The sequence below is a fragment of the Pleurodeles waltl genome, chromosome 2_1, assembly GCF_031143425.1.
Source record: "Pleurodeles waltl isolate 20211129_DDA chromosome 2_1, aPleWal1.hap1.20221129, whole genome shotgun sequence".
Classification (NCBI taxonomy): domain Eukaryota; kingdom Metazoa; phylum Chordata; class Amphibia; order Caudata; family Salamandridae; genus Pleurodeles; species Pleurodeles waltl.
Genome location: NC_090438.1, coordinates 580,862,469 through 581,150,826, shown reverse-complemented (window position 1 = coordinate 581,150,826; position 288,358 = coordinate 580,862,469). Strand labels below are relative to the sequence as shown.

The 288,358-nt window shown below is 45.1% G+C and overlaps 1 protein-coding gene across 2 annotated transcripts; it reads left to right on the top strand.

Annotated features, from left to right (window-relative positions):
- Nucleotides 1-167,239: 167,239 nt before the first annotated feature.
- On the top strand, nucleotides 167,240-287,886 carry RP9 (RP9 pre-mRNA splicing factor). 2 transcript variants are annotated; one of them, XM_069215448.1, is made up of 6 exons: nucleotides 167,240-167,526; nucleotides 201,324-201,354; nucleotides 214,046-214,175; nucleotides 238,139-238,230; nucleotides 249,226-249,287; nucleotides 287,461-287,886. In XM_069215448.1, the coding sequence occupies exons 1-6, from the start codon at nucleotides 167,459-167,461 to the stop codon at nucleotides 287,648-287,650; spliced, it is 573 nt and encodes a 190-aa protein (XP_069071549.1). In that variant the 5' UTR covers nucleotides 167,240-167,458; the 3' UTR covers nucleotides 287,651-287,886. The 2 variants fall into 2 exon arrangements, with proteins under 2 accessions (XP_069071549.1, XP_069071546.1); XM_069215445.1 differs by having other exon boundaries at nucleotides 167,248-167,564.
- Nucleotides 287,887-288,358: the final 472 nt, after the last annotated feature.

Sequence of the window (288,358 nt, the reverse complement as noted above, 5' to 3'; positions counted from 1 at the left end):
AAAAGCTGGCAGGGCAACACCAACCATAGAGGGGAAGCCAGGGAAGTACAAATGTCACACACCTGAAGCATAATACATCATTCACATCCCCACAGGTACCCCAGCCAATGTCAGTGGAGAGGAGGTGCCACCACTATCCAGTCCCCCAACAGAAGAGGCCCCCAGTGATGACAGTAACTCTGGACTTCTGGATCTGGAGGACCTACCTGGCCCATCAGGACCACTGGACATCCGGTCACCCAAGCCCACTCGCAGACCACCACAGAGCACCCCCATCAGGGTCGAATACCAGAGCACCCACCCAGTGTACCCCAACCTCTGTCCCTAGGACACGTCAATCAGCAGTGTGCCCTCCTGTACAGGGACCCTAGGCCACATATTGCCCCCAAGACAATCAAGGACCTGGGGTCAGTGGCAGTGGACACACCATTCAGGGGACAGGGGCACAGGCCAACAGGGAAATTGGGAGGATTGCTGTGTGCCGGGGTGGGGGGGCAGGACCAGGGAACCGACTCTCCAAAAGGCACTCTCCGAGATCCTGGGATCCTACCAAAATTCCCAGGATACGATGGGCCAGATTCTAGATAACATGCAGGAGAACAGGTGGCTACAGGAGGGACAGTATCAGGTGATATGGGAGGACTTGCAGGCCATTAACAACACACTGATCTACATAGCAGGGGTACTGGCAGGCATGGTATTAAGAGGGAGGCAACAGCACACCAGCGGGTGCCTACCACTAGCCAGTCAACTGAACAGCCCTCCACATCCGCTGCCACTAGTGGCCAGGAGGCTCTGCTACAGGACCCACCGGCCACAAGCTTCCTTCCCCCTGCAGAAGGTCAACCACCCTAGCAAACGTTCCCTGCGAACCAGACAAAAGCCAGAGACATTTGCCAAGACCACCGCCAGCAAATGAGATTCTTTTGATTGTCCCCCTTGTGTCCCATGCAGTCATCTTGTCCACCTTGTACTGCTATTGCTCCCCTTCCTATGGCCCCTTGGGTACTGCACCTGAGCTACAAACAGACTGGGAAAATACCCTGGACCTTCCTCCATCATCACCCCATTCCATTGCACTTTCCCCTCTATTTCTTAGCACTACAATAAACACCCTTGGAAAAAACTCGACTTCTAGTATTTCATGTCTTGCAAATTTGTATTGGTTGAAGCAGCTACATCCATTGCAAATTAACTGTACATAGTGAAAGCATGACCTGATGCTGGCTGTAGTGATCACATCAGGACATTGTTGTCATATCACTAACATCGTAAAATGATAACCTATAGGTATCAGAAAGTAGAGGTAAGAAGTGGTAATGACATCATGCTACTGCCACACAGAATACAACAATAGTCATAGAAATGTGAAGTTGCACTGTCTCACCTGTGTGTCATTGAAAGTACTGACGGATCACTGATGTTCTGTTGTCCACATCCTCATCCTCTGCCTCCTCATTCTCACTGTCCTCAGGGTCCACGGCTGCCACAGGGGCATCTCCAGTCTCTTCCTCCTGCAGAAATGGTACATGGCGTCTGAGGGCCAGGTTGTGCAACATGCAGTTTGCCACTGCTCTCTGGCAGACCTTCTCGGATGAGTAGCACAGGGATCCACCTGTTAGATGCAGGCACCTGAACCTGGTCTTCAGGAGGCCAAAGGTCCTCCCAATGATCCTTCTGGTTCACCCATGTCCCTCTTTATAACATTCTTCAGCCCTTGTCCTGGCATTCATCACAGGGGTCAGCAGCCACAATAGGTTTGGGTAGCCAGAGTCACCTGCAAGTATTGAGGGACAACATTTAGCCACACACTATCCTATTTGGTTAACAGCAGAGGCATACACTAATATACACTGGGTGGGGACCAAGGCTCACCTATAAACAACACCCTTGGCCTCTGTAGTTGGCCCATCACATTTGGGATGCTGCTATTCCTCAGAACAAATGCATCGTGCACCGACCCAGGATATTTAGCGTTGATGTGGGAAATGTACTGGTCCGCCAGGCACACCATCTGCACATTCATGGAGTGGAAACTCTTACGATTCCTGTACACCTGTTCATTCTGCCGGGGGTGACAAACGCAATCTGTGTTCCGTCATTTGCACCAATAATATTGGGGATATGTCCCATTGCATAGAATCCGGCCTTCACTGTGGCCAAATCTTCCACCTGAGGAAAAGCAATGTAGCTGCACATGTGTTTTACCAGGGCAGGCAACACTTTTGCCAGCACGATTGAGAGCATTGGCCTTGACATTACTGCTGCCAAGCCTACTGTCACTTGGTAAGAACCTCTTGCCAGGAAACGGAGCACTGATAGAACCTGCACAAGAGGGGGGATCCCAGTCGGATGACGGATAGCTGAGATCAGGTCAGGCTCCAACTGGGCACATAGCTCTGTGATTGTGGCCCTGTCCAGTCTATAGGTGAGTATAATGTGCCTGTCCTCCAGTGTAGCAAACTCCACCCGGGGTCTGTACATGTGGTATGTCTCTATCGTCTATCCATCTGCAGCGGTAGGTATCTAAGGGACACAAGAGTGAGCAGGCGGTCACAATTTGAACAACTATACCACAACAGCAGTCCACATCGTGCAATTATGTACTGGGACAGTGTAATTTTCAAAGTAGATGCCTAGTTATCCTGTGATGCAGCAATTATCAATAGGCCTGTTCACCCCCCACTGAAATGGCGACTGCCTGTCCTGCGTGGTGGGACAGGTGGAAGTGAGGTAATTCCGCCGCCGTTGGGCATCGTCGTAGGAGGCAGTCGTGAACCTCTGTGCAATTCCTCATTGGATAATATTGGGCCCTATGGAGTACAGTGGCCAATGGGGAAGTACACCGACGATGACAGTGTACACAGCCGCGGACGTGACTGCCATTTTCTAAATCATTCCTCACTTGTTTCCTGACCTTCCACAGGAGAAGACCTACACTGCATGTGCTGCTGTGACCTGTGTCTGGAACCTACCATGGCCAGTGTGACCAAGGAAAGGGACCCAGCCTTCAGTTCGGAGGAGTTGGAGCGACCAGTGAATGGGGTCCTACCCCAGAACAGACTGCTGTATGGGCCTCCAGACCAACAGGTGAGTACACTGTGGGCAGGATGCATGTGACATGGATGCATGGGGATGTGTGTGAAGGCATTGTGTAAGGGGGTGGATTATCTGTTGGTGGTGTACATGTCGTGCACTGGGCAATGTGTGTGCCAATGGTGATGGAAACGGGCATGGTGGGCCATGTGTGTGAGATCCTGGACTGTTAGTTTAATGGTGTCTTCCTGTCTTTATTGCTTCTGCAGGTCAGCGCACATCAAAAGAAGGGAATATGGCGTGCCATTGCTAAGGAGGTGCGGACCCTGGGGGTCTACGGCAGGCGGAGCACCCACTGTCAGAAACAGTGGGGGGACCTGAGACACTGCGCACGGAAGGCCCAGCTGGGGATTGCCTCCCAACAATGAAGGGGTGCCCATCGGACCCTGACCCCCCTGATGGCCCGCATACTGGTGGTGGCCTACCCTGAGTTGGATGGGTGCTTGAGGGAATCACAGCAGTCACAAGGGGGTGAGTACAGTGGGTATCATTACAAATTTTGGCTGGTGGTGTGGTGCCCGGGTGGTGGTTGTGTGTTGGTTGGTGCCCCTAAGGCCAGGCCAGACATACTAGCATGGGTCCTCTGAAGGGTAATGGTTGCATGGCAAATACAGGTAACTTAGCTTGTTAGTAGCCACTTCTAGGCAGGGCTGCATGGGTCCCAGGTGTGCTGCAGTTGGCGGTGTGTGCTCTTCATCATGCCTTGGTGACTAGCCATTTCACTGGTAGGGCAATGCATAGTGCGTAGGCCTGTTCCCTGTGTGTGAGGGTGCTGTGTACGCTAACGTTGGTGTTGGTGCAGTCATTGACCCAGTGTATCCTTTGTCTCTCTCCCCCCTTTCTTGTTTTGTCATCCTGTCCTTGTGTGCATTAGCATCATCTGGTGGAGGAGCAGGGGCTCCGGCGACAGAGGGAGCTGCTTCCCATATGACCCCGGAGGCAGAGTCCACTGATGCCGAGGGAACCAGTGGGATGGAGGGCGAGGGGGCACCACGCTGGAGGCTGGAGGGGACAACACAGACTCTGATACCTCTTCCGATGGGAGCTCCCTGGTGGTGGCGGACACCTCTGTGACCACCCCAGCTACAGGTACAACCACCAACCCCGTACCAGCACCACCCTCCCAGTAGTCCCTCAGCGAGTTGCCCTTGCCCGATCATCCAGGAGGGCGGGCATCTCCTTCGCCCCAGGCACATCAGGCCCTGCCCCATTGAGCCCTGCTGCCCTGAGTGAGGAGGCTATTGACCGCCTGAGATCCATCTCTGTAGGGCAGTCAACCATTGTGAATGCCATCCAGGGGCTGGCATTCCAGATGCAGCAATGCAATGCATTCCTGGAGGGCATTCACAGTGGATTGGCGGCCCAACATATATTGATTCAGGCTCTGGCCTCCTCTCTGATGGCAGCCATTGTCCCTATTTCTACCGCCCCCCCTCCTACTACCACTTTGCAGACCCTGCTTGCAGGTAGGTCGCTCCCCGCTCTGCCTTCCACACCACCTCCTTGCCCGTTCCCCCTTTGCTTTTGTTCCCGCCGCTGCGTCCCTTGCGGCCCTCCCGCCTCCCCCATCCTTCTCTCATGGTTTTTTCATTTCCCTTTCCCGCCGCTGTGTCCCTTGCGGCCCCTCCCGCCTCCTCCCTCCTTCTCTCACCATTTTGTAATTTCCCTTTCCCGCCGCTGCGTCCCTTGCGGCCCCTCCCACCTCCCCCCTCCTTCTCTCACTGTTTTCTGTTTCCCTTTCCCACCACTGCGTCCCTTGCGGCCCCTCCTGCCTCCCCCCTCCTTCTCTCACCGTTTTTTTGTTTCCCTTTCCCGCCGCTGCGTCTCTTGCGGCCCCTCCCGCCTCCCCCCTCCTTCTCTCACCGTTCTTTTGTTTCCCTTTCCCACCGCTGCGTCCCATGCGGCCCCAGCCCCCTCATAAGACAAGCCCTCCTGCCTCCCAGCTGCCACTCCAACCCTCCCCTCCTCTTATGGCCAAAGGCAAACCTGTCTGGGCCCGTCCGCGCCTGGACCGCGCCCAGCGCCACCCCACCTGGTCCGCGAGACCCCTGCACCACCAGACACCGCTACACGGCCGACCAACTCAATGCCCTCAATCCCAACCGCATCACAGCATGCTCCCAGTCCTCACCAAGGAACACCCACGGACCCTTCGCATGCCACACCTGCAGATTCACCTGCGACAGAACAACAAAGCCAACAAAGCCCGAAACTAACCACCTCCACTGCATACTCCTCAACACCCGCTCCGCACGCAAGCACGCCATCGAGCTCTGGGACCTGCTCGACTCCACCGCCCCAGACGTAGCCTTCCTGACCGAAACCTGGTGGAACGACTCCTCGGCGCCCGACATCGCAATAGCCATTCCGGACGGCTACAAGATCATCCGTAGGGACCGCAACAACGGAATCGGAGGAGGCATAGCCATCGCCCACAAATCCTCCCTCAAGGTTGACACCCACACTGACGACTCCCTCAAGACCGCAGAACACCTACACTTCCGCATCCACACCGACCCCAACACCATTCTCAGAGGAACGCTCATCTACAGACCCCCCGGACCACGAGCACCATTCAGCGAATCCCTCGCCGACCTCACCAGCACCCACGCACTCACCTCAACGGATTACATCCTCCTCGGGGACCTAAATTTCCACCTGGAGAACAACAACGACACCAACTCCACTACTCTGATCGACAACCTCACCAACCACGGCCTCAGACAACTCATCAACACACCAACCCACATCGCCGGCCACACTCTTGATCCCATCTTCTCCTCAAGCGCCCACATCACCTTCAACCATACCACTGTACTCCACTGGACTGACCACCACTGCATCCACTTCACATACAAGAAACATACTGAGCACGATCACACCCAACAACCACCCCGCCGATGCTAAAGCAAAGTTACGGAAGACCAGCTTACCAACGCCCTCGCCCAGAACCCAACCCCCCGACTCCACCGACCCAGACACTGCCACCCACAACCTCACCCTGTGGATCAATGACTGCGCCAACACCCTTGCGCCGCTCCAAAAACTCACCGACAACCAAGCCAGAAGAAAAGCCACCTGGTTCACCGACGAGCTCCTAAACTCCAAACGCGACTGCCGGAAGCTAAAAAAGGAATGGCTCCTCAAACACACACCTGACAGCCTCACAGCCCACAAAGACGCCACCTGCAAGCACCACCAACTCATCAGACAAGCCAAACGATCCCACTTCAAAGACCTTCTGGACAACAACGCACACAACAGCAAAGAGCTCTTCAGCATCGTGAAAGAACTCTCCAACCCCAGCGCCAACGTCAACGACATCTCTCCATCCCAAGAACTCTGCAACGCACTGTCCACCTTCTTCCACCGGAAGATCACCGACATCCACGACAGCTTCGACGCCACTCCCACGCCAGACCCCAAACCCGAACACTCCACCTGTGCAAACCACCTGACCTCCTGGACCAACTTGAACGACACAGTGACACGCAAGATCATGAACTCCATCCACTCAGGATCTCCGTCAGACCCCTGCCCCCACCACGTATACAACAAAGCTGACTCCATCTTCGCCGTTTAACTACAGAAGGTCATCAACATCTCCTTCGAAACAGCGACTTTCCCTGAAAAATGGAAACACGCCGAAATCTGCGCCCTACTCAAGAAGCCCAAAGCAGACCACAATGACCTCAAGAACTTCCGACCCATCTCCCTGCTCCCATTCCCAGCAAAGGTGATTGAAAAAATCGTCAACACACAACTAACCAGCCACCTCGAAGACAACAGCATCCTAGACCCCTTCCAGTCCAGCTTCAGACGAAACCACAGCACCGAAACCGCCCTTCTCGCCGCCACAGACGACATCAGACGCCAAATGAACAACGGCGAAACATCAGCCCTCATCCTCCTGGACCTATCTGCCGCCTTCGACACAGTCTGCCACCGCACCCTGAAATCACGCCTCCACGAAACCAGAATTCAAGGAAAAGCCATCGACTGGATCGTCTCATTCCTCTCCGGCAGAACCCAGAGAGTCCGCCTCCCCCCCTTCCGCTCCGAAGCCACCGACATCATCTGCGGCGTCCCCCAAGGCTCATCTCTCAGCCCAACGCTGTTCAACATCTACATGGCCCCCCCTCGCACAATTGGGCCGACAACACAACCTCAACATTCTCACCTACGCCGACGACACCCAGCTCATCCTCTCACTCACCAAAGACCCGCGCACCGCCAAAACCAACCTCCACGAGGGAATGAAATCCATCGCCGAATGGATGAGAAACAGCCGTCTGAAACTGAACTCGGACAAGACGGAGGTCCTCATCCTCGGACCCACCCCCTCTGCCTGGGACGACTCCTGGTGGCCCACCGCACTAGGAACCCCACCGACACCGTCCGACCACGCTCGCAACCTGGGCTTCATCCTCGACTCGTCCCTCACCTTGTCTAACCAGGTCAGCACAGTTTCCTCCTCCTGCTACAACACACTCCGCATGCTCCGCAGAATCTACAAGTGGATCCTGACAGAAACAAGAAGAACAGTGACACAGGCCCTCGTCAGCAGCAGGCTGGACTACTGCAACGCACTCTACACAGGCATCCCAGCAAAAGACCTACTACGCCTCCAACGCAGCCAAAACGTCTCCGCCCATGTGATCCTCAACGTACCCCGCCACAGCCACATCTCCCACCACCTGAGAAACCTTCACTGGCTCCCCGTGGACAAAAGGATCACTTTCAAGCTTCTTACCCACGCTCACAAAGCGGCTCCACGACACCGGACCAGCCTACCTAAACAACAGACTCAGCTTCTGCACCCCCACCCGTCAGCTCTGCTCCACTAACCTTGCCCTCGCCGTCGTCCCACGCATCTGAAGAAAGACCTCCGGTGGCAGATCCTTCTCATACCTCGCCGCCAAAACCTGGAACTCCCTCCCCACCAACCTACGACAGACTCAAGACCTACTCACCTTCAGAAGACTCCTCAAGACCAGGCTCTTCGACCAGTAACAACAACTCCCCCCCCCCCCCAGCGCCTTGAAACCCTCACGGGTACGAAGTGCGCTTTATAAATCCAATGATTGATTGATGATTGATTGATTCTCCTCAACCCCAACCCATCCCAGGCACACATAAGGATGAGCATGCACACAAGGCAACACACAAGAGTGGCACAGGCAAACACAAGCACCACACTTCATCCCACAGGCACTCAGACAAACACCATACCGTTACAGACACGCCAACATTCACTGCCTTTACTGTCTCCCCCTCCTACTCGTGGTGGTAAGGATACCAGACCTACGACACAGAAGGAGAAGGAGCCAGCACCACCAGAGAAGATAGGGAAGAGTCCTGCACCAGCTGTTAAGAAGGGGAAGGGGCCTGCACCAGCTGCAAAGAAGGGGAAGGAGCCTGCACCAGCTGTGAAGAAGTGGAAGGAGCCTGCACCAGCTGGGAAGAAGGGGAAGGAGCCTGCACCACCAGGCAGAGAGGGGAAGAGCCCATCCATCTCTGCCAGTAAGGGTAAGGGATCCATGACCCATGGGCAGGAGGAGACTAGGCACTCTACGCCAGTGGAAGCTGTCAGGCTAACACCACCATCAGCTGTCACGGGCCCCCACCGCCAGCTGTGGAAGTTAAGCCATCAGGGAGTGTAGGGGGTGGCCAGGAGGCTCCTCCAACCACCACCACAATGCAGCCATCAGTGAGTGCAATGGCTGCCCAGGACACTCCTCCAACCACAACCACAAAGCAGCCATCAGTGAGAGCAGGGTTGCCCAGGAGACTCCTCCAACCACCACCACAGTGCAGCCAACCGTGAGTGCAGGGGCTGCCCAGGAGACTCCTCCAACCACAACCACAGTGCAGCTGTCACCGCCGGCAGACGCCATGTAGGCAACCCTCCAGGGGCTACTGTGCAGGCTGCCCCCTCCAGAACCAGTGGGCAAGTCACCCACTCCAGAGACTGTGGCCTTGCACTCCCCAGGACAAAGCAATGGGCATGTTGCCCCATCCAGAACCAGTGGGGATGTTTCCTTATTCGGCTGAGGTATCCCCACCTCCCCCTGAGGTGCCTTCCCACTTGCAAACTGATGCCCCTGGAGTGTTCTCTCTGGCTGTGTCAGGAAACATGTTGGGCCTTGGACTGTGCCCTGTGGCCTTGTGTACCCTCATGACTTAGGACTGGGCATCGGCCCTTTATGGACATTTGTATATATTTAGTTTGTGGGGTGGATTTTGCTATGCTTATACATTGTCGTTACTCCAGCATTATGTTCCATGTTTTATTATGCAGTGTGTCTTGTGCGATTGGTTTACGTGTGCAGCTGGTTGTGTGTATGGTGTGTGTTGTGCATGTGTGTGTGTGTGTCACTCTCTTTTTACTCCCACCCTCCCTTGTGTGCTAGGCGGCTGTACTCATCGTCGTCGTCTTCGTCGGCGTTGGTGTTCCAGGTTGGGCATGACGTAGAAGATCATCGGGAAAATTTGCAGTTCAAGTACCATGGCAGCGTGGTTCTTCCCTGTGTCTCCAATGGTGAGTCCTTTCACTTCTGAGCTCTGTTGCCACCAGGCTTTTGTTGGCGTTGGTACTTCCCCAGAAAAGGTGGCGGTTTGCAGTCTCATGATATGGTGGATGGTACTTTGTCTCCCACCTGGCTGTTGACGGCTACCGCCTTGGTGACTCTTGTTTCCGCCGTGGTGGTTGGTGTAGTACATTGGCTGTCTATGGGAGTTATCACCGCCATGGTCATAATTTGGAGGTACTTACCGCCAGCCTGTTGGCGGTATTACCCTGGCTTTATCACTCACCGCCAGGGTCGTAATGAGGGCCTATATTATTAAGGGAATAAATCCTGTTGGATAGAGTGTTCATGCTGTTGTCGACAATAGCTAAAGCCTTTTCCAAAGTTTCTTTTTCTATCTGCCTTAAACGCGCAGCAGCTTCTATTTGAGAAAGCTTCCAGATCTCATTGTGTATGGCATTGATGAATCTTTTAGAGGGTGGCTTTCTTGGGTCTATCAAGAAGTCCTGCAAGTCTATATCTTCAGAAAGAGTATTTAGATGTTCCTTAACTGCTGCTAAGGTGTTAACCTGTAACCATTGTTGGCACAATTTACCCACACTGTATGTTGTAACTTTAACCCTATGTTGACCCGTGACAAAGCGAGGGTCCAGCTGGCTAATCTTGAAACCCTACTGAGGAATTCACAAAGCGTACCTGACACCCATTTGTGTCCACTGGCCACAATGACCACCCAGCAGGACTGGAAAGTAAAGTGTTATAGGTACCATTCTGAACCTTTGCATCAAGTTCTTCCTCTGTGATATTCAATCAACCAATCAATCAGTATTTGTAAAGTGCAGCTACTCACCTGTTAGGGTCTCAAGGAGCTGGGGGGAGTGTAACGTGTACCGGTGAGGTTGATTGCCAATTAATAAACTTTGCCGGTATGGAGGTGCTGGGCGCATTTATTTCCTTCATTTTTGCTAACCCCACACAGGATGTCTGTTTAATAGTGTAATTTAAAAATATAATTTGTATAGGAATAGGGCACACTCTAAATAAAGCTTCCCTACCCTGTATTTGCAATCTTGTGTTCCCCTTACACTTTCTACATCACTAGTGTCCTTCCAGTATTCATAACCTTCAACTGCAAGACGTGAAACAAAGGAATCTGAGTAAATTGACTGACTGTTAGTTAGCAAATGTTTCCTAATTCCTGACGGGGGTAATTTGAACTATGACTCTGCATTTTTAATGTCATACCCAGAAAAATAAATGAATTTATAAGAATAATGTTTTGGGCTCCCTACAGGTAAAAAAAAAATGTAAATGTAAACTTTACACTTGTATAGCGCACTACTCACCTGTTAGGGTCTCAAGGCGCTGTATGCATACTGCTGTGGAACCCCTCCTGGCTTTTCCCTGTGAGGTGCCCACTCCTGGACAGCCATCTAAGCACTGTCAGGGCTGTTGTGGAGAGCAAGCAAGCTGTTGCCTAGAGTGGGACGCATTAATTATATTAGGCACCGAGGTGAGAATTATCAAGTCCAAGGGAATTGAGCCCAAGACCTGCCGAGGCGGGAATTGAGCGCTGGTCACGAGCCAGCACTCTGCAACAGGGTCTGCTGCTCTAACCATTGTGCCACACTTCTCCACAAGTGGAGTTGAACAGTGTTCTCACTATGTTTATTTGAATACCAATCTGTGTCTAGTTGCACGGTGCAGTTAGTAATGTCCTCAGTTGTTATAGCAGAACATTTCCCCATAATTATTTGTGCTGGTATACACATCACTTTCAAATACAGCATAGTCCTTTATTTCAGTTAACATGGAACCAACTGTCTGGACATCCCAATCATCAGATACAACACCAGGTGTAATTACATCAGCCATATACATTTTGAAGACATATGGGATTTGAATCACATCAGTAGGCCCAAATATATCAAATGGAACTTTATTCCACACTGTCCCATCAGGAATAGATACTGCTGAAATGTTCACAAGGGACAAGTCTCTTCAGACCTTATGCAAGGAAAGAAATGGAGATAAGACTTCATCCACAGGCTCAACACAGGAGCGTTCAGCAAAGTAATGACCATTTATAAGCAGGAAGAAAACAGTCACAAAACCAATCCATAGAAGAAATGTAAGCAATGTCAGTAATAACCACAGATAGTTCTGTGGATGCATGAAATAGTTATTTTTAAGCTTATATATCTTTGAAACTGTTTCAATAGCAGGAGGGGATGAAGCTGAATTAAAATCATCAATATTGATGAAGTAACCAGAAGCAGTCTTTGCAAACACGGGGCTGGTGCATTACTGGTGGATGGATCTACTTCATGTGGAGGCTCATACTAGACGATGTTGTCAGTTTGTGTTGTGTTGGAATAGAAGACAGCTACATCTTGGACAGATGATGTCATTGAAGTGGTAACAGGAATCAGCAAGAACTCATTTTCTGCCCTCCCCATACTCGAGGAGGCATTTGTAGCATTGTTGGACTTGCTTGTGTGGCCAGAAGTGTTGTTGTTTCTACTTTGAAGAGGTTTGTCCTGTTGGGTAGTGAGAGGGGACCGGGAACTACCCAAGGGACTTCTTGGTCTACTCTGCAGAATTGGCCACATGGCGAATTTTGATGCTGTCAATCTGGATGAATCTCTTTGCTTTGGATCCAGGCAACGGTCATAAGATGACAGTTCTGGTACCTTGTATCCCCAGGACTTGGACCTGTACTCTGTAGGATGGACCGAATTCCTTCTTCACAGCAATCTTCTCACAAATCAGATCCCCAACTTTAGGAATCTAGCCTATAGAAGTTGTTGGCAAATCCCTTATTCCTAAGGTGGCAGCATTGGCAGATGATTTATCATCACAAAATTGCTGAAGCTCCTCTAAGACAGTGAGACGTTCATTTATGTCAAAAGGTGTATCTGCTGCCACCAAACCAGTGCCATCTAGATCTGGGACTTACATAGGTATCCCAAAGAGAACCTCATAAGGAGTGCGTCGCCCCAGTGACCTTCTTGGTAGATTATTCAGTGCTCTCTTGACCCTATATAGGTGATGACGCCAGCTGTGGCCAGAACCTAATACTCTAGCTGTTAAGGACTGCTTTAGATCTCGATTCCTCCTCTCCACAACCTCGGGATGGTAGGGTGAGGAGCAATGGAGTTCGACATACATCGTCCCCATGGTATCCCTGAATGCCTTGAGGCAAACGCAGGGCCCTGGTCGAATGGAATGCTGCAACCGCATATGTACCGATAAAGATCAGCAAGTCTTTTATAACAGTTTGAGCGTCAGCCGACCGCTGACGCCATACCCACAGGGATCTAGAACAAGAATCTATAGCGACTAAGATGTATTTGTATGCATCATCAGGTTGAAGGGGACCGCAATGGTCCAGGTACACACATTGTAGTGGCCTGTTGGACACTGAGAGGGATATCTGCGGAGGTCGTGTGATGTTTGAGTCCTTAATTTGCTGGCAGATGTCACAGCAAAGGACATATTGCTTGGTCTGTTTGTATAGACCTGGCCACCAGAAGCGTTTCTGTAAGAGTGTTATTGTGGCCGAATGTGCTGAGGGGAAACCCTCATGCGCTGCTTTAATGAGATCCAATCTCTGGTCTTGGTTGGGGATCACTCAATCTCCAGCCCCAGGAAGTGTTGCATAGGCAACATTCTGTTCACTGATGTGATAAGAGTATTTTGTAGGGTATGCTTTTGGGAGAGGCTTGCCTTCAGCCGAAGCTTTCACGGCAGCCAAAATTTAATTATCCAATCTCATCTGAGAACGAGTCACTGCAGCCACAGAAGCCTTAGCTACTGCAAATTTGGCTGCTTCATCAGCCAAACTATTGCCAGTAACGTGTATTCCTACACGTTGGTGGTCCAATGTATGCACTACATGGACACAAGGTAGCTTCTCCTTAAGATCAGCCACCCTCCCCCACAGAGTTCTGTGTTTTATGGTGTTCCCTTTGGAATCACTGAATCCGTTCAATCGCCAATGATTAAGATAATCATTGCAGGACTGAACGCAGTAGTATGAGTCACAGACAAACAAAGTCAGTAGTCCTGGCTCTGTGTGTTCTAGCGTTCGAATAAGGGCTTTGAGTTTAGCCAACTAAGCTGTGCAGTTTGCTAGGGTCTGCATGTAGGTATTGTGAGGGAGGAATACACAATCCTTCATAAATCCGCAAACGGCTGTGCAAGCGGCTGAGTATTGATGTTTAGTACCTACAGCTGGTGTGCGGAACCATCAGTATAGATGACAGTATGATATCTGTCAAGTGGCAAGATGTCTAGAGGTGTGGGCTACTCCTGTTCGTATTGGAGAAATTCTTGTGTCTGAAGTTTTGGATCAAAGATGTCATGAAAATTGGTGACAGTCAGGGAGGTTTCCCACTGAATCCAGTGTGGATGTAATCCTTTAGCATTAGGAACGCTTGCTTTGGTAACAGCCTCTAAGGCCGGCACCGGGGAAATGACAATAATGTGTTTTCCTGGGGCAAGTTGTCTCTCCTTGATGACAGCCATCTAGACTGTAGTCAGATTCTTTTCTGTAGGTGCAAAACATTGTTATGCATTGGAGTATAGGTGCGATTTGTACGCTATGGGCACCGTGACGTCTTCATTAAAGGTGACATAAGTGAACCCAATGAGCCAGCAATTATTCTGATGACGAAATTTATTTTGTTGTCACGGGTGTGTAAGTGTTTTGCTTCTAGCATGTCCTATTGCAGTCCTCTAAGGATGTGTGTATGTTCTACTGTCCAGTGTCTGCTAGAAAAATCAAGGTATATTAAGTAATAAAGTGGCTTGATGCATTGTGCATAGTCAGTAATGTGAGGGCTGCCAAAGTTAAAGAAACCAAGTAGAGACTGTAGTTTCTTGATTGTATTTGGTGGTTGGAGTTGAGCACATTTTTCTAGAAAGTGGGGGGCAAGGCTCTTGCCCTCATTTGATAGCTCGTATCCCAGGAACAATATGCGGAGAAAGGCTATTTTAGTTTTCCAAAAATTTAATTTATAGCCAAGGGCTGCGAATCCTAGAATGATCCGATTGACCCTGGCAAGATGAATGTTGAGATCGTCATCTTAGATAGATATCATCACATAGGACAATGCCTTGGGATCAGTATCATGCAATATTGATGTGACACGGGCTGAGAATAGCCCTGGACTGCTCTTATAACCTTGGGGCAAACGTTTTTGTAAGCCAAATGAGAATGCATTCAGGTCTCGACTTTCGTGTGCTAAAATTTGACAGAAAAAAACATTGGATGTATCCAAGGCTGTTTTACATTTTTTGCGCACAATGTTATTAATGAGCGCTGAACTGTGTGAATTTTATATTGCATATGTGCGAGTATGACTGTTTAAGTGTCTATAATATAAGACTGTCTTGTATGAATGGTCGGTTTTTGCAACAGGGAATAACGGGTTATTCACTGCAGAGACACAGGGCTCAATTACTCCCTGGTACTCAAGCTGAGTGAGGATCTCTCTCACTGGAGCATTTGCTTTGTGTTTAACAGTATATTGTGGCTGGGGTGTAGACCTCATAGGTATTACATGGCAAGGTGAATACTTGTCCCAACCTACATGATTGCGTTATAACGCAATGGTGCCTGCGCTAAAGCCCAGTTGACAGTGTAGGCTTGTTTTACCGCAAAATGACATATTCCCCATGTGGGAGATTTCAGCCGTGCTCAGGTGGCCAGTCCCTTTCGCACAGCAGGATATCACAATTAGGTTCATCCAAGAATATCACACCAATGGTGCCCTCTGTGTCACCCTCAATATGGATATTTAGATCATAAACCATGTTGGGTGGGAGAACATGCATGTCCGCAGTCCCAACTACAAAAAAATTGCTAGTTGCTGTTGCATCCAAATGATCTTTCAGACTCTGGTGACATATTGTGACCCCTGCCGTGCTGTCTAGCAGTGCCACTGCCCACGTCTTGTTCTTCAGCAATGTTCTCAAGTGTACTGGCATTTTTAATTGGCAGTGCTGCCACCTTTTTCTTTTTAAACTGTGGCTTTTGTTGTGGGGACTTATCTTCTTTTCTGTCTGAAGACTGGTGAGTCTTTCTTCTGTTTCACATAGTCAGGATGTCACTCTGACCGGCCCACTCTGCCTACGTTTACCCTGCGCATCCTGAAAGGAATAAGAGAGACGTGAATCAGTGCATCTGTCAGGAGCTTTTATATTTTCTCTATTTCTGAGACTATGGGGGTCATTATGTCCCCGGCGGTCGGCGTTATTGTGGCGGTATTGCTGCCAACAGGCTTAAGCCAACCTGCCAATGTACCACTTCGACCGCCATGGCGGTAGCAGCCGCCGGGCTGGAGATAACCATCTCCGCCATTGTGCTGCCTGCAGGATTATGACCCCACCTACCGCCATTGTTTTCTTGGTGTTCGTAACGCCACGAAAACCATACCGGTAGGCCCTATCTGTGACAGGGAATTCCTTCCCTGTGATAGGGGTCGCCCATCCCCCCTACCTCTCCAAAGAACCCCTACCACCTCTCCAAACCTCCCCACCCCCACACATCAACGCCCCCTTCACACACATACGCATACACACACTCATTCACACATACATACACGCATGCATACATCCAATCACACACACACATACTTCCAAACATACATGCAGACATGCATTACGATTTCTAACATACATGCAGTCACACTTCCATACATGCACACACGCAATCAACACTCAACACCCCCCGCATTCACGCACACACATACATACACACCCCTCCAAACACACACAGCACTCCCCACCCCCTCCCCTGTCAGAGACCCGACTTACCTGGATCCATGGGGCCTTCCAGCAGGAGACAAGACGGGGCGCTGCCACCGCCAGCAGCGTCCACCAGCAGAACACCGCCAGGCCGTATTATTTCTCATTTCCTCCCTTCTTGTGGTGGAAATCCGGCTGTAGTCATAATAGCAGACGGCTGATAGCTGTGGCGACGGCCTTTTGGAGGCCGTTTCCAAGGCGGTAGGCGTTTTTTACCGCCGATTTTATAATGAGGGCCTATATCTCCTGTCGGAGTTCTCCGGGTGTGGAGAATCTGCTCTCTGATTTTGTCTGTCTTTAATCTGTTTTTGTCTATCCCTCCAGTGCTTGTTTAGTACCTTCCTTAGGGCTGGTATTTTGTATTTCAGGCTTTTTCGGCTTGACTTCCAAACTATCCCATCCTATACTAGTATAGGTGTCGGAAATAATTTTCCGTAGCTGTTTCTCCTGGTCCAAATGTGGAATATCTTGGAGCCGCTGGCATATTGCAATGCTACAGCTTCACCTTTAATGGTACTGAGTATTATTGAGGAGGCTGTGTCGAAGTTACGCATTCATTTCATCCTCAAATCTAGGGCTGGTGCTGCCCCGTGCTCATTTTTAATTTCTTTTAACACTTCTGGTAAATTGGCAAGTGTCAGGGTTTCATGTGTGGTAGTATAAATTGCAGCGAAGACTGTACCCCCGAAGGGAAAGCATACTGTGAGAATTCTATGTTTTTCCAGTGGTCCCATATGGGGAAACACAGCTTCCAGCTGATTCGTTTTCTGGACTATCCAGACATGGATCTTCTTTCATTCCTTGGGCACTTTACCCATGATAGAATGTACTGTTTGTGGATTAATCCCAGTAGTAGTGAACTGGTAACCAGCAGGTGCTGGTGGTGCTGGACACGCTGGTGTAGTGTTATGAGTTTGCATTATGAACTGAACAAACCGTCTATATAGCATTAACAGCTCAAGGTATAGATTGCGCAGATCTGCTGCCTGCATGTTTTGTACACCAGGGTGAGCTGTATGTGTGGCAAACATAGTCCACGTTGGTCCTTGTAAAGAAATGGCTCCCTGTTGCAGTTACCCCCCACTTTTTGCCTGATACTGATGCTGACTTGACTGAGAAGTGTGCTGGGACTCTGCTAACCAGGCCCCAGCACCAGTGTTCTTTCACCTAAAATGTACCATTGTCTCCACAATTGGCACAACCCTGGCACCCAGGTAAGTCCCTTGTAACTGGTACCCCTAGTACCAAGGGCCCTGATGCCAGGGAAGGTCTCTAAGGGCTGCAGCATGTCTTATGCCACCCTAGGGACCCCTCACTCAGCACAGACACACTGCTTGCCAGCTTGTGTGTGCTGGTGAGGACAAAACGAGTAAGTCGACATGGCACTCCCCTCAGGGTGCCATGCCAACCTCACACTGCCTGTGGCATAGGTAAGTCACCCCTCTAGCAGGCCTTACAGCCCTAAGGCAGGGTGCACTATACCACAGGTGAGGGCATATGTGCATGAGCACTATGCCCCTACAGTGTCTAAGCAAAACCTTAGACATTGTAAGTGCAGGGTAGCCATAAGAGTATATGGGCTGGGAGTCTGTCAAAAACGAACTCCACAGCTCCATAATGGCTACACTGAAAACTGGGAAGTTTTGTATCAAACTTCTCAGAATAATAAACCCACACTGATGCCAGTGTTGGATTTATTAAAAAATGCACACAGAGGGCATCTTAGAGATGCCCCCTGTATTTTACCCAATTGTTCAGTGCAGGACTGACTGGTCTGTGCCAGCCTGCTGCTGAGAGACGAGTTTCTGACCCCATGCGGTGAGAGCCTTTGTGCTCTCTGGAGACAGAAACAAAAGCCTGCTCTGGGTGGAGGTGCTTCACACCTCCCCCCTGCAGGTACTGTAACACCTAGCAGTGAGCTTCAAAGGCTCAAGCTTCGTGTTACAATGCCCCAGGACACTCCAGCTAGTGGAGATGCCCGCCCCCTGGACACAGCCCCCACTTTTGGCGGCAAGTCCAGGAGAGATAATGAGAAAAACAAGGAGGAGTCACTGGCCAGTCAGGACAGCCCCTAAGGTGTCCTGAGCTGAAGTGACTCTGACTTTTACAAATCCTCCATCTTGTAGAAGGAGCATTCCCCCAATAGGGATAGGAATGTGACCCCCTCCCCTTGGGAGGAGGCACAAAGAGGGTGTACCCACCCTCAGGGCTAGTAGCCATTGGCAACTAACCCCGCAGACCTAAACACACCCTTAAATTTAGTATTTAAGGGCTCCCCTGAACCTAAGAATTTAGATTCCTGAAACTACAAGAAGAAGAGGACTGCTGAGCTGAAAGACCCCTGCAGAAGAAGAACAGAAGACACCAACTGCTTTGGCCCCAGACTTACCGGCCTGTCTCCTGCCTTCCAAAGAAACCTGCTCCAGCGACGCTTTCCAAGGGACCAGCGACCTCTGAATCCTCTGAGGACTGCCCTGCTTCAAGAAAGACAAGAAACTCCCGAGGACAGTGGCACTGCTCCAAAAGAACTGCAACTTTGTTACAGAGGAGCAGATTTAAAGACCCCCGCAAATCCCCGCAAGAAGCGTGAGACTTGCAACACTGCACCCGGCGACCCCGACTCGACTGGTGGAGAACCAACACCTCAGGGAGGACCCTCCGGCGACTCCGAGACCGTGAGTAACCAAAGTTGTCCCCCCTGAGCCCACACAGCGACGCCTGCAGAGGGAATCCCGAGGCTCCCCCTGACCGCGACTGCCTGAACCTAAAGTCCCGACGGCTGGAAAAGACCCTGCACCCGCAGCCCCCAGCACCTGAAGGAACGGAACTTCTGTGCAGGAGTGACCCCCAGGAGGCCCTCTCCCTTGCCCAGGTGGTGGCTACCCCGAGGAGCCCCCCCCTTGCCTGCCTGCACCGCTGAAGAGACCCCTTGGTCTCTCTTTGAAAACCATTGAAAACCCAACACGTGTTTGCACACTGCACCCGGCCGCCCCCGCGCTGCTGAGGGTGTACTTTTTGTGCTGACTTGTGTCCCCCCTGGTGCCCTACAAAACCCCCCTGGTCTGCCCTCCGAAGACGCAGGTACTTACCTGCTGGCAGACTGGAACCGGGGCACCCCCTTCTCTCCATTGAAGCCTATGTGTTTTGGGAACCTCTTTGACCTCTGCACCTGACCGGCCCTGAGCTGCTGGTGTGGTGACTTTGGGGTTGCTCTGAACCCCCAACGGTGGGCTACCTTGGACCAAGAACTGAAACCTGTAAGTGACTTACTTACCTGTGAAACCTAACAATACTTTACCTCCCCCAGGAACTGTGAAAATTGTACTGTGTCCACTTTTAAAACAGCTTATTGTGTTTTATGTAAAAAGTATACATGCTAATGTAATGATTCAAAGTTCCTAAAGTACTTACCTGCAGTACCTTTCAAATGAGATATTACATGTAGAATTTGAACCTGTGGTTCTTAAAATAAACTAAGAAAATATATTTTTCTATAACAAAACCTATTGGCTGGATTTGTCTCTGAGTGTGTGTTCCTCATTTATTGCCTGTGTGTATGTACAACAAATGCTTAACACTACTCCTTTGATAAGCCTACTGCTCGACCACACTACCACAAAATAGAGCATTAGTATTATCTCTTTTTGCCACTATCTTACCTCTAAGGGGAACCCTTGGACTCTGTGCATGCTATTCCTTACTTTGAAATAGCACAAACAGAGCCAACTTCCTACAGTCCTTCATTACCTAAGGGACCTGGGGCCAGATGTAGCAAAGTTTTGCGAGTCGCAAATGGCCCGAATCGCTATTTGCGACTGTGCAAAATCGGAAATGGGATGCAAAAACCCCATTTCGGACTTGCAAAAAGCGATCTGAGCCGTTTGCGACTTGCAAAATTTGCGACCCCATTTTGCGACCCGCAAATAGCAAGTCGCGAATCGCAAACCATATGCAATAGCAACTCACAAATTGCGACTAGTCGCAAAAAGCCCAGTTTGCATGTCCCATTTACCACTAACTCAGAGCAGGTGGTAATCATTACCAAAGTATAAAAGGAGACCCAGAAGGCATCTGGGTTGCTCAAGATGGCGGAGATATACCTGATAGCAGTGAGGAGGAGAGTCCACGCAGCCCAGCAGAGGAGGAGGAGGGGCCACAGACAGGAGAAGATTTATAGAACAAGGCAGACCCTTTTTCAGGAAACTGAGTATGAAATCTATGACAAATACCGCCTTAGCTGCGCTGCCATACTAGAATTAATTGATTTACTTAAACCACAGCTAGAACACCAGACTCTGCGTGGCTGCGCCATCCCTACGCATGTGCAAGTGCTATGCTCACTGCACCTCTTGGCCTCAGGGAGCTATCAGGGGGTCATTGCTGTGGCAGGTGGGGTATCTCAAAGTGCCTTCCTAGATGCCTTACTCACTCACATGTCTCACTTCATATACCTACCCAGGAATTAGGCAGAAATAAACAGCACCAAGCTGGACTTTTACCGCATTGGCAACTTTCCCCATGTCATAGGTTATGTAGATGGGACACATATTCAAATATGCCCCCCTGGAAACCTGGAACATCTTTTCCGCAACAGAAAGTGTACCCACTCACTGAATATACAGGTTGTTTGTGACGCCCATTATGTCATCACTGACATTGTAGCAAAGTTTCCAGGCAGTACCCATGACTCCTACCTTTTTAGGCATAGTGGGATACATAAACGCCTGGAACGTGGGGAGTTTGGAGACGGATACCTCCTAGGTAGAGCTACATACACCTTGCAGACATACACACAGGTCACTGTCCACACCAACCAGGATTTCCTAACAGTGTACTTTTTGTGCCCAACAGGTGACAGTGCATATGCTCTAAGGCCATGGATTATGACTCCGTTTTTAACACCCAGCAATGAATGTGAGAGGCGATACAACAATGCACATAAGAGGACCAGGAACATCATAGAGCGCACCTTTGGACTCCTGAAAGCAAGATTCCGATGCCTCCACCGCAGTGGAGGTGCCCTCTAGTATACCCCCATTACAGCATTCAAAATTGTGGTCGCATGCGCCATCCTTCACAACATAGCCACCCGACGTGGGCTACCTCTCACCCCTGCAGACCCAGATCCAGATGATGAAGAGCAAGAGCAACCACATCGCCATCATGGGGATCGGAGTATAGCTAATCAAGGCAGACTGAGACGGGAACACATCGCAAGCCAATACTTTGGAAGGTACGTGTCAACTCCAACCATACTCACCTATTGACCAAAAACACCATTTGTTAAGTGGAACACAAAAACTATTTAATTAGTGCAGAAATAGAACTATATACAGGTAAGGACTGTTCATAGGCATGTAAATGCAAACCATGCATGTGGCACATTGATTTCATGTGCCACATCAACAGGGCCAGGGTAATGTCTATGGCCTTCTGCGGCTCCTGCCAGCCTGGCTGGTCCCTGGTGCTTCTGCTGTGCTCTGCCTGGTACTCCGGAGCACCCTAGTGTCTGTGGCAGAGACACTGCTCACTGTAGAGCCCTCCTCACTGTCCTGGGGTGTTTCCCCTGTGCCCCTGGACAGATGCCGTGCCTCCATTAGGTCTATGACGTGTGTGAGACGTCCCAGGCCCCTAGCCACATCCCCTGCAAAATGGCCCATTTCGACCTGCAGGCCAACTGTCCTCCTCGACAGGCCTGTGGTGTTCATAGCCAGCCTGCCGATGGATGTGGCCATCCTATCCTGTCTGTGCAGGAGCTGACAGTCTCGGCCTGGGCCAGTAGTCCTGCCGCAAGATCCCTCATGGCCAGGGCAAGGTCCCCAGTGTTTGTGGCTATTGTGTCCATTCTTGAGTTAAGTTGCTGCATGCTGGCCTCATTGTTGCGGACAAAGCGGTGCAGCACAACACTAATCCTGCCTAAAATGTTGTTTTGTAGGCGCTGACCACGCAGCAGCTGTGCCTCACTGTGGCTGGGAGGTTGATGTCCGGACGCAGCCTGCAGCCCTGATCTTCTGGACCTGCGTCGCCTGCGCAGCGGTGGCTGCCCTGTGTTTTCCACTGTCTCACTCCTGTCTGTTGCTGGCGCAGCCTCCTGGGACACAGGTGCAGCAGGTGTGGATATTGCAGGGATGATGTTGGCCGTGCAGGTGGGAGTGCTGGCGGGTCCTGAGCTGTCCTCATGGGGCTGGCTGCTGTGAGTTGTGGTGGTGTCTTGTGGGAGACCTGTGGGACATGGGGAACAGACTGTCAGTGTCTCCTATCTGTTGCACACTTCCAAATAAACTTTTGCCTATGAACTGCCTACTTGACTACATTTCCCATAATGCATCATTCTGGTGTTTGCTACCCTGAAATTGAGCTATCTTGGTTGAGCATGCCCCTGTGTACATGGTGGGTGGGGGTATGGCATTGATAGGGGTACAGGCATGTCACATGGTACTCACCGGTTGATGTGCTGGGCTCTGAGGTGTCCAGGTCCCCAAAGCCGGATACTGCCTCCTGCTCCAGGGTTTCCTCCACCCTTTCTTCTAGGGGTGTGGGTGGTGGTACTGACGAAGGTCCCCCTCCTGTGCCTCTCATCTCTCGGAGCCTTTCAGCCACACTCTCCTGGGTCCGGGAGCGGAGGTCATACCACCTTTTTTTAATTTCATCTATACTTCTGTGGCTCACCCCCAGGGAGTTAATTTTATCCTGGATGTCCTGCCACAGCTGTCGTTTGGTGGCTTCAGGCACATTGAGGGCTGCCCTCCCAAATAATTCATCATAGTGCTGACAGCATTCCTCTGTCAGCACCTCCAGCTCCCTCTCTGAAAACTTCAGTTTTCTCTTCCTTGGAGTTCCTTCCATTGCTGCTGCTGTTTCTCCTGTGTGCAGTTCAGCAGTTAAAAAGGGCGTGGTCCTCCCTCCTCCCAGGTGTATTAGTTAACTTCCTGGCTGTGATGTCATCATCATGTGCCAGGAAGCGTTTCCAGAGTGTTCTGGAGTGGTTCCTGGAGTGTTCTGCAGCACCTGTAAGCAATTAACAAGCTAATCGCAATTTGCGACGTCCACTCGCAAATTGCGAGTTCGTTTTTTGAACGGTCGCAAAAAGCGACCTCGCAATCGGTGGACTCGCTCACTGCATAGCGACTCCGGGTGCGAGTCGCTATTTCGGCCCGGTTATTTTACCTGCATTTCGATTAGCGACTCGCATTTTGCGAGTTGCAAATTTTTTGTTTCCTACATCTGGCCCCTAATCTCACGGGTTGTATTACATATAGTAGGGCACCATTAAACCAGTTCTGATGTTCTTGATAAGTAATCGGGATTTCAAGATACTGGTATGCTTGATAGCGCTGAGGTACGTTTGCAGTTCTGTATGTGTGGAATGTGAATGATCTTTGGTCTTCCTCAGGAAAAGTGACCCAAGAGTAAAATGTTTCTGTTTGGTAAGCTTCGCTAGCTTCTACTATGAATGTGACATCCTCGCCCTCATCTGTTAAGCCGTGCGCGACTAGGTGTAATGTTAATGCTTGTCTAGCATACTCAGGATTGTCTATAGCGCTAGCCATATTGTGTAATGGGTAAAGAGATGGAACACCAAGTGGGAAGAAAGTTGTTTTAATAGTTCAAGCTCGAACAACCTACAGCCTTGTTAGGTGCTCCTCGTTCAGCTGAGGAGGATCTTTTCCAAGACCACGGATGTCTCCGTAGAACGGTACTTAGGGTACCTGTTGTATGTGAGACAGTGATAGCCAGGGTATCCGTAAATTAGTGCCTAAACACCATCGCTGGTGGCGCAATGTCATAGTTTGACTCATGCTCTAGGCAAGTCTGCTGGTTTAAGGATGACAGTACTTTTATTTGTAGGCGACTTGCCAATCATACAACAAGTCGCAACTGTCGTCTTAACCCTATCAGCTCACAAGCAGTACCTCACCAAAAACCCAAACAATAAAAGGTGATTTGTGGCAGCCTGTACTCATGGACTCAAGAGTGCGACATCTCAGGGAGGTCGTGGTTAAACGGAGATTACCCTTTTCTCACATGAACAACATGTCTCAGTCAAACACAGGCAATGAAGGAGATGCAGTAGAGTCTCAATAGGTTTTATTAACAAGACTGCAATCTACGATAACTTCTATGGGCTTCAATGATTAGGATAATGAATAATGCAAGGAAAAGAATGGTAAAAACAAGAGTCATAAATACAAAGACCCCCACCATCTTGCAATAACATTTGGAATAGATGTGAAATAGGCCCTTTTACCCTAGCATGACAAACCTCATCTTTAGCCTAAAGAGAGCTAGGTGTGTTAAACCTAATCTGCCAGTACCATGTCCATGAGAAGAGCCCCCAACCCTCGTTACCTTGGAATGAGGTCTCTACATCAGACTCTGTGGGGATTCCAAGACTGGGCCAGCATCAACTCGACGTGTAGCATTGATATGATCGATGGCATCGTCTAGGAATCCCTCTGATTATCTTGTCTGTGTCAGATGTATTTATACAGATCTGGTAGGACCCCTAACACAGGTATGTTCCCAAACAATAAATAAGAAGGCATGCTTGTGGCAGCAATTATATAAACAATTCCCTGAAAAGGTACATTATGTTAATGGCTCACGAATGTGGAAAACTACATAACATGACAACCTACGTATCTCATTTATCTTTGACGCTAATAGTGACGCCTTTAGAGAATGGCATTGATAACGTGAAACTAAAACATCTTCCTAATCATAAACATGGCAGCCATCTTAGAAGAATTAATTCATTAAGTGGGATAAAACAGAGCAAGCTAAGTAGGTTAAAAGTCACTTGATGACAGAGCACAAGCCTGCAAGCCAAAGGATAAGCTAAACTCCAGAGTCCCATTAAAACGAAATAGGATCCACTACACTCAGGCTTGTTTCACTTGAAGAGGGGTACCATGCAGGGGCGACCTCTCTAGCCACTTTTATTTGCGCTGGCGATGGAGCCCTTGGCGGTCTATTTAATGGCAGATTATGAACCAGTGGGGGATTACTGTGGGGATAACCACTCATGTAATATCCCTTTATGCTGATGACACTCAGATGTGTCTCTGTAGCCCTACCATTTAGGTCCCGTTTTTATACAGGTAATGCAGGAGTTCAGAGAAATGTTTGGCCTGTGGATGAATCCAGCTAAATCGAGACTATAGCCAATGGGCTCCATGACGGGCATCGGTCAGGAGGATCTCCCACCGATGGACATCCCGTGGCAGCTCAGAGATGTCTGTTATTTAGGTATCTATCTTGTCCCCACCAACATGGAATTTTTGGATCTGAACATTGGGAGAGTGGTCACAAGTCTACAAGTGTTGGTTCGATTTTTGAGAGACCTGCCTCTCTCCTTACTGGGGCAAACAGCGATTGCCAAAATGATAGTTCTTCCTCACTGTCTGTATGCCCTACAGGACACCTTTTAAAAGATCCCCTGCCAGTACTTCCGGATGCTTGATGCTCTAGTAGTCTATTTATCATGGATGAATAAACTGAAACACGTCAGTCTGGCCACGCTCAAGAGACCGTAGCTTTTTTGTGGCACAGAGGTTCCTATCCTACAATTTTACTGTATAGCTGCAGACCTACAGCATGCAGTTCACTGGTTGGAAGGGGAGTCCTGTGAAGGAAGGTTATTGGATGGTTCTTATTAGGATGCAACTCTCCCTACCTTACTTATGGCAGCTCCAGGGTTCCTCCTGACACACCTTATGTGATCCATCATGTAGCCCATCTATGGGTGGACACAGTTAAGAGGGTGATACAAATGGTCCCATTCCATACAGATCTTCCTATCTGGATATTAAAACCCTTCCTTAAAATCTATGTCACTTCGGAGATGGAGGGAGGAGAGATGTTTTACGCTAGGTGATCTTTACCCAGAAGGCCGCTTCATAACATATGCTGAGGAGAGTCTATCATTCACCTTAGGTCCAGGTCAATTCTTACAGTGTCAGAAGCTCTCTGCCACAGCCCGTGGAATTTGTCCGACATTTCCTGACGCCCCACCATGATCTGTTACCCTTGCCACTCTCTTGGACCTGTCGGGGGTCGCTGTTTAATATCACATCCATATGGAGCATTACGTGCTGACCTCCACAACAGCCCATTCCGATCCAGACCAGATGGGAGGAGCTATTTCTAGACCCATTAACTGCCCACAACTGGGAACATATCCATGAAGGTGCACGCATGGCCAGCTCCGATGCACGATTCAGATTGATACACTAAATTTTATCCACCAAACTTATCTCTCCCCTGTCACCGTAAGTAGGATTTATCCCATGTGTTCGGACAGACGTCCTCGATGCCAGAACCCGTCAGCTGACTTTGTGCATGTCTCCTGGACCTGTGTGAGGATATCCCGGTACTAGCAGAAAGTTCTCAGCAACCTAAATAGAGCCTCTGGATGGGAACTCTAGCTAGGACCCAAACAAATCTTATTGGGCGGTATTCCTTATCTTCCCAAATGGAATCTTAGTAGGAAATTTGTCCTGTTAGGCATAATATTAGGAAAAACACAAATAGCCATAAGTTGGTTGAGTCCCAATCCCCCTGACTATTCTGAATGGCTTAGAGACAACATGGAGTGGACAACAGCAGAGGAGGTCCATATGAAATCTGTCTGAACCGATGAGAAATGTGAGGACGATCTATGGGCCTGGGTGGCCATGATCTCTGATCTTAAAACAACTCTCTCACAGGGGAATGCGGTATAAGTTTCTGGTGTTGCCTACACTCATGTTCACATGTAATTATGTATTTCTTGATGGTTTATACTGCTTGACTTTCGCAGTTCTGTAATATCCTATGTTTAAAATGCTTAAACAAGAACAATTGAGGCGGGGTAGGGGAGATTTTTCCTGAGCGGGATATAATATGTTTGATGATTATATGTGTTTGCAATCACTTTTTGCTACTTGCTCTGCTTTAAATGAGAACCCCAATGAAGATCGTTTAAAAAAACAATTCTGCAGGAAGTGCAGCTGGCCATTAAATCTGCGGATAATGCTAAAGCCTGCAGAATGACGGATTTGCTGGCAGAGACCTACAAGGTTTTTGCACAGCAATTAGCTACATTCTTGGTATGACTTTTTCATCAAGTCTTCCTGAGTGGCCCCGTTCCGGGCTCATTCACTGACTCAGTGGTTGCCAGCTTTCTTAAAAAAGACAAACTGGTGGGCGATCCAAATTCGTATCACCCCATAAGCCTTTTAAATAGCGACTACCAACTTTTTGCAAAGATTTTGGCAATTAAGATCTCCTCTGAAGCAGTCATACATGAGGATCAGATCGAGTTTATACACGGGACGTTAATGGCATCAAATACAAGTTTTTTAGTTCAAGCGATGTACTTTTTTTCCAGCCAGAAGGTGAGAGCCTCTGCTATAAAGCTTTACGCAGAAAGACATTTGATGTGGTCAAATGGGAAGTCCTATTTCTTATACTGTGCAAATTTGCATTTCGAAATAAGTTTGTTAGCTTGTTAAGCAAACTGTATTACGATGCCAAAGCTTTCATATTCATAAACAATTTTTTGGCTGGGGAACTAGTAGTCAAGCGTGGGACTCGGCAAGGATGCCCAATGTCCCCAATTTTATTTGCGCTATTCATAGAGCCCTTGGCTTGTGCTATACTTTAGGATCAATCTATTCCTCTCCCTTTAATATGTGCCTCTAAGCTTGTGCACTATGCAGATGATATCGTACTCTATTTGGAGGTGGATACGGTAAATATTCAGTATGCCTTGGATAAAATCACAGAATTTGCGGTTTTAGGGGGTTACTAAGTCAATCAGGCTAAGTCCGAAGTTTTGTTGCTCAGTTGTTTGGCTGAGATTCTCTCCACAGTAACATCCCGATCTTTTCAAGCCAGGTGCCCCATTAGGTATTTGGGGAGTAGAGCTACATCGGACTATGTCGATCTTTATAATCTTAATTATAAATCCTTAATAGATAAATCATAGGTGTTGCTTCAGCGATGGGACAGTCTTCCGTTGACAATTGTTGGATGTGTCTCCTTGATAAAGATGAATCTTCTGCTGTTTTTTCTATTCGCCTTTGCCAATATCATGTTTAAGCTTCCAAACTCATTTTTTTAAACATTCAAAACTGATATTCGTACATTTAATTGTCAAAAGAAGCATCCTAGAGTTAAGCTTTCAATTCTGCAGTTGACTCAGGAAGAAGGTGAATTATCTTGGCCATGTTTCAAAAACTACTATGATGCAGCTCACCTAATCTGCTTAACTTCCTCTGAGAAATGTATCCGGCAATAGTACTTTTTATTTAAACGAAATGTTGAAAACTATCAGGGTGGATCCGGTTTCATTTAGACGTCCCCCCAGACTTCCAAAGAGGCATCGATATAAGTCACCTCAAATGATAGTAAAATGTTTTAACAGTATTTGGCAACGGTTTAAGGTGCCATATTTCCACCCAGAGGTAAAACTCAAGCATTGTCCAAGCTTTGGTCTAAACCTGAGCCTCACTACGATCAACAGATGGGGAACGCTTTGTTATTTACAGTTCGGGGACTTCTGCCTTAAATATTGCCTGGCTTCTTGGCAAGAGCTTATCAAAGAAAATAATACAGTACCCGAAAGTCTGTATTTTAGTTTTATTCAGATACAGCAGTTGTGCGAAGGTCATCCAGAGGAAGTCTCCGAAGCAGCTCAAAAAATATCTTGAGCTTTGTTTATTTGTCGTTTATCACTTTCAGGAAATTGGTACATAGTCTTAGCTATAGACCTAGGGGAGAACAATGTTCTGGATCATCTGAATAAAATAATGAGTATTACTAGCAGGGTGGTAACAAGAGCATAATGGAAGTTCTAGAACCAGGTTACAGAGAAAGCCATTCGTGCTGCAAACTTTAAGCGCATGTTTTTTTTACCGTAAATGAGTGTTATATTATACGCCAGCAAAAATTAGGTACATGTTTGAAGATGCTAACAGGAGTTGTTTTAGGTGCGGGTCGAATCTGGCGATTGGTCCCATGTGATCTTCTTATGCCCAGAACTGCACATCTTTTGGGTCAACGTCTTCAATGAGACAGGGGCTTGGTCAGGCCGGGTAATTGTCTCTGATCCGTTGGGTGCTCTTTTTGGCATTCTATTCACAGCCGATAAGCTTCTGTCTGCACGTGTTCAGCGCTGCTTCATAGCCACCTTGATAGCAAAGTCTTTCAGTCTGGCTAATTGGAAATCAAGGGTGATACCCACTATGGCTCAATGGCATTTGAAGATGGTGAGGGTTATGTGACATGAAAATCTGTACGCAAAGAGGGTCGGAGCCGGCAAGCGATTTAATAAGATTTGGTCAAATGGGAGGACAGTGTGATCTAATGTTCACGGATATGTGTCTATGCCATTCACTAGTAATTTTAAAATGTGTGAGTTTTGTCTCTGATTTCTTAGGGGATGGACACACACTGAAATGTTAGGAATTATGATCTAAAGATTCAAGAATCTGTCTGTGATCTCATAAGATTTTGGGCTAATTGGAAGGACGGGGAGATTTAATGTTCAAGGATATGTGACTATGCCATTCACTAGTAATTTTAAAATGTTTGTGTTTTGTTTAGGATCTCTTAGGTGATGGTATATATATACTGAGATTTGATTCACCTATATTATGAATTATGATGTAAAGAGAAAATAATCTGTCTGCTGCCTTATTTTAAATAAAGCCTTAAATAAAATGAAGTGCCAACATACTAAATAAAATAATGCTATTTTAATACATAGCTTAAATTGAGATTGACAGGTGCATAACACTTTAACATATGTGCATATATGGACTAAAAGAGAGAATGACCAACATCACATTTTAAGATTATTTTCCAGATACAAAAACAAGGCATCATGGTAGTTTTAGTAATTTCAAGTTAGCGTTAACAGAACTTGCTAAATTGTAAGTTGAACATTCCTTGAACATTATGTGCAGTTAAAATGTACACACATTCCCTAAATAATTACATATGTGAAATATGTTAATATGTAAGAAAACACTTGCAGGCACCATACCTTCATGGTATGATCAATGGAGTATTGAACCTGTTATCTTAACTACAACAAAATACATTCAAATAAACAGACAAACAAGCAGAAGCAAGAAATGATAAAAGAACAACACACATATTGACCACACCTATTGGCCAGTAGTAATAAGGGATAGTACCATAATGCTACTAACTGTATGATAACAATAGATGTAAAAATTGTAAAATTGGGTTTATATGTTTAACAAAGGTGCAAAACAAATTATCAACAGCTAACTTAAGAGCAAAACCGACATTTAGTGAGACATTCAAAAGTGTAACTAACCAGTCTCTACTCCACCAGGGATTCCTGTTAACTCTTCAGGGTGTAGGATCTGCAAAACCTTTTCCTCCCAGGGAAAAAGTTGTAAGGGGGTGCTGGGAGAACCACCACCAGTCCTCTGTTGATGCTTGGATGCCATGGAATGCACTCTCCCCCTCAGGTCGTTCCACATCTTCCTAATTTCCTCCTGTGTGTGCAGGTTGTTTGCTACAGCATTCACTCTATCAACTATTCTGGACCATGTTTGCCTTTTTTGAGATATGGTTGTATTTGGTACTTGGGGTCCAAACAATTGTGGCTCTACTCGAATGATTTCATTCACCATTACTGAAGTTCTTACCTCTATAAAACGGGGATTTCTCCTCCCTGCCATTATGAGTAAATTAAATTGAATGTGATAGAGGGCATACAAGTTAGGGAAAAATAAACAACTGAAAAATTAACAGAGGGAGGAATAAGAAAATAACCTGACTTCTGTGTGGCAAATTCAGTTGCAAAATGGTGTTGCACAGTGGAATGGCAAAGCATCATGGTCTGAAAAATATGTCTTTTATTGGGTGGTATGCAGGTGTAATCAATTAGCCAAAATACATCAGGTAGATGCTGCTAGCATCCATCCCACAGCCATAGACATAGTACAATGTTGAGCGGGTCCCTCCCTGGACTTCCACCGTCAGAAATCCACCACTGGAACAACGCCAGCACAAGGGTGAAATCTAAATATGCCCAATCCCACCACCCTGACGGCAATGGAGTACTGCTAGCCAGCATAAGAGTCTGCTGCGTCAGCAGCAAGAAACCACTTACGCGACAGACTACACTCTGTCACACGGACAGAGGTTCAGCTGCAATATATTTAAATATGCAATCAGAATTGGTCAGCTTGATGGGCCACTGCGGCCACGGAGGGACGATGGAACTCTCATCAAGATCTAAATCAGTCCCTTTGTCAGGACACTGCACCTGGTGCACTATTGCTAACTACAATCTTACACCAGGAAGGAAACAGTGGTGCCCACAATGTGTGTGCTTAGCCTTTACAACAACAAACAGCAGGGAGTAAAGAAGGTCTCTATTTTCAGTTACAGGTGGGCCTACCACACATGCCTCATTTTAAGGGTGTCCAACACTCCTTTTGTTCAATTTTCATTGTGGCTGAGAATGGCCTGAGTGTGCCTCAGAGGAAACAAGAACACTCAGCTTGTTGTTATTTCACATGTGCCTGACTTTGGTTTGAAGGCAGATTTTGACTATTTCTATCCCCTAGAGATTGCTGTGTAAACAAAGATCTCTGTAGCATCTGACTTAAACCAGAAACATATTTTAATATGTAGTCTGTCTGTTTTCAATGAAGTAAGCCAGAACAGATTATCTCAATTGCATTGTTGCAAATTACATTGAGAGCAGATGGATATCTTTTTTTCCCTACTGTAGGAGGTTTGTACCTGTGTGGCCAACATCATCAGCATTATAGTTGCAATAACTGGAATCGTAATATATGCAGTGGAGTTTGCATTATTTGGATTAACCCACAACCCTTTTCTTCATCGTACTGGCGGTGTAAGTATTCGACTAAGAGCCCTGATGTGGTCAACTTTGTTTTGTTACTGTAAAAGATCATCTAGTATTTCTCTTAGTGTTACATGCATTTCAACATCAGGACTGAATCTGTACAGCATCAGAATCCTGCTACCCTCTAAGACAGTAGCTCTTAGCCTTTGGTATGAAGACCCCTGGGGGTCGGCTGGGGATACTCAGGGGGTCAGTAACTGTTTTACAAAATTAAATAATTAAATTAATACATTAAAATTAATAAAGTATGTACAAATAAAGAAGAAAATTCGAAAACGTTTTCTATATTTGAATTTGGATTAAACAAAATATGTGAACATTTGTTTGGTGTATACTTGTTTCAGTATTTTTGTATATTGTTTTCAGGTTCAATTGATAGAAATTGCTGAGGATGGGGGGGTCCTGGGCTTCCAACAATGACTCAGTTGGGGTTCTCGGATTCCAGTAATGATCTAGCGGGGTCCTTTGATTCCAGGAATGATTCGGTGTGGTTCCACAGAAGACAAAATATTAAGAGCTACTGGTCTAGAACAATCACGTGAACATTTACTAGGCACGAAAAAAGAGTTCCTAGTTTATTTTCTTAGTTGTCTTAATATCAATCAGACTTTATAAAGCGCACTACATACCGTGAGGGTTTCAAGGCGTTTGGGGGGGGGGGGGAGGTGCTGCTACTGCTCAAAGAGTCAGGTCTTGAGGTGTCTTATGAAGGTGAGCAGGTCCTGGATCTGTCTTAGGTCAGACGGGAGGGTGTTCCAGGTCTTGGCGGTGAGGTAGGAGAAAGATCTGCCGGCGGAGGATCTGCGCCGGATGCGGGGAATGGAGGCGAGGGGCAAGGTTGGTGGAGCGGTGTTGCCGGGTTGGGGTGTAGAAGCTGAGTCTGCTGTTCAGGTAGGTTGGTCCGGTGTTGTGAAGTGCTTTGTGTGCGTGGGTGAGGAGCTTGAAGGTGATCCTCTTGTCGACGGGGAGCCAGTGTAGGTCTCTTAGGTGGGGGGTGATGTGGCTGCGGTGAGGGATGCTGAGGATGAGTCGGGCGGAGGCGTTTTGGATGCGTTGGAGGCGTTGCAGGTGTTTGGATGGGATGTCTGCGTAGAGTACACTGCCGTAGTCGAGCCTGCTGCTGATGAGGGCCTGAGTTACTGTTTTTCTTGTTTCGGTTGGGATCCATTTGTAGATTCTGCGAAGCATGCAGAGGGTGTTGTAACAGGAGAAGGAGATGGCGTTGACTTGTTTTGACATGGAGAGGGATGAGTCGAGGATGAAGCCGAGGTTTCGTGCATGGTCGGTTGGTGTCGGTGGTGTGCCCAACGAAGCTGGCCACCACGAGTCGTCCCAGGCGGAGGGGGTGGGCCCAAGGATGAGAACCTCTGTTTTGTCCGAGTTCAGTTTCAGCTGGCTAGTTCTCATCCTGTCGGCGACGGCCTTCAAGCCCTCATAGAGGTTGGTTTTGGCAGTGTGTGGGTCCTTGATGAGGGAGACGATGAGTTGGGTGTTGTCGGCATAGGAGATAATGTTGAGGTTGTGTTGACGGGCCACTTGTGCGAGGGGGGCCATGTAGATGTTGAACAGCGTCGGGCTGAGGGATGAGCCCTGGGGTACTCCGCAGATGATGTTGGTGGCTTTGGATTGGAATGGGGGGAGGCGGACTCTCTGGGTTCTTCCAGAGAGGAAGGACGTGGTCCAGTCGAGGGCCTGCTCTTGGATCCCTGCTTCGTGGAGGTGGATTTTCAGAGTGTGGTGGCAGACTGTGTTGAAGGAGGCCGACAGGTCTAGGAGGATGAGGGCTGATGTTTCTCCATTGTCGAGATGGCTTTTGATGTCGTCTGTGGCGGCGAGGAGGGCGGTCTCTGTGCTGTGGTTTCGTCTGAAGCCGGTCTGGGAGGGGTCGAGGATGTTGTTGTCTTCGAGGTACCGGGTGAGTTGTGTGTTAACGATTTTCTCAATGACCTTTGCCGGGAATGGAAGCAGGGAGATGGGCCGGAAGTTCTTCAGGTCTTTGGGGTCCGACTTTGGATTTTTGAGTAGAGCATTGATTTCGGCGTCTTTCCAGCTTTCTGGGAATCTTGCTGTTTCGAAGGAGATGTTGATGACCTTCCGTAGGTGTGGTGCGATGGCTGCGTCTGCTTTGTTGAATATGTGGTGTGGGCAGGGGTCTGATGGTGATCCGGAGTGGATGGAATTCATGGTCTTGTGAGTTTCGTTGTCGTTGATGCTGGTCCAGGAGGTCAGGCGGTTGGTGCGGGTGGAGTTCGCAGAGGGCTGGACAGGTGTGTCAGAGGTGGGAGGGGTGTTGAAGCTGACGTAGATGTCTGCGATCTTTCGGTGGCCAGGGCGTCGCAGAGTTCTTGGGAGGGGGTGATGTCGTTGACGGTGGCGCTGGGGCTGGAGAGCTCCTTCACGATGTTGAAAAGTTCTTTGCAGTTGTGAGCGTTGTTTTCTAGGCGAGTTTTGAAGGAGGATCTTTTTGCTAGCCTGAGGAGTTGGTGATGGCTGCGTGTGGCGTCCTTGAGTGCTGTGTGGTTGTTAGGTGTGCGTTCGTGGAGCCATTTTTGCTTAAGTTTACGGCAGTTGCGTTTGGAGGCTTGGAGGGCGTTGGTGAACCAGGTGGCTTTTTTGTTGATTTGGTTGTTGGAGGGTTTCTTGAGTGGTGCGAGGCGGTTGGCGCAGTCGTTGATCCATAGCTTGAGGTTGTGGGCGGCGATGTCAGGGTTTTACTTGTCAGACCTCGGGCCCTTTTTCTCAAACCAGTGAAACTTTCCACGGCTATCCAGCACCTGGATTCCCGTTTTCTCCATTCAATGTGAGTGCATTCATTATTTCCTACAGATGTTGGAGGCGAGTCCTCCTGGGTGTCCAGGCCACATTGAATATTCATCTTTATGAGCTTTGTCCCATCTCTGAAAGCCTGTCTCTCTTGAAATAGATATTTACACTGGTCCTCCCTCCTGTGACACCAGCATTACCCTGTCCCTATAGAATAATAAAGTGCATGGAAAGAGCCTGCTGCCTAATCACTACACCATGTGCGACAGAGGTTGCCCAGAACCAGAATACTGTATCCCATCATCCTCAGGATCTGTGAGTGGTTTACATGGTCGCAGTACCTCCACAAAGAGAACAGCTACATTTCTGATTTGGCGAATGTCCAAATTACTTAAAAACTAACCTCAAAGGGCTGAGCAGTGAGAAGACTGTCAGGAAGCAAATGTCAACACAGTCATTCAGGTCATCTGGCTGCCATTTTTCCAGCCCTACTCACAATGAGCGCCAACAATGTTCTGAAATATCACTAGGAATGCCACTGGGTTCATATTAACTGTTTACAGGTTGCTATTGACAGGCACAACAGGCGTCACATATTCAAACTGAAATACATTACGTAATTGCCCAAGAGTAGTGTATATATCTCTATATATATATATATATATATATATATATATATATATATATATTTACTCCAGAATTGGAACTTTCATAGATTCACATGCTTGAATACTTCCCCGTCGTCGGGATGGGAGACCCCGGTGGAATATACAACCAGGCCTGAAGATGTATGCACACAATACATGAAGTAGGCCTCAATACAATAACCCATCCTAATCGTTTTGTAAAATAGACTCAAACTCAAACTTGAACCAGGTGGCTTTTTTGTTGATTTGGTTGTTGGAGGGTTTCTTGAGTGGTGGGAGGCGGTTGGCGCAGTTGTTGATCCATAGCTTGAGGTTGTGGGCGGCGATGTCAGGGTTTTACTTGTCAGACCTCGGGCCCTTTTTCTCAAACCAGTGAAACTTTCCACGGCTATCCAGCACCTGGATTCCCGTTTTCTCCATTCAATGTGAGTGCATTCATTATTGCCTACAGATGTTGGAGGCGAGTCCTCCTGGGTGTCCAGGCCACATTGAATATTCATCTTTATGAGCTTTGTCCCATCTCTGAAAGCCTGTCTCTATTGAAATAGATATTTACACTGGTCCTCCCTCCTGTGACACCAGCATTACCCTGTCCCTATTGAATAATAAAGTGCATGGAAAGAGCCTGCTGCCTAATCACTACACCATGTGCCACAGAGGTTGCCCAGAACCAGAATACTGTATCCCATCATCCTCAGGATCTGTGAGTGGTTTACATGGTCGCAGTACCTCCACAAAGAGAACAGCTACATTCCTGATTTGGCGAATGTCCAAATTACTTAAAAACTAACCTCAAAGGGCTGAGCAGTGAGAAGACTGTCAGGAAGCAAATGTCAACACAATCATTCAGGTCATCTGGCTGCCATTTTTCCAGCCCTACTCACAATGAGCGCCAACAATGTTCTGAAATATCACTAGGAATGCCACTGGGTTCATATTAACTGTTTACAGGTTGCTATTGACAGGCACAACAGGCGTGACATATTCAAACTGAAATACATTACGTAATTGCCCAAGAGTAGTATATATATATATATATATATATATATATATATATTTACTCCAGTATTGGAACTTTCATAGATTCACATGCTTGAATACTTCCCCGTCGTCGGGATGGGAGACCCCGGTGGAATATACAACCAGGCCTGAAGATGTATGCACACAATACATGAAGTAGGCCTCAATACAATACCCCATCCTAATCGTTTTGTAAAATAGACTCAAACTCAAACTTGAGCCAATCAGATTGCCTCAGCCCTTTAGAACCTCCTGTGAGGAGCCTCCTTCCCTCAGATTTTCCACCGCACGTTGTGCTGAGGAGTCTCCTTTGAGCTTTGCTCAAAATCTTCTGTCAGAAGACCTGTTTCTACAGCTTTTGGATATTTCTGTCTACTCTGGTGATTCAAACTGGCTGCCATGTCAGAGGCACCAAAGAAAGGCCTTTTCAGATCCTGTGCCACATTCTTATAAAAGAGATTATGGGGGTTATTCTAACTTTGGAGGAGTGTTAATCCGTCCCAAAAGTGACGGTAAAGTGACGGATATACCACCAGCCGTATTACGAGTTCCATAGGATATAATGGACTCGTAATACGGCTGGTGGTAAATCCGTCACTTTTCCGCCACTTTTGGGACGGATTAACACCTCCTCCAAAGTTAGAATAACCCCCTATATGTGGAGGATCCACATGAGGAGTGTATTTACTGCCTGTATCCCAGCCACAAGACTAAGGACAGCAAAATCTGCTGGAAGTTTTCTAACAAGACCCTGAAGGACAGGGAGGGCCATCTTCTTTTGTGGCTGCAAACCGGGGCAAGAATGGACACTCTGCCTCTGATGAGGACTGTGCCTCTTCTTCTATTTCTGCCCCCAAAACACTTCTCAAAAGAAAACAAGAACATTCTGAGGGGCATGAGACACCTAGGAAAAAGAAGACATCAAAGCATGGCTCTCCATAGAAGAAAAGACTGGGTACAGAATCCCTCAAAAAAGTAAAGAAAATTGTCTCAGAGCTTGCCACTCCTCCTAAAGTGCTTCATAAATTCAAGAAGCCTAGCTCTGCTCATTGACGATACCCTCGTCGACAACCGTTTCATCTGTGACGCCAGTAGTGGTAACCATCTCTATGTTGACTACAGCTGCTTCTGGATCTTCGTCGACGACAGTATCATCTTCGTGAACAGGGCGCCCCATCTTGTCGATGCTTCTCTCGCCGATGACTCACCCGTCGACGATGCCCCCATTGATGATGCCTTCGTCGACGATGCTCTCATCGGCGACACCTCTGTCGACGATAATTCAGACGGCACCTCCGTCGACTACGCTCTCGTCGACGGGTCAACCTTCAGCGGCGACAATGTTTCCAGTGACGACGGTATTGTTGACGCCCCCATCAACAACAAGTGGTTTTTTGCCCTCAACACCAGGATTGCTTCCGACGAAAAGGCACAGACCATCTACACTACTTCTGGGTCAACATACTCTGCTTAAAAAGCTCTCTAAAGCTCGCTTAACACCTTCTGTTACATCCCCGAGCAAAGTTTCAAGACTCTTACCATCTAGGTTTTTAGATGAGGATGATGAGGATGAGGGCTCGGATCAAGATGCAATGTTTGGAGTAGCTAGGAGTCCTTCGCAGCTACACGTGAAATGCCAGGAGTATTCGGACGACGATTCGTATTATGGCCAACAGTAGTATGACCCAGTTCCACAACAGCAGGAAACAGTATCTCTGCCCTTCTGTCTGGTGTTCGACCTCCAGGCCATGCTGGGGGACTACAGAGAATGCTTCTAACCTCAACCGAGGAAAGATCCCACGCCAGCAGTTTCTGCTCCAGCTACTCCAGCACTTCTGCCAGCTTTTCCTACGACTTCACAAGTTCCTCTTCAGGCTCCGCAGAGTCCTCAGGTCCATGCCTCTTCTGATGAAGGGTCAGAGGAAGGAGAGGTTTTATCTGACCAGGACGAATGGGATGAGTATGTTCTCCCGGCACCCCCTTCTCCGGAGCCACTGGCAGTCAAATCTCCTCCTGAGGATATTGGTTCTTTCCATAACCTCTTAGTGAAAGCTGCAATGAGGTTTGAGCTGCATTTACCATCTACACAGCAGGACTGTTTTCTGTATGATTTTAAAGACCCGCACAGAAAATAAGTTAGGGCTATCCCAATCATTGCCCATGTCTGGAGTCAAGGGCTAAAAATTATGAAAAACCCGGCGACAGTACCAGCGGTGTTACCTAAGCTGGACAAGAAGTATAAGGCAACAGAAGACGCTTCTGCATGCCTAGTGGGTCACCCTAAACCAGACTCTGTGGTTTCCCAGGCTAGCCAGAGACGCTCAAAGAACCCTTCAGTGCCTTTATCAGCCCCTCCTGATAAGGATGGAAAGCGCCTGGTCAATATCGAGCAGAGGTTCTCTTCTCGGATACCAACAAGTTGGAAGCAAAAAAGATCATTACAGAGGGTCAGCGAACATCTGCAGAAGTGATTGACTGCGCCCTGGACATTGCGGCCATGGGATTTAGGCTTCTGGCTGGCTCAGCCGTCTTAAGGTGCCAGGGATGGCTCTAAGCCACTAATTTCAGGCCAGATGTCCAAACAAAGATCCTGGATCTCCCGTACGATGGCCAAGACCTGTTCGGCAAGCGTGTTGACGATGACCTTCAGGCGATCAAGTCTGATACTGCCAGGTAGCTGGGATCCCTACAGTACAAGCGTACTCCCTTTCGAGGAGCCGGGGTAGAGGTCACTCCTCTTTTAGAGGTGGCTACCAGTCCTTTTGCTATCCACCCTACTCTTCCCAGTATCAGTCATCCAGACCCCAGTACCATCAAAGGCATCCTCTGGCGGCAGCATACAGCACACCATCTCCTAGAGGAAGATCGGGGAGACAGTCCATGGATGCCTCGTGCAGGCAATGACAGCCTCCAGGGGCCGGCTATCCCTCCCTCCTTGTCCTGTCAACTATGCCGCTGGAATCAGATCACAAGCGACAAGTGGGTTCTGGACATCATAACTCATGGCCATCTACTAGAATTCACTTCCAGGCCTCCCGAAACTCCACCTTCCCGGGAGCGCAAACAACATCTGCATCTTCTCCTCCTAGAGACAGCAAGCATGTTGTCCAAAGGGACGATAGAGATGGTACCCTCTTCGCTGCGAGGAAGAGGTTTCTACTCTCGATTCTTCCTCATAAGAAAGAAGTCCCATCTGTGGAGACCCATCCTGGATCTGAGGCAGCTCAACAAATATCTCAAAAAACAATCCTTTCGAATGGTAACTTTGACGACGTACTACAGCTTCTCAACAGAGGCGACTTCATGGCTTCCCCAGATCTTCAGGATGCGTATTTCCACGTTCCCATTCACCCCAAGCACAGGAAATTTCTGAGATTTATGGTAGCCGGCCACCACTTTCAATTCAGAGTGCTACCCTTCGGGCTCAAATCCGCTCCCTGGATTTTCACAAAGTGCTTAGCCCCAGTGGCTGCATATCTGAGATGTCTCAAGCACCAGGTATTCCCATATCTGGACCATTGGTTACTAAAGGCTCCGAATATCTCTGCTCTACGTCACTCCTTCAAGACCACGTTACGTCTTTTCCAACAACTAGGTCTCACTCTCAACAGAGACAAGTCACAGCTCCAGCCTACCAGAAGGATAGTGTTTCTGGGTGCTACATTGGACACAACTCTTACAAAAGCCTTTCCTGCAGAAGAACGACAACTCAAGCTTTTGACCTTGGCAAAATTAGTTCGAACAAAAAAGTCTCTCTCAGTTTGGAGGTTCAAATCATTACTGGGGATGATGTCCTCCTGTATCAACCTAGTTCCACACAGTCGTCTTCGAATGCGCCCTCTACAGGAAGAGCTTGACAAACAGTGGAAGCAGGCGCAAAGGTCCTTCGGGGACATCATTCACGTAACGCCAAGAATGGTCCACCCGCTCCAGTGGTGGTCAACGCCTGCAAACAGTTGGTCTGGAGTTCCTTAATCAAATCCCTCCGTTCACCATCACAACGGATGCTTCGATGGGGGGATGGGGAGCATGTCTCCAAGATCTGCAAGCCAGTGGCAGATGGCCCAATTCTCATGCAATGTTGCACATCAACCTCCTTGAACTCAGAGCTGTGTACCTTGCACTACAAGCTTTTCTACAGAGAATCCGAGGTTCATCAGTGCTGATCCTGACGGACAATACTACCACCATGCACTACATAAACAAGCAAGTCGGAACTCGGTCTTGCTTACTCTCCACAGGAGCTCAGCTCATCTGGACCTGGTGCATTCAGAATTCAGTGCACATATGGGCGGAACATCTCCCGCGAGTCAGCAACACCACAGCAGACTCTCTAAGCAGGTTAAGCACATCTTCACACAAGTGGGAACTGGACCAAACAACGCTGGATGCAGTCTTCCCCAGGTGGGGGACACCGAACCTGGACCTCTTTGCGATACCTCAGAACGTGAAATGCCGGTTTTATGGAAGCTGGCATCTCCAGCCAGGGTCATGGGGAAATGCCCTTTCAATAGCATGGTCAAGGATTTATGTTTACGCCTTTCCTATGATACCCCTTCTTCCTCGGGTCATCAGCAAGATCAAATCAGAGCCCTGCCAGATAATTCTAATTGCTCCAGCTTGGCCTCGTCAACCATGATACACGGAGCTTCTGTTGTTATCCTCGTGTCCTCCCATCAAGCTAGCACCCATTCCGAACCTGCTCACCATCAGCCAGGGCCAAGTGAGGCATCCGGATCCCAAGCATCTCAGTTTATGTGCATGGCTCCTGAGTTCAATGAATTCGGCCATCTAAACATTCCCATGGACTGTCAAACAGTTTTGGCTAAAGCTCGGGCAGACAGCACCAATAAGACATCTATATTAAAATGGAAGCGGTTTTGTTTGTGGTGTTCTGTGAATGGTGTTCACTCGCTTACATCTGCTCCAGAACACGTTTTACCGTATCTTCTCCAACTGGCGAAGTCTGGTCTCGTCCATGCTTCCATTAAGGTCCACTTAGCTGCTATCTCAAGATGTAGGCGACCATCCAAAGGACCATCTCTCTGGTCTCATCGGCTGATAAAACAGTTTATGATGGGCTTATTCCGATCCTTTCCTTCCGCCAAACAACCTCCTCCATCTTGGCAACTGAATACAGTCCTAACTCAGTTGATGAAGGAGCCATTCGAACCTATTCCTAAATCAGACATTAAGGCGGTCATTCCTACCTTGGCGGGCGGCGGTCTCCGCCCGCCTGGCGGGAACCGCCAGAAGACCGTACCGCGGTCAAAAGACCGCAGCGGTCATTCTGTCTTTCCCGCTGGGCTGGCGGGCGACCGCCAAAAGGCCGCCCGCCCGCCCAGCGGGAAAGCACCAGCAACGAGGAAGCCGGCTCCGAATGGAGCCGGCGGAGTTGCTGGTGTGCGACGGGTGCAGTTGCACCCGTCACGATTTTCAGTGTCTGCCAAGCAGACACTGAAAATCAATGTGGGGCCCTGTTAGGGGGCCCCTGCAGTGCCCATGCCAGTGGCATGGGCACTGGAGGGGCCCCCAGGGGCCCCACGACACCCGTTCCCGCCAGCCTGGTTCTGGCGGTGAAAACCGCCAGAACCAGGCTGGCGGGAAGGGGGTCGGAATCCCCATGGCGGAGCTGCTTGCAGCACCGCCGTGGAGGATTCACAAGGGCAGCGGGAAGCCAGCGGGAAACCGCCGGCTTCCCTTTTCTGACCGCGGCGAATAGCCCCAGAAGCACCGCCAGCCTGTTGGCGGTGCTTCCTCCGTCCGAGACCGCCAGGGTAGGAATGACCCCCTAAGTACCTTACCTGGAAGGTAGCGCTCCTCTTAGCGCTGATATCAGCTCGCAGAGTAAGCGAGATTCAAGCCTTTACCATCCAAGAGCCTTTCTTGAGGTTTACAGACGACACAGTCATCCTACGGACAAACCCAAAGTGCACCCCAAAGGTGCCAACTGATTTCCACATGAACGAGCCAGTGGTTCTAAGGACTTTCTTTCCTCGACCCCAGACTGGGGCAGAAAGATCGCTGCATTCTTTGGATGTCAAATGATGCCTTAAATTTTATTTGCAGCGCACATGCTCAATCAGAAGATCCAGTCAGCTGTTCGTGGCATTTAGTGCGCCCAGGAGAGGGCTTCCTGTTTCTAAACAAACCATCTCCAGATGGATTTCTAGTGCCATAGCCTTTTGCCACCAAAAATCTGGTCGGCCGCTGGACAGTAAAGTTCGTGCACATTCTACACGTGCAGTGTCCACTTCTTGTGCACTCTTCTCCGGAGTGTCCCTTCCAGACGTCTGTCGTGCAGCCACGTGGAGGACAACGCACACCTTCACGAAGCACTACTGCCTGGATGCTGAGTCGCTCCATGATGCTGCAGTGGGTCAAGCAGTTCTTAGACATTTGTTCAGATAAGGTGAGCTGTTTGTTTCCCTCCATCCGCTTCAGATTTAACCACATTTTCTGGTTGTTATTTACTTACCTGTAAGGAAATGCCTCCTTGACTTTTTGCCTTTGCTGATGCCAAGTTATGATTTGAAAGTGTGCTGAGGCCTGCTAACCAGGCCCCAGCACCAGTGTTCTTTCCCTAAACCTGTACCTTTGTTTCCACAATTGCCACACCCTGGCATCCAGGTAAGTCCCTTGTAACTGGTACCAAGGGCCCTGATGCCAGGGAAGGTCTCTAAGGGCTGCAGCATGTCTTATGCCACCCTGGGGACCCCTCACTCAGCACAGACACACTGCTTGCCAGCTTGTGTGTGCTGATGGGGAGAAAGTGACTAAGTCGACTTGGCACTCCCCTCAGGGTGCCATGCCAACCTCACACTGCCTATGGCATAGGTAAGTCACCCCTCTAGCAGGCCTTACAGCCCTAAGGCAGGGTGCACTATACCATAGGTGAGGGCATAGGTGCATGAGCACTATGCCCCTACAGTGTCTAAGCAAAACCTTAGACAATGTAAGTGCAGGGTAGCCATAAGAGTATATGGTCTGGGAGTCTGTCATACACGAACTCCACAGCACCATAATGGCTACACTGAAAACTGGTAAGTTTGGTATCAAACTTCTCAGCACAATAAATGCACACTGATGCCAGTGTACATTTTATTGTGAAATACACCCCAGAGGGCATCTTAGAGATGCCCCCTGAAAACATACCCAACTTCCAGAGCGGGCTGACTAGTTTTGCCAGCCTGCCACACACCAGACATGCTGCTGGCCACATGGGGAGAGTGCCTTTGTCACTCCGTGGCTAGTAACAAAGCCTGTACTGGTTGGAGGTGCTTCTCACTCCCCCCTGCAGGAGCTGTAACACCTGGCGGTGAGCCTCAAAGGCTCACCCCCTTCGTTACAGCGCCATAGGGCATTCCAGCTAGTGGAGATGCCCGCCCCCTCCGGCCATGGCCCCACTTTTGGCAGCAAGGCCGGAGGAGATAATGAGAAAAATAAGGAGGAGTCACTGGCCAGTCAGGACAACCCCTAAGGTGTCCTGAGCTGAGGTGACTCTGACTTTTAGAAATCCTCCATCTTGCAGATGGAGGATTCCCCCAATATGATTAGGGATGTGCCCCCCTCACCTCAGGGAGGAGGCACAAAGAGGGTGTAGCCACCCTCAGGGCTAGTAGCCATTGGCTACTAACCCCCCAGACCTAAACACACCCCTAAATTGAGTATTTAGGGGCCCCCAAAACCAAGCAAGATAGATTCCTGCAACCTGAAGATGAAGAAGGACTGCTGACCTGAAAGCCCTGCAGAGAAGATGGAGACACCAACTGCTTTGGCCCCAGCCCTACCGGCCTGTCTCCCCACTTCAAGAAAAACTGCAACAGCGACGTGCTCCCCAGGGTCCAGCGACCTCTGGAGCCTCACAGGACAACCCTGCATCTAAAAGGACCAAGAACTCCCGAGGACAGCGGCTCTGCTCCAAAGAAGAAGCAACTTTGCAACAAAGAAACAACTTTGAAAGGACTGTACGTTTCCCGCCGGAAGCGTGAGACTTTCCACTCTGCACCCGACGCCCCCGGCTCGACCTGCGGAGAACCAACACTACAGGGAGGACTCCCCGGTGACTGCGACCCTGTGAGTAGCTAGAGTTGACTCCCCTGACCCCCCCCAGCGACGCCTGCAGAGGGAATCCAGAGGCTTCCCCTGACCGCGACTGCCTGCGTCTAAGAACCCGACGCCTCGTAAAGACACTGCACCCGCAGCCCCCAGGACCAGAAGGATCCGACCTCCAGTACAGAAGCGACCCCCAGGTTGCCCTCTCCCTTGCCCAGGTGGTGACTACCCTGAGGAGCCCCCCCTTGCCTGCCTGCTTCACTGAAGAGACCCCTGGGTCTCCCATTGAACTCCATTGCAAACCCGACGCCTGTTTGCACTCTGCACCCGGCTGCCCCGTGCCGCTGAGGGTGTACTTTTTGTGCTGACTTGTGTCCCCCCGGTGCCCTACAAAACCCCCCTGGTCTGTCCTCCGAAGTCGCGGGTACTTACCTGCTGGCAGACTGGAACCGGGGCACCCCCTTCTCCATTGAAGCCTATGCGTTTTGGGCACTACTTTGACCTCTGCAGCTGACCGGCCCTGAGCTGCTGGTGTGGTAACTTTGGGGTTGCTCTGAACCCCCAACAGTGGGCTACCTTGGACCCAACTTTGAACCCTGTAGGTGGTTTATTTACCTGCAAAACTAACAAACACTTACCTCCCCCAGGAACTGTTGAAATTTGCACTGTCTAGTTTTAAAATAGCTTCCTGCCATTTTTGCCAAAACTGTACATGCTATTTTGCTGATTCAAAGTTTCTATGATACCTAAGTGAAGTACCTTTCATTTGAAGTATTGATTGTAAATCTTGAACCTGTGGTTCTTAAAATAAACTAAGAAAATATATTTTTCTATACAAAAACCTATTGGCCTGGAATTGTCTTTGAGTGTGTGTTCCTCGTTTATTGCCTGTGTGTTAAACAAATGCTTAGCACTACCCTCTGATAAGCCTACTGCTCGACCACACTACCACAAAATAGAGCATTAGAATTATCTCTTTTTGCCACTATCTTACCTCTAAGGGGAACCCTTGGACTCTGTGCACACTATTTCTTACTTTGAAATAGTACATACAGAGCCAACTTCCTACATTGGTGGATTAGAGGTGGGGTACAAGACTTTGCATTTGCTGGACTACTCAGCCAATACCTGATCACACGACTAAATTCCAAAAATTATCATTAGAAACTGATTTTTGAAATTTGAACTATTTTTCTAAATTTTTAAAAGTCCTGCTAGGGCCTTGTGTTAGTCTCTGTTAGCACTTCTTTTAGAGTTTAGAAGTTTTGTAAAAGTTTGAATTCGTTCTAGAGATAGTTTTAGATTCTTAAAAAGTATTCCAACTTTTAGAAACGTAATGGCGGTCATTCTGACCGCGGCGGGCGGCGGTAGCCGCCCACCATGCGGTCACCGCCATTTGGCCGCTCCGCGGTCAAAAGACCGCGGAGGCCATTCTGGCTTTCCCTCTGGGCCGGCGGGCGCCCGCCAAAGGAGCGCCCGCCGGCCCAGCGGGAAAGGCCCTGCAACATAGAAGCCGGCTCCGAATGGAGCCGGCGGTGTTGCAGGGGTGCGACGGGTGCAGTTGCAGATTTCCCACCTCCAGTCCTAGATAGGGAGCCCAGGGTTTCTCAAACCCTGTCTCCACAAGTGATAGTCAGAGATGTTGCTTCTCTCACAGGAGAGTCCAACAGCTCTGAAGCATTGAGGGCAGCCTCAATGAAGATGACCTCCTGTTAGCCAGGATGGCCAAAAGATTGGCTTTGGAAAGACAGATCCTAGCCATAGAAAGGGAAAGACAAGAGATGGGCCTAGGTCCCATCAATGGTGGCAGCAACATAAATAGGGTCAGAGATTCTCCTGACATGTTGAAAATCCCTAAAGGGATTGTAACTAAATATGAAGATGGTGATGACATCACCAAATGGTTCACAGCTTTTGAGAGGGCTTCTGCAACCAGAAAAGTAAACAGATCTCACTGGGGTGCTCACCTTTGGGAAATGTTCACTGGAAAGTGTAGGGATAGACTCCTCACACTCTCTGGAAAAGATGCAGAATCCTATGACCTCATGAAGGCTACCCTGATTGACGGCTTTGGATTCTCAACTGAGGAGTACAGGATTAGGTTCAGGGGGGCTCAAAAATCCTTGAGCCAGACCTGGGTTGATTTTGTTGACTTCTCAGTCAAAACACTGGATGGTTGGATTCATGGCAGTGGTGTAAATGATTATGATGGGCTGTACAATTTATTTGTGAAAGAACACCTGTTAAGTAATTGTTTCAATGATAAACTGCATCAGCATCTGGTAGACCTAGGACCAATTTCTCCCCAAGAATTGGGAAAGAAGGCGGACCATTGGGTCAAGACTAGGGTGACCAAGACTTCCACAGGGGGTGACCAAAAGAAAGGGGTCACAAAGACTCCCCAGGGGAAGAGTGTTGAGACATCCAAGGGAAAAAGTAAAGAGTCTTCTACAGGGCCCCAAAAACCTGCTCAGGAGGGAGGGTCCAAAGCCTCTTCACAATCTAATTTTGGGGACAAGGGTAAAAACTTTGATCCCAAAAAGGCCTGGTGTCATAGCTGTAATCAGCAGGGACATCAAACTGGAGACAAGGCCTGTCCCAAGAAAGGGTCCACTTCAAACTCTACTCCAGCTAACACTGGAATAGCCAGTCTCCAGGTGGGATCAACAGTGTGTCCAGAGCAAATCAGGGTTCACACTAAAGCTACATTAGTCTCTGAGGGTGGGTTGGACTTAGCCACACTGGCTGCCTGGCCCCTAATATGCAAAAATACAGGCAGCAACTCTTAATTAATGGAGCTAGTGTAGAAGGCCTGAGGGATACAGGTGCCAGTGTCACCATGGTGACAGAGAAACTGGTTTCCCCTGGTCAATACCTGGCTGGACAAACTTAACCAGTCACCAACGCTGACAATCAGACTAAAGTACATCCCATGGCTATGGTAACTTTAGAGTGGGGAGGGGTCAATGGCCTGAAACAGGTGGTGGTCTCCTCAAATATCCCTGTAGACTGTTTGCTTGGAAATGACCTGGAGTCCTCAGCATGGGCTGAGGTAGAACTCAAAACCCATGCAGCCATGCTGGGTATCCCTGAACTGGTGTGTGTCAAGACAAGGGCACAGTGCAAGGCTCAGGGTGAAAAAGTGGTGCTGGAGCCTGGAAAAAGGGCCCAACCCTCCAAGAGAAAAGGAAAGAAGACTGGGGAACCAGCTTCAACACAACAAGAGAAAGAGAACCTCTCTTCCCAGAAAGAAGTTCTGCCCTCTGAGGGAACTGAGCCCATGGAGTTGGAACCTTATCAGGGTAAACTCTTAGGCCCAGGGGGACCCACAAGGGAACAGATGTGTAAGGGGCCAGAAACATGTCCCTCTCTTGAAGGCCTTAGGCAGCAAGCTGCTGATGAGTTCATTCTAACCTTAGCTCATGATATTCCACTTGCTGGGCATTTGGGACAAACCAAGACTTGGGAAAGGTTAGTTAACCATTTCTATTGGCCCAACATGTCCCAGAAAGTAAAGGAGTTTTGTGTCTCCTGTGCCACCTGTCAAGCCAGTGGTAAGACAGGTGGACACCCAAAGGCCCCCCTCATTCCACTTCCAGTAGTGGGGGTCCCCTTTGAAAGAGTGGGTGTGGACATAGTGGGTCCACTTGAACCTCCCACAGCCTCAGGGAACCAGTATATCCTAGTGGTAGTGGATCATGCCACTAGGTACCCTGAAGCAATTCCCCTTAGGTCCACTACTGCCCCTGCAGTAGCTAAAGCACTCATTGGTATCTTTACCAGAGTGGGATTTCCTAAGGAGGTGGTGTCTGACAGGGGTACCAACTTCATGTCAGCATACCTGAAACATAAAGCTTACAAATTCACCACACCACACCATACCATCCGCAAACCAATGGCCTTGTAGAAAGATTTAACAAGACATTGAAAGGCATGATCATGGGACTCCCTGAAAAGCTCAAAAGGAGATGGGATGTCCTCTTGCCATGTCTGCTTTTCGCCTACAGAGAGGTGCCTCAGAAGGGAGTAGGGTTTTCCCCCTTTGAACTTCTGTTTGGCCATCCTGTCAGGGGACCACTAGCTCTTGTAAAAGAAGGCTGGGAGAGACCTCTTCATGAGCCTAAACAAGATATAGTGGACTATGTACTAGGCCTACGTTCAAGGATGGCAGAGTACATGGAAAAGGCAAGCAAAAACCTTGAGGCCAGCCAACAACTCCAGAAGATGTGGTATGACCAAAAGGCTGATATGGTTGAATTTCAGCCAGGGCAGAAAGTCTGGGTTCTGGAGCCTGTGGCTCCCAGGGCACTTCAGGACAGATGGAGTGGCCCTTACCCAGTGCTAGAGAGAAAGAGTCAGGTCACCTACCTGGTAGACCTAGGCACTAGCAGGACCCCCAAAAGGGTGATCCATGTGAACCGCCTTAAACTCTTTCATGACAGGGCAGATGTGAATCTGTTGATGGTAACAGATGAGGATTAGGAAGCTGAGAGTGAACCTCTCCCTGATCTCCTCTCCACAGACCCAAAAGATGTCTCAGTTGATGGAGTGATCTATTCAGACACTCTCTCTGGCCAACAGCAATCTGACTGTAGGAAAGTCTTACAACAGTTTGCTGAGCTCTTTTCTCTCACCCCTGGTCAGACACACCTGTGTACCCATGATGTGGACACAGGAGACATGCATGCCTGTCAAAAACAAAAGTTTCAGACAGTCTGACCAAGTTAAGGAAAGCATCAAAGTGGAAGTCCACAAGATGCTGGAATTGGGAGTCATTGAGCACTCTGACAGCTCCTAGGCTAGCCCAGTGGTCTTAGTCCCCAAACCTCACACCAAAGATGGAAAAAGAGAGATGAGGTTTTGTGTGGACTACAGAGGACTTAATTCTGTCACCAAGACAGATGCCCATCCCATTCCAAGGGCATATGAATTAATTGACAAACTAGGTGCTGCCAGATACTTAAGTACCTTTGACTTGACAGCAGGGTACTGGCAAATAAAAATGGCACCAGGAGCAAAAGAAAAGACAGCATTCTCCACACCTGATGGGCACTATCAGTTTACTGTTGTGCCCTTTGGTTTAAAGAATGCCCCTGCCACCTTCCAAAGGTTGGTGAATCAAGTCCTTGCTGGCTTGGAGTCCTTTAGTGCAGCTTATCTTGACAATATTGCTGTCTTTAGCTCCAGCTGGCAGGATCACCTGGTCCACCTGACAAAGGTTTTGAAGGCCCTGCAAGCAGCAGGCCTCTCTATCAAGGCATCCAAATGCCAGATAGGGCAGGGAACTGTGGTTTCCTTGGGACACCTTGTAGGTGGAGGCCAAGTTCAGCCACTCCAGCCCAAGATCCAGACTATTCTGGACTGGGCAGCTCCAAAAACCCAGACTCAAGTCAGGGCATTCCTTGGCTTGACTGGGTACTACAGGAGGTTTGTGAAGGGATGTGGATCAATTGTGACACCCCTCACAGTACTTACCTCCAAGAAAATGCCCAAGAAGGTAAACTGGACTGTAGAATGCCAACAGGCCTTTGACACCCTGAAACAAGCTATGTGCACAACACCAGTTCTAAAAGCTCCAGATTACTCCAAGCAGTTCATTGTGCAGACTGATGCCTCTGAACATGGGATAGGGGCAGTTTTCTCCCAAACAAATGATGATGGCCTTGACCAGCCTGTTGCTTTCATTAGCAGGAGGTTACTCCCCAGGGAGCAGCATTGGAGTGCCATTGAGAGGGCGGCCTTTGCTGTGGTTTGGTCCCTGAAGAAGCTGCGACCATACCTCTTTGGTACTCACTTTGTAGTTCAAACTGACCACAGACCTCTCAGATGGCTAATGCAAATGAAAGGTGAAAATCCAAAACTGTTGAGGTGGTCCATCTCCCTACAGGGAATGGACTTTATAGTGGAACACAGAGCTGGGACTGCCCATGCCAATGCAGATGGCCTTTCCAGGTTCTTCCACTTAGAAAATGAAGACTCTCTTGGGGAAGGTTAGTCTCATCCTCTTTCGTTTGGGGGGGGTGGGTTGTGTAAGGAAATGCCTCCTTGGCATGGTTACGCCCTGACTTTTTGCCTTTGCTGATGCCAAGTTATGATTTGAAAGTGTGCTGAGGCCTGCTAACCAGGCCCCAGCACCAGTGTTCTTACCCTAAACCTGTACCTTTGTTTCCACAATTGGCACACCCTGGCATCCAGGTAAGTCCCTTGTAACTGGTACCCCTGGTACCAAGGGCCCTGATGCCAGGGAAGGTCTCTAAGGGCTGCAGCATGTCTTATGCCACCCTGGGGACCCCTCACTCAGCACAGACACACTGCTTGCCAGCTTGTGTGTGCTGATGGGGAGAAAATGACTACGTCGACATGGCACTCCCCTCAGTTTGCCATGCCAACCTCACACTGCCTATGGCATAGGTAAGTCACCCCTCTAGCAGGCCTTACAGCCCTAAGGCAGGGTGCACTATACCACAGGTGAGGGCATAGGTGCATGAGCACTATGCCCCTACAGTGTCTAAGCATAACCTTAGACATTGTAAGTGCAGGGTAGCCATAAGAGTATATGGTCTGGGAGTCTGTCATACACGATCTCCACAGCACCATAATGGCTACACTGAAAACTGGGAAGTTTGGTATCAAACTTCTCAGCACAATAAATGCACACTGATGCCAGTGTACATTTTATTGTGAAATACACCCCAGAGGGCATCTTAGAGATGCCCCCTGAAAACATACCCGACTTCCAGTGTGGGCTGACTAGTTTTGCCAGCCTGCCACACACCAGACATGTTGCTGGCCACATGGGGAGAGTGCCTTTGTCACTCTGTGGCTAGTAACAAAGCCTGTACTGGGTGGAGGTGCTTCTCACCTCCCCCTGCAGGAGCTGTAACACCTGGCGTGAGCCTCAAAGGCTCACCCCCTTTGTTACAGCGCCACAGGGCATTCCAGCTAGTGGAGATGCCCGCCCCCTCCGGCCACGGCCCCACTTTTGGCAGCAAGGCCGGAGAAGATAATGAGAAAAACAAGGAGGAGTCACTGGCCAGTCAGAACAACCCCTAAGGTGTCCTGAGCTGAGGTGACTCTGACTTTTAGAAATCCTCCATCTTGCAGATGGAGGATTCCCCCAATAGGATTAGGGATGTGCCCCCCTCCCCTCAGGGAGGAGGCACAAAGAGGGTGTAGCCACCCTCAGGGCTAGTAGCCATTGGCTACTAACCTCCCAGACCTAAACACACCCCTAAATTGAGTATTTAGGGGCCCCCAAAACCAAGCAAGATAGATTCCTGCAACCTGAAGATGAAGAAGAACTGCTGACCTGAAAGCCCTGCAGAGAAGACGGAGACACCAACTGCTTTGGCCCCAGCCCTACCGTCCTGTCTCCCCACTTCAGGAAAAACTGCAACAGCGACGCGCTCCCCAGGGTCCAGCGACCTCTGAAGCCTCAGAGGACTACCCTGCATCTAAAAGGACCAAGAACTCCAGAGGACAGCGGCTCTGCTCCAAAGAAGAAACAACTTAGCAACAAAGAAACAACTTTTAAAGGACTGCACGTTTTCTGGTGGAAGCGTGAGACTTTTCACTCTGCACCCGACACCCCCGGCTCGACCTGCGGAGAACCAACACTACAGGGAGGACTCCCCGGCGACTGCAACCCTGTGAGTAGCCAGAGTTAACCCCCATGAGCTCCCCCCCGACGCCTGCAGAGGGAATCCAGAGGCTTCCCCTGACCGCGACTGCCTGCTTCTAAGAACCCGACGCCTCATAAAGACACTGCACCCTCAGTCCCCAGGACCTGAAGAATCCGACCTCCACTACAGAAGTGACCCCCAGGTAGCCCTCTCCCTTGCCCAGGTGGTGACTACCCCGAGGAGCCCCCCCCCCCTTGCCTGCCTGCTTCGCTGAAGGGACCCCTGGGTCTCCCATTGGACTCCATTGCAAACCCGACTCCTGTTTGCACTCTGCACCCAGCCGCCTCGTGCCACTGAGGGTGTACTTTTTGTGCTGACTTGTGTGTCCCCCGGTGCCCTACAAAACCCCCCTGGTCTGTCCTCCGAAGTCGCGGGTACTTACTTGCTGGCAGACTGGAACCGGGGCACCCCCTTCTCCATTGAAGCCTATGCGTTTTGGGCACTACTTTGACCTCTGCACCTGACCGGCCCTGAGCTGCTGGTGTGGTAACTTTGGGGTTGCTCTGAACCCCCAACGGTGGGCTACCTTGGACCCAACTTTGAACCCTGTAGGTGGTTTACTTACCTGCAAAACTAACAAACACTTACCTCCCCCAGGAACTGTTGAAATTTGCACTGTGTCTAGTTTTAAAATAGCTTCTTGCCATTTTTGCCAAAACTGTACATGCTATTTTGCTGATTCAAAGTTCCTATGATACCTAAGTGAAGTACCTTTCATTTGAAGTATTGATTGTAAATCTTGAACCTGTGGTTCTTAAAATAAACTAAGAAAATATATTTTTCTATACAAAAACCTATTGGCTTGGAATTGTCTTTGAGTGTGTGTTCCTCATTTATTGCCTGTGTGTGTACAACAAATGCTTAACACTACCCTCTGATAAGCCTACTGCTCGACCACACTACCACAAAATAGAGCATTAGAATTATCTATTTTTGCCAATATCTTACCTCTAAGGGGAACCCTTGGACTCTGTGCACACTATTTCTTACTTTGAAATAGTACATACAGAGCCAACTTCCTACATTACCTTTCTTTCATACTTATATATTTGTGATTACAGCATTTATTTTATTGCTATGCATGTAACTGTCTGACATTATTTATAATGATTGACATAGACAGTATTCCTTGGTACAGAAAATGTGTTACTTACTGCTTGCTATTCTATTCAAGCATGTGAATCTATGAAAGTTCCAATACTGGAGTAAGAAATAAGTTACTTACCTGTAACTGTAGTCCTCCAGTATTGGACACTTTCATAGATTCACATGTGGCCCGCCCGCCTCCCCAGGGAGCTCACCTTCTCTCTTTTCAGTGTGCTGGGTTCTTTCAGCACTTGTGCTCAGAAAATCTGAGGGAGGTTGCTCCTCACAGGAGGTTCTAAAGGGGTGAGGCAATCTAATTGGCTCAAGTTTGATTTTGGGTCTATTTTACAAAACAACTAGGATGGGTTATTATATTGAGGCCTACTTCATGTATTGTGTGCATACATCTTCAGGCCTGGTTGTATATTCCACCGGGGACTCCCATCTCGACGATGGGGAAGTATTCAAGCTTGTGAATCTATGAAAGTGTCCAATACTGGAGAACTACAGTTACAGGTAAGTAACTTATTTCATATGTATTGTAGGAAAGTCACTCTTTTGGGCAAGGTAACCCCCTCTTGTTGCCTATTAACAGTGTTCTTAGACTGTTTTCACTAGGATCCTGCTAACCAGGACCTAAGTGATTGTGCTCTCTCCTCCAAATGTGGTTGCTTTGGTCCCCTTTACACCTCACAATTGGCATACTGGTGTAAGTCCCTAGTATATGGTACTTAGGTACCCAGGGCATTAGTACACTAGGGGTCTCCTATGGGCTGCAACATTAATTATGCCACCCATGGGAGCCCATGCAAAATGTGTCTGCAGTCCTGCCATTTGCAGCCTGTGTGAAAAGGTACATGCACCTGTTCACTGTTGGTCACTACACCAGGTCACTGTAAGTCATCCCTATGGTAGGCCATTTCAGCCCAAAAAGCAGGGTGCATGAGCAGAGGTGCCCCTACGAACTCCAGTTCCAATGCACAGGACTTCGTAAGTGTGGGGAAGCCATTTTACCCTTGTACTGGCTATAGGTCACACCTGTGGTCCAGCTACTTAATGGTGACTCCGAACCTAGGCATGTTTGACATCAAACATGTCAGAATCATACCCCAATTGGTATTGGTATTGGTGGCATGATTCCATGCACTCTGGGGCCTCCATAATTGCTTCTACCGATCTTCCAGGATTTTGTGAGCAGCCCATGCTGCTGCAGCCCCTCAAACAGGCTTCTGCCCTCCTGCTACTTGACCAGCTCAAGTAGGGAAGGCAGAACAAAGAATTTCCCATGGGAGAGGGGATGCAATGCCCTCTCCCCTAGAAATAGTCATTACTGAGTTGGGGAGCATCTGCTTGGTCAGGACAGGTAACTGACGTCAGTGACCCCCTCTGATAGGCGATCACCCTACAGAGTGACCAAGCCCCCTGTCAGGGCTATTTATGGACTCCCTTGCAGTTGGGTCCTAAGATTCGGTGTGCAAGACTCCATCAGGACTCCCCTGCATCGGCCTCTTCTGCTCCTGGCTGCCGGAACCATTGCTGGACTTCACAGGAACCAAACAAGCCTATAACTCCCGAGATGACCTCGCCTTACAACATTGTTTCTCCAGCTCCTTCCAGGAATTACAACATTTCCACATCTCTACATCCTCTGGGGTTGGCAAGACTTCTACTGCCCCAAAGAAAGAAGACTGAAGGAATCTCCCTTGGAGGGAAGGAGTCCCTTCCCTGCAATCTCAGGCACTTAAGGTAATGACAACTGGCTGCTGGGATCTTCTTTCAGCTGGAACTGCATCAATCCTCCAACAAAGATGGTGGTGAGTGGTCCTCTTGGTCCTCTCTACCTTCTATCCAACTTGGGAGATGGTGAGCCCTTGCCTCTCCTTGCAGGACAGAATCCCTATGCACCGCAGCTCCTGCAACAACCAAGGCTTGTTGACTCCTGCTCCGAGGGTTCTTCAGGCTCCAAGTAGCCCTGGCCTCCAGCACTTTATCCTTGCAAGGAGAGTCTCTTTTCTCTTGCTCCAGCGACACTGGACTCCTCTCCAGGTGTGCTGACTGGGCCTTCACTGCAATTTACTGTGCCTGCTGACAGTGGGTTGCCTTTTGGGGTTACAACTGCTTCTTCTGGCTCTCCTGCCTGCTGAGGGTCAGCCCGGACTCCCCTCCAAGGGTCGAGTCCCCTGGACTGCGACCCGGCGACCAGCGTGGGACAGCTTCTGCATGACTTCAGGGACTCCTCTGCAGCTCCTGGGTTCCACAGCTGGCCTTCATCTTCCGCCTTCGACCCAGATCTTCAACCTCAAAAGGGTGGGTAGTGGCTCATGCCCCACCTTGGCACTTCCGCATGGACGGGAATCTGTCTCCTTCTTTTGCAGGTCCTCGTCATCCAGAACCCACTGTTGGGTTCCACTGGACTGGTCCTGTTCTTGCAAAATTCCTTTTCCAAATCCCCTAAATATATAGTTGTATTAAAAAGAATTACAAGAAAAAATAAGGTCAATTTTGAAGCAAATCACGTAAATGGGAAAGAGTGAAATGTGGAATGTTGAACTGCCCTGAGACTGAGCACTTTCTGGAAGAAAAGTGGGGCCAATGGAAAGAAAATGATAAGGAGGAATATCCTTTGAACTCCATAAATATTCTTTTGTAGCGACCAATACTTTTTTTGGACATTTGTTTTGGACTAAAAAAACAGGCAGTCAAAGTTTCCCATAGATTACAGCAGAAGTATTTAACTCCTTCCCTCCTGTCTACTAGCTGCAGCAGATGTTGAGTGGCTAGTGGACGTGGCCTGGTGTGCTCTGTCCTCCCACATGGATGTTGGCCATGTCACCCAACACCCCTACAACGGAAGCCATGTTGGCATTTAGGCCCTGCAACTGCTGCATGATCTCCTGGTGGTGTACCCCCTGCAGTCGCTGGTTCTCCTGCACAATGTTGATCACCTGACCCATCCTGTCCTGGGATTGTTGGTATGCCCCCAGGACATTTGTGAGTGCCTCCTGAGCAGTCGGTTCCCTGGGCCTGTCCTCCCCCTGGCGCACAGCTATCCTCCGGGTGTCTCTGCGCCCAGTGCCTGTGTCCCCTGAACCGTGTGCCCACTCCCACTGACACCAGGACCTTCATTGTCTTGCCTGCGTGGTATGGACTCAGGTCCCTGTACAGGTGGGCACACTACTGATTGACTTGTTCTGGGGACAGAAGTGTGAGGTCATTGTCTGGCTGCTGTGGTGTTAGATTCTGAGGGGGGGCTTTGTGGTAGACTGGCTGTGTGATGGGGTAGCCGACTGATCAGTGGTCCCCGGGAGTTCATCCAGATCCAGAGCTCCTGATTTGCTGTCATCACTGGAGGCATCTTCTGGTGGGGGACTGGGTAGCGGTGGCACCTCCTCGCCGATGACATTGGCTGGGGCTCCTGTGGGTATGTAAGTGATATATTATGCTACATGTCTGTGACATATTCCGTATTACTAGTTTTCCAAATGTTATTGCTTTTGCCCTCCCACCTTTGGTTGTGTATGGTGATGGATTGTGGGATTGTTAGTTCTCCATGCTGTGCATGCATTGGTGGTGGGTGTGCATGCAGAGGTGGAAGGGATGTGCATGCAGTGGATATGGCATGCAGGGCTTGGCATTTATGTTTGGTAATTGGGGTAGTGCACTGTGTGGGATGGAGTGGGGTGATGGGAGTCAGGGTGAGGGATCGTGGTGGCATGTGGGTATGGGTGGTGATAGGTAGTAAATGTTGACACACCAGTGTCCAGTCCTCCGGCTACTCCAGTGAGTCCCTCAGGATGCAGAATTGCCAAGACTTGCTCCTCCCATGCTGTCAGCTGTGGGGGAGGAGGTGGGGATCCACCGCCAGTCCTCCTGATGGCGAGCTGGTGCCTTGCTGCAATAGAACACACCTTCCCCAGTAGGTCGTTCCACCTCTTCCGAATGTCGTCCCTTGAGCATGGATGTTGTCCCATGGCATTCACCCTGTCCACGATTCTCCGCCATAGCTCCATCTTCCTGGCAGTGGATATCTGCTGTACCTGAGTTCCAAACAGCTCTGGCTCTACCCTGACTATTTCCTCCACCATGACCTGCAACTCCTTATCAGTGAACCGGGGGTGCCTTTGTGGGGACAAGGGTGTTGTGTGAAGTGTGTTGTGCAGAGGCTGATGTGTCAAGTATTGGGGTGTGTGGTGTGTGACGGATGAATGGGTAGTTGTGATATGTGTGTGCTCTCTGGGATTGGCGTGGCAAAGTGTAGCGGTCTTCTTGTATTTGTAAAGGATTGTGGGTGATGTGGAGGTGTGTTTTATAGTGCTGCTTGTGGGTGTTTTATTTATTTTTGTCAGGTGTGGGTTTTTGGTTATGGCCAATGTTGAATTGTTTTGTTTTTGAGTGCCCATATCCGCCTTGGCCAATGGTTTACCGCTGTTGAATGTCCACTGTGGTGATTCGTGGGTCAATATTTGGAGGGCGTTGTTTTGGTGGAGTAATGGTATGGGTGGTAGTACCAACAGTTTATCACGTGCTGTGGGTCTTGTGGATTTGTGTTTGTGGCTGTTTTCTGTTGTTTTTGTGTCTATGTGTCATTATCCGTGGTGGTATGTTGGCGGCAGTCAGCGCGGCAGTGTTCGGTATTTACTGCCAATGTCATAATGAGGGCCTCTGTGTTCTGTCAGTCCTAGTCTGGGATAGTCGCAGGCTCTAAGTCATAAAGGAAAGGCAGAAAATACCACTGGATACTACATACCCAAAATAACAAGGTTTGCTAGAGTCTTGTATACACAGAAATCACCCACAACACCTCCCCCCCACAACTGTCATATTCACAAAGAATCCAGGAACATCCTAATCCAGGGCCTCATTAAATATGCAGAAGTGGCTGGTATTGCCCACTTACTAAATGTCATTTTTTGTTTAGGTCTGGACTGACACTAAATGTCATTTTTTGTTTAGGTCTGGACTGACAGCACTGCTATCACATTACCTTATGTGATCAACAACAGGTCTTTGAGAAGCACTACTGAATGAGGGGGTTTGTACTCGCAAAAATATTATTTTCTTTCAGTACAGATTTTGATTGGGCAGAGGTTGTGTGATTCCACCAAAAAAGAGTGCTTGTGTTGCTCTTATGTTGCAATGTGAGAAAGATTGTTCTCAACACAGCATTACTGTGCTTGTTATGGTGACAAGCCATTCATAAAGACAATAGGCCTGCTCTGTTTCTTATGAAAAGTTAGGACACAGGCCAAAGGCATAACGTATTTATTGGTAAAAATACATGTTTAAGCCAGGCATTTTTAAAGGTGGATTGTTGATATGCTCTGTTAAAGCTTGAAAGCAGGTATTTTGTTGCAGGTCACAGGTTATCGTAGTAGGCAGGGGTTTTGATTTTGGTTACAACCTGTGACAAGCCCTTGTAATAGATTTCACTTTGAAAATCCTTGTTATACCACCTCAGCAAGGTTGCATATTGTTTTGCCAACTGTAATTTTGTATATATTTGTAATATTATGACTCCTGAGAGAGGGACTTTGGCTTCATCCAAATGTTGATTACTTTGATTATAGGTTTTGTTTGGCAAGTAATTACTGCTTCTGCTGAAAAAGAGTGTTTGTATTGCACTTTTTGCCTTGCAGTAAAACGTATCATTTATATAGTAGGCCTGATTTGTTATAGTGATGATCCAATAATGAAGTGCATAGGATTGATATCAGGTGCCAGAGGTCTGATTTATTACAGCAAAGGCTGTAGGCTAGACTTATTTATTGTGAAAAACATATGTAAAAACCAATGGGGGGATTGCCATTACACTGTGTTAATGCCTATGAACACTTCTTTCGTTAAATTGGATTGCACAGATTACCACAGTAGGCAGGTATTTCGGTTTAAGGAATTTTCATTAACAAACTGAGAGGTAGAAGATTTGTACTGTGCTAATCTTTGCTATGCACTCTTAGGCTAGTCAAACGGGTGCTGCTGTCTGGCAGATCTTTCTAATAAAAGAATCATAAAAACTCTTCACACAAAGGGTCTTTGATACAGCCCTCTTCCATCAATTTGAGTGTCATTGCTTCTCCCTGTGACAGCATACTTCCTGGGGCAATGAGTTAGCCCAATGTTTCCCAAACTGTGCATTGCAAATCATTGGTGAGTTGCCAGTCGATTTCTGGTGGGTCACAAAAGGACAATAAATTAAGATGCCTTTGCATTTCACATTTATTTTGTCACATTTGCTGTGGTTTAAAGACAGGGGTCAAATGTCAGTCAATTTCTTCTGACAAACTGCTGCTTTCTTTTTGCATAGCATTGAACCTGACCCTCTCTGCAGGGTTACTCCAAAACATTTTGCCTTTACTCCTCCTATTTGTGGCTGAATTAGTTTTGTCTTGGGATTCTGTACACTTAACCACAGCTAACCAGTGCTAAACTAATTGTGCTCTGTCTCCTTTAAATATGGTTACTTTGGCTTACACATGGATAGCATATTACATTTATGTATAGGTTCCTTATAGAGTGGTATACCATATACTGAGGTCCTGTAAATGAAATGCTTCTAGTCGACCTGCAGCACCTATTGTGCCACCCAGTTAAGTAACCCCTTAAAGCATGTCCTAGGCCTGCCATTGCAGCTTGAATGCAGTTCTAAACTGCCAATTCGACTTGGCAATATAACCCTCTTGCCAAGGCCTAAACTCTCCTCTTATTACATATAGGTCACTCCTAAGGTTGGCCTGACGTACCACAATGGGTGGGGTGCACTGTAATTAAAAAGTTGGACATGTATTTTTAAGTTTTACATGTCCTGGTAGTGAAAAACTCCTACTTTTGTTTTTCACTAATGTGAGGCCTACTCGTCCTATAGGCCAACATTGGGTTGCTTTGTTACATTTAATACGTGCTAACATAGATAGGCATTTAATTCTTTGTATCTATGAAACTAGTTAAAAATCGTCTTTAATGGTAAGTTGAATTTTAAATTACCATTTTGAAAATGCCACTTTTAGGAAGTTAGCATTTTCCTGCCCTTTGCCAATTGGTGCCTGCAGCCTTCCTGGGGTCACACAACTGCACGTAGTTGGCAGTTGGACTTTGTGAATTCCTCGCAGATAGTCACACAATAGAGGGATTAGATACACCTGAATGGGCCAACTGCTGGCAGGATTGTGGGGGGACGTAGCTAGACACAACCCCACTGCAAGTGAACAGGGTGTGCTCTGCCTTCAGCAGCCAACCTGCAGCCCAGGCAGGGTGAATCAGGAAATTTTAAGCACTTCAAACAGAAACCTCTAGAGACTTCTTCTACTTCAAAGAATTCACCAGGTATAAACATTGGATCCTCAGAACCACTTTTCAGTTCATTTTTTGGACTTGCGTGAGCGCTCTCAGAGGACTGCCTGCTGCTGTGGCCTTTTGTGTAGTCCACATGTCTCCTTTGCTGCACCTGGAAGAATTGCTTTACTGTCTGGAGACTGCCTTGAACCATCAGAGGCCTCCCCTGCTGCCTGAGCCCTGCTTCATCACTTGATCTGATGACTATCAGAGTGACTCCATGGGCTAGTTTGCTAGCCTCCTTTTCAGAGCCACAGGAACATAAAAGGCTCCCACCATCTTAGACCTGCACCGGTACCCAGCCTGAGCAAGTTCTACCCCCCCCCCCCAAGTGGTGCCCCTCCAGTCCTGGACCCTTGGTGGTGGTGCTAAAGATGCCTAGATAGCTAAAATCCAAAACTTGGGATGTAATAATTTGGCTACACCCTACTCTGAGAACCGAGAGAGGACCAGGACCATCCTGCTCATCTACCCGCCCAAGGTGCATTGCCGGTTGGCTTGACTTCACAGCAGCTCTCACTATACTTTTCACCGTAGCAGCAAATCCCGTGCAGCGGTCCTTCGCCAACTCTCGTCGTCTACTGCTGGAAATTTTCAACTTCCCAAAAAAATGACTAAGGGCCTGATTTGGAGTTTGGCAGAGGGGTTACTCCATCACAACGATGAACGATATCCCGTCTGCCAAAATATCAATCCCATTATATCCGATGGGATTTATATTTCAGCGTACAGGATATCCATCACCGTTGTGACAGAGTAACTCCTCTGCCAAACACTAAATGAGGCCCTAAGTCCAAACTGCGAAATCTTCACTGTGACTTTGTCTAGTGGCTCCCCGACATTGATGCTTCCTCCTTGGACACCGCCTGCAGCCTCTTGCCCCACCGAACATTACCTTCTGTTCCAGGGGATCTATATTAATAGTCATAAACACTGAATAGTCCCGCCTTCGCGCGGGAACCCTGAAGCACTTATATATACATATATATATATGTATAAATATATATATATATATACATATATATATATGTTTAAAACTTGCAAGTATAGCAGGAATGTAAAAAGTTTTTGTCTCCCTAATGGTAAAACGAGGAACATAAACAGGTTTATTGCGATTAGTAGTGACCATTGTGTCTATGTTGTAAGTTGCCCTTGTGGATTACTGTATGTAGGGAGCACTAGTTTTCCGGTCAAGAAAAGGATTTTAGAACACATGAGATGCATCAAAAAACGTTGACATGAATTATCCAGTAGAACAACATTGGTCTCAAATCCATGATGGGAATGTTGACATTTTATCTTTTTATGGAGTTGACAGGGTCATTCTAAAGAAGAGAGGTGGTGACAGAGAGAAGAAACTTAGAATTGTGGAATCTAAATATATTATCCAATTAAATAGTCGCGTACCAGGAGGTTTGAATTCAGATTAAGAACTTTTTGTGCATATTTGAATTGGTGCTAATTACTCGTTTTTGAATATGATTAGGGTATAAAGATAGTTGATCAATTTAGAATGATTAAAGTAAACTTATGATGAATGCTATGATATAGTTCTCCATTTGCTTTTTTCCTTTTTCTTTTTCTTCTTGAAATGTTTTGTGCTCATGATTAATGATTATATTATGGAATCAAGGACAGAGCAAGAAAAGAAGTTAATAGAAAGTGAAAAATTTCTTGTACTTTATTGAGTATTATCGACATTTGTCGCGAACAATGAAATTCCTTTACTACACTTTTGTGATTTTTGATTTCTGTTGACAAATTTAGGAATTATCATGTTCCTGAATAGTAGAAAAGTCAGTTTTTTTGTTATGGGTTTTGTTAGTCTGTCCTCCTATTCCTTCCTTGGTGTTAGGAAGTGATCTTTAAGGAGAGTTGGGCACGAATGTCAATATGGCTTGGAAAAAGATCGTGCAGATTGATACGCGTCGCCAATAAAGGATTTTTCTGAACCATGTGGAGGAGTGTGATTCTTTAGTGCCCATACATATCAGTTGTGGCGCCTTTTCTTTTTTACAAATTAGCGGGCTCCCCATTCCTGCACATCGCCACCGGCCCTGCGTGGTGGAAGTGACCGGCTTTGGGGAATTCACATTTTATATATTACCTAGTGGCGGTCGCTACTAGGTAGTTATAGTTAGAACCTAGTTTCTACAGAAAGAGCGTTTTTTGTTTTGCCTGTAACTTTGGCGCCACTTAACGAATCTTCACAAAATGTACAGAACTTATACTTTGCTAAGTCCAGCTTCTGTCTAGAAAGTATTGGGGTGATCTGTCAAGCAGGGGGTTGAGAAAAAGGGGGGGTTCCCAAAATACGTTATCCCAATAAATTTTTCCGTAGGAATTTTAGACATGCCTACAGCCCCAACCACAGAACGGAATTACACCAAATTTGGCATAAAGGTAGATTCTGTTGCACAGATGATTCTGTTGGTGTATATCAGTTCAATTGTTTTGCAGTAATTTAAGGCAAAAAAATATAGAAACATAGGATCCAACTGTCCCCATGCTGATATCTGATTAGCTGGCAACATTTCAACAAGGAAGTGTTGGCAGCCATCTTGGGATTCAAAAGACAAGGGGCCAGTATAGAGCAACCTCCTAGCCTGGTACTGTGGTCCTTGAGGGACCCTGCCACACCTGAAAAGCATTTTATAGTTATAGTTACCTTAGGGCATGAGTTATAGTTATTTGAAATACCTCTAACTATAGCTGCTGAATTTCTATGGTTTTGTACAAATAAATTCAGAACCTAACTATAAGTCCCTGTAACTTTTGTTTTTTTCAGTGAATTTTTAGGGTTTTTTAGTGTAAAGTAATTTTAATTACAATACGTTAATCCAACCACAGTTGGGCAGGGCCTTCGGCTGGGCGCACCTGAAGTTGGCCGCAGGACCTGGGCTGCGGCCAGGACTTGCAGTCAAACCCTTATAACCACCCAACCCCACGCCACAGGGCCTGTCCCTGTCAGTGGATCTGTGACTGGGTGCATGGGTGTCTGAGTGGGTCTGAAAGTGGGTGTCTGAGTCTATGAGTGCATGGGTGTCTGAGTGGGTCTGAAAGTGGGTGTCTGAGTCTATGAGTGGGTCTAAGTGGGTGCATGAGTGTCTGAGTGGGTGTGTGAGTGGGGGCATGCGTCTCTGAGTTGCATGTATGAGTGAATGAATTAGTGTATGAATAAGTCTGTGAAGTTTTTTTTGCGCTTATTTGCGATTAATCTTGAGTAATTGCAAATATAGCACGTGGTGATGAAAAAACATTTTATACCCATAATTTGACCCTCACACCTATATCACACCCCTGGGGTTTGGGTACCTCCAACCTGACCCCTTATGCTACTTTCAATTTGTTTTTTAGCCCAGGGACCATCTTCCAGGACCTTAAAATGGAGGCTGCAACTTTCAGATTGTAGCCAGACAATTACAGTGCTTCTATTTGTGCGTATTTGTGAAAATTCATGAATATTCGTGAATTATTTGCGACCTCAGATATATAATTTTTTTTTCCTTTAATATCTACTACTGAACAGATTTACACCAGAGGGGGCGTGGCTAGCCTGGCCAAGATGGTGGACGCGTGAAACCGTGGCTTGGTCTGGGCTTAACATTAATCGTCATCGAACCGTTCCCTCCCAGGGATGGAGCCCGGACCTGAGCGACGGGGGGCCACCATGACACAACGTGGCGCCGCCCGGGACAGTCTTCTGAGCTCTGGGATGCTCTGAGCGGAGAGCACGGGAGGAGCAGATTCAGCAGCCTCGCGCAAGGGGAAGCCAGCCGAGGGATAGCGCTCGGACCCAGAGGACGGCGCATGAACAGAGGAGCTGGCACGGCGGTTGGGCCGCTGGGGCTGGAGGAGACTACAAGTGACGAACGGCCCTGTCAGAACGGAGAGGGGTCCTGCGGAGGTGTTGTGGCCTCCTCCCCCCATTCTCCTTGTTAATCGCCTTTCGTGTGAGGCGGTACCGGTGAGGATTGGCGAGTGCCGGGGTGTCACGGACTGGCCGCATGGGCCAACAGAGGGAAGCGGAGCGGACGGCTGGCGGAAAAGGAGGAGGGGGCTTGCACTGGGCAATCTGCTGCCCCCGGGACGGGCCCTGTGACGAAGCACTAGGAGACTGCGAGAGGCAGCTGACTCCTTGCGGGGGAAATTGGCCTGGGCATGAATGGTCAACTTCTGAGTGGTCATCTCCTGAGTGGTCAACACATGATCCTGCAAGCCTATCTGCTGGCCTATTGAAAACAACAGAGGTACAGTTCAAAGTGGGGAGTCCTGCAAATGAACTGCTGGTGGTCGTGTTGGATTTTTGGAGTGGCGTGGAACCAGGCCGCGTGAACTTTTGGTGAGTGGCCCCTTCCGAGACTCGGATGAACTCCAGAAGTAGGAGTAAGTGCAAGGCGCAAGGCGCAAGCCCGCAAATACGCAGGTGAACAAAATCAAGGGACCATGGAGAGTACCGCACAGCCCCCGGTGCAGGCCACCCTAGATAGGATTCTTGGGGCAATTTATGCTACCAAAACGACGCTCCAGCATGACATTGGCTGAGTGGCAGTGGAGGTGGGCCTTTTGAGAGCAGACCACCAAAAACTGGTGGATAGGGTCCAAGAGACGGGAACCATGTTGGCAGGACTTTCACCAAAGCAGGAGGAGCTCACAGCCACGGTACTGCAGCTGGCAGACTGGGTCCAACGCCTGGAGCGCAGAGTGGAGGAAGCCAAGGGCCGGGGCCACAGGAACAACGTAAGAATTGTTGGTCTTCCAGAAGGTGCAGAGGGCAAGGACATGGTGTCCTTTCTGGAGGGGTGGCTGCGTACAGATGTGGCCCGGAGCAACTTACTCCTTTCTTCACACTGGAGCGGGCACACCGGGTACCCTCGAGACCACTGGCACCGGGGAGGCCACCCCGAGTGGATGTGGCTAAATTACTGCACTATAAAGATAGGGACGTGATACTGCAGAGAGCCAGAGAGACTGGACCCTTCAAGGTGGCAAACCGAGTGGTGTCTCTGTTCCCGGACTTCACAATTGAGGTGCAGAACAAGCGGGCCTCCTTTATGGCAGTGAAAAGGGCCCTACGGGAGGAAGGGATTCAGTACTCCCTTCTTTTCCCCGCCAGATTGAGGGTGATCTCCAAGGACCAGACTGCAATCCGCAAAGAAAGCAGCATTGGAGGCAGTGGAGTGAACTCTCCAGCGGAGGCTAGCGAAGGGGACTTGGACTGTGCATCTGTTTCCTCAGAAGCGGGTTCCTGCTGTTTGGATGGAGTCCCTAGGGTGACCTCTCAAACTGCAGATAAACTGGGTTGAAATAAACTTTATACCACTGGCCCTGAGGTGAGGATGATGACTTGAGTACGAGGCCCTGATGGCTTTGGAGCCACCCCCCACCCTTTTTAGTGGTTTCTCAGCCATTGAGTGGAAAATGGCGAGAACGCCGACTCACTTGTTGTTTCAGTTGTGCCATTGCACTGTTCGTTGGGCGACCTACTGTCTGAGAGGTGTCCTGGGAGGGGGAGTTGGGGTTTGCAGTTGTATGTTTTGGTTCTGCGCAAGGGGTTGAGGTTCACTTATTCGAAAAGGATATTGAAGGCGAGGGAGGTGGGGGGAGGGGACTGTGGATGGAGGCCATGGGAAGGGTGGGTAATCCACTCTGACGTAGCTACTGTGATATGGCAGAATATAATTTTCTAACTTGGAACATACAGGGGATGGGGTCGCTGACCAAACGGCACAGAATCCTGTCATACTTGAAAAGAAGGGGAATACATGTAGCACTCTTGCAGGAGACCGACCTTACCTCCGGAGAGGCTGATAAGCTTAGGAGCAGATGGAGAGGGCCAGTATTTGCGACCACGTATTCTGCTTTTGCATGAGACGCGCTGGTGTGGATCAGAGCAGGGGTCCCATTTGAAGCCGTAACCACCAATGTAGACCAGGAGGGTAGATTTGTGATAGTGGAGGGCAGGCTGCATGGGACGCTGGTGGTGCGGAGCAGTATATATGCCCCTAACCAAGACCAGCTTCCTTTTATGCAGCGTCTCTCAAGCCACCTTACTAGACAGCGGGGGAGAACTAATGATTGGAGGGGACTTTAACGGTGTGTTGGACACCGAGCTGGACCGTTCCACTCCTCCACTCGCAGGTGCACTATCGCACAAGATAGCCAAGGCTTATGGGACTGGATGCAATGTTGGGGACTAGAGGACATATGGCGGAATCAGCACCCGGGGGAAAGAGACTACTCTCACTATTCAGGCCTGCATCAGCTTCATACCAGAATAGACAGGGTGGTGTGTACGGCAGCCATAGCTCTTGGAATCATACACTCTGAATACTTGGGGCATACCCTCTCTGACCACAAAACTCTGCTCCTTACATGGAGAAGTGCGGAAACCAGGCCTCCTATACCAATGTTGAGGCTGGGACCGGCTGCACTGGAAGACTTGACCTATAGGGAGGAGCTTCGTACTTACCTCACGGACCACATTAATATCAACAAAGGGTCCGCTACAGCTAGACATGTAGAATGGAAAACGCTTAAGGTCACAGCCAGGGGGCACTGTATGGGGCAGGCAGTTGGGGTTAAGCGCAGTCTGGAGCGAGAACTTACCCGCTTAGAAAAGATCATCAATGTCGAGGAAAGAGAAGGGGTTACTGATCTGGCAGCACGACACAGGCTCGTTGACGCAAGGAAGTCACATGCTCAGACTGAGGAACAGTTACGCTGCCATAACCTGCAGAGGTACTTGACGTCTATACAGGCAGAGGAAAGTAGATTGGGCAAGATGTTGGCGTGGTTAGTGAGGCCCAGAGGAGAGGGTGCGCCAATAATGAGTGTGCAGGACATGAAAGGGGTGCGGGTTTTCAGACCAGCTGATATAAACGAGGCCTTCCAGAATTATTACACATTCCTTAACAGGCAGCTGGAGGCGGCTATACCGGAGTCCCTGGGAGATTACTTACGTTCACCACCACTACAAACCCTCGTGTTAGAGGACAGGGACCCATCGGGAGGGCCGGTAACACTAGAGGAAATTAAGGATGCCATCACTCAATTGGCCGCGGGTAAGACACCAGGCACAGATGGACTTCCTATGGAGTTTTATACTTGAATATTCTAGCACCCCTACTGGTTGAATTGTATGTGGAGGCGCTCCACCGGGGTTTACTTCCTGAGTCAATGAGGGAGGCTTTGGTGGTTCCCCTCCCCAAGCTCAAATCCAGGGAGGTATCGGTGACTGACTTCCGGCCGCTCTCAAAATTAAACTGCGACCTTAAGATCCTAAGCAAAATCCTGGCCAACCGGTTAGCCCAGCATTTATCCAACCTAATACATGATGACCAAAATGGGTTCATACCGGCACGTAATACTTCTCTCAACCTTACGCTTCTACACATGCCACAGGCGGAAGGGCCACCGGGGGCAGTGCTCTTGTCGATTGACTTTGAGAAGGCCTTTAACTCGATACACTGGGACTACCTGAGAACTGTGATGCTAAGGATGGGCCTGGGTGAAGGATGGGTGCGATGGGTCGATTCGCTGTATGGGAAGCCGATGGGGAGGGTGAGGACGGGCTGGTCGGTGTCGGTAGCCTACCCCATATTTAGGGGCACTGGGCAGGGATGTCCGATGTCCCCATTATTATTTGCACTTGCCATTGAGCCACTGGCGGCCCAGTTCCATATGGAGGGTAAGGGTAGGGGCTTGCTGTGGGGACTGTTTGAACATAATATTTCACTCTACGCAGATGACATATTAATATACCTAAGGGATGGCGTAACTGGCCTGCCTTAGGTGTTAGCGATACTGGAAACCTTTGGCGGCTACTCGGGCCTTCGACTAAACAGAGGCAAGATGTATGTCTTTCCGTGGACGGCGGGTGAAGAACAGCCATCCACCTGCCCTGCAGATATCGTGTGGGCTCCCCGCACCTTTAAGTACTTGGGTATCTAGGTTTTTCATGACTTGAAGGACCTCCGTGAAGGTGACCTTGGTAATGTGCTCTGTTCATTGCGAGCTTCTGTGGGGTTCTGGCGATCTCTTAAATTATTCACAATGGCCAGAGTGTCTCTATCCAAAATGATCATGCTGCCCTGCCTCCTTTATTACTTCACCAACCTCCTGGTGATTATCTCTGTGGGTTGGTTCAGGGAGCTGAACACACTGCTGCAGGAGCTTATTTGGAATGGGGGGTGCAGACGTACTGCTCTATCTACTCTTTGCCGTCTGGCGATGGCGGTGGACTGGGGGCCCCAGATTTTGAACTTTATTTCCTGTCGTGCCAACTACAGTGGATCTCCAGTTGGTGTGCTGGGGAGGGACGCCTGGACCGTGCCACGAATGGCGGCGAGATAAATGGAGATTTAATACTAGCACAAATGCTTGGCCACCGAATAAATCCTCAAGTGAGGAACGTCCTAAGGACGGTGGCACTCTCCTGCTGGAGGAAATGTAAGTGACGTACAGGAACAAAGGTAGCTTACTCCTGGGCGTTGCCACTGACGGCAGTGGCGCGAGGTGCCACAGTTTACCCACTTATGGGGGCTCGGTTGAACGTCTGGACGGGAGCAGCGGTGGAATCACTGGGCAACTTCTTCTGTGATGGAGTGTTATGGACCTTTGCTAATATGATTGAGGAGAGTGGAAACCCAAATGGGCAATTCTTGCCTTATCAATCCTTGATACATTAAATACGGGAATACTGGTCTACAGTTAATGTGGAGCCGGAAACACACAGGATTCTTCACTCATTACTGACCTTAGGGGGAGACACTCACCTCGTCACCGAACTTTACAGCTCCCAGATTGAGGACACTTTGGGCTCTCTACAACCTCTTAGGGAGAAGTGAGAGGAAAGGTTGGGGAGAGACTTGACTGATGTGGAATGGCGGAGAGTATTAGCTTATCCCCGAAGGGTGTCACGGAACACCCGCCTCTGATACATACAGTACAACTACGTCCATAGAGAGTACCTCACGCCACATAGGTTACAACTCATATATGGGGGAGACCCTAGGACGTGCCCCAAAGGCGGTAGACTTGACGCGGACTTGGACCACATGGTATGGCTCTGCCCTGTGATACAACGGTGCTGGAGAGTGGTGCTAGACAAACTAGGCAGAGCGCTGGACGTAAGAATGGAGTTGGACCCCTCTCTCTGCTTTTGGGCCTGAGAACCGAGCTGCCCACTGGGAAGGTTGGCAGTAGATTCCTGGATCTGGCTTTGGACCCCCTTAGGCTTCGCATCACCATGTGTTGGAAGTCGCCTAAGGGCCCTTTGGGGGATTGGAGACGAGGTGTGACAGCATGGGCACGAGCTGAGTTGCAGGTTTTGAGACGGGAGGAGGCACGGGGGATCCCTCAACACCCAATCGCCCTAATCTGGGGGAGATACTGGACGCATGGGAAGGGCGAACAATAGAAGAGAGAGTTAACTCGGGGGCAAAGGGAGGGAGTGTGGTTGCAGTGCACACAGATATCATCATAGTTGCTGATCAACATAATACCGGGGTGCAGGTGACGAAAGGTGATTAACTGCGGAGCGGAGGATAAATGGGAGCATGGCGGTGAGTTGGATGGGAGCGCCCTGACCCTACCACAAGATACACTGAGACACTAACCAATGGGGCGGTCAGCCTAGACTAGGGAGTGGTCTGCTGGGAAAGGAAGTTAGCGAGGTGGAGAGCTCACCTGAGCTGTCACGACACTGCCATCCCTTTTCAATAAACCCTCCTCCAGAGCTGACTCCCCCCATTAGCGCAAGGTTACACTTAAAGTTAGTTCGAGTTTGAAGACATGTAGACTCTTGAATAAGGTACGTGAGCTTCTGAAAGTTGGCAGGGGGAAGTACAAGCGAGGCAATTAAGAGTGTGGACGGATACAGATACATGGCGTTTAAGTGGACAAAGGATTAAAACGCTTTCCTTACTTGTGTACTAAATATGCTTGTATATGATATATGCAATTGGACTATGACCCGTGCCTTGAAGTATGTATACTACTGTGATATTATGTATCAAAGAAGCATAAAGCAAAATGTCAATAAAAACAATCAAAACAACAAAAAAAAAGATTTACACCAGACACCCCAAAACACAATGTGCATACCAGCAGCTAGCTTTTTGCCAAATTTTTTATAATTCTGTCCAGTGGTTCAGGCTGTAGAGGTGTTCAAAGGTCCTATGAGAATTACCATTGGAAACACAACTTTTTTGACCCCCTCCCTTTTCTGGGCCTCCACTTAACGGATCACCCCAAACATCTAGTGCACAAAAAGGATCACCGGCACACTTGTTTTTTGAAAATTTCATGATGATTCTTCGAACAGTGCCAAAGATATAGGCAAGTCAAAAAACACTTTTTCTATGAATTGCCAGTAGCTGTATATATATATATATATATATATATATATATATATGTATATATATATATATATTTATATATATACATATATATATATATATATATATACATATATATATATATATATATATATATATATATATATATATATATATATATATATATATTATTCTTTATTTCGCCTCATAAGGCCATAAAAGGACGTAAAAATATAAGACAATATTACAACTTCCATTATAACTTCCATTACATTAAAATTTAGTAAAAACTGTGAACGTATCTAAATAATCTCTGACTATAACTACAATATTAAAAAAAGACTGACGTTCATCTATGGTCCCTGCAAAGGACACTCATTTCCTCCATAGTTACCCGTATAATCAGTGAGCATATGTAAATAAAAATATATTATTTAAAAAGTGCTATGGATTTGCTTTCCATGCAGGGTTGAGCAGGAATTACAAAGTGTGTATTGGGCCAGTCTGTAACCAAGGAGCTTCTGAGCTCAAGAGAATTTTCCTGCCCCTTGCACACCAGTTTGTGCTTTAGTGATTGGCCCACAGTCACCTCAGCAGGTCTGGCCCCTCTCCTCGTACCTTCCATAGTCCTAAGTTTGTGGTTGGAGCCGCAAGACAGCAATCCCCATTTTGTAGCTGCAGCTTCTGAGAGCCCTAGACAGTCCGAGCAAGACCAAAGGACAGGTGGTAGGAGCACAAACTCTGCTTCTATGCAATTTTAACTTTCAAACTGCTGTTTTCTTCTACCGGTGACTGTGCCTTGTTTTCCCGTAACTGTGCTAAGGCCACTAGAAGACACTCCACCTTTACTAGCTAAAATGGCAAAACAATACACCTCTGGGCCCAGCCTGAGTGTTTTTAAGAGACTGCTTAATCTGTTTTGTGAATTGAAAATGTTTGTAGCACTAATTTTTGGCTAGACAATCAATGTTTTTTTAAGTTCTTGAAAAACATTATTTAAAGTCCTTTGATGTGGGCCTTACCAGCAGAGTGAAACAGGAACTACAAAGTGTGTACTGGGCCTGTCTGTGTTCCAGGAGATTCTGAGCTAAGGTGCATTTCCCTGCCCCAAACATACCAGTTTGTGGTTTAGTGAATGGCCCACAGGCACCTGAGCAATCCTGGCCCCTCTCCTTACACCTTGCAAAGCCTCTTAAGCTTAAGGCCACATGCTGTAAAAATAAGGTTTGCAGTGATTGTTGCTTCCATGTTCCAATTGATGGCTAGGGTTCTGATTGGTTGACAGGGCTAGGGTTGTAATTGGTTGATAGGACTGGGGGTTATATTGGTGTTAGGGCTTAGGGTTAGTGTTCTGATTGGTTGATATGGCTAGGGCTCCAATTGGCTCTAGGGTTTAGAGCTAGGGTTTTAGTTGGCTATGGTTAGGGTTACCATTGGTCAAAGGTCACCTGATCATTTGGGCTATTTAACCTTTGGACACAGTGTGTCTCAGCCAAGGCTAAGGGAGGAGAGGAGAAGGGTATTGCTTGTTTCGGCTTGTTTGGGCCTAGGGCAAGAAATGCCACCCTTGTTTTCCACCATAACCAATCCACATCATTAAACATGCAAACAGATTCTCAGCATATGCATGCTACTCATTCACAACAAACACAGTCAACAATTCAGGGGGTGATTCTAACTTCGGCAGGCGGCGAAGGCCGCCCGCCAAAGTTCCCCCACCAAAATACCGCTCCGCGGTCGAAAGACCGCTGAGGGTATTTTGGGATTTGCCCTGGGCTGGCGGGCGGCCGCCAAAAGGCCGCCCGCCAGCCCAGGGCAAATCAACCTTCCCACGAGGACGCCGGCTCAGAATTGAGCCGGCGTAGTGGGAAGGTGCGACGGGTGCAGTGGCACCCGTCGCGTATTTCAGAGTCTGCATAGCAGACACTGAAATACTTTGTGAGGCCCTCTTACGGGGGCCCCTGCAGTGCCCATGCCATTGGCATGGGCACTGCAGGGGCCCCCAGGGGCCCTACGGCACCCCCTACCGCCATCCTGTTCCTGGCGGGAGACCCGCCAGGAACAGGATGGCGGTAGGGGGTGTCAGAATCCCCATCGCGGCGGAGCGCGCTCCGCCGCCATGGAGGATTCTGCAGGGCAGCGGGAAACAGTCGGGAGACCGCCGGTTTCCCGCATCTGACCGCGGCCGAACCGCCGCGGTCAGAATGCCCTGCAGGGCACCGCCGGTCTGTCGGCGGTGCTCCCGCCGATCCTGTCAGAATGACCCCCTCAGTCTCTTAACACATACTACAACCACCACAAAACACATCTATATACCCTTCTACACCTACTGTCCCACAAAGGCACCTTTACCGTCACACAAACCACTACTCTGCCCTACACCACTTTCAACCACACACACCACCAACAAACACAAAACTAGATTACTCAAACACCCCTTCCCTTGTCATACAAAAGCTGTTCTACCCTCTTCTTACTCCTAACAGACCCCATTCCAGCAACCCTTTACTTAACCCTCTCTCATATCAACATCCTGCAACAACTCCCCGCCTCACTTTTTACCAACACCACACCAACAAACATTCCTTACAGTCCACTCTACCTCAAATGCTACCTACTACAAACACTCATACTCCCTGTTCATCTCCCCTGACACATCACATACACTCCCCCACCACACATTACTGCCCCTTTTCCCTTTCTACATACACTCCCCACCAGTACTTTACAACCAAAACCTACACATAAACTCACTACACCAATATCATATATGACTACTCCACAAAAACCAAACATAACACATAAACAATTTCTTACTGCATTCTGACACACAAAATACAAGCACTCACTCCCCCCTCATGCCCACAGAAAACTACACTTCCTAATCCAACTTTGCACACAAATATGCAAACACTTACAACACCAAACACAAACTCCTCCAATACACAGTATCCGTCTACTCACCTTTCATCCTTTTCACAACTTAGAGCCTTAAAACATGACCCATATATTCCACCTCCACCTCTCACATATACACCTTTCACCCTCAATATACGGAAGCAACATAAACAGCCCACCCCTGTTCGCAGCTGTGCATCCCCTTGCTATTATGCAACACGACTACATCACAAAAACAACTACACAGCCCACCACCTCATTCTCAACCACTATACCTACCACCTGCACACACAGACCGAAGTAGGCAAGCCTTTTATTTTTCCAATACAATTAACAACATCACCAGTAGTCCACCTACCATAAGCCCAAATGATACTCCTCGGTCTTCCAGAAAACAAATTCACACAACCACCAAAACACAATCTCTATACTGCCTACTAATAAGTGTATGATGGCACACAGACCATTCATCTGCAAAATAATAGAAAAAGCAGCATTCACCCAGATTATTGAAAACAACTCTATACTTTCCGACTTCCAAACAGGAATCTTTCCAGGAAGAGGCACAGAATCTACCAAAAATCATGATCTGGGATGACCCGAAAAACACAGTAGACTGCAATGGGGTTGCTGCACTACTTCTCTTGGACCTTTCAGCTGCCTTTGAAACAGTTCATCATGACACTCTAAGTCAAAGTCTCTGCGAAGCCGGCTAACAGGGGACTGCTCTTGACCGCATCACATCCTACCTTCAGAAAATAACAAATGTCATTGATACTCCTTCTTACTAATCTAAACTATACGTTATAAAAGCAGGGGTCCCTCAAGGCACTATCATCTCACCCATGCTTTTCAACATCTGCATGAAATCATTACCGACAGCGATCAATGAATTCCAGCTCACCTGCTATTACTATGCGGATAACACACATACACTTCTTAAACTGGAAAGCCCTAAAGTCATTGGCAATCTCAGATGCCTCAGAGTCATTGATCAGGGGATGACATGAAGTCATCTCAAACTGAATGCGTTCAAAACTGAAATACTCACTTGTGGCACTTGGAAAAAGTATGACCCACTCTCCACCTAACCTGACGATCTGGGACCACTACTAAAGTATTGAAGGAAGTAAGAAACCTCAGAATTACCAAGGACTTAAAGCTATCAATGAATGTCCTAGTTAATAGGTTAGCACAAGCAACATTCATTACTATGAAAACTCTGCAGCTCTCCTTCCCCCACCTAGGATTTCTACTCCAGGTCCAAGCTACTATCTCTCTTGTACTGTCTAAACTTGATTATGCAAATGGCCTCTACCACGGATCACCTCTATCAACTATAAAAAGACTACAGTGAATCCAAAACTCTGCTGCCAGACAACACCTACATATAAAGCCACAAGCCCACATCTCCCTTGCCTACATTGGTTATCGGTCATCAGAAGATCCACTTTTATCTGCTTTGTATCACACACAACACATTACATGGAACAGGACCACTTTTCATCAAGAAGAAAACCACAAAATGCATACAACAAAGAAACCTCTGCTCCAGATTGGCACCCATGTCAAAATCCCAGCATCCAAGAAAAATACAATGGGTGGAACATCTTTCTCTGTTCAAGCAGCCAAACTATGGAATTCAGGAGATTACTCAAGAGCTGGCTCTTCCCAACCGGATCACCATATTCAAAATACTAAAAACAGCAACTGTATGCACAAGACACCAACAGTGCATAAACATGTGTTTGTAAACATGTATACTTTGATTAATATGTTCCTTTCTTAGTACAAATGCACATATTATTTATGAATACAAATATGTATACTTTCTTATATTTATTCTCAACAAATGTACAAATGTATATATTTCTTATGGTTAAAACACATCAGCTCTTCATATTTATGCTTAACATGTATGTAGGACATTACATAAATAACATTAGTATTTGACTACATGCTCATGTGTCTCTATTTATTATGAGCACTCATATCACAACATATAAACACAAATATTTATACAGAAAGTATGTGTAAGTATTAACTGTTCACTACACTAATTACTTAATAAAAATCATAAATACATAAACCAAAATAAATAATAAAAACACATGCTACAAATGAATTAATGGAAAAAAGGAAAAAATATGGGTTTATATCTCTACATATTGTTTTACTACTGAATGAAAAATAAATATTAATATTTAAAAAATAAATAAATAAAACATATTTTATGCACACATACATATATGTATAATTTTCTCATCATATCCATATATACGTGGATCACTACAGCAAATGTTTGGGACAAAAATGAATAACAAATAAGAGACATTTATTTCAGAAAGCAAATACATAATAATAAATAAAATAAACCCTTAATTTACAGCAAAAATGCAAAGCCTGAGTTTGTAAATATGTATGAACATATGGGACTTTATCTAGTACAATATTGTATCTCCTGATTATTTTCTATATGCGTATCATGATAAAATCTCTATGTATGTATACACCTTTTGTATGGTTATGTATCTAAATATTTATATATTTATATTCCTCCCAATGCATAGAAAAAAGTAAACTAATCTACCCAAACCTCACCAAACCCTCAATAGATGACTCATCCTATTCCTCTTTCAAAATATCCCCTTCCTCACTCTCTTACTCATTCCAAACCTCTTTTACTAATAGGAACTCCCAAATTACCCTTTTCAAACTCTTCTGTATCCATGTTCTATCCTATCCATCCAACTAAGCCAAGTCAGCCACTCTCACCTCTCCAATGACAATTTAAATGCCCAACTATTAATCCACCACTATTCCACCTTTGGGTTCTGGAGTAGCATACTACTCACCAAAAAGCACTTTAGTGGGGGGGGGGGGGGCATGGCTTGTGGAGCATGGAGGCAGCGGTGTAAGAGCCGAACTCCGGCACGCCGAAATCTAGTGAGGCCATTTCTCCTGAAATAATCTGATCTCCGAGCAGTGGTGGTGAAGTGACCCCCAAACTGCAGAGGGGGCTTCACATTCACTGCCACCGCAATGAACTCTGGGCGCATCGTGGACCAGAGACTATGGACACTCTGCCGCCACCGCAGGGGTAACCAATATGCCACTGCAGCCAGGAAAGAGAAAGGTGTGGTGGGGAGACGGGCCACGCAGAGTTGATTGGGCTCTGAAGAAGTGCCTGTGTAGCACGTGCCAAGGATTGCACGTCGGGGAGAAGTGGAGGCGGAGGAGGTAGCCCTCTTCCCCTCCTCCCCTGCCTGGAGATTGTCAGAAGGGATCTCACCTCACGGTAAGGCCTGGCAGACCCTGGGGTAAAAGGTGTGGCTAAGATACAGAGCACGGTGCAAGAAAAGAGCCACAGCGGCCCAAAGAAACCCCCCACTACATAGACTACTGACTTCTGGGGACCTCCTGTGAAAGGTGTAGGAGCATGATGAGGACTATATAAACCAACTGGAAGGGCACCAACAATATTTGAAGAGTAAAGATTAAACCATCCAATTAAATTGCTCCAAAGCATCCTTTATTTTCTTCCATATAACGAACAACAATCAACAGGTTTTGTTTACCATATGTGAACTTCCTCAGGGCTATAATACAAACATATATAAAATATATATTTCTTATTTACAACATTATACACCCCATAGTACAAACCTTTAATAAGCCAAACTTAATAATTAAAATGAAAATTTAAGGTTAGAAACAAATATATCAATACCCAAAATCAACCAACACTCACAACATTAAAAAACATTCAAAGTGCATAGGTTCCCCACTAATAACAGTAATTGCTCATAAAAACATATATCTGCTACAAACATGTAACAAAAGAAAAAATATTTACCATGGATCTCTTCAAGGTCACTTATTCACTACACTATTATAATCCTAGAATAGGTTCCTGAAGATCTGATTTCATATACATTGTCAAGGTCAATGGTTAAGTATATAAGGTAATAATGATAATTACCGTTTATTCATTAGCCCCTGATCTATGCCCAATTTAAAACATTAATGTAACAATATAATGTCCAAAGAGGGGGTCATGGGAAGGGGGAAAGTGTTGAACGTATTATGATCCCAGACGGACTGAAACTAAGGGATATATAAACCAACAGTTACAGTCACACCCCAAATTAGCTAATGGTAAATTGGAGGGGAAAATGTCACAGTTCAATTAAACCAAAAACCACAATTCCAATTACATACCATAATAAGTAATGAAAGTAAGGAACGTTGTAACCTTCAATATATATTAACTTCAAACACGTAATTCATAGTATTCTGCGTATTCCATTGCACTATCCCTTGGATGTCACATATGACAACTACTAAAAAGATATATTGTCAAACGTTATTCATCTTAATATACAAGTGATTGAGGAAAGTTGTGGTTGATTCTAATGTTAAACAAAGTTTCCAAATGAAGCGTTTGAGCATTGGAGTGCAACAGTAACAGACCGATCCCAGAGCATAAAAGCAGAACTAATCATATAGGTGGTCATTCCAACCCTGGCGGTCGGTGTTAAACCTGCGGCCAACCCACAAACAGGCTGGCGGGGAAAAAAATGGAATTCCGACCCTGGCGGAAACCACCAACAGCGACTGCCACATCAACACACCGCCCGCCATGGCGGTACAAACAAACAGCGCGGCGGTCACCGCCAACAGACAGGCGGGAGACAATGTACCGCCCACTGTATCACAACCTACCAATCCGCCACCTTTTTCGGGGCGGTAGCCCCGCCGATAAAAACACGGCGGAAACAGCCATTTCGAAGGGAAAACGCTCACCTTCAAACAGCCCACGAGGAATCAGGACAGAATGGAACCCGAACTCCACATACTCCCAGCGATAGTGTTCCTGCTCCTCTACCAGGAGCACGAACGCCGGCGCAGAAGACAACAGTGAGTACTGCACCTACCACACAGGGGAGGGTGGAGGGCAAATTATTACGAGTACACACATACGCGACACACCCACCCTCACCCACTACAACACACACATCAATGCATAGCAACACATCAGAGTGACACCCCCCAACCCCCCCGGAAGAATGCAAATACAAAAGGAAATGATTTTAAACATTGGAATATATTGTATTCCTGCCAAAAAAATATATACACACATCAAAAACTCTTATATACATAAATGTACAAGTCCGAGCATTGTAGCAGGCTTTGTTCGTGGACCACTGGCCCCAATTCACATGGGCAAAGCCCACACAGGATACCTGACTCCAACGGAGAGAACACTGCAGGGGCATCAGATAGCAAAACTACAGGCACCTCAGGGGGAAGGGAAGGGGGGGCACCTCAGCCAGATGAGTGCACAACGCCAGATCCACGAGGGGCCACCACAGCCACTGTTCAATCCTGGGGAATGCAAAGCCACAGTCTCACAAGTACAGACAGTGGGTGGGCTGTCCACTGTTCAATCCTGGGGAGTGCAAAGCCACAGTCTCACAAGTCCAGACAGTGGGTGGCCTGCCCACTGTTATATCCTGGGGAGTGCAAAGCCACAGTCTCACAAGTGGATAACAGTCTCCACTGGTTCTGGAGGGGGCCTGGTGCCCAGAGTGCTTTGTGCAGCCCTGCCCGACACAGATGCTGGCCAGCCCCTGCCGCTCATGGGCCAGCGGTACTTGAGACGGCGGTGCCCAGTGCAGCAGTGCTTGAGACGGCGGTGCCCAGTGCAGCGGTGCTTGAGACGGCGGTGCCCAGTGCAGCGGTGCTTGATACGGTGGTGCCCAGTGCAGCGGTGCTTGAGACGGCGGTGCCCAGTGCAGCGGTGCTTGAGATGAAGGGCCTAGTGCAGCGGTACTTGAGACGGCGGTGCCCAGTGCAGCGGTGCTTGAGACGGCGGTGCCCAGTGCAGCGGTGCTTGAGATGAAGGGCCCAGTGCAGCGGTACTTGAGACGGCGGTGCCCAGTGCAGCGGTGCTTGAGACGGCGGTGCCCAGTGCAGCGGTGCTTGAGACGGCGGTGCCCAGTGCAGCGGTGCTTGAGATGAAGGGCCCAGTGCAGCGGTACTTGAGATGAAGTGCCCAGTTCAGCGGATCCGGCCATGGCGGGGAGGTCATTTGCCACCTGTCCTGTGGCTGGCGGGGCCCTCCTGCCCATCTGTCCTGTGGCTGGCGGGGCCCTCCTGGGCAGCTGTGCCGGGCCTGTTGGCCTCCTGCCCACCTGGGATGGGGCTGGCGGGGCCCTCCTGGCCAGCTGGGCTGATGGCGGTGTTGTCGGGCGAGCTGCCCTTCCCAGCCTTCCCTGATCGCCTGTGGCCCTTCCCCACCTTGGGCGGTGTGCCAGCTGTCTCCACACTTCCTGCCGGAGCCATGGTAGGGGTTTGAGTCCCTGGTGTTTTCACCCTCTTGCGCCGGCCACTGCCTATCTTGGGATGTTTCTCCGGGGGTGGGCTGCCCGTGCCTTGGCTTCGTACCGAATTGGCTGCCCTGGAGGGTGGGGCACTCCACAGTCCATGGCAGACTGTAATGACAGGGGCCGGTTTTGTCGTGGCTGAGGTGCTGACTGTAGTCCTATGACATGGACGGGGTGGGGGAGTTGGTGGAAAGAGGTTGAGTTTGGACAGGAAAAGCTTTTTAGGAGCAGTGGGACGGGTAGGTGTAGTGGGTATGGGACTGGAGGAAGAGGTTGTGGTTGTAGGATTTGTAAGTTTGGTGTCTTTGGGTGCAGGTGCTTGGGCTGGAGGCTGTCGTGAGGTGGATGGCTGTTGGATGGGTGGCTGCCTGCGTTTGTGTATCTTGGAAGAGGGGGTCACAGACACACTGAGAGAGGACACAGGGGACGTGTAAATGGCAGTGGGGGTGGTGACTGCACGTGTGCGGGGGGTTCTGGTGTGTGTGCTGCTGAGGGACGTAGTGGCTGAAGATGTTGTGCATGCAGGTGTGAGTGGAGACATGACAGGGAGGGAGGAGGGAGACGAGGACGAGGGGGACACAGTGGAGGCAGTGGGTGTTGGTATGTCTGTATGTGGATGTTGCTTGTGTGAATGCCTGTGTGATGTGTGGTGCTTATGTCTGGCTGAGCTTCCCTTGGGTGTTGAGGTGTGTGCAGGCTGGTCTGATGGTGTGTCTGGGATAGTTAGAGGTACAGGTGATAGGGTATGGGTGGAGGAAGTTGGAGGGGGAGGCTGGAGACAGGGACAATGGCTGCCATCAGTGCTGAGGCCAGAGTCTGGAACGATCGCTGAAGGGCAGCCTGACCAGAATGAATGCCCTCCAGGTATGCATTACCCTGGTGCACCTCCTTTTCTACACCCTGGATGGCATTCAAAATGGTAGACTGCCCAACAGTGAGCGTCCTCAGGAGGTCAATGACCTCCTCACTGAGGGCAGCAGGGGTGACTGGGGCAGGGCCTGAGGTGCCTGGGCGAAGGAGATGCCCACCTTCCTGGGTGAGCGGGCACAGGGCAAACGCTGAGGGGCTGCTGGGAGGGCGGTGCTGGTGCGGGGGGTGGCGGCTGTACTTGTTGTTGCGGGGGGCACAGATGTTGCCACCACCACAAGGGAGCTCCCTTCAGAAGACGAGTCGGAGTCACTGATGTCTGCCCGAGTCCCCGCTGTGGAGCTCCCCTCGCCCTCCGTCCCACAAGTGAATTCGGAGTCCGTTGCATGGCCCTCCATGGCCATGTGGGATGCAGCTCCCTCGTGCTCCGATGCCACTTCTCCTCCGCCTGATGATGCTAATGCACACATGAACAGGAAGACCACAAAAAAGGAGGGGGGGGAGAAAATAAAGACATGTTGAGTGCATGCATTGGCGACACCGTTGGCGGACAGGACAGACACAGAAGCCCCCTGCACTACGCCGCGCACTTGGGGTCGACTACTCAATCCGTGGGACATGGCCTACAAGCCTATGGACGACATCTGCACACATAGATGACACAGGCCCAGGAATAGCTGTACTAGGCACCCTACAGAGGTGGGGGGCGGGGGCACAGGGCCATGCCTTACGGAGGGGCCTAGCCAACAGAAATCGCCCTGGCCTAGGGATACCCACAGCCCTCCTCCCCCACCCAGACACCTCCACTGCACGCAAAGTCAGCAGAATGAGAGTGTACTCACCCCCTTGTGTCTGCTGTGATGTCCTCACGCGCCCATCCAAATCGGAGTAGGCCACCGCCAGGATCCGGGACATCAGGGGGGTCAAAGTCCGACTGGCACCCCTCCCACGTTGGGAGGCCATCCCCAGCTGAGCCTCCGCCGTCTTCCTGCTCCAGCGGCGGATGTCCTCCCATCTCTTCCGGCAGTGGGTGCCCCGTCTGTGGTGGACCCCCAGGGTCCGGACGTCCTTGGCGATGGCACGCCAAATATTGATCTTCTGGTGGGCGCTGACCTATGTGAAATGTCCAGGGGGAGAAAAATAGTCATCACCTTCTGCATGCTCAATGTGAGTGGCCCCCATCCCTACCCTTGCTATGTGGCACATGCTCTCACCGTCGTTTGATGCATGCCTCAATCGCTCCCCTCCCCACCATCTTTCATCCACCCCACTCAACACAGGCATTGCCCATAAAGCATGCTCCCAGTGTACTTACCTGTTGGTCTGGAGGACCGTAGAGTAGCGCGTACTGGGGAAGGACCCCATCCACTAGTTTCTACAACCCCTGAGCTGTGAAGGCAGGGGCCCTTTCCCCAGTCGCATGAGCCATTGTCTCTTCTAGACCGAGGTCACAGCAGCACTTGCAGTGTAGGTCCTCTCCTGTCGAAGATCAGGTATCGAGTGATTAAACAGATAGAAAATGGCGGTCACGCCCGCGGCGGTGCGTACCGCGACCGCCGGCGCACATCGTCATTGGCTCATGAGACCCATAGGGTTCAATGTTAACCAATGCTGCTTTGCGCCGAAGTCTTCGACCGCCACGGTGTGCCACGCCAGCGCATTTACCTCTCATCCCATTGTCGCACTTCACAGGTCAGGCAGCCGCCATTTCAGGGGCCCACATGGCTTACTTTTTACTGTGTCACACATACCTAGGCCTTGCATCAACACTCATACAAACCATTCAATGGAGTGAGAATCGTGTTATGTGCAAGCTGTGGATACGCACCTGTGGGTTGATTGACTCTGTGCTCGCTGTTGTCCTTCATAGGCACCATCCGCTGGGACATGCGAGGAGATGGCGGAATCTTCCGGTGTACAGACCGCTGGTGGACCTGTCGACAATGGAGGAAAGACATGTCATACTGACATACAAGCTTGACCGAGCCACTATTCATGAACTGTGTGCCCAGCTGGAGCCAGACCTGATGTCACCAATCCGCCAACCCACAGGGATCCCCCCTCTAGTGCAGGTGCTGTCAGTGCTCCATTTCCTTGCAAGTGGGTCATTCCAAACAACAGTGACCATATCATCAGGGATGTCCCAGCCTATGTTTTCCAAGGTGTTGTCCAGAGTGTTGTCTGCCCTGCTGAAACACATGCGCAGCTACATCGTTTTCCCTGAGGTGGGGGATTTGCCTACAGTGAAGGGTGATTTCTATGCCCTTGGACATATCCCCAACATCATAGGTGCCATTGATGGGACCCATGTGGCTTTGGTTCCCCCCCACAGGAGTGAACAGGTGTACAGAAACAGGAAGAGTTATCATTCGATGAATGTGCAGATTGTGTGTTTGGCAGACCAGTACATCTCCCATGTTAATGCCAAGTTCCCTGGCTCAGTGCATGACGTGTACATCATGCGGAATAGCAGCATCCCTTACGTGATGGGTCAACTCCAGAGGCAACGTGTGTGGCTAATTGGTGACTCTGGTTACCCCAACCTGTCATGGCTACTGACCCCAGTGAGGAATCCCAGGACAAGGGCAGAGGAACGCTACAATGAGGCCCATGGGAGAACTAGGAGGGTGATCGAGCGGACCTTCGGCCTCCTGAAGGCGAGGTTCAGGTGCCTCCATATGACAGGTGGATCCCTATTCTACTCACCAAAGAAGGTGTGCCAGATCATCGTGGCCTGCTGTATACTTCACAGCCTGGCTTTGCGACGACAGGTGCCTTTTCTGCAGGAGGATGGTCCAGATGGTGGTGTTGTAGAAGCTGTGGAGCCTGTGGAGAGTGAAGACGAGGAAGCCGAAGAAGACGACATAGACCACAGGAACACAGTAGTCCACAGTATTTCCAATGACACACAGGTAAGAATACACACCGGCATATTACATATACTTAAACAATACTGCCTCTCTACTGTCTGTCCTTTTCCCCCAGTGTATGGTAACTGAGTTGTGACTTTCCCTTCCGATTTCAGAGATGTGGGCCCCACTGCGTGACATCTGCTTTGTTTCCCCATGGACTACAGCTGTGTGACATTGGTATGTTTGCATCACAATGTAAATAAGCATTTTGGCACGGTAATGTCTAATACATTTGTTCAAAATCACAGCCAGACTCCTGATTGTTTTGTGCAATAACAGTGTTTATTACAGTGCTCTATATTGGTGGGTGGTTGCAAATCGGTGAGGGGTGATGGTGGAGGATTGTCCATGGCAGAGTCCAGACTATTTGAATCACAGGTGCATTGTCCAAATGCCTGTGGAAAGTGGAGCAGGGGCAGTTTAAGGATGGACAGGGTGACAATGTGGGACAGTGGGATGACAATCAGGGAGGTATCCTTTCCTGGCGGGGGTCTTGGCATCTTACTCTGTCTTCTTCCTGGATCTCAGGGCCCACTTGCGGGGTGGTTCTCCTTCTGCAGGGGGTGGGGTGCTGGTGGCCTGTTGGTCCTGTGGCGGGGCCTCCTGTCCACTAGCGCCGGCAGAGGTGGTAGGCAGTTCTTGGTCCATGCTAGTGTCAGGGGCCCTTTGTGGTACCACAGTGTCCCACAATGTGGTGACTACCAGATTCAGAGCCCCTACAATGGTGCCCAGGGCGGAACTGATGGATCGTACTTCCTCCCTGAACCCCAAATACTGTTCCTCCTGCAGGAGCTGGATCTCCTGAAACCTGGCCAGTACCGTCACCATCGTCTCCTGGGAATGATGGTAGGCTCCCATGATGGAGGAGAGGGCCTCGTGGAGAGTGGGTTCCCTGGGCCTGTCCCCCCCCTGTCGCACAGCAGCCCTCCCAGTTCCCCTGTTTCCCTGGGCCTCTGTCCCCTGGACCGTGTGCCCACTACCATTGCCCCCAGGTCCCTGTTGTTGTTGGGGTGGTGGGTTAACCTGGGTGCCCTGTAGTGGTGGACACACCGCTGCTTGACGTGTCCTGGGGACAGAGGTATGGGCCCGCTGGGTGGGTGCTGTGCTGGTGTTCCCAGAGGAGGGAAGGTCTGCTGTGGCCTGTGGCTGTCTGAGGGGAACCGACTGTCCCGAGGTCCCCGATGGGCCGGGCTGGTCATCTAGATCCAGGTCGACAGAGGTGCTGTCATCACTGTCGGCCTCTTCTGGGGGTGGAGTGGACATTTGTGGACCCTCCTGCGCGGTGACGTGGCGTTTGGGTCCTGCAGGGGTATAAAAGGATGGTTATCGCATCTGTGTGTGCCATAGCGTGCAATGGGTGGGTGCCCCTGTAACCCGGTGCTTGCATTCCTGTGTGGGGGCTTTTGTGACGGTGGTTGGGGGGGGATGGGGATGTGCAGTGGGCATGCTTTGGTGATGGGTGTCCATGCTTTGTGGTCGCATGCAGGGCTTGGGGTTGGGATGGGTGGGTTGTGATGATGAGACATTTGCAAGGAGTAGGTGTGATGGGGTGAGGGTGTGGGTGAGGGTATGAGTTGGCATGCTGGTGGGGTGGGGGGGATGAAGTAGTGAAGATGAGACTTACCAGAGTCCATTCCTCCAGATACTCCTGCGAGGCCCTCAGGATGCAGGATCGCCAAAACCTGCTCCTCCCATGTTGTAAATTCTGGGGGAGGAGGTGGTGGACCGCCGCCAGTCCGCTGAACCGCGATGTTGTGCCTGGATACCATTGAACGCACCTTCCCCCGTAGGTCGTTCCACCGCTTCCTGATGTCGTCCCTATTTCTTGGGTGCTGTCCCACAACGTTGACCCTTTCGACTATTCTGCTCCATAGCTCCATCTTCCTGGCAATGGAGGTGTGCTGCACCTGTGTTCCGAAGAGCTGTGGCTCTACCCGTACGATTTCCTCTGCCATGACCCTGAGTTCATCCTCAGAAAACCTGGGGTGTCTTTGCGGTGCCATGGGCTGGTGTGGGTGATGTGTGGGGTGGTTGTGTGGTGCTAAGTGTGGTGATGTGTATTGGTGTGTTGTGTGAAGTGCGTGGTAATATTGCTGGGTGAATGTAATATGCGCATCTGGGTGCTCGGATATCTATTTCTCTGTACGTGGTACTGATTCTCTAGGAGTGGAGGTTTGTGGGTGATGTGGGTGTGTGTTTTATATTTAATTGGGTGTGTGGGAGTGGTGTGTGTATGTGTATCAGGTGTGTGTATTTCGATTTGTCCAATGTGGCTGTGTTTTGTAAGAGTGTGTGTATTTTGAACGCGGCGGTGTGTACCGCCAATGGAATACCGCGGTTGAAAGACCGCCGCGTGGATTCGTGTGTCGTGATAGTGTGGGCGTATTTCTGTTGGCGTGACGGTGGAGGTTTGGTCATCGCCAGTTTCTCGCTGGCCTTTGGTGTGGCGGACTTTTGTGGATGTCTGTATTTTGGCGGTTTGCCTGTTGTGGGTCAGAATGACCGTGGCGGTTTACCGCGGCCGCGGCGGTATGTTGGCGGTCTTCTGACAGCAGTAAGCGGCTTTTACCGCCAAGGTTGGAATGACCCCCTATGTCCCTAGACCAGTTTTAAAACAAATCCTTGCAAGTATTCCCAAGCAAGACGCAGGGTGACCCCTCCAGTATTGTTTGCTGCAATTTTCTTTACTTCACAAAGTTGTTTCAACAGAGAATGTGCTAACTATGCATAATCATACACAATCATCGCAGTTGTGAATGTCTTTCGCACAGAGATTGAGGAATGTGGATGAGACATAATGGCCAGAGCTGCCGACTTTTGATCTTTAGAACCAGGTTTATCTTCTAGCATTGCCTCTGGGTAGGTCACATAATCTCCCCTGTTTAAAACAAATTAATCTCTGTGGATACTTCCCAAGTTTAGGTGGAGAGTATCTCCTTTATATGGAGCACCCTAAAACACCACTGACACTCTGAATCTGATCACCTCAATAATTTGTTTCTCTAGCTGATTTTTCAAGCATAGGATAAGCTAGTGCCATCCATGCCAGGCTGAAAACTGACAAACTCATTTTACCATTCCAGGTACTGAATTACATCCCTGCATTGGTAAAATCCCATCTACCACCTGGAATAAATAAAAGCAGCAGGGGACAGGGACAGTGAAAATGGAGAGAGCAGGGAATAGGACATCAATATTAGAGACATCACCAACCAGAGGTATGACAGACTAAGAGTGGCTTCTATCCGTGGTAACATCTTCAAGCATTGGCATGGTACCTATATTTAACCTACCTTGCCATCAACTGACTCCCACTGAGATCTCCATGCTGAGTTAGGGACCGACATTTATACCCACTACCAGACATGATTTCTTCACTATGAAACTGGAGCTGCACAACATTTTTAAAGAATATTCAGATTACCCTTTTTCTTCAAAGGTCAATATCAATCATCTAAACTACAAATAAACAATCTTCTTTTTACCCTTCATCTACCTTCATACCCCAGATGTTCTTGCATTTAAAATACAACATTAATTATAATTGATCATTTGAGATAGGAAAAATCATATATTAAAAATAATTTGTCTATAATATAATAATCGTTATGTTATGGTATAGTATGTTTTGTCATGTTATTTTGTGGTATGTTATGTTATGTGGATTTGTAGAGCTTGTACCAGTGAGGGTATCCTGGCGCTGTGCAGGTGTGAACGGCCAGCCCAGGGAGAGAGTGTAGGAGGCTGGCCTGGCTTATAGTGGGTACCTTGTGTTACTTACACCTTGTGCCAGGTCCAGTTATCCCTTATTAGTAGGTTAGAGGTGTTCTAGCAGCTTAGGCTGATAGAGGTAGCTATAGCAGAGCAGCTTAGGCTGAACTAGGAGACATGCAAAGCTCCTACTATACCACTTATATCACTTAACACTATATCATAAGAAAACACAATACTCAGAGTTACTAAAAATAAAGGTACTTTATTTTAGTGACAATACGCCAAAAGTATCTCAGAGGATATACTCCTTTAGGAAGTAAGTAAAATACACAAAATATACACACACAAACCAAAATCAGGTAAGTAACAGTTAGAAAAGTAGTACAATTACTGTAGAACACAATAGAATGTAACAGGGAGAAATAGGCCTAGGGGCAACACAAACCATATACTCCAAAAGTGGAATGTGAACCACGAATGGACCTCAGGCCTAGTGTAGTGTGTAGAGGGTCACTGGGAGTGTAAGAAAACACTAAGGGTATCCAAGATACCCCACCCCAAGACCCTGAAAAGTAGTAGTAAAGTTACCCTACTACCCCAGAAAGACAGTAAAGTCGAGATAGGGGATTCTGCAAGGACAACAACTGACTGCAAAGCACTGAAGACGGATTCCTGGACCTGAGGACCTGTTAAGGAAGGGGATCAAGTCCAAGAGTCATGCAAGTGTCCGGGGGGGCAGGAGCCCACTAAACCCTGGATGAAGTTGAAAAAGGGCTGCCTCCAGTGGGAAGAAGCCAAAGATTCTGCAACAACAGTCTGGCATGGGGAAGCAAGGATTTACCACCACCTAAATTGGACAGAAGGGCCACTGGACTGTCGGAGACACTTGGACCCAGCTCCTGTGTTCCAGGGACCACCCTCGTCAGGATGAGAGGGGACCCAGAGGACCGGTGATGCAGAAGTTTGATGCCTGAGTTGGCAGAGGGAAGATTCCGTCGACCCACTGGAGATTTCTTCTTGGCTTCCAGTGCAGGGTGAAGGCAGACAGCCCTCAGAGCATGCACCACCAGGAAACAGTTGAGAAAGCCGGCAGGATGAGGCGCTATAAGGTTGCTGGTAGTCTTCTTGCTACTTTGTTGCGGTTTTGCAGGCGTCCTGGAGCAGTCAGCGATCGATCCTTGGCAGAAGTCGATGAGGGAAGTGCAGAGGAACTCGGGTGAGCGCTTGCATTCGTTATCTGGTGAGATGCCCACAGGAGAGACCCTAAAAAGCCCACAGAGGAGGATTGGCTATAGATAAAGGTAAGCACCTATCAGGAGGGGTCTCTGACGTCACCTGCTGGCACTGGCCACTCAGTGCTGTCTATTGTGCCCTCACACCTCTGCATCCAAGATGGCAGAGGTCTGGGACACACAGGAGGAGCTCTGGGCACCTCCCCTGGGAGGTGCTGGTCAGGGGAGTGGTCACTCCCCTTTCCTTTATCCAGTTTTGTGCCAGAGCAGGGCTGGGGGGATCCCTGAACCGGTGTAGACTGGCTTATGCAAGGAGGGCACCATCTGTGCCCTTGAAAGCATTTCCAGAGGCCAGGAGAGGCTACTCCTCCCAGGCCCTTCACATCTATTTCCAAAGGGAGAGGGTGTAATACCCTCTCTCAGAGGAAATCCTTTGTTCTGCCATCCTGGGACTGGGCTGCCCAGGCCCCAGGGGGGCAGAAACCTGACTGAGGGTTGGCAGAAGCGGTAGGTGCTGTGAAACCCCTGGAAAGTTAGTTTGGCAGTACCCGGGCTCTATGCTGGAGCCCCGGGGATGCATGGAATTGTCCCCCCAATACCAGAATGATCCTAGACATGTTACATGGCCATGTTCGGAGTTACCATTGTGACGCTACATATAGGTATTGACCTGTATGTAGTGCACGCGTGTAATGGTGTCCCCACACTCACAAAGTCCGGGGAATTGGCCCTGAACAATGTGGGGGCACCTTGGCTAGTGCCAGGGTGCCCACACACTAAGTAAGTTTGCACCTAACCTTCACTAAGTGAGGGTTAGACATATAGGTGACTTATAAGTTACTTAAGTACAGTGTAAAATGGCTGTGAAATAACGTGGACATTATTTCACTCAGGCTGCAGTGGCAGTCCTGTGTAAGAATTGTCTGAGCTCCCTATGGGTGGCAAAAGAAATGCTGCAGCACATAGGGATCTCCTGGAACCCCAATACCCTGGGTACCTAGGTACCATATACTAGGGAATTATAAGGTCGTTCCAGTGTGCCAATGAGAATTGGTAAAATTAGTCACTAGCCTGCAGTGACAATTTTAAAAGCAGAGAAAGCATAAACACTGAGGTTCTGGTTAGCAGAGCCTCAGAGATACAGTTAGGCACCACACAGGGAACACATACATGGCATACTTTATGAGCACTGGGATCCTGACTAGCAGGATCCCAGTGACACAGACAGAAACAACCATAAATACAGTAAAAAATGGGGGCAACATGCCAGGCAAGATGGTACTTTCCTACAGATAGGAATGCTTATTTGAAGAGCAAGGTCTTCAGCTTCTTGCAGAATTCAAGAAGAGAGGAAGTTCTGATGTGAAGTAGTTTGTTAGTCCGCACCATGGAGCGATGTAGACAATGGCTTGACCTCTGCTTCTGCTTTTGTAGATGCATGGGACACATGCTAGTAGTAGACCGGTTTAGCAGAGGTGTCTGGAGGGTTGGTGGAAGTGAAAGAGGCTGTTAAGACAGGCTGGACTTGTGTTGTGGAGTGTTTTATATGTGTGGGCAAGGAGTTTGAGATGTGTGTACTTGTGTATTGGGAGCCAGTGGAGCTCTCCCAGATGTGTTGTAATGTGTGCTCAGCGAGGGACTTTGAGGATGAGTCTAGCTGCAGCATTATGGGTGGTTTGTAGCTTCTCCAAGAGGTAGATGGTAAGTCCTGCATAGAGATAGTTACCTTTGTCCAGCTTGCTGCTGATGAGTGCTCGGGTGACGCTCCTTCTAGTGTTGTTTGGTAATCACTTGAAGATTTTCCTAAGCATCCTCAGAGTGCAGAAGCAGGATATTGTGATGGTGTTAATGTCATATGCGTGGATGGTGTCTGCCAGTGAGATTTCCAGTGTAGATATTGAAGAGGGTGGGACTGAGGGGGGAGCCCTAGGGAACTCCACAGAATAGTTTCTGTGCTTTGACTGTTTCTTTTCTTCTGATTAAGATGGTCAATAACCATTGGAGGGCAGGTCCTTGTATGTCAGCTTTCTGCAGTTGTCTGGTCAGGATGGGGTGGTAGACCTTGTAGAACATTACAGAGAGATCTAGGAGAATGAAGTCTGCAGTTTCTCATCGGCCCAGAATCATCAGTTTGTTGTATGTTGCTGTGTGTTGCTGTGATCAAAGCTGTTTCAGTTTTGGTGTTGGGCCTGAAACCTAACTGCGTGGAGTCAAGGAGTTGGTGGTTGACTAGATGTTCAGTGAGGTGCCTGTTGATAGCTTTCTCCAGGACCTTGGCTGGATAAGTTAATTAGGGAGCTTGGCCAGGTAAGCTGGGGGGTTTTCAGAAGGGCGTTGACAACTGCGTGCTTCCAGCCTTCCGGGAAGGTGGCTGTGTCAATTGAGGTGTTGAGGATGGGGTGAGGGTTTTGCTGATGGAGGTAAGTCCTTTGTTAAAGGCAGCATGGTGGAGACAAGGGTCAGATGGGCCCCAGAATGAATGGACTTCGTGATAGTGACAATTTCATCTGTACTGATGTTGTTCCAGGTGGTCACTGTATGCTCATCATCTGAGATCGGAAGACTGGCTGTATACTTTTTGTACAAATGTCACTTTATGCAGACATATTAATGATGTCCTCATGATCTGGACTGGATCCGAAAAAGATCTAGAGTCCTTTCGGGACTAGCTCAACTAATCTATCCCAAATATCCAATTCATCAGGACCAACATAATCCTAAAAATATCAGTGTTCGTGACCTTATGTTTAAAGGTGCTGAAGGCAGACTGTATACTACAATGTACAGAAAGCCTACTGATAAGAAAGTTCACACTCACATATTTTAGCTTCCATCCAAGCAGTCTGCACAATAACCTTCCATTCAAGAAGATTACTTTCATGAATCAGACATTATGATACAATGTTTACTTGACAGAGGGTGTTCTCAACAAGTTCTTACCACAAGATGTAACAGAGCTAGGTTTTGTCCACATTAATCTTTTTAGTGCCTTCTCAAAATAACCTAAAGTAAACAAATTGTTACTTTTGGTACTAGATTTAAGCCATCTAGTAATAAACTTAAAAATAATATTAGTAAACGCTGAGGGATTTTGAAATCTTCAGATCCTGCTCTGGATATACTCCTATTTCCTTACAGAAAGAAGGGAAAATGTTAAAGACTGCATAACCTAAGCCCATGGCACACCTACAAACTCACCCATGACCATCACTGAACTTTGGGGTCTTCCACCGCCTATCATTCATTTCAGGTGTGGGGACTGTACTGTTTGTAACAGCATGCTTAACAAAAAAGGTTTTTAACCATGCAAACGTTACAATAAATTTAAATCTCTTACAAATTTCAATGCCATGCATGTCATCAGTACCACGTGGTGTCCCAGTTCTAAAATATTCATTGACCAAATTACCCAAAGAGTGTATCCTACAGCATAAAAGCATGATCCGTTGTGAGACTCGAAATGCTCCTTTAGTGGAATTCAGTGTGAATGTCACACCGAAGACAGGAGTTCAAACATGTGAAGTTAAATCCTTGTGGAGGTAAACTCCGACAGAGGTTACTCTTGCGTGAATGCCACTGGATAAATTGACTGGATACAGAAATGTATGAAATCAGAGTTCTTTGTGCACTTTTAAATGGCCTACATAGAACTGTTGCTTATTTTTTCTATTTTTTTACATCTGTGATGATTACAGAACATAGTTTAAATATTCTCACTGTTTACAATCACGGTAGGCTGAAGTATCTCTCCCATGTCTTTTACATCTACTGGTTATCAACAACTTTCCAATCATCGTTACAAATTATGTGCTCAGACATATGCATTCTAAAACCTACAGTTCAACTCTGCAATGATTACAGGACATAGTTAACATGTTCTCGGTGTTTACAATCACGATGGCCTGAAGTATATCTTCTGTGTCTTTTATGTCTACTAGTTACCAACAACCTCTTAATCACCTTTACAAATTGTGTGCTCAATTATATTCCTTCTTAATCTGCAATTCATCAACTCTTCCTTCCCTTGAAAAACATTTTTGGGGGAATTGTTCCTAGTGGTATGTTGTGCTCCAGTGTATGGCGGACCTTAGCATTGGGCTACTTTGTAATTACCTTCTTGAGAATCCACTTGTTTTTTAGCTTGAATTACACTAAGACAAACATGTATTGTGATGTTAAGGATTTCCTTTAGCCTTGTCCTCCCTCTGCAATTAGCCACTGCCCTTTCCACCTCCCCCACTGGCATTTTACTGGCAGCTGTTTTGTCTGACAGCGACTGCTGCATGCCACACAGGCCAGGATTTAGCTGCCTGATGAAGGCAGCGGCCTGCTATTGGTTTACTTGTTGAAACTAGTGGGAGAACAAGTGACATTCTCTTCCCGTTTCATACTGGAATCCATCAGCCGGATATTGGGAAAGATGAGTTTAGGCTGCACTTAACCTTTATGTTGGTAAGCGGCTGAACCTACCTCTCCTAGTGTATGCAATTAAATACATGAAATGTTCTAGTCCCAGTGATTCACGGGCTTGCATTTTATTTTCAGTCCTGTTTTATTACCCTGTATCCTCTTGTGTTTCCCTGTATTCAAATATAGCACCCTTTGCTCTTTTCCCTTTGAAAAGGTAAGCATACCCTGCATACGGAACCATGCCTAAAAGAGTGTCTGTCAATGCCCCCCTTATTTACTTACCACACATCATTTTCATTTCCCCTATTAATGTTGATAGGGTCTCAATTTTCCCTGACAAATTCCTGATGATTACCACATTCAAATTATCGGGAGGAGGAATGAAAAAGTCAATGCCCATATCTTTGGACTGCCACAAATATCCTATTGGGCAAGAGTACACTCCTACTGATTGTGCAAGTCATTACTATTTTACGTATATTTCACAGCTAATGCTTTAATGGAGTGGTTTCGTCACACCGTTGGTGCACTTTTTTCACTCAATTGAGGAATTCACTGCTTCACTTCTGATGCACATGTAACACCTTGTTTATATATTTATTTATGTTGGACACGTTAAGTATCCATATATTGCAAGTTGGATGTATTATAAATTCGATATTTGCATGATCTCGTTCTTTATTCTGTTCAGTATGTTTTTCTGTTCTCCAGACAATGTCTGTAATTTGTTTATCATGCCAGTATGGGTGTAGTATGGATCTTTTACCATTACTTGTGTTGGTTTGTATAATTTCCTGAAGGAATCATTGTTTACTCCTATATGGATGTCCAGGATCTCAGGTTAATTGGACTTGCTATACATACATACATACATACACACGCATGCACCCAAACACACACACACACACACAGACATCTATATCTATCTATAGATTTATGTATATATATACATGCATGTATATAGATAGCTATAGATGTAGATATAGATATAAATTTATCCTTTGGGGCAACATACAACATCGATTTTTCAGGGACAACCAATAGTCAGTCTCAGCACTGGTAATCAGATAAAAGGCCTGAACCGATTATGCTAATTAGTTGCCACCACCTAGTGGTAGTGCCATTGCCTGGTTAAAGGAGCATTAGCCACCCATGTTAAAAGGGTCCCACTTTGGGGAATACCGCTACTACCCAACACAATCACCTTTTGGTAAGCAGCATATAAATCATTTTAGATCACGTCAGGAGACCCTAAAACAGGTCTCCCATCCAATACAATGCACTGCGTTTCCTAGAATGCAAACATGATGAGTAGGTTGTCTACAACATCTGAGGAATAATGACAAATGAAGGACACTGAGCACTGATTTCAGCCATAACCTCACAGACAAATCTCTTAATTAACTTACAAACCTAAGCAGTACAGTGCTGGAAGTACTTCCAGCAGCAACAGTGAGGGATGCATTTCATGATACTGCATGTGGCACAGATCGTTCTTGGTTATTCTCTTTATGCTGAGGAGGGTGTTTATTGCCTCATAAAATGTTCAATCCACAGCTCCCTAAAAGCAACAGGATTCCCAAAATAAATCTGTAGGCTGTAATTTTGCTAAAAAGCAGTGCCTATCACCTAGCTCAGTAGAGTTGGTAAGTATGCACTAGTATGCAACAAACTCTCGAATTTAAGCCTTCTCCACCTTATTGCCCAGTGCAGTCACTATGGAACTCCAGTCCCTATTTACACATCATATATTTACTAGATCTTTTTTTTTAGTGATTTTTTTGCGTTTTCCTCTTTTACAGGAAATGGAACTCACGGTGTCATACGCCTTGGACTGCGTCATTCTAGCGCTACTTGCTTTTGAGCTTGGTCTTTCTATTTGGATCCTGAGCATTTTTCTGTATGCAGAAAAGAGGATACCACATGCAAGCAATTAGATAACAGTATAACCGTTGTTTGAAAACATTTTAAAATTAAAGAGAAAAGAACATTTCAATGTGATTTTTTAAAATTGGAATTTTTTGGCAATGTTCCTCAATAAGGGTGATTTCTCACTATAGAATTGTGTAATACCTAGTAGGTGGCAGATGTTTTCAACAAATTGTGACCATAACTATGGGTGCTCGGGTGAAACAGAACTGAGCTATTGCTCCCTCTATCTGACACACAGACTTGTATTTGGATATTTAAAAACTGTGACAATATGCTGGATAACCTTTAAGAGTGATGCACATCATTTAAGTCTTCTCTACTTGACGACGTATCTACAATAAATATTGGCTAATACAACCTTCCAGTAGGATTTCACTTTTCCCTCTATTCTGCATCAGGCTGTCCTTTGAACTGAATGGGTTCGTTTTGACTGGTCTTTAACGATACAAGATCCGAATCATTCTACGATTTTCTTCTTTACTTTCCTGTACGTATTTATGGATCCATGTCTTGATGAACTTTACTTCATTGTCATTAGGAAACATGTTTTTGGTGGACACAAGCCTTAACCGTTCTTTGCTATCGGCTGGGTTTGGATCACAAAATATTTGTGGTTGGCACTATATGCTTCAGTGGGCCGTAACACATTATTTGATGGAAATGACTTGCCACAGTATAATAAAAGTGATTATAACGGTGGGTTGTTCTTGAAACGTCTGCCAAGTGTCTGTGAAGGTCAAATCTGACACACTACTGCTGTGGAACAGGACAGTGCACTGCAACAAGCGAAATAATTGCAATATAGCAGCGCAACATAACGACACAATAAACAACATAATAAACAACATAATACAGCAAATCACTAGCAAAGTACGATAATCTAATACCACAAACCAACATACCAAATCAAAGTGTGCTGTTCTGGTGTGTTAGGTTGTGTGTACCTTTTCCTTTATGTAGCAGTTTTGTTTTATATTGTGGTGTTTTGTGACACCACAATATAAGTTACATTCTACTATATCGTCGGTGGTGCTGTCTTTTCTATTGTGTTGTTTGTGGTTGTGATGTCACTGTGTTTTTTGTAGTATTTTTTACAGGATTTGTGTTATTGTTCTGTTCTTTTTTGTAGCACCCTTTATATGATTTAACAAAGGTGAGTACCTTACTATCCAGCAGCAGCATATTCTATTAGAGTTTTGCTGAACATATTTACCTCTCATTGTATTGTGTGCATATGTATATTATGCATCCATCTTGTTCTGTGAGGGACATTTTATTAACATATATATCACATCTACATTTGATAAGGAGCAAGACCTAACAATTCTAGTCATTGTCTTGGGCCTGGAGGTTTGAAAATGTATAACCGCATTAAGAAAATGTCAAGACAACCAGGCCAAGGTTATATACTTACCAATGCTCTACAGCAGTGGTTCCCAACCTGTGGTCCGGGGACCCCTGGGGGTCTGCAAAGCCTTCTCAGGGGGTCCGCGAGAGCCTAGAAAATAAAAAAATATTACCAAATATTGACAAATTAGGTCCCCAGCTTCCAGTAGTGACTCAGGCGGGGGTCCCCGGATTCCCATGATGATTCAGTGGGGGTCCCTGGGTTACATTCATGTTAAAGTGGGGTCCACAGAAATCAAAAGGTTGGAAACCAATGCTCTAGAGGATTTTGACTTGTATTTTGTGTCCACTGACTGTATGCCTGTGCATTGACAGAGACAAGTTCCACCTCAGAAAACAAAATAAAGATGAGACCATTGATGAGTTTGTCTCTGCCTTGAAAAGCCTTGCATAGATCTGTTGTTCTGGAAATTTGCATGACAAATTCATACAGGACCAAATCGCGATTCATGCATTTCATTCAAGTATTAAAGACAGCATTTGGGCTAAAGGTGATTCTCCATTACAAAATGTTATTAATATAGTTAAAAGGGCGGAACTAACAAGAAGATGTGCCAAACCTGTACTCTCTGAAGAAAAGGAGAAAGTCAGAAAGGAAAAGGATACAGTTACTAAAGATAAAATCAGGTCAAAAATCGCTTTGATTGCATGGGAAACTAAAAGAAAAACTCAAGATAATAGCAAATGCGATAATATGAAAAAGCTGAATTTAAACATACCCACAGGGAGAGGCAGCAGGTGTAAGAACAGTGGAAATTTTGTTAATGAAAGGAAGTGTCCTGCGCACAATCAATGATACCCTAGATGTGGAATTATAGGGCATTTTTACAAATTGCTAAGCGGAAAAAATTGAATCTGACTCTCAAGAAACAGACCATGACACTAACAGCTGTGTGTTGAGTATTGATTTTGATACAAAGGTTTTGGACATTCAAGATACAAAAGGGAAACATGTGTGAAACTAGTTTTTGTGGTGTGAAATTGCTGATTGTTGATGATTCCTGTTCTCCTTATACCATAGTTAATAATGAGGTATGGCCAGACAAATTTATAGCTACATAAACAGAATATTTGGAACCACCTGACATTTTGCCTAAAAGCTTCACAAGAGAAGTGGTTGACATCATTGATTTTAGGAAGTAGATATTTAAATTTAAAAAAAGACGGGTTGTGGCTTAATGATGAAAGATGGTGGTTGTAATTTAGCTCGCCTCCCCAGCATCACCCCAACGTAATCCTCCAACATCTTGCATCGTAATGTCCTCTGGCCCACTTTTTTCCCTCGGACCATCTAGGGGTGCCACTGACTCCTAGAGAGGAAAAAGTATGTGATGTCTTGTTGGCTGAACAAGATTGGCCGCCTTACTTTGTCCGTACCTGCCCACATGGAGAAGATGTCACTAAGCCCTCCTTCTCACCCCTTGTTCCAGAGGAACTCGCTGAATCCTATTCCATTAAATGGGCTTTAGCACAGGCACCTGCATTATACAGAAATCACATAGGATGGGATAAAGAACCCCCCTACCATGTAATTCCAATTAAAAGTGAACCTCAGCCACAACCGCAGTATCCTATAAAACATGAAGCAAAAGCACCAGTGAGAGAAATACTGACGCAATGAGAGTACCGGCGTGTGATTGAACCCTGTGTCTCGCCAATGAATAACCCATTATTCCCCATAGCTAAACCAGACCATTCATACAGAATAGTCGTAGAAAAAAGACATTTAAACAGTCATACACGTACCTATGCTATCCAGAATTCGCATAGCACAGCACTAATGAGCAACTTAGTGCGTAAAAAATACAAAACAACACTAGACGTTCCCAATGGGGTTTTCTGCCAGAATATGGTGCCTGAGAGTAGAGACTTAACAAGTTTCAGCATACTAGGCTCCTAGAAAAAATTCTGTCGTTTACCTCAGGGGTATAGGAACAGCCCAGGACTGTTCGCGGCTCGTGTCACCACTATTCTGCACGAGATCGACCCTGAAGCATTGTCCTATGTAGATGATACATATCTCACGGATGATGAACTATTACAACATTTAAGACGGGTAGCCTGCATTGTTGTAGGGTTTTCCAAATTTGGCTACAAATGTAACTTTAAAAAAACAAAAATAGCCTTCCTCAGCGTCCTGTTTCTAGGATATGAGCTGTCAAGTGAAGGGAAGAGCCTAGCACCACAATTCTTAGAGAAGTGTGCACAGTTACAACCACTGATACGATTAAAAAACTCCAATCATTATTGGGTTTCTTAAATTTTGGCAGAACCTACATTCCAGATTATGCTACACGCATAAAATCTTTATATTACTTAATATGTCCCGACTTTTCAAGTAAATTCTGGACAATTGAACATACACGCATTCTTCGAGAGTTGCAGACAGACATGCTTGCAGCACAAAATCTACACACAAGGGACAACAAAACACATTTATTCATCAGAGTAATAGCTGGGGCCATCGGTTTCACCTATGTGACGTTTAATGAAGGTGAGACAGTGTTATGCTATTAATTGTGTTTGACCAATGACTTTGTGTTTCACCACTGCGCATATTAGTTGCTCAATGTTCACCAGTAGCACATTACATGTTGTATTTAGGTTAGCTGCCTATTGGCTTTAACATGGCATTAGACATTACATTTGGAATGTAGGTCAGCTGCCTATTGGCTTCAACATGGCATTAGACATTACATTTGGTATTTAGGTTAGCTGCCTATTGGCTTTAACGTGGAGTTAGGCATTGCAGTTGAGACATTGCAGATGAGCTGTGTTTTTCCAAGCTGTGTTTTTCCACATGATAGACCAAGGTGTGTTTTTCACACCAAACCCTAGCTGATAAGAGAGCGTAGATTTTGTGTTTACTTCTAAGTCCATTCTGGGAACGAGTGAAGTTTGGAGAACTGGCCACTCTCCAAGTTCATTCGGTTCCCACACTGAGCTTGAACGATGCCCCTGGGCAGCAGCGAGGGGAGAGGATCTTGACTTCAGACAGGAACGGACGTCAGTTGCCTGTCTCCCGTTTGGGTGGAAAATCTCTTTCTCGCAGTTGAACCGGAGTCATCAACTTGCAGCCCTTAGAAAGATGAAGTGGAGTGAAAGGCTCTACGGTGATGCAATTTTGACTTTTATGCTTTGCTTTGAAGTTATGCTATAATATGATCACATGTATTTGCTGTGTACATTGCAACTGAGAAGTACTTTGATATATTTTGCTTTCATTTCTGCAACTACTTTTAAACGTGTGCTTCCAACCTACTAATTTCATCTTTCAGGAACCTCGTGGTGGGCATTCCAGAGAAGTTTTGTCAGCTCGGTCATAACATAAGAGAAGGAAAGCAAAACATTTTGGCGAAGTCGGCAGTCTGGGAGTCGGAGTTAGAGATTGGAAGTGCACTATTTAAAAGTGTAATTGTTTTTTGTTGTTTAGAGAATTAAAGAAGCACAGCACACCATGTTTGAAAATGCATGTGACGTTAAACTGCCTTATGGTGCCGTGAGAAACATGTTTTCTTGTTTATCAGGACTTTGTGTGTCTTGGGATGAGTGCTTTGATAAAGCATATTTAGAAAATGTGCCTTTTGTAAGAAAGGATGTCCCTTTTGTTCTTGACAGAAGGGTTTGGATACTTTTGTCTGCTTACAGAAAAATGCAGGAGAGATGCAGGCAGTTAGAACATGAAAATAAGAATTTACGTGAGCAAATTAGCCAGAACACATTATTGCAAAATAATGCTGAAATCTATAAAACTATTGTAGTAGAATCTGGCTTTTCCCATTCCAGTAATGAGAAGGTTACCAGTGGGGGCCAGTGTGAGCAGAGCGTAGATGTGCAGAACAGCCCACGGTTGTTGGCAGGTGAAGTGCATTCCTTAACAGATTACACTGTGAACACAGTTGAGAATGTTATTTTCAGTCCGCTTTTGCAAAATACAATGTTTAAAATGAATTCAGACAAGGCAGCAGTACTGTCGCAAAATGTGCAGTTTCTGGAAATTCAGTGGACTCCAGAAAATATACAGATGTTGTCACAAGTAAAACAAAATATTTTAGAGTTTCTTACTATTTGCACTAAGCAAGAGACATGAGCTTGTTTAATTTTTTGGAAACAGTATAGCCCTCATCTGAGTGAAATCTTAACACTTTGGTACAAAGTAAAGAGGAAAAAACATGAGCAGCTGCGCGCTTTTTATTTGGCAAATGAAATAATTCAGACTTTAGGTTTCTGCGCAGTGCAAGAGGGAAACACTGATTTACATGTAAATCAGAATCAGGGGAAGACAGGAGTGCCCCTGGAACTTTGGATTAAGCTTTTGACTTGTTATTGGGCTCTAGTGAATGCTGAGCAAATGACATTAAATGATAATGTAATTCTGAAACCTGAAATATCAAGCATGCAGTGGGTGATGAGTTCACCTAAATCTCACAGTTTAGGACAGGCACAGGAGGCTAGTATCATACACTGGATCTGATACATGCAAGACAGGGCTAGAGTCACTGCAGCCCTGCATGAACAGGTGTCACAAGCCCCTTTTCAGGATGAGGAGAGGGTGCAGGGAGTACCACAGGTAAAAGAGTCACCAGTGAAATTGAGTGCACCATTTGAATTCGTGTCCCCTAAGGATAAAAAACATGTTTGTTTGACTAATGATTAATTGACTGAAAAGTTGTTGTCCACCACAGGAGAAGGAACAGAGTTTTACAATGTGTGTCAGACTTTAAAGCAAGAGCTGCTTGAGATGTGTCATTTTTACACTGATTCTTGGTTCACTGCCAATGGTTTAGCCGTTTGGTTTTCCACATGGCTTGTACATAACTGGTTCAATTCCCTGGCAGATGTTAAAGAGAAAAATTCAGAGTCTGAAGTATCCACCCAGAATTCTGACTTAGTGGGGATGGCTAAGTGGGTGCACCAGAAATGTGGACATCTAGGAGAAAAAGCCACTTACAGGTGGGCAGAGATTAGAGGGATGCACATTCCCCTAGATTTGATAAAAACTGTGATTTTGCAATGTCCTATTTGTCAGCACGCACAACAGAAATCTGTCCCACAAACAGTCAAAGATCAGTTGGGGAGAGGAAAGTTACCAGGACAGATTTGGCAATTTGATCAGGTGGTAGGGGGAGCGATTGCTGCAGATTACCAAGGAGAAATCAAAATTATGCTGATAACTAGAAAATAATCTGATTCATTCATACAGATTTGAGACAGAATTGCCCAACTTGCCAAAAGTGCAGTGAATGGAGGTTTGGTAAAGAAGGAGTCTGCCCCAGCCCTTCTGACAGTGCAAGGAAAGGGAAGCTGTGGTGCAGCAGATAAAAACCTCAGAGCTAAGGTGTGGGTTGAAGCCCCAAACCTGCAGAAATTATAACAAAGGGCCCAAAGATTATAAAACAAGGAAAGGAAGAAGGTGGGCACATTTCAGATGACAAATGTTATTTGCAAGAAAAGTCATACTTTTTTCTTTTGCAGATCCTACCACAGCTCGCCACTGACCATGAGTGTGCTGTGTGATCTCCCTTCGGGTGTGGGGTTGGGGGAGGGACCGAACCCCCAACCTGAACCTGATTGATTAAAGTACAAACCCCATGGATCCATTTTGCACAACTGACGTCTTCAGTTCAAGTTCTACATGGGATCAATATAAAGTTTGTCAACTTGTTTGATTACATTCTTCCACTGGAACTAAGCAACCTTACCAGTTAACTGTCTGTGTTTTTTCGTATGGAACTCTTACTTTCACTTACATTCCAGCAAACTTTTTAGGTAGACCATGTACCTTTACATGAGTAGAACTCATGCTACATCAACTTGCTATTTTTGAGACACTGTTCAATCAGTTATTATCCCAATCAGAGTATATTAGCTTCAGTCTTTTCATTGTAGATGTATCTGATTTGAAAGGTTATGAGATCAATATGTTAATCCACTCACATTGCTTTACAGTGATTGATTTTATCATTCAAATCTGATTTGCCTATAATGTTTTTTTTTGTTGATGTTTTTGTTTTTGTTTGAAATAAGAGGCATGTAAAAAAAAAAAAATTGGTCATAGGGTGGAGTGTTATGCTATTAATTGTGTTTGACCAATGACTTTGTGTTTCACCACTGCGCATATTAGTTGCTCGGAGTTCACCAATAGCACATTACAATTGTATTTAGATTAGCTGCCTATTGGCTTTAACATGGCATTAGAAATTACATTTGGTATGTAGGTCAGCTGCCTATTGGCTTTAACATGGCATTAAACATTACATTTGGTATTTAGGTTAGCTGCCTATTGGCTTTAACATGGAGTTAGGCATTGCAGTTGAGACATTGCAGATGAGCTGTGTTTTTCTAAGCTGTGTTTTTCCACAAAATAGACCAAGCTGTGTTTTTCACACCAAACCCTAGCTGATAAGAGAGCGTAGATTTTGTGTTTACCTCTCAATCCAGTCTGGGAACAAGTGAAGTTTGGAGAACTGGCCACTCTCCAAGTTCATTCGGTTCCCACACTGAGCTTGAACGATGGCCCTGGGCAGCAGCGAGGGGAGAGGATCTTGACTTCAGACAGGAACGGACGTCAGTTGCCTGTCTCCCGTTTGGGTGGAAAATCTCTTTCTCGCAGTTGAACCGGAGTCATCAACTTGCAGCCCTTAGAAAGATGAAGAGGAGTGATCGGCCCTACAGTGATGCAATTTTGACTTTTATGCTTTGCTTTGAAGTTATGCTATAATATAATCACATGTATTTGCTGTGTACATTGCAACTGAGAAGTACTTTGATATATTTTGCTTTCATTGCTGTGACTACTTTTAAACGTGTGCTTCCAACCTACTAATTTCGTCTTTCAGGAACCTCGTGGTGAAAGTAATAATAACAATAAGGGCCTGATTCTGACCCTGGCGGCCGGTGACCGCCAGGGTCACCGGCCACGGGAGCACCGCCGACAGGCTGGCGGTGCTCCGAAGGGCATTCTGACCGCGGCGGTTCAGCCGCGGTCAGAAAGGGTAAACCGGCGGTCACCCGCCGGTTTACCGCTGCCCTTCTGAATCCTCCATGGCGGCGGAGCGCGCTCCGCCGCCATGGGGATTCAGACACCCCCTACCGCCATCCTGTTCATGGCGGGAAACCCGCCATGAACAGGATGGCGGTAGGGGGTGCCGCGGGGCCCCTGGGGGCCCCTGCAGTGCCCATGCCAATGGTATGGGCACTGCAGGGGCCCCCGTAAGAGGGCCCCGCAAAGTATTTCAGTGTCTGCTATGCAGACACTGAAATACGCGACGGGTGCCACTGCACCCGTTGCACCTTCCGGGAAGGTTGATTTGCCCTGGGCTGGCGGGCGGCCTTTTAGCGGCCGCCCGCCAGCCCAGGGCAAATCTCAGAATCACCGCAGCGGTCTTTCGACCGCGGTGCGGTGTTCTGACGGGGTTACTTTGGCGGGCGGCGGTTAAACTAAGAAGGGCATTCCAGAGAAGTTTTGTCATAAGATAAGAGAAGGAAAGCAAAACAGACAGTCCTGATAGCATACAAATCGCACTTGTATTCAGCAGCAGAACAACACTTTGCTCCCACAGAGAAAATACTCACTGCTGTACAGATGGCTGTCATTAAAGAAAGACCTCTTGCCCAAGGACAACACATTATTGTCGTTTCTCCAATCCCAGCCCTAGAGGCTGTTACAAAAGCTAGCGTTCCAAACGCAAAAGCATTACATCCACGTTTGATACAATGGGCTACGTCGCTGACAGTCACTGATGTAGACTACATTTTTGACCCAAAGCTACAAACACAGGAATTCCTACAACATGAAATAGAATATCCAGTTCCAGCAAATACTTTGCCTATTGATCAGTATCATAGAGTCATGTATACCGATGGCTCTGCACAACCTGCAATTGGAACTAAACATCAATATTCTGCTGCTTGCCCAGTCATAAGTGGCTATATGGAGGGTAATACATTTTTGTTCCTCTACACAGACCCTAGGGGATTGTACAGCACAATTGGCTGAGCTAAAAGCTCTGCTGATGGCACTGGACCATACACAGCCTACGCTGATTGTTTGTAATTCATATTACTGTGTCCAGTCCTTTAATGAATACCTGAATTATTGGCGCCAGAATGTGTTCAGAGATTCCAAAGGCAACACCATTAAACACAGACTATTGTGGGGGAAAGTAGCTGACCTGAAAGAGACGCTACCGAATGTCTGTGTTGTACACACATTTGGACACCAGCGTGTTGGAATACACGTTGCTGGAAATACACTGGCTGATGAAGCCGCAAAGTGAGCATTGGCTGTGGCTGCTGTAGCTGTAGTGACTCGTTTGAGTTCAAAACGCAGACATCTGGGCTGCCATGACAGCTACGGCTGATGTTACGCCCTATCCTAAAGGACTTCCTAACAAATATCACTATCGTATGGGAGGTATGCTGAACGCTGAGGTTAAGATACCAGGCGTAGTTGTACGAGACATCCCAAACAAAGACATAAGATCACTATTGATTAAAGCAGCACATGAGGGGGTGGTGTCTGCCCATGCTGGTTTGGTGGCTACAATTTCAATCTTGCAGGCCCGTTATTGGTGGCCAGGTCTCTACAAAGAGATTAAGCTGTATGTCCTTTCTTGTGACATCTGTCAACAAATCAAAGTTTCCACTGCCAAGCGCCCGCCTCAGACACCCCACTTAATTTCAAACAAACCATTACAATGTGTGTACTTGGACCACTGTGGTCCCTTAACACCTGATAGTGCATACAAATATATCTTAGTCGCTGTTGATTCATGCTCCAGATTTGTATGGGTGTGGCCACAACGCTCAGCTGACGCTCGGACTGTTATTAAAGATTTGCGAATCTTTATCGGTACATATGCAGTTGCGGCTTTCCATTCGGACCAGGGCCCTGCTTTTGCCTCAAGGGCATTCAGGGATGCCATGGCTTCTTTGGGGATCCAACTCCAATACTCGTCTCCATTTCATCCTGAGGGAAATAGTGTTGTGGAGCGATTACACTGTGATTTAAAGCAATCCTTAACAGCCAAAGTCTTAGGTATGGGTCGTAGTTGGCTTAATCACCTGTATGGAGTCCAGAGAGCACGAAATAACCTGCTTAAAAGGTCCCTGAGGGGTCGTACTTCATTTGAGTGCCTGTTCGGAACTCGAATGTATGTTCCGGATCTTGATGGTCCTGGCGTGGAGGCAGCAGAAACCCCTTTTGACATAAATGAACGTCTTACAGGAATTGCAACAATTCAGTGATGATAATTCTTCCAAAAGTGCCGCCTCCACAGGAATTAAGGATGTGCCTGTAACATCTACCGGCTGGGTTCCCAGAGTTGGGGATCTTGTACGTGGAAAAATAGCAGTGAAAAAGGAATTTGGCCCTTCTTATCGAGCACCAGTCCCTGTACGAGGGATACATGGTACCAGAACTGTCATTCTACCACCATTGGCAGGTGCCAAAGAAAATAGTTTTGTCTCTATTGACAATGTCAAACCACACCATGTGGCCGATCCTGCACAGTCGACCAAGAGGAACATCCAGTAGTTCCCGAATCCCTCTCACTACTGGCGAAGAAGTTCCTCTACAAGTTGTTTACACCAACACCAACACCTCTCCGAGTATGGGGAGGGTGGAAGATGATCTTGCATTAGTTCCACTAACGTCAACTAATTTAGAAACATTTGACCAAGTCTATTCGACTTCAAGTCAAGCGGATAGTGCTGTCTATAGTGTGCCACCGCAGGAAACACCAACTCCACCACTGACAACGGCTCAGCCATTTGCACAAACTGCCTCTGGTTATTTTGCCGACTTCAACGATGATTTCTCAGACTCATTCAAGTACACGTAAGCTAACAAAATGGCTTAAAGAAACTTATTTTATTTTTCCACTGCATTATCTATGGCTCTCCTTGACTATTCTAGCCTTTCTACTTTGGATTGGTTTTGTGATTACCTTTTTCTTGTTAATACATGGTCATTTTTTACCTGAAAGATCGACAGTTGACCTGGTGGAAGAGGTTTTGAAACCACATTTTTCTTCACATAAAGTCCAGAGAGACTTGTCCTTTGTGAACATTTCCACAGTGCCAATTCATGATGGGATTGTTTGGGACAAAGTAATGTTTGATATATGTGGTCCCATGGAAGTTATTCAAATACCGTATGTGTTCAAATTATCAATGAATGATATAGTGATGCCAGGCATTGTTTCTGATGATTGGGATGTGAAAACAGTTGATTCTATGATGACTAAATTGCAATATTATACTGTCTTTGAAAATGAAGATGTTTACCAATTCAAAGAAAATTATGGTGATATGTTTTGTTATAATTACTATGGGCACCATTTCATACATAGAGTGAGCAGTCCAAAAACTGTGTTTAATTACACACAATGGGACCATTGTCCACTCCACCGCTAGGGAGTTCCAAAACATATTCTGAAAAGTTTGCATATTTTTCTGGGCACAATCAAAAGAATGCTGAATCATATTATTTTAAGGTACCACCTACTGAGGAACACATGTTATTGACCAATACAAAATTTATATATTCGGAATCCTTTGTTTCCCGGCTATCGATAGAAGGCAATGAATATTGGTCCAAATCAATTGATCTGAAAAGTGTCTGGTGAACAAAAAATTGGCAAATTAAGGGAAAAGAAACATTGTTTAGAGCATGTCTCATTCCTGTACAAATAATCTTTTTAAATGAAACAGTGCAACAAACAAGTTGTTTAGGCTTAGCAACAATCAGGGAATTAAACATGCCCAGTATACCTGCCCCTGCAAAATGTTTACAAATGACAAAAATACACAAATGCAACTGAAGATGTGCTCGATGAGTGGGTCCAAAATGGTACGTTTAATACTTCACTGACACGTCCTGGCGGGTGGTTATTGTGGCCAATAGATACCAATGTGTGTCATCAATGTTTTATTAACTCCTCGAGGGGTTTTAGGATGAGTAGGCCAGACCCTCGCTATATATCACCAGAGCATGCAGACATAATTACAACATATAGTGTGGGAAAATTATGCCAGCAGTGGCTAAAATCATCCTCAATAGACGCAGTTAGAGAACACCTCAGTCTCCTGTCTAACTCCACTGACCTACAAGATTTCCTGTCAGGCCCCAGAACACCACGTAGGAAGCGTTTCTTATATGCAGTATACAATGAAATTTGGAAACTTTCCCAGCAATATGCTGCTGCCTAGTTAAGGCAAATAGATCAGGAAAATCTAAAAAAGGCATTAGCCGTTGTGGTTAATGGGATTAACACCGGATATACACCATTAACAACATTGTCTCTTCTGCTATATACATTGTACAATTAGATATGTCTTCTTTATACCATGGACAGAGTCAGATCAGGTCCATTATGCAGTTGGGTTGGACCCTTCAAACATTGAAGGCGGGTCGCGTTCCATGGCAGTACGTCAGTGCAAGGGAGATATTTTCTTCCTTTAATTTAACGCGACAATAACAACTAATGGCTGAGAAAGAAGCAACTTATGTCATGCTTAACATAGAGAAATTAGAAAAGTTGCCTTTTACTGTGGCCGAAATGCCATTGGCTGAGTGGTTAGTGCATGGGGTTATTAATCTGCCTATTTCCACACAACACTTCACCTCCTGTTTAAAACACATTCCGGTAGGCAGATATGAAAAGCTGGGAGATAGTTACATCCATGAGGTGTGGGAGCTTCCCTTCCCGTACAAATGCTTCAATGGCATGAATGAGGTCTTTCTTAGCAGTAGTGAATGCGAGACTTCAGTCAGCCATTCGATGATTTGTAAACAGCTGTCCTTGCATGGGGCATGTAACGCCTCGGCTGCAAACTTGGCTTGTTGTCTTCAGGGAGTCGCAGTCCCCTTGATTAGACCCACGTTCCAGGTGCTTTAAAATGGCAGCTACATCCTTCTAAATAGTGAAAGCTGTTGTGGCATGCGGGCCGGAATAGTTTACGTTGTTTCGGTCTCTAAGGTCGTTACATGCTGCGGGAACGTATTGTTTCCCCCCACTAAATTTAAGGAGGTAGCTGATATTTGGCCTTACATTGCTACTTCAAACGTGAATTTTGACAAGTTGAGTAGAGTCAAGGCTTTACTGTTTCAAAAGCATGTGGCCCTTACATCTGCGCGCGAGACCTACGCACTTCAACTGGCAGGGTCATTAGCATAAATACAGTCCCTGTTAAATACGAACTTTCCAAGACACTTTGGTGAACTCGTGGGATGAATATTTAATGCGTCCAGCAGGACTGGAATCGCACATTTTTTCAAAGCTGTTGGTTATAGTTTTGTTCACACCTTCTCCTCCATATTCGGTGAGATACCTTCAGCTATCCACTCAATTTTTGGTAGTATGTTTGGGGGATTTCCGATAACTTTGGCTTTATTAGCTGGCATCCTGCTGTTGCTGTTGTTTATGTGCAATGGCTGTCCCGCCACAACGAGGAGAAATGACGGTGCTCCCATCAGCGCAGCTGTGTCGTGAGTGTATGATGCAGCATTTTGAAGCAACACTCCTGGAGCAATTGGAGTGTGACTGGTCTTTGTCATTCAGACCGGTTCTGTATTGTGTGCAGCCCGTGTTTCTGTGCCTCTGGTGCTCTTGTGAACATGCACTGGAAGTTTGTCTTTCAGAGCAGCGCCCCACAGCAACAGATGCTGATCTGTTGATGTTCTCGCTGAGGGTTCATTACCAGACATGTGCACTGAGGTAGTGTTTGCTACATGAAGCTAATTATGAGTTACCCTTCCTGGAGGAAGTCGCCTACAACTCATCAATATGCACTCCACGGGATGCCGCCTTGGTTAACACTGGGGCTACAGAACACACTTGCTCCTTGATCATTTTTGGCACGGACTTTCCGGTTCTGACACCTGCCGAAGTGGAAGATGTCCTGTTCTCCATGACTAGTACTTAGTTTGGAACTTTTCTAAATTGACATGTCTTTGGAATTCGGTTATAAGTCACATGCTCAGGTTTTAAATTGTCACATAGTATGCTTGTGTGTCCTTTTAACTTGTCAAAATTGACCTGGGTTTTATATATATCTTAGGTTGAGCTTTTAGAAATGAAATTTTAGTTTTGGCTTTGAACCACTTTCAACCGACAAGGGGAGGGTGTTGTGTAGCCATTTTAGTTATAGCTCCATGCACGTTAGTCTAACACACTAGGCCGCTATGCACTTTGACCTAGATATATTTTATTCAGCTTCACATTGTTATTTTTACAATAACCAGTTTTACGGTCTTGTTTTATTTTCATCTATCTAACTGTTTTTGCTTAGCCCAGCACTGTGTTCTCAAACAAGACATTCTTGATCACTTTGTGCTTCAGTCAAGGCTACAGTTTGGTACGTTGCCAGTGAACGTGGTAGAAGTTTAGTCTCCAACATTCGTAGAAAATGCATATCCTTACGTAGGGACATTTTCTTAGAACATCAGCTGTGTTATTATAAAAACACTTCTTAGTCCCATTACACGTTAAGAGGGAGATTCCAGCCAGGGAACCACGACTGAATGCGTTGCTGCAGATGCTAACGCAGCCTACAGGCCTTTGCTTAGGTATGAGGTTTGATGTCCTCCAGGGGTAACCTGAAAGGCAGAATTAGAGCTTAACATGCTGTGCTCAGATTATGACTTAGATAGGAAATAGTCCATAAATTCTAGTGGCAATATGATAGCATTATTCTTATGCTTCACTCTCCTCGTCACCATTTTAATATTGTCATGTTGTGTCGTCCTGGTTATTGCAGCTCACGCTTTGCTATCTAAAATGCAGTCGTTTTATTAAACCAGTCATTACAACTCATACTGCTTCTTATTGTCATTTATATATGAGACTGAATTGTGAATGAGAGAACCGGATGTGACCTGAGTGACCACGACTTCCCTGAGAAGTATAAGATGTCATGCGCTCGGCTGCCCAATCATCCCTATCTCTTGGTAGAGATGAGGCACTGCTAGTTAGCCGGAGCAAAGCCCGGATTTAGAGCAACAGGTGTCACCCGCAGTGGGTCAGACTCAGTCTCCCACACCGTGGACGATCTTGCTGCTCAAAATCCAGTAGTCTCATTAGAATAATGAGAGCCTATGCTACACCTCTTGGGAATGCCTCCTTTGACGCTTTCACGACCCCTGGGGGTGTCTTGAAAGGTGCCTTGGCTAACATTAGACCAGAAACAGGGGAGGGCAGCTCAGGATTCTAACATGGAATATGAATGGTCTCCTGCACAAAATAAAATGAGGGGCAGTGCTAAAGTTGGTGAAACAACTTTGGGATAAAGTGCTGATCATATCAGAAAAGCTTTTGGCTGGGAATAAAATCCCCTTCTTAGCGAGACTAGGTTTCACTCAGGTGTGTCACAATGGATTCTCTAGGGGAGCCAGAGGAGTGGTTTGTCTAATAAAGGACCATTTACCATACAGAGTAACACAACACTGGAAGGACAACCAGGGGAGATATTTGGTAGTAACAGGCCTCTTTAAATGGCGACCCATTGATGTTGACTAATGTATATGGCTCACCTCCTTTGATAATCACATGCAGGAATCCTTTACCACATTACTGGAAACCATGCAAGGAGAGCAGCGGGGATGGGAGGAGGGTGGTGGATAAGGCTCAGGACCACAGCGGGGTGCACGGGACATGACTCACTTGCATGACTTTGATAGCACACTTCACAGAGGCCCTGGGTCTGGTGAACGTGTGGCGCCTTCACCATACACAGGAATAGAGGTTTAAATATTATTAATGGCCACATACAACATTTTCTCACCTGGACTATTTCCTAGTCTGCAGGATAGACCTGCGAGAGGTATATGATATGCAAATATTGTCCCTTAGCCTGTCAGACCATGCTCCGGTAGAATTGTGTTTGAGAGCAGAGCGTGCCTGTTCTGGGCTATGATGGTGACTAAACACATTGGGGGAAGAGGGATATAGAACATACATTGGGGAAGCAAAAGAGGCATACTTTCATACTAATAAAGGTTCAGTGCTGTGTGGAAAGCAATGAAAGCCAATATCTGCAATATCTGGGTGGACATCATTAGCTACCAGACAGGCTACAACTCATGCTCCAGAGATATTGAGAAATATGGCATATTCACAGATGATGCAAATACTAACATCCACGCCAAGCCAAAATTAGTTTTATAAAGTTAAGTGGTGAGTGTGAAGACTTGATTACCTTAAGCTTTAGCCTCGCTACTATTTTCTGCCACTTATTCTACAGTGCAGATACCTATTCAGAAATTGGGTGTTACAGAAAAAAGAAGCCTGTGTGAGTCCCAGTCTTACACTTTGCTCCTTGCCAGTACCTGGTTGTGGTTCATGGCTCAGTGCTGTCCTCACCACCGTTCCGGACACAAAAGTACAGGTCCCTGCTGCGCACACCCACACACACAATAGGTTTACAGCTACAAAGTAAGTTCCTTATAACGCTTCTTCAGCCATTTAGCCCTGTAGTGCCCAGCCCTTGCTTAGTTTGTTTGGATTACCTGTTGTTTATCTGCTTGGTACATATCAGAGACCTCTGTCTTAGAGCTGTCCCACCCCCACCTCTTCGTACACCTTTACAATTACTTTCAAATCCACGTTTGTGGGTGCAGCAAGCTGAGGAAGGATTTTGAACCATCTCATGCGCTGTAACAACTGCTGAAATATTCTTGAGGTTTTGCAAGTTTAAATAGCTCTTTTGCGGTTCCCATTTACATCCTTTTCTCATTTATGTATAGGGTGTACATAGGGAACGCAGCAGCTCCAACCTACGGGCTATTTAATAGACATGGACAAATCAAGAAAACGAGGAGAGCAGAGCCATTAAGATATTTAGCATGTAAATGGTCTCAGAAACGCCCTGTAAAACATGACACTTATAAATTGAAAACAAAATATTTATTGAGCGCCTATAGGTTTTTCTTTAGTATACATCCGGAACAGAACTTCTTCATGTGCCTACACGTGTATTTTTAGAATAGTGCAGTGATTAGTGTCTGTATTAAGGTAGATTGGCAGAGTAGTGTGTCCGTTCGGTCCATACTGGGGTGAAGTGGACTTCACTGAAAGAGCACTGGCCTTATTCGTAACTAGGACAAACGTGGTAGCAATTGCGTTCCAGATTACTTAATTGGTAACACGCATAATGCATTTTAAAACATTTAATTAGATTAAAGCTTCTGCCACACAGAACCCTATTTACCCAGCATGGTAGTTCCACCCAGTTTTCTTGGGCAGACCCACCCTGAACCATTTTATATCAGTTTGGCATGCTCACTTCACTTGCTCCTTTGTGTCCAATGTTTACCCTCGACTACTTTGAAAAGTCACCCGCCGTAGCTGGGTGTGGAGAGGAAGGGGCTTTTTGGAACAGTTGTTTGTGGCTATGACATACATTAAAATTTCACTGTGCAGGTGGCAACACACCAACATTTTTAAGGGGGATTAGAGATTCCCTTGCAGGAGGATGCAGTGAGTGACTGCACCCATCTACAAGGAGATATCTGGGGGGGTCCATGGGGCCCCATTCCCCCTCCCCAGAAGGCTTCCATCAGGGAGTGCACTGACAGATTCTTTGCCTCTGCGCCAGTGTCTATATACAGCTCCGGTATGCAGAGGCAAAGGGATTCCGTCATTTGCATGTGGCCACGCCCCCATGTAAATGAGGGAACACCCTCTGGTGATAGCGCTGGCACTATATGTGTGTCAGGCCTATTGGTATTACAGAAGGGGCTGCACAACTTCTGCTGCCCCATCTGTAATACCGAGGCACTTCCATAATACGGCCCCAGAGGTCTACCAGAATGGAAAAGACAATGTTTGTAATTCTCCTCCAGTACAAGGTTTTGACTCATATTTAACGGTACTGATACCACTGATATTATTGAAAAAGGTTTAGGTGTGATTTTAACACAAATAAACATGTCTGGTAACAAAAGTGTGGTCGCCATGTAATCTCACTCACTCCCACGGAGTAAATATATTCTGTCATTGAATTGGAAGCACTTGCATGCATATGCTTGTGGAGACTAGAATATTTCAGACAGTATATTTGGTGAACATATGTGGTTATGACCACAAGCCACTAACTAAGGTACTCACCACCAAGTGTCTGTATGATGCATCCCCAGATTTAGCTCGCACGTCGATCAGGTTTCTGGGCGATATGATAACAATATGTGCAAGGCAGAAAGAACATGATTGTGGATTTCCTCAGCCACTTAACCTTACACCTAACAAAAATGTACTGAGGATGGATTAGAGGAATGTTGTGTGGCTGATGTGTGTGGGGAAGAAAATAGTATTCCTAATGAAAAATTGATGGATGCGCAAATGATGGGAATTCACCACATGAGACTCAATTTGTGCAGTAGAAACCACAACAATCATGAAGATCATTCACTCTGGGGCGTCAGCAGACCCCTTCCCTCACCACACCTTCAAGAAAGGAGCATTCCTTATCAGTGGGGCCCTCACTTTTATCCTCAATACCTCCATCAGTACAGGCACCTTCCTGGAATGATGGAAGCATGAAGCCTTGAAACCCCTTGTAAAGAAACCCTTGGCTGACTCGACCAAACTTGTCAAAAACCTGCTGATCTTCCTCCTTCCCTACCCAGCCAATGTCCTGGAAAAAGCCATCAACAAGTGCCTGTTTAACCACCTCACCAAACACCAGCTACTCAACATCACAGTCAGGATTGAGACCCAACCAGTGCTTAATTTGTGCTTGTTGTATCCGGTGCTGAGCACCAGCACTTATTTTTGCGGGCCGGGGCTTATTCTTCTGCCTCAATCATTTGCTGTGAGCAAAAGAGACACATGGGAAAGACGGAGGAAGGGAAAAATAGAAAAAGCGTCACAAAGGGAGAAAACAGAAAGCTGCTAGAGTGAGCTGAAGGGGCAGGCAGTGGCTTTATATAGATTGAAGAGACCCGTGATGGCTTCAGGATTACGCTGCCGCAGTATTCCATGCTCAAACTTTTAATTACAGAAGCCGCATGTTTAAAAGGAGGGCTTTGAGCACCGGCACGTTTTTGTTTACAAATTAAGCACTGGGCTCAACCACAGCATGGAAACTTCCCTCATGGCAGCAATGCAAGGCATCCAGATGATCCTTGACAGGGGGCGCAACCCTCATCCTTCTATACCTATGTGCAGCCTTCAACACTCACTGTCTCCCAGCCAATCCTAATCAACAACTCCATGAAGCAGGCATTCAGGGACCGGCCCTCGAATGGCTCTGCCCCTTCCTCACATGAAGAATCCAAACCGTCAACATGCCCTCTTACACCCCTGAAGCCTTAGGTCTTATTTGCAGAGTTCCACAGGGCTCTTTAACATCTGCTGGCTGACGACATAGAAGCTCATAACATAAAAATCCTCACACCGACAAAATGCAAATGATACTATGCCTCTCGGACGAAACACTCAACACCAGAAACAAGTTCATCACATGCTTCACAGAATTGGACACAAGTGAAATCTAATTGACTCAAATTGAATTCCAAAAGACCAAAGTAGTAGGCTTTGGGAAGAATGCCTCCCCATGGGACTCCACCTAGTGCTCTACATACTTTGGATTCATGCCATGCTCACAAATGAGATACTTTGGAATAATCATAGACAACAAACTGGACATGGCCACTGAAGTCATCACAGTGGTCTCAACCTGCTTCAACACACAAAGGATGCTAAAGAAAATTTTCAAATGGCTACTAGGCAACACCAGGAAAATAATCACCTAAATCCTCCACACCAGCAGGCTAGACTGTGGAAACAGCCTGTACATAGGAACTCCCAACAAACTCATAAGAAGCCTGCAGACTGCCCAAAACTCAGCAGCCAGACTTGCCCTCAATTTCCCACACGAAGCCCACATCACACCACACCTTAGGGAACTCCAGTGGCTTTTGATATATAAGTGCACATACTTTAAACTTCTCACCAAACCCTAGGAAGCTCTCCACAACACTGGCCCTATCTACCTGGACAGCTGCATTCACTTATACCAACCTTCCAGACACCTCTGCTCTGTTGCTATCCCACTAGAAGACATGCCACACGTACACAGCCATGCCGTCTTTTACAATGCCCCTTAAACCTAAAATTACTTCCTGCAACCCATCAGAACCTCCTCTTCTCTTCTTCACTTTCACATGAAGCTGAAGACCTGACTTTTTGAGTACACCCCCAGGGCTGGCCTCACATACCTGCTACAGAGCACCTGGATACCCTCACGGGTGTTTAGTGAGCTATAAAAACAGCAATAACAAGACATTACATAACATGGAACATGACGTCATCAAGATGATAATGGAAGAGTTGCCAGGAAAAAAAATGTTGATCAAGAATCTACATAGTTATTGACAATTGAGGTAAGAGCTTTCCACAGTGAATAGTAAGATCATGAGGAATGGCAGGAATTTCCTCCAGAAATGCTTAGGCAAATATTATTAGATATTTGTCAAGAAGGGCATTTTGAGATTGTCAAAACAAAATGCAGAATGCTAAATTTATATTGATGACCTGGATTCGACGTGGCCATAGAAAGGGAAGTTGGAGAATGTGTAATATGTAACAATTCTGACAAGACTCAGGTCACAATGAATCCACTTTGTGTCCAATTAACAGTCCTCATATGCCATGGGAACGAATTGGTATAGACTTCACAGAACCAGTTTTAGAAGATGTTGCACCAAAATACCTCATAGTTATCGTAGATCACTTGTCAAAGTGCTTTGAAATCGAAATGGTATCTAGAGCTGACTCTATTCCAGTAAAAAACTTTCTGGATAAAGTTCTGTTAATTGGAGTTTACCTAAAACAAAAAAGAAATGGTAATTCACATAATATAACGTTGATTACCATCCAGAAGGCAATGGCACAGTACAACGCTTTAATAGAGTAGTAAATGAGCCTATACAACTGGCCAATAACCAGAATTAAGTTGCAGGAAAATAGTATAATGCGTGTTGTGGGCATACAGGATAGCTCATTGTGTGTCCAGGAATGCATAGCCATTTGAACTCATGAGAAAAAGGACACTGCTTACAAAGATAATTTGGGTTGAATAACCAATTCTAGAAGATTATTTGGTCACCTATAATAGTGAGAGAGAGGTTAGCACAGGCTCAAGATGTTTACAAGAATTATGATGACTGTAAGCATAATTGCAAACCTATATCCATTGAAGTGGCTGATTTTGCCAAACTAAAAAAGCTGGTTTCGGAAGGAAGGGTGGGAGTAAATTCTAACAACTTTTACAGGTGGGAAAAAATTTTGTAATTTGGTACGTCTCAGCAATAGTAAGGTATGGCACCCCGGTTTCATCCCAATAAAAAAGAGGGAAGAGAGTTGTGCCGAACAATGATGTTGGAAAGCAACAGCCCAAGAAGAGACATGATCTGTGCAAATAATGAGAAAAAAAGGAAAGGCAGGGATATTGCTGAGCAATTGCGCCAGCCTGCTCAAGGTAGGAAATATGGGGGATTTAGAAGACAAATGAACAAACCTTCAAGGCTAAAGGATTATTTATCTGATTAAATTCTCCACAGTTAACATGTTTCCACAACTTGTGATCGTTGAGTTAATATCCTTTACACATTTTGTGATAGACAACTGAGTGCATTTTAATAGACACAACTTTGTGTGTTCTACTAGAGTAAATATGTGTTTTGTGTTTTTTATGGTTTTTATATCTTGTTTTATGCTATGTTTTACCAACATTTCTTATGTAAGGGGAGTATATGCTGTATTTTATATACATGTATGTAAGTTACACATCTAGCTAACATTATTATAATCCTGATGTGATTTAGAACACTGAGGTCCTCAATATAACATTGGTGGTAAAAACCGCCTACAGCCGCGGCGACGGCCACCAAAAGACCGTCACCGCGGCTACTAGCCGTCTGCCATATTATGACCTCAGCTGGATTTCCACCAGAAGATGGTGGAAATCCAGGTGTGGCCATGCCGGCGGATGGCGGTAAGGTGGCCCTGCTGCCAGCAGCAGCGCTACGCCAGTAGACCGCTGCCAGCCGTATTATGACAAATAATATAGCCTGGCGGTGTTCTGCTGGCAGCAGCGCTCTGTCCTGTCTCCTGCCGGAGGACCCCCTAAACACAGGTAAGTGGGTGCCCCGACAGGGGAAGGAGGAGTATGTGGTGTGTGCGTGTGAATTTTTGTACGTGCGTGTATGCGGGTGTGTGAATGCGTGTCTGCATGTATGTATGAAGGTGTGTGCGGATGTGTGTGTGAATGGATTATGCATGCATGGATAAATGTGGGTATGGGTGTGTGTATTCGTGTGTGCGTGTGTGAAGGAAGGGGCGTGAATGAATGGATAGGAAGGGGGAATCTGGGGAGGGGGTTTGGGGTTGGGAAGACCTCTATCAGTGACAGGGAGGGGATTCCCTGTCACTGATAGTGCCTACCACCATGGTTTTCGTGGCGGTAAGGAAGCCACGAATATCATGACGATAGGCGGGGGTCATTATCCCGCAGGCATACAGTGATGGCTGCCGGGCTGGAGATTGATATCTCCAGCTCGGCGGCTGTTACCGCCATGGCGGTCAGTGTGCTACATTGGCGGTTTGGCTTCAGCCAAACTGCCAATGTCATAATATGGTGGAAAAAAACGCCATATTACCGCTGACCGCCAGGTCATAATGAGGACCTGAGTGTTGGGGGATTCTATGAGGATCTGTTGGTGGGGTGAGCAGCAGATCTATGACACTCACCTGCTGTATACTGTGCCAGGGTATTTCTACAATACAGTTACTTCACTTCACTTTGCTACTGGAGTAATAATTACACTTCTAACAAGAGGCATACAAATCCCCCACTCCAGTTCTTTGTATGTATACAAACTGCTTCTGCATTTGGTGTGTTTGCTAAAAAAGCAGGAGTGTAACATGACAATCCAAGAGATGATAAAGTAATTGAGTGTGTGGTGATAGTTCATTGTGTTCTTACTGAGCTTTACCACATTCTATTACACCATGATAGCTTGAAATCTTACAATACATCTGCTATGTTATACCACAGACAGTCACAGATAATGTAGTTTATTTACTTGTTTACTTGATACTTTCCTGCAACGTTTCAGGACACTAGTTAGCGTAAAATAATGTTACAGAGCATGCCTTAAAATAATAATTCCCAAACTGGGTGTGATGAGGTACCTGCTGGCAGTCTGTCCCAGTCATCTTCTGCTTGGTAGGCATTGGGTATTCATCAGCCTGACGTTTTGGAAAGCTAGAAGTCAGGCATTGGGAGGAATTATGCCCAGAAGGAAGTGATGTTGACACTAAAGCTGGGATGAACTAGGTTGAAGGCCTATCTGACTGAATCAAACTGGACAAGAGTGGGAAGAGGAGAGAAAAATAAGCACTGATAAAGCTTACCTTGATTAAACTAATATTGCAATAGATGCGTGTTGCACAGTTTGAAATGTTTGCCTTCATAATCTAAATAACCTTGTCGGCATAATTTGGTCCACAGTGTTGCATAATCCCAATATCCCTGACAATGTCAAAGCTCAGCAAAGTGGTGGTCACTATGATCACATCTTTCACAAGCAACTGTGAAATATGTCCATATATCATGATATCCTGTGAAATATGAGGTTTATACCAATGCATTTTGAGCAATAAAAACCCCTAAACATACACATCATACACACACACACACACACACACACATATATTCACTGAAAAACCAAATGTTACAGGGACTTTTTAGTTAGGAAATAGAATTTAAAAAACCTTAGAAATACACTAAAAAACAAATCAAAGGCTACAGGGACAGTATAGTTAGGTTCAGATTTTACATGCACAAAACCATAGAAATTAGTTTGTTTTATCACAAGAAACTGTTTTCTCACCACAACTTTTATTGCAAATGTTGCAGTTATATCATGAATGATGTCCTACAAGATGTCATTACTGATGTAATATGTGGAGTAAGTAGCAGTGCATGGCGAGGGCACCAGGCCCTATGGCAAACACTGTGGCCAGGCCCTGCAGTCAACCCCCTGTTGGCACCCAAAACTGTGCCACACATGGCTTTCTGCCTTGAATGGCAGGGGTTGCCCTGCACCAAACCCCCTGCAGACACCCACCTCCACAGGAGCTGTCAAAGCTCCCACCAAGTAACAGCAAACAGCTATGTCTCTATAGTGGTCACCTCAGAACATAGGGAGATGGCACTGGGGTAGGGGCCATTATTGGCTTAATGTGGGTGGCCACACTGCCCCCTCCTATGTTTTGCAGGGCCTTCCCTTGGGGGGGAGTCCATGGGGCCGAAAACCGTGGCTCCCATCCTCCTCAATTAAAGTTGTCTTGCCCCAGGGAGGTGGCAGTCCCCGGGCAAGAAATCAGCAATGTTGAGGGGGACGTGTGCACCTCCCCAACATAATTGTTAGTAATTGGTTGAGGCTTAAACAAGTGTGGGGGAGCGTGCTTGTTTTCTTTTACATTTTTGCTGGGATTTGTGGATCCTCCACGATTATTACAGAAAAAATTTTAAAAATGTTTTTGGCCCTGTAAGGGTCCTTGTGTAACGCCGCGCTCTGACGCGGCGTCTCTTTCTGTCCTTGCGGGTGGAACGCGCTACCGATATTCGGAGCGCCGTTCCCCGCGGTTTTTTGACTATGCTTCCCAGAAAGCATAGTCATAACTGCGATGAGGTGGCAAAATAGGATTACTAGGTTTCTGAAAAATCCTGATATATTCCTGATAACAATCTGGAAACCCCTGGATAATATTGATAGAGTTAGTGTTATCCTTAGTTGACTGACAGGACCTTTTTGGAGTCCAATAAGAAGTAGTGGAATAACAGTTCTGTTGACAAAATGAAGACGTTAGGGATATAGTTTGCATTTCCCAATTGATATAGGGGTTGTGTCGCACTAACCAGGGAATTCCCAAAATCATGATGTGATTTGGTGAGGCTATGAGATCAAAGGCAACGTGTTCTTGATGCCCCCCAAATGTCAAACGAAGAGTAGGAGTTGAGGCCACCACAGGTCCTGAGGTTAACGGAGAGCCATCCAACGTGTGAACCTGCTCAGGAGTTTCTTTAGGAATGCGGGGAATTCCTTCACTCGTAGCCCAGGTCTCATCCAGATAGAGTCCACTGGCTCCACAATCAAGGAGAGCCAGAAGATGTTCTTCTTGATCTTGTGAACTTTGTAACTTGACCGAGAGGATAAACAGTGTGGACATGCTTTCTTTGGAGGAACATATTGATGGTACTTCAGCTCCTCCCGTCTCCTCCCTCCTTACATGGGACGGGAGCTGGCGTTTCCCGCAGGCCTTGAGGGACGTACCGGACAACTACGGATCAGGTGGCCAGCCTTACCACAGTATAGGCAAAGTCCCCTTTGTCGTCGTTCCTCCCTTTCTGACTCCGTCAATGGCCCACGAACCAGATCTAAATGTATGGGTGCTTCATGGGGAGGTGGAGAGGCTTCAGATGGACTGTCTTCTGTTCGCCGACTGCTAGCGCGAAAGGTACCGGACTGGTATGGAGCTCTAGTTCTACGTCGTTCCATCTTGCGCTCTCGAAGTCTATACTCGATGTTCATAGATTGATCATAGATTTTCATAGTCAAAAAACGCGGCGAACGGCGCTCCGAATATCGGTAGCTCGTTCCACCCGCGAGGACAGAAAGAGACGCCACGTCAGAGCGTGGCGTTACACCCTGGGGACACCACCACTAGGCCAAGGGGGTCAGGGTATTCCTAACCTGCCCCCTTCTCTTTTCTGTAACTTTTTTGTTTTTGGTACTCGGCTGAGACTGGGTCCCAAAAAGGCTGCCAACACTTCCTTGTTGAAGTGTTGGCATGCCAATCAGATCTCAGCATGGGATCTGTCGGAATCCGAGGAGGATCCGCATCCCTGGATATACAAATTTATTTTTTCTTTTTATATTTAAAAAAACAACGAATGGATTTGCACCACACCACAAAAAGAGGTCTGTCTGGAAAAAGATCTAGCTTTCTTCCAAAGTTGGTGTAATTTCGTTCAGCGGTTCGAACTGTAGTCATCTCCAAAATCTCTATGGGGATTAACATTGAAAAAACACTCCCCCTGCCCTTTTTCTTGCCCCCCCCAACTTGACAACCCTGTCTGAGATTTTCTATGCAGAACAACTCACAGGAGGACACTTTCTTTGGAAAATGTCATGAAGATTCATCAAACCACACCAAAGTTATAAGCAAACCAAAAAACGCTATTTCTATGAAAACTATTACTACCTAATGGTTATCGCAAATTGTGAAATATATATATATATATATATATCCGGTAAAATCCTGAGTTGGATTCTGGAGCAGTCTGGTACGGGTCCCAGAAACCCAATTCTCTCAAATAAACAATTTCCTCATAGTAGGAAAAGGAATCCAAACACCGCGGCAGTGCAATCTTAGTTTATTGATGAATTTCGGCCATAGCCTTGTTCACAATAACATCCCAGTCCCTACAAAACACATAAATAAACCAATGTATAAACATAGACAAAGGACCAATTTAAAAAAAACAAGTTCACCAGTTCACGTTATCGTGGCAGCTATTTTGGAGTGTAGATTTTCCACACATCAAACTTTGCAGAGCTTGCACACTATTAACATCATCACATCGTAAAGTGCTACAACATTAAACCTCTATCAATCTTTTAGTTTTAGAGTACTGATGCAATCTTCTAATTCACCCAAAATATTCATAAATACTAGCACACCATTGCTCTAACTTTTATCTACCTGGACTAACACCTCCTTCAATGCAAGGTGGTTAAATGCTGATCATTGCACATTTGGCAACAGTGAAGTCCGAAAACATAGTTGCATATGTATAAAGGTGCCAACCTGGTGCAGAAACCCAACCACCACGGGTTTCGAGAAATGCAAAACCAAATAGGCGGTAAGCAGACCGGCTATGTAGTGTGCTGTATATAAGTACGGTAGTGTAGAAATGTCTTTGTAAAGTAGTTCCAATCTGTCTTTGTTCACAGCCTTGAAGAAGTCCGCGAGGACGAAACACGTGTTGGCTGTCACCGATCTCACTTATATTCAACTGTTTACATGGACTTGTACTTTCCTACCATGTCTGTTTGTTTCTTGTAACACTAAGGATTAAATAACTGATACTTACTGTGGAGTGCCCTGGTTGCTCTTTCTGAATTTTGCATATTGTTATATACACCTCCTTCAATGCGCCTGATTGGTAAATTGTCTCCTATGATAAAACTTGTCTTCTACTTTGGTCCCAAAGCGTCTGCTCTTACCTTAAAATTATTCAAAAATAGAAACAAATTCCAAAAGAAAAGAAAAACAACCAAACCTTTACCCTATTAACATTTTCCCATAACTTAACATAATCATGTGTTGCTAGGAATTACTAAATAACGACCCGTATATATCTTATATCTACTTCGTTACTTCAAACTCATATCTCTTCCACCCCTCATCATCTTAACACTATCAATTTACTATACAAAATGCCTATAAATTCTATAATGTCCTATAAATATCAGTGCAATAAATACATATAAAAACAAACCTAATATTAATTGACTCACCACCCTGCAATGAGATTCCTAATATAAACTCCTTATTCTAAAGTCGTATCAAAACTGGATATGTGACCTAAACTCATCTTATTCTCTCAAATGTACAGCCAGGTCCTCACTCAAATTTAATCCTTGCGGAACAAGAGTTTCAAAATCAATAATATATTTAGATTCTCAATTTTACAACTCTGTCCCCACCACGTGAGTCCCTTTTTACATGATCAATAACTACGAATTTTAACTTCTTTTCATCTCCATCATGCATAGTGTGAAAATGTCTCGCCACTGGATACTTCTGATCATTATGCATAATGGCTCTCATAGGTTCAAGTACCCTCTTTTTTGCTCGATGAATTGTACTGCCCACGTACATCTTGCCACATGGGCAGATCAAGCAATACACACAATAATCAGTGTTACAGTTAAAAAGACCTTTGATCTTAAAATGTCTATTCCGTATCATTAGGGTACTACAATTTTCCCTATTCCCACACGCTTTACAATTAAGGCAGCAAACAAATCCTGTACTGCTATTTCCACATCCAGAATCATTTTGTGTAATCATGTTATGGCTTAAATTATCTTGCATAGAATTGCTCTTCCTAAATGTAATTTGCGGTGTCTCATGTACATATTGTGTCAGCACAGGATCTGTATGAAGAATATGCCAGCTTTTGTGTAATATGTATCAGACTTTAGTAGATTGTTTGGAAAAAGTGCTAATAAATCTTATATTATCATCTCCTGCAGATTTATTTCTACAGTTATCAAACAACAGGCTTTCTCTCGTGATGGTACTCACTTTCTCTATGGCTTGAGAAACCAATTGTTCACTATATCCTCTTTCTTTAAATCTTTTACACATACCATTTTGTTCCTGCTCATAGTCATGCAAAGTACTACATATCCGTTTCGCCCGTAGTAGTTCCCCATAAGGGATACAACATATAAGACTACCAGGATGTGCACTTTGTGCACTAAGAAGACTATTCCCTGATGTTTTCTTCCTAAACAACTTGGTAGCAAGTCCCTTTTCTCCCACATTGACTTTCACATCCAAAAATTTGATGCAAGTATCACTGACTACTCCACTGAAGACCAGATTGCAGTTGTTATCATTCAACTTTGATATAAAATGACCTGCTGAGATCTTGTCACCCTTCCAAATGACAAATACATCATCAATATACCTACACCTCAGGCCTACATGTCTTTCAAAATCTGACAGATTGTTGGGCATCTGTTCCTCCCACCAGCCCATGAATAAATTTGCATAGCTGGGGGCAAAATAGATGCCCATCGCCGTCTCTTGTAGTTGTTTATAGACACTATTGTCAAACAAAAAGAAATTATTCTTGAGACAAAAATCAATCATATGTAGTATCGTCTCTGTGTGTAGTAAATAGGAGATAGACCTTGCCCTCATATGATGTCTTGTAGCGGCCAGACCCAAATCATGTTTAATACACGTATAAAGGCTGGCCACATCCAATGTCATTAGTAAAAAATCTTGTTCCCAGTGTATCCCTTCTTTGATTTTAAGGAAGTGTGTTGTATCCTTTATATAAGAGGGTAAACCCTCCACAAAAGTACAAATGAAAAAATCAATGTATTTGGACGTATTCTCCAATAGAGACCCTATAGCCGACACAATCGGTCTTCCAGGAGGGTTACTTTTGTCCTCATGCAATTTAGGCAAGAGATAAAGAACAGGGATTCTGGGATGTTCACATATAAGGAAACAAATATTCATCCCATTCCAAAAGCCCCTGTTCTCTCCAATTTTGTAACATATCTCTAAAGATTTGTTAGATTGTCTTACCATCTCATAATTGGATCTGGCATAATAGTTGGGATCACCCAACTGTCTCAAACCTTCCTTTATATACCAACTTTTATCCATAATAAAAGACATTGCCCCCTTTATCAGATTGTCTGATGACAATGTCATTATCCGATTTCAGATCCTTAAGTGCTTGAAACTCCACTATACTAAGATTGTTTCTTATACTACCATCCTGTTTACCTTTCGATTGTCTCAATTGTTTGATAAAAAAAATTTCAAATACTTCTATAGAATCACATTGTAATGTTGGCAAAAAACAAGATTTAGATTTAAATGGTCCGGGACATGATCTATCAAACTCCACCCCCAGAGTATCAAGATAAATAAAGGGATGAACTACTGCATCTACATCTAAACCAGCCAAGTATGCAAGATTTCAACATCACTAATACATAAATTGCTGTGTTTAAAAATACTCTCAGGGCCACTTGATCGAATTGTATTGCTGAACCATTTTTTTTGTTTTAGTTTTCTCACAAATTTAAACAAATCTATTCTCGTGTGAGTATAGTCAAAATGACTTGAAGGACAGAAAGAGACACCTAAAGAGAGAAGTTTATGCTCAGTGTCAGTTAACACCCTTTTAGACAAGTTTACTACATTCATGATGTTGTTTTTTTGGCTCTGGTTATCATTCCCATTGGCTTTTGTTCTTCTTTTCTTGCTTGTCGCCTTTGCTTGTCTATTCCTCTCCCTCTTCCTCTCATTCCCCTCCCTCTTCCTCTTTGGAAGGGCTGAGATCCTCGTTGTTCTGTCCTGCCTTTGTTTAACACTTGAAGTTGCTTCAAAAAATTTGATTTTTCCAATTGTTGTCCTCCTTGGTTAATGGTAGTCAGAGTGGTTTCAGACACATCTGACAAATTACTATCCAAGACATCACTTTCACTAACATCTCGTGACACAGAGACTTTGTGTCCCTCTTGAGCTTCTCTCAGCAAATTGAGATCCTCATTGTACATATGATCGAATTTACGATGAAAGGTCAAAATTCTTCCTGAGTCATAATCTTTAAAATCTCTTATGAATTTCCATTGTTTCTTCATGGTGATTTCTTCTTCTAATTTCACCAATTTAATCTCCAATTTCTTCATAAAATCTTCATATACTTCTTTTGATGTTATAGCCAATAGTTCCGCTGTTAGTTTTTCAATCTCATCCAGAATTCTCTCTCTATCTTTAATAGCATATTTAATCAGAATTTTCATCATATTCAGCAAGCAATTATTAGAATTACTTGCCCATTCTTCTAACATTGTCAGATCTAGTTCATCATAAGTTGGTATAGTGAAAATTCTGAGGCCCCTTGGAACTCTCTCAACATCAATATATCTTTGTAGAGATTCTGCTTCCCACCATTTAGAAAGTTCTTTCATATGTAATCTCTCCAACTTCTCACTTAATACCTGTGTTTACATACCCAGATTGATACTACCATTATCATTAATGGTTGTACTATCATTGCTCATAGTAGAGAAAAAGAGTTTGTTAGACTTCTCCTTTCTCCGTACCTCCAAGGCAGACGCCATATCTTATTTATATTATCCCAACAATTTTATAAGCTGCTTGCCACGGTGAGTAGAGACATAAAAGACGTAAATCAACCTTCAGTCCTACCTACTCTCAACTGTAACAGCGTACTTAGATCACCCCAGAGAAATATGTTGTTGAACTACTCAAATCAAATGTCACCTTATCATGAAATAGTCCTGATTTTTCTCTGGAGAGCATGCGTTTGTTTAGCAGAAAGTCCCTGCACTGTGCTCATAGCCCAACATCGATCAAATATAACCACATTGAAATTCACCATTCAGGAGCCAGCATTACAGTTTTTCTTCTTTAACCTTAAAACAGTAATTTTTTCAGACCCCCACACGCACCTTCAATTGGGGCTAATGATCACTACAGCGGTCTTGTTCTCATATACGAAACCTCCGTATCACGCTGACATTCCCTGACCTTCGAGACTTAGGGCCAGATGTAGCAAAATTTTGCGAGTCGCAAATGGCCCGAATCGCTATTTGCGACCCCGCAAAATCGAAAATGGGATGCAAAAACCCCATTTCCGAATCGCAAATAGCGACGCGAGCCATTACCGACTCGCAAGAATGTTTACCCCATAGTGCGACCCGCAAATAGGAAGTCGCAATTTGCGAGTCGCAAACCATGTGAAAAAGCCATTCGCAAATTGCGACTAGTCGCAAAAAGCCCATTTTGCACACCCAATTTACCACTAACTCAGAGCAGGTGGTAACCAGAACCAAAGTATAAAAGGAGACCCAGAAGGCACCTGGGTTACTCAAGATGGCGGAGATATATGTGATAGCAAGGAGGAGGAGAGTCCACGGCGCACAGCAGAGGCGGAGGAGGAGCCAGAGACAGGAGAGGATATACAGAACCAGGCAGACAGAGGAGGAGATATATGATAAATACAGACTCAGCAGTGCAGCAATATTAGAATTAATAGATCTACTCAATCCGCAGCTTCAACGCCAGACTGTGTGCGGCAGCGCCATCCCCACACATGTGCAAGTGCTATGCTCACTGCACCTCTTGGCCTCGGGTAGCTATCAGGGGGTCATTGCTGTGGCAGGTGGGGTATCCCAAAGTACACTCTCCCAGTTTTTCAGATGTTTCTTAGATGCCATACTCATACACATGTCCAGATACATATACCTACCCAGGAATGAGGCAGAAATCAACAGCACCAAGTTGGAATTCTACAGGATTGCCAACTTCCCTCATGTCATAGGGTGTGTAGACGGGACACATATACAAATATGCCCTCCTGCAAATCTGGAATATCTGTTCCGCAACCGGAAGTGTACCCACTCACTGAACATCCAGGTGGTATGTGACGACCATTATGTCATCACTGACACGGCAGCCACATTTCCTGGGAGTACACATGACTCCTACATTTTCAGGCACAGTGGGATACACCAACGCCTAGAACGTGGGGAGTTTGGGGACGGATATCTATTAGGTATTGCTGCAGACACCCTGAAGACTTACAGACAGGTCACTGTGGAAACCATTCATGCCCTGCTAACATTGCTTATTTTTGTCAAACAGGTGACAGTGCATATGCTCTAAGACCATGGATACTTACCCGTACCTAACACCCAGCAATGAGACTGAGAGGCGATACAACAGTGCACATAGGAGGACCCGAAATGTTATAGAGAGGACCTTTGGACTGTTGAAGGCAAGATTCTGATGCCTCCACAGAAGTGGAGGTGCGCTCCAGTATGCCCCAATAACAGCATTCAAGATCGTTGGCGCATATGCTATACTGCACAACATTGCCACCAGACGTGGGCTACATCTCACCCCAGAAGACCCAGATTCGGAGGATGACGAGCAAGAGCTACCACATCGCCATCATGGGGATAGAAGCATTGCAAATCAAGGCAGACAGAGACGGGACCACATTGCAAACCAATACTTTGGAAGGTATGTGCTACCTGTCACCACACACACTAATGTCACACACAAAGAGCCCAGTTGTGAAGTGGAACAAACAAGAACTTTTATTAAGTGAACCTAAATATTTATGAACTGAACTTTTGGGAAGGGCCTGTAAATGTCCACATGCAATGAGGACACATTCACCTCATGTGCCTCAATTGTCCGCAAGTGCATAGCTCAACTCCTCCGCCTGGGACGCCCAGCATGGCTAGTGCTTGGAGTGTCAGCAGATCCCCGACGTGCACTGCCACTCCTCAATACCCTTGTGTCCGTGGCAGATGCACTACTGACGGTGGAGCACTCCTCACTATCTTGAGGTGTGTCTGCCGTGCCCCTGGCCACCTGTCTTGCCTCCATCATGTTCACAGCATGGCTAATCCTACCCAGTCCTCGAGCCACATCCCCGCAAAGTGGCCCAAGTCCACCTGTAAACTGACTGGACGGCGTGGCAGCCCCGTTGTATTGACTGCCAGGCGGACGATTGAGGCAGCCATGCGGTCCAAACGGTGTATGAGTTGCCGCTCACGGCGCCTTGCACTCTCTCTCTCTCTGACACAAGTTCAGTCACTAGTTGACAGATGGAGAGTGCAAGGTCACTGACATGATTGTTCAGGCTTTGGAAGTCTGTGTGCACCTGTGCCAGCCCTGTGGTGAAATTCCATTCTATACGCTGCATGGCCCCTGAAATAACTCTCATCTGCTTTGTTTGCAGGCGCTGACCACTGAAGAGAGCTGCCTCGGCGGTGGACATGGTAGAGTCCCCTACATCCTCCTGGGACACTGGAGGGACAAGGACTCGGCATCTGCGACATGGTGGAGCATCAGGGTCCTGTTGGATGGCACTGTGGCTGGGACCGGGTGCTGGGTTGATCTCCCCAATGTCAATCGGTGCAGCTGGAGGGGACTGTGGGTGGGTGGTGCCGGGCCCTGTTGTGGCTGCTCCTGACTCCGGTGCTGCCTGTTGGCTGCCCTCTGCACCCTGGACGGACTGGCTGGTGGGGATGTCTTGTGGGAGACCTGTGGGACATAGGGAACACACTGTCAGTATCTAACATCTGTTGTATGCTTCCTAATAAACTGTTGCCTATCAGCTGACTACTGAACTACATTGCCCAGAATGCACCATTCTGGTGGTTGCTAGTCTGGAATGGAGCTATTTTGGTTGTGCATGCTGCTGTGTACTGGGTGGGTGGGGGTATGGCAGATATGGGTGTACATTGCATGTTTCATGGTACTCACTTGTTGATGTTCCTGGCGCTGACCTGTGCAGCTCTCCCATTCCAGCCACTGCCTCTGGCTCAAGGGTCTGTTCCACACGTTCCTCCATGGGTGTGGGTGGTGGGACGGTGGATGGGCCTCCTCCTGTGCCCTTCATCTCCCAGATGCGCTCTGCCACCCTCTCCTTGGTCCTGGAGCGCAGGTTGTACCATCTCCTTTTCAGCTCTTCAATGCTCCTGTGGCTCACCCTGTGGCGTTGACCTTCTCCTGGATGTCACTCCAAATCCTCCTTTTGTCGGTCTCTGGCACACTCAGGGCAGCCCTTCCAAATAGCTGGTCATGGTGCTGGCAGCATTCATCTGTCAGCACCTCCAGTTCCTTCTCTGAAAACTTAAGTTTTCTCTTTCTGCCAGAGTCCTCCATTCTTGCTGCTGTTCCTCCTGGTGGTTGCTCAGCAGTTGGAAATGGGTGTGGTCCTCCCTCCTCCCAGGTGTATTTGTAAGCTTCCTGGCTGTGATGTCATCAGCAAGAGCCAGGAAGTGTTTTCCAGACTGTTGTGCTGCACCTGCATGCTATTTGCGGCTCAGTCGCAATTTGCGACACCTACTTGCAATTTGCGTGTTCGTTTTTAGCAAGGTCACAAAAAGCGACCTCGCAAACAGCGGACTCGCAATCTGCGGTGCGACTTCATTTGCGAGTCGCAAAATGAAGTCGCTTTTCCTTGTTGGATACCTGTTTGCGAGTCGGAAATTGTGAGTCGCAACGACTCGCAATTTCCGACTCGCTACTTTTTAGCTACCTACATCTGGCCCTAAATCCCAACAGGCTTTCTTCGGCATTACAATCAATTAGATGAATTTTCCGTCTTACCGCTGCTGAGGTCTATATATATAAAGTGCATGTATTTCCAGACTCTGTGGTTCTAGTTAGGATGGTGTTTCCATAGACAATGTCTTTTTTTGGGATGCTAATAACTTCAGCGTACTTTGATGAATCCTCGGAAAGCTTTAAAAAAGGTGCTGTTTTTGCTTAGTTTCTTCATGGAAAGTTTCAGAATGATCCGTCAAGCACAGGCTGAGAAAAAGAGGAGGTCACAAAATGAGACAAACATTTTCCATGGACTTGTTTTCAAAAGGTGTACAGAGAAAATGGCTGACCACAATTTTACCAAATTTGGCAGAAAGCTAGAGCTTGGTTCAGAAAGTTTTCTTTTTGTCAATAGGTGTAAATGCATTCAGTAGTTTTTGAGAAACCAAGGTTGAAAACGATTTGTATATCTGGATGGTTGGGTTCACAACAGTCTTGCAAGAGTCCTGCGGTTGCACAACTTTAAAAATTGAGTCTTCTGGTTCAAGGGGCTTGTTTTCCTGTAGACCTCCCACTGGAGTGAAACACTCATGTGAGTCCTGCAGGATCTTGCGCTCTGATTGTCTGGTTGCAACATGAAGAGAAATGTTCCGGCTGCCATTTCAGGATCGCGGGCTCAGTCCCTGTGTCTGGACATTTTTTTAAAAATAAAGTATATGGGGACAGGATAGGGTGACCCCCTGAACCATGTGGGTGGGTCCAAGATGGAAGTCCCTTGGACCCAAATGTAAAAAAAAAAGAATTGGCCTAGTTTTCTGAATTCTGCGGGTGTCCCGTTGGCAAGGCCTCTCGATTCTCGCCGGAGTTTCACAGGGGCTTCTCTCGAGGGACACTCATGGGAGTACACCAATATATTTTAAAAAGGCTGTGGTCACTGGAGGGTATTGGAGACCCTGCGGCCAACCCTATACCATGCACAGTTAAAAGTAATGGGCAGCAGATGGGGAGTTAGCTGCCCTTTGGGGTGGACACAGGGCAGAGAATTGATATGTTGCTCTGTGTCCTGTTAAAAAACTAACAGGACAGTATATTACTGATTTCGATGAAACAAGAATTAATGCAGACAGTAGCTGTGTAGGCTAATACAATTATTTCAGAGAGACATACGCTCCTTATCGAGGTGAATATCTCATTTCTACAAAACCTAAACTGTCTTTCAAAAGGAAAACTGAATCAAACCACAATTAGGAACAAAAATTCAATTGTGTTTTGTACGTTTGCGCTGCTATAAGTTTATATATAAGTATATATAGTTTTGAACACAGCCTGCCAAAGAATTTACAGAACAGTTACCTTTTTATTTTACATCCTAATGTGTAAGTTATTATGTTATCATTATTCTAAAGCTAGAAAGGTACTATTGAGCTACATAATTCAGTAGATGTTAATATGTGGTCTGGTATGGTTGACAACATGTTTAAAAATCTACTGTAAGATGGGTCATCTGTGGTTATGTACGTATCACAATACTTAAATAGCCATGTGAACAGTTGGACATGCACAGTATATATGGTTTTTTTTCACAATCCAATAGATTTGGTTTCCCCGGTGTTTCACAATGACTACTACAATATGATCATCTTGAACTGCAAATGTTGTAAATGATGACATAGCTCGGTAACCCAAATGTTACTTATGTCTGAGGAAAAACGTAAAATGAAAAACAAAACAAAAATGGATTCATGTGAAGTTCTGTTAATGACATACATTCATGTATGACTGTAGTGGTGTGGTATAAACTAACCATTTTTAACTATTGCAGGTGTGTATTATCTGTAAGGTAGGTTCAGAAAACATTTTTATAACTTCCAAGGTTTCTCCTTAGATTTGTGGTTAAGGGATATAAAAAACCCATCTAGTAGAATTTGGATAGTTGTAAGCTAATGAAATACTGTTTTCCAAATCAACAAGAATAAACAAATGCTGTTTTACAAAAATATATGCTCCTCCAATGTTCTCCGCTGTACTCCACATTGTCACACTGTATGACTCGCCAATCTACTCTACAGTACAATATCGCACTCAACTGTATGACACATCACTCCACTCTACCACAAGCCACTCTTCTGCACGACATCCCAGTCCAGAGTACGACACTCGACTGTAACACACTATATGACACCCAACTTTAGTACACAACACTCCACTGTACGTCATCCCATTCTCCAAAACAGTTCTGACTGTATTAAACTTATTACAGTATACCTAAACATACTCCACTCAACAAGACCTGAATAAACAACACACCAGGAAACGAGAGTTGACTGAACAGCAGTTTATCGTACAATACTCCATTACAGTGTACACACCACTCAACTGAACCCACATATTTGACTTACCTTACACTTATCTTTGATGAGTATATTCAAACCCATTATATATTTATGTTACCTGCAAAGATATGCTTAAGACTCACATAACTCTTTAATGTTGGAAATATTTGGGTAGTTCTCCAAAGAAATGTTTTGTTTTTCGTATTTTTCTGGATGATTGTCTTTTTTCCAACAGGTCAATGCGACCAACAAAATAGGAACAAGGTGCAGAGGACACAGGAAGAGAATATATGGGAGGGAAAAATAAAACTATTGATGTTGAGGAGGACACTGGTGAGTGATTACAAGCAGCCGGTGAATGTTCATGTCTTTTTCACCGTGTGACACAGTAGATAATAAGAGGCAGTATTTGCATAGTGGTCCACAATATTGCAATCCTGGCTCAACAGATGTACATGTACTGCCGTGCCAAGAGCAGGTACAGAGGGGAGAACAGATGGAGTGGGTGGTGATGGAGCTCAAGCCGATGCTGCAGAGGTAGAAGGAGTTGCAGGATTAGGAGTTGTGGCTACTGAGGATGTTGCTGCGGAGACCTCCTGCAACTCCTGCCTCCTTTCTGCCCATGTGAACCTTCTGGAGTGGATGGCCTCTGGGTGCTTCTGCATCCCTGTTGTTCCAAAGGAGTACGGGTCGAGGGTTCCACGTGATATGGCCTTCTGGCACTGGTTACAGGTCACCCACTGCCTTGTGTTGATCCCTTTGTTCTCTTGATACTCCCTGAGCTGCTTACTCCTCTCCAAATTCTGTTCTTCTTGCACTATGAGCAGCTCTTCTTTGTCTTGCTTCTCCTGTTGCTGCAGGTCACAATCGCATTGTTAGCCGTTTTACAGTGAAAGAAAATAGCACAGCTACCTCTTCTCTAAAGGTAAAAGAGCACCACCTTCCACTGTTTTTTATAATTGACATTGTATGAAAGCCAATCAAAAGTGGTTTTAAAATAGCAACGTAACACAGCACTATCACAGTAGTATTTAGGAGGTACCATAGTACCTACAAAATAAAAAAAAATGATCTCTAAATTCATATACACATAATCTAGGTAGGCTGTTACAACAGCCTTTGTGGTTTCTAAATACTTGTTACATTTTGCAACCCAACAAATCTTAATAATAAAAACATTCTTTTGTGTGGGCTATAAACACAGCTCAATACTCCTGAAAAGTAGCCAATAACCATAGAGACTATAGTCAGGTAGAAAGGAAAACAAGAAATGGGCTATAAACACAGACCAATTCTACTAAATCATAGCAACAACCATAAAGAATATGCTGGCTACAGGAAACTAATATAGCTTTGTTTCTCCTATAGAAACATTATATAGAAATAGCAATTTATATTATTTTCATTTGTGTCATGTTAAAAAATAATGTTAGAACCAGAACAAAAAAACATACAAATAAAATGAAAAAACAAAAGTTAAAACTAGGTGTAAAGAGGAACAAGTTATTTATTACTACAATACAAAAAACACTTAAACTACACAAATCTCTGAAATTTCAAAGTTATGGTTGTAAATTGGATTTATATTTTCAACCCATGCAAAAACGAGTATAATTTGCATACCTTCAAACACAGTGCTATTAAATCAGTAGCTACACAACATTGACTATAACTCAGCATTCTACTATGCACAATGTTCTCATAATTGTTTTCCATAAGGCTGCGGTTACTGTTGTTAGGAATGTTAAAAGTTAACATGCTATCAGTGATGTTATATGAAAGGGAGTTAACAGTGCATGGACAATGCACTGGTTATAGTTAATGTTGTGTTGCTACTGATTGAATAACACTGTATTCGGAGGTGTGTGACTTTTTGTAGTTTTGATATATGAAAAAAGAATGTTACGTTTAGGTGGAGAACAGCTCCCTTACACAGCACCGTACAACACCAGCGATACTCTAAATCTGCTCACCTTAAATGTCTGTTTTTCTAGTAAAGGTTTTAAGCGTAGGATTACCACAGTGCCATCCACACCGAGCTAGACAGGGACAACGTCTTTTGCCATTCGTACAGTATAATTTTTAAGCACAGGATGAGCATAGTACCATCAACGTTGGGCTGTAAAATTACAAAAGCTCTTTACCATCCAGTCACAGTATTACATCTTTGGATTGATAAAATACTATCCAAGCCAAACAGGAATGTATTAAAGCAACCCCTGGGGCGCATTTCGCTATCATTGGAACTCTTCAGGGAGGTTTAGCTTTGTCCAGACACAAGGGAGCACCCAGTATAAGTCAAAACAATAATCTTTCAGGTTTTGAGTGCTGCATAAATTATACAAAAAAGAACCAGAGAACTCAGGGTAGTTCTCAAGTTTAGGTTGGGAGCACCCTATAAGACCAGCGACACTCTAAATCTGCTCACCTCAAATGTCTGTTTTTCTAGCAAAGTTTTTAAGCATAGGATTCGCACAGTGCCATCCATGCTGAGTTAGAAAGGGACAAAGTATTTTGCCATTCATACAGCAAAATCTTTAAGCATAGGATTAGCACACTACCATCCACACCGAGGTGTAAAATGAGAAAACCCTTTTACCACTCCAGGCACAGTATTACAGCTTTGGATTGGTAAAATACCATCCAAGCCCACCTGGAATTAATAAAAGCAACCCTGACACATGTTTCACTATCATTATAGCTTTTCAGAGAGGTTTAGCTTTGTTCAAACACATGGCAGCACCAGTATAAGTAAAAAAAAATATCCTTTCAGGCTCCCTGGGGTCCATAACAGACCACCTTCATTATTTTATTTTAGCACCAGGGTGGTGACATGGCCCCTCCTCAATTTACATGAATTGCCCAGGGGAGGTGGCGGTCCCGTGGGCTGCATGGGGGCCGTGCGGGTTCCTTGCATTCATTATTTGTTTAGCCCCAGGGAGTTAGCGGTCCCCGGGGCAACAAGGGGTCCACGCTACCCCCCGATTCATTATTTGTTTAGAACCAGGGAGGTGACGGTCCCCACGACTGTGGGGGGTCCACATACTCCCAAGCATTCATTATTTGTGGGCCCTTGCGCACTCCTCCTTTATTTTAAACATGTCACCGGGAGCTGGCCCACCCGGGGGCTTTCTTAAAACATACACAGAAGATGGCACTTGTTTGTTTTATTTTTAGCAGAACATTTGTGACCCCATCATGAATCTGTGGTAAAACGCTTTTTTAATAAACTACTCTTTTTGCCCGGGGAGGGGGTGTTCCCTCTGGCACCCCTGCACCAGAACTAAGGGGCTCTGGCACTGTCCCCTTTTCTCATTTTTTATCTTTTTTTTCTGGGATTCTGGGAAGCCAAGTCCTAAGATGGCTGCCAACACTTCCTTGTTGAAGTACTGACAGGCAATCAGATCACAGCACGAGATCAGTAGGGTTTGCGGAGTCCATATATACAAATTTTTTTTTTTTTTAATATTTCAAAAACTACTGAACAGATTTACACCAAATAACAAAAATATATCTTTCTAGACTAAGAGCTAGCTTTCTGCCAAATTCGGTGTAATTCTGTACAGTCGTTTGGCCTCTATTTCTGTTCAAAATCGCTAAGGAAATTAACATGGGGAAAAACATGTTTTGGAACCCCCCTTTTTCTCGGCCCCAGCTTGACAGGTCTACCCAAAGGTTTCCAGACAGCAGCTGATGTGAGCGTCTTATTTTTGGGGAATATTTTGTGAAGATTTGTCAAATGGCCCCAGAGATATAGGCAAGTAAAAAAATGCTTTTTCTATATAAACTAGGCCCTGACTATAACTACCTAGTTGCAACCGCCACTAGGTAAAATATATATATAGTTGAAGGCTACAGCCAAAATGCGTTGTCATGTTCTCATGATGGAGACTTGTGTAAGACTTGCGAAATAAAAGAAAATGATTTAAAACAGAGAGTGCCTCTATCATCTGTAACCCAGACGTGGCAGAGTAAGCTTGTATGGGCCACTGAGGGAGTAGATGGTGATTACTTTGATATATATACATATATTTACATATGTACTATACGTACTAGAACCCTCAACTCTCTGTGTGAGGGTCTGAGGCCTTAACTAATGGGCCAATTCTTTTTTTGTTTTTGATTTGGTGCCCTTTATGGGCTATTTGGGAGCGTGGGGCTAGCCTGAAGACCTCCCCCGTAGTCCCTGCTGATTTAAAAAAAAAAAATAGTGCCCTTTATGGGCTATCTGGGACTGCGGGGGAGTCTCAAGGCCTCCCCTGCAGTCTCAACTTTCTCCTGCCTCCTGCTCGAGCCGGCTTTGCCCCAGTAAGCATGGATCCGCTTTTAATAGGAGTACCCTGGGGGCGCTCCAGAGAGCACAGACGCTATCTCGGAGGAGGCAGGACCTCATGGGAAGCGTGACCGCCAGGAGGACCCGGAACCAGTTGGGGTTTTAAACTCTGTACGGGAAGGAAGCGAGGGGAGTTCGGCCGGAGAGGGAAGTCGACAGAGGACAGCGAAGAGGACAGAGGGAGGAGTGGTGAAGGCAGGAAAAGGAAGAGGACTGCACCTTGAAGACAGGAGACACGCAAGGGCCGGCTACATTCTGGGAAGAACGTGGCCCATCCAGTTACGGGCTAACGCTTGAATGGGATATGGGGAGGCGGGAGATTTGAGAGTTAAAAAAATGAAGTGTGAGTGGGGATGGAGAAAAACCACGGCAGGGCACATCGCTTATTTTTATTTTTTTCTCTCACTGAGCACCGGACATGTTAAACGAAAAGAACAAAACAGTTATTATTAGTAATAAAAAAAGAAAGAGCGAGTCAAGGCAACCAAGATAATACAAGGAGAGAGAGAGAGAGAGAGAGAGAGACAAGGGGCTACAGGACAACCCAGAGTAGGAAGAAAGGAAAGAAGAAAACCAGAAGGAAAGAGAAGGAAGAGTATTGTTGTAAAACAGGTCCGAAAGAAGGGAAAGGGGAAAAACAAGAAGAGACAGCAGAGAGAAATACAGAGGTCAGAAAAGGAAAGGGGAAAGATAAAATTAAACAAAACATACCTTCTAAAGGCCTTTTCTTCTCTCCTTTTCTCCTATAAACCTCTGCGGCTGGTCTGTGAGACGTCCATCTGAAAGCCAAGAAAGAAGAAAGAAGAAACAGTCAAGAACCAGAATAATCCCTGAAGATTTACAAGCAAGATATAGTAAAAGAAAAATGCGAGAAAGAAAGAAAGACATCCGTGTAGAAAGAATATATTTCTAAATAAAAGTGCAATAGCCCATAGAGATACGCCTGAAAGCCTCCATTATTACTGACCCTATCACAGTCCTTCAAACGTTTTAAATGTACATGCTTAAAGCACTTAGGGACAGATGTATCGAGAAAGCCCTCTGCGAATCGCAAATAGCGATTTTTAAGAAATCGCTATTTCCAAGTCGCAATATGCGATGTAACATATTTGCGATTCGGAATTAGTTATTTCTTAAAAATCGCTATTTGTGGTTTGCAAGGCCCAAATACCGAATCGCAATTTGCAAGAATGCAATTTGCGATTCGGTAATTGAAAATCGCAAATTGCAAGAACGCACACCTTGCAGAGCCTGATGATATCACAAGCAGGAAGTGAGTCATCCCAGGCAGTTTGCAGGTGCCACACCCAAAGGAGCACTGAGATAGACACAGCCCAGCCACAGGGAGCAAGTCTGTGAACAAGGCAGGACTGCACATCACCATGGACACCTCTGCACAGGGAAAGGAGAAGGGAGAGAGGAAAAGGAAACTCAAGTTTAGTGAGCAGGAACTGGAGGTGCTCACTGAGGAGGTGTTGAGGAGCCATGACCGTCTTTTTGGAAAGAGCTCACTCCAGGTCCCTGAGAGTGAGAAGCGCAGACTCTGGGTGGACATTCAAACAAAAATCTGCGCTGTGGGAGTTGCGCAGTGCTCAGTGGAGGAGATCAAAAAGAGGTGGTACGACCTGCGTTCCCGTGCCAAGGAGAGGGTGGCAAGACGACTACAGGAGGCAAGGAGCACAGGAGGCGGACCATCCACTGAGACACCCTCCACCTCGATGGAAGACCTGGTGGAGTCGACACTCCTCCCAGAAGCTGTCAGTGGGGTCACTGACATCGACACATCCGGCACACCAAGCACCAGTAAAGGTAAGTGCAATATTGAAATGTAACCCCATATGTGTATGTACAAATGCCCCTTAGGAATTAGCAAGTAGTGCAAAGCATTGTGTGAAGTAGTCCATTCCACATTTTAGAAGCGGCACAACAATGCCTTATGGGAGTGGTAGTCCACAACCCAGAGCTGAAAGTAGCACATAGAATGTAATGAGGCAGAGCGACACCCAGAAGAACACAACACCCACTACATAGTGATATGATGTAACAGTACATTTATTACCATTGTGTAACCTTTGGTGATACCTACATAACTGACATGCTGCACATTGTCGTTGCAGGTGGCCCAGTCCCAGCAGCATCTGCAAGTGCCGTTGTGGGGTTTACTGAAACCCACCCTGCATCAGACTCAAACACCAGTGAGTCACTGAATTTTGCGCCTATCAGATGCAGGGCTAGGGCTGTACCGCTACCCGAATTGAGCCAGGACTCTGACGACATGCGGGATGACGGCCACACACCTTTCCCAGATGGCAGATCCACTGTTATGCAGGAGTCCCAGCTGCAGCATAGCTCAACACCCCGCAGGAGGCCTCAGTATGCAGGCGCACAGCACATGGAAGCAGGACAGGGGCCATCAGTCTTTGGTGGCCTGGAATCTGCTATGTTGAAATAGCAGCACCTGCAAAACAGGGAAACATCAGCTATACAAAGGCAGATGCAGGCACACAATGCCAACATGGAGGGGCTGCATCGGCAGTTGGAGTGCCTTAATTCCAACATCACAAAACTGCATGAGGGACAGATCCAAGCTTCTGAGAACACCAGGGAGCTGACAATTGCAGTGAGGGAACTGTGCACAGAGCTGCGGCATGACAGAGTCAGCTACCGCAGGCAGGAAATGCATTTTATGGGCATGTTTGGTGGATTCTGTCACTCGGTCAATCGCCTTTCTACTTCAACAGCCCTCATATCGCGGCGTGCTGTGTCCGCACAGGTGGAGGCAGCGCACAGCAGTAGGGATGTGGGACAGGGACTGGTTCAGAGCACTAATGTGCTGGACAATATGCTGGGTAACCGCTCCGCTGCACCCAGCGAACTGGGACTAGGGGAGACTGAGGACACATCTAGCCTCAGCAGCGTAGCATTGCCCACCACTGATGCTAGGCATCGCAGGGCCAGGCACAGCACTGCCACTGAGGCCGATTACAGAGGTGCCAGTGAGGCCACTGCGCACTCGAGTGGCTTGCGTGGCTGTAGAAAGTGACTGTAATGGCCACAGGGGACTGTTTGCTTATTGTGTGATACAGTAAACTATGATTCAATAGTGAAATACTGTTATCTGCATATTTTTAAGACACATATTATTTTATATTTTCTGCTAGTGAAACTTATGTTACCTGGCGTTAAGGTAATAAATATTCTATCTACCAGTACACATGAGTAGGAAAGTACAATCTTGCCTGGCATGTTACCCCCATATTTCACTGTGTATATATGTTGTTTTAGTTGTATGTGTCACTGGGACCCTGCCAGCCAGGGCCCCAGTGCTCATAAGTGTGCCCTGTATGTGTTACCTGTGTTATGCCTAACTGTCTCACTGAGGCTCTGCTAATCAGAACCTCAGTGGTTATGCTCTCTCATTTCTTTCAAATTGTCACTAACAGGCTAGTGACCAATTTTACCAATTTACATTGGCATACTGGAACACCCTTATAATTCCCTAGTATATGGTACTAAGGAACCCAGGGTATTGGGGTTCCAGGAGATCCCTATGGGCTGCAGCATTTCTTTTGCCACCCATAGGGAGCTCTGACAATTCTTACACAGGCCTGCCACTGCAGCCTGAGTGAAATAACGTCCACGTTATTTCACAGCCATTTTACACTGCACTTAAGTAACTTATAAGTCACCTATATGTCTAACCTTTACCTGGTAAAGGTTGGGTGCTAAGTTACTTAGTGTGTGGGCACCCTGGCACTAGCCAAGGTGCCCCCACATTGTTCAGGGACAATTCCCCGGACTTTGTGAGTGCGGGGACATCATTACACGTGTGCACTACATATAGGTCACTACCTATGTGTAGCTTCACAATGGTAACTCCGAATATGGCCATGTAACATGTCTAAGATCATGGAATTGCCCCCTCTATGTCATCCTGGCATTGTTTGTACAATCCCATGATCCCACAGGTCTGTAGCACAGACCCGGGTACTGCCAAACTGCCTTTTCAGGGGTTTCACTGCAGCTGCTGCTGCTGCCAACCCCTCAGACAGGTTTCTGCCCTCCTGGGGTCCAGCCAGGCTTGACCCAGGAAGGCAGAACAAAGGACTTCCTCAGAGAGAGGGTGTTACACCCTCTCCCTTTGGAAAAAGGTGTTCAGGCAGGGGAGGAGTAGCCTCCCCCAGCCTCTGGAAATGCTTTCATAGGCACAGATGGTGCCCATTTCTGCATAAGCCAGTCTACACCGGTTCAGGGACCCCTCAGCCCTGCTCTGGCGCGAAACTGGACAAAGGAAAGGGGAGTGACCACTCCCCTGACCTGCACCTCCCCTGGGAGGTGCCCAGAGCTCCTACAGTGTGCTCCAGACCTCTGCCATCTTGGAAACAGAGGTGCTGCTGGCACACTGGACTGCTCTGAGTGGCCAGGGCCGGCAGGTGACGTCAGAGACTCCTTCTGATAGGCTCCTTCAGGTGTTGCTAGCCTATCCTCTCTCCTAAGTAGCCAAACCCTCTTTTCTGGCTATTTAGGGTCTCTGCTTTGGGGAATTCCTTAGATAACGAATGCAAGAGCTCATCAGAGTTCCTCTGCATCTCCCTCTTCACCTTCTGCCAAGGAATCGACTGCTGACCGCGCTGGAAGCCTGCAAAACTGCAACAAAGTAGCAAAGACGACTACTGCAACTCTGTAACGCTGATCCTGCCGCCTTCTCGACTGTTTTCCTGGTGGTGCATACTGTGGGGGTAGTCTGCCTCCTCTCTGCACTAGAAGCTCCGAAGAAATCTCCCGTGGGTCGACTGAATCTTCCCCCTGCTACCGCAGGCACCAAAGAACTGCATCACCGGTCCCCTGGGTCTCCTCTCAGCACGACGAGCGAGGTCCCTTGAATCTAGCAACTCTGTCCAAGTGACTCCCACAGTCCAGTGACTCTTCAGTCCAAGTTTGGTGGAGGTAAGTCCTTGCATCCCCACGCCAGACTGCATTGCTGGGAACCACGTCTTTTGCAGCTACTCCGGCCTCCGTGCACTTCCGGTGGAAATCCTTTGTGCACAGCCAAGCCTGGGTCCACGGCACTCTAACCTGCATTGCACGACCTCCTGAGTTGTCCTCCGCGGCGTGGGACTCCTTTGTGCAACTTCGGGTGAGCACCGTTTCACTCCTCTTCGTAGTGCCTGTTCTGGCACTTCTGCGGGTGCTGCCTGCTTCTGAGAAGGCTCCTCGTCCTGCTGGGCGCCCCCTCTGTCCCCTGACGCAATTGGCGACATCCTGGTCCCTCCTGGGCCACAGCAGCATCCAAAAACCCTAACTGCACAACTTGCAGCTAGCAAGGCTTGTTTGCAGTCTTTCTTCAGGAAAACACTTCTGCACGACTCTCTACGGCATGGGGCATCCATCCTCCAAAGGGGAAGTTTCTAGCCCTTGTCGTTCCTGCAGAATCCTCAGCTTCTACTGTCCAGTAGCAGCTTCTTTGCACCCACAGCTGGCATTTCCTGGGCATCTGCCCACTCTCGACTTGGTCGTGACTTTTGGACTTGGTCCCCTTGTTCCACAGGTACCCTCGTCTGGAAATCCATCATTGTTGCATTGCTGGTTTTGGTCTTTCCTGCAGAATTCCCTTATCACGACTTCAGTGCTCTTTGGGGAACTTTAGTGCACTTTGCACTCACTTTTCAGGGTCTTGGGGTGGGCTATTTTTCTAACCCTCACTGTTTTCTTAAAGTCCCAGCGACCCTCTACAAGGTCACATAGGTTTGGGGTCCATTTGTGGTTCGCATTCCACTTTTGGAATATATGGTTTGTGTTGCCCCTATCCCTATGTGTCCCCATTGCATCCTATTGTAACTATACATTGTTTGCACTGTTTTCTAATACTATACTGCATATTTTTGGTATTGTGTACATATATCTTGTGTATATTTGCTATCCTCATACTGAGGGTACTCACTGAGATACTTTTGGCATATTGTCATAAAAATAAAGTACCTTTATTTTTAGTATATCTGTGTATTGTGTTTTCTTATGATATTGTGCATATGACACTAGTGGTACTGTAGGAGCTTCACTCGTCTCCTAGTTCAGCCTAAGCTGCTCTGCTAAGCTACCATTATCTATCAGCCTAAGCTGCTAGACACCCTATACACTAATAAGGGATACCTGGGCCTGGTGCAAGGTGTAAGTACCCCTTGGTACTCACTACAAGCCAGTCCAGCCTCCTACATTGGTTGTGCAGCGGTGGGATAAGTACTTTGTAACTACTTACCACTTTTGTCATTGTACTTTTCATAGGAGAAAAATATACAAAACTAGTTCAGTGTATGTACACCTAACCAAAAAGTTTTGCATTTCTTTTCTCACTTCTTTTCTAAAGTGCTGAAAATTACCTCTAAACTTTCTAAAAAGTTCTTTAAAAGTTTTTAAAGTTTTTTTTCTGTCTTTCCAAAAGTTCTGAAAAAGTTTTTTCTCACTTTCTCTATCCCTTAAACACTTTCTAAAATGTCTGGCACAGGCCAAACTGTTGATCTGTCCAAACAAGCTTATGATCACCTTAGCTGGAAAGGAGCAAGGAGTCTCTGCATAGAAAGAGGTTTAAGTGTAAGGCAGAATCCCTCTAGAGAACTGTTGGTTAACATGCTTGTTGAACAAGATAAAGCCAGAGGTGGCACTTCTGGTGAAAAATTAGCTGATGGTTCCCACTCTGATTCTGGGGCACCCCTAGCAAAAGATGTGGGAGGGAAGATTTCCAGCCTGCCCCCTAGCAAGCCACCTAGCATAGCTGGTACTGATGTAGAGTCACACCATACTGATAGTGTTGTCTCACATCACAGTAAGAGTATCCCTTCTCATCATAGTAGAAGTGCTGTTTCTGTTAGCCAAGCTGTTAAGGTGCCATCTGTTAGGGACAGGTCTCCTTCTGTTCATTCTCACCATACTTCTGTTTCACGGAATGACCCACCCACCCACCCTGATGACAGAGTGTTAGAAAGGGAGCTCAATAGATTGAGAGTGGAACAAACCAGACTGAAGCTCAAGAAGCAACAGCTGGATTTGGATAGGCAGTCCTTAGAAGTGGAAAGAGAAAGACAGAAACTGGGTTTAGAAACCCATGGTGGCAGCAGCAGTATTCCCCATAGTCATCCTGCAAAAGAGCATGATTCCAGGAATCTGCACAAGATAGTTCCCCCTTATAAGGAGGGGGATGACATTAACAAGTGGTTTGCTGCACTTGAGAGGGCCTGTGTTGTACAGGATGTCCCTCAAAGGCAGTGGGCTGTTATCCTATGGCTATCATTTAGTGGAAAGGGTAGGGATAGGCTCCTTACTGTAAAAGAAAGTGATGCCAATAATTTTGCAGTTCTTAAGAATGCACTCCTAGATGGTTATGGCTTAACCACTGAACAGTACAGGATGAAGTTCAGAGAACCCAAAAAGGAGTCTTCACAAGACTGGGTAGACTTTGTTGACCATTCAGTGAAGGCCTTGGAGGGGTGGTTACATGGCAGTAAAGTTACTGACTATGAAAGCCTGTATAACGTAATCCTGAGAGAGCATATACTTAATAACTGTGTGTCTGATTTGTTGCACCAGTACCTGGCGGACTCTGGTCTGACCTCTCCCCAAGAATTGGGAAAGAAGGCAGACAAATGGGTCAGAACAAGGTTGAACAGAAAAGTTCATACAGGGGGTGACAAAGATGGCAAGAAGAAGGATGGTAAGTCTTCTGACAAGGGTGGGGACAAATCTAAAAATGAGTCTTCATCAGGCCCACAAAAACACTCTGGTGGGGGTGGTGGGTCCAAATCCTCTTCAAATCAAAACAAAGAAAAGAAACCATGGTGCTATTTATGTAAAATAAAAGGCCATTGGACAACAGATCCCAGTTGTCCAAAGAAAAGCACCAAGCCTCCTACCACTACAACCCCTGCTGCTACACCTAGTGCCCCTAGTAATAGCAGTGGGGGTGGGAGCAAACCTACTAATAGCCAATCCAAGGGAGTAGCTGGGCTCACTTTTGGTAACTTAGTTGGGGTTGGTCTTGTTAGGGAGACCACAGAGGCTGTGTTAGTCTCTGAGGGGGCTATTGATTTAGCCACCTTAGTTGCTTGTCCCCTTAACATGGATAAGTACAAGCAACTACCCCTAATAAATGGTGTTGAGGTTCAGGCCTACAGGGACACAGGTGCCAGTGTTACAATGGTAATAGAGAAACTGGTCCACCCTGAACAACACCTACTTGGTCACCAGTACCAAGTAACCGATGCTCAAAACAACACACTTAGCCACCCGATGGCTGTTGTAAATCTCAACTGGGGGGGGTTACTGGTCCAAAGAAAGCTGTGGTTGCCTCAGATTTACCTGTAGACTGTCTACTTGGAAATGATTTAGAGACATCAGCTTGGTCAGATGTGGAGTTGGAGGCCCATGCAGCAATGCTGGGCATTCCAGGGCATATTTTTGCTTTGACAAGGGCTCAGGCCAAAAAGCAAAAAGGACAGGGTGACTTGGATCCTGGAAGAATGGACCAAGTGCTCCCTAAAGCTAGGGCTAGTAGAAGTAAAGCACTACCTACTATCCCTCCCTCTACAGTGGATTCTTCTTCTGAGGAAGAAGAATTTCCACCCTGTGCAGAACCTACACCAGAGGAGCTGGAAGCAGACACTGCTGAGCTTTTGGGGGAAGGGAGGCATGCCAGGGAGGAGCTGAGTGTGGCACAGCAAACCTGTCCCACACTAGAGGGTCTAAGGCAGCAAGCTGTCAAACAAGCAAATGGGGATGTCAGTGACTCTCACAGAGTTTACTGGGAGGACAACCTCTTGTACACTGAAGCAAGGGATCCAAAACCTGGAGCTGCCAGGAGATTAGTGATTCCTCAGGAGTACAGAAAGTTCCTCCTAACTCTAGCCCACGACATTCCCCTAGCTGGACATTTGGGGCAAATTAAAACTTGGGACAGGCTTGTCCCCTTGTTTCATTGGCCTAGAATGTCAGAGGACACAAAGGAATTTTGTAAGTCCTGTGAAACCTGTCAAGCCAGTGGCAAAACAGGTGGCACTCCAAAGGCACCCCTTATCCCACTGCCTGTGGTTGGGGTTCCCTTTGAAAGGGTAGGGGTTGACAGAGTTTGCCCCCTTGACCCTCCTACTGCTTCAGGCAATAGGTTTATCTTGGTGGTAGTGGACCATGCCACCAGATATCCTGAAGCAATTCCTCTAAGGACCACTACAGCTCCTGCAGTGGCAAAGGCCCTCCTGGGAATCTTTTCCAGGGTGGGCTTCCCAAAAGAGGTAGTATCAGACAGGGGAAGCAATTTCATGTCTGCTTACTTAAAGGCCATGTGGAAGGAGTGTGGTGTTACATACAAGTTCACTACACCCTATCATCCACAAACAAATGGACTGGTGGAGAGATTTAACAAAACTCTCAAAGGCATGATTATGGGACTCCCTGAAAAACTCCGCAGGAGATGGGATATCCTATTACCTTGCCTCCTTTTTGCTTACAGGGAGGTACCCGAAAAAGGAGTGGGCTTCAGCCCCTTTGAACTCCTATTTGGACACCCTGTGAGAGGTCCTCTAACACTTGTTAAGGAGGGTTGGGAACAACCTTTAAAAGCTCCAAAGCAAGAAATAGTGGACTATGTACTTGGCCTCAGATCAAGGATGGCTGAGTACATGAAAAAGGCCAGTAAAAACCTTCAGGCCAGCCAAGAGCTCCAAAAGCAATGGCATGACCAGAAGGCTGTTTTGGTTCAGTACCAACCAGGGCAGAAAGTGTGGGTCTTGGAGCCTGTGGCCCCAAGAGCACTCCAAGATAAATGGAGTGGACCCCACACAATTGTTGAGAAGAAGGGTGAAGTCACCTACTTAGTTGACTTAGGCACTGCCAGGAGTCCCCTTAGGGTGCTCCATGTCAATCGCCTGAAACCCTACTATGACAGGGCTGATCTCACCCTGCTCATGGCAACTGATGAGGGACAGGAAGAAGAGAGTGACCCTCTCCCTGATCTCTTCTCTTCCACAGAACAGGATGCTCTAGTGGAAGGTGTTGTACTGGCAGATTGTCTTACTGCTGAGCAGAAAGACCACTGCATAAATCTCCTGGGTCAGTTTTCTGAACTCTTTTCTACTGTGCCAGGCACCACTTCTTGGTGTGAGCACACTATAGATACTGGAGACAGCTTGCCTGTCAAAAGTAAGATCTATAGGCAGCCTGACCATGTCAGAGACTGCATAAAACAAAAGGTGCAGAAAATGTTAGAACTGGGAGTGGTTGAGCACTCTGAAAGTCCATGGGCCTCTCCTGTGGTACTTGTACCAAAACCTCATTCCAAAGATGGAAAGAAGGAAATGCGGTTTTGTGTAGACTAGAGAGGTCTCAATCAAGTAACCAAAACTGATGCTCACCCTATACCCAGGGCAGATGAGCTCATAGATACACTGGCATCTGCCAAGTATCTAAGCACTTTTGATTTGACTGCAGGGTATTGGCAGATCAAATTATCAGAAGATGCAAAAGCAAAAACTGCATTTTCAACCATTGGAGGCCATTACCAATTCACAGTAATGCCTTTTGGATTGAAAAATGCACCTGCCACTTTTCAAAGGTTGGTGAACACAGTCCTGCAAGGCCTGGAGGCTTTTAGTGCAGCATATCTGGACGATATAGCTGTCTTTAGCTCCAGTTGGGATGATCACCTGGTCCACCTATGGAAAGTTTTGGAGGCCCTGAAAAAGGCAGGCCTCACTATCAAGGCTTCAAAGTGCCAGATAGGGCAGGGGAAGGTGGTTTATCTGGGACACCTGGTAGGTGGAGAACAGATTGCACCACTTCAGGGGAAAATCCAAACTATTATAGATTGGGTTCCCCCTACAACTCAGACCCAGGTGAGAGCCTTCTTAGGCCTCACTGGGTATTACAGGAGGTTCATAAAGAACTATGGCTCCATTGCAGCCCCTCTTAATGACCTCACATCCAAGAAAATGCCTGAAAAGGTATTGTGGACAGCTAGCTGTCAGAAAGCTTTTGAGGAGCTGAAGCAGGCCATGTGCTCTGCACCTGTCCTGAAAAGCCCCTGTTACTCCAAAATATTCATTGTCCAAACTGATGCATCTGAATTAGGGGTAGGGGCAGTCCTTTCACAACTTAATTCTGAGGGCCAGGATCAACCTGTTGCTTTTATCAGCAGGAGGTTGACCCCTAGAGAAAAGCATTGGTCTGCCATAGAGAGGGAGGCCTTTGCTGTGGTCTGGGCACTGAAGAAGTTGAGGCCATACCTGTTTGGCACTCACTTCATTGTTCAGACAGACCACAAACCTCTACTTTGGCTAAAACAAATGAAAGGTGAAAATCCTAAATTGTTGAGGTGGTCTATATCCCTACAGGGAATGGACTATACAGTGGAACATAGACCTGGGAGTACCCACTCCAATGCAGATGGACTCTCCAGATATTTCCACTTAGACAATGAAGACTCATCAGGTCATGGCTAGTCTTATTGTCCTTCGTTTGGGGGGGGGGTTGTGTAGGAAAGTACCATCTTGCCTGGCATGTTACCCCCATATTTCACTGTATATATATATATATATATGTTGTTTTAGTTGTATGTGTCACTGGGACCCTGCCAGCCAGGGCCCCAGTGCTCATAAGTGTGCCCTGTATGTGTTACCTGTGTTATGACTAACTGTCTCACTGAGGCTCTGCTAATCAGAACCTCAGTGGTTATGCTCTCTCATTTCTTTCAAATTGTCACTAACAGGCTAGTGACCAATTTTACCAATTTACATTGGCATACTGGAACACCCTTATAATTCCCTAGTATATGGTACTAAGGTACCCAGGGTATTGGGGTTCCAGGAGATCCCTATGGGCTGTAGCATTTCTTTTGCCACCCATAGGGAGCTCTGACAATTCTTACACAGGCCTGCCACTGCAGCCTGAGTGAAATAACGTCCACGTTATTTCACAGCCATTTTACACTGCACTTAAGTAACTTATAAGTCACCTACATGTCTAACCTTTACCTGGTAAAGGTTGGGTGCTAAGTTACTTAGTGTGTGGGCACCCTGGCACTAGCCAAGGTGCCCCCACATTGTTCAGGGCCAATTCCCCGGACTTTGTGAGTGCGGGGACATCATTACACGCTTGCACTACATATAGGTCACTACCTATGTGTAGCTTCACAATGGTAACTCCGAATATGGCCATGTAACATGTCTAAGATCATGGAATTGCCCCCTCTATGCCATCCTGGCACTGTTGGTACAATCCCATGATCCCACGGGTCTGTAGCACAGACCCGGGTACTGCCAAACTGCCTTTTCAGGGGTTTCACTGCAGCTGCTGCTGCTGCCAACCCCTCAGACAGGTTTCTGCCCTCCTGGGGTCCAGCCAGGCTTGGCCCAGGAAGGCAGAACAAAGGACTTCCTCAGAGAGAGGGTGTTACACCCTCTCCCTTTGGAAAAAGGTGTTCATGCAGGGGAGGAGTAGCCTCCCCCAGCCTCTGGAAATGCTGGTGCCCATTTCTGCATAAGCCAGTCTACACCGGTTCAGGGACCCCTCAGCCCTGCTCTGGCGCGAAACTGGACAAAGGAAAGGGGAGTGACCACTCCCCTGACCTGCACCTCCCCTGGGAGGTGCCCAGAGCTCCTACAGTGTGCTCCAGACCTCTGCCATCTTGGAAACAGAGGTGCTGCTGGCACACTGGACTGCTCTGAGTGGCCAGGGCCAGCAGGTGACGTCAGAGACTCCTTCTGATAGGCTCCTTCAGGTGTTGCTAGCCTATCCTCTCTCCTAAGTAGCCAAACCCTCTTTTCTGGCTATTTAGGGTCTCTGCTTTGGGGAATTCCTTAGATAACGAATGCAAGAGCTCATCAGAGTTCCTCTGCATCTCTCTCTTCACCTTCTGCCAAGGAATCGACCGCTGACCGCGCTGGAAGCCTGCAAAACTGCAACAAAGTAGCGAAGACGACTACTGCAACTCTGTAACGCTGATCCTGACGCCTTCTCGACTGTTTTCCTGGTGGTGCATGCTGTGGGGGTAGTCTGCCTCCTCTCTGCACTAGAAGCTCCGAAGAAATCTCCCGTGGGTCGACTGAATCTTCCCCCTGCTACCGCAGGCACCATAGAACTGCATCACCGGTCCCCTTGGTCTCCTCTCAGCACGACGAGCGAGGTCCCTTGAATCCAGCAACTCTGTCCAAGTGACTCCCACAGTCCAGTGACTCTTCAGTCCAAGTTTGGTGGAGGTAAGTCCTTGCATCCCCACGCCAGACTGCATTGCTGGGAACCGCGTCTTTTGCAGCTACTCCGGCCTCCGTGCACTTCCGGCGGAAATCCTTTGTGCACAGCCAAGCCTGGGTCCACGGCACTCTAACCTGCATTGCACGACCTCCTGAGTTGTCCTCCGGCGGCGTGGGACTCCTTTGTGCAACTTCGGGTGAGCACCATTTCACTCCTCTTCATAGTGCCTGTTCTGGCACTTCTGCAGGTGCTGCCTGCTTCTGAGAAGGCTCCTCGTCCTGCTGGGCGCCCCCTTTGTCCCCTGACACAATTGGTGACATCCTGGTCCCTCCTGGGCCACAGCAGCATCCAAAAACCTTAACTGCACGACTTGCAGCTAGCAAGGCTTGTTTGCAGTCTTTCTTCAGGAAAACACTTCTGCACGACTCTCTACGGCATGGGGCATCCATCCTCCAAAGGGGAAGTTTCTAGCCCTTGTCGTTCCTGCAGAATCCTCAGCTTCTACTGTCCAGTAGCAGCTTCTTTGCACCCACAGCTGGCATTTCCTGGGCATCTGCCCACTCTCGACTTGGTCGTGACTTTTGGACTTGGTCCCCTTGTTCCACAGGTACCCTCGTCTGAAAATCCATCGTTGTTGCATTGCTGGTTTTGGTCTTTCCTGCAGAATTCCCCTATCACGACTTCTGTGCTCTTTGGGGAACTTTAGTGCACTTTGCACTCACTTTTCAGGGTCTTGGGGTGGGCTATTTTTCTAACCCTCACTGTTTTCTTACAGTCCCAGCGACCCTCTACAAGGTCACATAGGTTTGGGGTCCATTCGTGGTTCGCATTCCACTTTTGGAGTATATGGTTTGTGTTGCCCCTATCCCTATGTGTCCCCATTGCATCCTATTGTAACTATACATTGTTTGCACTGTTTTCTAATACTATACTGCATATTTTTGGTATTGTGTACATATATCTTGTGTATATTTGCTATCCTCATACTGAGGGTACTCACTGAGATACTTTTGGCATATTGTCATAAAAATAAAGTACCTTTATTTTTAGTATATCTGTGTATTGTGTTTTCTTATGATATTGTGCATATGACACTAGTGGTACTGTAGGAGCTTCACTCGTCTCCTAGTTCAGCCTAAGCTGCTCTGCTAAGCTACCATTATCTATCAGCCTAAGCTGCTAGACACCCTATACACTAATAAGGGATACCTGGGCCTGGTGCAAGGTGTAAGTACCCCTTGGTACTCACTACAAGCCAGTCCAGCCTCCTACAACATGTCAGTGAAGTTGTTTTGTCATTAGTTACATCTGAAATGGTTGTGCGTAATGTCAGCATGCCTTTGCCTGCCCTCTGCTGCACTGGTCCTGTCTGCTGGCTGTAGGGGGGTATGGGATCATCATCCTCACCAGAGTCTGAATCAGATATTACCACAGGTATGTCCCTGGTGGTAGCTATATTGTGCAAGATCGCACATGTGGCCACTATTCTACATGTCGTCTCCGGGCTGTACTGCAGTGCACCTCCACTTTTGTGGATGCACCGGAACCGACTCTTCCGCAGCCCAAAGGTGCGCTCCACCACATTGCAGGTTGCCCTGTGTGCTGCATTGTATCTCCGTTCTGCTGGTGTTGTAGGATTGAGGTAGGGCGTCATCATGTAGGTGCACACTGCGTAGGCACTATCTCCTGGAAGGAACAGAGGGTATAATGAGTAAGTGAGCCATCTGACGTCACAACGGCATCAATGTGCAAGTGTACAGAGGGACAATACCTAGTAGATATCCTTCATCAAACTCCCCAACTAGCAGTCTTGTGTGAATCCCGCTGTGGCGAAAGATATATGAATCATGTGTTCTCCTGGGTTCCGTGGCCAAGAGATCAGTTATGATGTAGGAGGCATTGCATATCACCTGTATATTCATTGAATGTTGGTATTTACGGTTGCGGTACACATACTCTGTGACCAATGGTGGACAGATTGCAACATGTGTACCATCCATGGCACCTAGGACATGGGGGAACTGTGCTATCTGGTAGAAATTTATTTTTGTCTGCTGTATTTCCTGTGGTTTGTGGGGGAATCTGATGTACTGGTGTATCCTACTCAGCATGGCATTGATAAATGCATTGAAAAATCTAGAGAGGGCACCCTGTGATACTCCTCCAGCTGCTGCTATGACCCCTTGATAGCACCCTGAGGCGAGTAGGTGGAGGGAGCATAATACCTGCACATGGGTAGGTATGCTATTAGTCCTATGTTTTGTGCGCCGCAGTATGGGTTGTAGCTCAGCTATCAGGTCCAGTATCATAGCTGAGCTCAACCTGTACTTCTCATATATCTCCTCCTCAGTCTGGTCAAAAAGGGTAATGCGCACTCTGAAAATGCGCTCTTGTCTCCTCCTCCCTCTCCTCAAACCTGCCAAGATCCTCATTCTCCTCACCATGACGTAGAGTGCAGCCATTGTGGAAAAGAGTCTGAGGCATTCTGGGCCTCTTTATATAGGTTGCACCTGGTTACTACCTGGTTTCACTTAGTGGTATTTTGCATGTGTAAAAGGCCATTTTCTGAAGAAATCGCAATTTGCGATTTTTTGATGCATTGAATTGCGACTTGGTTTTGCGAGTCGCATTTTGCGTCTCGCAATTTCGTACTTGAAATACCGAATCGCTAAATGCGATTCGGTATTTCATGTCACAAATTGCGAGACGCAAAATGTGACTCGCAAAACCAGGTCGCAACGCTAAAAGTCGCAATTTTTGGGATTCCTTATTTTTGGTCTGCGAATGCCTTTCATGCATCGCAGACCACGTTTCTGCATTCGCAAATGGCCAAATTTAGCGATTCGCACCGTTTGCGAATGCAAATTAGTTTGATACATCTGTCCTTTAAAGATGGGAAGATTTAAGGGTAAATAAAACTATAGGCACCTGGCACCAGAATTCTATTTGCAAAGGGAAACAATGTTCAACTGAATTTATTATTGAGGTGCAAACAGTTTAAGAAAAACAAAAAATTAAATGGCAAATGTTTTTGTATGGAGTCATGGAAAATAGAACAATAAAATGCTACATACATGTAAGGATGTACATAAGTAAGTAATAGCATTTTCCAGTAAATTACTCATAGTATTTGAGCATGTGGCAAAATCTCCAGTTAGTAAATAAGTGAGCGGATTTCTATAGGATTGAAATTCTGGTGAAAGGAGTATCAAATATAAGGATTGCTATATTCACTTAAGGAAGCATACCACAGGTATTATAGAGTTTTTGAACGATCAAAGAACTTTTACACTTAAGGCCTTATTTCAGGGGTAACATAATTAATGCATGTGTTAACGAAAGAATATACTGCAAGTAAATCTCATCACCACAGACATCGGTATAGAGCATTGTAGAACTATACATAGTTAAAGAGCAGTACAGGCCCCAGCTGCAAAGACGCAAAGTACGTGAGAGTTCACCAGTAAGCTGCAAGTTTTAGATAAATGTGAAAACATGCTTAACAATCCTTGAAGAGTTTATGATCACAGAGCACAAAGTACATATTTCATTCTTATTGTCAATAGATATGTGACTTAGAAAACATTGGTCAAAGATCATTTTAGTCAAGTATGCAGAGTCAGATAAGAAGTCTTGGGAACAGAGCAATAAACTCACACTTGGGGTAGGAAGGTTACAATTTCTATCAAAGCTCTGTTAGGATTATGATAAGGGGAATCTAGAGGTCACAAGTTTAAGGATGCAGGTGATGTGGTGTTTATATAAAAGTATATTATTAACTTTTTATTCTACGACTAGAATTGTTTTTTTAGATAATATTTATAAAGTCAGCATGTTTGTGGCTCTGTAAAACGCTGCTTGCAAGCAGTCATTTGATATCAGTTTTTCAGCTCTACGGAGGTGACTGGTCTCCCGTCAGTTGTGATTAAACCAACTTTTGCCTTGCCAGAGGAGTCTTGTCGCTCCTTATTCCAGTTTCCCCCCAGCATTAGGCAAGCCAGCCAGGAGTCCTGTTTGTCCTTAACAGACTGCTGGCACCAGAATACTGCCTACTCCCGCAGCATAGACTATTGGGCATCAATGATAAGGTAAGCTGAGACCCTGTTACCTAAAGCTCTGCCTATTCACGGGGTGGGTAGTACCCAGAGTCACCTTCTTTAAGGTGGGGTAACGTAGCCTCCTTTGTGTAAATAAAACCTTATGTTTGAGGTGTGGACATGTTGGGTGCAACTTTTTTCTGCTTTTTAATTAAGTGGCAGAATCCTTTTTGTATTTATAACGAGTACCACTACCGTTTGATCGCACCAGCCTTGTCAGGTGGATGTAGCCGGTTTAGTGCTTTTTTCATTATATATATATACATACATATGTACATTTAACTGAAATAAAATATACATTTGTTAAACAGTCCTAAAGACTATGTATATATTTTAAGATAAAATAGTTATTATGCATATTTTACAAAGAAATACACATATCTAGATAAATTTACATAATCAAATTATAACATGTTTACATACATGGGGATGTGCAGTCTATTGCTGCTTGAGAATGGTGGTTATGTAGGAAAGAGCCAATCTTGAGGAGTCTTCTGAAGATGAGATAGTTATCTGGGGATCTTATATTTGGGGGTAATGAGTTCCATAGTTTGGCTGCTAGAACAGAGAAAGATGTACCACCTATTGTCTTTTTCTTGTATGGTAGTGTTTTGAGGTGGGATGCCAATCCTGGGTGGAGGTTTCTTTGTTGAATGTATTTGGTGATTTTATTCCCTGATGAAAAGCAGTCCTGTTCCATGTATTGCTTTGTGGGTGATACAAAGCAGCTTGAAGGTACATCTTCTGGCAACTGATAACCAAGGTAGGGCCCTCAAGGCAGGGGAGATGTGGGCTAGTGGCTTTAGATGTAGGAGTAGTCTGGCAGCCCAATTCTGAATGCATTGTAGTTTTTTCATATTAGATAGAGAGAATCCTTGGTAGAGGCGATTGGCATAATTTTGTTTAGACAGTACAAGAGAGTTAGTATCATGCACCTTGTGTAGAAATTCAAGGCAGGAGAACATGCGTTGCAGAGTTTTTATGGTGATGAAGCTTGATCTTGCTAATTTATCCACTTAAGCATTCATTGTTAACTTGAAGCCCATGGTAATTTCAAGGCTTCTTACTTCCTTAGATAGTTTAGAAGGTGGCCCCTGATCATCCGGCCAGGTGCAGAGTGTGTCATTATTTTTCCAATTGCTACATGTGAGTATTTCTGTTTTGGAAGCATTCAGTTTGAGATGGCTCTGTGCCATCCACTTATCAACGGCTCTGAGGCAACTGAAGATTTGTGAGTTTGCAATGTCTCAGAGGCATTACAGTTTGAGGATTATTTATGTGTCATCTGATGGTTGTAGCATGTGAGTTGAAATTCATTGATCACTGTTGGTAATGATATCATGTAGATGTTGAAAACCATGGGTGAGATGATTGAGCCTTAAGGGACCCCTGCTTTTGTGAGGGAGGGTTTGAACAAGAAAGGGGGAGTATGGGTGACATTGGTTCTGTTTTGAAGGTAGGATGTTATCCAGTCGAGAGCAGTCCCCTCTATGTCGGCTTCACTGGGTCTTTGTATTAGAGTGTCATGGTCAACTATGTGAAAGGCAGCTGAGAGGTCCAGGAGACGTAGTGCAGCAACTCCACTGTGGTCTATTGTGTTTTTACCCAGATAGTGATGAGGGCAGATTCAGTGCCTCTTCCTGGGTGGAATATAGCTTGGTAGTCTGAAAGTATGGAGTTATTTTCATTCAATTGTGACATCTGGGCGAAAGCTACTCTTTCTGTCAGTTTGTCCAGTAAAGGACCATTTGTAATTGGTTTGTAGTTGTTGGGGTCATGCAGGTCCAGGTTTGTTTTCTTTAATAACGGGTATAAGTATGCCTTTTTAAGATCTTCAGGGAAGATTCCCGTAGTTGAAAAATTATTGATGATTCTTCTTACTGGTATGGCAGCAGAGGTCGATAAAAAGAATATTTTTGTAGATGTGTGGCGGACATGGGTCAGAAGGGCAGCCGGAATGCTTGCTTGTTTTGACCAGATTCATAAATTCACTTTGTGATATTTGTTTGAAGGAGTGCAGAGGCTGGTTTGGCTTACTCCTACAGGGGATTTTTGCAAACGGGTTGCTGCTGGTGGTTTTCCTTTTGGTTGTGTAATGATTTGACAGTTTGTCTGCAAAATCTTGAAGAATCAGATTTCAAAATCCGTTTATAATTTTTATAATTTTTTTTATTTGCAGATATAGCATTATAAATTCTGTCTGAGTAGTTCCATTTTTAGTTTTTTTGATTGTTGATTTGTACATTCTCTTACGTTTGTGTAGCAGAAGTTTGTCTTGAATGTTGCTTGATTTGAGCCAGGTTTGTTGCACCCTTCTGAATTGTCGTTTAATCTTTTTTAGTTCTGTATTTCTCCAAGGTGCTTGTTTCCATTTGTCCCGTTTTGGTTTTCTTGGTGGTATTAGGATATCAAAATCTTCCTGTAGCCACTTGTAAAGTTTTTGAACATAATTTACTGTTTCTAGAACTGTGTTGGCTGTTATTTGTGTTTCTGAGTGTTCAAAATTAAGCTTGTTCCATGGTCGATAGGTGGATGTACATAAGGTGGTCTTGGATGTGTTGCTGTGCGGTGTTTTTTGTTGGAAAGTTACCAAATGGTAGTCTGACCGTGTGACTGGTATGATGCTTTGAACGGTAACTAGTTCTGTGTTTGCAAAAAAACACTTCTAGAATGTGTTTTGCAGTGTGTGTTGGATTGTGTACAATGTGATGTAGGTCAATGTGACTAGGCCAGTGATGACAGCTTTTGGATGGGGCATATTGGGTTGTCAAACCAAATGTTTAAGTCCCCCAGAGCGCATAGGTTGGTATATAGTGTTATATGGTTTGTAACTGTGTCTATAAATGTGTCTGGGAATGTAGAATTGCTAAGTGGTGGTCTGTAAAGAAAGAGGAAGTTACAGGAGGAAGTTTGTGTAGGGTTGCATCTGGTGAGGAGGGCCTCACAGTCTTGTCTGTTTTGCTGAGATGTATTGTTTGTTTGAGAATAATAGCTAGTCCACCTCCTTTTTGCCCGTATGGTTTTGTGTGATGGTTTGATAGCCTGGAAGAAAGGCTTCATGCAACAATTGAGCCATGTCATCACCCAACCATGATTCAGTTATGAAGAGTACGTCAGGTTGTGTGTCAGTGAGTAGGTTGTTGATTTGGTACTTGTTTTTAGGGAGTGATCGAGCATTTATGAGTGGGCAGTTTATAGATTGTGCTTAGGTGGTAGTGTGATTTTGTTTTGTAGAGGAGTTATCAGTGTATTTTGAACTTGTAGCAGGTGTGTCATTAGCGTTGATATTAACTGTCTGAGGGTCAGATTAGTGTTGTTTTTCTATAATGTGTTCCTCGCACAGCAGGCTTAGAAGGCATTAGGTTGGGTCTACGTGTATCGTGGTGGAGATGGTGGTTGAGACTGAGATGGTGAGTTGTGTTGTTTTTGTAGAGTAGCCTTGTTGTGTAATAGACACAGGATGCAAAATTGTGAAGGGTGGCATGTTGTATATTTTGTTTGCGTCTGTTTAGGTTGGAAGGAGTATGGGTTAGTGGTGGTGGTGGAGCATGTGGGTCATATTGTAAGGCTCTAAATTATGCAATGGATGAGAGGTAGATGAATGAATGTTGCTGTCTTGGGGTGTTTGTGGTAGAAGTTGGTGGAGAATGTGAATTTTGGAGTAAAGTTGGTTTAGGATTTGTATTATTTGTGTAGTGAGGATGGTGGGAGTGGGTGTGATGGAAAGTATTTTGAAAGTGTTTGTGATTTTGATGTGCTTGTGTGTGTGTGTTTTGTTTTTGTGGAGTAGTGAGTGGAGATATGGATGTAGTGTTTTTTGTGAAATATTTGTATGTGAGTTACTGCTTGTGAGTTATGTTTGAAAAGTACAGGGGGCGGTGATGTGTTTTGGAGAAGAGTGTATATTGTGAGTAAGAGGGGATGGACACAAGTTATTATTGTTTGTGTTAGATTTGATCACTAGAAGAGATAATATGTGTGGTGGAATAGAGTGTAAGGAATGTGAAGTTGTGCGTAATTGGTGAAAAGAGGAAGAGGGTGTTTGTGGATGGTGTGATGGAAGGCTGAGTATAGGTTTTGTCATGAGAAAAAGGGGCTGTTATGAGTAAGTAGAGGAATGAGCTGGTATTCTGTATGAAAAGTGAGTGTGTGTCAGGATGCATTAAAGTTTTGTATAATGCGACTTTGTGTTGTGTTTGTAATGTGTGGATGTGTTAGTGGTATTGGACAAAGATGTGTTTTGTGTAAGAATGAAAGTGCCATAGTGTTGTAGATGGGGTAGAATTGTGTATAGGTGTGGTTTGGGTGGTTTTGTAGCGGTTGTTGAGACATTGAGATTTGTATGAGGTTTGTTTGTGGTGCATGAGTAGAATGCCTTTGCAGATATTGTGTTTGGATGTTGGAGGATATGGGGGGAATTAAGGTCCTTTCTGGAAAATTGGGCAGCATCTCTGACCATAGGCCCGACCTGGCTCGAACAGAGCTGAGGGTGCTTCTGCAGCATCACCTGCAGAGGAACATGTAGAAATTTTTGTTCATGTCCCTGTTGAATTTGTGAAGTAACTAAAATATGAAATGGTAGAAATGGTACATGCAGTGCCTGTTGCCGTCATGTATGTGTCACAAGAAATAATAAATTGTAATGGATGTCTATATAAAAAAACTTAAAACATATACAAACTTGTCTGTAGCTTGTGTACTTACCCAGAAGCCACATGATGACAAATTCTCCGCTGCCAGCCACTGGGCCAGAGGTGACCTGCGGAATATGTAGCTTTCGTGTGTACTACCTGGGAACACTGCATGCACATCTGTAAAGCAGCCACTGGCATCACACATTCCCTGCATCCTGATGGAGTGCCAGGAGTGTCTGTTGCAGAAGATGTGTGAATTGTGGAGAGTTGGCTGAAGTGCCACATGGGTGCAATCAAGTGGTAAAAGAGGTAGTAATCCCTGACATCCCTTTGCCTTCCGGTCAGTGTATGTGGCATATGTGTGAATAGATGCACTCTTCTATTTATGTAGCTCAGAACCTGACGCAAATATCAGCACTGCAATGTCACTGGACACCCTCTGGAATGACCCTGTAGCAAGGAAATGGAGAGTTGCAAGGATCATGACATAGGCTGGGATGGCATGAGAGAGGCAGGTCACAGAGTCAAGATCCTGCTCCAAATCAGAAACCATCTCCAAGATGACATCAGGGGAAAACTGAATCTGGAGCTGACATCTTCGCTGAAAATCTCAAAGAGGTTATTCTTTTGTCTGGAGATCCTCTCTGTTCTCCTACTCCTCCTACTTCTCCTCACATCATTTTGTTGTATGACAAGGGGAAACCCAACAAACACATTCAGTGGCATGTTGTAAGGTCTGAAAGGGTTTGTGTGTGGCAGCTTTGAATTTATGTATGCAGCCAGGCTGGGATTGGCTTACAGCTTTTAAATGGTGCTGGGTGGGGTGGCCTCCACTGACACGTCTGTGTGTGTTTGGGAGAAACTTAGAAATTTGACATTTGTTCATAGATTTAGTGGTGTATATTACATTCACAATTTGCCTGTGTGTGGAAGACATTACATGACCCGTGACTAAGGGTTAAATGTGCAGCTGTAGAAAATATGTTTTTTGGAACTTGTAATGTTCTTCTACACTCCTGTAGTCATGTGTGCTTTTTCTAAAACATTTATCACTGCAATACCCACCCTACACATACACATATGTAACTGCCCCCTGCCTACATGTAGCTATTTCATATTTTCAGATATGTATTTTGTGCTATGTTGGTTGTTCAACTAGATGTTTTGTGTTCTGTCTTGAGTGCAGAGGATCTACCCCGAGTTTGTAGTTTCCACCCCGAGTGTGGAGATTCCACCCGAGTGTGGAGTTTCCACCCCGAGTTTGGCGATTCCACCCCAAATGCGGAACCTTTGCAGTTGTAAAGATAGAACTTGTAAGTCCCTTTGTGAATACCTAAAGTGGTAAAGTTAGACTTTACCTTTGTAAATCGGTCCCTATATCTTCTTCTGCCCAATTCAATCACATCAAAGACTTACCATCTTTTTCAATTTTTGTATTTCTCCAAAGACAGGCAGACTCTGATCCTTGAATATAGATGGTAAGAATGTTGATTTTGTTTATTGTTAGTGTATGTAGGAAAGTGCCACTGTTGGCATGGTTAACCCCCCCACACTATTGCCTGATATTGATACCAACTTTGATTGAAAGTGTGCTGGGATCCTGCTAACCAGACCTCTGCACCAGTGTCCTTTCCCAAAATCCGTCCCTTTGTTTTCACAATTGGCACACCCATGGCACACAGTTAATTCCCTTGTAAAAGGTACCCATGGTACCAAGGGCCCTGTGGCCAGGGAAGATCCCCAAGAGCTGCAGCATGTATTATATCACCCTGGGGGACCCTCACCAAGCACATGCATACTGCCTTTGCAGCTTGTGTGTGCTGGTGGGGAGAAAAAGGTAAAGTCGACATGGCACCCCTCTCAGGGTACCATGCCCACAAACCACTGTCTGTGGCATAGGTAAGTCACCCCTCTAGCAGGCCTAACAGCCCTAAGGCAAGGTGCACTGTACCACAGGTGAAGGAATAGCTGCATTAGCAATATGCCCCTACAGTGTCTAAGTCCATTCTTAGATATTGTAAGTGCAGTGTAGCCATATTGAGTACATGGTCTGGGAGTTTGTCATTATGAACTCCACAGCTCCATATTGGCTCACCTGAATACTGGGAAATTTGGTATCAAACTTCTCAGCACAATAAACCTACACTTATGCCAGTGTGGGATTTATTGAGAAATGCACCCAGAGCGCATCTTAGAGATGCTCCCTGTATGTTAGCCAAGCTGCTAGTACAGGACGGACCGGTCTGTGCCAGTCTGCCACTTTCAGACGAGTTTCTGACCACATGGGGTGAGAACCTTTGTGCTCTCTGTGGTCAGAAACAAAGCCTGTCCTGGGTGGAGGTGCTTCACACCTCCCCCTTTGCAGGAACTGTAACACCTGGCAGTGAGCCTTAAAGGCTTAAGCCTCTTCTTACAGTGCCTTAAGGCACCCCAGCTAGTGGAGTTTCTCATCCCCTGGACAAAGCTCCACTTTTGGAGGCAAGTCCGGCAGGAAAATTAGGGAAAACAAGGAGGAGTGACCACCCCAGCTAGGACCACACCTAAGGTGTCCAGAACTGAGGTGAACCCCTCCATGCAGAATCCTCCATCTTGGTTTGGAGGACAGGGACCAATAGGGTTTGGTTTGTGCCCCCCTCCCCAAAGAGAGTGGACAAAAGAAGGATGTAACTACGCTCAGGGATAGTAGCCATTGGCTACTGCCCTCTGACCCCTGAAACACCCCTAAATCCAGGATTTAAGGGCCTCCCTGAACCCAGCTCACCAGATTCCTGGCAACCTGGCAAGAAAGAAGGACTGCTAAGCTGAACCCCCAGCAGAGAAGAAGGAAGAGGCAAACTAACTTGGTCCCAGCCCTACTGGCCTGTCTCCTGTTTTAAAGAACCTGCAACAAGAAAGCGGTGTTTGCTGTGGGACCAGCAACCTCTGCCAAGCTCCAGAGGACTGCCCTGCACCCCAAAGAAGAAACTACAACCAAGGGACTCCAGAGCCTCCTCTGATCCATGAGTCCCGAACACCATGCAACTGACGCTGTTGGCCGGTGACCAGGTGGCCCAACCAGCAAGAGAGAGTCCCCAGGTGTTTGTCAGCAAGTGCCTACCCTGGGTTGACCTCTCCACCCCTTCCCGATAACGCCTGCAGAGGGAATCCCGAGGACCCCCCTGTCAGCGAAAGCTCTGGATGAAGATTTCCAATGCCTAAAAGACCGCTGCATCCGCAGGCCCCAGGCCTTGGAGAACCTGACCTCCGGGGCAGCTACATTCAGAAGGCGGCACTCCTGCCTGTCCAACCTGTAGTTTGCCCAAGTTGACGCCCTGGACCTCGCCGGCAGTCTCTAATAGACCAGCATTGGAAACCCGATGCCCTGTTTGCACCCTGCACCCAGCTGCCCTGGTGTTGCTGAGGGTGTGTGTTTGGTGCTTATTTGTGGCCTCCCCGGTGCTCCTCTAAATCCCCCAGGTCTTCTCTCCAAAGTTGCGTTACTTAACTGCAGGCAGGCCTGATTCAGAGTGCCCCCAGTCTCCATTGGAGCCCATTTTAAATTTGCCTAAACCTTGCCCTGTGTTGTTGGTGGTGGGTAATTGGGGTTAACTTGAACCCCAACCTGTGGACTTCCTAACCCCCTGAGACTGTAACTGTAACTCAAGTATTTACCTGCAAATCCTACTAACTTTTCTTCCTCCAGGAACTGTTTCTGAACATTGCAGTGTGTCAACTTTTAAAACAGATAATTACCAATATTTCAAAAACTGTATAAATTATTGATTTCATACAAAGTACTATTGATATATGTGTGAAATATGAATCTATTGCAGTACTTAGCTGCAACTTGAATCTTGTGGTTCTAGAAATAAATTTAGAAAATATATTTTTGTTATTGGGTGTGTGCTTCTTCTATTGTCTGTGTGTGTACAACAAATGCTTTGCGCTACCCTCTGAAAAGCCGAACTGCTCGACCACACTACCACAAAAGAGAGCATTAGTATTATCTATTTTAGCCTCAGTTAAGCCCCTAGGGAGCCCCAGGACTCTGTGCACACTATATCTCACTATCTCATTTTGATATAGTATATACAGAGCCAGCTTCCTAAAGTGTACCTCAGGGATCTCCAAACTTTTTAGTACGAGGGCCACAGTGTATATTTTAGAAATATTTGCAGGCCGAAAAAACAGGTTTATAAATGAATGAAAAAATTGAAATGAACGAATAAGGCTTACTTGGATCTTTTTTGTAATCAGCATTATATGATTCAGAACAAAAGAGATATTTGACAATTACAAATAAAAAATGCAGTGCTTAAATTAAGAAATTATATATAATGAGTAAAAATGTCAAACTTTAGCAAATGCTGTGACAAAATAATCAGTTACCTAACTGTAAGCAGGCTATTAATTTTGTATTCAATTACAAATTTACATGAAGTGAGAAATTGTCCCATTTTGTGGCATACAAAAAGAAAAATAAATGTACTCCTAGAAAGAACTTCAGTAAAACAAAACAAAGAAATTCAAACTAGCACTGATATATGTCTAACAAAAGTAAATTCAGTTTGCACCTTTCTATAAAATTCTGCCAATTGGAGTTTTCTGCAGAGTGGACTATCTGCACTAGGAGCTTGCGTTTTTCAAATATTTGGCATACATGACATTGCTAGCCAAAATTTCAGTTCACCAATACCAACACATTTTAAATTACAGAAAGGCAGGGCGCAGCAGGCTCATAGGACGCGCACCAATCCCTAAATGTTCCCAGCTGTGTTTTCAATGGGGCGTTCTGATGCCCCTAGTGTGCATCCACCAATGCACCTGCTGCAAGGGTGCTGACCTTTTTGTGAGAAAAAAGGCTTAAAAAACAAAAATGAAAGACATAGAGGTGGTGCACCACTTATCATAGTTATCAGTTCATATGTAAGAAATCCAGTCTTTTTGAGATAAGATATGATAATTCTTCTCTTTATTTTCTTCCAGTCATATATTTTCTTCCACTTGGAAATACATAACGTTAGTGGTAACAACAGCCAACACGTTTAGTCCTTTGACATAGGACTTCTTCAGGGCTGTAACATAACATATGATAAGACATGAAGGAACAAACAACACTAACAATTGTGACCACAATGGTCTTCTATTTGACAAAATAAAAATAAAAAATAAAAAATGAGAATGTCTACATATATGTAAGGACATAAATACAGATAATTACATGAAATTAAATGGACAACAATAAAGACCAAAAAGTGTGACAGGAGAGAAAGGGAGACTGGCAAAGAGAAGTATTGTCATATCTTATCTCAAAAGGACTGGATTTCTTACATATGAACTGATAACTTTGATAAGTGGTGCACCACCTCTATGTCTTACATTTTAAATTACGATGACAACCATCCCAAATTAAACACCTCAGGATACAATTTAGTAGTAACCTCAAAAAAACTAGAAAGCAAGCTGGACAACCTCCTTCAAAAAGTTAATGATCTACTCTCCACATGGTCCCCAAAATGTATGACTAGGCTGAAGACAGCAGAATGTATCAAAAACGATGATAGCCCCTTAAGTTAAGTTTGTCACCTTTATGCTTCCCTTTCAACTCTTAACCAACTTCTTTAAAAACTTACACATTCTGATATCAGACTTCGTGTCGAAGAACAAGAGGAGTAGGATTTCTATGAATAAACTAAAAATAGAAAGTCCGAAGGTGGAATTAGTTCTTCAAATACTTAATGCTCATTTTAATAGGACAGGCTATCTGGTGGGTTCGACCCAGAGACAGTGACAAACCCCTGTGGACAGATATTGAAGATCATCTAATTAAACCATTCTCTTAACTACCTACACCAGGGGTCTCCAAACTACGACCAGCATGTCACAGCCTGTAGGTAGAAACATGGACTCTTGAATCTTCTCTATGGTAAATTAAGGGGAACATTTTGGTTTTATCTAGATTTAGTGAGCAACCTAATACATTTGCATAAAGGTAAATTGTATCTAAAATTGCTTATAAGGCAGCCTCCGCTTCTTGTGACAAAATCAGCACACAGTCAGCTATGCCACAACTTTATATGAGTCCTTTGCGAACGGGATCCCCTTGATGGATGCGTTTATCCTGATTGTCGATAGCAAGGGTTCGATAGCTAGCAAGAATAGCAGTGAGAAAGTTGACACCCTTGTCTTTTCCCTTGGGAAAGATGTATTTTACCAAAGAGGTATCCATTGAACTGTATACAGGCAGAAGGTCAGCTACAGAGAGTAGAAACTATGCACATAAACGTGTTACCGAGTGTGAGTTTGTGTATGACTGAACACAGGAAGGTCCACAAAACTTTATCAAATACCATTCCTGCTTCCAGAACCAAGACCACCATGAGAAAGGACACCGTTTCTATGATGTGATAGAAGAGCTTGATGTCTTTCTTTCACAAATCTTTCACAAAGCCAGTCTGGGCTCTGTGAATCAGTGGGAGAAGAACATTTTCCAGTCACAGTGACAGAATGTTTGCATAGATCTCACAGTCTACATTTAATAGGGAAATAGTTCTGCAGTTTTTAACTTCTAGGAGGTCTTTCCCATCTTTAGGTATCATCGGGGTTGGGGCATCAGATGGTGAACCTAAGACTTTCCCAGATACTTTGAAATGTTTTCTTAAGGATTCCATATGAGGTAACAGACTGTCTTTGAATTTTATGTCAAGAACGGAGGCTCATATTATGCTTCTCTTACTTGCTTTAATTTCAATAGCAGCAGTCAAGAAACTACAACTCCCTAAAGAAGCCAATGGGAGCGAAAAACGTAAGCAAAACTGCACCAGAAATTAAAGCAAGTAAGAGAAGCATGATATGAGCCTCCGTGTCTTTAATAAAATTAAGACTTTCCGTCATAAATTACTAGTAAAATCTACATTTTTGTAGAAGCTCACTGGAAATCCATTAGGCCCTTGCCCTTTCCCAGAAATTTAACATAATATAGGCTATATACCTAGAGAACATTTCAAACTTGAACCTTTTGCTAACTTGTGTCGACGTTATAAGAGCACAGGGATATTCATGTTTTATGTTTAAAATTTATTATTTTCAATAAATGGGATTGTAGCTCAACGTCTTTATCATATTTTTTTATGACATTTGTTGCATGCTTTACATTTTATGGTGGCTCGGTTCATGATTTGGCTCTAAGAGCCGAGCCAGACCCTTGTCCCGGTTCTCCCCAAGGCTGTCAGTTGTCCTCCGTTCCCCCTGAATTGTAGTGTCTCTCTCCTACGCCCTAGTTATTAGGTTTATGGAGAGACTACAGTGGTGTAATCAAATATGGACAACCAATTAGTAAAATTGCACATAAATCTATTGTCCTGGTGCTATTCACAGAAAAGTATCGAGTTTTACTTTTATTTTTTGGGTCTTTTTGGCAGGACAAAAAGAGCCCCAGAGGATATTTCGAGGAAACACGCTTTTAGGAAATTGTATTGACCCGACGGTATTTTAATCTCTTTTTTAAGCGTGGTCACTCAACAAAATGATTTGAACGCTCTCCGTAATAACTGTGTTTTGTTAAGATATTGCTAAAAAATGTATCAGATCGGGGAAACATTTCGATAGTCCCATTACAAATAAGACCATTCCAAGATGGCCACCACAGTTCGGTGCGACCAAAGATATGCCGAGAAGAAAATGCAATGGCATCCGTCTTCTGTTTCCATAAGGCTACAGGCTGCGTTCTCTGTGCCTGCCTAGTTTGTGGGCAGCGAGCAGTCAGCGGATCGTCTGTTCCTGAGTGGACGTTGGTGGTGGTAGTTGTAGGAGTTCGTCATGTCCTTACGGGAGAAGCCGGGAGTAGAAGCAGAGTCCAGCAGCCGCCGGCGACGCAGATCCTCCTCCTCCCAGCAGCAGGATGATCTGTGCTCCAGCCCCCACAGGCGGAAAGAAGACCGCAGGGAGAAACGGAGGCGAAAGGAAGAGGTGCTCAAGCTACAGCAGATCAAACATGTCGAGTCCTTGTAAGCAGCGTGTTAATTCTATGCTCCATGTCCAAATTATGTGCGCCATGAACATGTACCCTCTAAATCACGTGTTTTTCTTCTGAAGTTGCATTTCCCCTAGTGCTTCAAATGGAAATATAGAAGTGCATGTACTCTCTACTTAGAGTACCTGTTCGTTCCTGAGAAGTGCCGGTACTCATGCATTGTAATGCATTGCAACAGGGCTGAGAAGTGCAGGTACTCTCCCCTTCAAATTAAGGAAGTGCAGGTACTCAGTACCTGAGAGTACTTGCCCATTTAAAGCACTGCTCCCCCATTATCTTCACAGCCACAGTGTGTATCCCAATATTGAATATTAGCATGTATCCCCCCTATTGGATCGAACGCACCCTTAAGGTGACAATGACGTTGATAAAATTACCTCTTCCTTGCTGAAATAGCTAAACAACAATGAAAACGAGGTACAAGTCTCAGTAGGATGAAACCAAGCTTTAATGAGATATTTTAATATTTACTGCTTCTATGTAAATTGAAAATGGTAATCGAAAATTAAACATCTCCATTCCATACCGCTAATGTATATAGAATTACATTGAATGTTAATTGATACCGGTCTTCAATTCAACTTTATTTTGACATAGTGGCAGACTATAGATGGGTGCCTCTGACGACTTAATAACACTATTCTCTTGATAGATACAGTGGGGCGAGATACTTCATAGATAATATTAGTTGAATAGATGCACAAGTGTATGCCTGAGGACTGCTGAATGCTTCTAGTTTATAGAGAAATGTGATGCGCCTGTAGATTGTAATGTAATTGTATGGAAATAGAAGGAGAGCTGACGCTAGGGATGAGGCAGGTGCCACAGACATCCAGAGAAAAGGTCAGCAAGACAATGGGCAAAAACAAGGCTTATTGAAGTATGTGTCATACGTTTAGAGTATTGTAACTGTATTTATATAGCGCTTACTACCCCTGACTAGGCATCGAAGCACTTTTTTGGCAAGTAGCATGCTACTCCGTTACCCTAAAAGGATTAATATAGGAAAATATGAGTTACTTTGAGCAGTCGACATGTGAGTCTGTTTAGTTGGATTGAATAGAATAATGGAGGGATAGAAGAGGGAATAGTCTAAAAAGTGTTAGTTGGGCTATCTTAGTAGTAAGATGAGATTTGGGATGAATACAAGGAGGGAGGTCAGAGTCTGGAAAGGTTTTTTTTGGTGATCATAATAGTAGAATGAGGTTTGGGATGAGTCAGAAATTGGAGACAGAGAATAGATTGAGGGAGGTATAGGGTGAGATAGAGTAGTTGTTAGAAATGGGGTCTCTGGTTGGCAGTGGGTTGCACCCTTTCCACGTAGGGACCCTCACTGTAGTTAGGGTAAGGGAGTCATGCCGCTAAGATAACCCCTGCTCACACCCTTGATAGATTGGCATGAGCAGCCAGCCTTGTCTCTGAGCCAATGTATGTATGTGTGTATATATATATATATATATATATATATATTTGTACACACACATTCACACAATAAATGAGTGAAAACACAACAAAAGTACTCCACACCAGTTTAGAAAAATAGCCAATAATTATCTGAGTAAAACAAAAAAAAGACAAACATTTAACATACACAAGTAAAGATACACATTTTTAAAGATTAAGGGCCAGATGTAGGTAGGTTTCATTTTGCGAGTTGCAAATTGCGAGTACTAGCGACTCGCAATTTGCAACTCGCAAAATGAAATGCAGAAAGGTGTCTCAGACACCTTCTGCGACTCGCTATGGAGTTGCAAAGACCCACCTCATGAATATTAATGAGGTGGGTCGCAGTTTGCGACCCCATAGCGAGTCTAGGCACTCACAGAGATGGTGGCCTGCTGGAGACAGCAGACCACCATGTCTGTGACTGCTTTTAAATAAAGCAGTTTTTTTCTTTTCTTTTTGCAGCCCGTTTTCCTTAAAGGAAAACGAGCTGCAAAAAGAAAAAATACCGAAACCATTTAGTTTCGGTTTTTTCAGAGTAGGCAGTGGTCCATAGTACCACTGCCTGCTCTTAATGATACTTTTTGTGGCATTCACAAAGGGGAAGGGGTCCCATGGGGACCCCTTCCCTTTTGCAAATGAGTTACCATCCACTTCAAGTGGATGGTAACTGCGAGTTGGTTTGCGACCGCTTTCGCGGTCACAAAGCAACTCAACATCGCGATGCAGTCGCAAATAGGAAGGGAACACCCTTTCCTATTTGCGAGTCGGAATCACATTTTGCGAGTCAGTACCGACTCGCAAAATGTGACTCTGCATCGCGTAAGGCCTTTTGCGCCTCGCAAACTGTGTTTTTCGCCGTTTGCGAGGCGCAAAAGGCTTCCTACATCTGGCCCTAAATCTCAGTAAAGCGCTTAGAAACACAATAGCTCCAACTGGGGTTGTCACAATGTTTTGACGGAGTTGTTCCCAACTGTCCAATGCCACACGAGGGAGTGTCGGCCAGTCACAGAGTGGCAAGTACCCCAGGCACAGAACCTTTCAAAATGATAAGGAAACAAAGACACTGCTTAGAGTCGGGTAGGAGAGGCATCACTGGAGCCAGTGCGGCATCGGTTCCTTACTGCTACTGGGGGGGTGAGGCATTGGTTCCTTACTACTATGCAGGGGTGCAGGGGAGGTGAGGCGTCGGTTCCTTACAGTTGCAGGGGAGGTGATGCAGTGCCTGTGGCGAGGCGCTGGTTCCTTACGATCAGGTGGGGTCGATGAATCCGGCAGGACAGGACGCGAGGCGTTGACTTCACGGTGTCGCTATTACCCCACGGGGCCACAGGTGCTGCGACAGAGCCGGAGCCTGGTGTCCCGGATGTTGGGAACACGGCACTCAGGACTCGTACTGTGGTGGGACATTGGAGGTGCTGTGGCACCGGTGGGCCTGCAGCATTGGTCGCAGTCGTTGCACTCAGCTGGGACCACAGCTCCAGTGCAGGCAGCGGCATGGAGTCTGACAGTGGCGCCGGTTCCGAAGTCGCTCTGGAGTCAATATATTTAGGGCCTCATTTCAACCCTGGCGGTCAGTGACTGCCAGGGTTAAAGTGGCGTTCGTACCACCAACAGGCTGGCGGTACAAAATGCCACATTTTGAATGTGGCGGTACTGCCGGGACCGGTGGTTTACCGCCATGGAGGTCCCGGCGGTCGCAATCCACCAGGGCAACGCTGCAAGCAGCGCTGCCCTTGGGATTTTGACTCCCCTTACCGCCAGCCTGTCCATGGCGGTAGACACCGCCATGGAAAGGCTGGCGGTAAGGGGACTCGCGGGGCCTGTGGGGGCCCCTCCACTGCCCATGCACTTGGCATGGGCAATGCAGGGGCTCCCATGCACAGCCCCATCGCGATTTCCAGTGTCTGCTTAGCAGACAGTGGAAAGCGCGACGGGTGCTGCTGCACCCGCCGCACCGCCACATTGCAGCCGGCACCATTAGGAGCCGGCTGCAATGTTATGGCCCAGTGGGGATGTTGAAATGCAGCTGGCAAGTTTGCAGCCGCATAGGGGGCCGTTTGGCGGTTCAACCTTGGCGGGCAGCCTCCGCCGCCTGCCAAGGTTGAAATGAGGACCTTAGTCTCTTGATTACACCAGAACTCACTCCCAAGGGCCCAGGAACTGGATTTGGCAGCACTTGGCGAGTCAGGACTCTCAGCAAGAAAGCTCAGGTGCTGGCAGATGAAGTCTTTGATGTCCCTGAGACTTCTAATAGGTGGCAAGCTCAGTCCAAACCTTTGGAGAATCTTTAGAAGCAGGATGTAGAAAGCTAAGTAAAGTTCTTTCACTCCCATGACAGAACAGCTAGCAGTTGCTAGCAACTGCACACTCAGACAACTCAGTGGCATGTCTGAGACATGTTTACAGGGCTTCTCATGTGGGTGGTGCCATCAGTGCTGCAGGCTGTAGGAGGCTGGACTGGCTTGTAGTGAGTACCAAGGGGTACTTGCACCTTGCACCAGGCCCAGTTATCCCTTATTAGTGTATAGGGTGTCTAGCAGCTTAGGCTGATAGATAATGGTAGCTTAGCAGAGCAGCTTAGGCTGAACTAGGAGACGTGTGAAGCTACTACAGTACCACTTAGTGTCATATGCACAATATCATAAGAAAACACAATACACAGTTATACTAAAAATAAAGGTACTTTAATTTTATGACAATATGCCAAAGTATCTTAGAGTGTACCCTCAGTGAGAGGATAGGAAATATACACAAGATATATATACACAATAGCAAAAATATGCAGTATAGTCTTAGAAAACAGTGCAAACAATGTATAGTTACAATAGGATGCAATGGGGAAACATAGGGATAGGGGCAACACAAACCATATACTCCAAAAGTGGAATGTGAACCACGAATGGACCCCAAACCTATGTGACCTTGTAGAGGGTCGCTGGGACTATTAGAAAATAGTGAGAGTTAGAAAAATAACCCTCCCCAAGACCCTGAAAAGTGAGTGCAAAGTGTACTAAAGTTCCCCTAAGGACAAAGAAGTCGTGTTAGAGGAATAATGCAGGAAAGACACAAACCAACAATGCAACAACTGTGGATTTCCAATCTAGGGTACCTGTGGAACAAGGGGACCAAGTCCAAAAGTCACAAGCAAGTCGGAGATGGGCAGATGCCCAGGAAATGCCAGCTGCGGGTGCAAAGAAGCTTCTACTGGACAGAAGAAGCTGAGGTTTCTGCAGGAACGAAAAGGGCTAGAGACTTCCCCTTTGGTGGACGGATCCCTCTCGCCGTGGAGAGTCGTGCAGAAGTGTTTTCCCGCCGAAAGAACGCCAACAAGCCTTGCTAGCTGCAAATCGTGCGGTTAGCGTTTTTGGACGCTGCTGTGGCCCTGGAGGGACCAGGAGGTCGCAAATTGGACCAGGAGAGAGAGGGGACGTCGAGCAAGACAAGGAGCCCTCTCAGCAGCAGGTAGCACCCGGAGAAGTGCCAGAAACAGGCAGTACGAGGATGCGTGAAACGGTGCTCACCCGAAGTCGCACAAAGGAGTCCCACGTCGCCGGAGACCAACTTAGAACGTCGTGCAATGCAGGTTAGAGTGCCGTGGACCCAGGCTTGGCTGTGCACAAAGGATTTCCGCCGGAAGTGCACAGGGGCCGGAGTAGCTGCAAAAGTCGCGGTTCCCAGCAATGCAGCCCAGCGAGGTGAGGCAAGGACTTACCTCCACCAAACTTGGACTGAAGAGTCACTGGACTGTGGGGGTCACTTGGACAGAGTCGCTGGATTCGAGGGACCTCGCTCGTCGTGCTGAGAGGAGACCCAAGGGACCGGTAATGCAGCTTTTTGGTGCCTGCGGTTGCAGGGGGAAGATTCCGTCGACCCACGGGAGATTTCTTCGGAGCTTCTGGTGCAGAGAGGAGGCAGACTACCCCCACAGCATGCACAAACAGGAAAACAGTCGAGAAGGCGGCAGGATCAGCGTTACATAGTTGCAGTAGTCGTCTTAGCTACTTTGTTGCAGTTTTGCAGGCTTCCAGCGCGGTCAGCAGTCGATTCCTTATCAGAAGGTGAAGAGAGAGATGCAGAGGAACTCGGCTGAGCTCTTGCATTCGTTATCTAAAGTTTCCCCAGAGACAGAGACCCTAAATAGCCAGAAAAGAGGGTTTGGCTACCTAGGAGAGAGGATAGGCTACTAACACCTGAAGGAGCCTATCAGCAGGAGTCTCTGACGTCACCTGGTGGCACCGGCCACTCAGAGCAGTCCAGTGTGCCAGCAGCACCTCTGTTTCCAAGATGGCAGAGGTCTGGAGCACACTGGAGGAGCTCTGGACACCTCCCAGGGGAGGTGCAGGTCAGGGGAGTGGTCACTCCCCTTTCCTTTGTCCAGTTTCGCGCCAGAGCAGGGCTAAGGGGTCCCCTGAACCGGTGTAGACTGGCTTATGCAGAATTGGGCACATCTGTGCCCAAGAAAGCATTTCCAGAGGCTGGGGGAGGCTACTCCTCCCCTGCCTTCACACCATTTTCCAAAGGGAGAGGGTGTCACACCCTCTCTCAGAGGAAGTTCTTTGTTCTGCCATCCTGGGCCAGGCCTGGCTGGACCCCAGGAGGGCAGATGCCTGTCTGAGGGGTTGGCAGCAGCAGCAGCTGCAGTGAAACCCCAGGAAAGGCAGTTTGGCAGTACCAGGGTCTGTGCTACAGACCACTGGGATCATGGGATTGTGCCAACTATGCCAGGATGGCATAGAGGGGGCAATTCCATGATCATAGACATGTTACATGGCCATATTCGGAGTTACCATTGTGAAGCTACATATAGGTAGTGACCTATATGTAGTACACGCGTGTAATGGTGTCCCCGCACTCACAAAGTCCGGGGAATTGGCCCTGAACAATGTGGGGGCACCTTGGCTAGTGCCAGGGTGCCCTCACACTAAGTAACTTTGCACCTAACCTTTACCAGGTAAAGGTTAGACATATAGGTGTCTTATAAGTTACTTAAGTGCAGTGTAAAATGGCTGTGAAATAACGTGGACGTTATTTCACTCAGGCTGCAGTGGCAGGCCTGTGTAAGAATTGTCAGAGCTCCCTATGGGTGGCAAAAGAAATGCTGCAGCCCATAGGGATCTCCTGGAACCCCAATACCCTGGGTACCTCAGTACCATATACTAGGGAATTATAGGGGTGTTCCAGTAAGCCAATGTAAATTGGTAAAATTGGTCACTAGCCTGTTAGTGACAATTTTGAAAGAAATGAGAGAGCATAACCACTGAGGTTCTGATTAGCAGAGCCTCAGTGAGACAGTTAGGCACTACACAGGGAACACACACATATAGGCCACAAACTTATGAGCACTGGGGTCCTGACTAGCAGGGTCCCAGTGACACATAACAAACATACTGAAAACATAGGGTTTTCACTATGAGCACTGGGCCCTGGCTAGCAGGATCCCAGTGAGACAGTGAAAACACCCTAACATACACTCACAAACAGGCCAAAAGTGGGGGTAACAAGGCTAGAAAGAGGCTACTTTCTCACACAGGCCCACTAGTAGCATTTGATTTACAGGCCCTGGGCACAACTGGTGCCCTCTACTAGGGACTTACTAGTAAATCAGATATGCCAGTCATGGATAAAACCAATTGCTAATACAATTTATACAGTGAGCATTTGCAATTTAGCACTGGTCAGCAGTGGCAAAGTGCCCAAAGTGCTAAAGCCAGCAAAATCTAAATTCGGCACAGGATCACACAAAACAGGAGGGCAGAAACCAAACGGGCAGGGGAAACCACAGCAAGAGCCAACAGTTCAAACAGCAATTTTAGTGTGTATACCACTGAATCCTAAGCTTAAACACATTAAAAATCAGGACGTCATGGGAACTTCTTAAGCAGTTCTATGTTCACATTTGTTTTTCTGAAAAGCACAGCCTTTGTGTAAATTACTAGGTCCAGGAGTTGGTGAAAGAACGAAGATTTAGCAAAGGGACATTGCACAGACAGATGCCAGAAAGCAGTTGCTAGCTACTTTTCTGAGGTATAGCTATACCAACATATTTGTCGATTTTTGTAAGCCTCTTTATGTTAAAGTGTGATGTGACCAAACATTTCTTCTTGGTCTAAAGAAACATACCCAACACACTTAATTTCAAAAGGTACAGACTACATTCACCAGTTACTTAATGTAAACAGGGGGACAGTCCATCCAAGACATGGATCACTGAGTAAGCAAACAAAAAATCAGGTGTCTGACAGATCATTTTTAAAAACATGACCCAAACACTGCATTTCAAAGCATTTAATAGTGCATTGTGCATGTCTGACTGAGATGTGTTCACTTGAGAATCATAGGCTCTCAGTCAACTCAGCCTTTGTATCCTATGTGACATTGGCTAGGAGGGTCTTATCTATTTGTGAAAAACTGTGGACAAGAAACGGTAATAGCTATCAGCAGAAGCAGCTGCAGTGTTGGATCACGGTCACTGAAAGTCCGCTTTTAAATGATGCGCTTTTACCTTATTTACTGCATATGTAAGCAATGAAAACAAAACACACTGTTGAATACATAAATAACGACAGTACTAGAGCATTAGCACAAACAATATCCTGAACTTCACAAATTCCAAACATAATACATTTCTTAATGTTAAAATGTGTCATATGAAGTACTCATACCTATATGAAATACCTTAAAATGATTAGACATGTGAGTGAGTATACTGCTCACAGTGTGAACTACTTTTCTCAAGAATAAAGTACTGACAGAGCCTAATGTATCAGGCCAGAGCACTCACTGAAAGCAGAGCGCTGAGCAAATTGTGATATTGCCAAAGACCGCATGTTTAGCGACTATGGGCATTATCTGGACTTGATGTTTGCATGCATTTGAAGAAGAGTTATGTCTGTACTGCAATAATTTCAAGAGCAGCATAGTTTGTGACTGTTACTATGAGCAGAGCTATAAGTGATTGATCTATATAAATAAAAGTACTAGTATGCTGTAATTTCCTAATGCTAAACTTTGTAGGCTAACTTTTTCATCTGGACCTACATGGATAGAATCAACAGGCTAAACTAAAAAAATAATAATAAAAAAAAAAAAAATCTTACTTGAACATCTCCACAGAATATGACAACAGTCAGTATTAGTCTAAATTCTGCTAAGTAATAAAGATGGCAGGTTGAGATTTATGTAGTACACACTGTTCTATAACCCTCAGCAGATGAAGACGTCTGCCAGACAATATTGCAAGGCCATGTACTGTTCCCCGCTAACCTAGCATGGTCTGATTTGAATAGTAGTATGAGAGGCAATGTTTCATAGAATAATATTCTAAAGTATAACTATTTACTTTATAGTATTTCTAATAAAAGCATTTCTCCCGGCAGTGTTCTTGATCGTGCTTTTAAACATAATGAATACCCAATTATCATATTTATGCCAAGATTCTAATTGTGACATGCGTTACTGCTTATGTTCAGTCTTTCAAGAGGACACCATTTCTGATGTTAGACATTTTCCTGAAGTGCATCTAGGAATCCCATTTGTCACAATATTTTATCACAGTAACACATGGGTTTTGGAGTTGCAGAATAACATTGCAAGACACCTTCTTCCGAAACATCTTCAAAACTTACCATCATAAGTTAGGAATCAAAGTAAACCCTGTCTCTTCTCTCGTAAAAATTCTAGGCATAGCCCTCTGGGTGTCTCTGGTGATTTATTAGCCCGCAGACGCTATTTTGTTTAACAAGGTGTACACAGTGATTGAACATGGCTCACTTTATCCATGCATTCAGAAACGTGTACTAAAGATATTATTTTAGCAAAATACAAAGGACCTGAGGACAATCCCTGTCTCCACACTAATTGCTGAATGACTTTGGCTAATTTGTTGCTCTTACAGTAACGCTGTTGATTTTTGAACCCCTTAACCGTACTGAGTTGACATCGTTAAACAGCACTGCCTACTATAGAAATTGTTCCAGCCTCTCTGGGAAAGAGGGGAACAGAGTCTGGATTCCGCACACTACACTGGGCTGGATATCTGGGACGGTGCATGGCAAACAGTTCATAAATTGATTGTGCAAAAGATACAAAAGTGTTCCACTTTCTCAAACCATCAGTAATAGCAAATATTTCCATGAAGATTGTGAAGTTAGTTTGTCTCTGTAAAAAAAAGGCAGCCAAGGTATCTCCAAAATAAGAAGCACTGTCATCTGCAGACTACACTGTGTCCTATAACAGGCATTTTACCGTCACAAATGTATGCTAATTAAAATGTGTGTTTCACAGATAAATATCTTTGCAGCAACAGTTTCACTCACCAAGTTGTCTTTCTAGCAGTGTCTTCTAGCAAGCAAGTATAGTCAATAATGTAGAGCTGTGATTGATGTCTGTATGATAACAATGTTGCTTGTAACTTAAGGTTTCATCCTGGTATATTTGTTAAAGAGTATCATATGGTTTAGGTAATAGTAACGCATGGCTGTTTATGGCTAATAAACCACAAACAAGGGATAACGAGCTACGTAAACCACATGTTACATGTCTGTTACCTTTGTATGTAATCATTTTGAGTGGAAAGGGGATGTCACTTTTTTACATTGTCGGGATCCAGCTCTTACCTCATGCTAGGGTTTTTGGTTAAATGTGTAGGTGAATCCCACAGGCTTGCAGTTTTAACTTAGGCAGCTTTGGCATTGTGAATAAAAGAGGGAACATTGTAGTTGTCGTCTGCACTGCTTTGGAATAAACCATGTGGAACATGTCCTTAGAACCACACAAACTGGATCAGCCTCTAGTTGTTTTCTCAGGAGAAACATGTTTTTATCCTCCCAAATTCAAATCAGATGCTAATAGTGTATTTCTTTTTCAGACACTGCTGCAATTTCATTATACATACTCATACCCAACCTATAGCATCACAACTCTGTATGGTTTGAACGGGGGCTAAGACACTGAGCACCAGTGTGCTTTTCATACACTAACCGTTTCTTGGTTGGGGCTTTAGTGTAACTGTTATACTTGGCCCATGCAGCATGGTCACCCCTCAACCTTTTGCCTTCACTCCTACTATTAATGCTGAATTTGTTTCTGTTGGTTTTAGGACCCAGTGCTCCTTACCACTGTTAACCAGTACTAAACTGAATGTGGTCTCTCTTCTAAACATAGTAGCACTGGCTTATACCCCACTGGCATATTCAATTTACTTATAAGTCCTGAGTAAAGTGGCACTACTTGTGCCCAGGGCCTGTAAATTAAATGCTACTTGTTGGTCTGCAACACTAATTGTGCCACCCACTTTAGTATCCCTTTGAATTAAGTCTTAGGCCTCCCATAGCAGCCTTTGTGTGCAGCTTTTAAAATGCCATTTCGACCTGGCAATCTAAACCCCTTGCCAGACGCCTTCCTTTTTAATGTATATCGGTCAACCCTCGTGTAGGGTCTGGACAACCAGAGGGCAGATTACAATGTATTTAGAAAGTAGGACATGTTCTTTTAAGTTTACATGCCCTATTAGTGAAAAACTCCCAAATTAGTTTTTTAATACTGCAAGGCCTACCTCTCATATAGTATAACATTGGAGTAGCCTTACTACATTTTATAAGTGTAATTTCCAAATGGCAAGAAAGATTCAGTTCATGTTTGATGTCTCTCGAATCATAATTTAGAATTCCAGTTTATGGTGAATTTGGATTTTAATTGCAACTCTGAAAATGTTGCTTTAAGAGAGTTGGCATTTTCTTGCCTTAGCCATTTAGTGTCTGTAGCCTGTACACGGGTCACATGACTGGGTGTAGCTGGCTGCTGAGCTTTGTGTACTCCTCCTAGGCGTAGGAAGGGAGAATAGGGAGTTTTCTTGTGCCTGGATGGTCCAGCACTGGCAGGATGAGTGGGAGGAGCTGATAACAACTCCAATCACACTTGAATAGGCTGTGTTCTGTATCTACACAAAGAGCCGTATACCCCTTTAGTTAGTGTAGGAGGCTGGCCTGGCTTCTAGTGGGTACCTAGTGGTACCAGGTCCAGTTATCCCTTATTAGTAGTGTTCTAGCAGCTTAGGATGATAGAGGTAGCTATAGCAGAGCAGCTTAGGCTGAACTAGGAGACATGCTACTATACCACTTACATCATATAGCACTATATCATAAGAAACCCAATACTCGGAGTTACTAAAAATAAAGGTACTTTATTTTAGTGACAATATGCCAAAAGTATCTCAGAGGATATACTCCCTTAGGAGGTAAGTAAAATACACAAGATATACACACAAACCAAAATCAGGTAAGTAAAACACTTAGAAAAGTAGTGCAAACACTGTAGAACACAATAGAATGCAATAGGAGACAATAGGCCTAGGGCCTAGGGGCAACACAAACCATATACTCCAAAAGTGGAATGCGAACCACAAATGGACGCCAGGCCTAGTGTAGTGTGTAGAGGGTCGATGGAAGTGTAAGAAAACACTAAGGGTGTGCAAGATACCCAACCCCAAGACCCTGAAAAGTAGGAGTAAAGTTACCCTACTACCCCAGAGAGACAGTAAATTGGAGATAGGGGATTCTGCAAAGACAACAACTGACTGCAAAGCACTGAAGACGGATTCCTGGACCTGAGGACCTGCAAAGGAAGGGGACCAAGTCCAAGAGCCACGCAAGTGTCCAGGGGGGCAGGAGCCCATTAAACCCCGGATGAAGGTGCAAAAGGGGTGCCTCCGGGTGGAAGAAGCCGAAGATTCTGCAACAACGGAGGGTGCCATGAACTTCTCCTTTGGTCATAAGATGTCCCACTGCGTGCTGGAGGATGCAGAGTTGTTTCCACGAAGAAAGACTGCAAACAAGCCTTGCTAGCTGCAAGAGTCGCAGTTGAAGATAATGGGTGCTGCCAGGGCCCAGGAAGGACCAGGAGGTCGCCCCTTGGAGGAGGAGACAGAGGGTTATGCTCAGCAACAAAGAGAGAGCCCACGCAGAAGCAGGTAGCACCCACAGAAGCACTTGAACAGGCGTTCAAGAAATCTGAGCACGGCGGTCATTTCAACATAACAAAAGATGGTCCCACGACGTTGGTGGTCAATTCAGTGAGTTGAGCAATGCAGGACGGAGTGCTGGGGACCTGGGCTAGGCTGTGCACGAAGGAATCCTTGCAAGAGTGCACAGAAGCCCTAGCAGCTGCATATCATGCAGTACGCAGGATTACTGTCTGGCGTGGGGAGGCAAGGACTTACCTCCACCAAATTTGGACAGAAGGACCACTGGACTGTCAGGGTCACTAGGATCCAGCTCCTGTGTTCCAGGGACCACGCTCGTCAAGATGAGAGGGGGCCCAGAGGACGGGTGATGGAGAAGTTTGGTGCCTTCGTTAGCAGGGGAAAGTTTGTCGACCCGCAGGGGAAAGTTTGTCGACCCACAGGAGATTTCTTCTGGGCTTCCAGTGCAGGGTGAAGGCAGACAGCCTTCAGAGCATGCACCACCAGGAAACAGTAGAGAAAGCCGGCAAGATTAGGCGCTACAATGTTGCTGGTAGTCTTCTCGCTACTTTGTTGCGGTTTTACAGGTGTCCTGTCAGCGGTCGATCCTTGGCAGAAGTCGAAGAGAGAAGTGCAGAGGAACTCTGGTGAGCTCTTGCATTCGTTATTAGAAGAGAAACCCACAGAGGAGACTCTAAATAGCCCTCAGAGGAGTATTGGCTGCGTAACCAGGTAAGAGCCTATCAGGAGGGGTCTCTGGCGTCACCTGCTGGCACTGGCCACTCAGAGGTCTCCATTGTGCCCTCACACCTCTGCATTCAAGATGGCAGAGGTCTGGGACACACTGGAGGAACTCTGGGCACCTCCCCTGGGGTGGTGATGGACAGGGGAGTGGTCACTCCCCTTCCCTTTGTCCAGTGTCACACCAGAGCAGGGGCTGGGGGATCCCTGGACCTATGTAGACTGGTTTATGCAAGGAGGGTACCATCTTTGCCCTTCAAAGCATTTCCAGAAGCCAGGAGACGCTACTCCTCTCAGGCCCTTAACACCTATTTCCAAAGGAAGAGGGTGTAACACCCTCTCTCAGAGGAAATCCTTTGTTCTGCCTTCCTGGGACTGGGCTGCCCAGGCACCAGGGGGGCAGAAACCTGTCTGGGGGTTGGCAGCAGCGGTAGCTGCAGAGAAAACCCCGGAAAGTTAGTTTGGCAGTACCCGGGGTCCATGCTGGAGCACCAGGAATGCATGGGATTGGCACTCCAATACCAGATTTGGTTTGGGGGGGCCATTTCCATGATCTTAGACATGCTACATGGCCATGTTCAGAGTTACCATTGTGAAGCTACACATAGGTATTGACCTATATGTAGTTCATGCATGTAATGGTGTCCTCGCACTCACAAAGTCTGGGGAAATTGCCCTGAACAATGTGGGGGCACCTTGGCTAGTGCCAGGGTGCCCTCACACTTAGTAACTTTGCATCTAACCTGCACCAAGTGAGGGTTAGACATATAGGTGACTTATAAGTTACTTAAGTGCAGTGTAAAATGGCTGTGAAATAACGTGGATGTTATTTCACTCAGGCTGCTGTGGCAGTCCTGTGTAAGAATTGTTTGAGCTCCCTATGGGTGGCAAAAGAAATGCTGCAGCCCACAGGGATCTCCTGGAATCCCAATGACCTGGGTACCTAGGTCCCATATACTAGGGAATTATAAGGGTGTTCCAGTGTGCCAATCAGAATTGGTAAAATTAGTCACTAGTCTGCACTGACAATTTTAAAAGCAGAGAGAGCATAAACACTGAGGTTCTGGTTAGCAGAGCCTCAGTGATACAGATAGGCACCACACAGGGAAAACATATAGGCCACAAACTGAGCACTGGGGTCCTGGCTAGCAGGATCCCGGTGACACAGGCAAAAACAAACAGACACACAAGTAAAAATGGGGGTAACATGCCGGGCAAGATGGTACTTTCCTACAGTTAGTCTGGAGCCAAGACAAGGAAGGCAGGGTGCCTGGAGACTTCAAAAGGAAACCTCTAGAAACTGCTCCCCTACTTCAAAGGCACAACTGGGTATAAATACTTAACCTCAGACGCCACCACTTCAGTAACTGGACCTGTGAATAATCTGCCAGGAAGAAGAACTGCTTTGCTGCTACACGGATGTCCACTCTTCTGAACTGCTGCTCTAAAGGAACTGCTGCCTTCTTGCATGGCGAAGGTGCACTGGACCTGCAACCCAGAGTGACTCCAAGGGCTGGTCTACTGGCCTCTGGATCTGAGCCTCGGGGACATAAAAGGCCCCCCCAACATTCTGAAACAGCCCCTGGACCCAGCTGCAGTGACCTCCTGACCCCTAAGTGGTGCCTCTCAGGTTTTGGACTCTTGTTGTGGCTCACAAGCAATGGAATCGAGCTTTAGGGCTCTCTGTGACTGCAAAGAGGTCCCTTTGCACTGAGACTGCACCACTTGCACTGGAAGTCAGCTTGATGCCCCGCCAGATCATCTCTACACACTGCAGCATCTTACTCTTGCCGGGGACTGCAACTGAGAAACTCCAGCCTGTCCATCTGCGACGTTTAGCCTGTTGGCAACCAGAGAACTGTGGTTGGCACAGTGTGTTTTCAGGCACTATTTTACACTTTATACTTTAAAAAATCATAACTCTGGGTCAAATGATTGGAGTTTTGGTCTTGTATTATTTATTACATTTTGCTCTGTTTTTCTAAATCTGGTGTGGTATTGTTTTATGTGGTGTTTTTACTGTTGTACTGTATGAAGTGTTTAACAAATACTTAACACATTGCCTCTAAGTTATGCCTGACTGCTCTGTGCCAAGCTGCCAGGGGGATTGAGCACAGGTTATTTTGGGGTTTGCTTGTCCCTTACCCTCACATGGATTGTGGTTGTTACTTGACCAGGGCTCACACCCCAGTAAACCAATTCCTCACAGTAATACAAATAGTGTATGATTGAGAGTACTAGAGAATAATGTGCTCTATTTATTGAAGCGGTTGTAATGGCAGCAGAGTACTTTGCATAAAGAAGCTACAAAGGCCGGGGAAAGTTGTGATTCCTTTTTTTCACATCCTAAGGCAGACTGTGATCACTGGGTATTCTCCATGGTGGGTGTGTAGTTCACCCTTGGTGTGCAAGGTTCACTGGTACTGTTGCACTTCACTTTGCTATCTAATGTAATCTCTTCATCTTAAAGTGTAAGGAGGGAGAGCATTCAAACGTATTACAGGAGTTGGTAGAGAATTTGGATCACAAACTTTATGATCAGCGTGATTACACACAATTAACTCTGTGTCTGGTTGGAGGTGATTCTTTTAACCTTACGAGAGATATATATATATATATATATATATATATATATATATATATATATATATATTTATTTCTCCTCCAAATGGCCCCTTCTTGGCGCACTCCATTAAGTCAGTGCTTATTTCAGGGACGGGCCAGCCCTGCAATTAATACTTCACCAATTGACAAGAAGTCACACATGGCACTCACAGGAATCCTTTAGTTTATTTTTTAATCATAAACAGAAGTCGAGTTAACCCAACACCACCAATGCGTTTCAACCAACAAAGGTCTTGATCATGGTAGGTGAGTGATCCATTTACACACAATTTATAGTCTCTCCCATTCCATCCCTTAATGGTGCATTATGGGATACGTAGTTCTATCATTTACAGATATAACACCTAATAGTGAATAAAAACACAAATTTGTACACGAATCCACTTAACTACATACATTAAATAAATTCAACAAAAACTGTGTGCATACAAACATTATTTGACCCACTCTCAATTGCAAATCCCAGTCCTAAATTTCAGGATCTCAGGCACCATTAATCTAGAACTTGGCGGAGATTAACATTTGTATGACCATCTCCTGGACGTTATTTGAATATTCCTACCATTTTATATGGTATTCATCATTACTCTCAAAACACTGGTATCACGTCCTCATGATCTTCAATTGTTCTAGTGAGTAACTCAAAAAGATTTACAGGGATGATAGTAAAAGCACATTAAAAGCCCTATACAGATACTTAGAGAGCGAATCACAGGGAGTTCTCAATTATAGATGGCAAAAGAATTTTTCATCCCCATTGATCCCATACTGGGTCTTCGTTTTTAATCTAATGATAAGTCTAGATTCTAGCCGTCTCAACTGTTGAACTCTGTCCCCACCTCTTTCCTGCTTTTTGATCATGGTTATACCAAAAAAACGCATGTGTAGCCAGTCAGCTCTCTCATGATTTTTCAAATGTTTGGTCATTGCATAATTCATGTCACCATTTTGTACTGCCCTGATGTGTTCTCATATTCATTTCTTCAATGGACAGATAGTACGCACTACATATCTCATTCCACAGAGACATTCTATAACATATACCACAAACGTGGTATCACATGTAATCCTTTCTTCAATTACAATGTCTCTGCCCTGAGAAACCTCAATTGTTTTCATATTGCTTCCAATCTTACATGCTTTGCTTTTATTGCAACAGAAAAACCCTTTTTGTGAGACTGTTAATCAATTTGGCACAGTGGGTAGTTCAAAATGGCCTTTTACTAACCTATCTATCAGAGTTGGTACTTTCCTATATGTTACATAGGGTCTTTCCCCCATTCTTGGGCCAACATCCATATCTTTTCTGATCAGATGCCAGTGTCTATTCAAAATCTGTGAATTTTCTTTACTGTAATTCAGAATCAATCGTATCTTGTCATATTCCCCCATTGGTCTTTGATCTCCCGCTTTAATCAAGGTCTTTGTTCTAGTTTTTTGTCTTGCTTTCTGTTTTTCTTGCTTTACATCTCTAGCCTTGTACCCTCTTGCCAAGAACCTTAGTTCCATCTCATCAAATTTCCTACCATAATCATCTTCATTAGAACAATTTCTCTTTATCCTAATGAATTCTCCATTGTGGGATATTTTTTTAAGTGTGATTTGGGATGAAAACTGGACCCATGTAGGATACTATTGGTGGCTGTTGGTTTCTGATCTAATGTCGTTTTGTAATTTATTATTTTCTATGTACACCATCACATCAAGAAATTCTATAGAAGCCTTACTCATTTTATATGTAAATTGAAGTCCTATATTATTACTATTTAGCTTGTTAAGGAACTCCACAAATATGTTCTCAGTGTCATTCCAGATTATGAATAGATCATCTATATATCTTTACCAGACCAAAACATTCTCCACATAGTGTTCATTCTCTTCCCCCCAAGCTATGTGCTTCTCCCACCAACCCATGGTCAGATTTTCCTTGGCTTGGAGAAAATGAAATTCCCATGGCAGTCCCACAAATTTGTTGGTAGATATCATGATTGAAAATGAATACATTGTTGCGCAAACATAGTTCTACCATTTCTGCTAGCATCTCCGAATGTGTTAGAAAATGAATTCTTCTCTGCTGTAAGAAGTATTTTACTGCTTTCATTCCCAATGCATGAGAAATTGATGTATAAAGGGAAACAACATCTATGGTGATCAGTATATAGTCTGACTGCCATGTTACTCCTTCCAACAATCTTAAAAAGTCTCCTGAATCTTTTATATATGAGTTAAGGTCTTTCACCATCGGTGCCAAAACATAATCCACATATTCAGATACTTTCTCGTATAGCGAACCACAACTAGAGATAATGGGTCTCCCTGGGGGTTTGTTTAGCGTCTTATGAATTTTTGGCATAAAGTACAGAGTTGGCAAAATTGGATTGTCATTCCTCATAAACTTAAGTTCATCCATACTAATGAGACCATCTGAAAACCACTTCTCCAGTTTCTGATTTAACTCCAAAACCAGGTTGTTAATCGGATTTTTACTCAATTCACAGTAGTTTGTCTTCATCCGCAATTGTTTGTAGGCTTCTTCTAGATAATTATTTTTCTCCCAGATCACAATATTTCCTCCTTTGTCCGCCGGTTTGATCTCTAACTTATGATTGACCATTAGCCCCTTCAATGCCTCACATTGTTCTTTTGTCAGATTGTCTTTTCCTTTGTCATTCCTATTGTTATGGATTTGGAAAAAATACAATACAACTAGATCATGGAACATATCGATCTTATTCCCTGGTGTTAAAACTGGGCAGAACTTTGATTTGGGTTTAAACTTAGTGTTCTCCCGTTGTTCAGTATCAATCCCTAATGTAGATAGTACTTGTGTTTCCGTCAGGATTGTATCTTCTAAATCATGCGTTAGATCATATGGCGTTTTTAAATCCAATTTTTGTTCTGTTGTCAAGTCTGATTTCCAATTCATTTCCATTTATCTTATTGTACTAATGTTTTCTACTTTAGAAAAATATTTTGCCAATTTTAACTTCCGCACAAATTTGTATAAATCAGTCCTCGTTTGTACAAAATCTTGATGTGTTTCTGGGCAAAAACTAATGCCTTTGTGCAAGACACTTACTTCTACATTCGTTAGTTGATAACTTGATAGATTCACAACCAAATTTTCTGCCTCTTCAGGATTAGTTACTATATCCATCATTTTTTCTTGCTGTGTAGCATGTAATCCTTTCCTCTTCCTGGTTCCTCTTCTCCTTTTTCTATGTCCCTTGTTTCCTTTGTTCTTTCCCATCCTCGACCTCTGCCTCTTCCTCTGTTCCTTGGTGTTTTTTTATCTAGATACACTAGTTTCATTTCGTCCAAAAAAGTAGTTTTCTTCCCACTAGTACTTGACCCATCACCTTCACTTTGATCTCTCTCAGAACCGCTATTTTCCATGACTTCAATCTCCTCCAAATTTATCACTCCTGTATGTAGTTGTTGTTTGAGAATATCAAACCTTCTAGCAAAAGTCAGGATGTTTTGTTCATGATTAAAAAAGAAACCAAAGGATTCCTGTGAGTGCCGTATGTGACTTCTTAACAATTGGTGAAGAATATATATATATATATATATATATATATATATATATATATATATATATATATATATATATATATATATATATATTCACAGGGAAGGAAGAGGTTAACTTTCCTTCTGACCCCTCGCCCCAAAATTATATATTCTCTCATGGCGCTTTAAAACAAAAACTAAACTGGTGTGCTCCTGCAACCTAGCATCAAAAGGTTCAGTGGAGTGTTTTTTATTTCAGGCAAAGATTCCAAAGAGTATGTGACAATATATCAGATCTGCTACCAAATTGCTGACCTTGGCCATAATTTCTTAGAGCCCTGCAGTGCAACTCAGTGAGTTGGAGACTAGGTGATCTGTCTCTGGCTCTGAATACAGTTTGGGAATGGAGAGAACAGTTTATTTTTTAGATGGTCTTACTCTCTTAAGAGTTAATGTTCAAAGTGAGGGTGGCTTATGCTTTAGTTTGCTTGCTTTCACAAGTACTTCCCCATGGTAATAAGTATTTATAAGCCTGTATCTTGAAGTTGGCCTGCTGCAGAAAGATTATTGGTTAATGAGGGAAGCTGCAGGACTGCAAACAGCACCCACGTGACTCAACAGATGAAACAAGTCATCTCGGCTGTAGGCATAATATGGGTCGACAATCTATCCATAGCTGTGGGGTCCAAAGGTTGATTCAAATGGTTAGTCAGTGGCACATCCCTAGGACCAGTGGTGAAGGAAAAATGTATTTGTATCCCTCTCAAATGGGCTTCCACAAAGTTAAGGATGGTTCAGGGAGATTTGGGGGTGATTCAGGCTTACCACCCTGCTACTCATGGAATGCTCTCTGTGGGTCCTCAAGGTCTCATGGTTTGTAGCAGTCCATGGGCTGCAGGTGGCCATCTGGGCTTTAAAGTACTTGTGGCTCCAGGTGTCTTACTTGTTCAAAACCATCTCTTTGCAGGCTACAGACTGCAAGGCTTATTCTTTCCTCACCTGCCCTCTGTCATGCATGTGCACATTTTTCAGCTCAGGATACGGCAGTATGGGCCATACCTTGGTGGTCCTGGTAGAAACCTTGTCCTAGTATATTTTGGTAAACATTATTCCTAGACTTATTTAGGCTGTTAATGGGCAGGCGCGAAATGACCAGTTTGCTTATTTCAGATAGAGACTGGATAGAAACACCATGCAAGCTCGTTATTTCTAGATTTCACTCTGTAACATTGGGGGAAGGGAAGTTCAGGTACTGTAGCTCGACAAGTATTTTGGGAATTCCATGATCTGGTTGAATAGTCTCTTCACAAGTTAGACGTCTATATTGGATAGCTAAAAATGGTGGCATGCATTTGGTCACATATACGCAAAGGAAACATACAGCCATGGCAGGACTGCTGTTTTGTGCGATGTTTGATGTGTTGTTCATAGTGCACAATTCAGCCTGCACACAGACTCCCAGTCTAATGTATGTAAAACATGACACACTCACTTTCTCTACACTTAATGGGCTAAAAAGCATGAACTTATTTTTTTGGGTACACTTTACAGGGGAAATCTGGTAATTTCTTCATTAGCAGGGGCACAAGTAAGAAAAACCTGCCCATGAACTATATGTTCTTTGCCCCCAGTAGTCTCTCTCCCATCACAGAGGCACAAGAGGGCAGTAGCCACTCTTAACTATGTGTAAAAGTATACTGATGTAACAGCAGGACAAACATAACGCCCCTCCAGTGGACTCTGCTTGAGGAAAATCAGTGCTCAACAGAAAGTCAGCTGGAACAGCTTTCGTTGTACGCACGTTTTTTTTTTTTCCCTACAAATCTTGCATCAACTATAACATTTAGAAGTGTAACAAGATAGCCATTTAGGTAATGGGCTGACAAACCAAACGTGATGCAGTGAGTAAGGTGTCAGACAGATCACGTGAATTAGATCAGATATGTTTATTTGAATTTATTATAGTACACTTAGGGCCAGATGTAGAAAAGGGTTTTTCCCATTCTGTGTCAATGGGAAAATGTGTTCGTACATATGGCCCTTAGTTCTGCACAAAGAAATGTCAGTACAAACATAGTGAAAGTCAGTATAGCAACCATGGTTGAGCTATCAAAAGTCAAGATTGATATGCCTTGGTAAAAAGATAACACAAGGGCAGGTTTCTTTGTGGAAACATGCCACTTAGTCTTGACATTCAAGAATTATGATGCCACTACATTATTTATGCTTTGAGCTACTCATAAATAGAGACAAGAAAAGCCTGTATGGTGAATTGAATCACCAATTTATTTGAATGATGTATTATTTGGGAAGGAGAAAGGTTTTCCTACATAACCCTGTAGAGCATGCACATCTGCCTCAAGTTCACCACTACAAGGTTGACTTTTTTTTGGTCTGCTACCTCATCCCACATAGTGTGTATCCTCTTTGCCAAGCATGGCTAAAGGCCAGCTCACTAGGTGGTTGAGGACTTACTGTGGGTGGCTGCGCTACCACCCATAGGGGCCACAAAGGCCTTTTTTTTCAGCCAGTGGCTTGAAGGGGGGGAGGCTACTCTTTAAAGCGGTTTGCCTGTCCACTGCAACTCAGACCTTTGCAAATCCATAGATGTTTTATGTGTGTTGATGGTGTCTGTGTATAACACAGGTGACCATAACTACACTGGAATCCCTTTTGTACCCAAAATGGTATTTTGGATGGAGAACTAAACCAGCAGATGTGAATTGCAGGGTGTAATAAGTATGGATCGAAAAATTTGCGAACACTTTAGGCAATTAATTATTACCAACATATAAACTCCCAGAAAGTTTTACATGAGATCCTATACCTTTGATTGGTTATTGCAACCCAGACCTTCGCAAATCCATAGATGTTTTATGTGTGTTGATGGTGTCTCTGTATAACACAGGTGACCATAACTACACTGGAATCCCTTTTGTACCTAAAATGGTATTTTGGATGGAGAACTAAACCAGCAGTTATGAATTGCAGGGTGTAATAAGTATGGATCGAAAAATTTGAGAACACTTTAGGCAATTAATTATTACCATCATATAAACTCCCAGAAAGTTTTACATGAGATCCTATACCTTTGATTGGTTATTGTATTGTGAAGTGTGAATTTAAGGACAGAAAAGCAGAGTGAAATTATATGTAGCAGGAAAAGGCCATTGGTCCTTGGATGGATGGATCTAAGGAACTTGGGCATTACCCCCATGGACCATGTGCCTGCAACATCTGAGCGCCCACAAGCCATGAGGCACTGGAAGCAGTTGAACTGTATACTGTGGTCCAAGTGACAGATGAACAGAAGTGCCAGAAAAGATCTGTATTAATGGAGAGTCTGATGCCAGGTGAAAAGTTCTTGTCAGGGGTGGGCAATTAGCTATTTGACTATTGAGGTTTGTCTCCTGGCCTCCCAAGCTGCAAGATTTACTGAACCGTGAGTAATGTGAACCCCCACTGCTTCTTTCACTGGTACTTGCACAGCCTCTGATCATCTGCGACCTATGCCATGAATGGCGACTGCAGTCCAGCAAGTTGTGCCAAGGCAAGGTCTCTGTTCACTGAATGCTGGGGGCCAGTGTGGCGCATACTTCAGGAAGAACGCAGAGGCATCTGACGCATGCAAGCACAGCCTATACCCCATACATCTTAACAATAGAAAGTTATTATGGATCACAAGGGAGCCAGGTGGTGGGAGAGGTTCAGTGAGGCCGATACCACTACAAAGGGGGATAGAGCTGATATAGCCCATTGTCCTCCCAGGATTTCAAAGTTTCTAAGAAATTTCTTCGGGAAGCTCCAGAGACATAAGAGGGAGATTGTGCCTGAAAGGTATTATACATGAAGTAGCTTAGGCTACATTCTGCAGAAACCTCTGAAGACTAGTATTACTGTTCATCTTTTTGATTTATTGCTGCTGAATCTTTTATGCTCCATATTCACTTGTGTGCAATTTATTAGTACTTTTTCTTTTTTAAAGATTAAGCACTGGCTGAACATTACTGACAGTGGTTCCAGGAAAAAAAAAAAAAAGTGTATACACACACACGTTTGGAAAGTTTATCAATATGAGGCTAAGCGTAATACTCCCAGAATGCGCTCTGTTTAGATCAGATGTTTGCAGAAGCTTATAAGGAAAAGTGATGATTCTTTGCTTTCAAAATAAAATGTTGAGAAAAAGATGCAAGTAGCGAAAAAAAAAAAGTTTTGCTACTATGAAATTTTAGGTGCTATTTCTTTGAAGGGTCATTTAGTAAAATGTGTTGATGCATACTAGTATTTCCCAAAAATATTCCTACTGGAAAATCACTGTAGCTATTTTCAATAAGATTATGGGAAACATGAAAATGAACAAGCACTGGCAAAGCCAACCAATCTGCCATTTTTTTTTAGTCTTTTGGTTTCGACAATGAGTGTCTTGTTTTGACATGGCTTTTGCAACACTTTATTATTGTGGGAGCTGCCAGGCCCTCACCATTATAACAAACACTGGCAAAAAGAAAAACATTTTTTGGTCTCAAAAGCACACATTGCTACTGGTGGCGTAAACAAAGGCCCCCACAGCCACCCTCAGCACAGCACCTGCCCTGGGTGAGTCTGGAGGGGCGGGGGGCCTTCCATGTTACTTGCAGGGGGCCCCCTTCAATTTCATTGCGCCACTGATTGCCACAGACGTTCCTGGCACTGAACAAAACTATTTTGTGTGCCAATATGCTCCTTGTGGAAGAGCAGAGTGCGATCACTCACAGTAAAGCCAGCCGATAGATAGAGAAATAGAAGTTTAATAAAGACAAACTATCTTTGTTAATGCCAGACCTAATTACGGACCCAATTCTTAAAGAAATTCTCAAAAGTGCACCCATGGTATATGTCTTTGGATTAGTGGCTTTCATGAATTCACAAAAGCTTACAAAAGTAGACCAGGAAATCGTATTTCTAGAAAATATTTGTGAACTGTATTTTAGCACGAGCAAATATGCAAGTGTAGATTTGCTCATATGAAAATCTATTGAACGTTTACAAGTTCACTTTCCCTCCAACCACTTTTGTCCCAAACCTTGAAGAACTTCTACTTCTGCCATTGTCAGGAGTACATTTCCAACCTTTCTCATTATGAGAAAAGATTAGAGAAGAGCTGGTGAAAATCCTTAAAACATGCAAGTTAGTAGGTTTGCAGACTCAAAGGCATTCCAGCCCTGGAACTATTGCTTACTGCTTCCCCCACCCCCAGTATGTAGATCTGTGGAAAGGTGGCAAAATTAGGAAATTGCTATAGTAAGGATTGAAATTTCAAGTATTCAAGCCCTACTATAGTAGTAGCCGTGTCACAACTAGAGAGGCTATTATCAGAGCTCTTACATTTTGAGATTGCAGACATAAGTTGTCGCTGGCACTACATGGCACCAAAGGGACAAGTAGATTTATTTTCTTTTTACAGGACAAGTAGATTTAAGAAGGCACCTGTCCCATGGACAAATAGATATTTTATTAAATTCCACATCCCTGGGGGACCAATTGTGCCAGTCGTTCCACAAGTATTTTTGACAGTATCTTATAATTGGTGTTAAGTAGTGCCAAAGGCCATTCGGTGCTAACAAGCAGAGGGTCTTTATTCGGTTTTGGCAAGGAGTTAATAATTGCCTCCTTTTGGGAAGCAGAGAGTCTGCTTATAGCTAAAGCCTTCTCATACACTGTTATTAATCGTGGGGCCAATGTGGGAACAAAGGCTTTATATAATTCAGTGGGCAAGCCGTCTGGTCCTGGGGATTTACCATTGACTAATGCCCTGTTTGCTTCTGTGACTTCGAACAATGTTATGGGGCCATATAGTTCTGTACACTGTTCCATTGTGATATAGGGCATTGGGAGGTCAGTAAAGGAGTTGTAAGTCACCAGATCAGTAGCTGATTGAGACTGGTATACCTGTTTGTAATGCCTGGTCAGTTCATTATGAATAGCGCATTGTGTATAATAGGTGAGGCCTGTCTCCGAGCGTAACGCAGTTATAGGGTGACGTGGATGATCCTGCCGGTTGAGCCATGCCAGCAGTCGCCCGGTTTTGTCAGCTGATGTTTGTGTGCATGCTGAGTGCACTGCATAATTAAGACAACACAACCTGTCCAGTAGCGCAGAATGTTTGCATCATGTTTGTTGGGTTTTATGTGGTTTTGGGATCGTTCGCCGCTTGCGTCTCCAGCTCTAGGAGTGTGTTCTCCAATCGAGAGAGGTCTTTAATTATTGCTGGTCTGACGTTAACCCTGTATTCCCAAGCAGTGACCCTGCAGTGTTATCTTCTATCAGTTTTGAGGATGCCGTATTATTGTTAATATCAAAATGTTCAATAATCATTGACCCAAGAGAAGCTCTGAGTGCGTAATTTTCCATTAGTGAAGTCTGCAAACGCCATGTAGAAATGGGAGGGAGGTGCTGTGTCCCATTGTAGTTGTAACTTGTGGGGATTATGATCCGAGTGGGTGCGTCCATGTTTATGATGGACGGGAGCAGCGCTGGTGTCCCAACAAATCTGTCTATCCGGACATGTAGGTTATGTGGCACTGAGTAAAAGGAGTATACCTTTGTAACTGGATCACGGGTTCTCCAGAGGTGTACTATTTGCCATTGGTGAAGGCAGTTGGTTAATGCTTGGGCGTTAGTAGCAGCTGTTGTGTGGGACAGTGGGAGGAAGGAGTTTCAAGGGCAGTGTCCATGACTCTGTTAAAATCCCCCCAAGGAGCCACAGTGTGTCGCTCCATTGGGATGGGATATTAGAGAGTGTGTGTAAGAAGGCTGTCTGCTCTGTATAAGGGGCATAAGTAGATCTAAGTAGAATGGATTATCCATCAAGTCTGCCTTTCACCAGCACAAAATGCCCCTCTGGGTCTGTCAGAGTGTCTTCAGTTGTGAACGGGGTTCCGGGTCTAACTCATGATTAGACCGCTCTGACATAAGTGGAATAGTTCGTAGCAAATACCTGTCCCCTCCAGCGTCTTTGTAGCTTAAGAGCTTCTGAGTGCATAAGGTGAGTTTGCTGCAGTAGAGCTATGTGCGTAGCCTCTTCAGGTAAAAATAAAGAGTATCAACGTGATGTTGTATCCATGTCCGTCACGTTCCAGGTGAGTATATTAAAATAGACACAGTTGAAAGGGGTACTTTATCCAACCAATGTGGGTCGTAATGGTATCTCTAAAGGGGTAGTGTCATTTGATGCATTCTTGGAGGATCTGAGGTGAGGGTTTTAACTGTGGTGAGCTGAAATAGCATTAGAGCAGATATACAGCATGTGTCCTGCCCAAACTATTAGGTAACAAGAACCCAATTCAAACCAGTCAGTTGAGGCATTTTGGGGAAAGGGGGTGAGGCTGTAGCTGGGTGGTCAGTGTGGAGATATCCCGCATGTAGAGAGAAAATAATGTTTCCCTAATGGGAACCTCTTAGTCATGTATTAATATTTGGCTGATCCGTTTGCCTAGGTGTGCTCATGTGCAGTATGTTTCGTCCCCATATGTTAACGTCATTCTTCCGCTAAACAGAGACCAGTAATAGGTTTTTGCAGTTCCTGCTTAGAAGGTAACTGTAATAGGCATGTCTGTTAGTGAGAGAGGGAACATGTGCTATTAACGTGTCATATAATATCATCAGCCGTTTGTGGTGTGATGTCCAGAGGAGCAACAAAATCTACAGTCCTGTAGTTGAGGAGCCACCATCACTGAGTGACCCGTCTGATTCATCACCAGTCTCAGAGCGGCGACCTCACCAAGCTCTGCTGCCTTTTGCAGTGCTTGATGCTGTTTCTGTGTTGCCTTTTCCAGTCCAGGTGCACTCTTCGTATTGGTGACTGTCGTGCGCGGAAGAGTCTGCCTCTACATTGTGGCGTCCTCCTGTCACAGGGTATTGTGTCAGTGCGACTGGGGCGGTCACCTGTGGAATATCCCTTTGAGTCTAGCCAGTTCCATGTGTCCAGTCAGTGTGCCGGCACTCGATGGGCACTTTTCACCATGAAAAAGCTGGAAAGGTGTCTGGGGATAGTAGTTTTCGCAACCACTGTTCAAATTCTGCCACAGCATCTGATCCCTCAGTTCTCTCCGGGAGGCCTACAACACGTATATTGTTACGTCGGGACCAGCCCTCTGCATCTTTCATGCAACTCTCCAGAATGTTGACCCGTCCACCATCTGCCTCAGTAATGAGTCAAGGCCTTGAGTTCGAAGTTGTAATTCCTCAAGTGTCAATTCAGTGGTATGAACTTTCTGTGCATGTTTTCTGTGATTTTACATGTAGTGGTGTCAGATCCAGTGTCATCGCACATATTTTGCCCTCCAGGGATGCCCTTGTGGTCTCCAGAGCAGGACCAATACTCTCCACTGCTGCAAGCACGGGGTCTAGTTTATGGCTGATGGAGAGCAGGGGTGGGGCTATGTCTGAGGATCATGTGCCCATTTCTAGTCGATCTCTTCCTGCAGGAGCCTTTGCGGGTGTTTCCTGCTCAGTGGTGCCTAGGCGCCTCATTGTCGTGGGTTGTAGCTGGTCAGATCTGTGCAGCTTCCTGTTTCACTTAGGGGCCCCTTTGCCAGTTTGCGTCGGGGTGTCGTTGGTCAGCAGCACAAGCAGCCCCTGATCTCAGAAGACTCAATCTAATTGCCAGTGGTGCTGTGTGGGTGGGCTGGGAGGGGTTTAATGTGATAGGCTGATTGCATCAAGAATCATCTTGCTTTTGATATCTGCCAGGATGAAAATTCAGTAGATCATGTAGTTGTGTGCTTTAGGGCCCGCTTGCTTGCACCCTACAGTGGCTTAAGGTGCTGCAGCACAAACAGCCCCATGTCTCAAGCAGGAGATGGTATGCCAATGCATGTGTATTGAGGAAAGTCTCCTGGGATAGAGTCCGGTATAGAGCTGCTATTTCAGGAGGAAATGTTGAAAAATTATGTCCACCCCCCGAGCTTAGTCACAGGGGTATTGTTTCTTTATCAATGGGGCCTAGTAGTGTGCAAGTCCAGTTATCGTAGGCCACAGGGAGAGTGTGGGGAAGAAGTTAAGTATTGTATCATTCTCGAGCTCTTTGTACTGTGGGGGAAGTCCCTTATCGCGTCTACACAGTAGTGGTTGTTCAACTGCATGTTCCACTTATTCCCGGGGCCCCCAGCAGTGGGCCCGTCCCTCCATAATGCGCTACTCAATGCGCAGCGCTTCAGGGCTTACTGGCGTCCAGGCAGCAATCTCTTGTTAGGGTTCGGGAGCGTGTTGCAGATGCTTCCCGTCGGGCTCTCCTACAGTCTGGAAAAAAACACTGCCTCCTCCCTCGCTCCCAGTGTTCTATCCCGCCCTCGGGCCACGCCTCAGATAGGGCGCAGTTTCGCCATCAGGCCTAATCCCGTCCGTGGCAGCGCCACTCCATTGTTGTTGTCATTGCTGTAATGGGTCAGCTGGGCTCCGTGTCACTGGGGCGGGGGAATGTTGGGTTTAGATGGATTGAAGAATGTAGATTGTCCAGGGTTCCAGGCGGATTACTGTCAGATAAGCAGAGCTTTTTCAGAGCGCATCCACTATGCTTGCTGAGCAAGCCCCACCTCCTCCTGGCACTTCCTTCTCATATGCTACTCTTTCAGCCATCATACAGTAGTTGATGTTTTCACACCAGACCTCAGAATCTGGTACTACTTGTGATCCCCATAATCTATCGATGTCTTTCTGACAATGTAAACCCTATGTTCTATAATATATTTTCATATTTTGGTGGGATGAGTTTGTGCTCCACAACAGAACTAGCATGGGTGTTTATTTCGTCATTAATCCTGTTAGCTGTGATAGTCTTGCTTCCAGTCTGCCCCAGAATGGTACCAATTTGGGACTGTCAAATAATGTATTAATGAGGGTCCCGTCTTCTTCGAATTCTCTCAGGTATTCACCTCTTTCAACCTACCAAACCAGCATAATACACACATAATACACGCAGTGCAAGTGCAGTAGCCTGAACCCTGATCATATTGCTGCATTCTCTTGGGGGGGGGGGGGGCTACTTACATGCACCTTCCCAATATGTTTCATCCACTGTTCAAAGATCTATACTCCACCTCTCTCACAGCATTCTTAACGCATCTGGGGCATTATTATTTATGATCTTTTATAATCTGACTATTGCCTTGTTCCTAAGCGGTTCAGCTGGCACTGTTTTTTTTCCTAATGGTGACCTACCTTGGACTTCACCAACTTACTTTCATACAACTTTAGTGCGAGCCTAAACTGCAACTGTCTATTATGTTGTGACGTATGAAATACAAATTCCGCTCTTGGGACCTAAAACAACTTCATTGCATACTTTTGATATGCCTTTTTATGTCCCACTTCTGCCTCCAGCACTCCTGCTTTTGTTAGTACCAAGAGCCTTTACTCATACCCTCTGTCCCGCATGCATCACAAGCAGATCTTTGGTTAGGGAAGGACCCCTTGAGAGGACAGGACTCAGTGATTCACCACTTGTAACTGTGATGCCAAGTAGTACTTCCTCAAATCTAGCAGGACAATACTTCCTTTACATGCACTCTTGTTCAAGGTAGTTAGCGCTATCCTCACTAACATCACCAGTCCACTTTGTACTGTGCCGTCTGAGCCAATAGTTACAGTGGCAGTCATCTCCTATCTGCATTTCATTTCATTTTTATAAATCCAGTTGGCATTTGCTTGAGGTGTTTTTCAACAAACTCTCATTCTTTGTCATACCGAACTACTGGCAATACATTCTGAACCTGAAATGGGCATTCCATTAAATTTGTTGGAACCCAATGGGAGAAGGTAGGAATTTCACCAGTTTATCCTCATTCCTGGGTAATTCCCACAGATCTTACAAATATGTAATCTCTCTGGCTTCGCTACTTAATGGAGCATATCAACCCAATGAAGAGATTCTGTCATGACCTTCACAATCACATTTCAGACTCCTAATAATACATCCATTCTAACCCAATGTGCCAATGACTCCAGAACCAAAGTGAACAACAGCGAAGGCAGTGGGCATCCTTGCCTCCTCCCATGCACCAGGTGGAAAGGGGAAGACCGTACTTAATTGACCTTCACCTTTGCTTCTGATCCCATATGGAGGGATGTTGTCTGTTCCTTGAGTCTCATGGATTATGGGAGATTAATCCAGACTGGTCTGGATGCACCTATCCTCCCGCCAGCATGTATAGCCTTTTAGCCAGTGTTTTCGGTACTATTTTTACCTCCACATTTAACAGTGATCTTGAGCCTCTTTATGAACAGCTGCTATTATGAGCCATTCCTAGATCAAGTGGCATATGTATTTCCTGCCTAGCCTTCACCAGTGGAATCCGTTTGGCCCTAGTGTCTTCCCATTGATAAGCTGCCTGATTACTTGCTCATTTCCTCACCTGTCTGAAAAGAGTGTGCTTAACAACAGATGAGATAAATTTTATGCATAGCAAAATAAGTGATATGAGGTACTGAATCTTGCCAAAAAAAGAAACTCATTAGTTTATGCAGTGACTTGATAATGCACATCACAGTGTTGTAATCAATGGAGGAGGGCAGCAGTATGTATTAGGGCCTGCATGACATAATAGACGCATGATTTATCAAAGGGTGGTGTATAATGAACAGTTGCAAAAAAAAAGAAACTGTGCTAGACTATACCTCCTGCTAGGCAGTTACTGATATGCATGCCTTTCATATCCATTGCACGTTTCAGCGAAAGCTATCAAGAGGCCAAAGCATAAAGAGCTTGGGTTTTTCTGGAATGAAATAAGTTACAGGCCCAAGTGGTAACAACTGTAAGAAAATCTGTAAAAGTGTGCTTAAGTGGATATGTGTAGAGCAAGCATCTACTTTCCATTACACCTGCTATTTTGATCTTGACATGAGTAAAACAACATAAGTTCATGTAGATGTGAGCAGGTAGAGCACCAGAGGGCTGCCTGCTAACCAGAGGATGGGGCGCATATGGATTCTGTACAACGCACAGCCTGGGAGAATAGATGTGCACTCGCAAGTGATAACAAGCAATTGCAATGCTGTGTCTCGTATTTACTTGAGTTGGAGCTATTGGCATTGTAAATGCATAAATTGACTTTTTTACCACATTAATTGGCCAACCCTGCCATATATTTTGGTCCTTTCTGTCACATAATTCCAGTGGCCCTGCATATAACTAAGGGGCTAGTAGGCCTACTGGAATATGTTGTTAAACCAGGCCATTAAAAGCCAAACTACTCCCAGGTGCAAAACATATTTACTTGGTAGTTGGTACAGGCGACGTTGCCCGCGGGGCAATGAATAAATTGTACTCCAAGAATGAGTGCTTACTGGCTCTCTGTCCCTTTACTGCAGTTTTCAGAGTCGAATAAAGCACCCATGATTTTTCACACGCTTGAGGAGAGCCACCTCACATCATATTAATGATCCAGTCCTGAACTGAAATATTAGTTATAACATATTGACCATTGCACAGCACAATCAACTGTAAGCTGTCCTCGAGGATAGTTTTATACATACACACACACAGCTCAAGTTTCACAGACTCAAATGTTTCCGGTTTCTGCTTTGTATTCGCACCTTGTATCACGTTATAAAAATAAAACTACAAGTCCCAGAAATCACAGTTGAAACACAAACTAAATGAGTGAATCACGCGTCTCACTAGGGAGCTGGACAATTCTACTAATACTTTTCCAAGGACTGGCCTCCAGCTTATATCACGCTATAAAAATAAAACTACACGTCCCAGAATTAATATGTGTGCTGCCAAGAACGTGTAATATGCAGATCAGAGTGCATTTAATGTAATAATTTTAAAATAACTCTGTTGATTAATGTTTTTTTTTTTATTTTTAGAAAACTTACTTTTGTCTAGTGGAAGCTTGGAGTCATCATAAGGGAGCGCACAGAGTTAATATGCCTGCTGCAAAAACGTGTACTAAGCAGATCACAAAGTGCATGTATTGTAAAAATGTCAAAATAACTGATGATTTATGTTCTGGCTTTTGTCTAGTGGAAGCTTGGAGTCATCATAAGGTAGCACACAGGGTTAATATGACTGGTACAAAAAAAATAAGCAGATCAGAGTGCATATAATGTAAAAACGATACTGCCAATCCAGTTTGCGCTGTGAGCGCCATGGCAGCAAAGAGATAGTACTTTTGTCTAGTGGAAGCTTGGAGTTGTCATAAGGTAGTGTACAGGGTTAATATGCCTGCTGCAAAGAATGTGTACTAAGCAGATCAGAGTGCATCTAATGCAAAAACAATTTCGCCAATGGAGTTTGCGCTCTGAGCTCCATGGCACCCACCAAGCACAGACAAAAGAAGAAAGTAGTTCACACATTCTGAAGTGTATCGGAAATCGTGTAATTATCCCTGTAACAGGGTCAGTGTCTAATGTGGTAACTAAACCGTCCCAAGTCGAGACAAACGTAAAGTATTTACCAATGATGTCAAATGTGATTTTTGAAAGGCAAGACCACGAACAAATGAAAGTGATGGACGTGAGGTGGGCGTGGTTAAAAGCCAGCAATACTTCAGGTCAAAGCGCTTTCGTGCTCAACCTAAAAATAGCATTCAAGATGGTGACCGCCTTTAGTACCCACATCAAAACTGAAAGACCTCATATCGAGAAAATGCATCATTAGTCCGTATTTATAAGACGTGAATAATGTGGAGTGAAAAACAAATCAACCCATCAATTTCCCATGAAAAAATACAAAAAGACGAAAAATACACTTTAATGGAAAAACTCCAGTTTCCAATGAAAGCAAGGTTATTTCAAAAGGCAAAAATCACTAATACTCTTAGTCTGTAAGCAATCACATACAATAATTACCTTAAGGTGGTGGTTCATCACATTATGTTTGTGGGTTAATGGAATAGATCTATCAGGCAATAAAACAGCAAGAATATACAATTAATTATATCTACAAACGTAATTAACAAAGAGAAATTAATCATATTTTGGCGCCAGAAGATGGACTGCACAGTGTAGCATGTCAAAATTGGAGCTGAAATCGAGAGCAACAATGGGATGACATCATACATTAAAACTTGCAAGTAACTGTGATTGATAATACTCATTATTTTATTTTGCTACTGTGACTTCTCTATAGATATACCAATGTTCTCTGGGCAAAGGTAATTTGGACAAGTATTCACTAACAGGTGGTATTACCTCCTTGTTCACTGTCCATTTTCTTCCATGACTGTGTGGTGCGTTTCCATCAAACATTGTTCAAGATGCACACTTTGACCTTGCAGCAGATTATATTCTTTGGGTAGAGAGCCTCCTAATCGCGCTATTAGCAAGCATGGCAGGTCTTATTGTTGTTTAGAGTATGTATTCATTTGATGGTTTATAAAATGCAAACTCAACCAGTATTAATTTGTCATAATTCCTGATCTTCATAATTAAATGTTTTTGACATGCTCGTTTATTTTTGTTCTACAGTTACGAAAAACCACCTCCAGGTCTGATAAAGGTGAGCACATATTTTTTCGTTCATTGTATTAACAGCTTCGGTTTATTGATTGATTAATCTTAGTAAACAAATAGTATTCTAGAAGTACATTTAACGATGAAAATCTAGCCATTCTTCCTCTCTGTCTCATTCTGCGTCATACATCTAACATCATTCTCTCAGGGGTGGCTCAACAGGGTTTTGGGTCATTGGACTTTTTTCAGCCATGCTATATACATCAGAAGTCGCCCTTCTGCCGTCCGGTAATTTGTTTTCTCTATTTCTACAGTGGTCCATTAAATTATTAACCGGAGGTGTCCTCCCCTGTATTATGTCAGACTATCCAGATATCCCCTTTCTCGCGGTGCTTTCAGGGCCATTTTATTTATTGTGGGCTTGCCTTCACTTAAAAGAATGCTATATGCTCTTTTGTGGTATTTTAGCTGGGGGCCTAAAAACGGTAAGAGATAAGGGAGAGATGTTAATTTTAGTTATATTGATGCATCCTAACCAAGAAATGTGAAGCAATTTGCATTTATCCAAGTCGCTTTTTTACTTTTTTACTTGGTTCTGGCTGCGTACATCCCCTCTATTTCTCTAATCTACTCGTTACATGTATTCCCAAATACTTAATGGATGGTGAGGCCCATCTAAATGGGCGCCAATTGCTTATAGTTAACACTATTTCTTGTGACCATGTGAGATTCAGCATCTCAGATTTCTGTTATGCACCTCAAAACATATTTTCTCAGTTTTCCAGTAACACTTCTGGTATAAGTGATGGATCTGATTAATGTTAGCAGAACATCATTTCTCCCCGTGTGTTATCTTTACAATGTTAGTATGATTTGAATATTTTGACTTGGCTGTACCACTAAAGCAAATAATTTGGGGGATTGGGGACCTTCCTATCTTGTGCAGGACAAATTTCTACAGTATTAGGCCAGTTACCCAAATCTTAGCCTCTGGTTCTTTATTTCAGGCTAAGATCCATCCATTCATCTTCGTCCCTAGACCAGTCTCGTCAGGATAGCTTCAGTTAATTTCTAGCTGACATGATCAGATGATCTAGACTGATCAGGGTGGCTGGTATCTGTTTTTGATTGACTCTTTCCACTATGTGTGCCAGCGGTCTAAGATTCACAGTCCCATATCTCCTTAATTTAGAACCTCGTTGGCATCTGTAAGGTATGGCATCAGATTTGATATTCTCTTGGCCTTACATTTAGAGAAGCCTTTTGCATCTAAATTGAGCAATGCTGTTGGACAAACTGAGGCACGGTCCCGTTGATTTCCCCCGATTTGTTGTTCAGTGTAATGTCGTCCATCCTTTTTGTTTGAGTTAATCCTGTCTCCTACATGGAATATTTAAACAGAGCTATTAGGAGATTTCCTGTATTTAAGATCTTTAACTGCTATGCGTACTTCTGAAACTTCTGTAGGCTTATCCAGTTCTTCAACACAGTGCAGGAGAAGCACTGTTAGACCACTTTTATTTACCAAGTCTAACATTTTCCCCTCTTCCTCTAACCCTTGTGTTTATTTGTCTTGAAAGAAGTCCTAAAAGGCTTCTAGTTTGTCCCTTTCCTTGGTCACCCAGGTTCCCCCTTGTGTTTGTTCTGTCTTTTCTAAATACAAAAGAGGTGGAGACAGTCGACTAGCCAAAGGTAGCACATTTCAGGTGGGAGTCGCTCAATTAATAATGTTATATGGTTCTACTTTTGGTGTGCTTGACTGGTAGTATGGATGCCCTCACCCAGCTTAAGTCTTCTGGTTTGTACATGAGAGTACTGTTTTTGTTATTATTATTATTATTATTTTTGTTTTATAATTAAAAGTGCCATGAATACAATTTCTTCTTTGTGCAAAGTCCTTATAATAACATGTTGAAATTTTACTTTATTCGAATCATCCAGACAAATGCACATTCCTTCAGCACAGGACTGAGCAGACTTGTCTTAAATGCTAGTTGACCTGGCTTGGACCTTCCTGGCTTAACTGTTTATATTGAGGAAATCTCACCAAGTTGCTAAATAGCCCTTGTGAATGAGGAATTGATCTCCGAGGAACCAACAACACACACTGGCCAAAAACATAAAGATTTTTCAAGCTTAGTGAAAGCAACTGAAAAGGTTATATTAATCAAAGGTATGTCTTATCAGGCCCTCTACTCTGTCATCATGGGTAATTTCAATACCAAATGCGGATCCCGCTGAGGGACGAACAGTGTACAGAGAGAACCAAGGGAAACTATAGGTTTCCCTTCTGGTCCAACATAATTTTCCACTAACTAACATAAAACAAGAGAAAACGTCCAGTGAGTGATCAAGGTTGTTTTTATTTTCCAGTTGTATGGTGACCTTTTGGTTGTCGAGTGATATCTTGAATTCTGTTTACTTGCTGATCAAATGGTTTCTGCTTTTTGGGGCTTATTTGTTTCACAGTGTACAGAAAATTTCACAGCATACAGCAAATGTGCCACCCTGAGTATTAGGCTCCGTTGTTGGTCGACCAGTAAGTACTCCAAAAGCTGATTTTCTTCCATTGGCTCAGGCCTTTCAAGAATCATCTTAAGCCCTTTATTTGGTGTCTGAGTAAGCACAGTCAGCGTACAAATTGTGCTGGGGAAGCATTTGAGGGACTCGGATCCCTTTTCCTCATGTCTTTCCGTGGCAATGTCCCAGGATTCCATTTACCCTCTCAGGTACCCATAGTTCAACTCCATAGAAAAATGTAATCGTTTTTGATTTTAAGATTTCTGGTGGAACCCTGGGCTAATTTTTCTGTCTTTTGCAGCCTCTATATAGTGGACCTTTCCAACTGCCATTGAAGAAACAATAATTCCTAAATATTTACAGGAAGTTGCTTTCTCTAGGTGATCTTTTCCTAGGTAGAAGTTTGTTTTGATGTCTGAGTTTGGGAGACTGGTTACTATGTCACTAATGTGACTTATGTCCCGTCTGCTGTATGACGATACCCCCAAGGATGTAATGGGGCTGTAATACAGCGAACAAGATATCTGTCACATTTGTGATGGAGTAACCCCATCCGCCAAACTCTAAATCTGACCCTTAGTAATGTTATCCTTTATCAGTACTTTTTGACTGTTAGATTGTACTTTGTTTTTTACAGTATCCAGCTGTTTTTTGAGTAATTTCTGTAAAGTTTCATGGTTTATTTGCCACAAGAACAAAGACATTGGCATAGAGGAGAAATGGAGTTTAGATCTGGCAATTTTTGGATGGTGGTCGTAAGGTCTTACAGGTAGAACTGCAGATCATAACACATATAGATTGAACAGAAGTGAATCCATGCAGTAACACTGCTTCGCTCCTCTCCTGTTGAGGATTTCTCTGGATAGCATGCATTGGACTTGCTTATTCTTGCGTTAGGTAAAGTTTGCAAATTATTGCCACTGCATATGGATTCATGGATGAATTCTTCGTGTCATACAGTAGCCTCTCCCTGTTTATCTGGTCGAAGGCAGAAAAGTGATCTAGGAAGGACACATAGATTCTTGATTTCTTCAGGATGGTATTCTTAATTATGATCTACTGGAATATGAATGATTTGCTCACTGTTGACAATCTTGCCCTGAAATCTCCTTAGAACTTAGTTATTATCTGCTATTCTTCCACTCAGATTAGAAAGTTCCTCAAGTTTACTTTTGAGTACATATTCGCCTCACAATCAGTGAGGTTAATTGGGTGGTAAGTTTTTGGGCGATCAGTATTTCCTTTTTGTAGTTTAACACAAAAGCACATTTAAGCCAAGATTCGGGAAATTCCATATCCATGTTGGGTTTACTGCTGACATAAACCCTTGTAAGAGACAGGCTTTCTGTGTCCATGTTTCTTGTAAGCAAATGCTATCCCATCTGAACAACAAGGCTCTTGGGGTTATTTCCTGTTTTCCATCAGCCCGAGCTATATTCTACAACTTTTTTAAACAACTTTATTTAGCATTTTGGCAGAAAAAAGAGAACACACAAGTCAGCATCATTGTGAATATCGAAGGAGACAAGACGACTCGCCACCCCCAGCCCTTCCAAGTTTACATATGTTTGATATTCTACATCTTTAATAGAATGTTTGCTTGTCCTTTGGGAATTTCCAATGATCATGCCCCGGGACCATCTCTGGGTGCTTTCGTGTAGTATTTGATTTGTTCTTCAGTCAGTTGTGTCTCTTCCGCAGCAAACTCCTTTCTTAAAAATTTTTAATTGTTGTTTTATTCTGTTGGCAAGATCAGTAATTCAGTTTTATTTTCATAATTTTCCTTGTTAGACATTTCTTAGTTTTGGACTGCTTGTACTAGCTCATAATTGGTATGTGTTTGACCTTGTGTGTTGCGCTCTGCTGTGTTCTTTTCTTCCTTGTAACTTGTTACTTAAAAATGGGCATACACTGGTTATTTCTCCTTGTTACTGGGTTTTGATGCTGAGTTGTGATTGTTACCCTTTGACTCACTTGTGGAAGGGAAGTGTTGTTCGTGGTTGTGTTGTAACATTAGTCTCCCTGATAACATTGGGTCACTAGCAGGTCTGTTTTCCTCAGAAAAATGCATGAGAGAACTGCTTGTGGTGTTGACTATAAGGCAGTGTCACTCTGGGCACATGCACTGATCATTACTTTTTCAAAAGACGTTTTTTTCAGAGAGCCTGATTTCCATTTTCTCTTGAGCTTAGGACCTCACAGTTACATAGGGGTTTTGGTCTTAGAATTCTGTTTAGAGTTACAGCACTTTAGATTGGTTACATTGGGATACATCCAGTACTTTTATTCTGTCCATTGTCAAAAATATGCCTGAGACGTCAGAATTTCCAAATCCTCTCTTTTTATTAGGTTCAGAGCCCTTCCAAGTGAGATTTATTTCCTCCATCAGTGCCCTGTTTGTTTCTTGTTGTAGAGCTTTTAACCCTATGCATTTGCTGGTGACCTCTCTTTGCCTAGTCTCCATAAACACCTTTATCCCTTTTCCCAGGTTCCCACACAGTTTTTTGTGTTTAGTATGCTGTTGACATTTTTTGGGGCTTTTGTACTCCCTTGATGACCTCTGCTGCAAGCAGCTGAACTGGTGAATGGGCAAATTAATTTCTTTCCCCTTCAGGTACCTCACTTGGGTCTCCTCTGTATTCTGTGGATGCCATGACCCACTGTTTGGGTCAGTTTAGATTTGGAACTTGTCCTTCCTGATCCCACACCTATTTGTTGAGGTGCTGCTGCTTCATTTGCTAATTTTCATTTGGAGATATAGTTGTATCCCCTTTGAATTTGTTTACCCATCTTGCCTGATGCCATAGCATTTGCTAAACTCTGCTGTAACCACTTGTTCTTCCTTCCCTCTGGTAGGGTCTGCATTTTGCTTTTCCCCATTCTTGAGGTTTCCTCTGTGGCATGTCTGAGCATTTGGCTTGTTGTTCCAGAATTAGGGGGTGGAGGGTGAAGGGCTGGTGGGGGGTTAGGTCATCCGTCATCTTTCCCGTGGCTGCTTGAGCAGGCGCTTCTGTTTGATCCCTTTATGACTTCTCATTTGGCTTTATCTATCTCACCATTATTTAGAAGGTTTTTCCTTTGTTGCTGTCTGATTGGACCATACCTGTTTCAATGTTAGTTCTTTTTTCCTTATTCTTTTTTCATACATGGAGGAATTCATTTTTATAAAAGATTTCCAAAGTTTTTGTCTTCTAGAGTCCTCTAGTTTGACATTTACTTTGATCTGTTAGTCTGCCAGTGGACACCTGGGTGTCTATTTTTGTCTGTCCTTGTTTTGTGTTATTCCTTTTGCAATTTTTTCATCTTTGTGTCTGACAGATAACTGTTTGTTGTTTTTCTCACATTCTCTTTTCTCCCTTCTGTAGTGGAAGTCTTTGAAGACTTTATAAGTGGGGCTGTTTTAGCGGAGGATCCTCCTCTTCTACCTTTAAGTTGTTCATGAACTTCAGTCATTAAAGAACAACATTTTTTCAGAGTTCCGTCCCTGAGACACTGCACCTCTTTTCCCTTATCCCAATGCAGGACTCCTTTTTTCGAGCTTTCCTTTTCCCCTTCTGTACTTGTATGTTTTCATGTTTCCTTTTTTCCTTTTTGCTGTTCATACAGCACACACTGTGAGGGTTTTTCTTGTACTAGCCTTTATACTTGGCTGCTTGAGTTACTGGCCAAGCTGGTGTACCGGCTTTGGTCCAGGGAACTGTCAGTTGTGATGTTTCCTGAGGGCACATGAGAGTGAGTCAGGGTTATTGACACTGGAGAGGAATTTGTGTCATTGCCTTGGTCCATACTTGCACATTTTAGCGAGGAGCCAAAGTAAGGTTCTGCCTGCGCCTGTCTCTGGGTTAGAGGTGTTTTTTATCAGGCTTTGGGGTGACAAAAGCTCCCTGAGAGGCACTAGCATTCTGGGTGCCCAATGTGCAGTCTAGCGAGCAGAGCAGAACAGAATGGGAGTGGATGAAAACTAATTGTCAGCAGACTTCCCCACCAGCAACTGTGAGCAACACCCTTTTGGTTAATTCTTGTCTTGTAATCCCTTGTCTTTTTATCCCTCAGTCCCACCAAATCCACTGCCACTTTCACACCACACTTGCTTCTCCTCCCAGCTTTGTAGGGGGTCGGGTGGGGGGTGGTGGCAGCATCCTAGGCAATTGATAGAGACTGGTAAGGAGCAGAGAGGCGGACCATGGCCGGCAGCAAGTGAGGACATGCACACTTACAAGGACGTGATTACCATAGGCCATGTACATGGTTAGCGGTACAGACTTGAAATTCTCAGGGAAAGGGGCCTAGAATACCCACTTCCCCAGTGGGTCACTGAAGGTAGAGTTATTTTGGCGTCGGCTACCCATGAGGTAGTCCTCATTGGCATCAGGAATGGTTACTGGGAGGCAAGCAGTAGCTTTGCATCTAATCAGATACAAACTCTGTAAATAAACCTGTTTCCAAAGCGTACCTCAGCACTTAGCAACAGTTTTTTTGGAGCACATGTAACTTTCTACTAAGGAACTCTTCTTTGTGCAGCTTATACTTTGAAAACTGCAAATTGCCAAAGTGGATTTATTCTGCCTTTTTTGTCATCCTTTACAGCTTTTGAGTTTACTCACCTTAATATCAGACACCCGGTTGAGCAGTGTTCACCTTCAACTGCTAACAAGATAATCAGTGTAAATGTTTTGACTCGTTGGCACCCATAGCAATAGCTTTTTCCCCCACTGAACAGTGGACTCAAACACTGAAAGTGAATGGCAGTGATAAAACCAGTGTGAATCAAAGGATAGTTACTGAAAGACATTCCCCACTTTTAATATTTGTGTTTTAAACCTAGACTTAAATATGTTATCCCATTCACTGTGACACTTGACTTTAAAGTACCAAAGTCATGGAACTGCACTTTTAATAGGATCTAAACACATGGCCATCTTGGTAAGGGGTTGTATGTCTTGTTATTTGGAAACATTATGGGTTTGGACCATGTTGTGTAAACTATGTAAGGGGGATGCTAGTGTTAACGCGTCCCTTTATGTCAATTTTATACACATCAGTACTCGTTTTAGGCCGATGAATCTTTTGACCCAGTGGTGAGACACCGTAGAACGAGATAACTAATCAATATGTCGAGTAATATATTAATAAAGTCGCTGATATTTATCACCACAATAAACTTTACTTTGGATAAAGACAGGAATCAAATTGTCGACGCAACCATGACCTTTCAGCCATGAATAACCACACCTTGTGATAGCATTTTATGAGTTTTATTCCCTATTGATTACAATCTACTAGCAAAGTGTCAATCTCAACACCAGAAAACATATAAGCATAGTCACGATATGGTAACTGTAATAGGACTTCAATAATGCAAAGATCACAAATATGAGAGCATAACATAAAGTAAACATAGATTGAAACACATAGAATATCATGTAAGTCTTAGTTCAGCATGGCATAATGTCAGTTTGTGTCAGTCAGGGTGATTTACCTATCCTAGCCTCTAATTAGCATCGGCATGTTGGACTTCATGCAAAACAATTTAGAACACCAATTTGGAAAACATCTAAACTATGGTCTCTAATCAAAAATACAGCAGTTGGTACCTAGAAAGGAAAAGGAAATAGACAAATTACAATTGCATTGTCATAATTACCCTCCAAGGATTGAGTCAGCACACAGGATCAGTCTTCGTCTTCAGGACATCAGTCGTATCGCCATCAATCTAACTCAGTCTAGTGGAGAGGGGACACTTCCCTCTTAAGGAGGAGAAGCATAAAGACAATAATGGGTGAGGATAATTTATTAAGTCTCAAAGTCACCAAACAGAGTGACAGAGTTTCTGGATCAAATCAATAGCATTCCCTACCTAATTCTCTCGACTCTTCTGTGTCATGAGCTTTTATCCCTTTTTCGCAATACCTTCCCCCAAAATTGTATTGGATATTCGCTATACCCCACTATCGTTAACCTATCAAATTATACATTAGGTAATCCAAATTGTCACCCCACGATAATTTATAACAATTTGATTGGTCTTCTTAATTGACGTCTTTGTAGGTGGCACATCCGGGGTGTTGTGTCATCGTCTTGGCACATCTCTCGGGTCATGAGCTTCTTTATCCATGGTCAAATGGCCTTGCACATTCCTTTGGTATACTTTTTGTTTCAAATCTGTATAAAACGTATACTAAGGCAGCTAGCATGCGGATGGGAACAGGATGAAGTTAGCAACCTAAAACAAAGAAAAGGAACAAGCGCTGGGTCATGGCCCTTTACGAGTCGGCACACTGAAAAACAGAAAATATGCTTTAATATGAGAGCTACACAGCTAAAATCTTCAACTCACGCTAACTTAAGGCCTATGGGTTTAAAATACAATATTCGTAAACGCTAATATATTCAATTAATCATGGTGCAAGCAATTATTTCTTATAATCGACATTAGTTTATGTGCATAATAGTAACTTCACGCTTCTAATCATATTGAGAATACACACTAAGCGACTAATGTTTATGGTCGTTTTTTTCATATGCAGCATTGTTAGGTATTTATATAAGCATTTCACATTTAATATATGTAATATTTAAGCTACGCTCTCTCACTAGCAATAGTGCCTTGATGGCTTGAATATTGCACGTATTTAAATATTCCCATTATAATATACCCAGCTGTGTCCAACATCCTAGTTGTGAATAACTGGCCCTCGCAGACCAGGAAGTAAAAAAAGTAAATTAGCATCCAACCTGGATGCAATCAAGCTGATTTGGTGCATGCTCCACCAAGAACGTTTATTTCAGGCAAACCTCACACTGTTGTTTGACTGACCACCTTCCATTTGTCCCGCTGCTCGCCAAGTTTCTCAAAATATCAGCAACTTGCTGCAGAGTTTACAGTGCACCATGTTGACTGTCATCCCTAAATGCCAGTACCTCTATGTTTCTATGATTGAAGATGCCTGATTCTGCTGGTGGCTTTACTGTGCAACACCCCCAAGTGGTGGAAGGCAGAAGCCCGATTTAGGCCCCGCCTTTAATGGCCTGGGCCCAGTTGCTCCTTGTAATAGGTAACATTACTGACCACCAGACATGGACACACAAAACTGATTCAAAAATAACCTCTGTCAAAGTTTAGAAGAAGTAAAAAGACCCATGGCAAAGACTAATTTGTAAGTGGTCTACCCAAAACAAAGAGTGGTGCAGGTGGAGTTGAGAATGCAGGAAACTGGGACAGAATTTGGAGACTGGAAATGTATTGTGAGCTCGCTATCATTTGGCAGAAGCTCACAGATCCGAATTCTGACTGGCACTTGAGGTAGAATAATTCCATGCTCTGTGAACACTTTTGAATATCGAGGTGCTGGAGTTAGTGAGGTAAACTCTTCTTGAAGCAGATCTAAGCAAGCGGGATTTCCTGTCCAGGGCGACATAACGGAAGCAAAAACTAGTCCACTTCTGAAATACGATCCAACACAATGCAACAACACACAAGCAGGAGCAGCAAATTTTTTTTTAAAAAGGACAGTTGGCCAGAGGATTCATTGTGTTCTGTTTTTATCCGGCAAAGGTCAGAGTTTAACATGAGGAAAACGTGCATTATTTTTAGCAACAAAGTGTTGCCGAAGGCTTTGAACGCTCTAGAAGACACAAAAAGCTGAACATTAGAATGTTTCTCCAACCAAAGATGCTAGAACTAGAGTTTGTTCTTCTGATTTCTGACGTTTGTTTGTTAGAGGCCTTACATTTCACACAGAGATGCTTATCTGTTGAGGTATTACCCCTTGCTCGCCCCCCTCCTTTTTCCTGAGTTGGAACCTAATGACTTTGAGTGATTTTATTTTCAGTTTTGTGATATTTATTAAGAACGTACCATTAATAAACCAACAAATGCTTGCGTTTTGGACTTTTTATTGAAGCTAATATATGAATGACCCCTGAAGCGAACTATGCTGTGAAAAAATGGCTTTCTACCACTGTGTCTTGTGACTGATTTTTGGTTTTATTACTAGAAAAAATGGCCCTTATATTGGCGATGGTAACGTGTAGAACACACTGCTGTAGCTTTAGTTACGTCAGCATGCATGACAAAACCTTCAGTAAGTTAAGGGGTCCAAAACTATTCCGCAGATCTTGCCGTTGGACTGAATTGCACCTAGCTGCATCACCCTTCCTCTGATGGCACTCTGACTCCCAATAAAAACAAATACTGAAATCCAGACCATGTGGCTCATGCTCATAGCCAAGCAGCATTCCATCTTTCCAAAATGCTGCTGCCTTACTGTAAAGATGCCTTGCACCTGTATTCCCTATGAATGACAACTTTGTGCAACTTATTTGTCTTTGCTAAGTATATCTTTAGGTTAAAAATCATATTGTCAGTCAACATACATAATTATCTTCAGAAAGAAACACTAAATTACTAAATCAGAGCACCAGTACATCTGTCTTGCTCCTTATCTGTGTCATACTACTAACCTGGTCATGTAAGTTTAATTGCATGGATAGTTTGGCAATCTGTCCATCTTGATGCACTTATGGTAGATGGCTTCTTAAATTTGCTTATCTGTGTAGCCCAGGTGAGCCAATAGAATGGAGTGGTGTGCTTACTCCAGCGTTCCATTAATAAAAAGTGGCTCAACTCCAGCGGAGATAGCTCAAGCGAATGAGTAGTCTGGGTGTAGAGAAGAGAACAACCAACATGGCCAATTAGCAGAGTGTTAAACTAGAGCGAATGAGTTCTCTTATGCAAGACATATTATCTTGTTGATCACTTGAAGGATTCTACAGTTTGTTATTCAGATCTTAATATTGAATCCACATTTTAGGTCTGGCCCAGAGACAACTTTCACTAGATTTTTGTATTCAAAAGAATCCATAAATAAAAAAAATACGTATTTTTTGGCTTGTAAAGTGAGCCTTGGTCATAATAACCGTCTCTTTGTATAGACTTCAATATAAATGTCCCATTAAAAAAACAAAAACAAAGTGGAAACAGACTGGTGCGTAGGAAGTAATTCTTTCCTTTAAGTTAGTGAGTCAAAATCGCCTTTCTTGAGTTTCCAGCAATGCTGTGATTTATCTAATTCAAGTTTTAAATAGATTACACGATTCATCCATAATAATTACCAAGATCCATCTATTTTATGACTCGCTCTTGTCTAAGTGGGCTTACCAAACAAAGATGGCAACTATGATATCATATCTGATCAGGCCAAGCACTGTGGGAAATATTTATTTTGTCTTTTCATTTTCATGAATATGGTGCAATCCCACATTGTGAAAACCGCTGCTGTTCGTGCTTATGAATTCAGAAATAATATATGATGTGGGTAACACCAATATTCAACCAAACCAAGGCCCAAGTGCTATCATACGGCATGTGTTGTAACTACATTTTTATTGTAAACCTAGATAGAGCGAGAGGGAGATCTCTTCATCCATTGTTCTGTTGCGTCATTCAAATTTTTCTTCCACTTGCTACAGCATATAGCATGGTACAGTTAGTCAGCCCATTTCATCTACTGGCTAACCACTGTGAATGAGGGCCTTGTGCTCTTTGACAAGGAGAACGTGCACACAAAAAGTAGTTCCTTTGATGTCAAATAAAGTCAAAGTGTGCTTTTTTAGACCAAAAATATTTTTCCTCATGTTTTTTTTATCTGTATTGACGAGGTCCCGTACGCTTCCCCTTCAACAAAGTTTTACAGAAGGGACAACAGAACAAGCACTGGCAAAACCAATGCCAGACTTACTGTGTTACAATTTCTTGTTTTATTGTCCCATGCATACTTAAGCTGTATCTCTAACGGTACAGTAATCAAAAAACAAACGAATACATTTCCCTTTTTGCAAACAAAATGATATTTCCTTGATGTGAATGAAACTAAATAATGTTTTCTGTAACTGTTCTAAGCACACTTGTCTGCAAGGAGCCAAAACTTTGGTCCACCACTTTCTGGTAGCTAGCTTCATGTTTTTCCTCTTTTTATTTTTGTGCAATATGCTTGCCATAAAATAAATTAAATCAACATTCAGATCTTAAGCTTGCCAAGGCCAGATCTGTTTGCTTTGCCAATGTTCGTTTTAAAGGTACAGACTCCCCTACAGGGTGTTGACAGAAAAGAGGTAATATATTCCCTGTATTCTGAATTACCACTATTTCAGGTTCTTTCGTTAAAAGTCTAGTATACTTCTTTTATGCACCTTTTTTGCTCTTTGTTTAACCATAGGAGGATGATACGAAGCCAGAAGATTGTATACCAGATGTGCCGGGCAATGAGCATGCCAGGGAATTTCTGGCCCATGCTCCTACCAAAGGATTGTGGATGCCTTTAGGAAGAGAAGTCAAGGTCATGCAGTGTAAGTGCTAGTATAATTACTGTTTACATATTTAAGCTATTACTGACATTGTTCCTCAAATTAGGTAAAACTTTAAAGGATAATGGAGCTGGAAATCATATGCTAACATTATTTTATAATGAGATTTGAGCATTTCTGAGGAGTAGGCTCTCGAGTCAAATTAGCTGCTTCTTATGTCTAAAGTGGAGAAATGACCAGTGTCAAGAAAAGGGAGCTGTTTTCGTTTTGAATTCCCGATGCCCCTCGAAATGTAAAGGTTGTGTTTTTATTTTTATTTTATTTTTTAAATATTTTATATTAGTCGTATTTGTTTATGTTTTTCCAAGCTTGGTGGAGTGCATCACAAAACACAAAGAAATACCACATGCACTAAATATAATCCATAACAAGACTAAGAATTTAAAGAAGGAAACTAGATGGGTTTGCCTCAGAAATTAGGACAGTTATATTTGTAGGTCCTTCTAGAAGGCTAACTGATTTGGATTGAATCTTGAGTTTTTCACATAAGTTGTTCCATATCTCAGTGCTTGGTACAAGGGAGCCTATTTGATCTATTGTATGCTATTAAGCTCTCAGGATTTCAAACAAAAGAACTGATTTCCTTTCAATGGCTTTCACATTCACTAGTGCTTAGCTGATCCTTAAGGCAGCTAGCAGGCTGAGATGGAGAGATTTGTGGCTGACGCAGGCCATCTTGAAATTGATTTGACTTCTGGGGAAAACCAGCGGGTGTCTCTCAGAATGAAAAAGATGTGATCTGATTTCTTTGCACCTTTGATAAGGTGTGCTGCGGTGTGAAGGATGAGATTGGGGTGAAGAGAAGGCAGATTTGGGGAGGCCATAAAGGTGGGTCTTAGATGTATCTACACAACAAAGAATTAGAGTCTATAATGTTGTGAAGACCGGGAAAGCGATGGTGGGATAGAATAGTAGAAATTGTGAAAAGAAACATGTTGCACGAGTCGAGAGGTGTTAATTAGCATAGTTAGTCTCTTTTTGCTAAGCCTAGTGAAGTTGCTGTGCAAACCAATGTGGATGAAATACCTGAAGATGATATAATTACGTCAGGAGCCTCTAAAATGGTTGGAGATAAACTATTGTTCTGCTGGGTTGAATTTCTGCTAAGGGATATCTTCCAGCTAGTAGTTTTTGGGGAAGATTTTCGAAGTCAATTTGCTGGAAGAGTGTGGTACTTGCAGGCAAAGCTATGTAGTTGGCGTATTCATGGATGGTGATTCCCCTTTTCTGATGCTATGATCCAAGTGGTTCCATGTTGAAATTGAAAAGGTAAGGTATAAGACAGTGCCTAATGGTAGTCCACATTTTATAGGGACTGATGGCGAGCAAAGCTACTGTCATTACTTGCACTTCTTACGAACACTTTGCTTTCAGTGTCCTACTGGACTGTTTGATAACAGTTTTACATTTTGGTAGATCCATTACTCTACAGTCTAGATAGACTATCATCTCCCACTCTGCTACACAGGTTAGAAACAAAATACTAGAGTGCTGATGAATGTTAGGATAAATTCCCTGCCCACTTACATGAGAGGATTTCCCTTACAGTCCAGTGGCTGGTGTCTCATATCTATGGTTTATGTAGCATTTCACCAGACTATACTTGAAGGCATTTGACCTAATTTGTGTTAGCTGGCACTGACACATATAGCTGGTCTGCACTGCGATTAAAATAATGCCATTAAAAAGCACGACTGATTGGCTTTGTGAAAGCTTGTTTGGTAGTGAAAACCCACTTTTCCCATGAATAACCGATGTTTTAGGCACATACTGGCTGGCCTTTTACTACAGTCCTCTTATACATTTTCTCATTGTATGTAGTAATCGTTGTTATTGTGGAGCACGCCTCTTTAAAAAACAGCTGAAACACATAGTTTAGGTATGAAATATAAGGAAAGCCTTTCATCACATAGGAAATCTCCCAGAGCAGTCGGTTCTTTCAGCAATCACTGTAGGGAATGAAAAGCCTTCATCAGTCCAAAATGGTGTTTGGGTCAGACTGGATGGGTGGACATTAAGACAAAGTGAGGTATCACTCGAGGCCATTCATGCTGGGGATCCGGAGGGGCAGAACGTCAGTAGGATGGTGGACAGTTGTCAGCTATCCTGTTCTATGCTCCTTAGCTTGGACAACCAAAGTAGTTTTTTAAAACTCCTTCTTAACGGTGTAAGGGGTAATTCTTATTCTTTCTCAGAAGGAGCAAACACTGCCTTACATCACCTACAGAATAGCGAATATTATGGATTACACTACAGATATGAATATCCCAGCCTCTATGAGCAGGCACATCAGATTTCACCCCTCAAGCACAGTGATTCTTAGGACAAGATATGTAAATTAATCTTGTTATGAAAAAATTGTTTGCATTGCCCACTGAAGTGATGCAGAATTGTAAACCAGTACTGGTCACTGCTACATTTCGAAATGCTACGTCATCACCTTCCTCAAAACAGGGTTTTCGTGACCTCTACATGTGTTTTAAAGACATCTAAGCTTTGAAATGTAGATTTTCCTAGTAATTTATGACGGAAAGTCTTAATTTTATTAAAGACACGGAGGCGAATATTATGCGTTCTTTTCTTACTTTATTTCAAATAGCAGCAGTCAAGAAACTACAACTCCCAAGAGGGTTAGTAACAGACTAACCAATGGGAGTAAAACAAGAACTAATGATGGACCAATCAGCTGAGGCCGTAGCCATAGAGTGTACACTTGACTGCAAGCAGCCCTCTTTTCTTGAACGAGCAAGTCAAAGAGAATCATAAAACAAAGGGTAAATGAGTCCCACAATCGCGAAAGCCAAGGAAACGGAACAAACTTCTTGAACCACAGCAATAAACCGGGAGTACAATGGTAAAGGAAGATGATCTTGAGAGGGTTGTGATGACACATCTCGTGGGTTCTTCTCGAAAGATGCGATGATGGCGCCAGCAGCATTATCCGGAAGCTGGAGGTAATGCAGGAGTCGCTGGGAGGGAAAGAGAAAGTACATATTAAAAAGTACAGTGGTGGGATAATATTCGCCTCCGTGTCTTTAATAAAATTAAGACTTTCTGTCATAAATTACTAGGAAAATCTACATTTTATGACAAGACCGGAGGCTCTATTATGCGAGTTTAAAGCTTATCAATAACTACTGAAGAAGCAGTTCTAACAGGTTTACAATAGAAAGTTTTGAAAACATTATCATTAGACCAATCTGCTGACCTGAGAATGTCCTCCAAACTTGATCCCAAAGCGAACGCTTTAGAGGCCATGGCCCCCCTGGAGGAGTGGGCTCCAAAAACAGAAGTGTCAATTCCCGCTAGGGACATAATCAATTTGACCCAACGAGCCAGGGTTGCGGAAGTCACCGGATTGTGAGGTTTGCGAAAGGAAATCAACAGTTTGTGAGAGGAGGACGTTCTCAGGTTAACAGTTCTTTTTTCGTATTCTTTTAAACAAAGACCCACACATAATTTTGGTTTATCGGGGAAAAAGGGATAGAACACCGAATGTAAATTAGTTTTGGTGCGTTTGGCAATGTGAAATAAAACACCTGATGGTAGAAACTGGCGGGCAGAGACATCTAGGGACTTAACATCAGAAACTCTTTTGATAGAAATTAGGCATAGGAGCTTAGTGAGTTTGGCAGACAGCATTTTTAAGGAAAGACTCGGATTGTCTGGCCAAGAAAGTAGAAGATTCAGAACCACTGAAACATCCCAAACATGGGAGTATTTGGCAGTAGGAGGTTTAGAGAGTTTGACTCCTTTTAAAAGGCGACAAATTAAGGGATGGATCCCGATAGGTTTGCCATCGATATTAGAATGGTTCATAGAAATAGCGGATCTGTAAAGATTGATTGTACGATATGATTTACCCAGACCCGCCTGGGCCGCTAAGAAATTAATAATTAGGTTTAAATCTGCTGAAAAGGGATCAGCACATTTTCCCACACACCAGCTTGACCAAAGAGACCAAGCTGATCTGTAGGCTCGCCTTGTGCCAGGCGCCCGTGCATTGTTGATAAGCTCTGAAGCTTCTGACGAAATAGGGAAGGACCGCTGGGTAGGCCGGAAATGTGCCAGGCTGATAGGACTAACGATTTGTTGAGAATCAGATTGTGGGGCCGTCCGAGAGGGTCTAGGAGGAGAGACGGAAAAGAGGGGAGTAAGATTGGAAAATCTGCCGTGAGTTCGAGGAGGGGTGGAAACCAAACTTGAGATTGCCAAAAGGGGACTATTAGGACAAGTGACGTCATTTGACGCCTGACTTGATTTAATACTCTGTTGATTAGAATAAAAGGAGGGAAATCATAATTGAGGGTGTTGGACCAATCCTGTAGAAAGGCGTCTGTAGCTAAGGCCAACGGATCCGGACGCCAACTGAAGAAACGAGGAAGTTGAGAGTTGAGTCTGGATGCAAAGAGATCCACCTGAAAGGGGCCCCATTTCCTTTCTATTTGGCGAAAGACAGAGTGGTGTAATTTCCAATCGCTGGAATCTGAGATATGTCGGGAATGCCAGTCTGCATTGGAGTTCAGAGAGCCTGGGAGATACTCGGCAAGAAGGGAAAATTTGTGGGACAGACAAAACTCCCAGAGGCTCTTGGCCAGAAGAGCAAGGGGTCTGGACCTGGTGCCTCCCAGATGGTTTATGTAACGAACTGCGGATATGTTGTCCATGCGGAGCAGAATGGAGCAACTTGCTCTGTTTTTCGTAAAACTTCTGATCGCAAAGGAGCCTGCAAGAAGCTCTAAACAATTTATGTGCAATCTGGACTCCTCTGCGGACCATATACCGCCAGTCGATATCGAACCACAACGGGCGCCCCAACCCGTGAGACTTGCATCTGATTCTAACACAAGATCGGGCACAGAGGGGAAGATGGATCTGCCGTTCCAAGCCTCTAAATGGGATATCCACCATTGGATTTCGAGTTGAGATTCTTGGTCTAGAGACACGAGGTCGGAGAAAGCCAAACCTCGACGAAGATGTAGAATCTTGAGGCGCTGAAGGGCACGGTAATGAAGTGGTCCTGGGAAGATGGCCTGGATGGAAGAAGAAAGAAGGCCGACGACTCTTGCTAGAGTTCTGAGGGAAATAGAGTCTTTTTGGAGAGTTAAAACCAACTCTCTCTTTTGATTGCGGAAACCTTGGCCCGGGGAAGAAACAGAGATGCCGAAACCGAATCTATTTGGAAGCCCAGAAACTCTATTTGTTGTGAAGGAACCACCACAGATTTTTCGTGATTTATGAGGAAACCGAGCTCTGCTAGGAGAGTAGATGTTATCTGCAGCTGAGACAGAAGAGAGGATTTGCTTTGATGCATAATTAGAATATCGTCGAGGTAGATAATGAGTCTGAAGCCCAGAGATCGAAGGTAGGATACAACCGGTTTTAAGAGCTTCGTGAAACACCACGGAGCCGACGAAAGGCCGAAAGGAAGGGAGGAAAAGTGATACGTTTTTGAATTCCAACGAAATTGCAAATATTTTCTGTGAGAAGGATGGATCGGGATGGTCAGGTATGCATCTTGAAGGTCTAGTCTGACTAGCCAATCGCCTTGGAGTAAAATATCCCTGAGATGGATAATAGTCTCCATCTTGAAGTGTCGATAGACGACGAACTGGTTGAAGGATTTTAGATTGATTACTGGTCTTAGTTTTTTGTTCTTTTTGTGGACGAGAAAAATAGAGCTGATGAAACCGGAAGAGTCCGGGATGCAACTTTGGATGGCATCTTTTTCTAGCAAGGATTGGATTTCCGAAGAAATTAGAGATTACATTTCGAGAGAGAACCTTGGAAGAAGAGGGGGACCTGATTGGTAAGGAGGAGAGAGAAGTTCGATGCGATAACCCTGGATAGTGGAAAGCACCCATGGATCTGAAGAAATTGACTTCCACTTTTGAAGGCAGAATCGAAGGCGACCTCCCACGGGAGGGCCAGAACGTTGGCTTACCTGGGGTATTGGCCGATCTGGAGATGCGCTGGCCGCGATTGCGGAAACCCCTTGATCTTTGAGGGTAGAAGTGGGGTTTAAACTCTTGGTTGTAGTAATAGGAGGGGCTGGAATATCCTCTGGAGCCTTGGTTTCTATATTGGCGGCCGGTAAAGCGACTCCTACCTCTACCGGCCCGGGAAAAAACACGCTGGTTGAAAACCTTCTTTAGAGATTGTTGGGCTTTGTCGATAGACGAAAACGTGGAGACGAAACAACTAAGATCCTTGATGAACGAGTCTCCAAAGAGTTTACCATCGGCCTGAATGCCGGGATCTCTGGTAGCCAGATTAGCCAGCTTAGGGTCCATTCGGAGAAGGAGACCCTTACGTCTCTCGTGGATGATGGCAGAGTTAGCATTGCCCAAAAGACAAAAAGCTCTTTGGGTCCAAAGAGAAAGGTCCAAAGGGTCGATAGGAGAATCCTCCAATCTAGCCGACTCGGCTAAGTCAAGTATTCTTGCTAGAGGGCCGACCACGTCGAGGAGTTTGTCTTGGCACGTGGTCCAAGCTTTGTCTACCCCTTTACGGGGATCTTTTCCATATTTTGTAAAGAATGTGATGAGGGACTCATCAATGGCTGGGGTTACCGTAATGTTAGAGTCCAAAGACGGTCTAGGGCATTCAGATTTGAGTTTGGAGCGTGTCTGTTTGTCGAAAGGAAGGCGCAGACAGGAAGAAATATATTCAGCTACGTGATCCAAAGGAAACCACTCCGTGGAATTGGGGTGATGAATGAGGGACGGGTCAAACATGGGAACACCTTCCGCGTCAACAACACTGGTAGAGGGGTCACTAGAGGCAAATTTGATACGTTTGGTGGGAGGAGAAGAAGGGGAAAACGTATCATCAGGATTATCTGACAAAGATAATTCGTCCATGCCCTCTTCATCCGTGTCCAAAACCTTTGCAATAACAGTCTTTTTTGGCGTTGGAATATGTTTCGATTTTGATTTACATTTTGCATGTGAGGTCGGCTTTTTGGTAGAGTTCCCCTCCTTAGAAGGAGGCATGGGAGGAACCAAGTCCTCAGTCTGGTGTGAGGCAAGCTCACTCTCTGAATGTGCGCCTTTTGTTATTTTAAAAGAAGAGCTTATTTTGCGTCATGGACATTACTGAACTCTCAATGTTCTTAGACATTGTAACCATAGATGCCTTTAAGGCATTTTTCACTGAGGATTGTATAAATTTGTTGAAATCCTGTTTAAAGGATTCGTCATTTTCCTCAGAATCAGAGCTGAGAGATGAAACATCAGGGTTCATAGTTATCTGCTAAAAGTGACAATGACTGAGCAAAATTAGTTGGAAATAGCTTAAAAATGCCTCGAGAGAAACGAGGGAAGCAAGGGGTTAATGAAAGAGCAACACGCTCTCTGGAGTTTGCAAAGCTCCTCCCTTGGGGCGGGACCGTGAGGGAGGGCCAGAGAATTCAGTCGACGCGTCGGGAGAAAGGAGACCGGACTGCCTGGGAATTGGCACGGAGCCAGCGTTCGGCTAGAGCTGCTTCGGCCGCCGTCGAGCGCACAGGAAACCGGAAAGCCTCGTCTGTCAGACGCGTGTAGCAGAATGCGCTGACAGAACGAGGCGAACAGGCTAGAAGAACGCGCGACGGTTAGCGTGCGCGCTGCAGAGAAACAACGGTAACTAGAAGGAGCGAAGGGGGGGGTCGGGGAAAGGGATTAAATGTTACGAAGCCGCCGAGAAGGCGACGCTATGCCTATACGGAAAACTATCATTTAAATAAAACGATATTCTTACTGGAATGATAAAATAGAAAAATAAATAGACGGAAGACCAAAAGGGTGTACTTATCTTGACTGCGAGCAGCAAGAAAAGAGGGCTGCTTGCAGTCAAGTGTACACTCTATGGTTATGGCCTCAGCTGATTGGTCCATCATTAGTTCTTGTTTTACTCCCATTGGTTAGTCTGTTACTAACCCTCTTGGGAGTTGTAGTTTCTTGACTGCTGCTATTTGAAATAAAGTAAGAAAAGAACGCATAATAGAGCCTCCGGTCTTGTCATAAAATTAAAAGTCCTGTGTAAAAATAAAAAGCAAAGCTTTTGATCCAAACCAAAGCTGTCTGGACCAAGAGCGGGGGTCAAGGCACCAACTAGAAGTCAGCACATCACTCCCTCTTTTGGGTACAATACATTCCTTTTGTCATAAATAATCCTGCATCCCTAATCAGAGAAAGAGTGCTGCCTTTTTTCCATCAATGGGCAAACAAGAACGTTGGGTGTTAAAAACTCATAAAAGAAGTTATCTTCAGTTCCACTCTCACCACCAGCAGAATATTAACAATCCGCACAGGCAAATGTGCAAGTAATAAAATATATTATTCAAATTACCCCAAAAATGTTTAGGTCTGGTTTGAGTACGTGGCTGTTGCTTACCTTATGTGATCAACAAAAAAATACCTTTTAGAATCTCTTCTAAAAGAGGGTCTTTTCTGTGAGTACAGCATTTGAATGGGCAAGACTTGTGGTTTTTCACTAATTTTTTTTTATTTTATAGCACTTTTTTTTTATGAAAACGTATTTTCACTACAGCACAGCTGCTTTGGTTATGGTGACAAGCCAATGATATAGGCATTATGCCTGATCTGTTTATAATGAAAAGCTAAGATAAAGTGTTTCATTCAATAGGCATTTAAAGTTCGATGTTTATTATCCTGTGCCGCAGTCTAGAAACAAGTATTTTATTTCATGGAATATCACAGATTACTGTGGTAGGCAAAAGTTATTGCGTTACCCCCTTGAACAAACCCTTGGGGTATAAGATTTGCGCTCTGAAAATCCTTGTTAGACCATCTTACGGTGGCTTTGTAGTTTGTTTTACGAACTGTAACTTTGTAAATATGTGTTATTATGTGACTGGTTGTCTGATTTTTACACTGGGGAAAACCTATGTCCAACACAAGCCTGAGTTGTTTAGGGTGACATGACAAGCCAGTCATAAAAGCGATATCTGATTCTATAGGTTTGCTATGATTAGTTGTGAAACGTCATGGCGAAGTTGGATGGTCTGGTTTATTTATTGTGTAAAGCATTGTCAAAACCAATAGGCCTTTTAGGTTGGATTGTTATTGCACTATATTAAAGTCTGTTGACAGTATTTTGTTACATGGGAGTCTCACGGTAGGCAACGATTTTAGTGTTGGTGAGACCCCCCACCCTCCACACCCCCTCCCCCTGGCAAACCCGGAAATAAGATTTACATATCCTTGTTAGCTCCCTTAAAAAGATTATTTATATTTTTGCTAACTGTAATGTTTTAAATATTTAGAATTGTTATGTTTATAGGACTGATAGTAAGTTTGTGAGAAGGCTTATGTTCAATGTAGGAGGCCTACATTGGCTATGGTGACAGTTGTGAAGGCTGACCTACATGACCACCTGCAGCAGGGTGCAATGGATCTGGCTCCAATGCTCCCTGAGTGACTGTGTTTTCCCAGATCACCTTGCATATTTGTCTGAAAATTATTGAACTTCAGTGTCAGGGCTGATGGGCCCATCCTTTAGTTTTCTCCTATTTTTCATTTCCTTAATTCCTTTACAATTAATATGTTTGTTTTTAAAGTAGACATAAATTCAAGAATGAGTGATAGAATACATAAAAGTTGAGTTATTGATTGCCTAAACTCATCAATGACCAGTCACTAGCTTTGGTTAAAAGCCAGACTGTTTGGCATCGCCAGTGCTTGTCAAGCATGCAGTCTGTGTTGGAGGTCCTGATAAAGTCACCTAGCTAGCTAGCTAGGCTTAGTAGAATTATATTTTTTTCCTTGGGGTTTGCTTTAGGTTAGTAAATGCTTATCCATTTATCGATGATATTCAAGCAGTATTTCAATGTTCTGTATTGTATTGCATATAAGCCATGAAGTACCTTATCCGGGCGTCATCTGCATAGTTGTAAAACTGAAAAATTCATAATCTTTTCCAGGCTTAAATGTAGTTGATGAAAACAGTGGTGCTAATGTTAACCATTGAAGGAACACCACAGGTCAAAGTCTTAGAATGTTTTGGTATGGAGAGATTATATAAATTGAGGATGGTTACACCTTGACGGAGCTTTCCTGCAGTTCATGCTTGTTTGATGCCATGCTCCACTACCATCACAAATTACATTCCATGACACACACAAGTTTACATGGGTTTTATACCTTAATGTTATTAAAGGAAAGCCTTGAATGGAATGAGCAATGCCATCGTCCCAAGCTTCACCAGTTATGTGCCGTTAGCAGGAGAAAGGATCGCTAGGACCCATCTCCAATTTCTTGAGACTGGGTGTTGCTACTGAATGTTCAGATGTAATAAAATTGCACAAATGATTGAATGCATTGAAAATAAATTCACATTGAAAAAGCCAATTGGTCTGGCGAAATGCATGCAAACCACATTTATTTATGCTTTTGTTTGTATGTGTTAGCATATTAAAGCCCATTCTGACTTTTCCAGTATTTGCAGCCTGCTCCGCCCAACCCAATCCTCATTGCATTTTACTTCATGCAGACGATCAATTTATTTATTTATTCAGCAGCATTTTCTATATTTTGGTAAAAGCTTGGACAATCATTGTGCATGCTGCTAACCTTTGGAATATTTACAAATTTGTGAAATACATTTATCACATTCCGTATTATTCACATAAAACAGTTTATAGGTTTCGGCTAGTTTTATTCATAATCTTTCTCTGTCCCAGTTGTATTATGAAGGTTCCTTAAAAGTATTATTATTTATATAGTTATGGTTATTTGTTTTCTCCAGTTATGTCTTCCTCCATTCATCAAAATGTGTAAGTATCAGTTACTGATTTTACAACAGCTCTTCTCTTGGTGAGACTGCCAAGATATACGTTTGGTGTGATTGACTATAACAGCATCTCCTCTTCTTTTAAAATGATATTATTCCAATAGGTCATTCTTCTCTTCTTCTTCGTCTTCGTCTTCTTCTTGGTCTTCTTCTTGGTCTTCTTCTTGGTCTTCTTCTTCTTCTTCTTCCCCTTCTTCTTCCCTAAACAAAAAACTCGGCGATTTATGTCTCTCCCAAAATGCCATTATGTCACAATCACTAATTCCTAAACAAGAAACCTATAGCTAGGCAAAACAAATTCAGAAAAAATATCACAACATGGAAGTGGGGGCATAATTGGAGGGTAATAATTAAAGATAAATACTTACATTGATGCCTCATTAAAGACATTAAACCTTTTTAGTAAAGCATTTAAAACTAGAATATCAATGATACAATCAAGTGCAGAATAATAAGATAGTATGTTTGTTAAACCTTTTAAAGTTATCTTTAAAGGGGGAGGCATGACCAAGATGGCGCCCGTGTGAGCCTGATTCCTTGGAGCTCTGGTGCACGGATGCCTTGTGGGGTGGATGCCGAGCTGCCCCAGGCCCCACAGTGATTCCACCCATACCCAAAGCTACCACTTGCCGACGGGGGCGCTCCATGCACCTGACTTGTCCGGTGAGCCCACCTTGGAGCCAGAGGAGACCCGTGCTGTACAGCAGCTGTGTTGCCAAGGTGGCGGCCGTGGCGGAGCCCTGAGCCCGTGCGGAGCTTGCGGCCTACCCTGACTTTCACAGCTCTGTAGTGTCAGGCACCCCGATCGGGTAAGCAGGCGAGGCTTAACTATTGCTTCCCCGAAGAAGCCCTTTGCTACCTTCCGGCCTCGTGACTGCTCTAGAGAAGACCCACATCCACAGGCTGTTGCTGATTGCCATTGGTAGATTGTGTTCCTGTCTGGATCCTTCAGCCTCCTGTGCCAGATGCAGCCTGCTCCAGCCTACCTAGAGCCCCTGCGCTTCTCGACGCCCTCCCTATTGGCTAGTGGGACAATTCAATGAAGAGCTGCTGATCCTGAATCTGCTTTGGCTCAGACGGCTGAGGTATGTGGTGGATCTGACGCGGCCTAGAGTGGCTCCCTGGTACCAGTGTGTTCCTTCTGTGGCATGCTCCACCCCCCCAACCATAGGTGACTCTGCATTCTCAACTTTCAATCCCACAGAGCACCAGAGACGACGCTAGGACCTTGGTTGCCTTGGGGACACTTGGGGTGTGAACCAGTGACAAGCAGACCACAGTACATGACAGTGTGGCCTCTGGAGGTCTCTTCCAGGAGGCCCTGCAGTAAATGGGAGCCTTGAGCTTGCTTGCCTCCTTACAATCTGCGACCTCTACCACCTGCCAAGCACAATCTGGAGCATTTGAATTCTTGTACACTGGGCCCCCCAGTGCGCACCACTCCTCACCTCTAGCACTATCCGCTCAAGGTTTCTGCAGGGGACTGAACACTCACTGTAACACTCATCTCAACTACCACTGGACTTTGCCCACCACTATGTCCCCTGCCCGCATGCTTTTGCAGCGGCTGGCCTTATGTGAGGGGTCTGCTCAGGGAGATAACTTGGCTTCAGTGCACCCACCTCTGGCCCTCTACTGCAGATGCTGGAACCTGCTGCTTGCGACCAGTGTGTGTGACGCAGACTGCTGGTAGACCTGCTCAGTCACATTGCACTGGCAGATAACGTTCAGATTCTCCTGCGCCTTTTTCCTGCCATTCTCGGGCCTGGCCTACAATAAAGCCAAGTCTTCACAATGCTAACAAAAATGCCTCACTAAAAGACATGTTCGCCAAACCTTCGTCAAAGAAAGTGGACCAGAGTGGGGGACACTCTTGTCCGCGCCTCTACGGACAGAGACAGCTGCAACAAGCTCCCAGAATGACGACACACTGCTTACGAGGGCGTTACTGGAGATCTCTTTGGGACCCAGAGGGATGACATTACAGCACTTAAGCAAGACATAGCGGTAGACGTGAAGGACGTCCGATGAGACCTTGGTGAGCTAGATCAGCGAGTTGATTCCCTGGAACAAACCACCGACTCCCGTGAAGAACTGGAGGGGCATCACCGGGAGCTCCTTGAACTGCAGGATAAAAACCTGGAGGTCCAATATCAGCTAGAAGGTATCGAAAACAGATCCTGACACTCCCAACATCCTCATACAGGGGGTCCCACTGCAAGCCAAATCTGGGAACTTGGAAGACTGTCACTCGCCTGTTTTGACATGTGGCTCTGGAATTTGCAGACCAGAAGATTATGCTTGACTGTACTCATAGGGAGGGCTGTTCCATCCTGTCCAATTGCCAGGACAACCACAAGATATATTTGTGTCTTCACTATTATAGACAGAAGGAAGCCATCATGTCTGCAGTACGAGACAGGAATGCCATTGATTTTGAAGGCATTAAGGTCTGGCTTTATTAGGACCTTTCCCTAATCACACTACAGCATCACTGATCTCTGCAACCTCTGACCGACTTCTTCTGAGATAAAGGGATCAAATAAAAGTGGGCAGCCTTCAGGCTCCAATTTGTCTGGGACAATGAGACTAGAATTTTTCGGACCCTAGATGAAGCCTGTTCTTTACTGGACATGGTTGTTCTCCAGGGGGACCCTCCACTCCAATGTTGTTGCAACACACCATGTCGCCCCCCACAGAGAAGCGTTGATGTACTTGCCAGACAAAGAAAAACAGTCCATAAACCTACAGAGAAAGAAAAGCCATAAGGAACGGGCAGCATTGCTGTGCCATCTTCAGTGATGTGACAACACATTAGAACCTGATAGCAACCACTGACTTTTTGGAGGTCTTGCAGATGACCACGCGTTAATGTGATGGCAAATGAGGGCCCCCCCTTCCTTTTGGGGTTAGCAGTTTCTTTGGTTCACTATCTGCAATGGCCATGGGACCTGGCACTGCCTTGTTTGCTGTTGTAACTTTTTGGCAGCGGAGCACCATTGCTCAAATGGATTGAAGGTCATGCACTATTTGTTACCAGTGACCGGTTTTGGTCTACCACGTTCTCAGATGAGGAACCCATCTGTTGTGCTGCTTATTCTACTCCCGTCCCTCTCTTTCCACTGTTTCTTCCCTCTATTCCCTGACCGACACCCACGCCTTTACACACTCCCACAGACACCACACTGCAGACAAGTCTCCGGGGATATGCGCTTAATCTCTGGCCCCACTTAAATTTTTACTGCTCTCTAATACTCCCCATCTACGATTAATATAATTATCTTGAACGTTCAAGTCCTGAATGCCCCAACAAAACTCCTTACACTTCTGTTCTTTTTTTTAGACGTATTTGCCTTCTTTATGAAACCCACTTACTTAAAGCTGATTGACGATGCTTGCGCTTCCAATGGTTTGATTGCCAGTACTTCTCATCAGGGCAGGGTAAGAAGGCAGGAGTGATGGTCCTTTTCGGTACACATTTTCCAGGGAAGGTGACACAATCACATACGGATCCAGGCTTGTAGCGCTGCAAGTAGACTTACACGGCCACACATTCACGCTGGCAAAACTCCGTGCCCCAAATGAGCATCAACCAGCCTTTATCAAAGACGCAATAGGCCGCATTATTGCTATCCCAGATACAGACATTATAGTCCGGGTGGGATTTTAACATTAATCAATCTAGTTCGGCATCAAGCACAAAGGGTGTGACAAACTGGTGCTCTTTCCTCATACTGTAGGCAGTGGGTAGCTGACATGAGCCTGGTGGATATGTAGCGACAGAAGCACCAAACAGTGTAGGACTATACCTTTTTCTCAGCGGCCCATCAGACTTACGCCGGAATTTATCTTTTTCTCATGTCCCTGTCTGTTGTTATGGATATTTGAGTGGCTGCCCCCCATTCTCCCATCACCCTTTGATGTGATTTCCTTAGCTCCTTAACCCCCCAACCACCGCAGCACATGGTGTCTCAACCGCAAACTTCTTACCTATGAAAAGAAGACAATTGCAGATATCAGAGTTGCAATCAATTCATTTTTGGCTACGAATGACACTCCAGACACAACTATTGCCCTAATGTGGGACACATTGGAGGTGGTGATGTGGGGCCAGTATATTGTGATGGCTGCCCGCTTCAATAAAGATAGGCAAGACGCTCGTGCCAAGTTAGAGTCCACCATAAGGGACCTGCAGGAGAGACACAAGCAAACTGATTTGTTCGCTACACATTGCCAACTTATGGTGGCATGCAAGCAACTCAAAGCACTCAATATGGACATGGGTTGATACGCCTTGTTGCAAACAAAACAGACATACTGTGCAGTTGGGGAAAAAATTGGGACAGTTGCTAGCCCACCTCTTGCGATCTCAAGCTGTTCAGTAATGGGTGGAAAACTTGTAGGCTCTGGTGGTAGCACAATCCATCAAGATGGGCTGCTGGTAAAATAATTTGAACTCGTCTACCCTGCCCTTTATACAGAGGAGGAGCTGGACTTATGATCTACAAAATCCTCCTTGGCATAGATCCCTCTAACTTGCATCTCCCAGGGAGAGGCCTTCAAACTCGATGGAGCCATCTCCTCTATTGAAGTCCTTTCCCCCTAATGAAGTCCTCATGGCCACTAACCACCTGCAACCAGGTAAGGTGCCTGGACACGATGGCTATCGTTGAGACAGCTATAATTTTTTGGGCCAGTATTGACCCATTTTCTTGCGTGCCTCTATAACTCTTTTAGCTCCACCAGTACCATGACGGATACCATGCAACTATAACAGTAAATTCAAAGCCCGGTAAGGATCCGGTGCAGTGCTCCTCCTATCTTCCTATTTCCCCTCTTAATGTGGACTCCAAAATTATCACTGAAGTTTTGGGTCAATGTCTCACCCCATACATGCAAAGCCTGATAGACCCTGACCAGACGGGGTTCATACCAGAAAGAAGCTATAGTGACTGTGCAAGTCACATTTGCTATTTTCTGAGTAAGGCACAGTGCTCCTGTATCCCGGCCCTTCTCCTCTCCACAGATGCTGGGAAGGCCTTTCATCGGGTCCACTGGCCATATCTGGGCTTGGTGTTGGAGAAGTTTGGCCTTGGTCCACAATTTCAACAGTGGACCCAGTGTATTTATGACTCCCCTAAAGCAATGGTGCAAGTTAATGAACAGCATCTCTAGAGGTACCGTCAGATTGCCCTTTATCCCGTTACTATTAGCCTTATATATGGAACCCTTTGCAGAATGGATACGAGGCAGCCTGGGATATCACGAGCATACCCATGGGTGGCAGGAAACATAAGGCAGCGTTATACGCTGATGATGTTTTACTGGTCTTATCCAACCCACATACCTCCCTTCGTGCAGTGAGGTGAGAACTGACTTCCTTTGGAGTGGCCTCCTAATTTAAAACAAACCTACAGAAATCCTTGGCGCTGAACCTCACTATCCTGAAGGTCGCCCAGGCACTGTTCGAAGGCCAATTCCCATTTGTCTGTGCCTCGCAAGGGATAGGATAGCTGGTGTGCAGGTCCAGCGCACACCAGAGCATACTGCTGAAGGTAATTATGCTCCACTAGTGGAGATTGTCTCTTTGACTTTTCCAAATGGAAAAGACATGGTCTCTCCTGCGGGGGCGATTAGTCTCCATTAAGATGACACTCTTACGAAAGATTCTTTATGGTATGCAAATGCTACCACTTCAACCGCCCCACATGTATTCGATAGATTACAACACCTTATTGAGGGCTTCATTTGGGAGGGGGAAAAAGGCATGTATGGCAAGGAAATGGGTATGCTTGCCTCAATCAGTATGTGGCCTGGGCGTTCCTCCTCTATTATGCTATTACCAGCAGCGCAGCTGCGTTACGTGGTGGAATGGTCCAGACTTGGTGCCGAAGAACATCGGTGTTTCATTGATCAAGTGGTGGCTGGCATTCATATTTGGGAGGTACCATGGCTTCCGAAACATCACCAGCCAGTGGGGTTCTATGTCTCATTGTTACTCCGAGCTATGTTGGGAATTTGTGATAGGATACAAGTCACACAGAAACTGTCCACCCCCATCTTGCCACAGACACCTATTATAGGGAACCCAGATTACCCCCCGGACTTCACGTCTTTCCGTTCATACAGTGTCAGAAAGCCAACTGCAAGAGGGTGGGTGACTTTTTTTTGGTGCGAATGGCCTCATGGATTTTCCCAGATTGAATTTGAATGAGGTCTACTGCTTACTTCTATCCAACACAAGGTTTCCAGCCCCGTGGGCTGCTCTGGTGCAGCTAGGCCTCTCACAGCCTTTAAGAAATGGCTTCTTATTTGCCCTTCGGACAAACGTCTCCTTTCTGACATCTATACATTCCTCAACACATCTCACGCCCCCCTTTCATCACCTGCACAAGGATGATGGGGGAGGGATGTGAACGCACATTTGTCACTAAAGAATGGCATGATATTCTACACAGAGCTCAAGCCGCTTCCCGCAGTGCCTCTGACAAAAAAATGCTCCTTAAAATCGCAGACTTTTGATATTATACCCCAGCCAGAATCACCCAGTGGAAGAGGGGCAGCTCCAGTGCTTACTGGCAGCACTGTGATCAGGTTGGTACTCTTACACACCTTCTGTGGCCTGCCCTAAGATGAGTACCTTCTGGACAGTTGTCTTAACAGTGCTAGATGAAATATACAACATTGGCATCCCTAGGTTTCCCAGCTATATCTGTTTGGGCCTTCCAAATCATCTGAGGTATATTCTAAAATCTGGGAAAGGACGTGCCATCTCTCTCTTATTTGGAGCAGCCAAACAACTTTTGCTTTCTCAGTGGGGCAAAGACAAAATATAGACGAGACTTGATAGGCTTCATAAATTGTGGGAGCTACTAAGCATGGAGAGGTTGGCTGCGGTTGTGACTGAGACGTTACCATAGTTCGATATGGAATGGAGGCTGTGCATACGCTATTTGTCTGACAAATTCAAGGAACTTACCTCCCCGAATACCTGTGCCTGACACATCCCGACCATGCACGCAGTTGACCCTGCAAGATAACCCTTGTCCTCCTCACCTCCCCCACCTTATTTCGTGACTTGTACTAGTGTGCTCCAAAGGTTGACTTCCTCTATCCTCCCTATGCTCCCCCATCCCCCACTCTCAAGCGCCTCTTCTTTAATTTCTCTTGAATGTTAGAGTTTGTTTGATACGATTGTTGTACTCTCTGCCTAAACTTAATAAAACAGATTTAAACTATAAAATTATCTTTAAAAAGATGGTGTATGTTCAGGTGAGATGGAGACAGACAGCAATGAGGGATTAAGAATTTATCCAGGAAAAAGACCCCTATATTCAGAAAACAGGGCATTGAAAACTGATGCTTTCGAAACGACTAATTTAGCAGTGTACATTTTGAATTTAGAAAGAAATTGAATTAAGTGTTATCCGTTTTATGATTGAAATATGTATCAGCTGGCCTTTGAAGCCTTAATTGTCGTGTAAAGTTTCAAAGGTAGACGTTTGACATTTTTACCCATCAATCACTCAGTGTGAGGAAATTTTTTATTTTTTTCTAATTGATATATCTATGTTAATAATTCACTGTTTGACAAGACTGCAGCAGATAGATCAGTCTCTAGAACAGAGGCACATTTTCTGAGCTCTTTTGTAAATCGGTTTTCTTATCTTTCCATCCCAGACTAGAAGTCTGTTCATGAGTTCATACTGAAATTGCTCCCTCTTAATCGGTCTCTTTCTGTCTTTTCTTAGTATATTACTAAATCTTAGTTTTATTGCTAGAAATAATCCTGGATATCGCAGCATGAGCCAGCTTACATTTCCATATCTTAAACGATTTATGTCTTTTATGGAGTATTCACAGTTTTTCTTTGTTCACTTCTTTATTCATAGGTCTTAGACAGACCTGACAGCCTTAGGGTGGTCACCCTCAACTTTTTGCCTGCCTGTGGTCAGTTACATTCTGGCCCTCTCAACCAGACGCAGCATTTCTGGAAACAGGCCAAGAGCCACCTCGAGGCCAGTCAAGAGGTGATGAAGGAATGGTATGACCAGAAGGCCACCCTGGTAGAATTCTCACCTGGAGACAAAGTATGGGCGATGGAGCCAGTAAAACCTAGAGCTCTCCTTGACTGCTGGACTGCCCCATTCAAAGTCAAGGAGTGAAAGGGGGTAGGCCACTTACCTAGTGGACCTCAAGACCCTCAGAAATCCCCTAAGGGTTCTCCACCACAACAGACTGAAGCCTCATTGTCAGAGGTCTGAGGTCAGCATGCTTCTTGTGACAGATGAGGGCATGGAAGAGGAGAGTAAGCCTCTCCCCGACCTCCTCTCTGTCAAGGAAGTTGATGGGTCAGTGGAGGGTGTTAATCTCTCTGACTCCCTGACTCTCGATCAGAGAGGAGACTGCTACGAGTTGTTGGAGAAGTTCTCTTCCCTGTTCTCCCTCATGAATGGGCTCACACACTTGTGTGTCCACGATATTGACACAGGAGACAGTCCACCAGTAAATAACATTTACACGGTGTCAGATAAAGTGAGGTCCAGCATCAAGGATGAAGTTGCCAAGATGCTGGCTCTTGGGGTGATAGAGAAGTCCAGCAGTTCCTGGTCCAGCTCAGTGGTGTTGGTTTCCAAGGCTGCTGCTCCTGGTGCAAAGCCAGAACTTAGGTTCTGCGTGGACTACCTGGGTCTCAACTCTGTCACAAAGACATATGCTCACCCCATCTCCCGAGCTGATGAGCTCCTAGACAGGCTAGGCACTGCCAACTTCCTTAATACCTTTGACCTCACGTCAGGGTACTGGCAGATCGCCTTGACTGAAGGGGCTCAAGAGAGGCACTTTTTCTACTTCTGAGGGCCATTACCAGGTCAGAGTAATGCCCTTTGAATTGAAGAATGCCCGCTACCTTCCAACGGTTGGTTAACCAGGTCCTAGCTGGCAAGGATGCCTTCTGTGCAGCCTACATAGACAACATTGCCAACTAAAGTTCCAGCTGGGAGGAACACCCGCTCCACCTAAAGGAGGTGCTTCAGGCCCTACAACAGGCAGGCCTGACCATCAAGGCCAGTAAGTTCCAGATTGGGCAGGGTTCCGTGGTGTACTTGGGACACCTAGTAGGTGGTGGCAAGGTGCAGCCCCTCCAGGCCAAGATTGAAACTGTCAAGGCCTGGCAACCACCTAGAACTCAAAACAGAGGTGAGGGCCTTCTTAGGACTCACTGGGTATTACTGCAGATTTGTCAAGGGATATAGCACCATAGTAGCCCCTTAACAGAACTGACATCCAAAAACAACCTAGGTTGGTGAGTTGGACAGAAGCTTGTCAGAAAGCCTTAACTCCCTGAAGGAAACCATGTGCATGACCCCCGTGCTCAAGGCACCTGACTCCAGAGAATTCATTGTGCAGACAGACGCTTCAGAGCATGGCATAGGGGTGGTTCTAGCACAGCTGAATGAGGAGGGCCTAGACCAACCAGTAGTCTTTATTAGTGTAAGACTATAAACACGGCAACAGACGTGGAGTGCTATTGAGAGAGAAGTATTTGCTGTGGTCTGGGCACTGAAGAAGCTGTTTGGGACTCACTTCTGGGTTCAGACAGACCACATGCCCCTCAGATGGCTCATGCAAATGAGGGGCGCAAATCCTAAACTCTTGAGGTGGTCCGTTTCCCTACAGGGGATGGACTTTATGGTGGAGCAGCGCCCGGGATTGAACACACCAACGCTCATGGTCTCTTGAGATACTTGGGTAGCTCTCCCCACTTTCAGCTGGTTGTCACATGTTAGACCTGACAGCCTTAGGGTGATCACCCTCAACTTTTTGCCTGCTTCCCTCCACTTTTTGACATTGTGTTTGCTGGTTTTTGAGACTTTAGCATTGCTAACTAGTGCTAAAATGCATATGCTCTCTCCCTTAAAACATGGTGACATTGGCTCATACCCAATTGGCTTATTTAATTTACTTTTAAGTCCCTAGTAAAGTGCACTAGATGGGCCCAGGGCCTGTAGATTAAATGCTACTAGTGGGCCTGCAGCACTGATTGTGCCACCCACATACGTAGCCCCTTTACCATGTCTCAGCCCTGCCATTGCAAGGCCTGTTTGTGCAGTTTCACTGCCAATTCGACTTGGCATCTAAAAGTACTTGCCAAGCCTAAAACACCCCTTTTTCCACTTATGTCACCCCTAAGGTAGGCCCTAGGTAACCCATAGTGCAGGGTGCTATGTAGATAAAAAGCAGGACATATACCTGTGTAGTTTATATGTCCTGGTAGTGTAAAACGCCTATATATATGTTTTTCACTGCTAAGAGGCCTGCTTCTTTCATAGGCTAACGTTAGGGCTACCCTCATATACTGTTTGAGTGGTAGATTCTGATCCTACAGGAATAACATGGTCATATTTAGTATGGCCAGAATGGTAATACAAAACCCTGCTGACTGGTAAAGTTGGATTTAATATTACTATTTTAGAAATGCCACTTTTAGAAAGTGAGCATTTCTCTGCACTTAAATCCTTCTGTGCCTTACAATCCACGTCTGGCTAGGTAAGTCGACAGCTCCCTTGTGCATTTCACTCAGACAACCCCAAACACAGGATGCTCAGTCACCTGCACGCTTCTGCATATTCATTGGGTCTTCCTGGGCTGGGAGGGTGGAGGGCATGACACTTAAATGTCAAAGGACCGTGGCCTGCCCTCACACAGTGGACTGCCATACCCCCTACTGGGACCTTGGCAGGCAGGATGGAACTGAAAGGGGACCCTGTGCGCTTTTAAACCACTCTTTGAAGTCTCCCCTACTTCAAAGGCACGTTTGGGTATTTTAAACCGGGTCTCTGACCCTACCAACTCAGATACTTCTTGACAAGATACTTACTGGGAAAGGAACTCTGAATCAGAAACTGCAACCTGCTAAGAGAAGCTGCCTGGATGCCCAAAGTACTCATCTGAGGGCTTTGCTGTAAAGGACTGCTGCCTTGCTGGTGCCCTGCTGCCATGCTGCCCTCTGGCTCTGCTGAGAAGTGCTCTCCAAAGGATTGGATTTAGCTTGCTTCCTGTTTCCTGAAGTCTCAGAGCCAAAAAGACTTCATCTCTGCAAAGAACTCCTTCTGCTGCGAAAATCAACGCACAGCCTGCCCTGCAGTGAGAAAATCATTGCATCGCCGAACCTAAACAATGCAGCCTGGCTCCCCGAGCGGAGATCGACGCAGCGCCAGTGTTGCCACCAGAGCGTCAACACACGGCCCACTGGATCGCCGCATTGCTAAGCGGAATGACGCAGCCTGACTTCCTGGGAGAAGAATCGACGCAGTGCCTGCCGTGTGGCAGAAATGTCCCCACATTGCCCACCGGATCGACGTAGCTCATGTGACTTCGTCCTGCAACTGGATTTTGCTGCATCGTCCCTGGGGTGTCCAAATAACCCCCAACCTGAAGATGATCTAAGCCTGCATGCCGGAAATCGACGCAAATCCCTTGCTGTAAGGAAAAGCATTGACGCATCATCTTTGTGCGCCCAGAGAAACCGACTCTCACCTCTGCGTTTTCCACGCATCTCCTCCGTGGTCCTGTGCAGATAATTTAGCTGTAAACCAGGTACTTTGTGCTTGCAAGAGACACTTATTGCTTTTTAGGAACTAAAGACTCTTCTTATTATCAAAGTGATATTTCAATTTGGGATTATCAAATCTTGATTGTTTTGACTTTAATTTATTCAGATAAATATCTCATATTTTTCTAAAACTGTATGTTTGTGGTGTTTTCACTGTGTTATTGCATGAATGCCAACCAAAGACCCCGTTTCTAACAATAGGTATTCAGTATAGTTGTAGCTCAGTTTAATAGTGATATCTAGTTGATCCTGAAAAGCACAGTTCATGGTCTTCTCCTTTTCTCTGTGCTTTGTCATCTTCTCATCTCAATACACTTGTAAATTCTAATGATTTAAGCATATGTCTGGTCACTAATTAGGCTTCCTTTTTTACTTTGCCTTTAGATGTGCACTCGGGGCAGAAGAAACTGCTGACAATTGTCTTCTTTGTCACCAGTAGTATTGGTCTCAGCAGCCATGTTTCATATTTGATTTTAAACTGTCCATTTCCACTATTAATGCTGTGCAGCTGAACACTAAGTTGTAGTTACCCTGGCATTGTTTGCATCCTCGTGGTTACTTCTTTGGAAGAAATCGCAAAAGAGAGGAACAGACTCATTTGCAACTGAAGGATCAGATTTGGGATGTGAGAGAATATGAGCTAGTTTTCTTTGACGATAGGCTCCCTCAAATGGGAAGTTGGGAATTCTGCATGTTCTGTGGACATCCTTCTTGGCCTCAGTGATGTTTTGATTGTTTACTCCTCAGTGTTCAATGGCCCTAATCACATTTGGAGTAGGAAAACAGCATCTATCTGTCTGTTTCTATATCTCTCTATCTCTTGCCCTCCCTCTCCTCCCACATTATTGGGACATAGGTGTCTTCATCCTATATTATAACAGCAAAGGAATACATTGTCCCATGGGAAATAGTAGATACCACATCTTATCATAGTGGTAAAATATCTACCAGGTATAATATTTAGACGGAGATTGAGTTGAATGAAAAAAATTATTTTCTAGGGGTGCATGAAATAGAGTAATGTTTTCTTGTACATTTATGTGAAATTCCATAAAAAGTTAGCAAAATTTCACTTTCTAAGAAAATGTGGAATGTTGGTATCTTGCATCACTTTTTTTTACTTGTACCTACACTTAGAGTAGAAAGTCTTGCAGTACGATTAGGTGACCATTTTGTGTATAAAAAAAATATATATATATATTTCTTGGGAAACATTTTACATGCAAACCAGTCTCTGAGGATATATTGTGAGCCTTTTTGTTACGCGTTCGGGTATAAAAAAAAAAGTTAGGTGACATTGCATATTGCAAAATTTCATATTACACAGCATTTGAACATTCTGCAAATTTTGCTAATAGGGTTAAAATTAGTCCTTGGCAAAATTGTACTGTTTTGCTTAGGAAAAATGTTATTTGCATAGAACTTTGAGTTCTACATTTGGAACAAAATTCTATTAATACTTCTTTTTACATGTTGTTTGCAGTTCTGTGATTTAAGCTCTATTGTTTTAATTTATGTTTTCTCTTTTTATTTATAGGTTGGAGATGTAAACAGTATGGTCACAGAACAGGAGATCGTGAATGCCCCTTTTTCACTAGAGGCAATCAGAAAATTGAACAATTCAGAGTGGTGAGGAAAATTGTCTTTTGTTTCCAAGCATTAATTACCAGTGTTACATTAATATATTTTGACTTACATATTTTTTGTAAATATCTTTATTGATTTTTATTAATACCAACCAACACTTTAGCCAGTGACCCGGAGGGTTGGCAAGTGGATACAACAGCACTTATGTGAACATGCAATGGCCATGCCAATTATACAAGTTATTATGTGATAATATAACCCCTTCTTGCCAGAGTCATGTACGTGCAGTAGGAAAGAACATTAACATTAAAACACAGTACAGCACCCCATGGGAGTGGAAGGAGGGGTCCATGTCTTTGCCTTGCAGTTTGAAGAGTTCCTAAGATGCATCCTGTTGAGCATCCTGCTCAACACCCGCTCCGTCCACAAGCATGCAATCGAACTCTGGGACCTACTGACCACATCTTCGCCCGACATCACATTCCTCGCCGAAACCTGGATGAATTCGGCCTCGGAACCAGACATAGCCATAGCCATACCAGAAAACTACAAGATCACCAGAAGAGACCGCAGCAACAAACCAGGAGGAGGAATCGCCATAGTCCACAAAAACACCATAAGAGTCTCCACCACCTCCCACAACACCATCAAATATGCCGAGCACCTCCATTTCAAAATCCACATCAACGCCAACGCCAACACCACCCTCAGAGGAACACTGGTCTTTAGACTCCCGGACCCCAGACTGCAGTTCTGCAACGACATCGCCGACACCATCAGCTCCCAAGCCCTCGCCTTAACGGACTACATCCTCCTCGGCGACCTGAACTTCCACCTAGAAAACAGCAACGACACCAACACCACCAACCTAATCGACAACCCCGCCAACCTTGGTCTCAAGCAACTCGTTACGTCACCCACCCACACCGCAGGACACACTCTCGACCCCATCTTCTCAGCCAGCAACCACGTCTCCTTCAGCCACACCACCGAACTCCTATGGACCGACCATCGCTGCATCCATGTCTCCTTTCAGAAGCCGGTCACTCACCACCTCATCACTAAACCACCCTGCCGCTTCTGGAACAGAATCCCAACAGAACAGCGGATCTCCACCCTTACCCAGGCACCCCACCTCCCCCCCCAGGACCCGGGACCCCAGCACAGCTGCCACCTACCTGCACAAATGGCTAGAAGACTGCACCAACACCCTTGCACCACTCAAACAACCCTCAGACTCCCACCACAGACCCAAGGCCAGCTGGTTCACCCCCGACCTGCAGGCCTCCAAACGGGAATGTTGAAGAATGGAGAAGACCTGGTGCCTTGCACCCATCGAATCCAACCACATCGCCCTCAAAACTGCCATCTGCAAACATCACCAGCTGATCCGCACGACCAAAAGAACCAACTACAAAAGCCGAATAGACACCAACGCCCACAACAAGAAAGAGCTCTTTGGCATCATCAAAGAACTCTCCAACCCCAGAACTTGCTCCCACGAACCCTTGCCATCACTGGAACTCTGCAACTCCCTTGCCACTCACTTCCGTCGAAAGATCGAAGACATCCATAACAGCTTCGAACCCCAGACCCATCAGCCAACCACAGACAACAAAGAACCCGACGCATCAAACACCACCAACCCTCTATGCTCCTGGACCCACGTCAACAATGAAGACACCATCAACACCATGGCCTCCAACCACTCAGGCTCCCCCTCGGACCCCTCGGACTCCTGCCCGCACCAGATCTTCAACAAAGCCAGCAACATCATCGCACCCCACCTCTGCGCAATCATCAACAGCTCCTTCGAGACAGCCACCTTCCCGGAGAGATGGAAACACGTCAACGCCCTGTTGAAGAAACCCAAAGCAGATCCAGATAACCCCATTAACTACCGACCTATCTCCCTCCTCCCCTTCCCAGCGAAGGTCATCGGAAAAATCGTGACCAGACAACTTTCCCGCTACCTGGAAGACAGCAAAGCGCTCGATGCCTCCCAATCCGGATTTCGCAAAAACCACAGCACGGAGACTGCACACATTGCTGCCACAGATGACATCAGGATCGTGCTCGACAAAGGCGAAACTGCAGCTCTCATCCTCTTGGACCTTTCCGCAGTTTTCAACACCGTCTGTCACCACACCCTCCGAACACGCCTCCACAACACCGGGATCCATGGCAAGGCCCTCAACTGGATCTCCTCTTTCCTCTCCGGCAGAACCCAGAGAGTCTGCCTTCCACCCTACCTGTCCGAATCCTCCGAAACCGTCTGTGGCGTCCCTCAAGGATCCTCCCTCAGCCCAACACTTTTCAACGTTTACATGGCTCCCCTCGCCAACATCACACGATTCCACAATATCAACGTAGTATCCTACGCAGATGACACCCAGCTGATCATCTCCCTCACGAAAGACCCCACAACAGCAAGAAACAACCTACACAAGGGACTTCACGCTATCGCCAACTGGATGGAATCAAGCCGCCTTAAGCTAAACATCGCTCGGAGCCGCCCCCACCCAAGTACGGAACCTGGGCATCATCCTTGACTCAGCACTCCGCATGACTAAGCAGGTCAACACAGTCTCGTCATCCTGCTACAACACCCTCCGCAAGATTTTCAAGTGGATCCCTGTTGAAACCAGAAAAACAGTCACCCACGCCCTAGTCAGCAGCCGACTGGACTACGGCAACGCGCTCTATGCAGGAATCACGGCCAAACTACAAAAGAAAATGCAATGCATCCAAAACTCCTCTGCCTCACTCATCCTTGACGTCCCACGCCGCAACCACATCTCAGCCCATCTCAGAGAACTACACTGGCTACCCGTATCGTAGAGGATCACCTTCAGACTACTCACCCATGCACACAAAGCCCTCCACAACACAGGTCCGGCCTACCTCAACGACAGACTCACCTTCCACACCCCCTCCCGCCAGCTCCGCTCCGCCAGCCTCGCCCTCGCCTCTGTTCCCCGCATTCACCACTCCACCACCGGAGGAAGATCCTTCTCTTACTTTGCCGCCAAGACCTGGAACTCCCTACCGCTCCAACTCCGCCAGACCCAAGACCCTCTGGCCTTCAGGAAAGGCCTCAAGACATGGCTCTTCGACCATTAACTCCCCCACCGACCCCCCAACCCCCCGCCTTGAGACCCTAACGGGTGAGTAGCACGCTTTATAAATTGTCTGATTGATTGGTTGAAGAGTTAAGAGTGGGAAGACTCCTGATTCACTATATACCATCCCATATCCAGGGAGGGGACAACCAAGGTCTCAGTTGACGAAATGCAGTGCCCTAATTCTAGGTAGGTTAAAATATATATATAAATTCAAGTTTGGACAAGTAATCAGTCAGTGGTTGCTAATGATAAGTGAATCTTTTTTCGGAGTGTGAGAGGTTATGAGTAATGTGTTCCATGGTAAGTATCTGCCATAGTCTGTGGAACCAAGACGCTACTGATGAGGGGCATTCGGCCTTCTTCCGGAACAGTGCTATAAGCTGTTTGGCTGCCCTAGTCACGTGTTGAGTCGATAAACAATCTGAATGTGTTATGGCTTTTAGAGCTGTAGTTTTTAGCCCCAGGATCAAGGTTGCGAGATCAGTCTTGGATAGTGGCCTAAGTTCAGGAAATCAGCCACTTTGCACCTTCAAAGGACCTGACCAAGGTTTTGAATGTGATGATACCGCAGGTAGCCGTAAACAAGTTTACAGGGAGTAGCGCCCAGTGGCGGAGTTGGAGGGATTAGAGGTCTCTGCAACACAGAAGGCTCTCTTACATTGCTCAAAGGATTTGATGGCAGGTCCCTGGAAGAGGTCACTCAGGGTCCAACAGTTACCCCACATGGCTCTGTGAACATTTTAGGGTTGTGGGCTGGATTAAAGTCAGGATTGCATGCAAAGGGACGTTAGTAAAGGGGAAACTGGTGAAACCCCTCCTAGTTGCTAGGTGGTCTCAAATGTCCAACACACTCTTTGTTAGCGTCACTAGATACGCGTTTCTAGGGTGACTATTTTTCAGAAGCCAGACCAAGTCCCACAGTGCTTGGTCCATGCTTTTTCGCTTTCTCGGACCACGCATTCTGACACATTGATGGTGAGCTCTGCAGTAGTATTCCACCAGTTTCTGACAGGCTAAGCCTCCCCTTGAGACCGGGGCCTTCATAGGTTTGTTGGGGATGAGGGACCTTGCACCACACACACTTTTTTTGGAGGATTCTAATTTCCACCTTGAGAATGGGTGTCAACAGTTTTTGGAACAAGTTGAGCACCCTGGGTAAAACATTCATTTTGACCACATTTATGCACCCCAACATTGATATTTATTGGAGTATCCATCATCGTAGGTGCTTGATAATGTTGTGTCGTAAAGCAGGCCAGGTGGCCTTCGTCCACCCATCGATGTGGGGTGTGATATTAAGGCCAAGGTATTGGATAGATCGCAGAGCCCAGCAGAAAGAGGCTGGGAGTGCAAGGAGGGAACTAGTTAGTCCGGTATGATGAGATTCAGGGCTTAAGATTTGTTTACTGTTTACTTTGAAACAGGTTCTGATCTGGATGGCCAGCGGCTACCACTTGGACAGAGAGACGTGGGAATAGTGTGCAGCCCTGTCTTGTACCTCTTTCAATATTTATGGGGGAGGGATGGTATGTTGTCCATTCAGGCATATGAACGTGGATGGAGATGTGTAGGCTACCATGATCCTAGTGATCCTCCGTGGTCCCATCGCAAGCTTACTCAGGACTTCCCGCAGGAAAGCCCAGCTCACCCTATCAAAAGCCTTCTATGTTTCCAGTGAGAGAAGCTGCAAGGCGGTGTGACGAACATGGGCCTTTTTCTCCAGGGGAACTATCCACCCGGTATTTTCTGCTCTTTGATGGTTGCAGATTAAGCCCACCTGCTCCGGGTTGATGAGGCTTGGGAGAAGGAGCTCTAAGTGCAGCACAAGAACTTAAGTGTAAAGTTTAGCATCCATGTTTAATAGAGTGATGGGGTGGTATGAAGCACAGTTATTGGGGTATTTCCCATGTTCAGGGATTAGTACAATTTCAGCTTCCACATGGTTGGGTTCAGACTTCTGATGTGGCTAAAGGAGTTAAATAACTGTGGGTTGGTCCAGAAAGAGCAATAGGAACAGTTTATAGAATGTGACGGTGAGGCCATTAGGCCCCAGGGATTTCCAATGGGCATCATCTGGAATGCCTTCCGAACTTCGTGTGCTATTGGAGCTTAAGGGAGATCCCTGTGAGTGGAGGCTAATGGGAGTCCATTCGCACGTGTGCATGTATGCCTTTATATCAGGGGCTGTTCATTGCTCTGTCGGTAAAGAGCTTGATAGAAGTTGTGAAAAAGTCTGTTTATAAGGTTCCTTGTCACCCATCTGTCGTCCTGAAGTTTAAGCTGTGCTATGTGTCCCTTTGGAAGCACGTTTTACATGCCATTAGAGTCTCTGCCGTACCCCCCTTATCGTAAAAGCGATGCTTCAAATATAGCAGGGTGCATTCAGCACGGTTCATTCTGTGAGATTGAAGTGGGCCACAGAGGACGGCCAATTTACTATGGGTGGCCCTAGTTATGGCCTGTACATTTTGTTGAACAGTAGCTTTATTTCAGTATTGAGGGTGTGCTCCAGGAGTTGTGACTCCTGAGCCCTGTCAATCTTAATTTTGACTTATATTTTAACTGTCTCTAATGTGTTATGAAACAGGAAATGGGAAACAAGTCTGTTAATGAGTCTAGTGAAGACTGAGAAGAAAGGTACCCCACTTATTAGAGAGCCACAAGTGGTTGTTAGTGTCCGGTGACTGAGTCCTCATGAACATGAAAGAATTGCAAGTAAGCTGTAAAATTCTTACGTTTGCGTATAAAAATCATAATTTCTGCCTTTTACCCCTACTCTACAAATAAAGATAGATAGATTGATAGACATCACAACCTTTTCTGGGCTGACTGTCGGTAGCCAGTTAAAATGGTGATAGCTTGACCGTGCGCAACAAAATGTATATATTCACAGTCGTCTGTTAGTCTGCCTGCCTCACCCTCATGTAGGTATGACTTTTTGCTGACAAACATACTGCCTATCAACATTTAGTGCTCGGGTTATGTACCTTATAGGGAAGGCAAGACCCACATTTTTTTGTGACAAGCCGCCTCTCATTGTGCCCTATTTGAATACCTACAGAGATTGGTTCTCTCCAGGGACCAGTCCAAAGGAAATGATTGGGATGGGGGTTCAGTATCGCTTACATGAATTTTCGCAAAGCTTTGATGACTCAAATGATGCTGGTAATTTTTAATCACATGTCTTCCTAACATTAAGAATGTTATAAGAATTAAACGAAACCATTTGTCTTTTCTCGCGATCAGGACAGTTTGACATGCTCTTTGATTTAGTACCAGATTGTGTAGATTATGCCCGACGGAAGCATTTGAAAATATGTTGTGCCATGGTAAGCTCCTGTCTGCAATCAGGTCAGCTTCTGCGAGAGGAATATTTTATGTAGTATGATTATAGATTGTCACTAATGTCCCTGTTTAAGTTTTGTGAACATTTATTAAACTTATAGATGTTTAGCGCACTGTTGTATTTAATATTTTTGTTTATACATTTTTATAGTCTCCACATGAATAGGGGTAGACATCACTCGTGTAATTTCGTGTAGCGTAATCACTTGTAATTACCTAAGAATTCCGCAACATTATACTTGATTTACACTAGAAGAGTAATTCTACATTTAGCGGTATTTGGCAGAACACAAATGCCCCCTGGTGTCTAAAATGGACACAAGGACGCATTTTGGTCACTCATTTCTGAAGGCTGTGGGTAACGTAAAACTCCCTCAGCCCCTCCGATAGCTGAGGCAGAATGGAGGGATTATATTCTCTCCCTGTATGCAGAAAATGCAGAAAATGAGGAAGTTGAGTTAGATGAATTGGACCTTAAGATTGGTAGTTGGTTGGAGCCTGATGCCCTTTGTGCTCCTTCAGTTACTGAGATCGAGGGATTTATAAGGTCGATGAGGGCCTCAGGAGCAATGGGCCCAGATGAGGTACCAATGGCAGTAATTAAGAAAGAGCCCTCGCTTTGGGCAAAGATTCTTTACCCGGTATTTCATTCTTGTTACTCGAATGGTGTAATCCTGATGTCCTGGATGGGGAGTATCATAGTCCCTTTGTACAAAAGGGTGATAAATCTTTAACCATAAACTATAACCTTGCTGGATGCTCTCTGTAAGAACTTTGCTAAAAGCATATTCGTGCACTTAACGACTGGGTAGAAGAAAATTCGATCCACCCTTTTGAGCAGGCAGGTTTTAGGAAGGATCACAGTACCTTAGACAATATCCTTTTAATGAAACTATGGATGAAAAATATGTCCAGGTTAGAGGTGGTGTAGTATATGCCGCTTTTATAGACTTCTCAACAGCTTTTGACAGGGTGGACCGTAAGATATTATGGAAGAAATTATTAAAATTAGGTGTTCCTATAGACTTGCTATGCTTAATCATAGCCCTGCACTCTTCTACGTGATGTAAAGTACTTCTAAGTGGAGAGCAGGGTCTGTCCGCAGGATTTGTTTCAAAAAATGTTCTAAAACAGGGTTGTCTGTTGGCACCCCTTCTTTTTTTCAATATATATTCATGATCTTGCTTCTGTATTAGGGAACACCCAAGGCTTTGAGCGTATAATTGGAGGTGCTTCAATTTCTTGTCTTCTTTATGCTGATGACATAGTGGTGCTTGATCTCACCCCGAAAGGTCTCAACAGGCAGCTGGCTACTTTATATTATTACTCTAAGCAGCATCACTTAAAAATAAATGTGTTAAAATCTCAAGTGTTATGCTTCTTGGGGAATAAATCCCGTAAAAAAAAAAAAATTCATGCTCAGTGGGTCAGAAGAGTTTAGAGCGGGTGAAATCCTACTGTTTTGGGGGAAAAACCTTATCCTTCTCCTTTAGAGATCGAGACCTTATATGTAATATTATCAGCAAGGCTCTGTCTCAGTCACGTGGTATATTAGCCTTTTATAATGCAGTGGGTTGGCAGCATTTTTCTCATTTACTATCTGTCTATCAAGCAAAAATCCTGCCCACCCTCATGTATGTCATGGAAGGAATAGAAATCTCAAAATAGGAGTTCTTGAACAAGATAGAAGGCTGGATTTTAAGAAGCTTGGTCTCCTGTAATAATTCGATATCTGTGTCAGCATTAAGGCTAGATACTGGCATCAAGAGTATTTATACCTAGGACCTAGCTGCGGTAATTCGGAGAGCCTTCTGTTTAGCTCAGAATGAAGATTCTGCCTTAAGATCATTAGCATATAAAGAAATATTTGCTTCATTAAGAGATAAATCTCAGTTTTTTAGAAATATTAACTTTGCTATGCAGTTGCTTCAGTTAGTTGTTCATTCGTTTTCACTCCAACACCCCTTGTCAAAGAGCCTAAAAGAGGCAATAAGGGGCAAAAGCTTTTCATTGGATATGGAGTTTTGTCATAATAAGATGAGGCTTAGGACATTAACTAATTCGGCGACTTTCAGTTACCCTCGGCCTTATTTATCGTGGAACTTACAACATGGTGTATGACGTTTTCTCTTTTTGCTGAGATCTAATAGATTACCTCTTAAAGATTTAACTGCTAAGTGGGATGGATCCTCGAAAATTTGAGATTTTTGTCAGCCGGGGATACAGAATTTTAACCATGTGGTGTTCATTTGTCCCACCTTAGCTGAGTTAAGGAAAAAATGTCTGAAACTGCTGTGTGCAAATTTTAATATACATTCACTAGATGAGGTAACCTCTAAAGTAAATATTTTGTTTCAGGATTTTTAAATTTTTTAAGTCTTTTTAAATCTTTATTGATCTTAGCACTCTTTTGGTGGACTTATCTGTTTTGATGTATACACTAAACTTTCTGTAGATTGGTATTTAATTGTTCTTTTGTTTTTTATGTTTTATATCATAATGTTGTGCACTGAATTTTATATGTGTAATTAGCCAGTGGGGGATCAAAACTAAAGTGACTAAATGGTAGTTTTCTCTGCGATTGTCGTTTCCTCCATGTAAATATTGTATGATGTCTTAAGTCACAAGTGATGGGTGGAGACCTGATTATATTGTCCTGTAAAGATAACTTTGTTTTACATTTTTCTTTGCTTTTATGCATAGTATTTAAGATAGTTAGGATATATTTTTTATGGATTTTAGTTTTATTCTTACTTTTTTTGTATAGATGATGAGTGTACATGTGAATCTCTTTGGAGTTCCAAATCGTGAAATAAAATTAATTTAATGCATTTTCCTCTAAGAAATTGCGCTAAATGCACCAGAACATGAATACCCAGCATGAGCAGCTGCTTGTGCTCGCTAAATGTGCGCTTAGTGTAGGATTTTCTTTCAACTTACTACCGGCATTTAGCGCTATTGCATCAAATATGGGGGAGTGGATGCTTTTTATGCCAAGAAAGTGCAAAATGCAGCAGAACATGGATAGTGTGAGCGGCTGCTCACTAAATGTGCTGTCATAGTAGGGTTTGTCCCCCAAATTACTCTTACTTAAGTGAGTAGAAGTGATTGCATAATTATGGGTAGTTCTGGACCAAAGAGTAATGTCTAGATTGTGCTCTTCTGGCTTGCAGGTTTATCAGTTTGCGCAGTGACTGTGAGCTAGGCCAAACCGTTGGTGACCAACCACCTGGATTAAATAAGCTAGAGGCTTCTTACTATCTCTCTTCCAGTGACAGGCCCAGACCTACTTAACCTCTCCTCCCCAGGCGCTCAGCCAGGTGTCCAGATAAAGGGCGGCCAAGTTACAGGTGTCTTGTCTCTTCGAGCAAGATAGGGCCAGGACCCCTACCTTCTTCCACTATCTTTCATCCTATTTTGTAGCACACCATCAGCCTCCCCCTCTTTTATTTAGTAACCAAAGCTTTGCTTCCTCTTATCGCTGATTCATGCCATGGGTTCCCATCCTAAATGTTGTCCACACTAACAGATTTGGCTATATCTGCTCCTGGGTGGACCCCTCAGATCCAAGTGTGGAGGAGGCGCTAATTTAATGTGGGTTGCTCCTCTGCCTTGCCTGGACGTACTCATCATGGCATACATTATGACTTCCTATATAGTACTCATCCCTGGGGCTTACTTCCTGCCTCTCTTTGACTGGCGCCACAGAACTTGCCTTGGCTTACTGTATACATCCAATCCCATGGGCTTTTCCTCTGCAACTTGTGTGTGGACCTTTCATGCTATATCGCACGGCTAGTTGCATCATTGCTCATTGTTATTTTTTTTTATGTACTGCTTCTGGGTGGATTCCTCAGAGCATAACAATGGCTGGTTGTATAATCATCATTCCTGTGCACTGCTCCTCTGCCGCTCCTTCATGAATTCCACAACACGTGCTAAGGTTGACTTTTCAGTGTCTCTTATTCAATATGTTTAAACTGTATGAGACTAATGACTTCAAATATGGTAGGTATTCCCATGTGTGACTACCACATTTATTTTCACATTCGCCTACACCTAGACGGACGCACATACAAATACATGCTTCCTTCAAAATCACTTGAGCAGCTTCTGAATACGTGCACAGCGCCAGCACATTTTCCACGTACACACGCGGCACTCAGACATTTTCTGTACACGCATAAACTAACATCTAATAGGAAAGTGCCGTGTCTCACTCCTTTTTCACTTCAACTTCATACACAATAGCAGCGACAAAACACGATTAAAGCACAGTTCTTCTAAAAGGCATGCACTCTCTCATTCATACCGCTCTCTTCGAGTACTGTTCTACTCATCTACAAATGTGCTTTGGTGCCTTGGTGCCTCTTCAGGGGTGCGAAGCGCAATATGAATGCAACTACAGTAAAGAAAACTTCAGGAGAAAACTTGGCATGTTTCTGTTGGCTTTATTTTACTTCCTTGTGGCTCCATTTCCTCAGTTAAGATAAGCACCATGTAAGTCAAAATTATTATTTTAATCAAATAATTTGAATTTGTTTTATCTATTTTTGATGTCTTTAAGGCACATGAAGATCCCATGTATGATTTAATAAGAGAGAACCAGCGTCTTGAAAAGGAACGAAGGTGAGAAGGTTATTGAATGCAGTAATTAGTAAAAGGCTTTATTTGTCATTAGGACAGTCACTAACTAGGCATTTGAAGTTGACATTTCATTCGCCACTATGTTTGCTAGTTTCTAGTAGTGTGTTAGAATGATCCTTAGAAGTTTTGCCATTTTGTAGTAGTAACCAAAAAGATTCATATTGCATGAAGACATTTCCAGCACTTAGTTTTACGCATATATCGTCAACTACAGATGATTGATATTTTGGCAGGATGTGAAGGTGTTGCCAGCAAGTGACACTTTGCTATTTCTTCGTATACTGAACTTTCAGCCTTCATTTAAGGTAGATAATATCTCCTGACGTCAATGAGATGATCTTGGCACACCTCCCTCATTTGCACATCATCACTTTTCCCACTGTTAATAACAAGCTATTTGATAGTGTCAGATTTTCTTTCTCCTGCTGCCATAAGAACGTCTCCAGAAACAAGTTACTTCTTTGTTTGAGTCTATTCTCGTATTTTGGCTTGCTGGTTTTCATTATGTTGAGCATTAGCTTTTAGTTTCTTTCATTATTTCACCTCAGGTTTTCATCTTATGTTTTCTTCATCGTTTTGTGATGTGCACACGTCTTGCACTTCTTGCCCATTTCAATACTTGTTTCCAGTGGACATGTCAACAGTGTCTACTGTGTTCTGCTCCTTATGAATTTAACAAGTACTGACATTTTAACTATGATGAAGCATGTTGTTATCTGGCTTTATCATTTAGTGCCTGTTAAGGTTATGTATAGTTACATATTTTGAAGCTTGTGTGTGAAAAGATTCTGGTCGGTTGGTGCCAGGTACTGCTATACCTGCATCTTTGTCCGAGTGAACAAAGTCTGCTCAATTACCCTATTATGCTGGTGATTATCCCCTGGAGTTGATCGGAACTATGGCAGTGAGCTTCCCGAGGTGGGGCTGGCTACGTTGCTACCAAACTCTTTGAAGAACCACCTCGACAATATGAAATTCTGGATGTTATGATAGTTAAATGAGTGGATTTGGGAATCCATCCAGGTAGTGTGGATTCGAGGCAGAAGGCATTTTCACCTTCATTAGTAGATTTTATAGACTTTTTTTTTTTCTTACACATCTGTCTTTTATGAAATGTAAGTCTGCCCAACAGCGCCAGGTAATGTTGAAATGATGACTGGCATGTGTGTATCATGCCGGGAAGACAACTTGTGTAGGAGATTCTGGAATGCTCACTCATGAGTTGGCTCTGCCACATCATCCCTGGAGACATTTCAGAACCATCACTGATGACTGACGTCAAACGCTTGCGCACAAGGAGCTGCGTCGATTGTCACTAAGGGAGACACAGCGCTGAGGCAACTGGTGTCTTAACTCGCAGCACTCGCGGTGGTGGCCGCCGAACGCCAGCAGATCCCTAGCTGCGTAGTGCATTCTCTAGGAAGATGCTGTGGTGTTTTCCTCAAGATGCATCAGGTGAGTACTACGTACGGTGCCTGGTGGCAGTGAAAGAAATATTCACTGTCAAGCTTTCAGCATATTTTGGAATGAGGTAATTGGTTTTGACTTTGCTATGAAAATGACCAGTTTGCCAACAGGATCTATTTCAAGTGGGCATAGGCAAAGGGTGTCGAATCAAGTTTAGGAATGGCTTGTGTAATAATACGAATGAATGGCTATGAGGTTAAACACTATGAGCATGAGAACCAATTAACTGAAATGTAAGCTGTGAATAGGTGAATTGACCAGCATTGCAACTCTCCTGGTGAAGATGTAAACTGTGTAATAGAATATGACATGAAACAGAACAGTTGTGTTCTGAAATCCGCATCATCCTACTATTGTTTTGTTCACTTGTTCTGTTAATCTTTTATTTTTTCTAATTTGTTGTGTTGACTAGTGGCAACTATGTCACAACCTCCTCAGTATTCGGAGGCTGGTTTATTGCAAGGCCGTTTGCCTTGGAATAAATGGAAATAAACAGTTTGATTCATATCTGTTTGCGATTGGTAGACATAAGTTCTCTCCCTGAAGGACTACTCGAACATAACTTTTGGATTGAAGGGAGTAATATTTATAAACGCCTCGACAAACTAACTCGAGGGAATGGGAAGAGTGAGCTTTGATATGTGTATGACATGCATGTAGAACTGCTGAAAGGACATTTTGGATCGCGCCACAACGTGGTAAGCTAAGGAAAAGGTGTGCCAAAATGTGACCGGTTTAAAAAGCCCAGCATGACGAGTGCGCAATTGGAGCCAGGGGTTACATGGGGCACACTGGCACTCATTTTGGAGGGTCGGCGGTTTCTCATCAGACTTTGACCCTAAGCAAGAGAGAGAAAAACGCAAAAGGAGGAAAGGATGAGAAAGACAGAAAACAGTTATAAAAAGAGCATGCACAAACAAAAAAGGACCTGCAAAAGTGAAATAATTTGGCAGGGTGAGTCTATAGTAGTAGAAGAATGACTTATGAGGTGGAATCAAGACTACGCAGCCTTGGTATTAGGGAATCTCAACATTTCTCTGTGCCAGCTGCAAGCTTTTGAGAAAAACTTTGTGCATCAGCATGTGTTATTTTACAAGGGAAGTTACTTGAAAGGAGTCCTTCTCTGAAGGATTCTATTTTTTGCTAACATATTTTATCATTTTAAAAACCGTGCATTCTGTGTACTCATCCATGCATAGTCACTTATTTAAACGTATGTCAGGACCTCTTTCAAAGGGCCACAGGGCGTGTGTGTGTGGGGGACGGGGTTTAACTGAGCTCAAACGCGGTGGTTGAAGCCTTTCACTCTTGATGTCCGGTGGCCTGACTCACTATGGATCCTGATGAAGTGGGCCAAGTACCACTTCTGCACTTAAATTTAAGTGGGAGCTGTTGTTGAGCAGTCAATGGCTCCCTAAGCAGTGTGGTGGGTGTAGATACAGGTCAGTGAACTCAACTCATAACTCAAAGTGAAAATAGTATGGCCAATAACTCTGTGTCCAGCTAAAAACTTGGTTTTGTAAGAAAAAGTAGTATTTTATTTCTAACTAAGCAGGCAAAGTAATACAACATTTACAAGCAATAACAAAACCCTTGAGGTCGTGGCTCTAGTAGTTGTCAGGTGAATCCCTTTCCTACCTCTTTTATGCATTTGTGTGGGGCTATGCCCCATTCACCTGTGGTTGCTTCCAGGGAATGTTTACTATTAGGCTGTACTCAAGATTTTCCCCATTTACTCTTCAAGATTTTACTCAGAAGAGTCTATGGTGCCTCAGTACCATTAGCAGCAAGTCCATTGGGGCTCTACTGGCCCAATTCAAGTCTTACCCGCTCACGCAGCACGGAAGAGTTCAGTAGTGCGTATAAGATGTGCCTGTGAGTTCTGCTCAGTTAGGAGAAGTTGGCTGCTCGCCAACCATGTAGCAGCGCCATGGGGCACAGGCTCGCTCTCCTGAGCAGCACTGCCAGGGGTGTCTCAGTTGTTGGAGCAGCTCAAAGACCCAGTAAAATGGCTTATAACCTTTTGGGCAGTGGACCCCTTCTTTAGTTCCCGACTGGAGCCAGCTTGGTTGGGATGTCATCCGCAGAGTCTCCAGTAGTCCTCAGCGGTAAGTCGGGGGCAAGTTCCTTGCAGTTCGGGTCCAACCTGCCAATCATTGCCTCATTCTATCTTTCGGATGCTGGCCCAAATCCTGTGGCAGTGTTTGTACCAGCAGTCCCTCCTGGCATGGGTTGCAATGGTAGGTGATAATACGGGCACAGGTGCCCCGGCACTCAAGTCTTGGCACTCCCTGAATTAGTAACTTTACCAGTGGCCACCTCTGACATACTGAGACACTGCAGCGTAACTGCACAGGCTTAGCGATAACCTGCACAACGCTCAGTGCTCGACTTAGTCTACGACAGCCCTCTCCAGGGATATGGGGGTTGACAAACAAATCCTGCACACGGGCTACAGTTCTCAGACGAATCACCTCGCTTCGCACAGGGAGTCCTCACTAGAGGGCTCTCCACTGGCCCTTACTTCCTCCACTGCTCTCCTCTTCCCAAGAGGTCACACTGGTATTGGCCAGCAGGAAAGCACTGGTGTTCCAGACTCCGGGGCAAGTGATCATGGGTTCCTTGGTTGATGTCCCCTCACCCAACAGGGAAACTAGCAGGCCTTTGTGCCCAGTCCTGGTCACAGGCAAGAGGCTTGCAGAGCTTTCCCTTCTCACACAGCCCATCTGACTGCTTGGCAAATTACACATTTTTGGGACTCAACCTCCCCTCCTTATAGTCCCATTTTAGGTACCAAATGTGATCATGGGACTGAGTCTTTAAAGGTTTATGTTCGGATTCTGCTTCTTTTGAATTGGACAGTTCTCCTTTTCTTCTTTCCTCATAAAAGATGTCTGTCACAGCAGGCAGGCCTCTGAAGCTGATTGACCAACAACACAAATCACAGGTGTAGCTAGAGTTCATACCTGAATGTTAGACACAGTGATATGTGCATCAAAAGGTTAATGCAGCCCCCCAGCCCCATTCTTAATGATTACCTTATTAGCCCCAACTCCCTTTCTGAGATGTGTCCAGACCCCATCCTCGTGATCTATCACTGAATCAAAGAGCAGTCTTTTGAAGTGTAAAGAGAATCTCTTCCTTTTTCTTCCAGTGTGTGCCCCATCCAGCTCGCAGGAATGCAGCAATCTTCAAATCTGTATGGGAGGGATTCGTGTCTTCCTCATGTCTTCACTAGGAAGGCCTGCGCTTACTAAAATGGAAGCCAGGGTCCATCATCTAATTTAGCATTACAGGAGCACTCACTTAGTGTACATTCACAGAACACTTACTTTCCTGCACTAGTAACACCATGCATTGTACTCTATGTGCACATGCATTCAGTACACACAGTGTTTGCATGCACTGTTCAGCACGGAAGCTTTTCTATAGTTATCCAGGGTGTGTTATTTATACACACACACACACTGCTAGCACACATTCACTCACCATGTGCACTCTGCTCAACACTTCACCATTCATGTAATTTACTTCACACAAGCACACATACACCAAGCACATGCTTTCATTGTGTACATGGTTTGCAGCACTATATCTTTCATGTCATGAATTCTTCGTAAGCATACGTACACCCAATACATAACTAACCACACATGCATTGTACAGTACAGGTGTGTCCCGCTACTGTACCCTTCCTAGGCACACATCATATACCCAGCGCAGAGTCACTACTCCCATGCTATGCAGTGTTCTGTGTCTACTTGATGTAGACCAAAGGTGAGTTAAGCACACAGGAGTGGAACGTTTGAAAGGTGGGTGAGCCTGAGGCCTCACTCCAGTGCCAGGGTAAAAAGGTCCTGTTCTACTACTGATCACTAGACGATATGCTGCCACCATCGCGCTCATTCTGTTTAACTCTGGTGAAGGCAGTAGCCTTCCACCACTATGAGCTTAGTCCAACAAGACCGCAGTCCACGAGACAGGTCCATGTCAAAGCACACATGCATGAACCATACTGCCTATGAAAAAAAAGAGATCCAGACAACAGCACAGTTGGGCCCTCGGGCCAGGTCTACACATCTTTACCTTGCAGAGAACGTTTCCTTTTTTGTCCCAACAGAATTTAAGGGAAACTTTGACACATTATCCACATCTTGAGTGTATCATTGTTTGGGTCCAAACAGTACCTTTCACAGTATTCTTCTCGAGTTATCATTTATCCCTTCCTTCATCCATCTCGGTGTATTTTTCTCTAGAAAACCAAACCTCAATCAAAATAGGGCTGCATGGATCATGTCTGTATGCTTCTTTTGTTTGTTTATTAATTGTATGGTGGGAAGTGTGGAAGTGGGTATCCCCTACCACCGACGTTTCCATTAGTCTACCAATCACCTCTGTCCATTCTATTATCTCATCTGCTGCTTCTTTATCTCTTATTATCTTCATTTGTAATTCCTCTGCTATGGCCTGTTCCAACACATCCATTCTACTTTAGTGGTGGCTCCTGAGGTGCAGTCACTGTTTGGCAATGTTGCACTTGGCCAGCACCATCCCCAGAACTGCCAGTTTGAACCTCATCTTCCCTTTCTTGACTTTGGTATAAAACCATGCAGGCAGTGCTTGACAGAAGCTAGTAATATATCACACATAACTGATAGTAGCATGTCTGCTACTTTCCTCCTGTATTCATATACTATTTTAAACAACCAAACCATGCGTTGGAAGGAGGCGTCTTAATTCCCCACATTTCAGTCGCACTGAGGACTTTTCAGGGTATATATCCTATTACGCTTTTAGATCATAATGTAGGTACCGTGTAGAAAGTGTGAATTTATGATCTTAAACTGAGCATTACTTAATGCTCTTTAAACCTGGGAGTATGCCACCTACCTGTGTCCCTGTCTGTGAGGGGCTCCCAAGAGAGATGCTGTCGCTGCTGTCTTGCCCTAAAAGATTTCTTCACCTTTTTTATTTTTACTGCCTCATAAAGGCATGAAACTAATCTACGACCCCTGCCTGCCCCTTATGGCCTGCAGTGTTTTCGATGTGTTTGGTGCCTTCAGGGCTCCAGTCCATATTTTCCCCGAGAAGATTAGCTAATGTGGAGTAATGTAAAAAAAAGGGCTGGCGTAATCCTGAATGTGTCCGAGGCCTGTCTGAATTTGATAAGTAACCCATCAGAAGCAGGTTGTTGACATTGTGGAAGGGATGAAGCACACCTCGGTTGAGTCATGGAGATAAGGGATGGGCCGTTGAATATGGTGGTTGAAACTGATGTGTCCAAGAGTGTGGTTGAGATTAGTAAACGTGTAGTAGAGAAAGTTGGTGTAGAGTACATATAGGAAGTTGGTTCTGTATATACTATTTCAAAGTAAGAAATAGTGTGCACAGAGTCCAAGGGTTCCCCTTAGAGGTAAGATAGTGACAAAAGTAGATAATTCTAATGCTCTATTTTGTGGTAGTGTTGTCGAACAGTAGGCTTATCAGAGGGTAGTGTTAAGCATTTGTTGTACACACACAGGCAATAAATGAGGAACACACACTCAAAGACTTACTCCAGACCAATAGGTTTTTATATTGAAAAATATATTTTCTTAGTTTATTTTAAGAACCACAGGTTCAAGATTTGCAGTAAACATTAAATGCAAGGTACTTCACTTAGGTACTTTAGGAACTTTGAATAAAAGCAATATCATATACAGTCTTTGTAAAAATGGCAATAAGCTATTTTCAAAGTGGACACAGTGCAAAAATCATCAGTTCCTGGGGGAGGTAAGTAAAGATTAGATTAGGAGGTAAGTAAAACACTTACAAGTCTCAGTTCTGGGGCATAGGCAGCCCACCGTTGGGGGTTCAAGGCAGCCCCAAAGTTACCACACCAGCAGCTCAGGGCCAGTGAGGTGCAGAGGTCAAAGAGGTGTCCAAAACACATTGGCGCCTATGGAGAACTGGGGTGCTCCGGTTTCCGTCTGCCAGCAGGTAAGTACCTGCGTCCGCGGGGGTCAGACCTGGGGGGTTTTGTAGAGCACTGGGGGGGGCCACAAGTAGGCATACGAAACACACCCTCAGCGGCACAGGGGCGGCCGGATGCAGTGTGCAAAGCAGGTGTCAGGTTTCAGGTAGGAAACAATGGAGGGACCAGGGGATCACTCTAGCGGTGCAGGCAGGCACAGGGGGGGCTTCTCGGGACAGCCACCACTTGGGCTAGGCAGAGGGTTGACTGGGGGTCACTCCTGCGTTGAAGTTCGGTTCCTTCAGGTCCTGGGGGCTGCGGGTGCAGTGTTGGTTCCAGGCATCGGGTCCCTTGTTACAGGCAGTCGCGGTCAGGGGGTGCCTCTGGATTCTCTCTGCATGTGTCGCTGTGGGGGCTCACGGGGTTCATCTCTGGTTACTCAAGGGCTCGCAGTCGCCGGGGAGTCCTCCCTGAGGTGTTTGTTCTCTGAATCTCGAGCCGGGGGTGTCGGGTGCAGAGTGTGAAGTCTCACGCTTCCGGCGGGAAACGTGCAGTCTTTGAAAGTTGCTTCTTTGTTGCAAAGAAGTAGCTGGTTTTGAACAGGGCCACTGTTCACAGGAGTTTCTTGGTCCTTTAGTCCAGGGCAGTCCTCTGAGGCTTCAGAAGTCGCTGGTCCCTGTCGGATGCGTCACTGGAGCAGGTTTTCGAAGTCGGAGACAGGCCGGTAGGGCTGGGGCCAAAGCAGTTGTCGTCTTCCTCCTTCTCTGCAGGCTTGTAGGTCAGCAGTCCTTCTTGTTTCTTCAGGTTGCAGGAATCTCATTTCCTGGGATCTGGGGAGCCCCTAAATACTGAATTTAGGGGGGTGTTTAGGTCTGGGAGGGCAGAAGCCAATGGCTACTGTCCTTGAGGGTTGCTACACCCTCTTTGTGCCTCCTCCCTGTGGGGAGGGAGGCATATCCCTAATCCTATTGGGGGAATCCTCCAAACTCAAGATGGAGGATTTCTCAAGGCAGGGATCACCTCAGCTCAGGACACCTTAGGGGCTGTCCTGACTGGTGGGTGACTCCTCCTTGTTTTTCTCATTATCTCCTCCAGCCTTGCCTCCAATAGTGGGGGCAGTGGCCGGAGGGGCGGGCATCTCCACTAGCTAGGATGCCCTGTGGCGCTATAACAAAAGGGGTGAGCCTTTGAGGCTCACCGCCAGGTGTTACTGGCCCTGCAGGGGAGGTTAGAAGCACTTCCACCCAGTACAGGCTTTGTTCCTGGCCACAGAGTGACAAAGGCACTCTCCCCACGTGGCCAGCAACATGTCTGGTGTGTGGCAGGCTGGCAGAAACTGGTCATCCTGCACTAGAAGTCAGGTAGTTATTCAGGGGGCATCTCTAAGATGCACTCTGGGTGTATGTTACAATAAATTGCACACTGGAATCAGTGTGCATTTATTGTGCTGAGAAGTTTGATACCAAACTTCCCAGTTTTCAGTGTAGCCATTATGGAACTATGGAGTTCGTGTTTGACAAACTCCCAGACCATATACTCTTATGGCCACCCTGCACTTACAATGTCTAAGGTTTTGCTTAGACACTGTAGGGACATAGTGCTCATGCACACATGCACTCACCTGTGGTATAGTGCACCCTGCCTTAGGGCTGTTAGGCCTGCTAGACGGGTGACTTAGCTATTCCACAGGCAGTGTGAGGTTGGCATGGCATTCTGAGGGGAGTACCATGTCGACTTAGTCATTTTCTCCCCACCAGCACACACATGCTGAGAGGCAGTGTGCATGTGCTGAGTGAGAGGTTCCCAGGGTGGTATAAGATGTGCTGCAGCCCTTAGAGACCTCCCCTGGCATCAGGGCCCTTGGTACCAGGGGTACCAGTTACAAGGGACTTACCTGAGTGCCAGGGTTGTGCCAATTGTGGAGACAAAGGTACAGTTTAGGGAAAGAACACTGGTGCTGGGGCCTGGTTAGCAGGGTCCCAGCACACTTTCAAATCATAACTTAGCATCACCAAAGGCAAAAAGTTAGGGGGCAACCATGCCAAGGAGGCATTTCCTTACAGTACACGAAGACAAATGCCACCAGAAAATCTAAACTCTCATGTTGTGAGTGTAGGAATCACGGACACCTATGCAATAGTGTAATAGTTTAAACTGGTATGCCTGTATTGTCTGATGTAATGTGGTAAACAAGACCATTATGAAAGAGGACAGAATGTGCAAAATGCATCGGATGGTACCCAGAAACTGATTTAGCAAGTTAGTCGCCATAACAAAGACATGGTCGATCAAGTTGATAGTGTAGTGGATAGTAGATGCTTGCTGTGCCAGAGTGGGAGGAAAGTCTGTGATGGTCTTGGCTGGTTCAGGTTTGCCGTTTACTCTATCGGTGACAACAGTTGGGAAAAGATACTTGGTGAAGAGAAGACTGTGTCGCTCCCACCTCATATCAGTACCTGGGGATAAGGTGGAAGTAGGATTTATTTGATTTATTTTACTGTCATAACCGTTATATTTAAAGGAAGAGAGGCCTTTAAAAAGGTTTACATGGTCAGGCGGAGAGGAATAAGATAGATCTTGGTATCACATTTAACACTAATTTCCCAGATCAGGTTTTATCTGTGAGAATAATGACTTTTTGAGAGAGAAGTTTGGATTTCTTAAGTACTTTAAGCACAAACATTTATTTAAAACAACACAGAACCTGTTAGGCATAGGGGTAGAAGAGTGCCAAATCTCACGATTGAGTCACAGAGAGAAGAGCTGGACACCTATTAATGCCTAGGAGTCATAGAGGTGATAGAAACATCTTTGTGGTTGGCACCTGTACTTTTAGGGGAAAGGGTTGGGGTAGTAAGATATGGATATGTGTAAAGCTCTACAATAATCTATGTATTGGAGTTGATCATAAGCCTTTACCCTACATCTCGGAAGCGCTGTTCATGCTTGGTGGAGTGAACGTGCTCACCGCAGTGTATTTTGCCATGAAGATTCTAGAGCCTAGACATTGTTTGTCATACAACTGTGTGCCTTTCCGTTTATCAGAACGCATTTGGGTTAGCGTCCGTGGCTGCTTGATTTCAGAGAATGATGAAGAAAGTCCTGCAGAAATTGACTTCAATGCAGGTTTGTCCCCAGTGTTCCCCTTGTGGTACACCTCCTTAGGATGATGTTGAAAAAGTAGACTAGATTCTCTTAGTCTAAAAAGTTTGGCATGGTATTTTGCACTGTAAAACAAGAGATCAGCAAGATGCCTACCCTACGACTTTTTTTATGTGGCTATAAAAACAATAGTGACCTCTGATACCGGCTTGAAAGGGATAGGAGCAATTTTGCCCTAAGTGATAAATGGAGAGAAGAATGTGATTTCATTTGCTTCATGCTTGCTCATTGGAGTGGATGAGCGGTATTCTGTGTCCCATTTTGAATTTGTTTTTGTGGGGATTTCTGTTTGATGTGAGGACCGCCCTTTAGTCCAGATTTTTACCTGCAGAGGTGCTGAGAGTAATTTCCCCTAACCATCCTACTCCCCCAGATTAAGAGATGGGTGGAGGCATTATTGCAAATCATTCCCCCATCTGCAGTACATGCCTGGAATTAGCTTGTTTTCTGTCTACAGTCCTATGGAGAAATCTGTGATTTTGGATGCTGAGCCACTAATAAGATAAGTCAAAGAAATAGCTTTGGGTGTGGAAGAGTACTATCATGAGGTAGCCCAGGATGCAGTGACTGTTCAAGGTTATTAAGTATCTTATAAGAGAGCGGTCATATTTTGCTGACCATCTGGAACTTTAAAAACCAGTTGGAATGTGACAAATGAACTGAAGATTACAGAGGAAGTATTGTAATGATTGGCTGTTACCCCCATTAGGGCTTGGGAAAGATCATTATTCTGGCCTACAAAGCATATTTGAGCAGAATCCATACTAAAGCTGACATGAGAAAGTACTGTTGGTGTCCCAGAGTGGAAAGGCAGGTGAAAGGTGTAAAACTACATGTTGTAGATACACATGCTTTACATAAGTCCGCCATCTAGTGTTGGGCTTAGAGTGTTACAAGTTGTTTTTCTTCAAATAATATTTTCAGGTCACGCGATCGAGTGACTCCTCCTCTCGGTGATACTGCTCATGCGCATAGAGTCCTTTGTTAGGTTGTTTTCTTTCCACCATAGGGTTTGGGCGTGTTTCCTCTCGATCCGGTGAATCTCAGTTCGGTATCTTCTGAACTTTGTTCCACTTTTCATTTAGCGTCTTCGATCGTGTTTTCTATACTTTATGGTTGATCCAATTTATATCGTCTGGGTCGATTTCACATCCTTATGGACGTCCACTCCCTTTTTGGGCCTACTTCAACAAACTTTAGTCGAAGAATGATAGGCTGAATGATAGGCTAATGGAACAAACACCATTTTGGTTCTGTCCTCAGTATCACTCCAAGTTTCCCTACACCGACCAACACTTGATTTGTAAACCGTGTTTGTCTCCGGAACAGAGAGAAGAGACCTGCTTCGTCTGTAGATCGTTTCGATCAAAGACGACTCTCCTGGACCGAAGAGCGTGTCGACTAGAAATGGCATCCAGGTCAACAGAAGACACACCCGACATCTTCGGAGAAGAGCACGTGCAGGAATAGGAAGGACAAAAGCACAGTCTTCCCCATTAGAGACTCGGACAAGACTCGGATGTTGAGAGCCAATCCATCCCTCCGGCGCGTTCCGGGAGTACATCAGCCCCATTACATCAACAAACACAATTAAAAAGACTCCTGCATTGGTCATCGGTCCACCACTGCCCTCGGGCCATGGTCAGAGCCAAAATATACATTTGGATAACCAACCTTAAGTTCGGCACTAAAAAATATGTAAGACCAAAATGCATTCGGCACCAACCAGACAGCTACATCTGTTTTGGTATTGAGCCTAAAATCGACTATTTCTACATCTGAGCCTAAAAAGTTAACATCATTTTCAGAGCTGAAATTTTCGGTTAGAGTCAAACATTTGGGATCCAAACCTTCTAAATCGAAAACTGCCATCATTGAAGATTCTGCAGCTACTGAGGAGTCATCTTCCATAGAACCAATACTTTAAGTGATGGACGCTAAGCAGTGCAAGCTTCAAATACAAAAAGGAACAGGAAGAATCATAGCCTCTGCTCCTATGCCAATTAAGAGGAGACTCGCATTTCAAGAGACTTTGGACGCTGGGTCTCCACCTGAGAAAGTCTCTAAGAAAAAGGAGAAGCAAAAGGCTACAGAACAACCTCTGCCTTCACTACTATATTCTCCTTTACTTCCTTCTACCCCACCACCTCCACCCTCCCCTACATATTCCACACAATTCTCTCCACAAACATCAGCATCACCTCATAGGGATGACTTAAGTGATGTTCAACAGGATGTAGACCCATGGGATCTTTATGATCCAGATCCCATTTTGTCGAATGACCTGGATTTATATTCAGCAAGGCCATCTCCCCCTGGAGATAGCACTGCTTATAATCAAGTGATAGCTAGACTAGCTGCGTATCACAAAGTACAATTACATATAGATCCAATTGAAGAGGATGAATACTTTAACAAGTATGCACAAAGAGTCCCAATGTCTCCCTATGCTTCCAGGCATGCTTAGGCGTGCAGCTGACATATTTAAAGAACCCGTCAAGGCAAGGATCATCACACCTAGGGTTGATTAAGAAATACAAAGCTGCACCCTCTGATCCAACTTTCTTCAGAACACAAATACTGCCTTACTCGATAGTAGTAAGTGCAGCACAAAAACGTGCCAATAGTCAATCTCCAGGAGATGCTCCTCCTCCAGACAAAGCGAGTAAGAAATTGGATGCAGCGGGCAAAAGAGTGGTTGCTCAGGCTGCTAATCACTAGATGATTGAAAATTCTCAGGCACTCCTGGTGAGGTATGATAAGAGTCCACTGGGATGAAATGGAAGAGCTATTGCAATATCTTCACATCAAAAGAGAGGGCAGGAAATAGTAGCAGAGTGACAGACGATTTCAAATGATGCAATCAGATGTTCTACTGATGCAGCTGATACAGAAGCAAGGGGTGGGGGTTCAACACTAGCATAGTAATAAGGAGACATGCATGGTTGAGGTGTTCAGGTTTTAAACCTAAAATAAAAGCAAGCGGTATTAAACATGCCTTTTGAGAAAGAGTATTTATTTGGGCCAGAGGCGGATACCTCCGTAAAGAAACTTAAAGACTCTGAAACAGCTAAGGCTATGGGTGCACTAAAAACCACACCACTGAGAGACACTTTTAATAAGCCACAATATAGAGGTGGTTTCAAACCATCAACCACAGAGCCATCCACCTCGCAACAAAAACAGGGATCACACTTCTACAATAGAGGTTAATACAGAGGCTCAAACAATAGAGGAAGAGGTAAAACATCAGCCTCTAGAGCAGAGGTCTTCAATCTGGGGGTCGCGATACCCAGGGGGGCCGTGGAGTCCTGGAAAGGGGGTCGCGCATTACCCCAGCCAATTCTTAAATTTGAGTCTCCTGTGCTGTGAAAGCCGCACAGACCGCTAAGGAGTCCTTCATCGCATGGTGTCTGCTTCCCGAATTAAATGCAAATGTCCTCTAAGAGCTAATCTGCAAATGTAAAGGATGCTTTGGAGCAGCTTTAAATGAATCACTCAAAGCATTGTGAGGACAAACATTTATTCTTTTAGAGGGGTAATGCAGAGTTAACTGCACTGTGAAGTGCGCACTTTTAATTGTCATTGTATTTCCACAATGCTTACTTCACCTGGAGGTGTTGAAGGGACAGCTATTTAAAAAAAAAAAAAAAAAAAGGTATTGCATATGCTCTGATATTATTTAAATCTACATTTTGGAAGCACAGTTTTATCTCAAACCTTTTTGTGGTGGACTATCTTATACTGTGTGTAATGCAAGTATGAAATAATGCCTTACATATTCACGGTGCTTTCTGTCACAGGCTGTGACCTCATGGCACTAAAAATACACAAGTCGCTATTCTCAACTGCACTAACAAAAATTTAGTTCTGTCGCTCTCTGGTTACACACAGACCTCTGCAGTGCATTAATTAATAGAGGTTTCATAATGCACTACAGTGCATTTCCCAATGAGTAACAACTTTATTTTATTTTTCATTTAAGCTGGCTGTTACTTTATATGTAGCTACCTGACGGTGAAAGACTTAAAAGAAAAACGTAGAGAATATTTTAGGTTTATTTATGAGAGGCTTGCACTGCTGGAGCATGATTTTTTTTATTTTTTATGCTCAAGCAGCACAAGCCTCTCAATCATACCTATGAGGTGACACAAAGCCACCATGAGTGGCTTTGAATGGCCTTGTAGATATGGAGTAAGGCAAAGCAGTGCAAGCCGCTGCATTGCCCTACTTGGCGTCACATGGGCGTTGTGGTGAGTGTTCCCAGGCAACACAGATGGATTTTGACGCTGCCCCAGATTTACAAAATCACGTAAACTGGAGCAGCGTCGCCAGAGCAGGCATAATGAGGAGAAATGTTTTAATTTCTCTTTGTTTTTTTTCTCTTTCCATGTGTGTTGCATTCTGTCGCATTTATAGAAAGAGATACAGTGCCTCTCTGGATTGTTTTTGTGCAGGAAGGTGACCTTCCTGCACAAATACAATCCTGCCTATGCTGGCACTAGGTAACAATTGTGCGTCAGCGCAGAGGGAAAGGACAGAAATGCACTGTATTTCATAAATACGGTCCATTCCTGCCCTTTTGTATTGGCGTGGGATAGTGTAGCAAGAAGACTTGCGGCGCTGCCCCACGTCAGTTCCTCAAAAATGATGACCTTTGTTTTTAGCCACACCCTTGACCACGCCCCTACACTCACTGACCTTTGGTTTGCTAAACACTGTTTAATATTATTTCCTCACAGTAAAAATGATTTGCTGTGGGAAATGGGGACATTTGTTATTGTTGATGATGAGGAGTACCAGGTTCTAGAAATTTGTTAACAGGAGTGGGTCCTTACACCTAAAATGTTTGAAGAGGGGGTCCCGGCATCAAAATGTTTGAAGACCTCTGCTCTAGAGGTTCCTCCACCTCAACAAAACTGTGACTTTTTACAAATCCCCACAACGCATACATCTCCTGTGGGAGGAAGACTGGTAAATTTGTTATCTACAATGGTCCAGTACAACATCACTACAGATCAGTGGTTCTATCAATTATCCAACATGGCTATTGTCTAGAACTCATTTCCACTTCACCAAACATTTCTCCTCGTTTCCACAAACTCTCTCACGCCCATCTTACTCCGTTAAAAGAGGAGGTACAGTCCCTTCTTCTCAAAGGGGCTATAGAACCAGTACCTACATCCCAACAAGGGTTAGGAGTATATACACTTTTCTTCCTCAGCCCCAAAAAGGACGGTTCGTTAAGACCGATTTTAGATCTCAGGCCTCTCAATCTATACATACTTTCAGAGCATTTCCACATGGTCACTCTGCAAGATGTTATTCCTCTATCACAGCAAGATTACATAACAGCATTGGATCTCAGAGAGATTGTTTCCATATTCCCATATATCCAGCACACCGCAAATATCTAAAAGCATTACCAGTTCAAGGTACTACCATTCCGGTTAACAGCCCAAGAGTATTCACAAAATGCTTGGCAGTAGTAGCAGAATTTCTCAGAATACAACACATACATGTTTTCGAATATCTAGACCATTGGCTCATAAAAACCAATAGCATTCAAACATGCCAGCTACACACTCAGTACACAGTAAATATTCTATTCAATTTGGAGTTCACAATAAATTACCTAAAAAATCACAGCTTCAGCCCTCACAAATACAGCCTTATCTGAGAGCAATTCTGAACACTCAGCCAGCATTAGCATATCCAAATCTGATAAGGATTCAACCTTTTCCACATCTTATCTCCCAATTACAGGAGAATCATACTTACACAGTGAAGCTAGTGATGCAACTGTTGGGAATGATGGCTTCCTGCATAGCCATAGTTCCCCTGCAAGACTACACATGCGTCCACTGCAACAGTGCCTTTCTCAACAGGGGTCTCAGTCACAGGGTCTTCTTCCGGATCTAGTGTTGTTGAACTGCCAGGCTCCCCTCTCTCTGCAATGGTGGAATGCCACCAACCTTTCAAAAGGGTGGCACTTTCAGGACCCTGTGCCTCAGATCCCACTCACAACATATGCAACACATTCAATTACTGGCTGAATATCTCTCAGGAATGGACAATCCGTTAGCGGACCTAGTAAGCATGAAGCAGCAACAAGTCCAAGAATGGGAAATTTACTCACAAGCACTTCACCAGTACTTTTAATTGTGGGGAACACCAGAGATCGATCTTGTCGCTACCTCAGAAAACTCAAAATCCCAAAACTTAGCGTCCAGGGACCCACACCCTCAGTCTAAGGGCCATGCTCTATGCATGAATTGGTCAGGGATATTTGCTACCCTTTTCCGCCTCTCCCACTCATACCATTTCTAATACACAAATTGAAACAAACATCACTCACCATGATTCTTGTAGCCCCAACATGGGCATGTCAGCCTTGGTACACAACGCTAATGGATCTGTCTGTAGTTCCACATCACAAACTTCCAAACAGACCAAATCTTTTTTGACTCCAAAGAGAGGTCAAATCAGACATCCAAACCACAAAGCACTCAATCTTGCAATATGGCTCCTGAAGTCATGGAGTTTGGCTACTTACAGCTTCCTTCTGAATGTATGGACATTCTTCAAGAAACATGCAGACCTACAACTAGACGGTGTTATGCTGCTAAATGGAAACGTTTTGTATATTATTCTCAACTTAAAAATATTGATCCACTTAACCCCTCAGTACAACATAGTCTGATATTTGCTACATTTGCAAAAGGCAAATCTAGCATACTCTTCTATTACACTTTTTTAGCAACCATAGCTGCTTACCTCCAAAACAGGCTACATGTTTTTTCATTTTGAATTCCTGTGATTAACCCCTTCGCTGCCAGGCCTTTTCCCCCCCTCAGGTGCAGAGCCTTTTTTTTTTGGCTATTTGGGGTAGTTCACGCTTAGCCCCTCATAGCTTTTCATCTACATAAGCTATCTAGGCCTAATTAGCGTCCTTTTTCTCCAACATCCTAGGGCTTCTAAAGGTACCCAGAGTTTGTGGGTTCCCCTGGAAGAGACTAAGAAATTAGCTAAAATCACCATCTTCCCAGCTTTCAGGAACAGGAAGACTTGAATCAGAAAACCACTTTTTTCAATACAATTTTGGCATTTTCCTATGACAAACCCTATTTTTTCTATGTTTTGTGCTTTCAGCCTCCTTCCAGTTAGTGACAGAAATTGGTGTGAAACCAATGCTGGATCCTGGAGAGGTAAACATTTCTGAAAAGTAGATAAAATTCGGAATTCAGCAAGGGGACATTTGTGTAGATCCTTCAATGTTTTCCTACAGAAAGTAACAGCTAAAATAAAACAATATTGAAATTGAGGTGAAAAACGAGCCATTTCTGTCAACATTTTCTTCTTTAACTTTTTCCAGCTAAGACAGATGTTTTAAAACAATATATCTTTACGTCTGCTGGACTCTTCTGGTTGCGGGATATATATAGGGCTTGTAGGTTTATCAAGAACCCTAGGTACCCATAGCCAATAAATGAGCTGCACCTTGCAATGGGTTTCATTGTATACCGGGTATACAGCAATTCATTTGATAAAATATAAAGAGTGAAAAATAGGTATCAAGGAAACCTTTGTATTTCCAAAATGGGCACAAGATAAGGTGTTGAGAAGCGATGGTTATTTGCACATCTCTGAATTCTGGGGTCCCCATACTAGCATGTGCATTACAGTGCATTTCTCAAGTAGACTTATTTTTTACAAACTGTCTTACATTTGGAAGGAAAAAATGTAGAGAAAGACAAGGGGCAATAACACTTGTTCTTCTATTCTGTATTCCCTAAGCCTCCTGATTAAAAATGGTCCCTCACTTGTGCGAGTAGGCCTAGTGCCCGCGACAGGAAACGCAACATGGACACATCACATTTTTACATGGAAAGTGCCTCGCTGTGGATTTTGGCCTCTAGCTCAGCCAGCACCGCTTAGCTAGCACCTAGTGAAACCTAGCAAATCTGTGCATTTTTGAAAACTAGACACCTAGGGGAATCCAGGATGGGGTGACTTGTGGGGCTCTCATCAGGTTCTGTTACCCAGAATACTTTGCATTTCGGTGCTGAAAAGTTCTGGAATCTGAGAGGAGCCACAAAGTTCCTTCCTCCCAGCATTCCCCCAAGTCTACCAATAAAAATGGTACCTCACTTGTGTTGGTAGGCCTAGTGCCCGCGACAGGAAATGCCCCAAAACACAACATGGACACATCAAATTTTTACACTGAAAACTGACTTGTTTTTTGGAAAGTGCCTAACTGTAGATTTTGGTCTCTAGCTCAGCCGGCACCTAGGAAAACCTACCAAACCTGTGCATTTTTTAAACCTAGACACCTAGGGGAACATATGATGGGGAAACTTGTGGCGCTCTCACCGGGTTCTGTTACCCAAAATCTTTTGCGAACCTCAAAATTTGGCAAACCAAAAAACTTTTTCCTCACTTTTCGGTGATAGAAAATTCTGGAATCTGAGAGGAGCCACACATTTCCTTCCACCCAGAATTCCCCCTAGTTTACCGATACAAATGGTACCTCACTTGTGTTGGTAGGCCTAGTGCCCGCGACAGGGAAGGGTCCAAAACACAACATTGACACATCACATTTTTCTTATGAAAACTGACCTGTTTTTTGCAAAGTGCTTAGCAGCGGATTTTGGCCTCTAGCTGGTCTAGCACCTAGGAAAACCTAACAAACCTGGACATTTCTGAAAACTAGACACCTGGGGGAACCCAGGATGGGGTAACTTGTGGTGCTCTCATCAGGTTTTGTTACCCAGAATCCTTTGCAAACTTCAAAATGCAAAAAAACACTTTTTCCTCACATTTCTGTGCAGCACATTTCTGGAATCTGAGGGGAGCCACAAACTTCCTTCTACCCGGCATTCCCCCACATCTCCAGATACAAATGGTACCTCTCTTGTGTGGGTAGGCCTAGTGCCGACCACAGGAAATGCCCCAAAACACTATGTAGACACATTAAAATTATCAATGACAAAACTACCTGTTGGGGCACCTGTGTTTTTGGTCCTGGGCTCTGCAGCCATCTAGGGAAACCTACCAAACCCAGACTTTTCTGAAAACTAGATACCCGAGGGAGTCTAGGGAGGTGTGACTTTCGTGGATCCCCCAGTGTTTTTTTACCGAGAATCCTCAGCAAACCTCAAATTTAGCTAAAAAAAGAAAATCACACACAGGCACAAATTTCCTACCACCCAACTTTCCCCTCAGCCTCCCTATAAAAATGATAGTTTTAACCTCCTGTTAAAAAAAGAAGATCCCTGGGGCCTAGAAGTTTCTGCCCCCCGTGGGGGCAGATGGGCCTAATTAATATAGGCAGAAGTGGCCTAGTAAAAAAATGCTCCCCCTTGGGGAGCGGCCCTTGCCCAAGGGGCCGCTCCTCTCATGTGTTTACATATTGTAAACAAAAATCCCTGGTGTCTAGTGGCATTACTGCAGCACGATCGCAATGCTATAGGGTTATGAATAATCTCCTTTCTTTACTGGACAGTGCACATGGCTGGTACCACGCTTAATCTGTTGTGGTTGAAGAGCAGGGCTAAATAAATGTGTTTGGTGGAAGAGGGAACTCAGAGAGAATAAAAAACTGTCCGATGAATTATAAGAAGTTGTATAATGATAGCTGTTGTGTGAAAGAAAGAGAATGGGGATGTTTGAGAGGAGTTGTTTGTGTAGAAGCTGGGTTTAGTGCTGAATGGGAAGCTAAGATATTTTGACCCATTGATTGTTACTGAAGTAAAAAAAAAAGTAGGGAGGGGTGGTTTGGAACATGTCTGGACTGGTAGCGGGAGGGGTCGCAGGAGTGCAAGGTTGGACACAGAGAGTGAGTTGGGGGTGATGAGTGTACATGTAAGATGTTGTGACCGGACACAGGCTGATGGACCGCCTAGGTCCGTTTTGCAGGAAAAACATAGTCACTGGACCGGAGGGAAGCTTGCTCAATATTTGAAGGACTATGCTATATCTTATCTTAATTTAAATTAGTGAACTTGTTCAGTGTCAGGTCTTTACTGTGCATTGATCTGATCTTTACAGTATATACCTGTTCCTTTTATAACTAGCTGACTATGCATTGTTTGTTTTTCATCTTCTCCTGAGTAGTTTGTTGCATTCACTTCTGTACAGCCTTCATTACTTATTTTTCCTAACTAGAGAGTTGCAGCATTATTGTTGCTTTTTCCCTTGTCGTTTTCCATTGTAAAGGGGGAGAAGTCTTGTGGTCTGTTTTCTTTATCATTTAGATCCTCTTGAGGTCATAGGATGTGCCATTGAGAAGGCTCTGTATTCAAAGATTCTGGTCATTTGGAGCTCTATAGTGATAGGCCTACAACTTGATGGTATATTGAACTACATCTACTCAGTTATTCTGCTCTGCTGGTGATTATTCCCGAGAGTTGACCTCGGCAAAGTACTTGTTAAGCGTCTGGTTTTCAAAAGTCTGGAAAGGGAGTAAATGTAAGGTTTACTCTCTACTCATCTGTCATGCTGTCACTGTTGAGAAGCAACTGATATTATGCCTCAGCTATTGGTTAGTGATCACCTCAAAAACACTTTGTTCCCAAAGTTTTCTATCACAAATATTTCAATTTCCTTGAATGTTAAGGGAAGATGTTTGAAGGTTCAGTTAGGAAAGTAGTGTTACATATTCTGATGTGGTTCTTTCCGACCTTCTGCAGGGAGAGTGTCACTAGAACAGTGTTGCATGACAGTCTGTTTTCTCAATTACTGTGATTTCTGTTTGCTTATATATAGGTCTCTGTGCATCAGGGATGCTATTGCACATAGGAGCACCAGTAGAATGAGATAATGGGCTTTGATAGCAGTGAGGTAATATGCGGTCTCCCTGGTATTCCCCAACCATTGCGAAGCACTGTATACAGCCACTCGGAGACCTGATCCAGCAGGTAGCAATCAGTGTTCTCGTGTTAATATTGAGTGTGTCGAATATTGCCCTCCAAAAAAGAAGAAAGCACCATCCTTGTTGCCTATGCTCTTTTCAGGTCCAAATGTCCTACCTTGTTCCGAAATTCACTTCTGGTAAAGCAGAGTTTGTTACTTTCAGTAGGTGAATGTCCCCTGTTTGTGGGAGAAAGAATCTTTGAGTTTATTGGATACTTTTCGGCTTCTAGTAACTCAAGTCATCACTTGCAGAATCGGCCCATTGACAACTCTCTGGTACAGTGCCTAGATAATCAAGGGCATGTTGAGATGTCGGCCTAGGTGTTATCCGTTGTTTGTCCTGAGATGGCTGGTAGCACTGCATTAGAATTTGCTGGCAGTGTTAAAGGTGGCGCTTCATTCTCTGCCTTGCTGAATTCTTTATATCTATTATTAAGCTGAACCATGAGGTTACAGATATAGTTTGAATCACAACAATTTCGCTTATCTTGCAGTTGTATTTCTTAGAATAAGTATATTGATTGCTAAAATTATAATTTTGACTTCTATGTTGGAGTCTGAAATATCATCAAGAAAACCCACTCTGAAGAATCCTTCCCAGGTAAGTTTCAAGTAACGTTATGTAGACTTCAATAATGAAACATCTATAAGCAATTACTTCAGGAAAAATAAGTTTCAACCATCATATTAACCTTAACTTCACAAGAGCTCTAATCTTGTCAATTTCTATCTGAAATCTAAGGTTAGCCTATGGTGTCCTGTCTGAGTGTATAGCCCCTTGTTAAAGCTTGATGATGAGAATATGATGACATTAAAGAGTTGAAAATGTCACAACATGTTGAAATGGCAATTATGCTGGGATACAGCAACAGCTTAGCTGGAGAACACTGCTATTATTGGTGTGGTGGTCATTCCATCTTATTTTTAAGATGATACAAAATATTATGTTTCGTAGTACCTGTGTCCCCATCAATTCATTCAGCAAGGGATTTTTATGGAATATAACAGTCAACAAATTGGTTCAGCTGTGTGTCATCTACAATGAGGAACTTAGATGACTGAGGAAGAATTTTTGTGCTGACACACCAGTGTCACTTTTCAAGTTGCGATCACGAGTAATCGGTTAAGGACTGGGTTTCCTTTGACTGGTAAAGGATGTATTGCTTTACCGTTTGTTGCTATAAAAACTCTACAGATATGCTCCAGCAATGTGTTTTTCTAGAGGCTGCTTCTAGGTTGATATTTGGCTGCTTCCTTAGCCTCTCTACATACATAGGTTCAGTAATGATTAATGATGGTGAAGGGCAAAAACTCTGTGGATAAGCTGAGAAAGGGTGGAGAATATCCTTGTAAGAGGGTATTGTTCTATAAGTTGAAGTGGTCTGCTAGCGAGAAGGCTAAGATTGATCTGGTCATAACATCTGTCTGCAGTTTAATTTACCTTAAAATCCTGGTCTTGTCCTTCAGTCCCCTTGGTTTTGCAGTTAACGCAATAGTGCTTTTGCATCTGGTTGTGAGGCTTCAGTTTAGAAGGACTGGAAGAATGGAAGTCTTGATAACACTGAAACTGCCATATTGAGTTAAACCCATGGTAAAAGGAAGTCAGTAGCTATTCAGTGCAGATTTTTAAGAAATGGAAGTATGTCATAAGCCTAGAGTGAAACGAGGTTCAATTTCACACACAGCCCCCCCCCCCCCCCCCTAAAGTGGACCCTAGGCAGCCCAGAGGACAAGGTGCCATGTAATAAAAAAAGGTAAGACATAATAATTTGAGTTTTATATGTCCTTGTGGTGACAAACTCCCAAATTTGTTTTTCACTACTGTGAGTCCCGCCTCTCCCATTCGATAACATTGGAGATTCCCTATTACATTTAATAAGCTGTAATTCCTAAATGAGAGGATGGAGACATATCATGTTTGGTACCTAGAGAATTGTAATGATAAACCCTCTTTAATGGTAGTCAGATTTTTCATGAACATTTTTAAAATTCCTCTTTTAGAAAGTTGGAATTTTCCTGCTCTTAGTCCATTCAGACTATCTAAGGTCCCATGACTGTGTATAGCTGATAGATAGACTTTGTGAATTCCTGCATCTTCACCTGCACCAAGGACTTCCAGAAGTGACCTCAAAGGCTAGTTTGCTGGCCTCCTATTCAGAGCCACAAGAACATAACAGGCTCCCACTATCTTGAACCCACACCTGGACCCAGTCTGAGTGAGTCCTGGACCACCACGAGCTCTCCGCCCACTCCTGGACCCTTGGTTGTGGTGCTATAGGTGCCCAGATGGCCATTTTCCAGAACTGAGGACTTAGAATTTTTTTTACCAAAAAGTACTCTCAGAGACGGGAGGAGGCCGGGACAAACTTGCTTGTGCATCACCGGTAAGTTGACTTTGCTCTTCTCTGCAGCAGCAGATCTGTTTCAGCCATCCTGCGCTAAAGGGGTATCCGACCTTGTGGAACTGTCATAGGACTCTTTACCTTCGGCTACCTAGCAGCACCTCACCAGAATCTGAGAAGTGAAGATGATTTGTGGCAGTCTAAATGCATGGCACTCTGACTCCTCAGGTAAACCGTGATAAATAGACTGTGTCCTTCTCTCTCAGTTACACAACAACCAAAATGACTGCATTCTACGATAAACTACGTGAGCTGCAATTATTGGGAGGATGAAACAACACAGTGATAAATTGTGACTATTAGGGAGAAACAGATAAATAGTTCCCCCATCCTGGAATAATCATGTGTCTGAGAATCCCTTCCTACACCCTATTTTCTAACATGAGAGTATAGCATTGTAAGCCTCTTCTGCCTGTACCAGCCTTATTGAAGGATCCTCCAACCCCATACCTGAGAAATAGGCCAGGGTCTTTTTTGTTGGTCTGCTTGGCAGTCCTCCTGTTTGGCTGGGAAGATAAGAACAAGATCAGAAAAGCTGCAATCAAGTTGCATACAGCATAAGATGGCTTCTCTCCGCTGGAATGCCCTCTCTAACCTCCCCTGGCCTGTGTTCTGAGACCAGGCCTGACGTGATTGTGTGCCTTGACTCCGTACTCTTGCAGTAGCAATTCTAAGTAAACTATTGTGGATAAATATAACAGCATTGTGAAGAGCACAGAACAAATTGCACATAAAAGTGCAGGTAAATGTGGGACACAAATAAAATGTTTTCTAAGATTGGCAGCTGATAAACGTAAAGGCAACAAGCTGAAAAGCTACCTGTGGTCAAATATAATAAAATTAATAAAATGTGTGTGTGCCTTAAAGGCACAGGCAATGGGCCTAGAGGCTAAAATATGGATGCCCACCCTAGGAGCTAAAAAGTGAACCCACAACAGAACTGGGTTCAGCTACAGCCTTCTGCGTGGTCCAGCTGAAGATTTTTGACTTCAATCTTGATGACCAAGTCCTAAGGTAAAAAAACTTCACAGCGACCACTCCAGGGCAGTCTGACGATGATGATCCCTTCTCGGTTGTGTTTTCACTTTTGCTGTATAACTACTTTACACATTGCCTCTAAGTTAAGCCTGACCGCTTTTTGTGCCAAGCTACCCAGGGTTAAGCACATTTGTTGACTTTCTCTGGCTCACCCTGCAAGGGAGTGTGGCTGTGCTTGACCAGGGCTCACACCCAAGTCAACCTACAATCCAGTTTCTCACAGACAGAAAAAGTGTAGTCCAGGAGAGTAATCCTGTCAATGACAAGAGACATCCTGATGGGATTGATCTTCACTGTGTTTTTACTATTGGTGTTAGTGAACAAAAGTGGTTCTTATGAGCCACAAATACACAGTTCTTCTCAGACTTGTAGAGTTCTGGAACATGTACTTCTATCATGTTGGCTGAGCTAGAGGTCATCTTTGCGTAAAGTCCTTTCTCTAGCACTGTGGGCAGTCATTGCATCTGCAAATGGCTTATAAACGTCTCTCTCTAAACCCTCAATGCTAGGAGTTCAGCATGTTTACAACTCTTTGATAGCCTCCACAAGCTAAGACATCCCCATAAACTTGCCTTTATGCTATCCACGCCAACACTATTGTTCACCACCTGCAGGCTACTCATATGATGGAGATTATCACAGACCAGAAAATGCCTAAATATTTTTTATAGAGCCTCCAGTACTCTAAGCTTATACCTGCATTATCTAGACTATCTGCCCCATATAATGTTCTCAGTGCCACAGATGAGTGATTGTTTCTTTGTGTCTCACCAGTGCTCTTCCTGACTTGTCAAATGCTGTATATTTAAAGCCATTGCATTTCACACCCAAAAATTGTCTTCTGTCTGCTGCTTTAAAACTACCATGTCTGGTCTTGTGATCGTCCAGCAGGGTCCTCGTATTCTTGCTACGAATTTATAACTGCTTAAGATCATCCTTAATCCTAGTGAGGTCACCCTAGAGATTTTGAGACCAAGCGCTTCTGCCTAGCTTTGTGAAGCTATGCCAATTTGCCCCTACATGTTTCTGGACAGCTGCTTGTTTTTCAAAAATTGAGGTTGACAATCATGTGAGCCCACTTAAGATGTCTTTGCTTGTACTCCTGTGGGGATTATAGGTTTTTCATGCAAAGGTTTTGTTAATTCTTTGTAACTGGGTGTCCTTTGCCAATACCATCCATGCCTTAAGCCCCCTTTTGCCATAAACTGTGGAGGGTAGTTTTAAATGCAAGGGTGCATTAGTTAGTCAGACTTTGGATATTTTATTTATACATAGTTAAAATGTATTAAATTGACATCATAATTCTAGTGCACTTTATGCTTGTAAAATGTCTTGGAAAGTTTATAGATGCATGATTAGTAAAACAGTGAATCAAAAAAGTGTTCGCTGACTATTGTGATGAAAGAACAGTACACAAGTGAAAGGAAATTTATTGTAAAAAACATAGGTTAGGTGAAGAATTTCATAGGACCCCTCCTACTTTATAAGGTTATTTGGAGGTTTTAGGGCAGAGGAAATCCAGTGCTTTCAACAAAAAGTCTAAGCAAAGGATCTTGTAAGGGATGGATGTTGGGCAAAATGATAACCAATAAATGTCATATCTGGAGAACCTATGAAGGTGTTACCTGTTGTATGTTTGGGGTTGTGTGAGTTGTGAATAGGCTTCTGAGGGCTAAGGTGTATTGGATCCCACACCTGTGTGCTACACAAAATTATGGTCTACTATGTGCTGATGATATCCATCTCTGACTTCACAGTCCATGTATCCCAGGAGCTCACTAACTGAAACTTATTTTCTAGAGGATTTGTCCTTGTAATAGGTTTCTGCTTCCTGCGTGAAACTCACCATTACCCAGTTTCCTGAGCTTCTAAACACAGGTGAATACAAACTGGACCTCTTTCAATGCAAGCTGAATATACTAGACAGGGAGCCATAAAAGTCCAGCAAACAGCACCTATAGTAGTAGTGCTGGATTTTCAAATGATGCAGAACCTCTGAATGACTCTGGCAGGCTCGGAACCCATCAGAGGAATGTAAGTACTTTTTCGGTCCTCTAGTTCTGGGCTTCTCTCTGTTGACTAGACTAGAATTGGAACACCTTCTTTGTTACCCTTCTACCTCCGGGCTATGCCTAAATAAATGAAAACCTGGGTCTCTTTGCTGGTTGGTCTGTGGATAAGTGAAGGCCTGCTTGTCTGTTATAAGAGCTGAACTAACAGGAAGAGTAGTATCCTTATCCTTGTGAAGACAGGAAGGATGGACCTGCATTAGGGCAGCATGACCGACTGAGTCTAAGCAGGAGTCATGCGATTACAGGTGCCCTCTAGAAGTAAGCATAACATCTGTGTTGAGCTTCTTCATTGCTTTCAGGCGTTAGGAAGGGTGAGCCTCCATCACCCCGACCCATATACATAGGGTTCCCATGACTTCTCTTCTCTGATTTAAAGGAGCCTGGAGATCACAGGTCTTCACACCCCTGTCCTGATGTCTTGTCTCTGGATGGCTATAGTAGATTGTTTCTGTCAGCTAGTGGTGTTTCTCTAGACGTCTCTGGCCCCTATGATTTCTGTACCCCCAACCACACCCCTCCCCAGAAAATCTCAATTGCAACCTGTAGAAACAGGTAGAACCACCTGATTTTTTTAGGTGACCTCTTGGGACAAGAAAGGAGAACTCCCTCATATTTCTCTCTCTGTGTCTCCAATGAAAACAGGACTTGGGCCCTTAACCAGTCCCTACATTCCAGTAACTGGACTGTGACAGTATTCACAGGGGACAAGATTCTAGCTGTCTAAACATTTCTTGGAGCACCAAGGCTTTATCTCGAAGGTGACAATCATGTTTGTGTGATGGAATTCGAGGAATAGACAATTTTTAAAAGCTAACTACAGGGCAATATGCACCTTTTATTCACGCCTTAACAAAAAAAGGGCAGTCCTTTACCCCCTGGGAATATGCTAATCCATGAACAAAAATAAATATGATCCCAGTTTGTAAGAAGGTTGGCTTGGACAGGCCTGGAGCTTAGTTTGCAAAATTATAAGTAAAGTGGCCCAAAGTTTCGAAGTTCACGGCCTGTGCTGTTGAATGTTGGGGTGTCAAACCAAAGTTAGGTTAATCTTGATTCCACCTCATGCCTTTTTAATCCACCACCATTTCTTACCGTTTTAGCTCACTCATGCAGGTTCTTTTTCATCCCTGCTTCCTCCCTTTACCCCTCTTTTTCTTCTTCCCTCTTTTTTGCGTTTTTTTCTCTGTTGCCTTGGGTGAAAGCCTGTTGAGGAAAACTAAGTGCAGGTAGGCCCCACCTGCATTCACTGGCTCAGATTAAGCACAGGCAGGTCTCAGAAGTTACTGGGCTCTGATTCTTTAACTAAAGGTTACCTCTGGTGTTCTGGGGTATTCATAATGTGGGTTCCCAAACTATAAACCCGAGTACCGATTTTTGCATTTGACTCACAGGATAGCAAGGCAGGATAGTCCAAGTCTACCACAGGGAGGTGTTGTCCACTACAAAACTAAAACTCAACAGTGCGCGCTCATAGTTAATAAATGAGTGTCCAGTCAATACAACTAGAACTACTTTTCGTGTAAATGAGGCTCAAATTCTGATCATGTTTCACAAGAGTGGATAAATACATTACCCACCCAAGTTACTACTTCCAGGGTCACATCACTTAATGAATAGTTCCAGTGTCAGGTAAGAAAATGCCGCTGTTTGCCGCTGCCCCACTGTTTTGCTTCACTAATGACCGAGCTGGAACACTCATGTACTGCCAAAAATCTCTGGAATGCACTTCTTAGTCTAAAGAAGCCATTTATTACTTCACTTTGCAAGGTTCTTAAAAGGAGATCAACATGCTAAAAGCACATGTTTAAAAATGGTCACAGCAAGGAAATGAAAACATGTTCAAATGATTCTCCACTGCAATACACACAGCAAATATATGTATCTATATTATAATGCAAAGCAAATAATGAATTAACAAATATGCATCACCACGAGGCAAGGGCACAACTGCTTAATCTCTCTCCTATTCAGCATCAGATCCCAGAATCGATCGAGGAAAGAGAGAGAGAGAGAGATATCAGTTATACTCACGGGAAGGATGACACACCCCAGCGTCCTGGGCATGTCTGAGATCTGAATCACTCTCAGTCCCCGGTCCATCTGGTCTCGGCCTCTTATACTTTAAACAAACAAGAGAGGAAAATTCCAGAACCTCCCACTCACCGCAGAAGTTTATTTATTCAAAAAATGCTGATTGGTTTAGTCCAGCTTTGAAAATAACACGTCAGGACTTGGCCACAATCCCAAGGTGCCACTTCAATACAAGACCGTTCCCTGCTGTCTTAGTACATTCTTATCAGCCTAAGCCCTTGGTGGGAAAGAACATGTATAATGACAACATGAGCACATTGCACAACGTGGAAAGCTACTTGCAGCAACAGGCAAAATGAAGTTGGTGGTCACTAATGTGATGGTGTGCTGTAAGGCTAAGTACAACGTGGAGTCAGTGGTCAAAACATAAATATCATTACACTCACACGGTCGGGACTCACCTACTCCTCTCACACACTGTACATCTGTGTGTTGTACACAGTCACCAGAAAACGCAGGGGTTAACGGCTGCAGGGGGCTGTTGCCACCACAGGGCTCCCTTTCAAGACCATAACCCTTCATAGATGTGCATGTGCATGAGCCTCAAGATCTTTTAGCAGGGGGGAGCTGGTATCGCAAGGATTATTTTGTGTTAGATTTAACGTGAGGCACTGTGGTGCACTCCTGCCATGGAAGAAAAATTTATCCTGTTGGCAAGAATTTTACCTCGACTGAGTACAACTTGGCTTATCATCTTAGCACAGCTTTCGCCATTTTGAATTGGTTTATGCGGCTGCATAGAAACTAATACCCCCCTTGTCTATCATTGCATCAATATTCTCCCTTGCAGCCCTCAGGAAATGATCCCAGTCCTTGTAGTTCCAGATCCCAGCAATAATCGCCCATTCATTTTGCAGCAGGAGTGTGGGACCCAGTCACAAGTGAGCTTGTTCAAGAATCACATAGGACACAATCCAGACCACAGTGGTTATACAAAGGCCTAGATGAAAGGGAATATTTTTGGGACCGCCCACAGGGTCTCACTGGTACAATAAAACAAACCCAGGCACCAAAATGATTTGCCTTGTTTAGTCAGCTAGCTAAAAAGTGACCATATTTGCAAATTTGGGCAGTTTTCAGCTTGTAAAGGCAAGCTGTGTAGGTATTTCGCAGGGTATGGGAGACTGTATGCATCCATGCTTGCTGCAAGCGATGTTTGTAGTAACAGGGAAATAAACAATAACAAGCATTGGCAAAGTCAATAGGTCTCCCCATGCCAGATCTGTTGGCTTTTCCAATATGTTTTAGCCATGTTGCACACAAACGTGGCTGTTGTTCAGTGTTAGACCTGGCATCTTTTGGTGTGGACCTGGCATCTTTTGGTGTGGACCTGGCATCTTTTGGTGTGGTTTCCCCTGGGTTTTTACTTTCTGTCCTCCTGTTTTGACTGTGTGCTAAACTTTGTTTTTGCTGGCCTTATGACTGCTCACTTTACCAGTACTATCCAGGGCTAAAGTGCATCTGCCCTGTGTGTAAAGCATAGTAACCTTGGGTTCTCTATGATTGGCATATTTGACTTACTGGTAAGTGTAAAGAAATGGCTCCCTGTTGCAGTTACCCCCCACTTTTTGCCTGATACTGATGCTGACTGGACTGAGAAGTGTGCTGGGACCCTGCTAACCAGGCCCCAGCACCAGTGTTCTTTCACCTAAAATGTACTTTTGATTCCACAATTGGCACCCCCTGGCATCCAGGTAAGTCCCTTGTAACTGGTACCCCTGGTACCAAGGGCCCTGATGCCAGGGAAGGTCTCTAAGGGCTGCAGCATATCTTATGCCACCCTGGGGACCCCTCACTCAGCACAGGCACACTCCTTGCCAGCTTGTGTGTGCTGATGAGAACAAAACGAGTAAGTCGACATGGCACTCCCCTCAGGGTGCCATGCCAACCTCACACTGCCTATGCAGTATAGATAAGTCACCCCTCTAGTAGGCCTTACAGCCCTAAGGCAGGGTGCACTATACCATAGGTGAGGGCACCAGTGCATGAGCACTATGCCCCTACAGTGTCTAAGCAAAACCTTGGACATTGTAAGTGCAGGGTAGCCATAAGAGTATATGGTCTGGGAGTCTGTCAAAAACGAACTCCACAGCTCCATAATGGCTACACTGAATACTGGGAAGTTTGGTATCAAACTTCTCAGAATAATAAACCCACACTGATGCCAGTGTTGGATTTATTAAAAAATGCACACAGAGGGCATCTTGGAGATACCCCCTGTATTTTACCCAATTGTTCAGTGCAGGACTGACTGGTCTGTGCCAGCCTGCTGCTGAGAGACGAGTGTCTGACCTCATGCGGTGAGAGCCTTTGTGCTCTCTGAGGACAGAAACAAAGCCTGCTCTGGGTGGAGGTGCTTCACACCTCCCCCCTGCAGGAACTGTAACACCTAGCAGTGAGCTTCAAAGGCTCAAGCTTCGTGTTACAATGCCCCAGGGCACTCCAGCTAGTGGAGATGCCCGCCCCCTGGACACAGCCCCCACTTTTGGCGGCAAGTCCAGTAGAGATAATGAGAAAAACAAGGAGGAGTCACTGGCCAGTCAGGACAGCCCCTAAGGTGTCCTGAGCTGAGGTGACTCTGACTTTTAGAAATCCTCCATCTTGTAGAAGGAGGATTCCCCCAATAGGGATAGGAATGTGACCCCCTCCCCTTGGGAGGAGGCACAAAGAGGGTGTACTCACCCTCAGGGCTAGTAGCCATTGGCTACTAACCCCCCAGACCTAAACACGCCCTTAAATTTAGTATTTAAGGGCTTCCCTGAACCTAAGAATTTAGATTCCTGAAACTACAAGAAGAAGAAGACTGCTGAGCTGAAAAACCCCTGCAGAGGAAGAACAGAAGACATCAACTGCTTTGGCCCCAGTCCTACCGGCCTGTCTCCTGCCTTCCAAAGAACCCTGCTCCAGCGACGCTTTCCAAGGGACCAGCGACCTCTGAATCCTCTGAGGACTGCCCTGCTTCAAGAAAGACAAGAAACTCCCGAGGACAGCGGCACTGCTCCAAAAGAACTGCAACTTTGTTTCAAGGAGCAGACTTAAAGACCCCTGCAACTCCCCGCAAGAAGCGTGAGACTTGCAACACTGCACCCGGCGACCCCGACTCGACTGGTGGAGAACCAACACCTCAGGGAGGACCCTCCGGCGACTCTGAGACCGTGAGTAACCAAAGTTGTCCCCCCTGAGCCCCCACAGCGACGCCTGCAGAGGGAATCCCGAGGCTCCCCCTGACCGCGACTGCCTGAACTCCATTTCCCGACGGCTGGAAAAGACTCTGCACCCGCAGCCCCCAGCACCGAAAGGAACGGAACTCCTGTGCAGGAGTGACCCCCAGGAGGCCCTCTCCCTTGCCCAGGTGGTGGCTACCCCGAGGAGCCCCCCCTTGCCTGCCTGCAACGCTGAAGAGATCCCTTGATCTCTCATTGATTTACATTGGAAACCCGACGCTTGTTTCTACACTGCACCCGGCCGCCCCAGTGCCGCTGAGGGTGTACTTTTTGTGTGAACTTGTGTCCCCCCCGGTGCCCTACAAAACCCCCCTGGTCTGCCCTCCGAAGACGCGGGTACTTACCTGCTGGCAGACCGGAACTGGGGCACCCCCTTCTCTCCATTGAAGCCTATGCGTTTTGGGCACCTCTTTGACCTCTGCACCTGACCGGCCCTGAGCTGCTGGTGTGGTAACTTTGGGGTTGCTCTGAACCCCCAACGGTGGGCTACCTTGGACCCAAACCTGAGACTTGTAAGTGATTTACTTACCTGACAAAACTAACAAAAACTTACCTCCCCCCGGAACTGTGAAAATTGCACTGTGTCCACTTTTAAAACCGCTTATTGTGTTTCATGTAGAAAGTATACATGCTAATGTAATGATTCAAAGTTCCTAAAGTACTTACCTGCAATACCTTTCAAATGAGATATTACATGTAGAATTTGAACCTGTGGTTCTTAAAATAAACTAAGAAAAGATATTTTTCTATAACAAAACCTATTGGCTGGATTTGTCTCTGAGTGTGTGTTCCTCATTTATTGCCTGTGTGTATGTACAACAAATGCTTAACACTACTCCTTTGATAAGCCTACTGCTCGACCACACTACCACAAAATAGAGCATTAGTATTATCTCTTTTTGACACTATCTTACCTCTAAGGGGAACCCTTGGACTCTGTGCATACTATTCCTTACTTTGAAATAGTGCATACAGAGCCAACTTCCTACAGTAAGTCCCTAGTAAAGTGCAGTGTGTGTGTCCTGGTTCTGTAAGTCAAATGCTACTAGTGTGCCGGCAGCACTGGTTGTGCCACACACTATGGTGGCCTTTAAAACATGCCTCAGGCCTGCCATTGCAGAGCCTGTGCCTGCCGTTTAAACTGCCATTTCGACCTGGCAAGTGTACCCACTTGCGAGGCCCAAACCTTCCTTTTTTATTACATGTTAGACAACCCTAAGGGAGGCCCTGGTTAGCCCCAGGGGCAGGATGCAGTGTATTTAAAAAGTTGGACATGTACCCTTAAGTTCAGCATGTCCAGGTAGCGAAAAACTCTTAAATTCATTTTTCACTATTGCAAGGACTACCTCTCTCATAGGCTAGTATGAGGATTGCCTTAAAACATATTTTTATTGCAATTTCTAATTGGGAAAAGATAGAATAATAGAGTTTGGTGTCTCTGGACTCACAATTTAAAAACACATCTTGTGGTAAAGGTGATTTTTAAATTGAAGGTTTGAAAATGCCACTTTTAGAAAGTTGGCATTTTCTTACTTTAACCATCCTGTGCTTTAGCTTGTCTTCAGTCCACATCTGGTTTGTGTAAGGTTAGGTGACAATTACCTTTGTGCATTCCATCCAGATAGACGTAAAGACAGCACTCAACTGCCCCTGCATTCCATCTCCATACTGATGTGTCTTCCTGGGCAGGAAAGGTGGAGGGACTCTCACACTTCAAATGGTAGTGGTCTGAGCCCTCACAAGGGACTGATAGCCCCCTACAGAACTCCTGGCAGACAGGACTGGGCTTCTTTAGTTTAGCCTGACTGCTCTGTGCCAAGCTACTGGAGGGTGAACACAGGTAAACTTTTAGTTTATATCTTAGTTGCCCTGACTAGGATTGTGGCCCGTACTTGGACAGAGTGCAAACCTCTGCCAACTAGAGAGCCAGTTTCCAACATTCAGCATGGCTTAAAGTTAATGGTGTAAAGGAGAGCGGAGTGGAGTATCAAAGTGGAGTATACTGGAGTGTTATGGAATGCCGTGTAGTGGCGCAGTGGGGGTGAAGTGTTGTGGAGTTCCACGGAGGGAGTTGTGTGGCGTAGAATGGAGTGGCATACATGGTGTTGCTTTGAGTTGATTTGATTGTTGTAGAGTGGCATAAAGCAGAGTAAATTGTCATAGTTATAGTGGAGTGGTGTAGGAGAGTGAAATGGCATAGAGTGTTGTAGTCTCAAGTGGCATAGATCAAAGTGGAGTGGAATCGGGTGTCACAGTGGACTGGAATAGAGTGGAGTAATATGTTATAAAATAGAGTGGAGTAAAGTGACATAGAGGAGATTGCCTAGTGCGTCGTATCGTGGAGTGGCATAACGTGGAGTAGAGTGGAATAGAGTCTAATGGAGCAGAGCATTATAGACTAGACTGTTATAGAGTGGAGTAGAGCGGCCTAAAGTGAAATGGCGTAAAATACAGTGGTGCACAGTTGATAGGCGTAGAGTGCAGTGGCATGTAGTAGATTGTTTCAGAGAAGTGTGAAGAGGTGTAGAGAAGAGTGTGACAAGGCAGAGCACAGTGGCATGTAGTAGTTGTTTAGAGTACATTTAGCGTAGAGTTCAGTGGCATACAGGGCAGTGTTGCAGAGTATAGAGGCATAAAGTGGAGTGGTGTAGAGTAGATTTGCCTAGACTAAAGTGGTGTAGAGTGCAGCGGTGCATAGTAGAGTGGGGTAGAGTGCAGTGTTGGAGTGTAGTGGTGCACAGTAGATTAGAGTGTAGTGGCATAGAGTGCTTTAGCATAGAGTGGTGCATTGGTGGAAAGCAGAGAGGCGGAGAGTTCAGTGGCGTAAAGTAGTGTGTTTCAGAATAGGGTAGAGAGGCATACAATGCAATGGTGCAGAGTAGATTGGCGTAGAGAGCTATAGCATAGTGTGTTGATTTTGAGTACAGTGGTGTAGAGTGCAGTGGCAAAGGGGTTCAGCAGCAAAGAATAGAGTGCTGTGGAGTGGCACAGGCAGACTGCAGTGGCGTGGAATGGTGCAGGCTGGAAGAGAGTATATTGACGTAGATTATTTCAGAGTAGAGAGCAATAGCGTAGAGTGTAGTGGTGCAGAGTAGAGTGTAGTGGCAATACAGTACATTAGTGTAGAGTGGTGCAGGGTGGAGTGCAGTAGGTGCAGGTAAGTTGGCATAGAATTCAGTGACAGAATGGAATGGTGCAGAGTACAGTGGAATGGTGCAGGGTTGAGTGCAGTACCATAGAGTGCACTGGTGTAGAGTGCAATGATATAGAGTGGCACAGAGGATAGTGGTGTAGAGTGCAGTGTGTCAGAGTAGACAGTCATAGAGTTCAGTGGTGTATAGTAGAGTGCATTGGCGTGAAGTTCAGTGGCTTAGAGTGGTGCAGAGTACAGTGGTGTAGAGTACAGTGGTGCAGAGTAGAATAAAAATGCTTAGAGTTCAGTGACATAGAGTGCAATGGTGTATAGTGCCGTGGCATAAAGTGTTGCAGTATCGGGTATAGCACCACAGCATGCAGTGGTGCAGAGTAGTTGGTGTAGAGTGCAGTGGCATAGAGTGCATTGCTTTTAAGTAGAGTTGTGTAGAGTGCATTGACACAGAGTGGAGTGGTACAGAGTAGAGTGGAGTGGCAGGGTTTAGAGGCGAAGAGTACAGTGCTGCATGGTAGAGTAGTGTGGGGTAGAGTACACTGGTGTAGAGTGGAGTGGTGTACAGTAGGGAGGCGTAGGGTCAAGTGGCATAGAGGGCGCAGAGTGTAGTATAGTGTGGAGTGGCATGCAGTCAAGTGGCGTAGTGTGGAGTGACAGAGTGAAATATACATGGTGTGGTAGCACACTTCCATTACAGACAATACATCTTCAATTGAAATCACCATTACATTTGCACAGACATACAGATTGACTGACAAAAGTATATAGCCCACAAACGATAATGTGTTAAAATGTCATCACCTAGTGTATTGATTTATTTTGCTCGTTTTAAAATATTTGTTTCCAAGACACTTCAGAATTACTTTAAAAATGTGCTACCTTTGGGCTTTTCTAATTCTGAAATATCTGTACACTTCATTTACAGACATTTTAACTTTGTGTGCTAGAAAAAAAAAAACATTGTATAACCTTCCTCATGCACTGCCCCGGAGCCAGCATGATTGTCCCAGAAATCCTTTCACTTTGAAGTCTGAGAAAGAAAAGTAAAAAGAGCCTGACAGTTGACCTCTGTTTTTGAATCCACAGCAAATATGATGAGATGCGAACAAGATTTAAAGTCCTGTTTAGAAAAATTTAGCAGCAGTGGACAAATACAGTAAATAGGGTTAGACAAGGAAAGGGACGAACTCTAGCAGGACAATCTAAAACAAATAGAGCCAACAAATAGAAACAATCAAAGGTGAGTTATAAACCACAAATCCAGTGGTAAACAACCAGCAGAATGTATTCCTAGAGAAGCTTTCCAGATGTCCCCAAGATGTCGTTAGCAAACGAGACAGCTGCTCTATCTGGTAGGCTTCAACCTAAAAACGGCCCACTAGAGCATAAAACCGGCCTGCAAACAGAAAACACCCACTGACCTGTCAGACCAGCTCTTCGGGCACAGCTTGACTGCTGAATAGGCTAATCCGACCCTGACCGCCCAAAGCGGGCAAATTATCTTAATGCTATCTCACTGTAAAGGTTCATAGCTCGGAAATCACTGAACATGGTAGAGGTTTTCATGCTCTGATTGGTTTTCTCGTAGCGAGATGTGCTAACACTGCGCACAAGCTGCAACATTAAACTGGGCTAGTCGGCAACTGCTTGTCCGGTTTCCACACTAGTCTTCCACGCAAACAAAAGCCGAAGGGGCAGAGCAATTGTTGATCCTTCTACCCACCCCGATGGTCTCCTGACCTAAGGTGCCACCAGCTTCTACAGCAGTGCTCCAGTCCGCCCCAGCAAGTCCCTGCCAACCAAGCCGCTCAGGCTCTCCTTGGGAGGAACCACTCGTTGTTTTGAGCCCTTAAGGCCCGTTTCTTCGTCTGTTGCTAAACCAGGATGAAATTCTTGGGGAGTTTCACGAGTGGATCCCACCTCCCTATACTGTGGGATTAATTTTAAACCGAATACTTCTTTCTCGAGTAATTGGCTGTACATTTTTGTGTTTTGTGTATGGCTCACTTTTATGTTCAAGGACACATTTAATGATTCCTAATTAACGCGGGCGAGTGACCTATGTGGGCCTTTGGTCTACTTATTTTGACAGAGCTATTTATCGCTTCTTGCCCATTATTGTAGATGCTTGTAATGAAATAATCGGAATATTGCTTTTTCGCTGGATTGTTCGGAAGGCTGTTATTAAGTCTCAGACTGAACTATGCTGCTCAGAGACAGGAACACTGATAGAGGTCACGTTCCTACCATTTAATTCATACACGGCGTGGAGCCTGCTGGTCGGAGATTGTGGCCTCAGACAGGCAAACGTCGCCGTTCATGTTTTTGGTAGGGTTTCCTTGAGAGCGCAAGTAGGAACATCCGGTTTCCGGCAAATGTATAGTAAGTACGGTGGGTATTTTTGATCAGCCTCTGCTACCAGCGTGATCTGGGTGGCTCAGTCCTACATTACTGCTGAAGCACAATGCACTGAAATGCATACTCTACTTTCAGTTTCTCTTAAACATTGGGAAGCTGCAGACGGATGGTTAAAGGTAAGTAAAGCTTTCCTTAGCAGAGCTTTAACCGTTTTTTAACCTTTTGTGAGTGATGTTATTTAAAAGATCTGGTACTAGAACTTTCCTCTCGATGTCGAAAATCTAGCATTGAAGCACATCTCAGAGTAACATTGTCTGTCTTTGAAGGATACAACAGTTGAAGAAATTATTGGAAGATTCTACATCCGATGAAAGCAGCAGTTCTAGCAGCTCAGATGCCAAGGAAAAACACAAAAAGAAGAAGAAAAAGAAAGATAAAAAGAAAAGGGGTAAAAAAAAGAAAAAGAAAAGGAAGCATAAATCTTACAAATCCAACGACACCTCTGATTCAGACTGAAAAGCAGCGGTTAAGAGGCGGTTTTAGGTCTGCCTGCAGCAGTCACCGGCACAGTGAACGCACTGAACCTTGGAAACTGACAGCACTGTCACATGGAAGTGGAAACGGCTCGTGCCAACTGTTCGGTTCGACATCTTGAAACTTGTGGCGCTTGACAGAAAACGCAACTGAAAGTGGCCTGATAGATGTTTCTGCACTTTTATATTCTGTTATTTTAAATATATCTTCCAGTCTAACCTAAAGTGTGCACACTTATCTCAGGTGTCAGCTGATGATCGTGGTCCTGTTTCATCCCTTCTTCCAGTAGGATGGATAGATATGTTTAAACACGACCTGGGCCTACAGGAATGTTTTTAGCTGAATAGACTGTATTCAGCTGCTGCAGTTGCTGGACAAGGTCACCTTTAGGCACACTCTGAGTGGGCCACAACCCAAGTGTTTCATGCGTATGGTGTCCGCAGTTATGTATGCTCCAAAATGTTCTGAGGAATAGACAAATATCTTTTGCTACTTCAAAGAATAACTTTTCAGTTGCTGGCTATGCTTGTAATCAAACGTATATAGTAATCCTTAAGGCATATTAAAAATGTGAATATCTTTAGTGGTAAAGAAATTACAACGTGTTGGGTAAAGCCATAAAAACGAGACTTGATTCTTATTGCGCCTCGTGAAGCTCTGATGTTAAGATGTTATAATTATCCCTCAGAT

Bases quoted from the DNA above. Each gene is read 5' to 3' on its own strand.
- RP9 (XM_069215445.1), top strand. From the start codon at position 167,377: ATGTCCTTACGGGAGAAGCCGGGAGTAGAAGCAGAGTCCAGCAGCCGC. The intron at 238,231-249,225 runs GTGAGGAAAATT...GATGTCTTTAAG, and splicing joins AAATTGAACAATTCAGAGTG to GCACATGAAGATCCCATGTA. The intron at 249,288-287,460 runs GTGAGAAGGTTA...CTGTCTTTGAAG, and splicing joins CGTCTTGAAAAGGAACGAAG to GATACAACAGTTGAAGAAAT.